Here is a 288358-nt window from a genome sequence, read left to right on the forward strand (position 1 = left end):
TTCCTGGGAGGAAAAGCCTCCACGTCCCGACCCGGCGCTACCGTACCACAACCTTAGCGGGTTAAAACGACACAAACTCGTTCTCTTACGGTTCTGGAGGGAAGAGGTCCAAAATCAGTCTCTCTGGGCTAAAATCACAACGCTGGCACGGCTGGTTCCTCCTAGAAGCTCTCCGGAAGGACGTTTCTTCGACTTTTCGGCTTCCAAAGGTCTCCCGTGTTCCGCGGCTCGAGGCGGCTTCCTCGCAAAGCTCCAACCCACGCACCGGCTTCCGGCTTCCTGCTCCCACTCTTATAAGGATCCTTGTGATTACATTGGGCCCACCTGGATAACCCAAAACCATCTTCCCAGCTCAAGACCCTTAACGTAATTTCACAGGTAAAGTCGTGTGTGTGTGTGTGTGTGTGTGTGTGTGTGTGTGTGTGTGTGTGTGTGTGTGTGCGCGCGCGCGCGCAAATAAAGTAATATATGCACCGGTTCTGGGGGTTAGGACACGAACATCCCTGGGGGCCGTACCAGTTACCAACATGTACATTTTCTTGAGTAAGACAAAATTTTAAAATTAATTAGAAAGCATGCGAACCTCTTTGTAAACACCTGTGTCCAATTTCCAATTAATTTGTTGTTTTCAGGTGCTGACTTTCAGGGCTAAGTAATGATGTTTTTTTGTTTTTTTTTGTTTTTTCTTTTGGTTGGAAACTTTCTAGAGCACGTGGGTGTGGTGACTGTGGTATTGTCTGGGTTACTGAGCAGCTTGGATGAGCATCTGTGTAGGAATCGCTGTGGTAGGTTATATTTAAAAACTGTTTCTTCCAAATGTTCAAAACAGGACCAGGTCTCTACTAAGAAGCGGCATTAAATCTGTACAGGAAACAAAAGGTAGAGATTATAAAACGCAGAGGGTGGTTAAATCACTTTGTTTAATATTAGCAGCTCACTCATAACCGGTGAGGAAGCAAAGAGGATTAGAGGAGAGGGGAAAAACCTGCAGCTTCTTGACTGATCATTGAACCAGTTAATCACATTCTGATTAGAAGAGGGTGGAGAAAGAAAAACACGGGCACCATATTCTTATGAGTTTTCTCTTCCAGGCATATGGAAAAGAGGAAGCATAGTGCTAAGATGCCCTTGGACTGGGGCTGGAGACCAAAAAAACAAACAAACAACAAAGACAAAAACAAAAGACCTCAGTAAAATCTGGGTAGGGTGACCCCATGCTGAAATGTACTTGCTTTAATTTTGTTTCTTCTTTGAACTGGTAGTTGCAGAACATCCGCCCCCCCTTAATGCCCTGAGGAGAGTTGTACAGTCTTCTGATCTCCCAGTCTGATGAGAAAAGCCCCCTATAACCGGTTGCTACACAGAGCTCTGGGTTTGGAAAGTTCGAGTTGCCGCTTCTAAAAGAATCAAGTGAAATGGAAAGCACATTTGTAAAGAGATTAACACAGCTCTTATAGGAGGAAGCTCGATCTTTACCTAAATGGTCCCCCTTTTTTCTGGCTTGCTTCTCATAACATTGCAATGTGTATTTTTGTCTCCTGGGAGGGCATTAACTAATACATAATGTTACTTTATGAAAAAATTATTGATGAGGGGCGCCTGGGTGGCTCAGTCGGTTAAGCGTCCGACTTCAGCTCAGGTCACGATCTCACGGTCAGAGAGTTCGAGCCCCGCGTCAGGCTCTGGGGCTGAAGGCTCAGAGCCTGGAGCCTGCTTCCGATTCTGTGTCCTCCCTCTCTCTCTGCCCCTCCCCCATTCATGCTCTGTCTCTCTCTGTCTCAAAAATAAATAAAAAACGTTAGAAAAAATAAAAAGAAAAATTGTTGATGAGGGAGCATAAGGCAAGCTGACAGGACGCAACTCCCCCCAGCCCCACCAGGTGGGATATGCGTGATATTCCTTGGCACTCCTGGCTGCCCAAGAACAAAGAAAAACGAAAAACAAATGGTTAACTGATAGAGATCATAGTCCTGCAGGACCTAAGTCTCCATCACCCCTCCATACTGATGTGGGAAACAAAGGCAGGAGGAAATGGCAGATAGAACTAAATTTCCTCATAATCTGCAGCCCACTGACAAATCCTTGACTCTGTCAGAGTAAACCGTTTCTCCAGGAACTCCTTGTCTTAATGCTTTGCTAGAGGGAAAAACCACCTTAGCTTGACAATAGCAAGGCCTCCACTATCCTGGGAGTCTTTTTTAGCATATGAAAATCTCACTGGAAACTTCCCCTGGGCTTTAGCTCCCCCAACCCCACAGTATATAACCAGTCGCTCCTCATGGTCCCAGGGCAGCTCTTCCTGCCCACGGGTCCTGTCCCTGTGCTTTAATAAAACCACATTTTTGCACTAAAGACGTCTTCAAGAATTCTTTCTTGGTTGTCTGCTCTAGACCCCACAAACCCCATGATCCCCCCAAAACCTCATCAATTATAATATAACTTATTTTTTTAAATAATCAAATGTAAAAATATAAGATGCTTTAAAATAACTACCCATATCTAATACAATATTCTCATTATCCTATTTAGAGTTCCCTTCATATCAGTGAGGAGTGAGAGTGAACTTTTAGGCTAGTAGTTCCTAAAATTTGCTGCAATACTTCCCGGTCTTTAATGTGCACACAAAACACCTAAGGATGTAGTTAAAATGCAAATTCTGACTCAGTGGGGGAGGGGAGAAGAAGAGGGTCATGGATTCTCTATTTTTTACAGCCTCTGAAGTGATATGGTTGTTATTCTTCCCCCTTTGAGTAGTGATGTCATAGAGAACTCAATAACATTACAGATTCCCAAGTACCCCCAAGACGTCCCCACAGATCTGTAATTTTCACCAGCCCCTCTGATTGTTCCTGTACCACCAGCCTTACACTGGTTCACTGAGTGGAAATGGCACAGCACTTACAACTCAAATGCTTGCTAGGGGTATGTGGTTACCTAAAGGCTCAGATTGCATTTATTTTAAAGTCGGTGATAAGCTGGCTGCTTTGGGACTAAACCTCAGACCAGCCTTCATCACAGGCCTCTTCACATGCTCTGCAGCCACAATGCAATGGCAAGCAAATCCACAAGCCAACCATTTGTAACTTCTGAGCCGCGAGTTGGCAGTCTGAGTGTTTTGAAGGCCGTGACTCCTGTGAGAATTTGATGTCAATTATGGGACATCCACCCCCGAAAAAATCCACAAACACATGCACACATTTCATAAACAATTCAGGAAGTTGCATATTTCCTAGTTTATCCATAGATTCCTCAGGAGTTCATGACCTCGGACCAAGAATCCCTAGTGGGGCCACTATAGCCTGCAAGCACCATCTGTCTCAGCAACGGACAAGGTACCAGTTCTAAATCTCATCTTGTTATCGTTTTGACTTCTCTAGGCCAGCCCCAGAACCTTCCCCCGAGCCAATCCACTGCACCTGCCTTAGGGCTTCTCCCTCTGAATCCCCAGGTGCTCTCCATGATCCTGGCCTCAGAACTTGACTTCAGGCTGCACTGTCTGTCTCTGTTTCCCATCCTGTTTTGGTTTGCTTCCTGACTGAGCCGTTTGCAATTATCCCTTTCGAGACCAAGCGTCTGTTTTATAGGTCCTCTTTGCCAATCTCCCTGCTTTGAGACTGCTACCTATAATCAGGAGTTATTACTTAAAAGACATCACTTAGTATTTTACCCTCTTCCAAGAATCCTCTTTACCATGCCAGGAAAGGTCTTAACGTTTCTTCCCTTGCAGTTTTAGCAATCTTAAAAGCCCTCTGCTTAAAGGGACTTTCTTTCTCACTCTTTTGTGGGGGGTTGGGGGGGGGAAGCTTTTAAAATGCAAATATATTTTGAACAGAACACAATTGTACTTCAGAAGATGTGCAAATATAAGGATTTTAGCATTAACATGAAGAAATGAAATCTTCCTTTTGGATCTGGATTGCTAATGCACCTCTGCACACACAAACACGTTACAGAGCTTTGGCATTGTGTGGTTATTCAGTTTAATTATTTTATCATTTATTCCTGTAAATTTTCTTATGAATTTATGTTTCATACTATTTCTTATACTCCATGAAGCATACCTAGTGAGTTGTAGTATATAACATTACACACTGGAAGTTTTTGTTGTCATTTTTCCTCACCTAAAGATGTTGCAAGTAATTAATTATAAAGGCAAAACTAAGAAATATCAGCAAAGTTTAGTTTTTCTCTTACTGTGAAATTTATTACATTGTAACAACAAAAAATTAGAGGGTAGGGGGTGATCTAAAGATTTATCCAAATAAACATTTACTGCTGCCTTATCCTCCATGATCATCAGGCAGCTGTTAGGTAAGTTTTCTGTTTTACATGATCGAGGAGTGATATTATAATTCAAGAAATGATTTGTTTGGAGATGAACCTCTTTCTTGATAAGTAGACTTGGTGTTTAGAGTCCAGGATGAGGCTCTGACATATCACTTGGTAATAATGGGAATTAGTTTGATCTCTGAGAATGAAATCGATCCAAGTATGCAAAAATCAAGCCTACAAAATAGAGTTGGTCTCATAAAAATGCAGCATATCTGAGGCCTACATGAATGTAATAAATATCCACAGTAAGATTGTGACAATTATGAATGAATAGGTCAGTCAACATAGCATTTAAAAGACTTTAGAAAGTCAGGGGCACCTGGGTGGCCCACTTGGTTAAGTGTCCAACTGTTGATCTGAGCTCAGGTCTTGATTTCAGGGTCATCAAATCATAGTGCACACCCACACCTCATGAAGTTCTGTTCACTAGACTTTAATTATTCATTCCTATTGTTATGTGGAGAAATCAAACCATTTTAGGCTAATTCCATTAACTACTTGACTCCTCTGACCCTTTTTCTTGATCCCATGTGTACTGGTTTTCTATCACTGATATAACAAATTTCCACAAACTAAGTAATTTACAACAACACAAGTTTATTCTCTTATAATTCTGGAGCTCAGAGGTCTGAAATGAAGCTAAAATCAAAGCATCAGCTGGGCTAGTTTCTTCTGGAGCCTCCCAGCAGGGGAGTCCCTACTTTTCCTCTTCCAGCTTCTGATGGGTGTCAGATGCCTTGGCTTGTGACCACACCACTCTGGTCTTTGTTTCTATTGTCACAATACCTTCTTCTACCCAATTTCCTGCCTCCATTTTATAAGGACCCATGGAATTACATCAGGCCCACCTGGATCATTTATGCCTGCAAACCTCTCCATCTCGAGATCTTTAATGTAGCCACATCTGAAAGTCCCTTTTGCCATATAAAGTAACACAGGTTTAGGAATTAGAACTTTGGCACATTAGGGGCTATTATTCAGCCTCTCCTATAATAATTACTAAGCAACCTTCCAATTATGACTTGGTTTCCCCTGTGCACTTTCTGGTTAAGAAATAAAGAGCTATCCATGTAGGTTTTAGTATTTCAGTACTTACCTATTATATTTTCAAAATAAATTAATGAAATGACAGTCTGGTCTTATACATCAGCCTTATGAGTTTGTAAGTCTGACCTAAGCAATGGATCCATGTTCAGTGTATGCTTACTGTCAGATTTTTGAAGTCTGAGGGAGGAAAATCCAGACCCCACTAAGGTGAATTCTTCAAATCCATGAACAGTATCTTTCCAGAAGATGCCCTGCATTAATTAATAATTTCATGATCTCAGTGGCTTGCAACAATTAGCACTAATTACAGTTGTGGGTCAACTATGGCTTTGTTCCTCTTCTGCTCTTTTTGGTATTAGGCTTAAGGAGTAGACTATATTTGAGACATGTGGTTCTTGGGGCAAAGAAAAAGAGAGTAGTCAGGCAAAAAAACAGAAAAACAAAAACAAACAAAAAAAAACCCTAAAACCTAAACTAACTAAAATCACTTACCTAAGTACCTTAAAAAGTAAACAAAAGAAGGTAAATTGTGGACAGGAGCCCAAACTGGAAGAAGTGACCTATGCAAAGGTGAATTTTCCTTTTTTTCCTTTTCTTTCATGGCTGTTCACTCAAGACAGAATGAAATCACTAAACTGCTTTGTACATGAGTGGCATTGGTGGAAAAATCTCTGATAGAAATTCTGTCCTTTCTAGCCACCAGAAATAGGAATGTAGTAGGCTGGAGAGGGTGGGGTAGTCCTGGAGAGGAGAGAGCTAACAGGAGATTCCCTAACTCTGCAGTATGAACCTGTCCCAAACTTGGACTCAACCATAAATTATGCATTCGTAGGGCAGATCAAAGCAGCATAGCAAAGGCTTTGAGAACTGAAATTAGAAACACATCCCACAGAAGGAAAGACACTTCTGGTCTGAACCCAAACGGTTCCAAAATTACTGACTAACTAAAGGACAATACAAAATGTGACTAATTCTCATTGGAAGATTCTCAGTAAATGCCAACCACAAGATGGCCCAGATGTTAGAATCACCAAAGATGTAAAACCAGCTATTATAACTAGCAGAAATGTGTGGAAATGACTGAAAAGATAACAGTTTTCAAAAAGCAAAGAAATAGAAACTATAAAAAAAAAAAACCCACAGGAGAATTTTAGAAGTGGAAACTATATCTGAAACTAAAAATTCACTAGATCATCCAATAGCTGAATGGAGATGAAAGACAAAAAAAGTCAGTGAGCTTGAATATAGAGAAATAGAAATTATGGAATCTGAACAACAGAGAAAAAAGATTTAAAAAATTAACAGAACAGATTTAAAAAATTTTATGGCACAATATCTTCGGGTCTGACACATATATCACTGGAGTCCTAGAGAGAGAGGAAAAAAGATCCAGGTAGAAAAAATATTTTAATAACTAATGTCCCCAAACATGCCAAATTTGGTGAAAGGAATAAATTCACAGATTAAAAAAGTTCATTGAACCCCATGTAGAATAAACTCAAAGAAAATTGCAATTGAACACATCAAAATTAAACAGCAGAACACCATACACACGAAAATCTTATAATAGCTAGCAAAAGAGCAATCCACTATAGGTGGAAGGGCCATTTGAATGACTACAGAACTCTTATCAGAGGCCAGAAGACAGTAGAAGTCACCTTTGAAGTGCTGAAAGAAAAGAGCTCAGTCCAGAATTTTCTATCTAGTGAAAATACCATTCAGGAAGGAAGGCGAAACTAAATGTTATCAGATGGAGGGAAACACAGAATATTTGTCGCCAACAGACCCACTCTGAAATAATTGCTAGAGGATGATCAGGTTGAAGGGAAATGATGCCAAAGGAAGGACAAGTTAAACCTTCAGGAATGAAGGAAGAGCAAGAGAATATAAATATCTGTGCATATGTAAAAACCTACTTTACCTCTTAAGCTCTTTAAAATATGTATAACCAATGAAAGCAAAAATTATAACATTATCTCAAGAGATGTCAATAATTGTAGGGGCGCCTAGGTGGCTTAGTCGGTTAAGTGTCTGACTTGGGCTCAGGTCATGCTCTCACCCTTGGTGGGTTCGAGCCCTGTATCAAGCTCTGTGCTGACAGCTCAGAGCCTGGAGCCTGCTTTGGATTCTGTCTCTCTCTCTCTCTGCCCCTCCCCTGCTGGTGCTCTGTCTGTCTGTCTCTCTCAAAAATAAGTAAACATTAAACAATTAAAAAAAAAAAGAGAGATGTCAATAATTGTAAAAGAAATTCATATGACACCTCTAACATAAAGGGTAATGAGAGGAAGCACATTTACATGTACAGTTGCAAGAATTCTACATTTTACCTGAAGTGGTATGGTATTAAATCTAAACAGACAGTGAGAAATTGGATCTGTATAGTGTAATCTTTAGAGCAACCACTACAAAGAATATAGCCAAACAGGCAATAGGTAAATTAAAATGGAATGCTAAAAAATATCCAAAAATCTAAAAAAGGCAGGAAAGAAAGAAAAAAGGAACAAAAACCAAAGTTAAACAGAAGTTAAATAAAATGGTAGTCTTAAATCTAACCATATCAATAATTACATTAAATGTTATAGGCCTAAAGAAAACACTCTAATTAAAAGGCAAAAATTAATAGTGTAGATTTTTAAAAAGCAAGACCCAACCATAGGCTGCCTTAAAGTGATAAATTTTACATATAAAGGCAAAGATAGTTTCAAAGGAAATGGGAGGGAAAGAGGACAAAGATATACCATGCAAACAAGAAGCATTAGAATGAATTCCAGAAGCACTGGAATGACTATCATTTAATATTTTTATATCAGAAGAAAAGGTTTCGATTATAAAAATTAATGAACTTTAAGACAAAAAGGACATTTCGTAATGATGAACAGTGAGATGGACAATCATAATGATGAAAGAGATCATTTCATCAAGAAGACATAATAACTTAAAATGTATATTTACCTGGGCCACCTGGGTGGCTCAGTAGATTAAGCATCTGACTTCAGCTCAGGCCATGATCTCAGGGCTCCTGAGTGCAAGCCCCACATTAGGCTCTGCACTCTCAACACCGAGCCTGCTTTGGATCCTCTGTCTCCCTCTCTCTCTGCCCACCCCCCCCCCACTGCTCTCTCTCTCTCTCTCTCTTTCTCTCTCTCTCTCAAAAATAAATAAACATTTAGAAATAAAATAAAATAATAAAATAAAATGTATATTCACCTAATGATGGCACCTCAAACTATAAGAATCAAAAGTTGAAGAATTAAAGGAAGAGAGAGACCTCTGTATGATTAGAGTAGAAGATTTTAACATCCATTTTTCAATAACTGCTAGACCAGCTAGCCTTAAAATGTTAGCAGGGGCATAGAGACCTGAACAATACCTTTAAACACTTCAGTTTAATTGACATTCATATAACATGACACCCAACAAGTGTGGAATATATATTTTTTCAAGTTCACATGGTACTTTCACCAAGAGAGACCACACACTGAGTCATCAAGCAAGTCACAATCATTTTATAGTACTGAAATCATACAAAGGGTATCCTCTGATCACAATAGAATTTGATTTAAAAATCAATAAAATAATATATCTAGGAAAACTCTACATAGAGTTTAACCAATATATTTCTTTTTTTTTCCCCTGGGGCCAATATATTTCTAAGTAATTTGTGAGTGAAAGACGAAATCACAGGGAAATTTTAAAGTATGTTGTAGGGCAGGCCAACAGGTTAGAGATTCGAGGTAAGAGTTGACGTTGCAGTCTTTTGAGTCTGAAATCTGCAAGCAGGGCAGCCAGCTAGAAATTCAGTCAGGGTAGTCTTCAGGAAGAATTCCTTCTTTGAGAAACCTCGGCTTTTGCTGTGAAGGCTTTCCACTAACTGGGTGAAACCCACTCAAAAGGTAATTTGCTTTCCTTAAGTCTGCTGATTACAAATGTTAACTATATCCATCTACAAATACCTTCACAGTAACAACTAGTCTAGCATTTGACCAAACAACTGTACTCTGAAGTCAAGCCAAGCTGATATGTAAAATTAGCCATCACATACAATACATCAAAATGTGAAAGATGAAGTTAGAGTGGTGCTTACAGGGCAATTTATAGCTCTAAGCGCCTGAATTTGAAAAGACAAAATATCTAAATACCATGACATAATGTTCTACCTTAAAAATAAGCTAGAAAAAGAGCAAAGTAATCCCAAAGTAAGTAGAAGAAAGGAGAAAATCAAGCAGAATTTAATGAAAAAAAAAAATGGATAGCTAACAGAAAACATTTACAAGTCAAAGGTTGCCTTTTTGAAAATATCAGTAATATGGAGAAACCCCTAACTAGACTGATCAAGAAATAGAGAACAGAGGGGCACCTGGATAGCTCAGTCATTTAAGTGTCCAACTCTTGATTTCAGCTCAGGTCATGATCTCAAGGATAGTGGGTTCGAGCCCCAGGTCTGGCTCTGCACTGATGACATGGAGCCTGCTTAGGATTCTCTCTCCCTCTCCCTTTCAATCTCTCTCTCTCTCCCTCTCTCTCTCTCTCTCTATTCCCCTTCCTCTTGAGCTTGCCATCTCTCTCTCTCAAAATAAATAAATAAATAAACTTAAAAAAAAAAACAGAGAACAGAAATCACCCCTAGTGGGAACAAAAAGAAGGTTATTACCTAAATTTGCCATTTGTTAAAATGTTACATGTATACCTACCATAATATCCAACCATTCCACTTCCAGGAATTGATCCAAGAAAAGCATATGTATGTATGTTCCTATATAGGCTTGCACAGAACATATTCATCATAGCTTAATTATAATAGCCAAAACCTGGAAACAACCCAAAAGTTTGTCAACAAATGAATGGGAAAACAAATCATGATGATTCATATACAATGGAATATTAAAAGGAAAGAATTACTGATAGATGCAACAATTTGGATGAACCTCAGAATCATTATGTTGAAGAAAAGGAACTAGGTGATAAAAATCTGTATTATTCCATCATTTAAAACAGAAAAACTGACAAAACCAATTGTGCTGTTAGAAAACAATATGGTGGTACTTTTGAGGAGCGGTAGTGCCTAGGAGGGGATGAGAGAGGCTTCAGTGGTCCTTGTAATACTTTTCATTTCTTGATGTAAGTACTAATTGTGTAATTGTGTTCATGCAAAGAAACTTTATCAAACTGAATATTAATGATCTATGCACATTCTGTGTATGTACTGTAATTAAAAGAACACGATTACAGACTCTGCATTTTCTACTTCTTTGAGCAATTAATGGAACTATTCATATTTGTATTTGTCATGCCCTCTGCAATCTGTCACATGGCATCAGGGGGTCACACTCTATTCTTGAACTCGAAAGCTAGTAGCCCCCTCATCATCATCATTGACTAACACCAGAACCTGTACTATCGGCAATGGTAGCCACATGAACATCACAGACCTCTTGGCTGACATCTGATGAGAAGAAGCCACTGTTCTGGTTAGAGAACATTTTCAGGACATTCTAAATTTATTTTTCACACATACCACCACCACCACCTCTACCATGGCTAAACAAAGGACAAAAATTATATCGTAGTATTGAAAGTAGTATTCTATACCATATGTTTGCCTGTGTTCCCCTCTTCTGAAGATCATGAGGGAGAATAATGATCAGTCTGTCATTATTTTGGGCAATAATTGCCTTTTTATACAATCGTAACTGACAAATGCATTTGCAAATTTAGGCCATGTGCAGATGGTCATGATTCTATGAATAAACAGGAGGACTTTTATTCCAAATCTGAAACAAATATTTGCCTCTCCAGGTCAAGTTCTGACAGGACTCTCTGATAGAAACTTTGTCTCAACCCCAGGAATTCTGCTTGGGGGGAAAATTGACTGAGGGAAACCTGGTGGCCTACATGTGTCAGTCACCATCATACTGCTGGAAACCCTGAATTCTCTCCCAGGGAAGACAAAAATATTGTCTGTAGGACACATCAGAGCCCGCTGACAGATACTAAGACATCTGAAGTTATGAAAAGTTGATTTAAAAAATAGTCCCAATTATATTCCTTATTGTACCCATGCTTTTTGAAAATACAACTTTGAAGCTCATCCTATCAAAATGATGAACCTCTTTTTTCACCCCCTTGAATCTGGGCCAGTCCCGTGACTTGCTTGGGCTAATAGAATATGGAGAAAGTGACGTTGTGCTAGTCCTGAGACTGAGTCTCAAGAGGTATGTGTGCCTTCCCTTCTCTTTCCTGGAACCCTGCCACCACCAGATTAACGAACCGTAGCTAAGGAGAGTTCAGTTGTACTAGCCAAGACTGTCCTAGACATGCCTACAACCAGCAGATCCACACACATGTTAAAAGCCTGTTCAAGATCAGCAGAGATGCTTGTCCATCCCACAGCTCATCATACACACGAAATGAGCCCATAGGAGTCCAGACCTGCCTTGGTGACCCGCAGACTCGCAAACTAGATCTATTTGTATTTTTAAGCCACTAAGATTTGGGATAGTTTGCTATCCAAATATTAAGGCAACAACAAACTGAAACAGAAATTTGAGGCTATCTATATTGCCATGATTAGAGATGTAGATCTTTGAGGAGAATCTTTGGTCTAATTTTCTCACTTTATGAATATATGTAAAGGTAAACATAAAGGACATGAACTAAGGGTCAGAAGTACCAGCCCTCTTCTTTACTATATTTAGCTAATATTACAAAATTTCTTTGAACAGCTTCATTATAATAGCCATATTAATAGAGAGCACTTAGGCACTTGATGTAGACAGAAGTATGCTAAACGTTTTACGTCAGTTTTTTCCCTATAATCTGAGGACATAAAGGATTGCTCAGAATCCTAGTATATGAATGTAAATCTTTCTGACACCAGAGCCCATGTCCTGAAGCTTTTCATATTCAACTGCCTCCACTGTGGTAAGGCGTGGAACTGCACCTTACATGGGGCTGAAATTCTTAAGTCAGTACATTAAGCAAATAATAGCTACAGTCCAAATTATTCTTGAAAATGTCTTTGTCTATAAATTGTAACACCAGCTGTCAGGAAGTCCACCAGAGTCAGTTTTATCCACCAATATTGTACAGACAGCTACAGTTAGGGAGGGAGAGAAGTCAGTCTAAATAGGTGGACTGTGTTTCAGAGTCCATGTTGAATAAAAAAAGACATACATACATGGCCATGTATTTTATACATGGTTAGATGCTCACACTATGGGAGATGCATGGGACATGAAACCTACTGAATGATCATCATACTCACCCATCTCATTTCTCGTTTGGCCCATAATCCAGACTGACAGATGGAACCACTTGAGATATTGAAATTTGCTCTTTCTCTATTCCTGTCTCCTCTCTTTGCCAAGTGTTCAAACACTTAAATTCACAAAAGTTAAATGCGTATCTGGTGCAACTCCACTCCACTGTTTTGGGAAAGGATAACATGGCATCAGTTCCAGAGTAATCAAGTAGGTAAGAGCTATGTGGAGAACTGGAAAGGGTGCTACTCCAAGAGTCAGGAAGCCCTGGGCTTGATCCCTGATCTGGCACTAACTTGCTCTGTGACCTCGTAAGTGTCAACATTCATTTGACATCCCTGAAGCTCTGTTTCCTTGCCTGTACTTTTTTTTTTTTTTTTTTTTTTTTAACGATGTTTCTGTAAAACAAGGCTGAACCCTTTCAGGTAAAATTTGACTGCTTCCAGGAAATCAAAGAGGGTGGGGGAGGGGCAGGATTGATGTTAAGCTGTTCCTTGCAGAGCAGCTGGCTTCCCTGCAACTCTCCTGGATGCTTCTGGAGACCCAGCTTCCAGTGCCTTCCGTGGGCTGCACCCTGCACTCATGGACCCTACAATGTCACGGATTCAGGATCTGACAATCCTGAGCCCCAACCTTAGCTCTTTCCCTTATTACCAGCATAAACCTTGACGGTGTACCTAAGTTCTAATTTTAATTTCTTTATACATGCAACAGAATAATGTAACCTAACCTACATATATAATAATAGATAGTGTTTCGTTAAATATATAAGATAATGTATATTAGGCCCATTTATTTTGTGTTCCTTGGTATCATTTAAATATCCCATAAGCAATAAAAACAGAAAACTAACCTAAGCAAAAAATAAAAAATAAAAAAAATAATACATTGGAATGATACTGAGTGAGCTCAAAAAACTAAAGGGACAAAACCAAAACCAAAGCCTTGGCCCAGGGCAGATTTGGGTACTTCCACAGTAGAGTGAGCATTCTTACCTGGGTCTCTGTGTTCTGGATGTAAATTGCTGGGAGAGATAACCCAATTGGCCTCATTTAGATCATCTGACTACATCTGATCAAAGGCAAAGAGCCCTGTGGTGGAAAACCCCATTCGGGCCACATGAAGTGAGAAGGGTGAGCTCCCTAAAGGAAGGAAACACTACTTCTAGAACAACGGAAGGGATGGTAGGCAGACAGAAAATAAGCTCCACGCCCAGTCCTGAGAGTTATCAGGACTTTGTCACACAAAATTTAGATCCCAAAGTCGTTGTTGTTGTCATTGTTTCAAATCTCTTTAAAGTTTATTTATTTCGTGTGAGAGAAAGAGTGCAAGTGCATGAGCCAGGGAGGGGCAGAGAGAGAGGAAGACAGAGGATCCAAAGCAGGCTCTGTGTTGACAGCAGCGAGCCCAGTGGGGCTTGAACTCACAAACTGTGAGATCATGACCTCAGCTGAGATCAAGAGTTGGACGCTTAATCGACTGAGTCCCTCAGGTGCCCCTGTTTTTGTTGTTTTTAAATGGCCTATCCAATGATATTATCCCCTAGCTATGTCCTTGCCATGACCTTTCCGGCTACCTTACCTCCCTTCCTATTGGCCCTTCTGGGTTCCCTACAGTTTCCAGTTGAGAGCCTTGCTGAGTTTAATTACCTTAAGGGACAAAGCTCTTTATGCTGTTGAACTAGGCCTAAAACAGCATCAATACAATGAGCAGGCCTAGGTTCCCCCTAACACAAGACATTTTTTTTCACTTATAAAACTGTACAAACTCCACATAATTGATGAATCAGTAAATTTAAAATCTTTGATCTTCACCCAGAGACAACACAAAGAAACTCGGCAACCAGAGTAGGAACGTAGTGTATCCTTCATGAAAGAACTCCTCCCTCTGTGAACTCACTCATGCTATTTCAACAGCTGTCATAGGCTTGGTCTGATCTCCTGAGCCCTCCATGACTTTGGGTCAGACAGTAACATCTACACTATGTTTATCCATGAGGAAATTAGGAGATGAGGGAAATCAAGGTCAAAAACAGACCAATGAATACTGCAAGCTGTTCTTTGTAATTTTTCTTAGCAAAACAAGGAGATGCTTGGTCTGTATATTTAGGCTCAGAGCTCCAGATCCTAATGTGAACTTTCTGGCTAGTGTCTTGTGATTCATTTAATCTGTCTGCGGCCTTTTCAAAAAGAGCTCAAAATACCTGGATGGAAATTCACACCTGCAATCCATAGGTGGGGAACTATAATTCAGTCTAATTTAGTTTTCAGTGTGGTAGAATCACTAGAAGTCAGGATACTTGGGCTCTTATCGAACTGCCAACCACTTCCTAACTTAAGGGGAATTGCTTCCCTTTGGTGGGTCTTGGTTTTCTCCTCCTTCATGTGAGGATACTGAGCAACTTGTTTCTAAGTTGCCTTCCTTCCTGTGTTGATGTTTAGTGAAGCTAGGGTCAGAGGGATTCCTAAGAATAAGTGCTTCCAAACTTCTCCTAGGGAGGAAAATTAAGAGCCCCACTTGCTCACCTTGACTTAGCTGGGAGTGAAGAGCTGAAAAGGGCACCAGCTGACGTTATTCAAGAACTCCAGAATATCATTCTTTGTGGGCACTGGTTCTATAATATTTGGGACGACAATAAAAGTTGGAGGCAGCAAACATTTTCTGTAAAATGTCAGATAATAAATATTTTAGACCAGCCTAGGCTCTGTTGCAACCACTCAACTCCACCATTGTAGTGTGAAAGCAGACACAGATAATCCCAAAACACAGGAGCAGATTGTGTTCCATTACAAAACAGGCAGTGGGGACTTAACCCATGGGCTGCAGTTGGCTGACCCCAGATTGAAATGACAGCCTTTGGAAGATCACTGAAATAGGAGCCACAAGATGTAGGTCAAAGCCAAAGTCCACCATTTAACAAACTGGCAAATTGTTTAGCTTCCGCAAATCTAAGTTCCTTCATTTTAGAATGAAAAAAAGAAAGAAAAGGAAATGGTATTCACTGTGCCTCAAAGGAATAAGAATACTAACAGTTAATATTTGAATCTTATAAAAAATTTTTAATAATTTTTTAATGTGTATTTATTTATTTTGAGAGCAAGTGAACAGGGGAGGGGCAGAGAGAGGGAGAGAGAGGGATCCCAAGCAGGCTCCATGTTGTCAGCGCCAGAGCCTGAAATAGGGCCCCATCTCACCATCCATGAGATCATGACCTGAGCTGAGCGCCCTGAATATTACAAAATTTAAAATACTCCTTTCACATTTATCATCACCTTTAATTCTAAAAAACAAAAATCCTTAGTATGTACCTAAACCAGTAGTTGTTATCTAACTCCCAACATTCCAACGTAGGTATCATTAATCCCATTTTATGCAAGACACTGAAAGTTATGTGAGGAGGAAAAGCGAGGTGAAAACTGTATGGTGCTACATTAGCACAAGCTGCCATAATTATTCAAGATGAGGAAAATAAGGTCTCCCAATTCTTTCCTTCAAAAAGAAGGAATCTACTTAAAGTAGTGGATTTTCATCCTAGCATTTAAAATCCAATTCAACATACATGTTCTAACACCCACGGTTGTGTGTAATCAACTTCTGCCCTCAAGGAGTTTCTGATCCCCATGGAGAGCCCTAATGTACCCCTAAGGAGAGGCTGGAGAATCCCTCCTATGTCCTTGTCCTCCCTCAGAGCATATCTGGGAAAAGAGAGTCGCTGCTATGTGCATGGACATGGTAGTTACATGGTGACAGAGGTGTGTTTCCTACCTGTGCCAATAAGATGTATGGAGGAATGGGGAGGGGGCAATGCTTGGAGAAATCAGGCATCTTCCAAGGGCCTACAGCCCAGCAGGTGCAAAGGCTGCGAGGGTTATCCTTTGCCTGAGGCTATGTAAAGGCAAGGGTGATAGGTACAGAGTGGCCCCTATCTCAGGCTTGAAGCAGGAGGATCAGGACTAAAAGACACACGTTGCAGATCATCACTTTCAGGGGTTGGAAATCATCCCAGACACAACCTTTCATCATTTTACAATTTCAAAGAGCAAAGATCACAGTTGTTGAATTCCATTTGTAGATCACCTGACACAGTATAATTTGACAAGTACATGACTTTTTTTGGCTATTTATGACACATTTTCTGCTACTAAAGGAAGCACTGTCCTATATAGAAAACTAGGAAACCATAGGAAAAAAATAATTGATGAAGTAAGAGTAATCCGTAATTCCATAAGGCAAAATAGCTGTTAACGTGAGATTGTTTTCAAAGATGGACATAGCCCTCCCTCCCTTTGTGCATGCCCTTTTGCAGTTGACTTTGCCACTCCCTTCATCTAGAAGTGGAGTTTGATTTTGCCTTCCACTGAGTTAAGGCAGACACTGCAGGTGGTTTTCCCAATAGAATGTTGCAGAGTGACATAGTACAAATAATGATGCTAGGCTTTTTTTTAATGTTTATTTATTTTTGAAAGAGCGAGTGAGAGAGAGAGGGAAACAGAGAATCGCAAGCAGGCTCCACGCTGTCAACACAGAGCCCAATGTGGGCTTGAACTCACAAACTGTGAGATCATGACCTGAGCCGAAAACAAAAGTTGGACACTCAACTGACTGAGCCACCCAAGTGCCCCTAATGGTGTTAGGCTTTAAGAGGACTTACAGCTTTTGTTTTTCCCTGCTTGGAGCCCTGAGGCTCCATATTAAAAAAACAAAACAAAAACAAAACAAAACAAAAAAAAAACCTTCTAAAAACGAACTATTTAAATAAGATCCAGGGGTGCCTGGGTGGCTCAGTCAGTTAAGCATCCATCTCTTAATTTTGGCTCAGATCATGATCTCAGGGTCATGAGATCGAGCTCTTCTCAGGCTCCATGCTGGAGGTGGAACCTACTTAAGATGCTCTCCCTCTTCCTCTCCCTCTGTCCCTCCTCTGTTTGTGCACATAAATACATACATACATATATGCATAAATAAGTAAATAAATAAGCAAGTAAATATCCAGTCTTATAACACTACACAAATCCAAATTTCAACGGAAAATCAGTCCGTTGAACAGAGAAGATCTCAAATCAAACAAGAAAAGAAAAACAACACGTTCCAATGCCAAAATGACACAAATGTTGGAATTATCTGCCAAGGACTTTAAAGCACCCATCATAAAAGTGCTTCAATGAGCCTAGGAACATGCTTGAAGCAAATGAAAATATAGGAAGTAACAGAAAAGAAACAGAAGGTATAAAGAAGAACCAAATGAAAATTTTAGAACTCAAACACACCCTAAATAAGATAAAAAACTCAGCAGATGGGCTTAATAGCAGAATGGAGAGGACAGAGGAAGAATCGGGAAAGTTGAAAATGAAACAATAGAAATTACCCAATCTGAAGTGACAGAGAAAATAGAAAAAAAAAAAATGATTAGAGCCTCTGTGACATGAAAGACTGTAACAAAAGATTAACATTCATGTCTCTGAAGTCTAGAAAAAGAGGAGGAAGAGAGCAGGCTGAAAAAGTACTTCAAGAAATCATGGCTGAACATTTCCCAAATTTGGCAAGACATAAGCCTACAGATACAAGAAGCTGAGAGAAACCCAAACAGTATGAACCCAAAGAAATCTATGTGAAGGCATACCACGGTTACACTTCTGAAATCCAAAGACAAAGAAAACAGTCTTGAAAGTAGCCTGTTTTTGCTTGTAGGGAAAAAAACAATTCAAAGGAGTCAGACTTCTCATCAGAATCCATGAAGGCCAGAAGGAAGCGGCACCACATTTTTCAAATGCTGAATGACTATAAGAGTCAATCCAGAAATTTGTCATTAGCAAAAACAACCTTCATTCATGAAGGAGAAATGAAGATATTCTCAGAGGTAGAGCAACTATCTGTGTTTCCAGCAGAGCAACTATATAAAAATGACTAAAGGAGACTCTCTAACCAGAAAGAAAATAAGGGAAGGAATCTTTGAAAATCCGGATGAAGGAAAGAATGCAGGAAAATAAAAAATATGGGCAAATACAGTAATATTTCCTTCTTAAGTTTTCTAGATTATGTTTGAGGGTTGAAGCAAAAATTATCACAATGTGTGCTATGGTTCTCAATGTATATAAAGGAATTTAAGTGTGCTATGGTTCTCAATGTATATAAAGGAATTTAAGACAAGTGTAGTGGGAGAGAGTAAAGGGAGGTAAGGCTTCTACACTTCAGTCAAACTGGTGAATGTTGACACCAACAGACTGTGGTGTCTTTTATACTAAGTTCCCTGAATGTTGGATAGCTTGGACAATAGCTAGAGCGATCACTATAAAAACTGTAGGAAAGGAAGCACTCAAAAACACTATCTATGAATCAAAATTGAATTTAAGTAATTCACAAGAAGGCAAGAAAAAAAAGACAGAAAAATGAAAAAAAAAACAAAACCAGAATACAAAATTCTTCAAAAACACAATTATAGGGGCCTCCAAGCATTCAGGTGCAAAGCAGTGAAAGCTGGTCCCAAGCCGGCCTGGGGGGCTAAAATCCTGGCTCCATCCTGTGGGATGAATTTCCTAAACCACCCATGCCTCAGGCACGAAATCTGTAAACTGGTGATAATAATATCCACTTTACAGGATTTTGTTGAGGTTTAAACAAGCTAATATTTTTTACAACTATGTCTGATGAATGGTAAATATGATACACCTATTTTCCAATTAAATAAAAAAATTAAATTGATTTCCCAACATTCAATTGTTCCTCTTTTTTTACCCTCATAAATTAACCGTCTGAAAAACATCCTTATACTTTAATCTTATTCCATGTTTCTGACTATTTTTAGGATACAGTAGTCCTCTGAAATGTTTACATGTTCATGTGCAGCCCCACTCCTTTTTCCCGACAGGATAGACTTCACAGACTTCTAGAAGAACTTGAATAACTAGAGCAGCTGCAGTTTTCACCAAATTTGTTTTGCCAGCACACAAAATAGAGTGGAGGAGGTCTTTATGGAAGATGATTTAAGGAAACCCTCAAAGTTTATGATTTTACGCCAATAAATGTGCTAAGGCAGCCTAGTATCTTGGTTAAGAGCATGGGCTCTGAAGTTTGATTGCCTGGCTTCAAATTCCAGCTCTATCATTTATTAGCTGTGCAGCCTCAGGCACATTGCTTAACCTGTCTGTGCCTCAGTTTCTTCATCTATAAAAAGGGGGAAATAATAGTATCACAGGGATGTTATGAGGATGAAAAGAGTTAATACACCTGAAGTGTTCAGAGTAGTGCCTGCCATTAAGCTAAAAAGAAAAGTGAAGTGAAGCCCCCTTCCTGATGGCCTAAAACCATCCTGCAAGCAGGCAGATAAGAAAATGATCATGAACATCCAGGTGAAACGGTGAGGAAGACAGAGAAAATACCTTTCTGGTCATTATTTAGCAATGTTAGCTACCAAGAGTGGTGTGACAGAGCTACTGGTTATGGGGCCCCATACCATAGCCTACAGAATATCGCCTCCCCAATCAATCATCTCTAAAGGATGAGTAAAACAAGTAATTTTCATAATTTTTTTCATCTGAGCCAATTCTGGCTGCCTGCACATGTGGGAGCTTAGCACATTAATTTGATGACAAACAGATTGGCCTGTTCCATAAGGATATCTGAAAGGCTCATTGCATGGTTTGAAATCTTTGTAATTCTTGGTCTAAAGGAATTCTGTGACTTAGAATATTCTTAGATTTCTTATGGCTATAAATCAAAGTACAAGATCATGCTTTGGGAGATGCTGTTTATTGTGTTTTTAAATGGAGTTAAAAATAAACTGTTAATATCTCTCTTAAACTCTGGGCTCAGAGTAGATTCTATTCTGAGGTATTATTACTCAGTATATAAACAAACTCTACAAAGATAAATTGTACAAACTACCGTAATTCCTTGCTACCAAAGAATAACAGCTGGTTGCTAAAATAAAAATTCAGCTTCCTATCTTTACTTTCTCCTTTCCTCATTTTTAATGGCTAATTTCACTCTGAAATACAGACAAGGGACAGACTACAAAAGCATTAATCCATCCATTTTATTCAGCCTTGAAGCAGGATATTCCAGACCCAAAGGAATTACTCTCAGATTTTATGCATCATAGAAAATAGAGATGCTTGAGGCTCATCCATATGTCCTCAACTCATACCTAACTAGAATGTTGGCCATAGATCCTGATTTCCTATCACAGTTCCAGTGTTAAATACTCTGGCCTATTCTTAGCAGAAATTATAAAATTATCCCAAAATTCCAATATCTAGGAACTTTCTTATTACATCTCCTCTATGACCCTGAGGAGCCATGTGTCCTATTTTAAGGACCATGAGCCCAGGCAGTTCTTCCTATTCATAACAGCTGAGTACCCTCTGCCCATTTCCAAGGTATGGTGTTGGGGTCTGGACTCCATAACTTGGGGAACTTGATCAGTGCTCCCAAGAAAGCTTCAAAAGAGAGGCCTCTTAACGATTTCTTAAGAATTTCTGTGCAGACCTCACAGATTTAAAGGAAAATTTGGTATAAACAAGGAGATGCTGCTGGAGAATTGCCAGCTGGGGACTATTTGCATATTGAACCCTGTAGCCCTAGGGGATCAGTTCAACACAGCAAGGCCAAGGTAACTGGAACAGAAACCAAAGAGGCACTCCAGCCTCTTATTGCCTTAAGAGTGTGCATTCTGGAATCAAACACCATGGATCTGAATCTGGTCTCCACCACGTATTACCAGTGTGACCCTAGATGAGCTAAACAAATTCTCTTTGGTGATAATAGTGTCATCCTGACAGGATTGTGTGATGACGACTTGAGCTAAAACACATTGAACAGTGCTTCTAAGACCACATTGCCTATTTCAGCGTTCTTATTGTTGAAGTTATTAGCATTGTTACGCTCATACTGAGAGAGATTTACCGTGGTTGCTTAGAAAATCAAAACCAATAAAATGTATTAAGCAACTACCATTTTTACTCAGTCCTGAGCTGAGCACTCAGCATTCATGATATAAGAACAGTTGGGCAAATGGGGGAGAAGAGACAAATCTGCCATGCAGAAGCGTTCCAAATAGATCCTCAGCAGAACCTCCTCCTCGAGTGTGGGTTGCACACGGCAACTCTTCCCGAAGAGCGTAGTATGGAAAGGGCTGGAAGGCTGGCAACTTTACAGTGAAGAAACCTGACAAACACTAACTCCGCCAAATAATCAAGCTCTCCGTAACAGTGATAAATCGTGTTGATTATATGCACCCTGACACCAGTCAACTCATGAGAAAAACCTGAGACAAATCACAACTGAGGGACGTTCAACAAAATACCTGACCAGTACTCCTCAAAACTGCCCAGGTCATCAGAAACAAGGGACGTCTGAGAAACCGTCACAGCCAAGAGGAGCCTAAGGAGACAACGAGTAATGTGGTTGGTCCTAGAGCAAACAAAAGGACATTAGGTAAAAACCAAAGAAATCTTAATATATGGATCTAGTTAAGAGTGTATCATGGTGGTTCAACCATTATAATGAGTGTTCTTTACCTGATGTAAGATGTTAGCAAAAGGAGAAAACAGCTGCTGGGGATATATGGGAAGTCTCTGTACTGTCTTTGCAATTTTTCTGTAAATCCAAAACTGTTGTAAAAATTAAAGTTTATTTAAAATAAAAAAGATAAAGGCATCTGGGCGTCTCAATCCGTTAAGCTTCCAACTTCAGCTCAGGTCATGATCTCACAGTTCATGGGTTCGAGCCCCGCATCAGGCTCTGTGCTGACAGCCTGGAGCCTGCTTCAGATTCTGTGTCTCCCCCTCTCCCCTCTCCTCTGCCCCTCTCCTGCTCACGCTCTGTCTCTCTCTCTCTCTCAAAAATAAATAAAAAACACTAAAAAAATAAAAAATTAAATTAAATTAAAAAAAACCATATGGGTTTGGTTCATAAGGAAGTCCCAGAGTAAAGGGAGACATGTGATTAAATCATAAATTATAAGGCAGTGTGGTACATGTGACAATGGAAGCATATAAAATGTGCTGCACATAGCACAGAGAAATCAACTCCAATGTTGAGGGTGGTTAAGCAAGGTGTTAGGAGGGAGGCATTGTCTGAGCTGCAGTTTTCAGGAATGAATCAGAAGGTCAGCAGGGCAGGCTTCCTAAGCAGAGGGAATGCCTGAGCAAAGACTTGGAAACTATTGAGGCTCTTGGTGTCGTCAAGGCATCATGAGTGAAAGCGAGGAGTCACAAAACGGGAAAGCCACAAGGAAAGAGGCAAATCAGAAATAACCTGGCAGTTAGACTAAGGACTGGACCTCACTGGCCAAAGGGGGACCAGCCCAACAAAACCATTCCAAAAGTGGATGGTCGAAAAAGAAAAGCAGCAGGAAACACTGCTGAGAGGCAGTGTGAATACAATCTCTTTAAATTAAAATGGCTATCATCCCTCCACTGCCAGAAATCACAGCTGCAAAATACTGGACCTGATCTATGTTAATTCCATTTGTCATTGGGTTCAATTTATTGATGGCTAAAAGGCTCTTTCTAGAAAAAGATTCATGACTTGAGAGAAAGAACTTACCGTTATGAGTCAGAAGACTTCTCCTGGAATGGACAGAATAAATAGCCAATAAAGCTTGGCCTGGATGACAAGTTTGGCTGTCTCCAGCCTGTGTAGTGGTCCATGTGAACGAGCACCAAGGCAGTGTGGGCAGGAAGGTGGCAGACACTGGGCTGGGAGTGGAGGTCGGGGTGAGAGTGGAAATGCCCTTGTAAATTGAAGGAAATCCCCTAAGGATTAGACTCCAACCTGAACACAGACCAGCAGCCTAGAAAGGCTGTTAAAATAAGAATACAGTTCTCCATCACTTTTTGCAGAAGTACAAGCATACTGCCACGTTATTAAGAACAGCATTGTGGGTTATGGGTTCAAGGGTGCAGATTAAATTTCTAACTGATGAAATCCACAAAGAGCAGAATTCATCCACTCAGCAGTTTTGGTTGTGCTGATGATGGGAAGCCACAGAAATTCTAGCTGTCTCACAACATTTGGGACAAACAACTGTCCTCCATTCCACGTGCTTTACACATGTCACTCCAGAGAGCCATGAGGAACAAAACCTATGTATAATTATCAGAGCCAAGAACATAACCGTGCGATACATATAAACACAAAGTATCTTTTGCAAGGTACTAAGTTTGCAGAAACCCAACCACCATGTAAATCAAAGAAAGGGTTTCCATTGTTTGAAACTTTCAAGAGTTGTTCATCATTTTGGACAGTACCATGACTTACAGCAGCACAAATGGTAGTACTAGACTCTGTGTGCCTGTTTTTCACAGTCTCAGCATTCACAGCGGTTCCAAATACAAATGCAAGTAGGTCTTCTACTGTGGCCATGGTTGAAAATTTTCACATTGAAACACACCTCATTTTAGAAATTTCTTTCTTTTTATTTTTCCTTTATATTATTGCTAAGATATTAATGTTTTAAAAAGTTTTAATGTTTATTTATTTTTTGAGAGAGAGGGACAGAACATGAGCGAGGGAAGGGCAGAGAGAGAGGGACACACAAGAATCTGAAGCAGGCTCCAGGCTCCAAGCTGTCAGCACAGAGCCCGACTTGGGGCTCGAACTCACGACCTGCGAGATCATGCCCTGAGGTGGAAGTCAGATGCTTAACCGACTGAGCTATTAACGTTTTAATTGTGTGAATAGGTATTTCATTTTAGGATAGTAAAGAGATTACAAAATATTTGCTATAATTAGGTGTCGGATCTGATAGAGTTAAGATTCACAGTATTAGATACAAGGGGGCTAAGAAACAGGGAGAAAGTTCCCAGCAGTTGCCCCTTCATTATCTCTAACAGGAGGAAGTTAAATGGCTCTGGTGGGCTCTCAGGGAGCTCCTGGACTGAAACTACAAGGGACTTTGTTACGGAAACTCCTGGGGGCAGAAGCAAAAGTGAGTTCCAGGAGTGGCTCGGAAGTTTGGAGCTACTCTGAGACCCAATTAAATGCAATTAAATTACACTCTGAAAATGCTGCAGAAATGTCAGGGGAAGTCGAGTCTTCTTACATTCTGAGATCAAGCCATGAATGGGTTCTGATTTAAAAAAAATTTTTTTAATCTTCATTTACTTTTGAGAGAGAGAGACAGAGTGCAAGCGGGGGAGGAACAGAGAGAGAGGAAGACACAAAATCCGATGCAGGCTCCAGACTGTCAGCACAGGGCCCATTGCAGGGCTCAAACCCATGAACCATCAGATCATGACCTGAGCTAATGTCGGTGGCTTAACCAACTGAGCCACCCAGGTGCCCCTGGGTTCTGCTTTTTAAAAGAATAATATCTCACACACAGAGACAGAAGGAAGCCCCGTTAAACTGTTTTCTATGAGAGGGCAGGGTGACCACTTACCAGCTTCTCTTCCATTGGGCACCAGCATTAGCTGAAATCATTAACTTGATTTCCTTCAGTCCAACAAGGTTTTGTATTGTTTTGTGTTCACCTGTGGGAGGATTTGGTGAAGATGATGATGATGGTAAAGACAAATGTGCTTGCTATGAGGTAAGCTGGCATACAGTGGAAAGAAAGACCCTTTGGGTTCTGATGTCAGTCTCCAGTTCCCCATCACCAGGCAACACAGAGACAGCCTTTAATCTGCGTAGCCAGGGCACTTGTTCTGACCCAGCCATGCTCCTTTGCACATCCCATATTATTCTTGATCCCACCCCTTACTGGGGTCTCTGTTCTGAACAGACATTCACATCAACGGTGTCTACCACAGTGCCCCGCCAGAGACGCATGAACAAGCTTCCTCAGTGTGCAGTGCCTATTTTGGAAGGTTCTAGACATTAACTGGATGGGAATTGGAGCCCTAAATAGCACTTCTCAGGGTACTCATGATGTTACTAAGTTGCCAGCAACAATAGTATCCTTTCTCATCTCCCAGGGGTTTATCTGACTCAAATCCTGTTGTCTCCACTTCCCTTGGTGAAAATATCAAAAGGTCAGTGCTTGAACTAGCTGAGGAAAATCGTGTTGTACCCAAAGAGTAGCATACTAAACCCAATCTGAGGGAGAACTTTTAATTGAAGTGCTTCTACCGAACCCATATGGCTCATACTATCAGCACCAAAAGTCATTTACAGAAAGCTGTAGGTCAGGTGTTGATCCCTTTAAGAATTTGGAACTTTTGTGGCAGTTTTGGAGGAATTTTCCTCTGAAGGCATTACAAGTAATAGCAAAAATAACAAAAACACCAACACCAATAAAATGGTATTTATTGGGCCCTAACCACACTTCAGGCGTCATGCCAATGGCAGGTGGCCTCCACCATTTCATTCCTCACAACTACTCCATGATAGAAGTATTATCATCTCCAATTTCTAGACCAGCAAACTGAAGTCTGTGTATGCTAATTAGCTTTTCCAAGCAGCTTGGAAGTAGATTTGAGTCCAGGACTGAATCCAATGCCCTTGTTTTCACCACTGCCCCATGAGAGGTAGCATGGACCATGGACAGAGTATGAACCCCAGCGTAAAACATGTTCCTGCTCACTGGCTGTGGGACCTGGAATAAAAATCTCAACACTGGGCTTCCGTTTCTCCAAAATTCCACAGGCTGTATAAGCTGATCGGTCAGAGGAGACACCATAGATGGGTGCAGACAGTTGCCTGAGGTTGGGCTGGCTTGTTTATTCTCTGGATTGGCCTCAGGAGACAGCTGAAAGGTCATGCAGAGGGTGCTCCCAGGTGCACACTGACTGCAAGAGCATGAGATGCACATTTGAAGCAGAATGGTTGCAACTGATTTACAGATTTACATTTGTAAGGCCAGCGCTCTTGAAGCTGTTCATTTGCTGGCCCGTCCCTTTGTGCAAGGTGATTTGTGGAGACAGCTGTCCTCAGTTTTCTGCTGTCTTGAGTGTTTTCAATCATTGCTATCTGAATACAGCTGAGATTTCCTCACCCTTCTGGATTTTGCTGCTATTGGGTGTTAGAAACTGCTGAGAACCAAATCTAAAGAAAAAAAAATATATAGTTATATGATATATTATGTTCTATAATATAGTCTTACATATTATACAACATATGTATTATATAACTAATAATAAATAATATATATCTGATATTATATGTGTGTATATATATATCAGAGCCCAATTACCAGCTGCATGTACACAAAAGTTAAAACTATTTATATATCAAATCAAATATGCCGTACCATGACTGAATTAATCCATAAAATGGTTATAAAACTCTCCAAAGCATAAATTTAAAAGGAATATAGATTTTATCTAATCACAGTTCTTGAGAGGAGATACGGTAACAAGAACTAGGTCCTTCTCCATCTCTGCTGCTAGCTAGCTCTGTGAACTCTGTAAGACACAGTGAGGTCTATAACAGCATGCGGGTCAGACAATTTAACTTATGGTGTGGCAGGGCATTGATTTGCACAGTACAACAATACAATTCAGATGTGGAATAATGACAAAACAAACAAAAGTCCTGTTTGTCCCTCACCTACACACATCGTCGTGAGGCTCTCATTTCCATGGCGGAAATACCTTAGGGGAAAATGAAATACTTAAATTCCACAAGTCAAAGGGATTTAGTCTCGAGTTTTGTGAAAAAGTCTCCTTCAGTGCAATAATTTCATTTGAACAAATAGTTAATTCAAACTCCCTTTCTCTTTAGTGTCAACATTCTCCTTTTTCTTCCCTCTTCACAGTATAGTATCTGAGTAGAGGAGACGTCTATTACGTATCTGCTGCTTGGCAGGGTGAGCCATCTGGTCTACCTGCTTTCCTTCCCTCACTGCTCTACAGCGTCCATGTCATTGGTGCAGAAAGGCTCCTAGGCACTTTCTACCAGTGTCTGTGGAGATACAGCTAAGCCTGGTTAATTTAGGGGATCGTGCTGGCCCCTGCTCCTTAACCTACTGATTCTAGTGGTCAAAACAAATCAAGAAGTAAATGTCTGAGAAAGTATGGGAGAGACGACTTTATTCCAACTACACCCACGACATCAATAATCATCTACAGTAGATGACTCAACACGTTTTATCTCCAGTCCTATTCCTTGAGCAGCTGACATATGTAGCCAACTACTACTTCCTATCTCCATCTGGTGTCTGAAAGACACCTTAACTTGAAAATCTTCGACCAAATTCATCATCTGTAATCCCCCACATCTGGCCTTATTTCAGTTTTCCTTAAAACAGAAAGTACATCTACCATCTAGGAGCTATTCAAGCTAGAAGTTTAGAGTTCATTCTTCAAAGCCTCTACCTCAGCCTGTATATATAACCCATTATCAGGTCCTGTTGCTTTGCGTTCTGATTACCTCACAGATCTTTCCCCTTCTCTCTGTCTTCACTGCCACCTGCTACTCAAAGCCACCATTTTCTTTCAACGGGACTTTTTCAAGGGCCTCCGACTTCTTTACCTGTATCCACTCTGGCCTTCTAATCTACTTTCCACCTCAAGTGGAGTAATGTTTGCTAAGTAAACACAGTGCCGTCAGCACATGCATACACACACACACACACACACACACACTTCTTAAAACTCTAGCTGGCATTCTATTCTAAGAGAAAGACCAAAATATATTTTTTAATTTTTTTTAACATTTATTTATTTTTGAGAGACAGAGAGAGACAGAGTATGAGCAGGGGAGGAGCAGAGAGAGAAGGAGACACATAATTCGAAGCAGGCTGCAGGCTCCCAGCTGTCAGCACAGAGCCCCACGTGGGGCTCGAACTCACAAAGTGCAAGATCATGACCTGAGCCAACGTCGGACGCTTAACCGACTGAGCCACCCAGGCGCCCCAAGACCAAAATATTTAACATGTCTCTCAGAATCCTGCATCATTTGGTCCCCACTTTTCTCTGCAGCTCCCCTCACACATTTTCCTTCAGTCTCTGAGTTCCAATGACACTGGTCTGATTTCAGTCTTTCACTCTGAAAGGCTTCTTCCTGACACAGGGCCTTTGTCTCTGCTTTTCCCTCTGTCTCAAAGGCTCCTCTCCCCACTTAGCCCTTCTTTGCCTGACTAACAGAAACTCTTCCTTCTGACCTCACCTTATCATTGTTTCCCCAGGAAGCCTTTCTAACCTTCCTAACAACATAAAATCCCCTTGTCAATTGTACTTTTTCTCAGCTCTCAGTTTACACATATGTATATGATTCTTTGATTAATGGACATCTCTCTCACTAGATTGAAAGCTTCCTGAGAGCAGGAAATATATCTGCTTTTGCTCACCATTTTATCCTCGGCACTCAGAAGCATGCATGGCACATAGTAAGGTGCGTGTATGTATTTTTTTTTTATTTCTACTCATTGAATATATAACTAACTGAATAAAATCCATCCAGAAACTGTTTGATTACATTTTTAAAAAATATAGTTCTTGATATTTGCGGTATTGACGGTCAACAGGAGAAAAGTTTTTAGCTCAGAGATTTTGACAGCAGCCTATGCTACCTATTAGTTCTGTAAAGTTTGCAAAATCATTTAACTCAGCAGCAGTTAAAATAACAATACCTGCTTTCAATCACAGAGCTACAGATAAACTGTCAAGTATTATACAGATAGAAGGCATTATGATTTTATTAGCAAAGTTTTAAAAGTTTTCTATGCAAAAGCCACAAAAAAGCATAAGAACATATAAGTAATGTTGAAAAAAAGCCTTAAATTCCCCCCCACACAGACTTTAACTTTATATTATTTAATATGGATATTTAGTCAAATATTTATGGAATATTCTTTAGGTTCCTAGTACCTTGCAAAAAATATCTATTTATTTCCTATCATGTAATTATTAGTATAGTTCAGTTAAGTGGGGGGTAGCAGGTTCTTTACCACAGATAAGGAAACTAAGTTTTAAGCAAGTAACTGCCTTGTCCGAGGTCATGAGCTGGTAAGGGGTGAGTGAGGATTCCAACACCTGGTCTCTGTGACTTCAAAACCTATCCAGCCTTCTTGAAATTTGTGTTAATTTAAAGGACAAATTTTATCAAACAAAAGTACAATGTTACTTCTCTTCGGGGGGGGGGGACAGGGAAGGTCATTATTGTAAACCCCAAATTAGTAGTCTAGAAAATGGCCAGCAAGAAATAGATCAAAGACCTGAGAAAAAAGAATATATAGAAATCATGAAGGAAAAGCTTAGAGATTTAAAGCCTGTATTTCCAGAAGACCTAACAAATTAATAACAAATATTTTAGAAGTTTAAAGGGTGACAGATAATAGGAGGTAGTAGTTAGACAAATAAACAGAGAAAATGTTCCTGAGATAATAACAAAAAACTTAAATCTGCACGATTGAAAGGGCTCTCTGATTTCAAGCCTGGAAGATTCTTAGGCATGCCTTAATAAAATTTCTGATCTCTTAAGGATAAAGAGAAAACTCTGACACACCACCAAGAGAAAAAAAAAAGCTGCCTACCCAGGAAGAAAAAAAAAATCAGACTGGCACCTACAACCTTGGAAGTTAAGCAGTAAGGTTAAATCCACAGCTATGAGCAAAGGCTGAAGCTGAATTCTGTACCCTGTGAAGATATGATCACCCTTCCATGGAGGATGTCCAAGACTTCAGAGAGTGAATTATGCATCTAGTCCGTCTCAGGACAGTACTCAGCAATATGAATTAAATAATAAGTGAAACCAAAAAGAAATCACAAGATGAAAAAAGAGAAAAATTAAAAATCAGTGAAAAATAAATCTGATTGATTTGTATATAAATATGGGTGCAGACACACATAAAGCTGAAGATATGAAAATGATGATAAACTATCTGATTTTGCTCAAACAGAGGGTTAAAGAAGGACGCTTGAAATAGCAGAGGAGGAAAACACTAATAGAGACTGACTCCCAGCAAAATCTAGGAATTGAGAGTGAGGAAGAATGAAAGCATTCCAAAAGTTTAATGGTACAAAGAGGAGAGAGAAAGGAAAAGTATTTTAAAGTTTATTTATTTATTTATTTATTTATTTTGAGAGAGGGAGAGCAGGGAGGGGCAGAGAGAGAGGGAGAGAGAGAGAATCCCAAGCAGGCTCCACGCTGTCAGCACAGAGCCCTAGGTGGGGTTTGAGCTTACAAACCATGAGATCATGACCTGAGCAGAAGTCAGATGCTTAAGCAACTGAGTCACCCAGGTGCCCCAAGTATTTTAATAATTTCACCCTCTAGGGCAGGGGGAACTCGAGAAATAGAACACCAAACGTTGAAAGCACCCCAAATGAGGGAAATAGTCAGTTTAGTCATCTTCTGGAAGACAGTCATTAAGAAAAGGGAAAAATACACTACCACTTCCAAATTAACAAGGGGACAGACATAGAATGAACATCAACTTAAACCAGCTAGGTTAAGAAAAAGGAAACAAAGCAAGTAATGAAATGCAGAGACTGAAGAAATACAGTCATTATATCAAATTTGAATATGCTGAGGTATCCTATTAAAATACAAAGACTGTCAGACTAGATTATATATAGATATATATATAGATATATAGATATATATATACATATATATATCTGTTTGCAGAAAACACATTTCAGTAATAAAGAATGATGGAAAATGAAAAGATAAGCAAGGAGATACCAGACAAATGCAAACAAAAAGAAAACAGATGTGGCAATATTAATACCAGATAAGGTGAAATTTAAAGTTAAAATGGTATATAGGATTGAAAGAATCATTATGTACTCATAAAAAGCACAGTTTAGGAATTTAGCTAAATCATTATAAACTATATATACTAAAAAACAAAAACAAAAAACACGGGAGTTAAATATATGGAACAAAAACTACTATCTATACAAGGAAAACTTGAAGAAAATGAGATTGTATTAGGAGCCTTTAATCCAGTTGTCTCAGAACCTAGTCCTCAAAGGTAAATAATGATAGGGGCGCCTAAGTGGCTCAGTCAGTTAGGCAACTGACTCTTGATTTTGGCTCAGGTTTGTGAGATAGAGCACCCTGTAGGGCTTTGCACTGACAGCCTCATGTAGGTCTCCATGCTGACAGCGTGGAGTCTGCTTGGGATTCTTTCTGTCTCCCTCTCCTTCTGCCCCTCCCGCTCCCCCGTGCGTGCACACACATGCACTCTCTGTCTCTCTCTCTCTCTCGAAATAAATAAACTTAAAAAAAAAAAAAGGTGAGTAAGAATAGAAGAATTTAATAATACTGTCAATAAACTTGATTTAATAGTATATGTAGTGGGGCACAGAAGTTGGTTTGTACCAGCTTTGGAGAGTCAATTGTGAGTATCTCTACCCATTTCCATATTGAGTGATGTCGTGTTGGTAGCTAGAAACAGGCCATGGTGGTCATATATACACCATGGAAATGGCAAATGCCACAGATGCTACAAATCATCATATCCAGAGAGTTTGCTGTTACCAGCACACCACTGGGTCTGCACATGAAAATTTACACTTAAATAGAGAATACAGTTTTTCTCATATACACAGGGAGCATTTTGAAAAATTAATCATGCACTTGATCCAAAACTTTAACAGATTCTAAAACTGGAGGTTTTTACAAACTATATTTTTTTGATCACATATGCCAATGAAAGTTGAAATAAGTAATAAAAAAGCGCCGTGAATTACTACTGAAAATTTAGAAACACGTTTCTAATAAGTATTAGATCAAAAAGCACAATGAAAGGACTCAGAATCATCTAGAAAGCAAGGAAAGGGAGAACCATTCATTCAGAGTCTATGGGACAAAGCTCTACTCCAAAGAAATTTTATAGCCTTAAATGCATTGATTATTAAAGAAAGAGTAAGAAAGAGTTGCACGAAGAGCAGAAGAACTCATCTTAAGAAATTAGAAAGAATCACAAAAGGAACCAAATAGCAATGAAAAGAGAACTAATAACAATAAAAATGAAACTAATAAAATAGAAAACACAGAACATAAAAGATTTTAAAAAAAAACTTAAATGGACTCTTTGAAGGGAAAAAATAAGGTTTTCATCAGGATCTTGAATTAAAAAAAACAAGACAGCAAAAATAGAACAATATTAGAATTAAGAAAAGAAATATAGCCACAGATGTGGGAGAAATTAAGATAATCTATAACACAATGAAACTAAGGAAACATATTTGAAAATGCTTTTCTTGTAAAACACTTATTCTTTAAACTGATCTAAGAAGAAAAGGAAAATTCGAATATTCCAATCACCCTCAAATTGGAAAAGAGATGAAAATTCCACCATTTAAAAAAGTACAAGACCATCTGGGTTTATAACTATGTTTTAGCCACCTTTTAAAGAATAGATACATATTTATTTAATATATTCCATTCCTGGGAAGAACATGAAAATGTCTCCAGTTAACTTTTGGAAGATAAAATTATTCTAATACCAAACCTGATAACTAAAATTTTAAAAAAAGAAGAGAGGAATAGAAAGAAAACTTTTTTCTAGATGTTAGCTCCATAAGGACAGAGATGTTTACACTTAAATACTGTAACCTCACCACCCAGACTAACGCATGACATAAAGCAGGTGTTCACTAAACATCTTTTGAATGAATAATAGACCAGTTTTCCTCACAGATAAAGATGCCCAAACTAAAAACAAGTGTTAGCAAACAGACTCTGACAACAAATCAAAATATTTATAGCATACTAACAGATGCTGAAAAGACATTTGATACCCTAATGTCATAAAGCATTTTAATTAAAATCAGACATTACAGAAGAAATGATATATAATACCAAGATTCTTAATTATTATCATGAAAGCTCTAGCCAATTCAGCAAGTAAAAAAAGTAAAATAAGTATTGAAAAAGAAAAACAGAATAATATATTACTGTTGATGCATGCACCTATACCTAGAAAACCTAATGATCGTAGAGAAATTTCCATAGGCATCACTGAGTGAAAAAATCAAAATGTACTAACGTGGAAATAATATCTCATTTTTCTAAAACAAAAGCAAAAAAAATATTCAAAAAGGAGAGAGATAGTTAAACATGGAAAGATATATAGAATATTATTTTGGATTATCATGTATCAAAGAACTGAGTCAAGGAAGAAGAGCAGGAAGGAAAAGCCAGGTAACATTCAAATGCAAAAAAATTTTCATATGTATACACATATACACACTTATGCAAAATTATGTGTGTATATGAATGTCTGCAAAATTATATATACGTGCATATATAAAACATACATAAAGAAATTAAACTTTCAATTTTATTAGCAGAATAGTTTTTAAACAACTCACTTTTTTAGTTTTAAGCAATTGTGCTGCTTCCAAGGAAGGTACAGAATGAAATAATTAAGAGGTTATCCTTCCCAACTGCAACTCAAGGGGGTGAGAGGCAGATTGAGAGCACAGAGCGTGAACTCCCAACACCATCTCCTTCTAGGGCCCTAGCACCCCCCCACACACACACACACACACCTGCTTTGAGGCACCGTCTTTCCAACTTTCCATAGGGAATGCCCTCCCACTGCCTGGTGATTTATTAGCCACAAGAGAAAATTAGCTAACCACAAATGTGCTGGATACAGTTTCTCCACCAATGGGCCCCGTTAGAGGGTTGGTTCCACTGCTTTATGTTCCTGTTCAGTCAAATAACTGCATGGTTAAAATTTCTAATTGTCTCTTTTCCCGAAGCTTCTAATCCCTCTGTTTCACACTTATAAAACCAGGAGTAGGTGAGACCATCTTGAAGAGCCTTCATTCTAAAGCAGCAACCTTCCATCCCATTCATTTGACCCCGGCTTTCTGAAAAGGGTAGCTCAACAAACATTCAGATGGGTACCCATGATGTGTACTCCATACTTGAATGAATGGTTCAAATGTATTCAGCAATGCTAGAAAGGCTCAGTATATTTTACCTTATAAAGTAACAAAAATATGAGAGAACTTAAATCAACTTAATTAATTAAGATCAAAATAATATATTTAATCTTACATTTTTCTTACAAACTTTTGATATAAAATATGTTCATACAAGAAGTGAATTTTGTAGTCTTTATTACCTATCCTCTGATATTAGGTATATTTTGGATTCCACTGCAGTACCAAGATTATTCCTACATTTGTTTTCACCGTGGCATTATTTAAAAATCCCTGTTCACACAAGTCCATGGCAACAAAAGATAGAAGCACATCCATTTTATGTCTTGAGATATTTGGATATTCCTAAGTTGGACTAATTGAAAAGTATTAATTGTTTCATTATGAACAATCTTCTTTTTAGAGAAACTAAGGGCTTCAATTGTTCATCTCCAAGTTTGCAATAGTTCTTTGTCTTTTTAAAATTAATACATAACTTTGAAAACCACAAAATTATGCCCTTTTGATTAAAACTCTTTAAGCTATACTGGATTGATGACAGACTAATTTGTTTAGTAAAAATATTTAATTAATAATTAACATTCCATAGCACAATAACATCTGTCACCCTTAAGCAGCCTCCTGGAATCAAGAGAGGCCTATATGTAGATTACTGAGAAACTGAGTAGATCTGGAACCATTTGTTGGTAGTTAGCACATTACGGCAAAATAAAACTTACCACTGGCAGGCAAAATGTCTTTCTAGAGACAAATATAGCTGTATACTTACTTTTTAAGTTTAATTTCTCCTATTAATCTGAATCTGGCCCAATTCCTTGCAAAATAATATCCAAGTTGTTTCACAATAAAGATACATTTGTCCTTCCTCATATTAACAACCATCTAGTTGCACACTGAAATCACTATTTCTAGTCCTCAAATTTCCTCTTTATCCCCCAAAGGGGAAACAGACATCTCAGTCCATCCTGACACAACACATTATTGTTAATATTTGATGAATACCCAGCTTTCCCCCGCTAGAGTATAAACTCTATGAAGTCAGAATCCTTGTAGGATCACCAATGTCATTGTTTCTTGAGCTTTGTATTGTTCCTGGAACATGGTAGGAAGTCAGCATTTGTGGGAACAAGAAGAGGGAGAATGGGAAGGGGAAGGAAGGAAAGAAGGAAGTCAGGAAGCAAGCAGGCATATAATAATAAATGATAGTTTATTGTTCAATAAGTGGTCATGATTATGATTGCTGTCACTATTCATATTTTATAGATGGAGTTGTAAGTCCATTTGCTTGCATTTACGAAGACTTCATTAGTCCTTCAGACATTTTGTTGGGGCTTAGCTACAATATAATCATATTTCCAGGCTAACATCTCTGAAAGAAATTTACTGTGGCTTCTGTTTTATTTCTAAGCTAAGTATAGGGTATTGACATTTTAAAACAAAGCAACAACAAAAAAGTCTTTCTGAAGATATTTGCACCAAGAACAGCAAGTTATAGTTTCATGAGGAAATGGATTTTCTATGAAATGCCAAATTCCATTAAATGGCTATTTCATAGAGTTCAGCAAAATAGTGTTTTTTTTTAAGTTTACATGTTTAAATTTAGATCACTGAAAGTCCATTTCAAGAATGTTTTCTGAACACAGAAAGAGCATCTTCACTCAGTTGTGAAGAAGGCCAATTTTCTTCTACTTTACACTTTCACTCACCATTTTGCTCTTCTGAGCTAGAAAAGCAAACGATGACACTCTGTTAGCCTCTAAAGTCTCTATTAGTGTCCACATAATCATCCCTAGAGTACTATTTTAGCACTTTCCAGAGAAGTTATCAGATTCAAAAAACATGGCTATTTGTCAGTTTCCTCTTTTCTCTGTATCAAGTTGAATTTCCCCCTCCCCTGTCTTTCTCACCTGGAATGTGTTCTCAGTGTTTGAAATCATTTTAAACTAAAAAAGTAATTCTCCATCTTTGTTGGTTCTATCCGAAAAAAAGGAAACGAGGTGTCATTAACGTCCACACTGTCCTATCCCTCACCCATGGCAGACATCAATGATTGATTACAGCAAACCCAGAGCCTAGATTTGAACACAGAGTTCATATCAACATGGGCTTCCAGGCAGTCACCCGCAATTAATTAGACGATTTATGTGAGAAAAAGCTTGTTCTGCCGTCACTGGTCTAGAAACTACCTGAAAGCAGGGCAATTAGATACCCTGACATCCATTTCAGTTCTATTATTCATTCTCACCTACAAATCATTTCACCCCCCAAATTTAGGAGAGACAACACAAGCAATCTTTCATACTCTAGAACAGTAAAATTTCAACATTTGCCATTCTGTTTGTCAACAATCAAGTAAGAGAGTAGCAACTAGGTGTAAGTTTAAGTTGTAGTAGTTGTGTGTCCTAGGGAAAGACACCCCCATGTATCCTCTGTAAAGTTGAAATCAAACTCCATGATTGAATTACACTATCATTCCCCAACTGGCCTTTTAGTGGTCAAGATTGCAGTGGTCTCTATAGATCTATAAATCAAGAAAAAGTAAGTACATGAGAAGTCTGTAAGATGGATGTTATTGGAAATGTGGAGTAAAGTTGGTCTTGGGTGAAAAGGAATAGAAAGGAGATCTCAGGAAGAGAGGGAGAGAATATGGAACTAACCCTGCCCATTCAGGTTGACAAAACGTGAGACAAGAAAGGTATTAATGCTCCTGCAGAATGGAAGTCCCAGACTGTGAAAGAAGGTATGGCCACAGTCATCTAGTCAGAACCCACCATATTTTACCTCAAAAAGTGTGGTGTCTGTGGAACTTGGCATCTGGGTATTTTGTGCTATAGTCCATCTGAGTCACCCAAATTTTCATTTAATGGTACAGCATGTTTTTATAATTGAAGCTATGGAAGAGGGATATGTCCTGATTATGAAGTAAACTGGAGGAGGAATTGGGTAATTATCCGGGTCGATAATCTTCAGAGCCCAAACTCAAGAAATAATCACACATTGCCACCATTTTCCATGTGGAAGTGGCAAGAATATACCTTTGGTTAATAGGTTAATATTTTTCATCAGGCAAAATGTTACCAAGTTAACATGTTTAAAATGATTACATGCTCTTTAAAAAAATGATCTTTATACAATAGAATATTTGGGTAGCAGAAACTAACTTCTATGTACATCTTTCTTTTATTCAATTCCCCCCCCCCAAATCCATGATCAAAGCTGTTCTAAGAGTTGTAATACTAAAGTAAGGCATTGTTTTTCTTGTACAGGGGGATGGTCTTCCCAACCCAGTATCTATAGAAGGCATCATGTGAGTACTTTCCACAGCAATGGAAATAAGTCTGTCCACACCACTCACCTGGACCCCATTACAAGTATACCTGTTAGGTAGTATAATTTGAGGTCCCGGTCTTGTATTTTTTTTTTTTTTTTTTTGCAAAACTGGGAATTAAACATGTGAACTTGGTCTCAAATAAGTGTCATTTGTTGGAATTCAATTGAGATACACTGTCTCTCCTATCCCTGTGGAAATAATAATCCAGCTTCCAGCTACTTTAATGTTATGTAAAGTCCTAGTTAAATAACAAAAACAAAAACAAACAAACAAACAACAACAAAAACCACCTGCCCTGAGATCCACCCTGACTCCTCTCATGCAGGACCCTAGCTAATGCTAAAAGCGTAATATGATTTTTATGAAGAGGGGGATGTTCCTTGACATGAAATAAAACACGCTGTTATTAGAAGGAAACCAGAGGAGCTTATGAAGGTTCAAAATCTTTCCCATATTTTTCTGGTTTGCTAAATAGAGAACTGATGAATCACATGAATGGGTGTGCTCATGTTCCTCTCCCCAGCTCCAAGCTCCTCTCCTTTTGGGAGGGGGCGGCTTGAAATGTAGAGCACTCTCTCAGCCTGCTTTCAACCCTCTGGTCTCCCTTCAAAGCAGTAGAAGTCTAGAAACTGTTACGAATTTTCCCCTGATCTGACTGGAGACACAGTTTCAGGAGAGAAGAATCAAACAGCCTACATCAGTCAGAATTCCCCAGAGAAGAAGAATCACATATATGTAGGGATATATATACAGATAAGAGATAAGAGAGAGACAATAGGGTATATTTTATTTTTGTAAAATATAATATGTATTTAAATATTATATATTTAAATATTATATATTTTTAAATATATTTCCATATATATATTTTATAAATAAAGACATTTGTTTCAAGAAATTGGCTCATGCAATTGTGGGAGCTGGTAAGCCCAAAACTCCTAAGGCAGGCCAGTATGCTAGAAATTCAGGCAAGAGTTGCAGTCTTGAGTCCAAAATCTATAGGGAAGACTAGCAGGCTGGAAAGCACAGGCAGGATTTTTATGTTACAGTCTCAAGGTAAAATTCTTTCTTCTCCCCCAAACCTTAGTTTCTATACTTAAGATCTTCAACTGATTATGTGAGTACCACTCACATTATCAAGGGCTATCGCTTTCATCTCAAGTCAACTGTAATTGTAAATGTTAATAACATCTACAAAATACCTTCCTGACAATATCTAGACTAGTGTTTGATCCAACAACTAGGCACAATAGCCTAGCCACGTTGACAATTGAAATTAAGCATCATGCATCAGTCCTACTGGTGTGTCAAATTGTTGATCTTCCAGAAATTAATTCTTTACATGACATTCTACCAGGTTAATAAATATGTGATTTTTCTTGTTCTAAAATAAATTCAAGAAACGTCAAAATGATTGCTTCATAAATAGCACAGACCCTTTAGAGGAGAAAATTGTGTTGCAAGCTTTAGAGTTGTTTAAAGATAAAAGAAAATCTCTAAAGCATTGCAAGGTCCTTAAATATAGGAATAAATTATAGGACTAAATGTAGAAATAAATTGGAATTTGAAAACATTCTAAGGGTAGATGTCTGATACTGTTATCACTACAGAAGTATACGACTTCTGGAATTGAAGCAACACAGCTAAAGCCAACACACACACAAGACATGCTATACCAGCAGGTTTTTCCCTTTTACAGGAAAGAGAAGTACAACCTTTTAAAGAAGTTTACATTCTCTGTGATTGCTTTGGCTTCAGTAAATAAGATCGAGAAGAAAATGAAGGTGTTTCATAGTCGCCAAAAATTCAACAATAGACAAAATGTGGAACTGATTTATTTTATGACACCATAAATTCAACATCCTATTGTTCTAAAAGTGCCTTTCATTTGTTCGTGAGTGTTGTTATTCAACATGATCACATGCCTGCTATGTCCCAGGTTCTCTGCTGGTTACTGGCGATGCAGTGTTTCCAGCATCATGGCAGTGATACACAGAAGGAATTGCTTGTGTTTATAAAATACATGTGAGGCAGAGAGATAATATTTTTTTTTTGTGCATAAATACATAAACATTGCCTGAATGGCTATACCATCACCTTCCAGATAGGTGCGTTGGCCAAGCTGGGTCAACAACATTTGTGTATGCTTAGTAACGTCCCTCTTTGAAGTATGTCTACCTCCCAACACACCCACCATGCTCCCGGATCCATCATTTTTCTTTCTTTCCTGGTCGCTTTGAGTTTTTCCTCAAAGTAGCACAGATCATCCCTTATTTGTTTGTATCTGTTTCTTGTTCATCATTATATCCCCTGTTCTTGGCACAATGCCTAGAAAAAGAAAGGAGATGAATAGTTATTTGTTGAGTGAATGAACGAATGGTAATTCACAGTTGTATGAAATCCAAAACCTGCCCTGAGTCAGGGGATGAGGAAAATATACCTTACTCCCTGACCAAACAGTCATCCCCAACCATAGGCTATCTACATTACTATCTTTGAAAAAGATACATCTTTGAGAGTAGAAAACCCATAAATGGACCCAAAACTATATAGTCAACTAATTTTTGACAAAGCAGGAAAGCATATCCAATGGAAAAAAAAGTCTCTTCAACAAATGGTGCTGGGAAAACTGGACAACAACATGCAAAAGAATGAAACTGGAACACTTTCTTACACCATACACAAAAACAAATTCAGAATGGATTAAAGACCTACATGTGAGACAGGAAACCATCAAAATCCTAGAGGAGAACACAGGCAGCAACCTCTTTGACACCAGCCATAGCAACTTCTTACTAGACATGTCTCTGGAGGCAAGGGAAACAAAAGCAAAAATAAACTATTGGAACTTCATCAAGATAAAAAGCTTCTGCACAGTGAAGGAAACAACTAAAAGGAAGCCTTAGGAATGACAGAAGATATTTGCAAATGACATATCTGATAAAGGGTTAGTATCCAAAATCTATAAAGACCTTATCAAACTTGACACCCAAGAAATAAATAATCCAGTTAAAAAATGGGCAAAAGACATGAATAGACACTTTTCCAAAGAAGACATCCAGATGGCCAACAGACATATGAAAAGATGCTCAACATCATTCATTATCAGGGAAATACAAATCAAAACCACAATGAGATACCACCTCACACCAGTCAGAATAGCTAAAATTACCAACCCAGGAAACAATAGATTTTGGCAAGGATGAAGAGAAAGGGGAACCCTCTTACACTACTGGTGGGAATGCAAACTGGTGCAGCTACTCTGGAAAACAATATGAAGTTTTCTCAAAAAGTTAAAAATAGAACTACCCTCTAATCCAGCAATTGCACTACTAGGTATTTTCCCAAAGGATACAAAAATACTGTATCAAAGGGGCACATGCACCCCAAGGTTTATAGCAGCACTATCAACAATGACAAATTATGTTAAGAGCCCAAATGTCCATTGACTGCTGAATGGATAAAGAAGATGTGGTATATATACGCAATGGAATATTACTCAGCCATAAAAAAGAATGAAATCTTGCCATTTGCAATGATGTTGATGGAGCAAGACTAAGTGAAGTAGATCAGAGAAAGACAAATACCATATGATTTCACTCATATGTGGAATTTAATAAACAAAACAGTTGAACATAGGGGAAAGAAAAAGAGAGAGAGAGAGAGAGGCAAACCATAAGAGAGACTCTTAACTATAGAGAACAAATGGAGGTTTGCTGGGGGGGGGGAGGAACGTGGGGGGGATGATGGGCTAAATGGGTGATATGTATTAAGGAAGGCATTTGTTGTGATGTGCACTGGGTGCTATGAATCACTAAATCCGACTCCCGAAACTAATATTACACTATATGTCAACTAACTAGAATTCAAATAAAAACTTGAAATTCAAATAAAAAAAAAAGAGACATCCATGAAGTACAAGAACAATGGGGACCCTCTCTTCACCTGAGAGAATTAAGCTCTAATGGCCTGAAGCATCTACTATGTCAGAAATTAACTTCTCTCTTATGCATCTAGAATGTTCTATGTCATCTTTAGGAAAACTGTGAAAATAGTCACCCAAATCATTTTCTGTGGTCAGTTGGGAAAGGCTGAGTGGAGGTATCCCCATGCCTGAGCGGCAAGCCTTCTATGCTGTGTAATTGCAATTATGCTGAGTCACTATAGATAATTACTCTTCATATTGGCTAATTTCTTCTATTTCCTGGTATTCTGTTTAACCCTGCCCAGCTTAATTCTATATTGGTGGCAGGAACCTATACTTTAAGCCTGCTGTTTTAACTCCTCACTATTAGGGAACACTTCCTTTCTCAAGTCCTCTTTGTCCGTTTCAGTACTGCATACTATGGGGAGCTAGGCATGGGGGGTTCCATGCTTCTGGTCCGGGTCATCATGCAGTTTCTGATATTTCTCGGTAGGCCACAGAACACAGTCAGTGCCAAGAATTTCAGGAGATTGGGGCGGGGAGCCTAGAACCCCACAGTGAAGTCTGTTGCAGAGCATACAGCACTAGGAGGGACAGCCAGAACACCAGGTGGAGGAGGGAGCGAGCAGGACTGAGCGTTCCCGTGCAGTGGAGGCCTGCTGGCCGGCTGACTCACCATCATTCTCCTGAGAAAAACAGGACTCCCTCTCCCTCTGCTTTGCTGCTCTTGGGAGGAGCCCAAACCCCAAGGCAGCTGGGACAAGAAGGTGAAAACAAGGCTTTTTGATCACTTTATATGAAGCCTTAATATAAGGAGACGAGAGCCTATTTCCTTCTATTTCCCTCAAACAAAATATGGCTCAGCAGTTTGCTTAATCAGAATACATCCTGGCTATTTTCTCGGCTATTTTACCACTTTAAGTCCGCCAACCACTCTTTTAAGACAGATGTGACAGGAACAGTACAACCTGTATGTCTCTTCAGGAACAATAAGTACAGAATTATTATAGATACAGGAGATGCACGCCTTTCATATATCCTTATTTTGCTGCTGAATTTCTAAAGTTCAGATCCTTATCTAAAATTTCCAGTAGTATATATAACAGCCTAGGGGCACCTGAGTCGCTCTGTTGGTTAAGCGTCTGCCTCTTGATTTCAGCTCAGGTCACTATCAATCTCATGGTCATGAGATCGAGCCCACCAGGGGGCCCCATACACAAAACCTGTTTGGGGTTCTCTCTCTCTGCCCCTCCCTGACTCATGTGCGCGCTCTCTTTCTCTCTCTCAAAATAAAGAAATAAACATTTAAAAATAAAATAAAATAAAGCAAAATTGTTCTCTAATACCACTTGGGGGCTAAGTGATACTGGTAAATAAAATAAGTCATTCAATTAGGTTTTTCTTTGTGTCTGAAAGATGTTTGCTATCATTTAATAGGTTTAGAAATAAAAGATCAGCCCTACACAGACTGCTCCCCTCCTCAAAGATCTAAGTCAGCTGTGGATGTGTTGACCAGACCAAGAAGGTCCCCATTTGGGGTAAGTCACTGAGGAAAATGAGATGAAGCATACTTCCATGCTTCTTGATGGTTTTTTCTCTTCAGAGAAACTGTTGGAATAATAGTCTATGTGGTCATCCAAACACTGTACTTATGAAACATGAATATATAACAGCAATAAAAGCAAATACAGTTGATCTTTGAACAGCATGGGTTTGAACTGCACAGACCCACTTAAGTGTGGATTCTTTGACTAAAAATGAATTTCTCTTCCAAATGGTTTCCTTAATAACGATTTCTTTTCTCTAGATTACTTTATTGTAATAATATAGTATAGAATACCTTCAACCTACAAAATATGTGTTCGTTGACTGTTGATATTATCGGTAAGGCTTCCTGTCACAGTAGGCTATTAGTAGTTACGTTTTGGGGGAGTTAAGATTATACATGAATTTCTGGCTGCATGGGGCCCCGAACGCTCATGTTGTTCAAGGGTCAGTCTACCAGACCACTTACTGTGAGCAAGCAGGTACCATAAACCTTTTACATATATCATATCCTGGAGTTCTGATAAAAACCCCATGGAAGGGATGCCCCTATTCATCTCATTTCACATATTAGGAAACTAAGGCACTGAGAGATAAGTAAGCTTCAGTCACACAATAAGTACGTTGGAAAGATATTGAAATAAAAAGAGTTGGGAGAGAATACTACCTCTGGTCACCAAATTTTGTTTCCATCACCACTTAATTAAAATTTGGCTCAGGAAAGTGTTCATATTCTCAACAAAAGAAGAAAACCAAAAACCTCCTTGCCTTAGGCCAGGCCTGCCCTCCTAGCTATTAGCAGCTTGCATGTTACAATAGACATGCATCCTCCTGCTGACAAAGTTAAACTGAGGTTCGTTCTCACTAAATATTCATGCTGTGGGTAAAGAGAACTGCTCTCTGTGTATGTGGACTGTGTTATCAGGGGCGATTTCATATTCTTTCTCTTTCTGCATCAGAAGCAGAATAATGGAGACTTCTAAAATCCCCAAGTCCCCAGAATGGTCATTCTAGCCATTATCATCTCCCTGCCCAAAAACTTAGTAAGAGACCAGGTCTCTGGTTTATTCAAACAACCCAAGAGTTCCTTGGTATAGCGCTTCATGCTCTGGCTACCCTGTGCTTAGAAAGGATGCTTCCTTACTGGGACCTCGTCCCTATACATTTAAAAAGGACAACTTATTATTACTTTTTTAATATTTATTTTATTTTTCAGAGACAGAGAGAGAGAACAAGCAGGGGAGGGGCAAAGAGAGAGGGAGACAGAGGATCCGAAGCAGGCTCTGCGCTGACTGCAGAGAACCTGATGCAGGGTTCAAACTCGTGAACCCTGAGATCATGACCTGAGTCAAAGTTGGTCGCTTAACTGACTGAGCAACCCAGGCGCCCCTAAGAAGGGCAATTTATTTTTTATTTTTTAAACAGTTCTTTTTTTTAACATTTATTTATTATGTTCGACGCGGGGCTCGAACTCACAGACCATGAGATCATGACCTGAGCCGAAGTCGGACGCTCAACCAACTGAGCCACCCAGGCGCCCCAAGAAGAGCAATTTAGAAAGAGCAGTAGTTTTATTTTTATTTAAAAAAAATTTTTTAATGTTCTTTTTGAGAGAAAGAGACAGAGCGTGAGGGATAGGGACAGAGAGAGAGGGAGACACAGAATCAGAAGCAGGCTCCAGGCTCTGAGCCGTCAGCACAGAGCCCAATGTGGGGCTCAAACTCACGAACCTTGAGATCATGACCTGAGCTGCAGTTGAATGCTCAACTGACTGAGCCACCCAGGCGCCCCTAGAAAAAGCAGTAGTTTTATTTTATTTTATTTTATTTTATTTTATTTTATTTTATTTTATTTTATTTTTTTAATTTTTTTAACGTTTATTTATTTTTGAGACAGAGAGAGAGCATGAACGGGGGAGGGTCAGAGAGAGAGGGAGACACAGAATCTGAAACAGGCTCCAGGCTCTGAGCTGTCAGCACAGAGCCCGACGCGGGGCTCAAACTCACAGACCGCGAGATCATGACCTGAGCCGAAGTCGGCAACCTAACCGACTGAGCCACCCAGGCGCCCCAAAAGCAGTTTTAAAATATAGTTACTGCTGCCCTCACTAGTACTTGTGCAACTGTCTTGTACATTTTAAGTGAGCCTTTTTTAACCTAAACCAATTATACAGACCATGGTCTCCAAAATAATATTTGCCACATTTGGGACGCCTAGATGGCTCAATTGGTTAAGCAACTCGCTGTCGAGAGTTCGAGCCCTGCATCCAGCTCTGTGCTGACAGCCCAGAGCCTGGAGCCTGCTTTGGATCCTGTGTCTCCCTCTCTTTCTGGCCCTCCCCTACTCACGCTCTCTCTCTCTCTCTTTCTCTCAAAAATGAAATAAACATAAAAAAATTTTAAATTCAAAATATTTGCCATATTTTAAATACTAGGCAAATTCAAGGTAACAAATGGCCTCAGGTTCCACTAGGTACAACAAGGAAATTTTATAGCTCCTTAGCTTGTGTTTTAGTTCCTGATGTTGCTCCCCAAATGATGAAGCTAATTTAATTAAGGATCTGTTAAAGTAACGACCCATTTAGTGCTGGAAATGGGAAACAACACACATCATTTCTCCCCCTCCCCCCATCCCTATCTGCCCTTGAACCTAGGGGATATGACCATCTCATAGACAATGCCCTGTGGGCTTAAGAAATAGAACAGGTCAGAGAATTCTCAGACTAATCTTAAGTACATGGTTTATTATAGGGACCCACAGGTATAAGTCTGAGCGGACACATTACAGAGAAAAGTCAGGATGATTAGAGGCTTCACAATGCAATAAAACCTATAATCAATGACAGCTAACTTTGAATACTCATCTTGTGCCAGGCTCCTTTCTAAATGCTGTGTATGTTTTTGTTCATTTAGTCTTCATAGGCAAATGATGGAATTGGTACTATTCTTATCATCCACATTTTACATATGAGAACACTGACGGACAGAAAAGTTAAGTAACTTTCCAAGGTCACACAGCTAGTTGGAGGCAGAGTCAAACATTTGGATCCAAGCATTCTAGCCTCAGGATCCTTGAACTTAGCCACTATATTTCAACTTCTTGTCAGAATAGAAGTTTAACGTTGACTGTCCTCTTCTTTGTGACCTCAGAGATGTAAAGAAAGGAATGGTCAAATCACCTGAGGGTTCATCGAGAGGGTGAATTTCAGAAAACCCTGTGTTTGAGTTTTCATTTGTTTTTGAAGGGAGACATCATTTTTTGATACTGGAAAAAAAGACTCCTTATCATAATTATCATAATGTTTGCCTAGCAGAGAACCTTTAGACACATATATGTGACCTTCCAGGGCAGGAGTAAACAACGGTTAAGGCCCCATTTGTACTTATAGCTATGACAGTTGAAGAAGCCAGTGAACTCCAAAAGCACCAACATAGGTCACAAATGATAGAAGCAGAGCAGCATACCTGGAGGGTGATGGGTTTCTGAGTCCATTTTATGCCACTACATCCAATCGGTATGGATTTGTTGATAGAACCATTCAGTTCCAACCTTTCAGTATTCCTGACATTTACTTAGACCCAAGAGGCAAAGAGGAAATTTCACTGTAGTCTACAAAGGCAATCAAGTCATTGGACCATCTCCATTGCAGAGTTTCAAACTAGCAAATGCCATTTTTCTTTGGAGAGCTAGGATGATTCTGGAACTTTTAGAGCCTAGAATATAAACCGGAATATAAGGAGAGACTGAGCCTTATTTATCTTGCTCACTTACGTGTCACAGGTGCCTAGAAGCACGCCCAGCAGATAGCCGGCACTGAATGCACTGAGTGAAAGTTGGTCAGTGAATGAGTTGGGACAACAGACTTCTCTGAGTCTGGTTCCATTCCTGGTTTAAGGGAAATGGGTAGCACCCTTACACAAATTTATTCTAGAATTCCTTCTGTAGGATTTGCAACTTGAAAACATGACAGAGAAGGGAAGTCTTTGCTCAAATGTATATACCCCTAAGACTATTTCAGCAGTCCCAGGATTGTAGAGTATAATACTGACATTTGATCACTGGTTGAAAGTAAAGACATCCACCCATCTTATATGAGAAAACATATGGGAGAGGTTAGCAGAGTGCCTGACTATAAGGAAGTGCCTAATAAATGGTTAGAAAGGGTCCAGTGGAAACATGCTGAATACTCCTTCATTCTGAGGTTCATTCTCATGTAATATTTCTACCATTAAAAGCACATGGACTAGTTGATTACCAATTTTTCTCTTAAACAGTCTGTTTGTGTCCCCTGCAGGTCATTGAAACTCTCAGAAAAGAATTCTGATATCTTCTAGCAACGTGCCAAGAGAGCCCTGGCAAGACTAGGACACATCACCACAGCACTGGGAGGTCGGTTGTGTTATGCTCATAAGGAGAATATGTTTCACTAAATGAAAGAATGTATGTGGTTTCCAGAAATACTTAGCTTGTTTCTAAGCCAGGGGTCCTCATTTCTGTTATTCTCAGGCTGCCTTTCCAAACAACTCTAATGAAAAGAGCTCTTGACTTTTCCATACCATGAGGATTCTGATCTAACGTGTTACTCTAATATCAACACATTCAGGAGCCTCTTGGTCTCTCCATCCCACTCAGGAATTTTGTTTCCTGTACTGAGAGAATCTGACTTAGTCACAGAAAATATCTGTGCTTATTTGGTGATTTGAGTCATAAAATATAAAAGACATGTGTTACAGATAAAAACATTTAATTAGCTTAAAACGATTATTGCGCACACTAGCAATGTGATCCTAGGAGGTAGACTGTTGGATTTCAGGAGTAAAGGAAGGGAAATGAGGCAAATATTTTTAAATTAATACAATGTACCAGAAGCTAGGTGCACTTCACTACTGGCTTTTACTGAGCTTAACAGGTGCCAAGCTCTATGCTACACCTTTATGCCCATGCTCTCTCATATAATCATCACACCTATTCTTTGATGTTGGTTAAATAGATCCCTCTTTTCCAAGTGGAGAAACCACAGTAGGAAAGGGATAACTTGCCCAAGGTTCCTTATCTAAGAAGTGGTGAATTCAGAACTTAAACCCTAAAATCTGGGTCCGAAATCTAAGATTTCCCATGCTACAATTTCACGTACCCTACTATTGACTTAAGCAGATGGTAAAATCTTGACCCTTATAATTGGAAAGAGTAGGGGTAGAGGATACAAGTTTTACAACAACAGATATTATCACATAGGAGGACAACCGCATGGCCTCTCTCTACCCCTGAGATGGAAGACGCAGCCCCAATTCTCTGTCAAATGAGAAATAAGCTAGATCTTGACCTTGCTTGAACCAGAGATCAACAGGGTCTGACAGAACTCTGAAATCCCAGAGTCCCCACTGACAATGATTTTGTTGTGTTTGTATCATGATCCAATTTCAGCTCAACGGGTCACATAAAGCAAGTTTTCCTCACTCACTCACCATCTTCTCCTAGCTCATGGCTTTTCCTCCAAAACCTTCTCTGGGTATTTTCATAAATAGGTTTCATAATCAGAAATATAAGGAGAATCACAGCAATGCCAATTCCACCCCCAGGACTGGTTCCTGAAGGCATGCTTTAGACCCTTCACTTGTTTTTCACAAGAGTAGAAATAACTGGGCTGTGCTAGGTCTATTTTTATGAAATTATTCTGAAGAACAGTCATTATGTTGGGAAGATTCTACCTTCTCCATCTCCATGGACTGTGGCTAAATGAGGACAGCGGTTTGTGAAAAAGCAGTCGAAAGCCTTTAGAACCACCGCATCGCATATAGTAGTTGGTTTCTTAACATGTTTCAGCGGGCATGGCCTGGAAGCCCAAACTAAAAAGAAAAATATCCATTGTTAGCTCTAATTTAATAACAATTCTTCTCTATAATTTCCGGGACTATGTGACGTGCTAAGGGAAAAAAAAAATTCTTATAAACATAAATTTGCATCACAAAAGCAAATGTCATGATTATTAAAGATGGGATAGTCTGCCAGTTGCTGGAATTTTTTAAAGTTTATTTATTTATTTTGAGAGGGGGGTGGAGAAGGTAGAGAGAGAGGGAGGAAGAGGGAAAGGGAGAGGGAGAGAGAGAGAGAGAGAGAGACAGAGAGAGAGACAGAATCCTCAGCAGGTTCCACGCTGTCAGCGCAGAGCCTGACACGGGGCTCAGACTCACAAACTGTGAGATCATGACCTGAGCCGAGATCAAGAGTCAGACGCTTAACCGACTGAGCCACTCAGGCTCTGCGGGATATTTGTTTATATGATGGGTCCCAGAGCACGGGGAGTGGGGGCTGCAGGGGGGTTGGGGGTGGACTTGTGCGGTGCATGGTTTCCCCATTGAGATCTTCTGTCTAATCCTGCTCCTGCTGGTAGAATTCACTTCGTTTACATAAATGTCATCTCCAAACTGTGTGGATGAGACCAAGTGGTTTGTAAGGTTCTCCAGGAGCCTCAAACTCCAGAGGCTCCTTCTAATCCCTCTACCCCGTTCACACCCAGGCTTCTTCACCTCTTCCCCTTCCCACTGCAAACACCACCGGAAGCAGCAGTGATTGTGTGAACTGGTCTGGTCGTCTGACTCCAGGATGCTGATGGGGCCACTTACACCACAGGGCAGGGTCATCATGCAGGGGAATGCACACTCAGGAGCGGAATGCACTTGGAAGTGGCTTTCCTTTCCTGCTCTCAGGCTTGCAGCTGGAGGGGGAAGAGGACCCAGGGCTTGCTCTCTGCACTGCTCCGCCCCCTCTTCTCTGTCAACAGCCAAGCCGGAACCCACGCCTCCAGATGAAGCTTAGGCCATTTCAGGCACTGGGTTGGAAACAATCACATTTTTTCCCGTAGTCTCTCTCTCTTCTCTCTCTCCACTGTGTTCGATTCCCCTGCAGCTGGCAGGTGAAGGATTGGGTAACTAGCTCGGGGAAAATGAAACATTACGCTCATACGGTCCAGTTGGCTTTACTAGAGTTCCGTGGACTGAGACCTCAAGCTCAAAACCAACTGCCAAACATGTGGTTTTGGCCATTTACTTTCCATGTGTTCCATTTGGGTGTGCCTTCCCAGAGAATGTTCTAGGGGGGACACGACATGGGCTGGATAGGTGGGAGCCAGATGTTCTGAACTCCTTGGCTCTAACACTACTGTCACCAAGAATGGTGCAAGTACCAATAAGACGATTTGGAGAAGACTCTAATTTGAGAAGCAGATATAAGCAATTTTATCAAAAGTTAGCCTACACCCTAATTAACAGAGTTTGCATAAAATGTAAGCTCTTTTTATTTTTATGTTTTTCATGTTTATTTTTTGAGAGAGAGAGAGAGAATGAGTGGGGGAAGGGTAGGGAGAGAGGGAGACACAGAATCTGAAGCAGGCTTCAGGCTCTGAGCTGTCAGCACAGAGCCCAACATGGGACTCAAACTCACGAACCATGAGATCATGACCTGAGCTGAAGTCGGAGGCCTAACCGACTGAGCCACCCAGGTGTCCCTATAAGCTCTTACGTGACAAATATATGGCAACAATTCATTTGTGTGAATTAGTTCACGTATAGCCTAAACCTCTCTCTTTCTCAAAGTATCTCTAGCTCTATCACTTTCCCTCCCCATCTGTCTCTCTCTCTGTCTCTCTCTCTCTGTCTCTCACCCCCCACACACACACACGCACACACACACACACACACGCATGTGAACGCGCACACACATATACTCTACCACGTGACCATGCAGGTACATCACAGCATCACACTGAGAGGGACTGAGAGTCTACTCCTCCTGAACAAGCCATCTGAAGCAGGAAGCCTCCAGAACCAGAGCCCGAAGAAGAAATGATATAATTGGTCTCAGTTTTTCCTGTCTGAAGCCCCCATACATGCCCACACTGCAACACACAGCCTCTGGCTTACACACCTGCCATCTCCCTACCCACTGGGAGCTCCGAACCTCAAATAAGTCACTGTAACTATGGAGAGTGACTTCTCAGGCATATATCCCAGACTGAAAAAAATGTGTAGGCCAGAGGCAGCTACCCTCTCTGCCCAGGGAGCTCAGAGCGCCCCCCTCACCAGCAAAGTCAAACAACTGCCAACCAGCTTTTCCTGGAGGGCACTGACTTACCCATAATGAAACTTTCCAGGTCCTTAGCCTCCCATCCTGTCATGAGAATCCTGTCATTTACACACCATTGACTGGAGCTTAAATGCTGCTTTGGGTATAGAAGAAAAGGAAGTAAAGCTGGAAGGATATTCAGCAGCCATCTCCTCAGGCAGTTATGAACACTCAGCTATAAGGATGCTGTCTGGCTTCCCAGAGAAGAAAGGGGAAAGAGGAAAGACAAAAACATTCAAGACTTGTCAAACTCCAGAGTTCCTTCAGTAAGAACTTTCTTTCCACAGTGACAACAAATGCAGGCTACATCAAAGACTTTTCATTTTTCCTAATATGCCCTGAGCAGTTCTCAAGCTGTTGCCATTGAGCGACTCAAATGTTTTCTAATGCACAAGCACATTTATAGTAATTAGACGTGGGGTAGTTCTTTCCCTTCCAGAACCTTCATGCTGGAGCCTAGTAGACGAAGTCTGGCAGAGTCTTCTCAGTTACAATGGCTACTCTCTTGTGCCATCTCTTTTTTCAAGAGGGAGGTAAGATGGGGGTACAGTGACAGGCTAGTACCAAACCCAGGGTGGGGGCCCTCTGAAGCCCAGAGAGGGAGAGCGGTGCCAGGGACCACCCTCTGCTCAGCACCACAGCAGGGCAGAGCTGCAGAAAGGGAAAGGGAAAGGGAAGAGGAAAGACGGACAGAAGGTTCCTTGGAGACTTTCCTGTTTCACCTCAGGATTGCCCAAAGGTGATCTGCCACACCGGATTCCTTAGCAAGGCAAGAGGTAGAGGAGCCGTTTGTGAAGTGATCACATGTGCTCCTAACCCCATGTGGCTTCCTCAACCTTGAGGCAAACACAGATACCTACACCTCCTATATATAATCTGCTGTCCTAGCCAAGACTGTTCCCAAAGATTAAATTTGACATATATCATAAAAATAGTACATATTCAGAGTAAAATCTTCAATTATGCAGAATGGTACACGGTGAAAAGTAGAATCCCTCTCCCTATTCCTCAGTGAATGTGGCCACAGGCAACCACACTCCATGGTTTACTTTATATCCTTCAAGAAATAATTTCTGCACATACATGTGGGGCACCCGGGTGGCTCAGTCTGTTACGCCAAATGGGGTCAAGACTGAGTCTTGATTTTGGCTCACAGTTGGTGAATTTGAGCCCCCTGTCGGGCTCTGCACTGACAGTGCAGCTTGGGATTCTCTCTCTCCCTCTCTCTCTGCCCCTCCCCTGCTTGCACACACTCTCTCTGTCAATAAATAAATAAATAAATAAAAATAGAAAGAAAGAAAGAAAGAAAGAAAGAAAGAAAGAAAGAAAGAAAGAAAGAAAGAAAGAAAAAGAGAGAGAAAGAAAGAAAGAAAGAAAGAAAGAAAGAAAGAGAAAAAGAAAAGAAATGAATGGGGTGCCTAGGTGGCTCAGTCCAGTTGGTTAAGTCTGACTTCAGGTCAGGTCATGATCTCATAGTTAGTGAGTTCAGGCCCGCACCTGGCTCTGTGCTGACAGCTCAGAGCCTGCAGCCTGCTTCAGATTCTGTGTCTCCCTCCTTCTCTGCCCCTCCTCCACCCGCACTCTGTCTCTCTCTCTCTCTCTCTCTCTCTTTCTCTCTCTCTCAAAAATAAATAAACATTAAAAAAAGAAATGATTTATATCCATGTAATTGAATTGTATATAATACTTTTTTAAATATTCAAATGGGAATCACACAAAGCATACTGTTCCATCGCTTGCTTTTTAAACTCAATATATGTGGACATTTTTCCATGTCAGTATACTCGGATCTAATTCATTCTTCTTAAGAACTGAATATTGTTTGAGCAGACTATAATTTAATGAGCCCTCTCATTCGTTGCCATTAGGTAACTTCCAGTCGTTTGTTATTACAAGCCATGTTGAGGTTAAATTATTTGTACCTATATCTTTGTGTACCTGTGGCAGCATATCTTTAGAAGTGGAATCTTTGGCTTAAAAAGGATGCACATTGCAAATTTAGATAGATGAAGTCATATTGCTCTCAACAATAATAATTGAAAGCAAAATGTTGGCTTTTCCACGTCCTTGCCAGCATGCAGTATTTGCCAGTAGGTGAAAATTGTATTTTTTTACTTTTCATTTCTTTAATTATGAATGAAATTAAGAACACCCCCACTCACAAATCCTAAGTGTGCATTTATAACGCCCTGGTTGTACGCACACAAATACATACCCAGAAACACGTTTCCTTCGTGAACTACCTATTTGTATCTTTTCCTCATTTTCTCTTGGATCGCTCATTACTCTTCTTGTAAGAATATACACATGTATTTATGAAATTACTCTATCTTTATCATCTACATTCACAATTTTTCCTACTTCAGCCTTTGAACTGTTTGTACTTTTTTGCAGTATTGTTACAACACTGAAGTTTTCACATCCTTAAAAACATAACCCAATTTATTAACCTTGTGCTTTATAACTTCTGGGTTTCATATCAGACCCCAAGAGGTTCCCCACTCCAAATTATTTTTTAAATTATGGGTATTTTCTTCCAGCACTATTATTACTCAATTCTTTAAAAAAATTTTTTTTTAATGTTTATTTATTTTTGAGAGAGAGAGAGCAAGAGTGAGAGAGAGAGAGTGAAAGCAGGAAGGAGCAGAGAGAGAGGAAGACACAGAATCTGAAGCAGGCTCCAGGCTCTGAGCTGTCAGCACAGAGCCCGATTCCGGGGTCAAACCCATGGACCGTGAGATTATGACCTGAGCTAAAGTTGGATGCCATCCAGGCGCCCCATTACTCAATTCTTTAAGTGTGTTTTAATCATTTGCAATTTACACTGGTGTAGGACATAAAGTAAGGAACCAACTGTATACTGTTCTTAAATTTGCAGTTGTTCAAATGTAATTTATTATAAAATCTAATTTTGGCTTATTAATTCCAAATACTATCCTACATGTCAAATTCAAAACATATGCAGGTTATTTCTAGACTCAGTAATCTGTTTCATTGATTTGCTACTTGTACCTTGATTATAAGCTGATTTAATTACTCCAACTTTATTGTGCCTTTCAATATCTGGTAGGGCTAGTCTTTCTTCATAACTCTTCTTTCGTAGGTTTTATTTTCAAGCTGGAAAAGTTGCAAGCAGACTGGCTCTTCAAGGGCGGTGGGTTGGGTTTGCTTTGCGGGGTGAGCGCTCTTCTCTTCCATGAAAAGCCACCTGAGTAGGTCCTAAGGTTATGCAGTACCCACCCATAGCCCTAAACATGCACCTAAACACCTAAAATGCAAACGCAGATGTACTCTGTTCCATCGCAAGCCAAAGGCTCTGTTTAGAAATGTCAAGTGGGCAGATTTTTAAAAAACAGATGTAGCTTTCTACAGTTTATATAGCCAACAGAGAAATGTTTCTTCTCTGAGTGTGGAATTTTAATGTCCTATTCGTACACACGAGTGCATGTGGTACATGAATGCATGTGGCCAAGTAATGTGTCTCTCTCGGCTGCAGAGATGGGATGGAAGAGCCAGCATCCAAGAGAGGTCTGTCTGGAGTCCTGATGCTCTCCTCACCCTACAGCGCCACCAAGAATGTCAAAAAAAGAACAGGCTGGGACTGGTGCAGCCCATCCCGGGCCTCGGCTCTTTATCTCATAATTGGCGTCATGGACAATGAAACACCCTGAATTAGGAAAATGTATCATTGTTAAGCTTCACAGTTCTGATTCATTCCAGAGCTTTCTGAGAAAACTGTAGAGGCTGCTTTTAGGCAACACGCTTGAGCAACGGAAACTTGAGCAATGCAAAAAGGCCCATGGCGACCACCGACCACTGAACTGAACGCAAACGGTCTCGTTAAGTGGCCACCTGGAAACAACCATAGGCCCTAAGAGACCAGTTACAACCAGGCACAGTTCCTAAGATTACCAAAAAGGGAAAATTCTATCCCCGTCCTCCCTCCCTCCATCCTATAACTGTGGCCCCTCACCACTCCCTCATGGCAGACAGTCTCTCCTTTGCTGTCCTGCCTGTGGCTCCCTGGTGGTGTACTCATTCAGTCAACTTCTGTCTCTTTTGTTCTGCCTTGGGTGAATTCTTTCACTGCCAGTACCTCCAGCTTCCACCCAATCGGGTCACCCCACCTTTGGGGGCCCCATCTGATTAAGAAAGATAGCACAAAAACCTTATTCCTGTGGCCTCTTCCCTTCAATGAATGAATATTGCCAGTCATCCTTGAAAGGCGTGGGGAAACATGGATGCTTGGGGACCTTTAGTGTTTGGGGGCCTAGACTCCAGTTAAGAGAGATGTGCTAGAGGGCACTGCCCTGGGGGTGGCTAAGCAGCAGGCTGGGGGCTACACTGGAGGGGGAGTTGGGGAAAGAGGTACACCTTGTAGTTGACCTCATGAAGGGGCTTTGAAGGCCGCCGTAACTAACATTCTTTTTGTATCCTCTTTGCTGTTATTTTCTTCTGAAACCTTCATAAAACCTTCAAGCCTTAAAGCCTTACAAGCCTTCATAAAGCTTTGGACCATCTAATAGGCGATTATGGGGGATTAAGGGACCTGACTGTGCCCACCTGGGGGAAAATAGTCAAGAGGCATCCAGCTAGAGGGGATGAGATCTATGGAAGCAGTGGGTTCAGATGAGTTGGCAGAAAATACACTGACAGAGGACAGAGAGCAGCAACTAGATGGTTGAAGTGGCAAAAACTGTGTCCAGTTTCTGCCCTATAAGCATCTTGCAGGGAATCCCAGAAATACCTACATAGGGAACTGTGGAATACACTGGAATTTCTACAGACAAATTTGGTTACTAAGGGAGACCTATCACCTCACATCTATTAAAGAAGGGCCATTTCTACAATGAATGTTTAACTTTTTGTAAACTCTGGTTTTCATGCTTAAGGTGGAGGCATCCTTTTACCCATTAAACTAAATTTTTCACATAGGCCAGCTTGTGTCTAGGCCTCACCCAACTGACACAGTTTTCAAATAGTCCAGTACATCCTATCAAGGCAGGAAGATTCTTTATCCTAAACAAACAAAAATTGAAATCCAGCTTATCAAGGTAGTTACCCCAATCCTACTCTTAGCAGATTGAGGACTCCTGGTAGCAACCTTGGCTGGTGAGCAGGGAGAGGCCCCAGTGATGGACAGCTCTGGCATTTCCTCGTGGATACATATGGCCTGTGGAGAAGGACTTGGCTCTTCCAGATGTTGCTAAGTAAAAATAATCACAGAATTGAGGTTCCTATGAGCTCACATTATCCTCTCCCTCTAATTCCCACAACCTAGTTCAGTAGGTCTAACCTCCGAGCCATCCATGCTGCCCTTAGACCGGTTCTTGAGTCCTTGTTTTAATACAAGCTTCCTTTGATAGTCCTTCGAAATCAATTTAAACCGGATATAAATTTGGATTTTTTTTAATGTTTATTTATTTGAGATGGGGGGGGGGGGGAGGGACAGAGAGAGAGACACACACACACAGAATCCAAAGTTGGCTCCAGGCTCCAAGCTGTCAGCACAAAGCCCGACACAAGGCTTGAACTCAAGAACCATGAGATTATGACCTGAGCCAAAGTCAGGCACTCAACCAACTGAGTTACCCAGGTATCCCGTGAAAAACCATCTTTTGACTCAGGTGTCTCTAGTCCCATGAGTTCACTGATCCATTTAATACACATTTAGTGAGCATGTGTCTAGTGTATTCACAACTCTATACCACAGCTAATAGAGATAATGATACTATTAGCTCTCGTTTTAATAAAATTTTTATTTTTTAAATAATTTCCAAATGCATTACTCATCTAATCCTAAGTAGAAGAAATGCCTGTGCCTTAAAAGAAATGTGGACACCTGGGGAAACTATATATTCCATGTCAATGTAAAAATACAGTAAATTTTATAATTTCCGTTATGTTTTATAAAATAAGAAAATCAACATGAGGTCAGCTTAACCTCAGATTCTTAGAGGGGCCTAACTCAGAGTAGTTCTTTTGTTTTTTTTTTTTTTTAATCTTGGGATAAACCTGACTGAATTTTTTAAAAGTTTTTTTTTTTCATAGAATCACAGTATGGAAATTTTGGAAGATGAAAAATAAAACACCCCTGTTCTAACTGATATTATTAGCACACATAAGAAAAAAAAATAATGAAATGGAATATATACTGGAGTGTTTCCTTCCATTAATTTTTTAAGATATGCCATATATATATATAAAACAATACATATAGTTTTAACTATATATATATAACCATACAAAGCTATATCTATAGTTTTTTTAAATATTTTTAATGTTTATTTAATTTTTTAGTGTTTATTTATTTTAGAGACAGAGAGACAGAGCACAAGTGGGGGAGGGGCAGAGAGAGCTGAAGACAGAATCTGAAGCAGGCTGCAGGCTCTGAGCTGTCAGCACAGAGCCCGACGTGGGGCTCGAACCCACAAACCATGACATCATGATCTGAGCTGAAGTCAGACACTCAACCGACTGAGCCACCCAGGTGCCCCTGTTTATTTATTTTTGAGAGAGAGAAAGAGTGACAGCAGGGGAGGAGCAGAGAGAGAGGGAGACACAGAGAGAAGCCGGTTCCAGGCTCTGAGCTGTCAGCTGTCAGCACAGAGCCTGACACAGGGCTCGAACTCACAAATTGGGAGATCATGACCTGAGCCGAAGTTAGATGCTTAACCAACTGAGTCACCCAGGCACCTTTATAGTTTTAACTAACGTTAGGGCATAAATATTTATATGCTGCTACAGAGTGTTTATAACCATCATTTTAATATTTTTATCCTGTTACAGTGGGTGGATATATGACAATGTATCATATAACCACTGCTCTGTTACTAGACATACAAAGTTTTCTAACTTTTCAACTATTCTGAGCAAAGTAGTCTTCCCATATTATTGTTTCTTTAAGGTAGTTCTCTATAGGAAACTTATTTAATTTTTTTAATATGAAATTTATTGTCAAATTGGTTTCCATACAACACCCAGTGCTCATCCCAACAGGTGCCCTCCTCAGTGTCCATCACCCACTTTCCCCTCCCTTCTACCCCCCATCAACCCTCAGTTTATTCTTAGTTCTTAAGAGTCTCTTATGGTTTGGCTCATCACCCTCTCTATTGTTGAGAGTGCTGCTATAAACATTGGGGTACAAGTGCCCCTATGCATCAGCACTCCTGTATCCCTTGGGTAAATTCCTAGCAGTGCTATTGCTGGGTCATAGGGTAGATCTATTTTTAATTTTTTGAGTAACCTCCACACTGTTTTCCAGAGCGGCTGTATCAGTTTGCATTCCCAACAGCGCAAGAGGGTTTCGGTTTCTCCACATCCTCTCCAGCATCTATAGTCTCCTGATTTGTTCGTTTTAGCCACCCTGACTGGCATGAGGTGGTATCTGAGTGTGGTTTTGATTTGTATTTCCCTGATGAGGAGCGACGTTGAGCATCTTTACATGTGCCTATTGGCCATCTGGATGTCTTCTTTAGAGACGTGTCTATTCATGTCTTCTGCCCATTTCTTCACTGGATTATTTGTTTTTTGGGTGTAGGAAACTTATTTTAAATAATCTATCTTCTCTTAAGTTTGGGCTTTCTTGCTGAAACTATAGTATATTCTTGCCAATTAAGATGATTAAAATCTTAAAGACTTTTGTTGCAACTATTACTTAAATCTACATTCTTTCTTGAGTGACTGACACTTCTCTACATTTTTTTCTGACTGCTTTGTTCCTCTCAAGGTAAACAACATATTTTTCTGTCAATTTTTGTTATACAAATGCGGAACCATGAACACCACTGAGACACTCGAAAATAAAAGTTGTACTTTCTTTAAGAATTAAACATTTAAAAAAATGGATCAGTGGTGATACCAGTGTTTTCTCTGGGCTTGAATGAAAGAACAAAACATATTGGACCTGTGGAATCACTTCAGCCCTGTGAAGACAGATTTAGGAACACATTTTCTTAAGTAATAAAGTGGATTTGCTTCAGCTTCTATTTGTTTCGTCTGCCCCCACCTCCCAGCCTCAAGCCTATTTGCATGAAAACAAGAAATGTTTCTGATTTCCCATGTGCCTTACACCATTCTGCTATTCTTTTAATTAATCAGTCCTCTTGAAGTTACCTTGTCCATTCCTCCCACATTGTTCTAATTCTATCCACAGATCCCGTAGTTGAGCTCTTCACAGTGCTTGCTAGCATCCCATTGGTGGTAGATTTTACAAGAGAAAGCAAATCGAGGCTTCTGTCACATTTATGTAATCTCTTCACCCAGCATGTGGCTTGAACTCACAGCCCCAAGACCAAGAGTCCAATGCTCCATGGACAGAGCCAACCAGGCGCTCCTACCTACTTCCGTTACAGGTAAAGTTTCATTTTATGCTTCCTGTGGGTTCTCTGCAGTAACTCCTAGATGCTTTCTTCTTGCAGGGAATTTTGGTGCAGATCATTTGAAAAGTGGTAACATGTGCAATTATGGCAGAAACAAAAGCTGCAGGACCAAATCCCTCTAGCCAAAAAGAAGAAAAGGTCCACAGGATGTATACATTTTAAAATGCCTCAGTATACATTGAGGAGGGCACTTGTTGGGATGAGCACTGCATGTTGTATGTAAGCGATGAACCACGGGAATCTACCCCCAAACCAAGAGCACACTCGACACGCTGTATGTTAGCCAACTTGACAATAAATTATATTTTGAAAAAAATTAATAAAAAAATGCCTCAGTATAAATTTCAGCATGTCAAATATAACCAGGAGTACTTCATAAGACTGGTTAGCTATTTAAGCTCTATATACAAAGAATGTTGGAAAAATTACAAACAAATATGTTAAGGTCTTTTGTGTTCGATGTTGTTACAAAAGAAATACATGTTCACACACAAAAAATTCAAAATTCACAGAAAAGCACAAAGAAAAAAAATAAAATCCACCAGTAATAATTTAATCCTTTTTGTCAAGAGAACCACACTGTTCAAATGATAGGTATTTAAATAAAACTGGAATCATGCTCCACATCATGATCTCCAATCATGCTTTTTTCAATTAACAGTATCCTGGGAATAATTTTCTGTGTTATTGTGTTCTAAAACATGACTTTGGTCTTATTCTATATATGAATATACCACAGGTTAGCTAATTCCTGTTTTTTAGCAGTTGTGGGGTTTTTTTTCTATTATAAGTAACTGTAATTAATTGTGACTTTACATAATTTTTTGCACATTTGTTATTATTTCCTCAGGAGACATTTTTGGAAAAACTCCTATTTTGACAAACCAGAATATAAAAATAATTTTAGGGCCACCCAGGTGGCTCAGTTGGTTGGGCGTCCAACTTCGGCTCAGGTCACGATCTCCCGGTTCATGAGTTCAAGCCCTGCGTTCGGCTCTGTGCTGACAGTTCGGAGCCTGGAGACTGCTTTGGATTCTGTGTCTCCCTCTCTCTCTGCCCTGCTCCTGCTCATACTCTGTCTCAAAATTAAATAAAACATTAAAAAATGTTTTTAAATAATTTTAGAGATTTTTAAATCTCTAATGTAAATGTTAGGAAATATTGCTGAGTTGCCCATAGAGGACTTTTCCTTCTTTTATTAAAAAAAAAATTTTTTTTTAACATTTATTTATTTTTGAGACAGAGAGAGACAGAGCACGAACGGGGGGAGAGTCAGAGAGAGAGGGAGACACAGAATCGGAAGCAGGCTCCAGGCTCTGAGCTGTCAGCACAGAGCCCGATGTAGGGCTTGAACTCGTGAACCACCAGATCATGACCTGAGCCGAAGTCGGACACTTAACTGACTGAGCCACCCAGGCGCCCCGGACTTTTCCTTCTTTTAATCTGTGAAAATGCACTACATATATTCCTTCCTACATTTAAATTTTTTAAAATTCAAGTGTGATATTGTTTGCCAATTTCTAAAATGATCTAAGTGTGCCTATGTATCCATCCGTCAGTCCCTTTACACATTTAATCTTCTTATTTCTGTAAAAGTTTTTACTAGAAAGATGGCATTTCGTCCCAACATGCTAACACGTGGAAGATGGCCACAGTTCATGTCAATCTTAATCCTTAACCCCTTCACTCAAAGCTCTCCCAGAAAGGCACTCTTAGATTACAATGGAAAATTACTACTTCTGATTGAAAAAAATAATCATAAAGACTTTTAGACTCTATGGTGGTCACCTAATAGTTTAGCTGCCCAGCATCCCGTCCTCTCTTGGTCTATTTAATATTTTTGGTGGGGGGCAGGGCTAACAACACCTCCCTCATTTCATCTGATGATAGTGCAGCTGCCAGTCAGCATCCTGTTCCTGTCACAGTGATTCATTTGTCCCTTCAGCAATTATTAAGCACCTACTTTGTGCCATGTACTATTCTAGGCTCTTAAAATTCAGCAGTGAGCAAAAGTAAAAATGTTCCTGCTTTCTTAGAGCTTAGATCTGTTCCAGGGAGAAGCTTAGCATGTCTGACTCCATATTGTTTCTATCTCCCTGGGTGCTGTGACCTACAGTTTAGAAACTTCTGATGGGCCCTCCACATAGGCATGTTAATCACTGAAGGAATTTTGCTTACAGCTAAGATTTGTGAAAACTGCTTCCCTCCCCCCACACCCCGAAACCTACCTCTCTTGGGGAAATAAGGAAGTACATGCAGAAATGACTATGCTATGTCTAAGATTTACAGGAACAACATGACCAGATGTCTGTACACAAAGATCAATTGACCAAGGACAAAGAAGTTACGTGACTTTCCTCAGATGTCTACAGATATTAATCACCCATTGACTCAACCCTCTCCCGCTTCCCCCTTTTGGTGACATAAAAGAAGGTTAAATTTCATTGTTAGAGGACATGGTTGTTTGGGACAGTAGTCTGCCATTTCCTTGGTATGCTGGCTTTCCACATAAAGTTGCTTTCCTTGCCCCAACATCTTGCCTCTTGACTTACTGGTCTGTCATATGGCGAGCAGAGGAGCTTGGACTGGTTAGAGACCGTAGTTGGAAGAGTTGGCCAAGGTAGACCAAATGGAGTTACTTTCCAGCATTTTATATGCAGACAGTGAGAAAAATGTTCTTTCCAACTGAGAGCTATAAAGGTACTATTTACTTACTGACTTACTCACTTATTTTAAGCTCTACACCCAACATGGGGCTTGAACTCACAACCCCAGGATCAAGAGTCACATGTTTGACTGACTGAGCCAGCCAGGTACCCCTAAAGATACTATTTTAGAGCTCGCAGCAGCTATGTCCTCTCTGCCATGTGAGGGCACCAGAAGAATGAAGCCAAGAAGTACCGTAGAAGCAGAGAACAAACTGCTGGAGAGCCAGGGTCCTTGAGCTGTTTTGCATCCCCAGACCCAAGCCTGTGTTTCTCGGTTACAAGACACAGTTTGGTGCCCCCTGCCTTTTTGTCCTTAACCTATTTATCTAACACAGACTCTGGTCACACATCTCAGAACGTGGGATCTGGGAGTGCTAAGAAGCCGGCAGCAGGAGAGGAGATGCTAAGCTTATGTTTACATTTTTCTTCTTTCTTTGCTCTGGCAGTACTTTACTTCAGTATTTTACCTCCCCACACATTTGATTCATCCAACAAACATTTATTCAGCAATTGCTGTGCATCAGATAGTCTTCAAGGTGCTAAGGACACAGCACATAAAACACATAAAAATCCCTATCCTTAGAGAGCTCAATTTCTAGCTAAACAAATCGAACTAACAGAGTGGTGATACAAAAAAACAAGCAGGAAATGAGACTAGGATGTTGAGAAAGGGGAGATAAGGGATTGTTAGGTTATGAAGAAGAGCCTGGGAAGGCCTTATTTTTAAGGAGTAGAGGGTTAAGCAGAGACTGAAGCTGAAGTGGGAATAAACCTTGGGAAAGTTGAGGGACTGTGATTAGGAAATAGAGGGGAACAGTCCAGGAATACTGTGACACTGCACAGGTAAGTCAGCTCTTAGTGTCCAGTCCCTGGAAAGATTTAATTTTAAATAAGAAGGAAAGTGAGGGAAAAGGAAAAAGGTGTTAAAGGCTATCACAGACTTAGTTTACCCTGTTCTTTTAATAAAGAGATAAAATGTTATAAGAGTGGAACGTCAAAAATTATCTTTTTAGCATACTTAATAAGGGATTCCCATCTAAGTCTCCATTGGTTTCCAATCCACCTTCCCCACCAGTGTCCTTACCTGACGAGTCACTGAGGGATCAGAGAGAGTCCAAATTCCATTGGATTGAAATCTAAAGTGAGGTGTCCTCCACTGAGATGCCAGGAGACACTAATGCCATAAAATCAGGAAACATCCACAACTTCAGGGACAGATAGACACTGTTAGCATATATATATACATATACATATACATATACATATACATACACATACACATACACATATACATACAATATACATATAACATACACCTAGTATACATATATATATACATACATCTACTACACACACACACACACACACACACACACACACACACACACTCATTATCACTAAGACGCAGGCTAAACTGAAATGAAGCTCCTTCTCTGCCAAGGAGACATGATTCCACTATTACTAAAACCCTAACCTCCTCTCTTCAAAAGAAGTAAGCCATGACTGTGGCCAGGAATGCTGCCCTTCAAAATCAAAGGCCCTCCCCTTCTCATAGATATCTCTACATCTCCTGTTGGGAAACAAACAGGAGATCAAATGAAAGTGCTCAGAAAGCTGTTAGGAGATCACCTGGATTTAAAACCCCAGAGAATCTTACAATCAGCCTGTCCGGTGATGTGTCAGTATCTTAGGGGCCTATGGACCCCATGGAGGCAAGCCTGGGAGGCTGGTTAATCAGAGAATCATAAATGCCTTGAAATGTAACCCATTTCCTTTCTTCCTATCCAGAGCCCCCTGGATTCATACGTACCCAGTATACTCTTATTGTAGCCTCTCATGTTTGGCCTTCATTTCCTCACTTGAAAATTATAAAGGTTATTTCAGATTTTCATTACGGTCCTCTCCGGGTAAATTCATCCAGCCTTTGGTGTTATCGAACCAAATGATCACCCCTGCAAGGAAAAACCACACCACTAAGACTCACTAAGACACGTGCTCAGTGTTGATCCCAAGGGGACAAGATGAGTTGTATCAAATCCTGCCCCTAAGGGGCTCCCTCTAGTCTATAAATAGTGCTTTCAAGAACGTTTTCTACTTAATTTGAAAGTTTTATATAGTTAGAAGAAAACAGTCCAGTCTCCTTAAAACAAAACAAAACAAAACAAAACAAAACCTTTAGTTAGAAGAAAGAGGAACCGTGGAACCATTTTTTTCACAGTGTTGGGAAATTCTGTAGAAGGTTATAAAACCTGTGCCAAGGATTAAGATGCCACTCCCTTCTGTTATGCACTTTGTGGACAAAATGCCAGGAAATTGAGGGACAAGCTACAAATAGCCCAAACCACAGAGGCTTGGAAAGTGGCCAACAACTGTTCCCCATACTGTGACTAACTGGGACTGGCTCTGAGTGAAAGTCCAAGAGCCATGCATGACAGCGGGGCCCTGTGGTAGACGGAGAATTGATGAGCCCTGAGTGCACATCGCCCCCACACATTTGTCTGTTATTCCTCTTATATCCACTGATGGCAGTTACTGTTTCTAAGTAGAGGGTAGATTTCAAGAGCCTAATTCTGTTCTTTTTAAAAATAAATAACAGTTTTAAAGAAGTTTTTATTTATTTATGCATCTTGAGAAAGACAGAGACAGTGAGACCGAGAATCCCAAGTAGGCTCCACACTGTCAGCACAAAGCCCAACACAGGGCTTGAACTCACGAGACCATGAGATCATCAACTAAGCCGAAAACAAGAGTTGGACGCTTAACTAACTGAGCCACCCAGGGGCCCCAGAAATAAGAAACATTTTATATAAGAAGCATATATAAGGCAGCAGATTACATCCTTGCCCCTCTCAAATATTTAGCTTTCATACAAGCCTAACTGGCAGACCTAGGTTACCCAACAGACACAAATCCCCTGAGAAAGGAACTATCTTCACTCTAATGAGCTTAGCCTTTCATCTCTGTCCTGCATCTGAATGCCCCAGGGGATGGCATAAGATGCAGACTCCTAAGTCCACAGAGACCTAGTAACTCTAGGGCTCTAGAAGGCAGGGCCCAGGAATCTACACCACAGCCATTATGCCAGGCCATCCTACACACGTAGAACTGAGAATGACCTCTTTAACCGGCAGCAGAATCACGGCATAGGAAGCATCAGAAGTGAAGGCCAAGACCCCCGGGTTCCAGCCCACTGTGTGGTCTTAGGGAAACAACTTTTTTTTTTCTTTTTCTTTTTTTTCTTTTGAAAGAAAGAGAGAGAGAGAGCAGGGAAGGGGCAGTGAGAGAGGGAGAGAATCCCAAGCAGGCTCCATGCCATCAGCACAGAGCCCAGTGTGGGACTCAAACCCACGGAACTGTGAGATCATTACCTGAGCTGAAATCAAGAGTCGAACGCTTACCTGACTGAGCCACCCAGGTGCCCCTTAGGGAAATAACTTTTTCAAAGGAGCCTCTGCATCAGTTTTCTTTTCTTTTTTGTTTTTAATTTTTTTTTAATGTTTATTTATTTTTGAGAGAGAGACAGACAGAGCACAAGTGGGGGAGGGGCAGAGAGAGGAAGACACAGAATCCAAAGCAGGCTCCAGGCTCTGAGCTGTCCACATGAAGCCCGATGTGGGGCTTGAACTCACAAGCTGTGAGTTCATGACCTGAGCCACAGTCGGACGCTCAACCAACTGAGCCACCCAGGCGCCCCTGGTTCAGTTTTCGAAAGAATGGATTTAAACATCGTTATGACCACTTACACTTTTGTTGTATTTGACATTGGAAGCCAAAATCTTAATGGGACAAGGACTATCACCGGGAAATATTGTATTTGCAGCACAGTTGCAGGCATGTAGAGAAGGAGGAGGAGAGGGAAGCTGCTTGTCCCTGAATCCTATCACATGGGCAGCCGCTCTGCACAAGCAGGCAGGAGCTGAGCCAGCTGTCAGGCCAGCACTGCCGCATCATCCTTGACTTCCCAAACCTTCTGGAATCCATTCAGCACCTGGGTGTGCAGTAGGGTTATCCCTGACAGAGGATTAAAGTAACTTCTCTGGGATACCATGGTACCTTCAGACAATGGCATGTGGTTTCGTTTGGCTACACAAAGGGTACTTGAGTGAAAAACATGGCTATAGAGGAGGGAAGAGTCAACATCTAGAAAGCGTTCTGAGCTAAACTAGTTAAAATTATAAGACAACAGCGCAAGAGTCAAAATAAGGAGCATCATGATTAGAATTGTCTTTTATAACAATCCCACTCAGATAGCACCATGAAGAGTAAGTGTGGGTGGGGACCAAAATGGAGGCAGAGAGACCAGTAAGAAAGTTGATGGACTGATGTATTTGAGAAGTGCACAAGCCTGGACGAGGCAACGATAGTGGGATCACAGAGAGAGAAAGGGAGACACATGATGAAATGGTGGGCCATACAGGGCTTCTGACAGGTTGGATATGGCAGTTGAAAACGAAAAGCCCCACTTGTACCCCAATGTTTATAGCAGCACTCTCAACAATAGCTAAATTATGGAAAGAGCCTAAATGTCCATCAACTGATGAATGGATAAAGAAATTGTGGTTTATATACACAATGGAGTACTACGTGGCAATGAGAAAGAACGAAATATGGCCCTTTGTAGCAACATGGATGGAACTGGAGAGTGTGATGCTAAGTGAAATAAGCCATACAGAGAAAGACAGATACCATATGGTTTCACTCTTATGTGGATCCTGAGAAACTTAACAGAAACCCATGGGGGAGGGGAAGGGAAAAAAAAAAAAAAGAGGTTAGAGTGGAAGAGAGCCAAAGCATAAGAGACTGTTAAAAACTGAGAACAAACTGAGGGTTGATGGGGGGTGGGAGGGAGGGGAGGGTGGGTGATGGGTATTGAGGAGGGCACCTTTTGGGATGAGCACTGGGTGTTGTATGGAAACCAATTTGACAATAAATTTCATATATTGAAAAAAAAAAAAAAAGAAAAGCCCCCAAATACAACAATAAAATTCAGTGAAACTAGAAACTTTAGGTCCAAATACGCTAAATCAACAGTCTGACGAATCTCAGAATGCTGTCTTCTATTGCCATTCTGAATCTCTCTACTGGACAATTTCTAAATTAATATTTCAGGAAGCTGGTCTACACTTGGACAGGAGCCTGCATGTCAAAACTGGGAGAGGGCTTAGAAAAGTAGCTTATAGTCTTCATACAAGTGAAAGAAAAGCTGTCAAACACTCACATCACTCTGCTGAGGTTTCTTCAAGAAATGCTCTTTGTCACTTCATGGCGCTCTGGTATATTGACCACCTCCATCCACTGTCAATCAAAAATGGGATCAAAAAAAGGAGACATGAAACATGAGGAATTTTCCAGCAAACTCTGTACCTTGAGAAGCAAGGAAACAAGATTAACTTGATTAATAACAGGAAAAGACAAAGATAAAACTCTCAAAGCATCACACTTCTCACTTTTCCAATCCCTCCCTTTATTGTACTCACCAAATGCTTTCTGATAAAAGTTTTTTTATGTGGTTGATTTTATTTTGTTTTATTCCAAAATAATTGATGCTTACGATATTGGTTAAGCACACAGAGGTCATCACAGAAGAGTCCTCAGGAAATTCATAACATGAGAGTGTCAGGGAATCATGTCCCAGAACATGTCAAGGACATGTGGACAGGATCCATCCTCTGTTTTGTTTGGACTCTTCTCCCGCAGCAACAAGAGTCCTGCCAAATGACCAGATTGGAATGGGGACAGGTCACTCTGTGGAGAATCAAGACATTTGAAATTCAGTCTCAGCTGTGCCGTGCAATCTCTCTAAGCCTTGGTTTCCTTGTTTGTGACAGGAGGAATTTATAATCATGGCCTCGTCAACCTCAAGGGGCTCGTGGGAGAATCTGAATAAGGTAAATAAAAACCTCTTTGTAAATTATAAAACACTACAGCAACATCAGCTTGTTGAATTATTATTCCTCTTATTATTGTCATCAGATGAGGTGTTGGGCTAGCTCAACTGGTGGGGTGTAGGTAGTATGGACCAAATCTATCTTTATTCCTGAAGTCATTCCCCAAACCCTAACCACCCTCTTCAGGTGAATTATTGTTGTGTGTCATTTTCACATAAGGTTATTTGTGGACACCAACGAGAGCTTAGAACAATAACAAATTGTTTCTAGTGCTCATTGTGCCTTGTTGACTTCAGAGAGACATTACGGAACATGTTTCAATTTGATTTCAACTTGTAGAACAATGGAACAATAAATGCAATGGCCCCTCTACTGTAAACTTGGCACATCTCTTTATTTAGAAACTGTCTGAAGAAAATTCGAGGAAGAAGCTTGGTTTATTCATAAGAACTAATATGTTTGCTTCTATTTTTCTCCTAGTTTGTGGCACTTCTCAATACATTGGTAAATCATCTGATTAAAACTCCTTGTGGGTAAAATGGGATTAATAAATTATAACTGAAATGGCTCAGTGAACTCCCTAACAATTGTAAATTACTCTTTGGTTTCCAAGTTTTTTCCTAATGCTCCAAAATAAACATTTCAGTAGTGTATCAGTGTAACTGGTGGTACTAATGCCTTCTGCTAGGTCATCCCATCCTCAAGAGAATATGCCAAGAAGGGAATTGATTATAATCAGAATTATATGCCACCACAGCTTAACTGTACTCTTATACTAACCTCTAGTTCTAAAATAATGCCTCCTATTTTTAAAATGCAGTTGGTATTTTTAAACAAAAGATAGAGCAGCAGTGAGAGGACAAGATGAGCCAAAACCAAAATGGATGAGTTATTTTAAAATCTAAAACAAAAGTGGCAAGTCAGGACATAAAAACCGTTGTGTCTAAACAACATGGCACATCTAAATGATGACGTATCTAATAATTATCTAAATGTTTGATGTTAATAATGTACTGAAATTCCAGATTATGGCTGAATTTCCCCTTCTTTTACTCAAAATCTAGTGGACTCGTGTAGACCTAGGTACATGCAGATAGGGAACGGCTGGTGTGTAACAAATGTAATCATAATATAATAGTCACTAATCAAGTCATCTTAGAATCACAAATTATAGAATGACAAGGGGGAGACTTCCGCCAGCAACATGGCGGACTAGACTTTTATAGAAACTGCTCCTGTAACAGCCCTAAAACTTAAAATTCTGCGTGAAATCTTTTTAAATTCTTTTTAATTCACGGCTGAGTTGGTAGGGAAAGAACTGTGTAAGAGCCAAAAGCAGACATTAGCCTACCATTACTCCAGGAGGTGTAGAGCCCAGGATTTCACAGGCCTAAGGAAGACTGGAAACAAATCTGTGAAAACAAGGTAAGATGGAAGACACTCGAATTTAATCTGAAACTCCTCCCGCTACCAAGGATTTTCACCCTTGGGAAATAGGAATACGTGACTCTCTTGACCTTGGCTGTGGAAGATGTTGGGAAAAAGGGTCCCTTAGAATTCCAAGATATAGAAGCAATCAAAGTGTCCATCAATAGATGAATGGATAAAGATGTGGTATATATATATATATATATATATATATATATATATATATATATATATATATATAATGGAATATTATTCAGCCATAAGAAAGAATGAGATCTTGCCATTTATGATGACATGGATGAACCTAGAGGGTATTATACTAAGTGAAATAAGCCAGACAGAGAAAGACAAATACCATATGATTTTACTTACATGTGGAATCTAAAAACTAGACAGGCCACCTGGGTGGATCAGTCAGTTAAGCTCCTGACTCTGGGTTTCCGCTCAGGTCATGATCTCACGGTTTCGTGGGTTTGGGCCCCACATCGCGCTCTGAGCTGGCAGCACAGAGTCTGCTAGGATTCTCCGTCTCCCTTTCTCTCTGCCCCTCCCCACTCACACTGTCTCTGCGTCTCTCAAAATAAATAAATAAATTTAAATAAATAAATAAACAAACAAACAAAACAGAAACAGACCCATAACTGGGTGGAACAAGAGAACAAACTAATGGCTGCAAGAGGGCAGGGGTGTGAGAGGATGGACAAAATGTTCAAAGGGGAGTGGGAGGTAAGGCTTCTGGTCATGGAATGAAAGATACAGCCTAGGGATTACAGTCAACGGTATAGTGTTGTAAGGTGCCAGATTGTAGCTACACTTGTGCCGAACACAGCATCATGCATAAACTTGTCTAATCACTTGTTGTACACCTGAAACTAATGTATCATTATGTGTCAACTATACTTCAATTAACAAAAAATGGCATGTCAAAACTCATAGAACACAACTGGAGACAGATTTGTAACTTTAGAGTAAGTATCAGAAAAGAAGACTATAAATCAGTGAGATAAACATCCATCTCAAGAAAGTATAAAAACATAGCGAATAAAAATAAAGCAGAAGGGCACCTGGGTGGCTTAGTCGGTTAGGCATCTGACTCTTGATTTTGGCTCAGGTCATGATCTCATGGTTTGTGAGCTCAAGCCCTGCCCCATCAGGCTCTGTGCTGACAGTGTAGAGCCTGCTTGAGATTTTCTCTCTCCTTCTCTCTCTCTCTCTCTCTCTCTCTCTCTCTCTGCCCCACCCCTGCTCACACTTGCTCTCTCTCCCTCTCAAAACAAACTTTAAAAATAAATAAAATAAAGCAGAAAATGTAAGATAATGAAAAGAAGAAATTAACATACCAGAAATAATACTTACAGTAGAAAATATTAACTAAGCCAAAACTTGTGTGCTGAAAAAAAGCTAATAAAACTTATCAATTCCTAGAGATATTAGCCAAAGAAAAAAGAAGAGATGAAATAGATAAATTCCTAGAAAAATAAATCTTATAAAAACTGATACAGAAGAAATAATAAATCTGAACAGTCTACAACAATTTGAAAGTCTGAGTCTGTAATTAAAAACCTATACCAAAAAAAAATCATAGTCTCAAGAAAGTTGACTTTACAGGACAATATTACCAAAGGATATACTAAGAGTGAACACTATCCAACATGGTTTATGACCATGTTGTTATGTTATGACCATATTACCAACGTAATAACTTCGTTATCAAAGCTTGATAAAAACATTGCAAGAAAAGAAAGTTACAAGAACCTCACTCATGAACATAAATGCAAGAAACCTTACACAATGTATTAGCGAAACAAATCTAGTAATTTATTTGAAAAGGCGGGGGGGTGGCAGTTACAAAAGAAACAAGGGAAAAGATTTTATTAATAAAGGTTAAAAACTACATTAGATTGCGCACAATAAGAAAACAAACAACACAATTAAAAAATGGGCCAAAGACCTTAACAGACACCTTGTCGAAGAAGACATACAAATGACAAACAAGCATATGAAATGATGCCCCACATCATATGTCATTAGGGAAAAACAAATTAAAACAACAATGAGATATCACTACACACCTGTCAGAGTGGCCAAAATCCAGAACACTGACAACACCAAATGCTGGCAAGGATGTGGGGCAACAGGTACTCTCATTCATTGCTAGTGGTAATGCAAAATGATGCAGTCACTTTGGAAGACAATTTAGCTGTTTCTTACAAAACTAAAAACATCCCTATAAATGATTCAGCAATTGCACACTTTGGTATTTACCCAAAGGAATGGAAAACTTTTGTGTGGTACTGTTCACACAAAAACTTGCACATGGATGTTTATAGCAGCTTTATTCATAACTGCTCAAACCTAGAAGCAACCAAGATGTCCTTCCATAGGTGAAAGGATAAACTGTGGTCCATCCAGACAGTGGAATATTATTCAGTGCTAAAAATAAATGAGCTATCAAGCCCTGTAAAGACATGGAAGATCCTTACATGCATGTTGTTAAGTGAAAAAAGCCAGTCTCAAAGGCTGCATACTGCATGATTCCAGCTATATGACATTCTGGTGAAGGCAAAACGATGGAGACAGCAAAGTGATCAGTGGCTTCCCGGGGCCTGGGGAGTGAGGGGTGAACAGGTGGAGCACTGAGAATTTTTAGAGCAGCGAAACTATTCTGTAGGACACTAAATTGGTGGATACATGTCATTACACATTTGTGAAACCCATAGAATGTATAACACATAGAGTGAACTCTCATGTAAACTATGGACTTGGGTTAATAATAATTTATCAATTTCGGTTCAGATGTAACAAATGTACCACTCTAATGAGAGATGTAGTCATCTATAGTCACGTGACAAGAAAGATCTGATGAACCTGAAAAAAGTCCTCTGAATTGGTCAAGGTCTGATGCAATGGGACATGGCAGCCTGCATCCTGGGAGCTGAGAGGAAGTTTGGGCTTTATTATCTAAGAATCAGCCTTTGACTTGCTCCTGCCCACTTCTAGGTACATGGCCTTGGGCAGTTATGCAATTACTCCCAGCCTCCACCATCTTCAGCAAAAGAAAAGATTCCTTAGAATAACATCTTATGAGTATTTAATTTATAACACAAGATCCCCTCTGTCAATGGGAATCACAAATCTGAGACCAAATGAACCAATAAAAATGTTGTTCACGGTTCTTTTTCTGAGATCTGTATAGCACATCTAATGACACTTTCGTAGGGAGACTTCTCTGAAATCAACTGAGGAAATGAGCTAGAGACAGATGGCCAATAACATTCAATTGGTGAAATACTTCAATTAGTTGAATTTTCATGTTTTTATCCTTATCTTTTTATCTCTTAAAGTAACTATTTCTAAATTGATGGTACTATAGACACCATGAAGTTATTCATCTTCAGAGTTTCTGTCTGGCAATTTGATACAGTGTCAAGACCATTTCAGTTTCTTAATTTCCTTCGTATAGCAATCACTTAAATAATTGAAACAAATTTTAAAAGTCATATCCTTCCCTATTTATTCATAATTATCCAATCAATTGAAGTACTTTCCTGTAACTTCAACCATAATATAATAAGTGCTATAATCAGATAAGTTTAAAGTTTAATCAACCCAGACTTCTATGTCTATGGAAATGTTTTAGTAATCTAAATTAAAATCACCTACGATAATTCACTCGCTCCTCTCAATGGTATTTGGTGGTTCAAGGAGGCGTACATGTCATGGGGTTAGCATTCAATGGCTTTGTATTGTATTAGGCAAAGTCACTTTCTTTAAGCATAATGTAAATTGCATTTTAATACCTCTATAGATTTCTACACTGGCAAGAGGAAAGCATAGCAAAATTTATACATAAATTTGAACAGAACTGTTCAGTGCTATTCATCGTTACATCTCCATATTTTAAGGATATGAATTTGCTTACTTAAAAGCCATCTGATGAAATTCTAGTGCTTGTAGTTTGAAGGGCAAATAAGCTTGATCTCATTAGAGTCCATGGTGACATAGTCAAAGAAAGCATATGCACACGAATTGTTTGTGCTTTGGGAATACTCCACTCTTGTAAAAATCCAATTAGATTTTATATATATATTTATATATATATACATAAATATATATATAAAATATAAAATATATATATTTATATAAATATTTATATTATATATGTATATATATAAAATATATATAATGTATTATATACATATATATGTATATACATATATATACATATACATATATATGTATATAATACATTATATTATATACATTACATATATAATACATTTTTATATATATATATATATATATATATGCATGCGAAAGCATATGCATGCGAATTGTTTGTGCTTTGGGAATACTCCACTCTTGTAAAAATCCAATTAGATTATATATATATATATATATATATATATATATATATATATATTATGTATCATATACATATATATGTATATAATACATTGTATTATATACATTACATATATAATACATTATATATATATAATCTAATTGGATATAGAATGCATTATATATAATATATATTATATGATATATTATAATTGTTATAATTAATAATATATTATATTATATATATATAATATAATATATATAATACACAATAGATTACAGACACACACACTGAGAGATATATTATTCAGGTCTATAGAGCTACTGGAGGCCAAAGTCTACTAAATCAGGAAGCCACTTCTGTATCTCAGTACACAGTCGTATCAAATACTGTGAATTGATTGCTGCTTTTTTCCACTTATACGTTCTATGAACATTTGGAAAACATAGGCAATGATAAGGAGAGAACAACAATAATTTGTAAACCCATTTACTATTAAAATATACTTATCTTTAACATTTTGAACATACAGAAGAGTATAAAAAAAGGCAACAAGAATCGCCTGTAATAATATCCAGAGATAATCACTTTTAACAGTTTGATATAAACACATATATATGTACATACGCATATGTATGCAAGGACTTACGTATATCAGTGTTTTAAATTGGGATTTTATTACTATATATGCAGCTTCTTACCTGGAGTTTTCCACTCAAAATTATACCATGAGTTTTCTTGTCACATTATTAAATTTATTTCCAAAACATGTTTGTTGCTGATGGCTATAAAATATTTCTATTAGACTATAAACTTCATGAACAAAGGGACTATATCTTGTTCATACAGCCAGTACCACATATGCCATAATTTATTTAACCATTTTCCAATTGTTTCATGTTTAGGTCATTTCCAAATTTTCACTGCCATAAGTATTACATTATTAATGCATGAATTTTCCCACTACTTCCCCTTTGCTGACAGCTTTTTTAGTCTCTATCTCCCACCCTCAGAGGGAGTCCGGCTTTGCCTAATGATGCTTGGAGATTTTGTGATGTAGATTTGGAAGGAAAGAGGTGAAGTTGAAGTTGAAGAGTAAGAGGTGTGTGGTCTAGGACCCGAAGAAGAATCTTCTGAGAATTTGAGGATAAGATGTGGGAGTAGCTGTGGAAGAGGAACAGATGGGAGACAAGAGGAACCGCAGTGGTCTCCATAATGTCCTCCCTGTGCTTTTCAAATGCCAAGTGTGAAAACTGAAGTGGAATCAGTTTTTTGTATTCTTTTGTTCCTTTTGCCTGCCCAGCATTCATTTTAGTCTTAATCTGTTAATCTTTAAAAAAATTTTTCTAATGTTTATTTATTTTTGAGAGAGAGAGAAAGGAAGGGCCAGAGAGAGAGGGAGACACAGAATCCGAAGCAGGCTCCAGGCTCCGAGCTGCCAGCACGGAGCCCGATGCAGGGCTCAAACTCATGAACCGCGAGATCATGACGTGAGCCGAAGTCAGGCATTTAACCAACTGAGCCACCCAGGCGCCCCTTAATCTGCTTAATCTTCAGCATCTAACTTCAGCTCAGGTCATGATCTTGTGGTTCATGGATTTGAGCCCTACACTGGGCTCTGCTGTCAGCACAGAGCTCACTTGAGATTCTCTGTCCCTCTCTCTCTCTCTGCCTCTCCCCTGCTTGTGCTCTCTCTTCATCAAAAATAAATAAACATTAAAAAAATTTTTTTAAATAATTTCCCTAAGGAGGAAAAGTTTTTTTTGAGCCTGGCATACATAGGGCAATTCTTAGACAATAATATTCAACTGTGACATTAGAGTAACTGTCATCGGTTAAAATTTAACTCAGGTATGGCCAACTCAGCCAAATATTTGTTGTTGTTGTTGTTGTTGTTGTTGCGAGACTTGTTGAGCTGCTTGAAAAATACATTCTTTACCAAAATATTCATAAAATATTTAATTAGTATTTAACCCAAAATATGATATCTATTTCAAGAAGAACAAGCACAAAATTAACTATAGATAGAATTTTTTAACAGGTAATACAAAAGTGTGACCAAACACTTTTAATAACATTAAATTGGAAAGTCCTTCTTACCTTGAAACCGAAGTCAGAAGAAAATGAAAAAGCTTTTTTTTTTTTTTAAGTCACCTGGTATAATCATGTGAGCAAATCTTTAAAAACTAGATGGAATAAACTTCTCTACTGAGCCCTGAAACAGTTTAAAGAAAAAAAAGATACATTCCAAATACGTGTTAGAAGCAACATGGCATTATTGTCAAACCTTAACAAGAAGAAAGCTACTAACCAAACTCACTTGTGTTGATCAAAGCCATCCTAGACAAAACATTAGGAGATAGAACTGAATGAAATACTGAAAGGATAACAGATCATGAAATAAGTGCAATTCATTCTAGACTGCAAGAGCCATTTGACATTACTAAATAAACTCCCATATTATTCTTGCTTAGCTACCCAAAACATGTCAGATTCCAAATCTATTTAAGATTTTTTTAAAAAGCTTGATGTAGGATTAAATGGATATTGCCTGAATGTTAAAAAAAACAATACAGCCTGGGGCGCCTGGGTGGCTCAGTCGGTTGAATGTCCGACTTTGGCTCAGGTCACGATCTCACGGTTCGTGGGTTCCAGCCCCGCGTCGGGCTCTGTGCTGACCGCTCAGAGCCTGGAGCCTGTTTCGGATTCTGTGTCTCCCTCTCTCTCTGCCCCTCCCCTGCTCACACTCTGTCTCTGTCTCTGTCTCTCTCTCTCTCTCAAAAATAAACATTTAAAAAACAAACAAACAAAAAACCCAATACACAATGTAACTCTAAAGCCAGCGTTATGCTTAGTGGCTAAATAATGGGAAGTATTTCCTTTAAAGTCAGAAATAAGGTAAGAATATCTTAGATCAGCACAATTATTTAATACTGTTCTCAACATCGAAGAAAATGCAATTAATCAAGCAAATGAAGTGAAGCATGCATATCTGAAGGGAGAATGCAAAAGTATTAGTATTTTATACATGTGAACTCCTGGAAAACAAATTGCAAAATTTTTGGAACTGTTAAGAGAATCAGGAAGATAGCTAGTTTCAAAATAAAGATACAAAGATGCAATTGCTCTTTTCACATACCAACCATAACAGTGAGAAAACTACCACATTTAAAATAGCAGCTCACAACAAAAACTCAAATTGAAAAAAATTAAGGAGATATATGCATGCCCATTGTATTCAGCAGTAATAGTAGTAACCGCCACAAGAACAACATGGATGGTCCTGATATAGGAAAAGACACACTGCCAAGGAGCAGGACAGAAAATTCCAGAAACACTCAAGTATTATGAGAATTCAGAGTAAAATAAATGTGGCATTTCAAGTCACAAGGGAAAGATTTGTTATTCACTAAATAATTTGGGACAACCGGCCAGCCACTTTAAGGAAAAGTCAAATTTCACACATTAAATTCCAGTTAGATAAAAAGCATTCATAAATGTAAAAAATGTAAAAAAAAATTATGAGAAAACACTTCTGATATAAGGGTGGAACATGACTTTCTTAACTTGACACCAAAGCCAGAAACTATAGGAAAAAATTTACATCGAAGTTAAATATTTCCTGGCAGCAAAAACAAAAACAAAATACCACAATTATGGAAGTTTGAGAGAGTTAGGAAAAACTATTTAGTAACACACATGATGGACAAAGAATTACTACCACTGTATGAAGAGCTCTTACAAATCAATTATAAAAATAAAAATGGTCAAAGACTATAAAATAGTCAACTTACAAAAAAATAAGTTAGACTAGGCCAAAAAAAAGACCTGTTCAGTTTCATTATTTTCTAAAATGCAAATAAAAACAAGAAACACATTTTTATGGTAAGCTCCCCCTCCCATTTCTTTTATTGAGGTATAACTGACATACAACATTACATTAGTTTCAGGTATACAACTTGGTGATTTGATATTTGTATATACTGTGAAATGAGCGCCACAATAAGTCCAGTTGACATCCTTCACCATACATAGTTACAGAATTCTTTTTTCTTATGATGAGACCTTTTAAGATTTACTCACTTAGCAACTTTCAAATATGCAATACAGTATTATTAACCATAGTTACCATGCTATACATTACATCTCAATGACTTATTCATTTATAAGTGAAAGTTTGTACCTTTTGCCTTCACCTATTTCACTCACAATGAAACCCCCACCCTGGAAACCACCAAGCTGTTCTCCACATCTGTGAGCTTCTTTTTTGTTTATTTGTTTGCTTGTTTTTTGTTTTTTTGTATTTATATTGTGCATATAAGTAGATTATATAGTATTTGTCTTTCTCTCTCTGACCTACTTCACTTAGCCTAATGCCCTCAAGGTCCACCCATGTTGTTGCAAATGGCAAGATTTCGTTCCTTTTCACGGCAGAATAATATTCCGTTGTGTATATATTCCACATTTTCTTTATTCATTCATCTGTCAGTGAATGTTTAGGTTGTTTCCATATCTTGTCTATTGCAAATAATGTTACAATAAACATGGGGTGCGTATAACTTTTTGAGTAAGTATTTTTGTTTCTTGCAGATAAATACCTAGAAATGGGATTGCTGGATCACATGATAGTTGTATTTTTAATTTCTTAAGGAACTCTGTACTGTGTTCCACAAAAACTGTTATCAATTTACATTCTCACTTAATAGTACACAAAGGTTCCCTTTCCTCCGCATCCTTGCCAATACGCATTGTTTCTTACCTTTTTGACAATAGCCATTCTAATAGGTGTGAGGTGATAACTCATTGTGGTTTTTGATTTGCATTTCCCTGACAATGAGTAATCATCGTTTTTTCACATATCTTTGGTCATCTATATGTCTTCTTTGTAAAAATGTCTTCAGATCTTCTGCTTATTTTTAAATCATATTTTTTCTATTGAGTTGTGTGAGTTCTTTATATATTTTGGATACTAACCCCTTACCATACACATGATTTGCAAATACTTTCTCCCATTCAATAGTTGGCCTTTACATTTTGTTGATGGTTTCCTTTTCTACTTGGGTTTGTTTGTGTTTTTTGTTTGTTTTTGTTTTTGTTTTGCTTTTGTTGCTTTTAATTTTGGTGTCAAATTCAAAATCATCTCCAAGACTTATGTCAAGGAGCTTATCGCCTATACTTTCTTCTAGGAGTTTTATAGTTTCATGTCTTACCTTCAAGTCTTTAGTCCATTTTGAGTTAATTTTTGTGTATTTTTGTCCCATTTCCTTTTGTGTTTGTGGCTGTCCAGTTTTCCCAACACCATTTATTTAAGAAATTGTCCTTTCCCCACTGTATATTCTTGACTCCTTTGTCATAAATTAATCACATGGGTTTATTTCTGGGCACTCTATCGTACTCCATTGATCTATGCGTATTTTTATGCCAAAACCATGCTGTTTTGGTTATGATAGCTTTGTGATATAGTTTGAAATTTGGGAAAGCAATGCCTTCAGCTTTATTCTTGTTTCTCAAGATTGCTTTTGCTATTATGGGTCTTTTGTGGTTCTCTACAAATTTTAGTATTGTTTTCTCTATCTCTGTGAAAAATGCCATTGGAATTTTGACAGGGATTGCACTGAATCTGAAGATTACTTTGGGTAGTATATAATTTTAACAATATTAATTCTTCCAATCCATGAGCACAGAATATCCCTCCACTTATTTGTATCTTCTTCAATTTCTTTCATTAATGTCTTATAATTTTCAGTATACGGGTCTCTCACTTCCTCGGTTAAATTTATTCCTAGGTATTTTGTTCTTTTGGATTCAACTATAAATGGGATTGGTTTCTTAATTTCCCTTCATGACAGTTCATTATTAATGTAGAGAAACACAATGGATTTTTGTACTTGATTTTGTATCCTGCAATTTTTTTAAAAGAAATCTTTAAAAACCATAATATTGGCATTAGATGAATGACTAAAGCCAGATGTTGGTGTAGAGGAGGCAAATTTTTACCACCCCTATTAGAGTTTCTCAGCTGACATAAGACAGATTAACAGGAGAAACACACACACATTTATATTATTTTACATGACAGAAGAGTCCTCATAGGGATTGAGACCAAAAGAACTGGTAAAGTTCCTCTGAACTTTACCAAAAGAACTGATAAAGAACCTCTATAGTAGGTTGAACAATAAGAGGCAATTGTAGCAAAGTAACTATATGGAGTGGCCAAAGGAAGATAAGATGTATTTGAACAAGGTCTGCTGGAACAGATTTCTTTCTGCTTCAGTTCCTTGTCACTGGTGATAAAAATGTTCTCCTTTCTCCCGGTACAGGGTGGACACCTTTCACATGGAAGGTTTATCTCCTGCCTTCAGAAATAAAAAGGAGGGTCAGAATGCCCTCTTGTATCTGCCATTTCTCAAGTGCCTTTAATTCAAAATAATCAACATACCAAAGCAGCACACTTTGGGGTGATATGTTCTCCATTCCTTTGGCAAAGGAGACAGAAAATAGGCATTTTCAAAAGCTGCTGCTAGAAGTCTGAATGGATACAACTTTTCTGGGAGGCATTTTTATCAGTCCATACCACAGTTCTATTTGGGGAAATCTATTCAATCCAATAATCTTGTATCTAGAAATTCTCCACAAAGAGGTAGTTATACAATAGGAAAAACATATGTGCATAAATACGCCTGATGTTTTAATAATCATAAAAGCAAAACCAAAATGATAAAGCTAAACAAAATGTCCATCATTTAAATGACTGGCTAAGTAAATAAGATATTCTGCTATCATTAAAAAATTAGGTAGTGTTTTATCTGCTGAGGTACAAACATGAAACCAACATGTTTTCAACTGAGGGGAAAAGAAAGGCTGCAACGTAGGATGAACTTATTTATAAAGCATGCATATGCCCACATTTCTATACGTGTTGTCTATGTACATTTAGAAATCTGGAAGTTTATCTCTGGATGATGACATTTTGGTGATTTTATTGGTTTTTTTTTTTTGCAATTTATGTTTTATTTTATTTTTATGTTTTTGATAATGTGCATGTATCATCTTAATGACCAAATATTAAGCTTTTTCAAAATAAGTCACCTTACCTACCAGTTCCTTAACTCTTTTTGTTGTCTTTGTCCCTCCTTTGCACCAATTTGACCACATTTTTTTCAATGCTAAATTGCATACGTTTTTTTCCTACTGCCATGCATCTCAAAATAGATGGCATTTCACAATTGCTGTTGGCCAGGGGACCAACATGACATGGGTGTCATTGCCTGTGTATGTGCAAACTTGGTCATGGTTATTCATATTGCCATGACTTCCAGTACAAACTCTGTTGAGTTTAATTGACATTTAAAATTGATTTGGTTAACACTGCTGTTTAATTCATCACCTCAGAACTCGGAGGCTTAAAACAACAACAATCACTTTATTATTTCTCACAGTTTCTGTGGGCCATGAATTCAGGAAGGGCTTGGCTGGGTGGTTTTGGTTAAGCAATCACTCATGAGATTGCAGCCCTTTAGAAGCCGTAACCAAAAGAGCAGAGGTTGGGGAAGCAGGATCAGCTGGCAACTGGCAAAGCATCTTTCTCTCTTCATGTAGTCTCCGGGATTTTCCACGTGATCCCTCTGGAGGCGGGGGGGTTTGGGCTTCCTCACAGCACGGCAGCCACAGACCACTGAGGCTGTTAACACGGAGGCTCTGGGCTCCAGAGCAAATATTCCAGCCAGCCAAGTGGCATCCATATCACCTTCTCAGACCTAGCTTCAGAAGTCATGCAGAACTGATGCTTTCTATGGGTTACAGGCAAGTCACAAACTAGCTTAGATACAAGCAGGAAGAAATTAGGCTTTCCCTCTTGATGTGGAAGTAGTTAAGGTTCTAGAAGCACATGTGGGACAAGAACTATTATCGTGGCCCCTGGGAAAAAAAATACCTAGTACAAAACGTTTTCAAAGAATTACACTATTATTTAGCATTGAAGCATAAAGTTTTTATTTATTTATTTATTTATTTATTTATTTATTTATTTATTTATATTTTTGAGAGAAAGAGAGAGTGGGAGGGGGGTGGGTAGAGGGAGGGAGGGAGAGAGAATCCCAAGTAGTCTCCATGCTCAGCAGGGAGCCTGACATGGGACTTGATCCCAAGACCCTGGGATATGACCGGAGCCAAAATCAAGAGTTGGACGCTTAACCGACTAAGTCACCCAGACGCCCCAGAATAATGCTACATCTTACAACTAATGGCATATTAGAACAGATTATGTAATGAAGCACAGCTTTAGAACTGACTGATTTTCCTTTACTTTACATGTCAGCAAGATGAACGAAGTCAAGCCTGTCCAAGGCCTTCCCACCGTGGGGAGGGGCTGGTGGAGCTGGGAGCCAAAATATGACATCAGGAATATTCCATGTTGTAGACGGGCACGGGCGCTGGACTGTGGGGGCAGTGATCCACTGTCATATTTTCTATGTCGTAATTCTCTTGTGCTATAGACATACATTCAATGTTTGCTCCTTGTAACAGCCTGATCTTATCTCTGAAATAAGCAAGGCCCAAACCTACCTGTATCGTGTAGCAGAAATAGAAGAGCAGTGAGAGGGAGAAAATGGTTACCAAACAGCAAGAAGTGACCTAAGAAGGGTGGACAGTTGATGGAAGTGATGAGGAACGGTCTACACGGGGTAAGGAGGGGCACGGGTGATTTCTTACTTTGGGCACACTGAAGACCTATTGGCCACCTATAGTTTTTTGCACATGTACTCCATAAAGTAACTACGCAGCCACTTGAAGATTTCTCAGATACCTAGGGAGGGAAAGATAATGAGGACAGGACTCCCTGCTGCCACATGTGACTCAGGGTGTCAAAGGAAAGGACAGATCCCTGAAGACTGGGGACACCTGGGCTTCATATAGTTTTGAACCTAATTAGGTGAACCTATTTCTTGAACACTTTTATGTAGGAGTCCAATCTTAGCACTTCCCTGAATGCTAGTGGTGGGAATCTTAGCACATCCCAGCATGCCAGTGATGGGAAGCAAGCCAAACTTCCCAAATCTTCTCGGAATCTGCTTAACAATTTTAGCAACTTCAATTCTGCCAGATATACCACAGGTACATTGCACTGAAAACCAGGCATATTCTTTTCAAGTAGGAATGGTTAAGGGACACGTTTGTGCTTTTGTCTGATCAGTTACGGATTCTTCTGAAAGTTACCAAAAAGGAGTGTGCAGACTCTATTTGGTTGTGGAAAGCCACTTTATAAAAATTCAGTAAAACCTTTTTGGAACAAAAATATTATTTCAAAAGATGACCACCAAGTGAATTTCAATAAAAATAAATCCTATTTTTTCCAATAATTCTAATTATTGAAATGTGTCAAGAAGGAGAAAAAAAGGAGATTATATTACCAAAAATAAAAGTGATTAAAAAGGATCTCAAGGAGAGTCAGAGCTTTGCCCTCCCTGTACTGTTTATACTGGCAAATCTCTTGCAATTCTCTCCTCTCTCTACCTCCCATCCTTTTCTCCAGATTATAACAACTGCTCTACATGCAAAGATCTCTGTTTCCAGGACTGTAGTAGTTGTTACTTAACTCTCTTTCACCTGAGTATATGTCATGTCTCCTACAGACTGGCCGGGATGTTGCATTTTGTCAAAGGTGCCCACCTCCCTCAAACACACACTTCTCCTGATAATTCTTTAATATTCCAAAATTACAAATAAGATGTATTTAAAATGAGAACTATCTGAAAAATAACCCCATTCTGAGGGTTTTTTGCTTTCATTTGTTAATGGATTAATCAACATTGTTAGGGCAAATAGGAAAATAGGCTCATCTGTATATTATTTGCATCCCCCACCGAGCCTAACATCCTTCAAATCTAATAAACTCCACCTACCTGCAACAGCAACCGTGGACAAATATTCCCAGGAATTCCAGTCATCCATATATGAAACATCTGATGCACACATTTCATATTGTAACTAGTAGGGGTACAGAAGCATAAAGTGCTTTCCCCAAAACAAGCTGCAAAAGTCAACATGTAAAAACGAGTTCCCTACATCACAAATACGTACCTTAACAATTGGCAAACAGGCTAAGATATGAGGGAGACAACCTGCAGAAGAGGAAACGACAGCTGGTCAAACCGTGCATGAAAATGAAGTTCAATCCCACCAATAATCGAGACAGTGTAAACCTAAAAGTACAAAGTGATAGCATTTTACACCCTTCAGTCGGGCAAACCCTTAAAAGTTGACAATGTCAAGTGTTTGAGAAAATGTAAAAGTAGGAGAACTCTCAGATACCATTAGGGAGAGTGTAAAATGGGGCAACGACTCAGAATTTGGCAAAATCTAGTTAAGGATATACCTGCCTCCTATGCCGCAGTCAGGCACACGGTAGGGCTATCGCATTCCTGCGTTTTTTTTAAGCGTGTACTCCATAAGATAATTGTGAAAAACTGTGCAGCCACTTGCAAATTTTAGACATGTAAATTTTCAAATCATAAATGTAAATAGTTGCAGAAGACATAATTTGGCAACTGTTATAAATACTGACATTAAAAAAAATAAAGCGGTGATGTCATTCTTTTACATCTATTCAAAAGTGGTGTCAGATAACAAATACTATTTTTAAAACTACACAGGGCCGCCTGGGTGGCTCAGTCGTTTAAGTGCCTGGCTCAAGTGATGATCTTACAGCTGTGGGTTTGAGGCCCCACATCAACCTGGAGCCTGCTTCGGATCTGTGTCTCCTCTCTCTCTGCCCCTCCCAAGCTTGCACTCTGTCTCTCTGTCTCTCAAAAATAAACATAAAAAAAAAAAAAAAAAAAAAAAAAAAACCCTACACAAACTGCTCTTGTTTAACATTTGGGAATTTTATCTTTTTTTTTTTTAACTTGTATTTCCATTCCACATTACACTGAAGTTTATTTTAACGTAACATGTTATTATGTTTGAACATCTTTTTTTGATCAACCTATCAACCTGTTACGCAAATGTGTATATAATGATAAATTGCAAAAAAAAAAAGTGCATTTAAGACTCTGAAGTCTAAACATTTTTTTCTTGATTTAAAAAATTATCACCAAATAACTATTTTAGGTGGTAATTTACATTACTAATTCTTATTAAATCTCATCACTATTAAATGAACTACTAAATTACTATTGGCCAAAACCAAAATGTATTGCACATACTGATAAGTATTAACTGTAAAAATGTAAGTTTTGATTGGAAATGCTTTTAATGAAATGAAGGGAGAGGTTTTTTTTCATCTAGTTCATGTATCCAGATATGAATATTGCTTATTGCTAAAATGAAAACAGGCACTTATTGCTTATTGCTAAAATGAAAACAAAATAAAAGGAATGAAGCCACCAGCAGTATGAATTTACCAATAGTATATTCATGATTAAGTGGATTTTCTTACAATAAATTCTACTAAATATACCTAAGTTATATAAATATAATAAGTACATGGCCAAAATGAACAAATGAGCTGAGAATTGGTTGATGGGCAACACTGAGCAGGAAATTTAAGTCCAAAGGAAGAGTGTATATGGATTTATAATGTCCGATAATCTTTTTACAAAGGTAATGCAAATATTTCTTCTACAAATCTGATGAAGTGTTTGAGAAAATATAAAACACTAACTTACTTGGAACGTGAGTTTCTTTTACTCAAAGGTGTAATGTCGACCTCTAGGAGATACACACAAAAGTGTTTACCTCCTCCTTCCTTAAATCATGCAAACAATGCAGGTGAGTCAAGACCAAGCCCTGTGAGTAATCAGTCTCTAAACTTTCTCCCTTTTAAGAATGAGAAATGGAAGGGCGCCTGGATTGCTGAGTCGGTTTAGCATCTGACTCTTGATTTCGACTCAGGTCATGATCTCATAGTTCATGAGATTGAGCCCCACATCGGGCTCTGTGCTAACAGCACAGAGCCTGCTTGGGATTCTCTCTCTCTCCCTCTCTAAATAAATAAATAAACAAATATTTTTTAAAAAAGAATGAGAACTACAGGCCGCGCTTCTCATAGACTGGTGTTTTCCCAGCATTCTTTTTACAACTCCTGAATATTCTTAGTTTAACACAGATGGATAAAGACCAAGGAGTTGCCATGAGTTCAGTGTCCCAGTGAAAGAAGACACAAAATTCTCTAATTTCTTACCTGTTTTGCTCACACAACTCCTCTTCGGGAGCGATGTGTTCTTTGACAATCAGGAGAAAGAACAGGAGAAATCATTAAACAAAAAATGTCCTGACACCCGCTTGACATTATATCTGAATCCAGATCATCCCATGGATGAAAGTACCAACTCTAACTCCACTAGGGTTGCCAAATTTAGCAAACTTTCTATCTGCCTCTCTCTCTCTCTCATGCATACACACATAGGATGCCCAGTTAAATTTGAATTTCAGTAAACAACAATTTTTTAATATAAATGTTCCCACAGCTCATATTGAGACATACTAGATCAGGATATATTTATACTAAAGTAATACAAAACTACCTGTGGTTTACCTGAAATTCAAATTTAATTAGACATCCTGTATTTTATCTGAATTTTAAATTCTACCCAAGTTTTTGCCTTTAACAGAATATGTGCAAGGAAAGTCAGGAGGCCCTATAGCAGATTTATAGGCCCTCAATTAAAGAAGACCATGTGGATCCCAGTATTTTGAATTGTCCCTTTGAGACATTATATTAAGATCTTAGGTGGGTAAGAGACCTTTCTTTTAGAAAATGGGAGAAAAAGATAGTGAATGATGAGGTGGAAACTGCATGTGGCCCTCAGGCAGGTCAAGTTTAGGATGTGGAAATCAACTACTTTAGCAACCATCCATATTGGGAAAACGTGTGTGTGTGCGTAAATATATATACGCACACACGCACAAGTGCGCGCGTCTATGTGTGTGTAGGCAGTGGAGTGGGGATGGAAATTGGTGCAGTGCATATACCCTAATTTGAAGACCAGTATTCTGGGCAGAGTTTCCCAACAGGTCTGCACTAAACAGGTCAGTGGGCAGTGGTCATGACACAAGATGCTGACCTCTTCAGCTCTCGGGGCAGCCTTGGATTAGAGGCACAGTGACATCTGGCAGAGTGACCCAAGTGAAAAGGGCTGGGAAACCCCATATATTACAAATGCTCCCTAATATGTGTAGGGTGACACATCCATAAATGCTCACAACAGCATTTTTTTCTAGTTACAAAAATCTAGATGAAAGCTAAATGTCCATAAGAGCAAAAACGGAGGAATGAGTCACTGTATATTCAGCTAACCAAGTATTATAGTCCAATTAAAATGGAAAAACATGACCTATAACTCTCAATATGAAAAGATGTCAAAAACCTAGCACTGAGAAAAAAGCAGGCCACAGAAGGATGGTACACACACTATGACAATACGTGTAAAATTTACATAGGGAAACTAAAAAAAATACAACTGTCATGTATTAAAAGCAAACAAGCACTGATTAGAAGGAGGTATCATAACTTCAAGGAAAATGCCTGCTTCTGGCAGAAGAATGGGATTGAGGACAATCTCATACGAAGTCACACTAGCCATCATCCCTCCGATCAGAACTACTAATAAATGGATCCTTCACACCAGCCACATCAATTACCATCCAAGAACACATATGAATAGTTTTCCCCACATGGCCCTCAGCCATGATATGGTTCATGTCAACATTAGCAGAAACCAATCAAGCTCCCTTTGACCTAACAGAAGGAGAATCAGAACTCGTTTCTGGATTCAACATTGAATACACAGCAGGTCCCCTCACCCTATTTTTCCTAGCAGAATATGCCAATATTATCATACTAAATATCCTCACTACAATCTTATTCTTTGGAGCATTCCACAGCCCATATATACCAGAACTCTATACAGTCAACTTCACTGTCAAAACCTTACTCTTAACACAATTACCTTTCTAGGAATTCGAGCATCTTACCCACAGGTAGGATTGCATAAGAGCTATCACAGAGGACGCCATTTTGGCATCAGTGGGCCAGGCTCTGTTCTTCATTCTTTACACTGTTATTCATTGTATACACTCTCAACAACCCCATGAGGTGCTGGATAGTATTATCCCCATTTTACAGATGAAGTGATTGATGTACAGAAACACAGAGATTAGGGGATTTGCCCAAGGTCACACACACCTCTATAAAGGATACAAAGGGGTCCTTAAGTGTATATTAAATCTTCTTTTATTAAAAAGGACTTGAAATATGACAAAACGACAATATAATAGATGGTTATATATGATATAATATATATATTCTTTTTCTTGCTTTTTTGAAATATCAAATTTAAAAGTTCTGTTTTATTCTTTCAGAAGCTCAAACTTGCCTAATAAGATCATTCTAAAACTCTGGTTAGGAGTTTTTTTTTCATGAAAACATGGGTTTTTATCTCAACTGTCCTTACCAACAGTAGATAAATTACATAAATGAGTGTTCTTTTTATTTTTGTGTGATGAGATAGAAGTGGAAACATTCTATCTCAGTCTATATTACACAAGTATGGCCGTAAACTTCCGTGCCCCACTACAATTTATGGTATAATATTTAGGGATGGTTTTCATCCATAAAATCTATGCTCTGCATGATCGAAATGGATGAATGGGAATTGGGCCCCATCTTCCCTCAATTGATTTAATTAACTAAATCTTTTATTTTTTATTTATTCTTTTTTTTTTTTTTTTTTGTAGATAAGTCAAAAGCCAATATTTAAAAGCTTGCTGCAATTAAATTTCTAAGAGCCAGGAGAATAAGCAGTATAAAGAGTAGTCTTTGATTCATGCATCCAGAATAGTTTCAGGTCTTCATTTTATCTCCACTTCCAAAATCTATTCTAACATTTCATCCCAAGCCGTTGATGAGGAAGTTGATGGAATAATGGAGATGACAGTCAACATTCTTCACCGGGATTGCTCTCTTACGCCAGAAGGGGAGCCGAAACTGTCTCACAGAAGCACGTCTCCACAGAGACTAGGATGCCGGCAACTGGCCAAACCTCCCTGACAAATCTCACTTGTTACTGACTCACCCTCACTCGTTTTTGCTTTCGAAAGCTACTTGTCGGCTCCATCGTGAGCAGGAGAAAGATCCGGCCCAAGTCACACAGATGGGTCTGGATAACAGCACACTTTCAGCTGCACAGGCCCCTGGGAGTCTGTAAGTAACTAAACAGCTGTAGGATTCACAGAATCCTAGACGATGAGGGAAACACACGGGTATGATTTGAACCGCTCTGCCCACCACCAACTTGTCACACTGTCTGAAATTCCTATCAACACTTTCTCAGGTTCAGACCTCGATCTAAGGGATTGCTGGTCTCAGTGTAACTATGTGCCTTGTAGGAAGGGGATATTGCCCCTGAATAATGGATTAGTGTATGTGATTAATTGGCTGCCAGTTTAGAGACAGCAGAAGATAAGAAAGTGGGACACAGAAGATATAAGTTTTAATGAGGAGAATCTAAAAAAGCACACATTATAACGCAATAGCAATGAGGGCAGTGTGTGTGTGTGTGTGTGTGTGTGTACCAATATTCTATTGATAGAGTTATATATATATCCTTGAAATCTATATAGGAAGTTTTATATACAGAGAGATTCATTAAAGAATTGCTCGTGTGATTATGGAGGCTGAGAAGTCCCACAATGTGCTGTCTGCAAGCTGGAGACCCAAGCTGGAGACCCTGCAAGCTGGTGGTATAGTTCAGTGCAAGTCCAAAGGTCTGGGAACCAGAAGGTTGGTGGTCCCAGGCCAAGGGCAGGAGAAAACCAATGTTCCAGCTCAGCCAGTCAGGCAGAGTTAATTCTCCCACTCTCCAATTTTTGTTCTATTCAGACCCTCAAGGGATTGGATAGATTCCACCCACACTGGGGAGAGGATCTGCTTTACTTAGTCTATGGATTCAAATGCTAATTTCATCCAGAAACACCCTCACAAATTCACCTAGAAATAATGTGGAGCCTAATCTCTGGGCACACTGTGATCCAGTCAAATTAACACATAAAATTAACCATTACAGGCAGGCTGCAATAGAAATGCAAACCAGGAGAAAACACTGAGGTGCTAAGTGCACAGATCTGGAGGAATCCAAGAGTAGGATTAGGGACTAGGAATCTTTGCCCCCTTCACATTATCTGGGCTTTAACCTTGAACAAGCATTTTGAGGAATTCAGTGACCCAAGAGTCCTCTCAGGGTTCAGACGCATATTTCCAGGCCCACAAAACCAGTCGGTACCACTGAGATGCATTTTGTGGAATGGAACGGAGGATGTAAGAGAACGTACAAATCAGCTGGAGGGCTGTTCTGCTACTTACAAGTTAATGTCTTTGAGTTCAGTAAATGTCAGGTCCCTCATAAAATGGGGATAACACCCCCCCCCTTTTAGGGTTGTTTTACTAACAGAATGACTAACTAGTGATAAACATTCAACCTATGTGAGCTGTTTTAATCACTGCCATAACACACACACACACACACACACACACACACACACACACACGTAAAAGCATGGACCTTGGCCAAAGTCAACATCTCATTCTCATTGGCTAATATTCAATACCTATGTTCAAAGATCTAGTCTTTGCTTTGTTGACAAACATTTGATCAGCTGCTTAGCATGGGGACAGAAAGGTGATGTAATGATTCTCAGTTGACCTTGTGCTAGCACCAATATGAATTAGTTAATGCCAGGAGTTACTCAGTAATGTAGGAATTAGCCAGGACTGCACTTAAAACCAGACTCCATGTGTCTTTAAATAAAGTTGAAAACAACCTAAGGTGATCTGTGGGTTATGTTCTTCCACAAATTGCTGGATTTTTTTGGTGCCAACAGCAGGTACTGAATATTTAAGGGTATGTAAGAGAACCTGTGAGCATTTTGTGTATTTCTCTAACAAATGCCGTAACCATATACAAATGATTTAGATGTTATTATTTCATATTAGTTGTGCTTTTCCACACAAACTGCACACAGTATCAGCTACATGATTCAGTTTGCCAACATGTTTGGGAATAGTAACTCTCAACTCGTGGCACCCAGCTCAGCTGGAGCAGAATCACCTGGTAGGTTGGCTAAAGACATTCTTCACCCTGTGCTACACCACACAACATAATGAATCAGAATTTCTGAAAATGGGGCCCAGGAGTTTTCATGTTTAACAAGCTCCTTAGGGGCGCCCGGCTGGCTCCATCAGTAAAGTATGCAATGCTTGATTCTGGCTTGTGACTTCAAGCCCCGTGTTGGGCATAGAGCTTACCTGAACCTAACCAAAAAAACAAGCTCCCTAGATAATTCTTACTCAGAGTGAAGTTTAGAACATATTGAGTGTAAGGCAGAAGGCAGAGTGGTCACTTGATATTACCCTTAGCCTCTCCTTTACCACAATCTTTTGCCTTTAAACTATTATTGACCCTGTCAAAATTTAGTCTCTTTCTTTGCCCTATTTAAGAACAATCTGGGGGGCACCTGGGTGGCTCATTTGGTTGAGTGTTCGACTTCAGCTCAGGTCATGATCTCACAGTTTGTGGGTTGGAGCCCCACCTCGGGCTCTGTGCTGACAGCTCAGAGCCTGGATGGAGCCTGTTTCTATCCTGTGTCTCCCTCTCTCTCTGCCCCACCCCTGCTTGTGCTCTCTCAAAAATGAATAAACATTAAAAAAATTTTTTTTCAAAAAAGAACCATTTGATTAATATAATCATTCTAAAAATTAAATACCTTTCAGTGCCTTCAGGTCAGCATTCTGGATTCAATTTAATTGTAGATAATGAAAGAGGAGAAACACAGGGGAAAAGTTGAGTTATTTGAGTTGAGTTACTGGAAGGCTCTGATTCGCGAGCGGAGGTCACTTCTCTGCATTACTCCTACCCCAAGCGTAGTTCTTAGAAGGAAGCTGCTCCGTGTAGTCCCCCCACCCACACCCCCTACAGCCTCCCTGCACCACGCTCACCACCACATGCTGTGGACAGGCCTTGCACACAGTGTCCTGCACACGTCATGATTATGCTCGTTTCTCAGTCCGGGAACCGTCCGGCTGTCCCTAACTGTATGCTTTCGGGGGACGACGGCCAGGGTTGACTTTTTTTTCTTGTTCTCCATGTTATGTTTGTTCTGACCGTATTTCCTGAGCTGCACTTTTAGGTCTACTGATCCTAATATGAAAAAAACTGAACTTGTATTTTATATTTTCTTCTCACTTTTCTTGTAATTCATTTTTATTGTAGTTTGCAAACGCACAGCTGTGCAACACATTTTTTTAAATAATCCTTCCCGAAAGATAGCTTGCAAAGCACTGCCGTCCACCACGTTCCTTTAAACAAATTCAGACAAAACACAGCTCTACTCCAGCATGTTCTCACCTGCTAAACAGTAGGGGGTTGTCCTAGGTCACCCATGAGCTTCCTCTAGCTCTGCAGTTCTCTGTGGATACAGTTATACCTCATTTTCCTACAGGTGACAAACTTTTATGTTCCAAGTGGACTTCCTGCTGTCCGGTCGCTCCTCTACACCATCTCTCCCACTGTGAGACTGTGTGGGTTTAAGGAATAAAGAGCATTTTAATAATAGCGCAATCAAAATGTAATTAACAAAGGTAATTTGGCACCCAAAATATTATGTAATACACATCAAAGATAAAAATCTAGATATTTTTACCATCTGCTACTTTGGATTCTCACTTCTCTCCTCCACTGAGATTTAAATGTTCGTATCCATATATTGAAGTATGCATTTCTTTCTGGATCTCCTTGTATTTGCCTCATCATCACATGTCTCGCACTGGATTTTAATCATTTGTGTCACATGAGGCTTCCTTGCTAGATTTTTAGCTTCACAAGAATGGAGATCATCTTTGTCTTAACCACTAGGTCCTAGGGTTCAGTCTCTGACATACTAATAAGTATGTGTGGGGGCGCCTGAGTGGCTCAGTCAGTTAAGTGTCCGACTTCAACTTAGGTCATGATCTCGTGGTTCGTGGGTTTGGGACCCATGTCGGGTTCTGTGCTGCCAGCTCAGGGCCAGGAGCCTGCTTCGGATTCTGTGTCTCTCTCTCTCCCAAAAAATGAATAAGTATTAAAAAAATTAAAATAACTAAATAAATATGTATTGGAATAAGGGAGTGAATGGAAGAATGAATGAATTTCTTAGTGGTAGAACCATGGATTAGGCTTTCATTTCTTTATAGTCTTTATATTTCTTGCCCATTACTTTTTTTTTTTTTTTGGTTCTATAATCTCTGAGCATAAATTTTATAGTTTGAATAGAATCTAAGATTTCAGGTGTGTTCAGAGAGCCACGGTTACAATACCTCTTAATTCCCTCAACTCAGCATTTTTTTAATGCCGAATCCCCAATACAATTGTCTGCAAGTCCTATTCTGATGGCTGTCAACCTCTCACTTCCTGCTTCATATTAGCTCTGTGAATTTTCCTTTTACATTTTTTATTGATGGTTGTATCACATCCCTGCCGCTTGTACTGCATAAGCATTTTTTTTTTTAATTTTTATTTAGCCAGCAGGGGCTTAAAAAGCAAAGTATCTTAAGAAATTCTTTTCTGCTCCAGAGAAAATGTGGACAAAGTAAGTTTAAAGAGAGATCCAGTTACGTCAACTTCTGTCTCTGAGAATTGGATCCCCGGAATTGGTTCTCCAGGTCTCCCTGCTTCACACTGAATGTCTGACCAGGTTTTCCTTTTTGGATCTATACCGCTTGGATTAAGTGAGGGATGACCTCACAACATGTATTTCTTCCAGTGCTTCCTCAGCACGCTGACCCCCTGAAAGTTGTGGAATGTCTTCTTTGTGTGCTGGTAGGGACCATCTGGCTAGCTGTACATAAACAAGTTTCAACATATGGGCCATAACACATACGTGGCTCTGCACTACTCGTGCAGAAAATTAAGAAAAGGTTGCTCTCTTGACACGAGAAGTTCATGTAAAAGAAGCAGCACCGTGCAGTGGAGCGCCTGCCCTACGCTGCACACGGGAGACCTTACTTCCAGCCCCTTCTGTCCCACTCACGGAGCATGTCACTTGATCGCACCAACTTTCCTTGACTGTCTCCTCCGAAAATTAAAAAGGAAGCCAAGGGAACTCTGGCCTTCCACTCTCCCTGTCCTTTCTCTCCCTCCTTTCTGTCCTTCTTTCCTTCCTATTAAGAACATTTATTACACGCCTCCTATATATGTTGCAAGCACAATGCTAAGTGCTGGGCATATTGGTGAGGAAAACAGACACGGTCCCTGCCCTTGAAGAATTACTAAACCATGATGGAGACACACATTAAATAAATCTTTGAAAACAGGAGAAGTATTCTGAGTAGAGGGGGAAAGCGTGTGTGAAGGTCCTGGGATGGGAAGCCTAGACTGTTTAAAAACTGCAGGATTTATGGGGTGCCTGGGTGGCTGATTCGGTTAGGCATTCCACTCTTGCCTTTGGCTCAGGTCATGATCTCACAGCTCGTGAGTTCGCACTCCAGGTTGGGCTCTGTGCTGACAGTAAGGAGCCTGCTGGGGAGTCTCTCTCTCTCTTCTTCTCTCTCTGTCCCTCCCCTGTTCACGTGCTCTCTCTGTCTCTCTCTCAAAATAAAAAAATAAACTTGAAACATAAATAAGTATAAATAAATAATGCAGGATTTGTAAACATTTCTATCCATTAAGTCGAGGACTCAGTTGACAGTCAAAATGCCGCAAGGAAAATTCCTACCACCGCCAGATGGGAATTCAAACAATCATTACATTAGCATAAACTATCTATAAAATGGCCTGAATTTTCTATTCATATTGTTGATATCATGCCTGTAATCAATGAATCTAATAAAACTCCATGAAAATATGATCATCGAAAACATACACACGCATCTCAAGCACATGAAACTGTGGTAAAGGCTTTAAGAATTATGAAACAGTTTCCAGAAAACCTAGGAACTCTATGAGTACCCCTGTTTAATATTTACATAACTAAACTAAACACGAGGTAAGAGACATTCAGTTACAGCTTAGGAGCACTCTCCTTCCCGAGCACCATTTTGCAATACCCAGCCTTGCAGGGTGACAGCTGACACTCTTGAGTGAGTCGAGAGATAAGTCCTAACAGTCATTCTCGCTGAACAGTCATAAAATATGTGTACAGTGCTTATCTCAGTGATTCTCCCAATTCTTGGTTAAAACAAAAGCTGTGCCTTTGGCACAAACGTTGTCCTGTGTGGAATAGTATAAATTGTTTGATATTTCTGTCATTCTCTCTCGGCTTCTACCTTTCCCTTTCAATTGGCTGCCATGCGTGTAAAAGCACGTGTGGCCAGAGAGTTCAATCACCAGGCATTCAAGTCAGGCATGATAAAGAGCCAATGTGAATGTCAGAATTTCAAAAATTAAACCCATTTGAGAACCTGAATCAATCCAGTTAACCATAATGCCTTGTCTTGTGCTACAGGAAGGAAACCGGTCATTCCTTCCAAACTGCCATGGCCCTCCCTAAATGATATGGTGACCATCTGGGGAACGTCTCCCTTCAACCTGATGGCACACTCCTTAAAAGTAAGGACTTGCACTATCCATCTTTGATCCCTCTATGTCCACAATGCTGAATGTCGCAGGAGCCCAATAAATGCCCATTAATCAAATCAAGGACCCAACAGTCATTCGTAAAAAAAAAAGTGACAAGTGACATGCAGTGAATTACAGACTGTCTTAACTACCTGTTAGGATTTCAGCAGAACCTACAAAGCTTGCCCTTTTGCGAGTCTACAGACAGCAATATTTATGACAGCAGACCTTCAATTAAAAATCATTACTTAAGTTGCTTTATTACAGCTACAAATAAACTTTATTTGATGTAATGTAATAAAACATTTTCAAATTTAACAACATTTATCTGACCAGAATTAATAATTTAAATTATGAATGTAAGTATATACAGTCACTTTAGCAAATCTGCGGTTCAGGAATTTGTACAAGCTTTGTCTGAAGCCCACCTCCCCTTCCAGACCCTTCTTTGTGTCTGGTGAGAGGCAACGTCAGTGAGAGCGGAAGAAATCCATAATCCACGTTATCCACGTTACCCACGTTGCCCACAATCCAAATCCATAATTCCACATTTTCCAGTGAGAGAACAGCCACATTTCTTGTAGGAAAATAATTTTCTCTGTCAGTTCTCTTTTATCAAATGAAGGTTTGTGTTCGCTCTTTCCCCTCGGAGGTACCCTTCTGGTCAGCCATCTTCCTGTCTCATTAGGTATTACATCATACCGTTAAAAAAAAAAAAATACCATCCACAAAGGGGCCTCTTCTGTTTCCTGACCTGCCCTTAACATCTACCACCTTGGGGAGAGAGAGGAAAGAAGAACAGAATTGGCCAGGCACACATTTGTTTTAGGATACAGAGAACACAAAAAACAAATCCTCCTGAAGGAATGGAATGGTATTCGGAGTGTTTCCCAGCAGCGGCCCCAGCGACGTCCAACTCGCACCACTCACTTTAATACAGCGCTGCCCAAGAAGAATTAACATACTGATGTTCTGTCTCTGAAAGCATCAGAACCTTTCATGGAAACCCCATTATTCCCACACTTCCTCCCCAGAAGAACACAGTTATGGACCAGCCCGGGAGCCCACTGCATCGGTGAGAACCCGAGGGCCAAAAGTTCTGTGCCAGTAACCGTGCTTGTATACAGTACAGTTAGGTAGCACTCCCTCTTCGTCCAGGTACACATCCTTCCTCTCAGAAGGAATCCCCTTCATCTCTTAGGACCCTTCAGAAGAAGTGTGAGTGCAAGAAAAAGCTTTATTCAGGTTTTAGGATTCTCTCCATCCTGAGATCTGTTCCTGAGTTAAACCGTGACAATCAGTGAGTTAACAAAGAAAAGTACATTGGTGGGGAAGAGACAGGAACCCTGCAAAAAAAGCGAAAACTATTTGACAGAAGCTTTAAACCAGACACTGCTCTGGGAAATCATTTATATTAGCTGATGACGGGATTCTGTTTTCTAACACAGACATGCAACATATTCAACACTACGCTTACCACAGTTTGCTTGGAAATACACCCTTCTGTCCTACCACAAAATACATTCTGTCTCGTGAGTGATTCCTGAATATTCACCACAATGCCTAGACTCGGAAGCATGGGAAGTGAGCATTGGAACTTTCTTCTGTTTGTATGGACTTGGACACACGCACAGCACCAGAAACTGTTTCCTTTCTGAGACTCAACTCTGTTTGTATGCTTTAGTGCTGAGCCGATCTGGCTGTCTTGAACTGAGCACTATTTTCATTGGCACACAAGAGCACTGATCCACAGAAGAAGAGGAGAGGTCACCATCTCCCTCCTAATATGCTTTGTACCACAGATCACCCTGCTTGTCACGTGTCAGCCATCCCAGGAAAGGACAAAGCCACGCTCCATTCCGCAGTCTCAGCAAAGGATTGCATTGTTTCCACCTCTGTCTTGCCTGGTTTATTTCGTCTCCGCTATTCCGCTTTTGATCATGAATCATGACTTTTTTTTCTACAGTAGTCAGAGTTTTGTCTATAAAGAGAAAGAGACAGAGAGAGAGAGAGAGAGAAGACAAGAAAATGATTTAGCAGAACCGTAAATGTGAGGTTTCGTTTTGTGGTGGGTGGATTCACTTTTTACAGCATTCAGTAATTTGAATCAGTTATGGCTTTTAAGGGGTTATAGGAGCTTTTCTAAAAGGGAAGAAAGGGTGCTGTGGCTCTTTTCATAAATTTTATAACTTCTATAAGTTGCCGGGGCCTTAATATATTTGCAAATCAGCCCCGGATAACCCATTTAGAAATTCACTTTGATAATACAGCTGTAGGCAAAGATGCCTCCACTCTCGAAAATCCCTGCAAAATACTATTGTACGTGCCCCGCATGAAAAGGATAATGATGACCGCTTATGAGAAGTGTTCCTCCCTTCGAGCCTAGGGGGGTGCTTCATAGAAAGACAAGTGTACAAAGGCCAGGAAACCCCATCTCCCTCACCTCCTTCCTCCCGGATTCACGGAACTGGCATGAGTCACGGAGGAGTCTTGGCCAACAGCTGAGGACAAGACTCTTTCTCCTTGGTGTAGAGCCACATTCCCTCCAGGTCCACACTCCCCTAACTCTTTACCTTCAAAGGACTCAACTTACTGAACACCACATGTGAGCTTGAGACCTAAGTCTATCGGGGTTGTGGGGACCGGCCCTGCACCCCTGGGCTTTGCCTCCCCATCTCATCGACAGTGCTACTCTCACTTGGTTCTCAAAACTGGGCAGATGGGTTTGCCTGGTGGCAGGCTCAGTTTCTCCAGAAGACACCGTCTCTTGCTTTGTCCGTCACCTCACGGAATGGTGCCTGAAGAGAAGCGCCACACTTCAGCTCAAACCCGCAGCCCTAGGCTCCTGGGTTTGTGGGGACAGGCACCGGAGACAGGCCGTGTCCCTGATGATGCTCTACGCCTATTCTTGGCCTGGGGCCTCGGCTGGTTCTCCGCACAGAGGGGAGACTGCACTTCTCTGCAGCTCAGCGCAGCTCGGCTCACATCGGTTCGTGAAACGGACCGAATCCCTCCAGTCCTCAAGCCGTAGCACCATCTCCCAGGCCCCCCTTCCCTTGCCACCCGCCTACCAGCCAACTACCAAATGTTCAGACATCCTTGGCCTCTTTCCTGTGTCAATACCCCCCTTCTCATGTGGGCCCTTGTGGCAGGAGACCTCACTTTCATATTGGTCTCTTAACCCATCTCCCGTCCCCTATTGTGAAGCCCCATCTACACTGCAGTCCTGCTCTCACTCCTGTTCAAAAGACTTCATCTCACCTCCTACCCGCCTGGACCTCCGTGCTGACTCTACCCAGCTTCCAGGTAGTGCTGAAGACCTGCCCCAGTTTCCTTATCTACCTCCCTCCACATCTGTGCCCCTGTGTCTACACTGTCCCGTCTGCTATGAGTAGACTCAGCCCTACTTCCACCCCTGCCATTCCTTCTTGTTAAATTCCTGCTCTTTATTCATGGCCCACTCCAACTACCACCTCTTTCAGGATTTCTCTCTAAAACATTCCCCCAAGGCTTATTTTTCTTGTATACCCATCTGTACCGTTTGATGTTATTTGGTGCAGTGTGTATCTACTCAGAAAACAAAACAGTATGTTAGAAAAAGCATGAGAGGCCAATTGCCCGCCTTTCCTATTTTAATTTTTTTTAAATGCTTGTTTCTTTTTTGAGAGAGAGAGAGAAAGACCGAGCACGAGCGGGGGAGGGGCAGAGAGAGGGAGACACAGAATTTGAAGCAGGCTCCAGGCTCTGCGCTGTCAGCACAGAGCCCAAAGCGGGACTCAAACCCACAGACCTGAGCCGAGATCACGCCCTGAGCCGGAGTCGGATGCTTAACCGACTAAGCCACCCAGGCGCCCCATTGCCTTTCCTATTTTAAAGAGATATTGCAAAGTTAAAATGCAGGTCGCTGCCAAAGCATGACACAAACTGTTATTATTACTAACTGATGATTTAATAAAGAGCCAAATTACAGTTAGTTAATGATGAGGAAACTACTACCATGGGGGTGGGGAGGGAATCCCCGAAACAGCAAACTTTTTGTTCATTTCTGCCATTAAGGCAACGTCCCACCACAGAAACCCAGAATTTCAGGGCCTTCCAGTTTCCACTAGGATCCATTTTGTTGTTTTGTTGTTGTTTGGTTTTTGTTTTTGTTTTTATCACTGGTTTCCATAAAGAAAAAGCAGAATCACCCTGAACTCCAAAGCCGCAGCGCCAAGCGTGGGGCAGCAGAGACAGAATTCGTAACAGGAACCCAAGATTATTCTGCTATCGCTCACCGCTGAAATCAACAGGATTATAAAAGTCTGTTTTGAAGAGAAAGACACTCTGATCACCAAGGAGAAGAAGGGAGAGGGGAAGGAAGAGCTACGTCAGCACAACTCCGTGAAATTCCTTTATATGGAAGTATTTCATACATTGCTTTTCCATATAGTTCACCATAATGGTGTCCAAGAACCAAAGTTGTCACAACGTGACACGTAAAAATAATTGACGGCGATTCAAAGCAAATCCATAGATAAGGTTGTCAAATTAAAAAGAAAAACAAAAGGATCCCTGCTTGTGTCACAGTATCACACTTGGTTTTGTATAACCAGATTCGAACACTTGTGAAAAGGGGACAAAGGTTATAATTTAGAAGTGAATTAAAATTACCAATGAGGCACACACAGCTTTTCTCTCTATCCACTCCCTCCATCAAGGAAGATTCCCTACTGCCTGTTGGACTCCTGAGTCTTTCGTTACACTGATCAAGAAAACGGGAAGAAATGGGTAGATATCTGGAAAGAACAATACACAATCTAGTAGACTGTTTACACCGAGAAGGAAGAAAACTATTATGTAGGGGGAAAAAAAAGAGCCAAGAAGGCAGAGTTAGAACGAGAGTAGAACCCAAGCAGCCAGAGAAGGAGGAAAGTGCTGGAGAGAGTGGAGGGAGGAACCTTGAGTCTACAGGCTGGCCAACAAGTGTAGGTGCTGAATAGAAAGGCAGGGGGTGGAGAGAGGATCCTGAGAAGGTTTGCTGTGAGCTATGGATTTGACACTAATCGTTGTTCCAGAAACTCCAGGAGAGTTATGAGTTGTTTGGGTCATCCAGCTAGTGTGTGCCTGAGCACAAGCATGCAGTGTGGACTGCACGCGTTACTGGTCTCTTACTGGTTACTAGTTACTAGTCTCTGGTTACTAGTCTCTTACTAAACACCACCGCCACATCTCCTGCCACCCTGGCCCACCAGACTATGAGCTTCCAGAAGCAAGGCCCGCTCACTTCCTCATCTTTCCATCCCCCGACGTGCCTGGCGTCATGCCTTGCACAGAACAGGCCTCAAATGTTTCTGGAGAAAACCAGCCACTGGAGAGACTTTACTTCCAGCCTCCACCTTCTGACTCATCTCACCTTGTGTCCCTGGATCAGTCTGTCACTTTGATGATTCCCATTCTCCTATTTACAGAGATTCAGTCAAGAGCCCACGGCTGTCCACACTAGGGCTTTGCAATGTCAGCATTACAGAATCGAGGGTGGGGTAATTCTTTGCTGAGGGAAGCTGCCCTTGCATTCCAGGATGTTTAGCAGCATCCCACTAGAGGCCGGTAGGCCCTCCCCTCCCCCAACTGTGACAACCAAAAATGTCTCTAGACACTGTCAAGTGTCCCTTGGGGGCAAAACCAACTCTGGTTGAGAACCACTTGTCTACACTAAGACCCCAAATTCCTGGGGCCAGAATGGAAGAGCCTTCATAATTTCATCTCATGCTACCTTTGAGTTGTCATCTCCAAATCTTGCCCCACCCCAGTGCTCAGCATCAGCCAGACTGTCCTTTGCATAAGGTCCCACACTGCTGCCTTTACATTTCTACTCTCCTTTAGCTATAAATGCTTGATTACTTTCAGAGACATACATGAGACCACATCCTCCAAGGTCTTCCCCGGTCAGGGTTAAGGTGAGCTCTGAGTTATGTTCCTCTGCTTTGAATCCCATAGCTTTTCCTGTTGCCACCTTTCTGTCATTCTTACTACGAACAGGATGAGTGTGCATATGTGTATGTTTATGTTTGGTCTGTCCAATAGAAATATACGCAGGATGGGAAAGATCATGCACTTTCTACATCCTTCTCAATGTATGGCAGAGTTGTAAGCAAGAACTTAAAAAGGAGCCTTCACACATTGGGTGGACTAGAAAGCTGCCTGGTATAGATTCTTTCAATCAGCAGCTATTCCAACTCTCTTATTAGAAATTTCCTGAAGTTGGGGCACCTGGGTGACTCGGTCAGTTGAGTGTCCAACACTTGATTTTGGGTCAGGTCACGATCTCATAGTTAGTGAGATCGAGCCCCACATCGGGCTGAGCACTGATAGTGCGGGGCCTGCTTGGGATTCTCTCTCTCCCTCTCTCTCTCTGCCCCACTTCCCTCTCAAAATAAATAAATAAACTTAAAAAAAAAAAAGTCCTGAAGTTAACGGATATTTAGGCCAATTATTCCAAATGATTTTCAGATTCTATAATTATAAATAAAATCAATAACACCAAATCAAACAGAGAGAGATGTAATGAGAGGATAGTGATTTTTCTTAGACCAGGGGACAGCAAACTATGACCTGTGGGCCAAATTCACCTGGCTGCCTGTTTTTGTAAATAAAGTTTTACTGGTACAGGACCGTGCTCATTTGGTTACTTACGTCTATGACTGCTCTCTCACAACAAAGGCAGAGATAAGTAGTTTCAAGAGACTTACAGCTGGCAAAGCCTGACCTACTTACCATCTTTTTCACAGTAAAAGTTCACTGACCCCTGTCTTAGACTAACAGGAAAACAATATCCAAGCCTCCATAAAAAGCTATGGACCCAGAGGCAAGTATGTTCTGTTGGTGAAGTCAGAGAACAGTGGAGCTCCTAGAAGTTTTTAGTCATTGGTGGTGGAGTTGGCGGTAGGTGGCGGGGGGCAGTGTGGGGCGGGGGGGTATGCTAGGTTTGGAGCCTCTGGCACTTTGGTGTCCTCCTGGAGCGGGGCTGCTCCCCGGAGACAGCTGGGAGCAGGAAGGTATCCTTTGCCATGGTTGTTACACATGCTCATATGTGTATATGTTGTCACACGTATTACATAAAGGAATGTAATATATGAAGAGTTCATGGAAGTCAGATTAAGATGATGCACTAGCTCACTGGGGGGCCACCTTAGTCTCCAGCTCTGTTACCTCGTCTGCCAAATGAAGGGCGTGGACAAGATGGCCACGGCGGCCCACGGTTCTCTGGCTGCTCCCTCCCTCTGGGTCGGGTGAAAAGTAGCACCTCCTACTCTCCTGTCCAACACTGCTCTGCTCTCTCTCTCTCACCAGTACCTTCCGTCCTCTCATCCCAATTTCTTCGCCCCCCCAAACAGCTTTCCCACAGGAGGACGTGGCCACTGCCTCAAATTTAAAGCAAAATCAGGTGTGGCCAGCTGAGCGCCCTAAAGAACTCTCCTGTCTCCTTCCTGCTTTACGACGCCAAACCCACCAGGTGCGGGCTGCACAGGGAACACCCACCTCCTTGTCACCGCTGGCCCTGTGCAAATCCCCTTTCAGATCCCAGCACCTACTGCAATCGCTCCTGGGAAGGTCACCGAGGGCTCCTAGACAGACTCAGCAACATTGTGGGTTCTCTCCTCCCCCGAAAGGTGGGCAACGCTTCCTAAAAGCTCTGCAGGCTTTCAAGACTCGGCCTCATCCTGGCACGTCCCCATGCTGACCGCTCTCCTTTGTCCCGGGCTGCTTCCTTTTAGCCTGTATGAATTTGCTCCCTTTCTCAAACGACTTTATCAGCCAAGGACGAGGTCGTCAAAACAGCTTTACTGGATGGAAGAGGAACAGCAGTGAAAGCAATAGTGTTTCAAGGATGGGAGATCCGGGACACGATCTGGATGTCGTTGATGGGAAAAGGATGGGACACAGCACCTTCCTTGTCCCATCACACCGCCTGCAATTCGTCAACAGATCAGTCCTGTCCTCCAGTCCCGCAAAGTACCCGACTTTGGCTTTGGGGATTGGGAATTCTGTTGGGCGGAGGACTGGAGTTCACGGCATTCGCAATTCTGACCCGATCTGCTTGGTAGAACATCAGCTAGCCCTCTGGGATACGCTTCAAGAAGTTCCATGAAAGGGGTTGGGGGGGTGGGGGGGGGGGAGAAAAGGAAAACAGTGATAAACGACCTTACAGCACAAACTCGGGTCTCTCCGGCCTCTCGGCGAGCTTCAGGGCCTCATGCATGCCTGCGGCCGAGAGCTTGCGGTTGATATTCCGGTACTGGCACTGGAGCAGGCTGCGGTAGGTGGTCCTCAGGTCCCGGTTGAAGAAGGCATATATAAAAGGGTTAATGAGGGAGTTTGCATAGCCCAGCCACAGAAATGTCCTCTCCACCCACAGCGGGATGCAGCTGCAGGCGGTGCCGCAGATGAAGGGTCTGGCTGTCGAGAGGAGGAAAAAGGGCAGCCAGCACACGGTGAAAGCCCCGACGATGATCCCCAAGGTGGTGGCCGCTTTCTGCTCCCTCTTAAAGATGGAGATGTTTTTCCTCTCGTGTTTGAGGAGTCTCGAAAGGTTGGCACACTCCTCCACCTCCTTCTGGAGCTTCACCATGCCGTTCAGGGAGATGATGCTGTCGGGCTCCTCGGGGCGAGGGAAGCCGGGGAACTTGTGCTTGGCGGCGCTCTTGCGGGCGGCCTTGTAAATCCGGTAGTACATGAACAGCATGACCGACATGGGGATATAAAATGCCACTGCCGTGGAGTAGATGGTGTAGCCGAAGTCCTGGCTGATCAAGCACACCTTGTCATCGTTGACGTTCTTGGCCCATCCGAAGAGCGGCGGTAACGTGATGGAGGCAGAAAGAAGCCAGACGGAGAGAATCATTTTGGCCATGCACTTCCCATTCTGCCTCACCGGGTACGTGAGCGGCCTCGTGATCCCAAGGTACCTAGGTGAGAAATGGAAAGCGGACATGTGACCCTGGGATCCCACCTGAGCAGCGAGAAGCACGACCGGCCAGGTGTTAGGCTTTACACCCGGCAGTCCATTCCTCGGGACAGCCCTTCGAGGCAGGCACCATTATTCCCATTTTACAGAGAGGCAAACTAAGGCTCCGAGATGTTACCTACTTCTTTCCAGGTCACAATTAGCCCGAGGTACTGCCAGGGATCAGCGTGGGAGCCCTCTATGATGCCAGGCCATGCTCTCCTTATCCTTTGCAGCCTACTCCACACAGTCAATGAACTAAAGATTAAACATCTGCCCTCCCCCCGCCCCACTGCCACCAAAATCAGCTGGGAACAAAATGTCAAGTCTGACGTGGGATGTTGTGACACATCCTCACAAATTAACCAAGGTCTACCACACTCTGATAGTATACACCCACTGATCTCCTGGGTTGTCTTAATTCACACAGGCTTTTAATTCATTTTAAGTTCCCCTTTGCACTGTAGCAAAAGCATTTCCTAAGGATCACAGAGATTTGTGAGATATTAAGGAAATCCTAGGGTTTTGGAATGCAAAGCAGCAACTGATCATTTTTTATGCCCAGAAAATTCTCACACAAGAGTAATTTCAGAAGAACAATCTATAAAATAAAAACAGCCGACCTCGTCTCTCCTCTCCTGAGAAGGATCACAAAAAAGGGGCACAATTCTGAAAAATATGAGGTAAAGCCAACGTTTTTTCTGTGCTTAGTTCTAGATAGAGAATAAATATTTCTCCATCTCCGTTATCAAGGATTTCCAATGCAAAAGAGACTCAGCAAACAGAAAACATACACAGCAAGATGTTTTACCAAATGTTTAATGGTTTTCAGCTTTCCAAATTCGTTTTCTTCTCTGTATTTAATGGCCTTAGCTTCTATTTGGAGGAGGATGCCAAGAGCCCGTAAGAAGCCAAGACAGGTAAAAGCTGATCATTTTGTTGGTTTTTTATTTCATGGATGTATGTTAAAGATGCACTCTTCACACATGAAAAGGAAGGGTACAGAGTCCCCCAACTTACCAACAGGTTATTTTCTGAAAGTCTCTCAGTTGGTAGGTTGAAATTTTAAAAATAATTGTTTTGTGCTAGACATAGCCTCATGTGTTTTGCTTACATTACCCCACAAAAGTCGAAATCATGCTTTCCCAATGAAAATTAGCATCACTGCAGCACTTATAACAAGTTAAAACGGAAACATCGGTAAAGAGGAATCGGCCATATTTGCTTATTTGTCGAGAGTATTTATTCACTCCTTCCACAAATATCAATCGAGCTCTTTCCATATGCCAGGTGCTGTCTTCAAAGTTGGGGATACGGCAGTGAATAAAAGAGACAAAAATCTTGAATGCACTTGGGGAAATCATGTTGGGTTGAACAGGAGGACTGAGCTTCGTGGTAATATTGAAGGGACCTCCTGATTCTTTCCAAGGATTCGGGTGTTACTGGCATGGCTTCTTCATTTCACAACCTCTAGGTCCCTTTCCCTGATAAAGCTAACCCACAAGCAGTATCCCTAGGCTTATCAGGCAATGTTAGGACTAAGTTTTGGCTCTCAAACAGAATGAAGGATGAGAAAGATGGAGGTTTTCCTGAGAATGCAAGAATTAGAGCTGCAAAGGAGGGAAAGAGAAAATGAGGCAGGAAGTAGGCAGCAAGGGAGGAAGAGGGGAAAGAGAGAGCAAGGAAGGGAAATGTGGAGTAGACTTTGCCATTTTGGAATTATCTGAAATTATCTGAGTTTTAAGCTGTGGAGAAAAACTTTAAGACGATAAAAAATAAAAATAAAAAAAGGTAGATGAGGAAACCCGTGAAGAAAGGTGTTGGAACCAATTTCTCTGGTTCAGGTTTTTCCTGCTGCAACTGCTTTGCAGACCTCTGTTTTCATATCTCATATTTGCTCTCTAACAACTCCTGTGGATGTAGCCTTTTGGCTTCTTCCTTGTTTCCCCACTGCCCCGGCAAGCCTTTGCCAGGACTTGGATTTTGATTTGATTATCTTCTCTCTTTGCCTGTAGCCACAGGCAGAAGCTGCTTGTTTCCAAGCCTGGATCTAGCCAACCCAGGCAGGAGGTGCAACAGGAGACCAGTTCCTACAGTTCCCCAGATGGCCACCAGATGGCACTGTCAGACCATCTTACACCTACTTATGGGGGGGGAGGGGAGGGGGTTGGGATGCGGGTAGTTAGGGCAGGTAGGTGTCTACCAGAAGGAGGAAGTAGGATCACTCTCAACAAGAAAAGTTATATTTTATTTGTGGGGTCATATAAAATATTAGCAAGCCTGGAATTCACAGCCTCGTAGACTCCTATTCTTGAAGAAGTTGGTTCAGTTTTCCCTTCCATTCTTCCCATAGTCCTTACTTAAACAGGGAATTCTATCTTCAGGCTTAATTAAATCCACCCTTTCTTCTGCTCACATAAATAATATGGAATTCACAAAGATTATACCTGAGAGATTGAGTACCAAGGACATCTCACAATATTAAATAATCTCATAAGCACAGCATGCTTATTCATTCTAATACACTTAGTTTGACTTATACTGCATTTCCATGATGGGGGTCAGCCCACATTTGGTCCTTCCTGGAGGTACAAATTATATTGCATAAATTCCTATTTTAGAGTCCATTCTCAAGTCATGTCCTACACTAAGGCAATTATATTTACTTTTTGAGTCTCCTGGGTACCACCTGGTGAGACTTTTGAAGGCTAAAATCCACCAAAAGATGATTTAAAAATATGTATGAGTGCTCATTAAAGTGTCTGGAAATAAAATAAATAAACAAAAGTCAGTACTTTTTAAAAAATCAATTAATAATTAGAAATATTATGAGAGGAAATAACTCTATTCAAGACAACAGTCAACTAAAATATCTAGTTAAATGTTTTAAATGCCAGAGCCTATATGAAGAACACATAAAATGCTACTGAAAGACCTAACTAAAACTAAAATTCAGTATTATAAAACTAAAAACTAAAACTCAGTATTATAAAAGTGCCAATATTCCCTCAATTCTACAACTATATATAATTTTACAAAAATATGTATACAAAGAGTATACACACACACACACACACACACACACACACACACACAAATACGATTATACATTAATATTGGACCACCCTACTTGAAATTTCCAGCAGGGCTTTTCTTAATTTGACCAAATGATTTTTAAGTTCATCAAGTAAACATGGAAAAAACAAAATCTAAAAAAGAAGAAAACTGAAGGGATACTTATTCCATAAAAAAAAAAAAAAAAAGTATAAAGCCGGGGCACCTGGGTGGCTCAGTCTGCCTTTGGCTCAGGTCATGATCTCAGGGTTTGTGGGTTAGAGCCCTACAATGGGCTCACTGCTGTCAGCACAGAGCCCACTTTGCATCCTCTGTCCTTCTCTCACTCTGCCCCTCCACCGTTCATGCTCTCTCTCAAAAATAAATAAAATAAGAAAGAAAATAGTGTAAAGCCACAGAAACAAAACACAGTAATAGTTATTCAGAAATAGGTCAACTGAATAGAACAGAGCCGAGAAATAGATTCAAATATATAAGGGAATAATGTAAGAAAATGAGTCACTTTAAATCAGCAGTAAATTGGGTATGTATTCTTGAAGTCTGACAACTGACTAGCAATTGGGGGTAAGTAAAAATAAAACTGGCTTATCTTTCTCCTTACTCAAAAATAAATCCCAGATGGATCAAAGATTATCATGTAAAAAAATTAAACTCTAAGGCTACTATGAGGAAATATGGGTATTTCTGCAATCCTGGAAGGAAAATCATCATTCCTAACTATGATACCAAAGCTTAAAACTACTAAGTGACACAGTAATAAATTTTGGACAAAAATTTTATATACAGAATAAGAACAAATAAGTGACATTTAGTTTAAATTAAAAATCACTGTGTGCGGAGTTAAAAGTCAAACGACAAACTTGGAGTCCAAATAAGAAAAACTCAATATTCACAGATCTCTTACAGGTCAATGAGAAACAGGCAAAACTATCCCAATAAAAATACTGAAGGGGGTTAAACAAAGAAGAAATAGGGATATCCAACAAGCACTTGGAAATATGTACAATTTCATTCAGAATCAAAGAGATGCACATTTTGAAACGATGACAGAATTTTTGGCCATTTGTCAATTTTTAAGAAAGACAAAATCCAATATTGAGAAAGTGTGAAAAAAAACCACGCACTCTATCATTTTTCTAGGAGGAGTTGCGACTGAGATAACCATTCTGGAGGGCTGTCTGGGAATTGACATACATCGGCATTTACCTCTCGGCTCAGCAATCAGGCTTCCAGGAATTTAAGAATATAACTGTACAAGTGCAAAGTGATAAATGTGCAAGAATGTGAACTAAACACATAACAGAGAGGGAGAAGCTGCAGTATAAATGTCTATCAATAGGAGGTTAAATTAGGGAGTATATGCATGTATATATAGATACATGGATATATGTGGATACATATATATGGGTAGATATGGATAGATATGGATATATAATGTAACCACTAAAAATTATCAGGTACTATTGACTGACATGAAAGCACACAAAAGTGGATAGAAAACAATGTCTAGCCCTAAAAGACAAGTAACAAGTATTAATTTTTTTATGTAAAACTAGGTGTGTGTATGAGTGAGTGTGTGTCAGTATGTGTGTTGTATACTGAGATGCCTAGAAGAAAATCTACCAACTATAAATGGCACTTTTATCTGAGTTATAGAAATTTGAGTAGTTTTAAATTTTTTCTTTTTCCTTTTTTTTTTTTTTTGGAAAGAGAGAGAGCGTGTGCACATGTGAGCAGGAGAGGGGCAGGGAGGGGGAGAGAGAGAGGAAGAGAATCTCAAGCAGGCTCCACACCCAGCACAGAGACCAAAGCAGGGTTCGATCCCACCACTGTGAGATCATGACCTGAGCAGAAATCAAGAGCAGCTGAGCCACCCAGGCGCCCCTCTTTGTACTTTTCTATGCTAAATGTTTGTTAACCGTATGTAAAAGAAAGGAAGGAAGGAAGGAAGGAAGGAAGGAAGGAAGGAAGGAAGGAAGGAAAGAAAGAAAAGAAAGGAAAGAAAGAAAGAAAGAAAGAAAGAAAGAAAGAAAGAAAGAAAGAAAGAAAGAAAAAAAACCATTTTGATTCTGAGAATACAATAAAACATTAAGGAGGATTCTGTGATTCCTAAGTCACCTAAGTGATTTTGACAATACAGACGACCTGGTTCATAAAATCTTTAAAAAGCTGATAATTAAATCTTAGATTGTGTTATTTGATTAACTTTCCACAAGTGTTTTATTACATTCATAAATTCACACAAAGGAAACAGAACTCACCAGCATTCGAAATCCCATAATTAGTATATAAAGTAATACTGGCATTCAAGGAAGTGTTTGTCCAAATTATACATTCATTCTCCCAAATCTTGTATAGTATAAGTCTTACTTTTGGGATGGGGGGGGGGCGGTGAATGAGGCAATCTAGATTGATTCTGAATATTCCCTAATATGCATAGTTAATATTTGTCATACTACCTTTTATGAACATTTATGCTCACTGTTAATTAGAAAGCAGGGTGCTTATAAAGCCTTCAGAATTTAACTTTAAAATGCATACAAATGTGAAAATACATTAAATCTCAGAGACAAAGTCACCAAAGTATTATATAATTGAGAAATGCATGCAACTCACAATAGGGGCTCTACTAAAGAAGGGGTTTGTAGAAAAAGAGGGTTAGGGAGTTCTAATCTAGGGAGGGGGATTAGAAAGCAAATTAACTCTGCTGCCTGTCTTCCATTCTAACTGTACAGAAATTATAGATAATGGTTCTTCAATTAAACGGCTTCTGAGTTTTGCTGCTATAGAATAATAATTTAGGGGGTAAAAGAAACAGGATAGAATTACACGTCAGGGAATGTTAGGCTTAAAAAAGTTTTGCACATTGAGGACACCATTTGCATGAGAACTCTCCTCCTTACAGGTGAAATCCATAGCCTGTTTCAGTGGTTCCCAAAGTTGTCAGGATATCAGAATCACTGAGAAGTTTTTGAAACATACAGATTCCCAGATCGCCATCCATAAACTCTTTGTTTTTAATTTTTTAAAAGTTTATTTATTTTTTTGGGGGGGGAGGGGCAGGGAGATAGAGGAAAACACAGAATCTGAAACAGGCTCCAGACTCTGAGCTGTCAGCACAGAGCCTGACCTGGGGCTCAGACTCTGAAAGGGGAGATCATGACCTGAGCGGAAGTCAAACACTTAACCGACTGAGCCACCCAGGTGCCCAACACAGATTCTCTTTCAAGAAGGTCTGGAGGCCCAAGGCTTTTTTGTATTTAGGGCTGTTCTGTTCTTTATCCCCCCCACTGCTCTCAGAGTAGCCTACCCTTGTTCAAGTACAGATTCACTCTTGTATGAAGGACTTTACTTTCGCTTTACATATTTCACCTTAATGGTTTGCTTCCAGTTTGGCCCAGCAAGACATCATGGATCACATCTCCACTATCCCAGCTGTTACTTCTGTCTCCCAGTTGTGTGCTACATGAAAGTGAGATAAGCATGGTTTTTATGTCTTAATGAACTTGTAGATTTTTTTCAAATGCACAGTATATAGCAGGGTTTTGTAAACCTTTCTGACAATAAGAAATAAGAACAAATATTTCTTATAAGAAATATATTTTCCACAGTCACTCAGTACACAGAGACTTACGTATACAAATAAGAAATTGAGGCATACATATGTATACATACGTAGGTATGCAGACATAGACCTGCATATGTTTGTATATGAAATTTGAAACAAAAATTTCACAATAGCAACTTACCATTATAATTTGCAATTCACCCTCTTCCATGCTATTCTACTTCAGATTTTTCCAATGTTGGTCTTAATGCACTCAACTGATTTCATGACCCAATAATAGATAATGACCCAAAGTTTAGTAATTACTGGCCTTCGACAGACATACGGAAAGGCGTTAAATATCACAAGTCATCAGGGGAAATGGAAATTAAAACTCACTGAGATACCACCAGCACCCATCAGAATGGTGACAATTAAAAATGATGATGACAATGATGGTAAAAATTGCAGCGCTAAGAGTTTTGTGAAGACAGGAAGCAATTGTCATTCTCCTACATTGTTGGTGGGCATATAAATTGATGCAGTAACTTTGGGAAGCTAATTTTTTAACATGTATTAAAGCTGATTTTAATCACACATAAATATATATATATATGTATATATAGGTTATACATAAAGCTTATATATATATGTGTGTGTGATATATATAATCTCCAGCAATTCTTCTAAGTATACTATGAACATTCATCAAAACACCAAAATACCTGCATAAGAATGTTCATAGCAGCACTAATGATAAGAGCCCCAAATGAAACCAACCCATTCCACAGGAATAAAATAAGTACAATTCTACAATAGTACAATGGGTATGTAAATTGTGGTATATTTATGCAATAAATTCTATAAAACAACAAGAGTGAACCAACCAACTACTGCTTAATGCACCAACATGAATGATTCTCACAAACATAATATTGAGCTAAAACAGCGAGAAAAAAAAAAAAAGGAACACAATTTCAAAAAAAAGGCAAAACTCACCTATAGTACTAGACACGAGAATAGTGGTTACCTTGAGGGGATGGGAGATGTTAATGAGTAAAAGGGAGCCTAAGGAAAATTTAGAGTTCTGGAAATGTTCTACTTCTTTATCTGGGTGTGTTACATAAATACATCCACTCTGTAGAAATTAAGTGAGCTGTGTATCATGATTCTGCAGTGTTGGGAATATAAATAAATAAGGTTAACATTAAAAATTAAAAGTAAAATTTTAAGATCACATCAAACTTACCATTTGCCATTAACCTACATGTTGACCTGTTTTCTAAACTGCTGTTATAATGGGGTTCCACTACACTTTTAAACCATTTTCATCAGTGTTTCCAGGCTGTAATTACAGTCAGGACCAGTAAACATTCTAGATTCTGGATTCCCCATTGTGGCCTCAGTATTGAGGAAGAAAACTGGGCGGAGGGGGCGGGGGTGGGGGGGAGGAAAAAATACCAAAAACACCAATAAAATTTGGAAACGGAATAACAAAAGCTTTCTCTTTGAAAAAGTAAATTATAAGAAATGATAGTTCCCTGTAGGGAGAAAATTAGGCTTAATTAAAATAAAGCAAATCACTTAAAGCTAAAAGTACTTTTTAAAAATTCATCTATTGTATTGGTTTGCTGTCATTACATAATTCATTACCACAAGTGAGTGGCTTAAAATAACACCAAATCAGCAGGTGTTCTCATAATTCTGTAGGTCAAAAGACTGGACACAGCTCCACTGGGTTCTCTACTCAGGGTCTCATGAGGCTGAACTCAAGGTGTCGGCTGGGGCTGAGGTGTCACGTGAAGAGAACTCTTGCAAGCGTTCATGGTCGGCAGAATTCACTTCCTGGATGCTGCAGAACGCATAAAGGTTGCATCTTCAAGGCCAGCAGGAGAGCACCTGCTACATGTCTCAGTCTCTCTGATCTTTAAATCCTCTTTGCAAAGGGCTCACCTGATTAGGTCAGACCCGCTGATATTGAAGGGGAAGGAATTATACAGGGCATACACACAAGGAAAAGAGAATCTCGGGGCCATCTTACAATTCTGCCCCCCACCGATACTCAGTGATAATAGAAGCTAAGGATACAGAAAAATTTCCACCCAGTGAGCTCAAGAGAGATCTATTTACTCCTTACTCAAGCTGACACAAACCTTCCACTGAGACTAATCTTGTCTGTACTCTATTGTAAGGCAATTGTTTCCTGCTGAATTTTCCATCATTCAATGCAAAACAAAAAACAAACAAAAAACAAAAAAAAACACCCCAAACATAAGTTTTCTCTTACCATCAACTCAATTTTTAGCTACCTAATATGTAACACTCTTTGTCTATCAAAAACTACCTAACGATTTTTTTATAATTACCTAAAGTCATGAAAATAAATAACGCAAGAGATTAATAGTGACCCCTGAATTATGCTTGGTGTTTAATCACTTCAGTTGTGTCTGAACTTACACTAAAGTCTGAATTTTCCCACTGAAGAATCTTATTCCTCAGAAAAAGAGAGAAATGGAAAGGTAAAGAGTGAGCCAAAATGTTACCAACAACAATAAAACAAAGGAATGGCAAAAAACTTTAGTTAAAACTTCAAAAGAGTACAGGCAGGGAAAAAATATGTATTTTGTTTTATGATAGTACTTAGTGGCTTCTAAGTGCACACCGCCCCACAGAAGCAGTATTGAAGAAAAAGGGTAAGTGAATAAACTCCTTAAATGTCTGACCAGGATTTATTTGAAGTAAATTGAGGTGACGAGGAGCCACTGTAAGGTAAAGCCATGAAAAATCATCAACAAGGGGAGCCCCGACATATCGTTCTAGCAAAGGTGAGAAGGGGCACCAAAATTTGTTATCTTTCAAGGCACTGAGGTTGAAATGGGAAATACGCCAAGGTCCATAAGGCGGGTAAATCCTTAGCATGCATAGTGGAATGTGCTCTGATCGGGACCTTTAATGAGGATTCAGAATAAAGAACAGTCCTCCACTGAGGCCTTTCCACTCAGCTGCAGTGAAGTCCAGTCCCTCCCCCTCCCCCAACCCTACACCCTCAGGCTACAGAAAAGTAGATACGATGAATAGCTTAAAGCTTAAAGCGAAGAAAATAACTGCTATCGAATGAGACAGAACATCAAGGTGAATTCAACTACATGATGTCAGAACAAACATTAAGATTTAAATAACTCACATTAAGAATGAGCCAAATGGGAAAAAAATGTTACAGCATCTATACAAACATACTACAATAATAGCAGTGAAAGAAGAAAGCAAGAGAACACACAAAACTGTTGAAAAGCCAAATGAAAAAGAGAGCATACCCTTATATTAGAAGCAGTCTTCTTACAAACACTTCTCATTGTAAAGGACCTCAGTACAGCTGACCAAGTACAGCTGACCTTCGAACAATTCAGGGGGTAGGGGTGCTGTCCCTCCATGCCATCGAAAAGCCATATTAACTTTTGACTCTCCCAAAACTTAATTACTAATAGCCTACTGTTGACCGGAAGGCTTCTGGATAACATAAAGAGTTGATCAGCACATATTTTTTTACGTAATATGTATTATATACTGTACTCTTATAAAGTAAGTTAGAGAAAATAAAATGTTAGGAGAATCTCATAAGACAGAGAAAATACATTTACAGTATGTACTGTCTTAATTTTTAAAAACCCATGTATAAGTGGACCCATGCAGTTCAAACCAGTGTTGTTCACATATATACGTAATCACTAAAGCAGAGACTCAAAGATGAGAGGTTGAAAACAGCAGAATGAGACAGAAAAAGAGACTGTCATTAAGGAAATAAGTTGAGGTCAAAACACCACCAGTTCAGGTCTAACAGATAAATCAGAAGCAGCTAGGAATAGAATAAACACACTTGAAAAGCATATCACTGGCATGAAATGAAGGCTGAAGGTAAAATAAAACAATGCAGAGGGAAAAATTTATTCATGGATATTAGAGGGAAGGTGATAGACAAGGAGGACACACAAAGATAATACAACAGAAGGATAACTGGTGCTCCCAAAAAACAAAAGAACCCAACAAACAAAATGACAACAACAAAATATAAGTAGAGGTGCAAAATGTAAAAAGTACACAGGGATACAGCATAGGATATTTTCCTTAAATCCATGAAAGAGGTTAACGTCATGATCAGAGGGAGACACAACACAGCTGGAAAAAAATGGCATAGAATTATCATCAACAAGACCTAGCCAGGTAAAGTTATTGAACTTCAAGACACGGAAAGATGTGGGGCGCCTAAATGGCCCCCCAGTTAAGGGGTGGACTCTCGATTTCAGCTCAGGTCACGATTTCGCGGTTTGTGAGATGGAGCCCTACTTCGGGATCCACGCTGACAGGGCACAGAGCCTGCTTGGGAGTCTCTCTCTCCCTCTCTCTCTCTCTCTCTGTGCCTCCCCTGCTCACATTTGCACTCTCTCAAATAAATAAACTTAAAAAATAATAAAAATAGGGGCAGTTGGGTGGCTCAGTCAGCTGGGCATCCGACTTCGGCTCAGGTCATGATCTCGCAGTCAATGAGTTCGAGCCCCACGTCAGGCTCTGTGCTGACAGCTCAGAGCCTGGAACATGCTTTGGATTCTGCCTCCCCCTCTGTCTGCCCCTCCCTCACTCGCACTCTGTTCTGTCTCTCAAAAATGAGTAAACGTTTAAAAAAATTTTTTTAATAAATAAAAATAAAAATAAATAAATAAAGACATGGAAAGTCGTATGCAGGCATCTACAATGTAAAAAGAAATTAAGAATTGTCTGAAGGGAAAACAATCAGGCAGATTCAAACATCATCATTCCATAATGGAACATAACACAAAGATGTCTAGAAAGCTGTGAGTGTGCAATAACGTTATACCTGTTATTTAATGTTATAAAGTCAACAAGCAGACATTCTCTAACATGAAAGAATTTGGAGAATATGGTACCCATAAATTCATTTCGGGGGGACGGGGGATAGGACGAAATTCATCAACCAAAGGATGAGTCAAAATGAAGAGAACCAAAGGAACCATGATTATCACTGAACCTGTTTAAATGTAGAACAAACACCTGTGGGAATTATATTAGGAAAACAGAATGTGTATCTTACAAAGTCAAAATAGCAGAAGCCACAAGAATCAGGAACTGAGGAGAGTGGTGTAGGATACAGTGTTAGAAGACTGATCGCTTCAACTTTCATAGTAGGGAACAACTAACACTGTCTATAAAATTTTAACATATAGTTTATATAAATCCGACTTCTTGATGGTTGCATATTTTTGCCATTATCTTCATGTAATCTTTGAGGACTAACAGATCTAAAATTATAGCCCTTACTTCAGGTTTTTACTTCCTTCATTTTAATTTTATTTTTCTTTTAAATTCAAGTAAACTGTGTTTTAATATTTTGTTAGAATAACAGGCATAATATGATCTCCTTCTTATAATTTTTCCCTCTGTCAACTTTCTGCCTCTCTGTCTGCTGAGTCAGTCAACAAGAGAGTCAGCAATCCTTCTAAGTGAATGGAATTATAAAGAGACCTCAAAACGATACTCACAAAGTGTTAGCACTTTTTTTTTTTCCTTCATCTGCACAGGGAGAGTTTAGATGATTTGCTCCTTCCTTGTGTTTTTTACAAATGCTTGAAATCTTTATGCTGAGCATATATAATTTGTACAAAATTAAATTATTTCTCTAAAATAATGAAAGGCCTTTTTTAAAAAAAAATTATGGTTTCAGCCGGTAATTTCATTCACCTGCCAGTTGGTCCTTCTTTACAGATCTCTCTATAAACTTGGCAAGTTTGGGATTAGCTGCTGATTTAGCCATACTCAATTTCTCAGAAAACTGTGCAAATTATCTTTGCACTGTAAGTTCTCATTAACTTCTTGAAATGTCAAGTACATCTTGGGAGGAAGCCAGTTCTGGGCATCTTAACAGTCTAATCTCCTAACAAGCTGTGGTGGACTACAGGGGGCTACATATTCTTTGCCACTCTGTCTTTGAGAGGTAAACTCTTCCCCTTTACTTTATTCTGGGCTAGGCTTGTGACTCATCTTTTCCAGCAGAGAGTGGGGCAAGTGACGTGTGACTTCCGAAGCTGTGCCTTACGAGATCTGTGGCTTCTGCCTTCACAGCTTGGAAACCTCCCTTTTGGAAGCCCACCACGCTGCTAGGGAAGCCCAAGCTAAGCATGTTAAGAAGGAGAGCACCGTGGAGAGGAGCACAGAGGAGGCAGACACGTGAGGAAAGCTTTCTTGGATCTTCCAGTCTGGCCCAGACAGCAGTTGGGTCCAACCAAGTAAATAAGCCCTTTTGATGCCATTTTGTGTCAATGAACCACCCACATGAACTCCCGATCACAGAATTAGGAACAGTAATCAATAAAATAAAGTTACAGGGTGGTTTCTCATTCAACAACAAATAACTGAGACAGAACACCAATGCCATATTCTAATTAGCACGTGATCTCAGAAATTGTATTTGCTGACAAGCACTTCACCTCACTCTTGGCATCTGCAGCCCCTAAAAGTGAGCCACAAACACTCACTGGTGTTTGAAGCAACTCCAAAATTCATTCTACGCCTTCCTTCACTTGGACTCCAGCTTAACTGATTCATTTGTTCAATCAAAGAATGTATCCTGGGTACCTACGATACGGTAGGTACTGTTTAAGGACTGGGAATACAGTAGTGAACAAAAGAGACAAAAATCCACGAAGCTTGAATCTAAAAAACCAAACAAGTGAACAAACAAAAACAGAAACCCAAGGATAAATAGAGAGAACAAACGGGTGGTTGCCAGAGGTGGGGGGCGGGGGGGGGGGGGGGGGCGCACGCTGGAGGGATAGGCAAAATAGGTAAAGGGAATAAAGAGGTACACATTCTGTAACTTTTCAGGTCCGAAATAAGTAAGCCATGGGGGTGAAAAGCACAGCACGAGGAAGAAAGGCAATAATATCGCAAGATCGCTGTGCAGGGACACGTGGTGAGCACACTCATGGTGGTGAGCGTCGCCTCATGTTCCGAATTGTCCAATCGCTATGCTGTGTGCCTGAAAATAATGGGACTTGGTGTGCCAACTATACGTCAATATAAACAAACAAACAAACAAATAAGTGGAATTTAAAAAAATCTCTGAAGCTTACAACCTGGGGTGGGGCAGAGAGATCATAAATCAGTAGTCAGAATATACAATAGGTCAGAAATGGTGTAAGTGCAATGGGGAAAAACGAGGCCGGGGAGGGGAACAGAGAGTGGAGGACGGGCTGGGGGCAAGCTGCAGTCCAGGTGTGCACTGTGATCCCTGAAATGCGGTGGCAGACTGCCCAGCCTTCCTTGAAAGGCTCTCCGCTCTTCACTTGCGTGGCACCGCGGTCACCGGTTTCTCTACCTCAGGCTGCGTGGAGAAGCACCGTCCCCACATAGCGGCTAGATGACATTCAACGTCTGGATAAAAGGAAAACAGTTTACTTATTTCTGGTTTTTAAATGTTTATTTTTTATTTTTATTTTTTTTATTTACAAAAAAAAATTTTTTTTTGACGTTTATTTATTTTTGAGACAGAGAGAGACAGAGCATGAACAGGGGAGGAGCAGAGAGAGAGGGAGACACAGAATTTGAAACAGGCTCCAGGCTCTGAGCTGTCAGCACAGAGCCCGACGCGGGGCTTGAACTCACGGACCGTGAGATCATGACCTGAGCCGAAGTTGGACGCTTAACCGACCGAGCCACCCAGGCGCCCCTTAAATGTTTATTTTTAAGAGAGAAGGACGCGTGCGCATGCAAGTCAGGTAGGGACAGAGAGAATCCCAAGCAGGCTTCACGTTGTCAGCACAGAGCCTGATGTGAGGCTTGAACCCATGAACCGTGAGATCACGACCCGAGCCGGAATCAAGAGTCGGACGCTCAACCAACTGAGCCACTCAGGTGCCCCTAAAATGAAAACAGTTTAAACCCTGCATCAGGCAGATCTGATTTGAATTCTGGCTCTGTCCTTTTTACTAGCTAGAGTACTCTGAAAAGGATACTCAGCCATCCCAAGCTTCTGCTGCCTCACATGTGACAAAGGGGGAAAGAATGGAGTCACTTTGACGGTTAATGAGAAGGTGCATGTGAAGTTTTCACACCACCCACTATCTAACAGACGCTCAAAAAATAGAGCTGACTTCCTTCCCTCAGAACCCCATTTTAAAGAAAGGAACTGGCAAATAAGCCGGCAACAGGAGTTGATCCCAAAGGAGAGGAAGAGGACTATAATGCAAAGCATCTGGGAAAGGAAGAGCAGAGGGTGGTTATGCCCCACATACGAGAGCTTGGCAGGGCAGGACAGGGGTCTGTGGGACTTGTTGGTATGAGGGCTAACTGGACTCGAAGTGGGCAAGTGGCAGTATGAATAGAGAAAAGAAGACAGAAGCAGAAGGTACTATTGAAACAGAGTAGATAGCACTTAGAAAATGATTTAGCAAGGACTGGGCGGAAAACCGGACTAAGGGAAAGGAGGAGTTGAAGAAGCTCATCAGTTTTCAAGCCAGGCAGACTGGGAAGAGGGTGGGACCATTATCTGAAATAAGCCATTCTCAGCCTACAGCAACCCACCTCCCAGCACAAGAGGTCTCTGAGACAGAAATCGAGGGGATTATCGATGACCTCTTCAGACCCAGGGGACATTGCTCTATCCGCATCATACTCGACAGCTATGCGGCCCTTAGCATGTATTCACTGGCTGCTTCTTGGAACTTCCCTTGGCTTAGTACTGACCCACTCTCCCAGCTCTCTGGCCCACTCTTGCCCAGTCTTCTTGGCTGCCTTGTCCTCTACTCTGGGGCCCTTAGGTTTTAGAATTCTTCCAGGCTGGGTCCCAACCCCACTTTCCTTCCAACTCTGTATTCCCTAGTTGTGCTCATCCATTGCCAGTGCTTTAAAACCCTCTATTGGCTGATGATCCCAGCCCAGACTTCCCCATGGAGCTCCAGACTCACAAGTCCAGCTGCCTCCTTCACATCTCTACTTTGATTATTTCGAACCCATCTTATGCACGACTTCAACAGACTTTTTTAAACACCCTCATGGGTCTAGCACCATCTCAACGGGTCTAGTCATCACTTCCACAACCTGAGCCTCCTTCTATTTTCCCAACTTAGTGAATCCACCTAAGGTTATGGTTCAGGAACCCTGGGAGTCATCCTGGACTCCTTCTCATTCGTCACTTCCCCTGCATATTGGCCCAGTCCCGCCTATTTCACCTCCTCAGTAGCTCTAAAACCTACCTACTTCTGTCTCCACTGCCACCATTCTGGAATCATTATCTTGCCATGGATTACGGCAATGGCCTCTAAATTGGCCTCTCATACCTATTCTTCTCCTTCCTAATCCAATCTCCTCCTACATCCAACATGATCTTTTCTTTTTTTAATTTTAATGTTGAATATGTAACATCTTCACATACTTAAAAAATTAAAATAAGAGTGTATACTGAGAAGTCCCTTGCTTCAAATCTTGCCCCATCCTCCTCACCCCCTATACCCTGTATGTATCATTTTTATTAGAATCTTTCGTACACTTCTACCTTTTCTTTGTACAAATGCCAGCAAATAAGAATATGATTCTTCTCGGGGCGCCTGGGTGGCGCAGTCGGTTAAGCCTCCGACTTCAGCCAGGTCACGATCTCGCGGTCCGTGAGTTCGAGCCCCGCGTCAGGCTCTGGGCTGATGGCTCGGAGCCTGGAGCCTGTTTCCGATTCTGTGTCTCCCTCTCTCTCTGACCCTCCCCCGTTCATGCTCTGTCTCTCTCTGTCCCAAAATAAATAAAAAACGTTGAAAAAAAAAAAATTAAAAAAAAAAAAAAGAATATGATTCTTCTCTTCAACTTTCTTATATATAGAACAGCATACTGGATATACTGTTTTGTTCATTGCTTTTTTCACTTAAAAATATATCCTCGAGATACTTTTACACTGGTGCATCAAGAGCTCCCTTGTGCTTTTTTTAGAGCTGAATAGCATTCTATTGTGGGACTTTGCCATCATTTATTTATCCAGTTATAAATAAATAATGGTATAAGTAAATTCTAATGGTATCCACAACATTCATACTCGCCTGTCCACCAATCAGAGCCAAAAAGAAATCTACACTTGAGATGCAAACACCCAGGCAGAAAAAACACAAAACAACACCAGTGTCTTCCTTGTGATGTCAATTCTCAAACTTAGTGGCCACCTGTCCTTTGGTCGGCCTTTGAAGAAAAGGGAGGACGTTGTTGGCCAAGTCTGGTATTCAGCTACTGACGATCCCACTGACAGAGCAAAGAGCTGATGTTTCTTTCTACAAGCCAAGAATACTCCCATTAACTGGAGTCTGGAGCCTAGTTTGCAAAAATCCTGCAATGGCTCAGGGTGTGTGTCCCTGAGCCATCCTTGCAGAAAAGACAAGAAGACAGATTTCTTCAATGTAGCTCAAGTTGCTGCACTATTTGAATGTGAGCATTATTTTCCTCCTACTTCATGAATATCATACTCGATAGTCTAAACTCAACAATGTTCGAGTTTTTAAAAAGCACATAAAAATATGGCACCTAGACCTCTGGGGAAGATGTTTATTTCTGTATTTAATACTTTGATAACACCATTTTCCTTTCTGAAATGAATTGTATGGAAAGTTATATATTAAATTTACTCTGTGTTCTCTTTCCGATTTATTACCATTGATAATTAATTTGCCCATTTCCATTTATCTTCCTCCAAAGCAATCAACTAGCAAATATATTTTAATCTTGAAATGCATATTATATATGCATAATTTCAATGTTTTCTTTCTGAACTAGATTGCTTATCTGCTCTAGGCCTATCACAAATGTTCACATATTTCCACTGAAATAGAATATAAACCGGCACATAATTATCAAAATGTATTTTCTGGTTTAAGTTTTAGCATAATAAGCTTTGGACCTTATAAGTACCTATACAAAATATATACTTGAAAATAATTATGAGAATGAATGAACAAAAGAATTTTTAGAATTAGAAAATCAATTATATAATATATTCCAACCTAGAAACATAATTTTAAAAATTAGATTCTAAAAACTAAAGGAAAAATAAAACAGTAACAACAGAAATTGTTGGCAAAATAACAAACACCAAGAGTGAGTTTGTTGAACAAAATGAATAAAATTGAAAAGACCCTTTGTAGACTATTAAATGAGAAAGGGATGAAAAGAGAAAAGAAATGAAAGAGAAAGAATATCCCATTTAAAAAGATCAACAGCTTTCAAAGTAAACTAAAGCCTAAAACAAAGATTTTTTTTTAAAAAGAACCTTTTGGTAAGAATGATAAATCACTGCTTGTATAAAAACAGTATTTAGGAAGATAATTGAAAACTGCTTACAAAATTACCATAAAATAATTCAAAGACTCCTAAATTTAGACAGAATTAGAGCAAAGTTCTAAAAACAAAACTGCACATTGTAACAGCATAATTTTTGTTCTGATCTGCTTAATAATCTTAATATCTACTTATCCACCTTAAAAAAAAAAGCATACAGGCATCAGGTATTTTGGTTGGTTACTTATTCGCTTCTTTAATATTAATCCTTTATTCTCATAGCCTTTCAGTATTTTTTCCTTAAAATGATATTACTCTGCTAGGTTGAAATGGTATTCAGTACTAGCTGCTGACATAAGCCAACATAGTCTAACCACTTATATGTCTTCCTCTTAGAAACACAAGATTTTTCTCCTCTTCTTCCTTCCCCTTTTAGCACACTTAACCATTAAAAAACCACCACAACTTTAATCCAGATACCCTTCTTCCCCTTAGCCCCTTTTTCCATGACGTATTTTACATGAAGGCAAAACTCTTCCAGAATAAAAAATAAAAAAAAAAATCACAGCTGATAAGCTTATTTTCTACTCGTATGGGGAAAAATTTAGGTTTCTTTTATACACGTGTCTACCCAGAAACCCAACCCGCTTTGTATGAGTTTAATGAAATATGGCATATACTTTTCCTTTTATCCCCAGAATGATTATGCTAAAAGACTAAGAAGAGAAAAAATAATTCTGCCTCATATTTTCCTAGCATTTGAATACTACTAGCTAACATTTACCGAGCACGCAAAACGCCAAGCTGTGTTATAAATGCATACTTACGGCTTTGGATTCGGTCCTTGCAACCCTATATGGTAGGGATTAGCCACATTTCACAAATGGGGAAAATGAGGCTCTGAGAGGTTAACTTACTCTCCCAATGATTTCACACGGCTAATAAAGCTCAAAACTGGATTTCAAACAGCTTTTTTTCTGACTCCAGAGCCTCCTCCTAACTAATACATATTTTCTACTTAATCATTTACAAGTCACATCTGTCTACGTGCCCTCGTATAATCCCTCTTTTTCCATTTATGTTGGAGAATCATTGCAAGTCTAGTTGGAAAGAGCTTAGAAGCCCAAACTGACTCAATTCAGAAATTCCCATTTAGAACATCCCAAGCTTTTGGTTAAACTCATACATTGTTGGAAAAGTCATAGCAGCTTAAAGCAAACAGCTATGCTGTTGGATAGTCACATGTGTTTAAAAGTTCTACATTAGGTATAGGACAAATGTGCCTTTCGATGGTTCCCCTCTGTGGGTGCCATTCTTTTAGAGCAACTGAGAATAATTGTCAACCTTTTTTATATGACAGCTATTCAGATGGCTTCAGACATTTATGATCCCTTTTCACTCTTCTGTTCAGTTAGGTCTTTTCTATGGAGATGACAGAACCCTGAGCTCAAACAGGAGTAAAAAAGAAGGCAAATATAATGGCTTATGAATAAAGAAAGTTAAGATTATGTTTCATGCATGTCTTGATCCAGGGCTCAAATGATGCACTAGAATCTGGGTTCCCTGCAATTCTCATCTGTACACTCAACCACATGGCTCCATTCTCAAACTCAGCATATGGCAATATGGCTGCCAGCAGCCACAGAGTTATATTTTGTAAGGTTCAGCCTGATTCAAAAGTGTACTCTCTCCCAGAAAACCCAGAAAAGTCTTTTTTTGTTTGTTTTTTTCATTTTATTGTCTCTGATTCATTCACATGCCCATCCCTGAGCCAATCATACAGGTCCGGAAAACCACACCCTTCCCACCCAATGGCCAAGTTGGGGTAGCATCCACTCCCCCTAAAACACACAGAGTAAGAACAGGGTGGGGTAGTTTCCCACTAAAATAATAGTTGTTACACACACCTTCCTTCTTTTCAGTAGAATTTGTCAGCAACCTTACAGCATGACTACAGAAGTGAACTCAGGACTCCAAATGTGTCTGAATCATCACAGATGACATAAAAAGAGGAATCGTTTTTTTTTTTTTCTTCTTCACATTTTTGTGTTATATTTATAATTCAAGTTTATATAATTATATTGATAATTCAAAGCATTTCTTCTTTGGGGAGCTTAGGTGGCTCAGTTGGTTAAGTGTTCGACTTTGGCTCAGGTTATGATCTTGCATTCGTGAGTTCAAGCCCTGCGTTGGGCTCTATGCTGACAGCTCAGAGCCTGGAGCCTGCTCTGGATTCTGTCTCCCTCTCTCTCTGCCCCTCCCCCACTTGCACTCTGTCTCTTCCTGTCTCAAAAATAAACATTAAAATAAAAAAGAATTCAATGTATTTCTTCTTTTTTGGAGTTGTTCTTCTCTTAAGTTCTGAGCCAACTATGTCCCTAGCCTATTCCTTAGGGAGACACTATTATACAACAGTATCTCTTATTATGACTTCTGCACTTTTGTCTGACAAGTTTATAATTTGGAGGATGCTTCACCTGAATTTTGTTACAGTGTTGCATCAGTTACATTTGGCTGGGAAAAACATTTTCAGAAAACCCAGCTCCAAATGACCTAACCAATGAAAATGATTTATGATAGCCCCAAACAAGAAGTCACAAAGTAGGACATCCCTGAGACAGTTAATTTGTCAGCCCGACAACATCATCAGGGACTGGGTTTCCTTCCAGCTTTTGAATCTGCCATTCTCAGTGTTCAGACGCAGCAGCTCCAGGGACCTAATATGGCTACTGCCATTCCAAGCATCACACACAAACCAAGACCAGTAGAGCTGTGGCAGACCAACATACCAGTCCCTCATAAGCATTCTTTTAAGTTTATTTATTTATTTTTGAGAGAGAGAGAGCAAGCACAAGTGTGGGAGGGACAAAGAGAAGGAGAGACAGAATCCCATGCAGAATCCACGCCATCAATGCAGAGCCCAACGTGGGGCTTGAACTCATGAATTGTGAGATCATGACCGGAGCCAAAACCAAGAGTCGGACACTCAACCAGCTGTGTCACCCAGGTGCCCTGTAAGCATCTCTTTTTAAGTGTCATCTTTCCCAAGTGGCCTCCTTCTCAGAAGCCCTCTGCCCACAGCTCACCAGCAAGAATAGGTATATCACATACCTATTCTCAAACCAACTGCGGACAGAAATGTAAGACTGCCCTGAATGGTCTGGTGAAACAAGGCAATGGGTAGAAGAGGGAAGGCCTGGACAAAATAGGTTCTTTTAACCAGGTGCTTGGGTAGGTAGCAGAAAAAAAAGAAAATCATCCATCACTGAGAAATAGATCTTATTAACATATTGGTGTTTTTCCATCCAAACTGTTATTGTTTCTTCCCCTTTTCTGGTTGCTTCCTTTAAAACTGTTTTACTCATTTGTCTGACAAGTATTTATTGGGGACCTACTATGTTCCACTACTGTTTAAGGCAGTGGAGATTTGGTAGTGATAAAGGCAAAGAAACAAATAATTTACATGTTCTTTTCAGGCAGTGTTAGGTGCTTTGCGGATGAATTTTAAAGGGTAAAGGGGGGTATAGTGGGATGGAATGAGATAGTGAGTTGAGAAGAGGCCTGAGCAGAGTCCTGAAAGAAGCGGGTGTGTGAGTCACCTGTGGGTCCAGAGAAAGCAGATCCTACATGCAGAGGCCCTGGGAGCAGCACTAGGCCATGCTCACAAAGGCAAAAGGACCCGAGCAGCACGAAATGCTAGCAAGAAAGGAGATAGAAGCCACTGATTGGCAAAGTGGTCAGCAACCAAACCTTACGGGCCTGGCGGCCATTATGGAGCCTTGGGTTTTAGTCCAGGTAAAGTGAGAAGTTACCAAAGAGCTGAGCAGGGCAGACAGGGCCTGCATTACATTTTTAATGGTCAACTGGAACTGCTCTGTGGACAAGAGACCTATGTGGAGACAAGATTCTAGGAAGCAGATTTTTCAAGATTCTCTGACAGCTTTTTAAGTTCATTTTTTCCTCATTTACAAGAACAATGCTTCTTATTCACCAGCTTTCTCCTGTAACTCTGGGCGTCTGTTTCAATTACTTGTTTTAGACCAGCACCATCCAAGAGTAATATAATGTGAGCCACCAACGTGAGCCCCGTATCTTTTAAATTTTCTAGTAAAAAAAAAGACTAAAAAAGAAACAGGTGAACTTAAATTTAATAACATACTGTATTTAACCCATATATCCTAAATATTATCATTTCTACACATAATTTTTAATGACAGATTTTACAGTCTTTCCTTTTATAAAGTCTTTGAAATCTAATGTCTATTTCACACATACACAGCACATCACAATTCTTGCTAACCGCCTGTCAAGCTTTCAGAAACCACATATGGCTTCTGGCTACCATACTGGACGTGCAAGTTTGGGACAATAGTTTCCACCTGTTCTTTATTCCTTCTAATGTGTCCCTTATGCTGTTTCATGCCTTTAATATGTGACGACTTAATTTCATAAATATTTTCATTATAAAAGGTCTGACCCACTTTAATTTCCAGTATCACTCAGATCTGTTGGATGGACGTTGTCTCTCATTCTACTGCCTCTTTAGAGGCACTTTTTAGGGTCGCCTGGGTGGCTCAGTCAGCTAAGCATCTGACTTCAGCTCAGGTCGTGGTCTCACGGCTCATAGGTTCGAGCCCCACTTCAGGCTCTGTGTTGACAGCTCAGAGCCTGGAACCTGCTTTGGATTCTGTGTCTGTCTCTCTCTGCATCCCTCCCATGCTTGGGCTTTGTTTCTCTCTCTCTCTCTCTCTCTCTCAAAAATAAATGAACATTAAAAAAAATAGATTCACTTTTTATTTTCAAATACTTTAATTCAAATACATACATATATGTATGCTAGCCAGCTTCAGTTCAGGAAAAACAAAATGTTGGAAATCTTTATAGCTTCAACTAACTAGATAAATTCTATTAACCTTAGAAAAGATGTGAAACTTAAGTATTTTTTCTTTCTCTTAAATTTGTGACCTAAATTTGATGTAATCATATACGTAATTTCATAAACTTCATACCTCGCACATCACATAGCAGTTTTCACATAGGTTGAAAGCACACAACTTCTGAAAAAATTTTAATCGACATTTAAGCAGAGTAAAATTAAATTATCAGTTATAAAATGCTGATTAGCTAGAACACTTAGGGACTAAGACGATTTTGTTAATTGAATTCTAAAGTTAATGTTTGCTCCTTATTGTGAAAAATCTTTCTAAAATATATTAGGCAGATTTCCATTAATGAAGTATAGTCTGCTGCCTATAACAGATTTTTCTTTGATGACTCCAGAAGTTATGTAGTCTCAGCATTATTATTCTGAATAATAGCCATCTAGGTACAGAGATACAAAGGAAAGAAAATCCAATTATTTAAAGTCTTAGTTTAGTTGAGGTCTAGCCAGAACTCCTTATAGCATGGCAAAAGGGAACAATTATTATTATTTTTTAAAGTTTATTTATTTATTAATTTTGAGGTAGATGAGAGAGAACGTGCATGAGCAGGGGAGGGGCTGGGGGGGGTGTGTGGAGAAAGAGAGAATCCCAAACAGGTTCCATGCTGACGGTATGGGGCTGGAACCCACAAACCGTGAGATCATGACCTGAGCTGAAATCAAGAGTCAGATGCTTAACGGATCGAGCCACCCAGGTGCCCCGAGAACAGTTATTCTTGTACAGAATAAGTGAGGGTAACTAGCTAAGAATGCTTTTGGCTAAATATAATAACCTCTCCAAAGTGGGATGTGTCTTCCTCTGGAGGAGTCCTGAATAGCTGTGGTGTCTCTACCATGCCATCAGGAACCCATTCTTCTAAATTCCCAGTTTTAACAAACTTTTCTTGGAGCCTTATGATGGCACCTATCAAAAAACAGCATGCCATCCATGTTCTAGGCTAGAAGGCAGGATAAAGGCCAAAAGGCAAAAAAGATAAAGCTAACCAAGTCTTCCCGTATTTGAGCACTTCTCCAGGAGCCACCCCCAAGAACTTGATAAGTCTCAGTCCTACTGGCCAGGACTGTGTAAACTGACCACCACAGCGCCAAGAGAGGCTGGAAGAGAAGTATTTCAAACGGAAGCATTGCCATTCTAAGCAAAACCAGAGCCCTGGTGATCAAGGAAAACAACACAATGGGTTTGGCAAAAGTAACCAGCAGTTGCACACAAGGGAATTACGGCATAATTGTGGAGGAAGGGGAATTGGCTTCCAAATTCCCTACGTCTCATGGGAGTGGGTCGGGAAGTGAGCAGAGAGCATCAGTACAAGAGAACACGATTTGTGTTGACAAGTAACCGTGCCGCTTCCTGACCCTCCATCCCAAACCACATGTGTCTCTTGGTCTCTTCCCCCTCAGATAATGTTAGGCTCCATGGACACTTCCAAGGATACAATTCCATACTGTTCTTTCCTCCTCCTCCGTTGCCCCTGAAGTGGATTCTAACTAGGCAAGCCATGGACCCCAGGGGACAAGGACGAGGGCATGTCTGTCTGCACCAGCCATTTCAGTTAGCAGGGCAGACTACTGGACATGCTGAGTAGTAATGCACTGAAAGCAAAGTCTCACCATTTGGGCCGCTCAAAAAGGACTCCTTTAAATAAACTGGGGCCCCACAGAAACACAAACTGGATATGTGCCCTCTACCTCTATAATTAACCCAGGCCACCTCCACTTGCCTACACCCACTGCCTCTCACACTGGACTTTCCTGTTTCTTCCAGCATCCAAATGTGGCTCCATACCTGGACAGCCGTTGTCTATGTGATTCGGGTCATGACACTGGTGAAGGGCCTTTGGGGCAGGGCGGGGATATTAAACATGCCACTTGATGGTGGCGCTGCCCTGCACAGCCCTTAGGAGCAGTCCCTGAGGAAGTGTGTATGCCTCTTGAAGATGTTTAAAAAGAATTCCAGCAAAGGTAAGCTCTCTTCTTCCATTGCCCCTCTTTGGAGCAGAGCATGCTGGACCAGAGACATTAGGACAGACAGACAGAAGAGGGACCAACACCATCAGGAATAACAAAATCAAACGCTCTCCATTTCTAAATCTGCTGAGAAATAGAATCGGATGTGATTGCAGGAAGTGGTCAGTGTCTTATCCCGAAGAAGACAGCAAGACATGGACAAGGTTCTCCGCGCTCTAACCCCCTGCCATTTGCTCCAACCTCATTGTAGGGCACTCCTTTCCTATACCTGTTTTTTGTATTGGCTCAAAGAAGCTAGCTTCTGTTGTCATAAAAAAACAAAACAAAACACTCCGAAGTCCCAACGAATTTTTTTCACTCATGTCACATCTTCCATGAGTCCAGGTAACTCCTCAGGCCAGCTCTCCTCCATAGCGATGGCTAAGCAGTACCTCTCTGTGTCAAGCCACGCTTCCAGGATCCCGTGGCAGGGAAACAGTATCTGGAGACTCCACACCCACAGCTGAATACTTAACCATTTCCACTCACATCCCATTGGCTAAAATGTATTATATGGCGGTGACTAACCCCGGCGCGGTGAGGAAGTCGGTCCACAAGTGCAGAAGAACAGATGGAAATACTGCTGAGCCACACGAATAACCTGCCACTCCTTCCATATTATCGTTTCACCTCCACCCTTTAGCTCCTCAAAGTGGCTTCTCTCCATAAGATGCTCCACCCCCACCCTTTCCCTGGTTAACTCGTATTCCTATCAGTTTTTCCTCACCCTCTAGGCCTGCACCCAGGCTATCAGAACTCTCTGCTCTCATTACACTTGCCACATTATTTGCTTATCTTGACTCACAAAATTACACACTTGTAGAGGCCTATTACTTGTGTTCTGAAAATACAAGTATGGACCTCAGTGTGTGGCACATGGTGAGGGATTCCAGAATGTGTGGTAAATGATTAAATGAATAAACACATAGCAACCTAGGAAGAGCCAAGGACAGCAAGAGCACAATGTCACAGGGGAGTGGAACGGACAGACCCACATCCAGTATGAAGGTCAGCCATCATCAAGAAGGACAAAATCAAACTTTCCACATTTGTGAATCTGTAAAAGTAAAATCCAATGAATTATGGGATGTGATTTTGTTTTTGTTTTTGTTTGGGGGGGGGGGGGTTGGTTTGGTTTTGTTTTGTCCCAGCAAGAGAATGACAGAGCCCAATGCCTAGAACATTATTTCAGGCTTCTATCCTTCATAAGAACACCATTGGTTTGAGGAAGAAAACACAGAAAAACAAAACTCCCTCACAAGAAATAAATGTTCTACAATGTATGTGGCTTGAATTTAAAGTTTTTTTTTAAATTGAAGTATGACTAACATACAGTGCTATATTAGTTTGAGGGAAGCAATACAATGATTCAACAATTCTACACATTACTCAGTGGTCATCACGGTAAAGGTACTCTTAATCCCCTTCACCTGGGGCGCCTGGGTGGCTCAGTTGGTTAAGCGTCCGACTTTAGCTCAGGTCACGATCTCACGGTCCGTGAGTTCGAGCCCCGCGTCGGGCTCTGTGCTGACAGCTCAGAGCCTGGAGCCTGTTTCAGATTCTGTGTCTCCCTCTCTCTCTGACCCTCCCCCATTCATGCTCTGTCTCTCCCTGTCTCAAAAATAAATAAAACGTTAAAAAAAAAAAAAATCCCCTTCACCTATTTCATCCTTCCCCCACCCACCTCTCCCCTTGCAACCATCAGTTTGTTCTCTATATTTAAGAGTCTGGGTTTTTTGTTTGTTTGTCTTTTGTCTTTGTTCATTTGTTTCGTTTCTTAAATTCGACATGAACGAAATCATATATTTGTCTTTGTCTCACTGACTTATTTCACTTAGCGTTATACGTTCTAGCTCCATCCATGTTGCTGCAAATGGCAGATTTCATTCTTTTTTTTTTTTAATGGCTGAAAAACATTCCATTGTGTATATATTCCACTTCTTCATCCATTCATCTATCAATGGACACTTGGGTTGCTTCCATATCTTTTTTTTATCATGTTTTACATTTATTGAGTTTTGAGAGAGAGAGAGCGAGAGAGCACGAGAGGTGTAGGGGCAGAAAATGAGGAGAGAGAGAGAATCTCAAGCAGGTTCCACACTATCAGTGCAGAGCCTGACGTGGGCCTCAAACCCACAAACTATGAGATCATGACCTGAGCCAAAATCAAGAGTCAGAAGTTTAACTGACTGAGCCACCCAGGTACCCCAGGTTACTTCCATACCTTGGCTATTGCAAATAATGCTGCAATAAAATAGGGGCGCATATATCTTTTTGAGTTACAGTTTTTGTATTATTTGGGTGAATTTGGGTGGTGGAATTACTGGACCATATGATAATTCCATTTTTAATTTTTTGAGGAAACCTCCATACTGTTTTCCACAGTGGCTGCACCAGTTTGCATTCCCACCAACAGTGCAAGAGGGTTCCTTTTTCTCCACATCTTCACCAACACTTGTTTCTTATGTTTTTATTTTAGCCATTCAGAAAGGTATGAGGCGGTATCTCATCATGGTTTTGATTTGCATTTCCCTGATGATAGGTGATGTTGAGCATCTCTTCACATGTCTGTTAGACATCTGTATGTGTTCTTGGAAAAAATGTCTATTCAGGCTCTCTGCCATTTTTAATGGAATTATTTGTATAGCATTGAGTTGTATAAGTTCTTTATATATTTTGGATATTAACTCCTTATCAGATATGTCATTTGCAAATATCTTCTTCCATTCAGTAGGTTGTCTTTTTTTGTTGTTGGTATTTTCCTTACTGTGCAAAGGAAACACAAAGAAAGTGCTTATATCTATGACGTGTGGCTTGAAATTTGAAAGTTTTTAAATTTTTCTCATTTTTTTATTAGAAAGTAATATGGCACCCAAGGCAAAAATTTAAAATAATACAAAATGACCTGAATTTAAAAGTGGGAGCCTCCCCATTTCCACCCTAGATCCCTAATACCACTCTCAGAAGTAATCACTGTTAACAGTGTATTCTTCCAGAAATCTCTATGCATATTTTATTCCTACATGTTGATATATAATCTTTTCAAATAAGCAAGATCATATTCTACATATTCCACAATTTGTTCTTTTTGCTGTACATTTGGACATCTCTGAATCAGTACATATAAACACACCTCATTGATCTTAAAGCTAAGAGTGAGAATAAAGAATTTGAGCCAAACCCCTAGCAAAGAGGCCACGACTTTTTGGAGTTTTAAATATATCTTTCAAATAGAAAGTCTTCAAGGCATTGTCCTCAACAAACAATGAGAAAACATATTCCACAGAAAATCCATAAGACATCAGAAGGGTAATAATAAATGGTCAACATTAATGTAACTATTCATCTTTAAAGTGAAGATAAGAATCTGAGAAAGTAAATGTTTTACTTTCCATAGAAAATACTCTGTGTGTGATTCTATTAGAAGAAGAAATCTGATATCAAATGTCCTTATTTCAAACATTTTGTCTTATTATGTAACAAGGACTCTTCTTGTTGTTTTTTTCCTCACAAGAAAGAGAATCTGAATTAAAAGCCTTCCCCCATCAACTTAAATATTCATGTGTCAGATTTTCTGGATCAAAATCAGGACGTAGCTGGGAAATAATTTACTATTTTTTGACCACAATAATGTTCCTGGCACAAGCTGCCACAGTGAGTACGGGCAGCAGGCAAGTCCCAATCTGCACCTTACTCAAGCATTACTCCCACGGCCCTGCTCTTTGCTCTGGGCACATCTTCCTTTGGCTCCAGGCCTTGGGTCTCTCATGCCTCTGCCTAGGCTGCATCAGGCTGGACTCCAGGACCAAGGAGTGACCTCTCGTTGTGCTCTGGTTCCCCCCTGGGAGGCCAATTCCTGCCATTAATGGACATCACAAAAATAGGGAAGAGTGCTCCATCCCACACCCTGGAGAAGCTCCTAGATACTAGCTTGGCTGGGTCCATGGCACCTCCAATTCCACAGTCACAGGCAAGAGACAGTGCACCCAATACCCCAGACTCTTCAGGATATCACGCAGAGTGCTCTGCTTCTCCAAGAGGGCGCTCATCAGTCTCCAGAAGCGCCAAAGTGTGGGAATGTCAGCTCAGAAGTCAGGCTGACTGGGTTCACACCCAACTTCTAACTTCATAAGCTTGAGTGGGCCATTTTCCTAAGACTTCATGACCTCATTTGTAACACGGTTATTAATAACACTTATATAATAAGATTAAACAAAGTATAACCTTACTTAATAAGATTAAACAATCCATGTCGTGTGGCCATCGCAATGCAGAAAGCACAGCTGGTACTTAATAAATGTTCATGGAGATGACGACAATGGCAATGGTGACAACACTGACCTCTCCAAAAAGTGTGTGTAGTTCCTGACTTCCTTGAGCAATGGACCCCCTCGAATCAGGCCCCGTCACCTTTCCTATGCTTCAAGGAACGAGATGGCCCAGATCCTTCCAGGGGAAAAGGTACTCTGAAAAAGCCACGATGGCGCCCTTAACTGGCCAACTAGACTTAACCAGGATCCTCTGAGACAAGGTAAACCCTCGCCCATGCCATGTTCCTGGGGCTCCTCCAGAGTGCATCTGAGGCTTGTACAATCATCTAACACCCATCCTAAGAAAGGTTTCTCTTAGAGGGAATCTGACCATTTTTGCGCTTTTTTGTTCCTCGTTCTCACTTCTGGTTCAATTTTTTTAAGCACAGTAAACATGGACATCTTGTGTTCAACATTTGATGATTACATCTAAAGTCTGCAGGTCCAGTTGTGCTGTGTGCAGTTTTTGCCAGTAGTGACTGGTTTCCTGAGGAGTTTTATGATTTGGTGAATATGAGCCCCTTCCTCCTGGAACTTTAACGGTGGGAATTCTCGGGGGCTTACATCGAAGGTGTACTTCTCCAGACTATTTGCATCTATTTCTGCCCGGTGAGGCAGCACAGCCAATCCAGGGCCCCTTTAAACCTAAGTCTAGTTTGGAGGTTTTGCTTGTTTGATTTTCCTGGACCTCAGGAGTAGTATAAAGGTGACCCCAAACGCTGTGAGTGCCTGCTTATGGTTACAGATTCTCAAGAGAGACTTCTCACCCCCCAATGCCAGGGTTAATTAAGAAAGGCAAATCTCCCTGTGAAAGTCCCATGCAAGTCTTCCCCCCTTAGGTCAGCCTTTCAAGAGCCACCCTCTCAGAGGCTTGGGTAGCAGCTTCAATCTCACTCCCTTTGCTGTGCAAGGAACTTTGCAAAACCCCTGGGCTTATTCTTGCCTCTGGAATGCAAGAAGCCTTTATGTTTATGGCTTTAGGTCACCAGAAATCAGCAGCTAGCCCCAAGGGAGGCAACCAGCTTCCAAACTGGCTCACCTCTCTGTTTGCTGCCTCTCCATTTTAGGCCTCTGAGGATTCTTCTTAGTTTCTTGCCAGCTCAGCCATGCAATTAAAATGACATGTATTTTTAAATTTTTATCCAGCATTTTCAGAGTTTTGCATCAGATGAGCTTTATAGAATATCTAGTCCGTCCATAATACTGCCACAAACAGCCTGGATTTTAATTTGATGTTAAAATCTACTCGGTATTTTCTTCACCCTATTATTTGAGTGGTTTATGTTTGCCTCTCCTTGTCATCTTGCTTCAATAAACATGATGTTCCTTCTCCCCTTTGGAGCCCCCACTAACTCCCCTCTGAGTTTTCTCTTATATTCTCCTCTCATCTGCCATTAAGCTGTGGCACTTCATCACGAAGTTTTCCAACTAGGTCTGTCCATAGGAGAAAGGTTAGTATATAATTATCATTTTTATACTGTGATTTCAAGCAAGATTTCTAAAAAATTTAGGTACAATACAATTACACAAAGAAAGGTGGAGATTAATTACCTTCTTGCTAAGACAAGTCCCATTAAATAGATGATGTGGAATAGTATAGCATTTTATACATTATCTGTCACAAAATACACGACATACAAAAATGCCTAATCATGTTGCCAACCACCTCAGGAAATATAACCATCTACCCACTATAAACCTTTCATTATTTTAAAATTAACCACAAAGGACTCTGGAAAGATCTATTAATAACCCTTGCATCGCATACTAAATACCTCCATGTGGTCTCTTTTCTGAAGCTCAAACATTGGGGTTCCATGCCCAGACTTTGGGACAGCCTGAGTTTGAATCCCTGCTCTAATCCTTACCAGGTGAGACGGCACGAGCAGGTCACTTCATCTCCCAGAGCCTCTGGTCCTCATCTGCACAATGGGAATAACTGCTCCTCCCTCACGTGACCGTATCAGGGTTGAAATAAGAATGTTTGTAAAACCCTTGGTACAGGGCCTGACACACAGACTGTCTGCAGTAATTGCCAGCTTTAAGAATAATCTATTAATGTCTAATTAAAAAAATATATTCATCTAGCATTATCCCCACCAGAATAGCAACCAGAACTGAGCCAGTATCAGAGATTAGGAAACCAAGAGGTTTGTTTAAGGAGTGGGGATTAGTATGTGCTAACCTACCCACCTCTTCTTCTTGGCCCTCTGTGGAGTCAACCCGCAGTCCAAGATGGTCAGTCAGGATGAAGTCAATGGTTCCTGCCTTGGTTCAGGAAGTGTAACAGCTGACCGTGTGACTCGGCATCATTAGCAATTCTTGGAGTATAGTACTCGCAATTCTGTATTATTGCCCAGTTCATTCGTCAGCCATGACCACTCTGGGGAAGACTTAAGCTCCTGGCCATTGCACAGGCTGCTCCTGTGTCTGGAACAGTCCATAGTCTTCTTCAGGCTAAGTCCTACTCATTCAGTAGAGATCAGCTTGGATGCCATTTCCTCCAGACAGACTCACGTCTCGCTGACTGCCCCGCTCAGAATTCCAGGGGCATTGCCTCATCACATCAGCAACTACCCTGGACCATGGTCATCCGCTTGTCTGTTTGGATCCTCAGTAATGGAAGATGCGTTAGGACAGGAACCATGTTTTTCCTTGTTTAGCACTAAATCCCAATCCTAGTACAATGGCTGATATGACAGGCATTAAATAAATATTGATTGGATGAATGAATGAAACATGCAGAGAACTGTAGTAAAATACTTATTATTTGCCCTATTAGACATCACTTAGAGACATGAGAAATATTAGAAGTGTTTGGTCATTCAGACAGACCTAAATATCTAATTGAGATGATCGAATTAAAGAAGTGACAGAACATACATTTCAACATTGTCTTCTCTGTGAAAGCCAAGTAGAATCTAGGGGATTTTTAAGTCCTAGATGCAAATTCCTTTGCTACCTGTGTAATGTCCTCCTTCAGTCTGTCTGTTCCTCTCCTACCACTACTCACTACACACACACTTGTCCATAGAGTACATGGCTCAGCACCTTACACATAAGCACCAAATAAATGTTACCTAACTGAATGGCACCCCTGCCATTTTCCCCCATCAAATCCTAACACTTTGCCTATGGCAATAGATACTTTGGCCAAGAACCAGTAACCGAACTCCCGCAATCCACTTTGAGCCTCCATTTTGTGATGTATTTTTTTTTAAGTTTCTTTATTTATTTTGAGAGTGAGAATGAATGGGGGAGGAGCAGGGGGAGAGAGAGAGAGAGAGAAGAGAGGGAAAGAATTCCAAGCAGGCTCCACACTGTCAGCGTAGAGACTAATGTGGAGCTCGAACTCACGAACCGCGAGATTATGACCTGAGCAGAAGCCAAGAGTTGAGGCCTTAACAGACTGAGACACCTGGGTACCCCATGATATATTTTATTTAAAAAAAATTTTTTAATGTTTATTCATTTTTGAGAGACAGAGAGTGAGCAGGGGAAGGGCAGAGAGCAAGGGAGACACAGAATCCTTAGCAGGCTCCAGGCTCTGAGCTGTCAGCACAGAGCATGACATGGGGCTTGAACCCATGAACGGTGAGATCATGACCTGAGCCGAAGTTGGATGCTTAGCCCCTTTTCTTTTTCTTTTTTCCCCCCTGTGATCTATTTTAAGTAACACTATGGTGTATTCTTATTCTTTGGTCCTTGAAGTTGTGTTTATCTTCTCCCCAACATTTTTTACTGTTCCTCAAGCTGTACCACAATGTCCGATGGCAAGGACTCAGCCCAGAATGCAGTGATGCACGAGGTCCTACGGCTGCTGCTCAGGAGAGCCCAGGAAGCAGTCACCAGGCTCCCTGCGAACAGCCCAGCATCGGAATGTGTCTGCCCCTGGAGTGTGCTTCCTCACCCAAATTCATGTGACCCCCAGATTCTGGCCTTTCTGCAAGGTGCTTCCACACCACCTGGCTTCTATCTTAAAGACTACTCACTCCAGGCATTTCTGCTGTGGGAACTTTCACAGCACATTATGCCCAGGTTATGTCTGACCTGAACCAACCTGTGTTTTCATTAAAAACACAGATTTTACAAGAGCAGGCAGGTTAACACCCGATCTTTGCTCAGCATTTGCCCATATGTCCAACAAGCAGGCTACCCACCATGGGGGCATTAGCACTCTGTGGAGGCCAAGTGGCCAAGGGCAGGCCTCGCCTTGGGATGCTTCATCCACTTCATCAGCAGGAAAATGCCTGGTCATACTTGCCTGCTTCTAGGTATTTGGTTCATGTTTCGCTATGCAGGTCAGCGATTTTTATTTATTTGTTTATTTATATATTTCCCACACAGGTTCTCCCGGGAACTCTGAAGCTTATGAGGTGGCCAGATATGGTGCCTGGTTAACATTTCCACGTGTGCTTGCTCCTGATATTGGGGCACACGACAGAGGAACGCACTAAGAAATGCTCAAATTAAAAAAAAAAAAAAGCGATGAGATAAGCAAAGAGCAAGAAAACCTGACAGAGTTTAACTTCCCTTATTCTCGGTTATTACCTGAACTTTTATTTTTAAACTACAAAGCCTTGAAATTCATGAATAATACAGGAAATCTGTAAAACGCCACTTTTCTGGAATAAGCAGGACATTAAAATGCAAATTGCAGTTCCACACACAGCTGTACTCAATGTGACAAATTAAGCTCTTCTTATTCCTAGTCTTGACATTTGCCTTCAAGATGTTTGTTCAACGTAGAGAGAAAGAGCAAGAGAGAAGCGGACAACAGGAATGGCTACCACAGTGCGCAGGAGGTTAGCCCTCCATAAGAGGTCCCTAGGAAACAAAAGGTCACCCTAGGAGCTCTCCTCCTCCCGCAGAACATGGGGAAAACCATCCTCTGCATTACTGCATTTTCCCAGGAAGACCTCCCCATAGAAACAGCATCCTTGAATAATAAACGTACCTCTTTAGAACAAGCCAGACAGAAATCGAAAACAAACTGAATCAAGCAGTAAGTTGGAGCCCCTTTCAGACCTACAGTTCCACACTTCACTCACTCAGCTAAGCCCACAAAGCCCATCCTCAAACCTTCCCATATAGTATGACATATTTACGCAGGAGAACCGCCCACTCTGCTTGGTGCACTTATAGGACCCACCAGTAAATAAAGCAGACAAAGTTCACTGTCTTCATTGGGCTTACCTGTCACAGCTGGGGGTAGGGAATGAATAGCCAACAATTATATAAGCTGTGGTGCTGAATACTTTACAAATTTAGCTTAGATAATGTCCATAGCAGCCCTGTGAGGGAGGTACTAATATTATTATTCACATTTTACAAATGAGGACACTGAGAGGTTAAGTAATTTAGCTGGCACACTAGTAAGTGGATGAACTGGGATGCGAACCCAGGCACTCTGGCCCCAGAACCTGCATGCTTCATCCCTTCATTGAAATTGCCTCCCTTTTATGCCCTCTTTCACTTCCTACCTTGCTATCTGTGTACAACAATGAGCGTATCCTCCCAAGGGTAGGATCTGCACCCTAGTTATCTTTGGAACCCACCAATCACAACCCCTACAGAGTGTGGTTCGTGGGTAATTAACTGATAACTTCTACCGAATAAATGATTCACCTATATTACTAAATTACCCTGGGCTGGAGCCACAACAGCAAATATTAGCGCCATCTAGTGGCGAGAAGCCCAGCACAGGAAAGACCACTGTTCTGAGTAGGTGACAGCACAAAGGCTGCTGGAGATTAAAGCCATCACCTGGATAATTCAGGTAAATGTCTTCGTGCAGGTACCTCGCCATCATTCTACAGACCTCTCACACTTGACTTGATAGTCAAAAGCTACTCAACTAGTATATAAAGTTAACAATATCCCAAGCAGATCAAGCTTTGGTATTCTTTTTTTTTTTTTTTTTTCAAGCTTTGGTATTCTTAAGGGATCAACAGAGCAGAAGGAACTCTTCCAGAAAGGTCATGATCATGGTCACAATACAACAGGGAAGACCTCAAACTCTTACAGAAGAGACCTTCATATATGTATCTACAAATAACTGCACCAATCTTGTTAATACAGATGAAACCAGTCATTTGGAGACCAAGAATTACATTGGGTCCAGATATAAAGCCTAAAAGACAATGATTGTTCCTGATCTCTGCTTCTACAGGAACTCAACTCTCTCTGCCCATTCTTTTAATAAATATTAGCTCATTGTAATATCAACGTATCAGTATCAGAAAAAGGCTCTATCTATACTTTGTTTAAGGTAAGACAAACCAAACCAATTGAATATACTTTTTGTTTTTAAAGACCTTTCCTCGAAACAAACAGGAAAAATAAATGAGTACTTTATTTCAATTAGTCATTTTAAGTTGCTTTCTCCCTTTGACATAAAGGTGAAGAGAAAGAAAGGGGAGAAGAGGTATATGAAAAATGCAGGGAAACACAGTTATAGGCCAAAGTGGGAAAATGTGGAAGAATCTGTATGCTACTTTTTTTTTTTAATGTTTATTTATTTTTGAGACAGAGAGAGACAGAGCATGAACGGGGGAGGGTCAGAGAGAAGGAGACACAGAATCTGAACCAGGCTCCAGGTTCTGAGCTGTCAGCACAGAGCCCTACGTGGGGCTCGAACTCACGGACCGCGAGATCATGACCTGAGCCAAAGTTGGCCGCTTAACCGACTGAGCCACCCAGGCGCCCCTATGCTACTTTTTTTTTTACATACATACATACATACATACATTTATTTATTTAGAGAGTGAGAGTGAGAGTGAGAGTGAGAGAGAGAGAGAGAGAGAGAGAGAGAGAGAGAGAGAATCCCAAGCAGGCTCTGTGCTCTCAGCACAGAGCCCAACACGGGGCTCGAATTCACTAACGGTGAGATCATGACCTGAGCAGAAATCCAGTATGACGCTTAACTGACTGAGCCACTCAGGCACCTATATGCTTCTAATCCCCAGTTCATAACTTGGCAAACTCCTATTCATCCTCCAAGACCGTGCTCAAGGTCACTCCACTGTGAAGTTTTTCCTATCTGTGTCCCTCCTCCAGCTGTTTACTCTCACCATTGAGACCCCAGATTGACATGTACATGATGATATAATATAATATCATAATTAGGCACTGACTTGTCCCTGTCCTCTAGAGACTATGAGGCTTTTCTTCTGAAGTTTCTCAGCACATCTGCCAGCTAAGTGACTACTGAAACCAGAAGTAAATAACGATCATTTGAAACAAATGCCACTTCCTTCTTCCCAAGCTTTACTTTGTATTGTTATACAACAGAAAGCACTTGAAAGTAGCTTAAAGACCCAGCAATTCTCAAGGCCTTTGCTTTGACTCTTCCTTTTGTGATTTTGTGTGTGTGTGTGTGTGTGTGTGTGTGCATCGTCTTCAAAACGAGTCCTCCCAAGTTACAAAATTGACAATCATTGAAATGTAAAGCAGAAAAAATAACCGAGGGCTTTGGTTTCCAATGCTATTTTTGTCTCTTCTGCCTACAATAAAACTCTGTCAGGAGGGACACCGCACACACATCAGTGCATCCGCCTGAACTGAAAAGAATGTGGAAAGGCTCACTGGGAGCATCAAACCCACTTTATATATCCAAGTGCCTGGACACGATCTGTTTATTTAAATGCTGTTGGCAAATGTACTGCCGAAGGTTAACAGACAATTAAGAATCGCTGTCGCTCCATGAAAATGAGAAATAAAACACAAGGATCGAATTGCATAGTTACATAAAATCAGCTACAATTAAACAAAAACAAATCACCAGGAAAAGCACTGTACTTGGTTAAATGTATCTTGCTGGTATATAGTGTAATGGTTAAAAATATTTGGATTGGGGCACATCACAGAGCCAGAATTCAAATCCTTGTTTGGCCGCGCATAAACTGGGCGGCCTAAAACATGTTACTTAATCTTTTTATGCCTCAGTTTTCTCATCTGTAAAATGGGAGTGATAATGGCACAATCCTGGTTTGTTATGAGCACTTAGCAGAGCATCTGGCATACAGTAAACACTCAATAAATATTAACTATTATTCTTTGTCTTTTCTCATTTATTCAGTACTTCAAGAAAATAAGTATTGACTGCACACCCTGGATATTATGCTGAAGACTGTCACACGTACCACCGCAGCTCCTATCTGGAAAAATGAAAGGATCAGACACGATGAAAGTTTCCCATGCCAACATCTTTTATCCTAGCCATGTGAATAGTCTAATGGTGTTCCCAGAGTTCTGCAAACGTTTGATTCAAATTTCACAGTTAAAATATATGAATCGTTTTAAAAACTGTAATGTGAAACATCAGCCACGCTCATTTACGTTCTCTATCATATTTTAACTCAAAGGAGACCCCAAAGAACTTAATATGTGCTGCCTCTGCTTTACTCCAGAGACCTCATGATAAAGCTTTTCTGTGGATGTATTTGAACTTCCTGGGAATATGACACTGATTACGAAGACTGCAGGTCTTTTGTTTCCCTCTGTTTTGTTTGGTTACAATTCACCTGCACGTGCTTACTTACATACAATCATACAAGCAAATACAATCCTACAACATATGTGTGCTCCACTCAGTTAAATGAGAAGATATATTCACATGGTATTTTCTGACAGATGCTGACAAATTAAAATGGCTGAGGAACCCATTAATTGATCCTTTAAGCTGGATACTTAATTAATAACCGCATGCACTTGTTACTCGCTGTGATTTTAATTTGAGACGAGTATTTCCTACTCTTGTGAGTTACTGTATCCATTAAATTGAAAAGAAAGCTACTTTTGAAAATACTGTTATTCGCAACTACTCATCAGCGTGAGTCCACATTTTCCTGACACCATGCAAAAAAAGTATGTGTAGGTATGAGAGAGAAAGAGAGTGAAAGGGAAAATTAAATTGGATGCTTAGAATTGATGTGACTGGAACTGTCTTCCATAAACACAAATTTCACTGAAAGTTTAAGTCAGCCTCCTCGCTCTTTTGGATGACTTTCTAATAATCGATTGTCACAAATATGAAGTCACAAATTTACACTAATAAAATGTCCCCTTAATCCCTTCTACATATTTGAATTACACATGATATTTAAAAGGGAGGTGCAGAAAACTTTGTTCCAAGCTATTCTCTTTAGTGAGCAATTATCATGGGCTAGTAACTATAATGGTTCCTAAATGAGACACACAAAGTACCTGTCCACAAGAAGGCTTAAGTCTAGAGAAGACAGACATATTTAGACTACGGCAATATGTGCAAAGGGCCTTCAAAGTGTGTATGTAGATTATACATCTAATACCTAAAGGATCGAGGAGGTAGATTGTAGGATGATGAATTTCAACTAGGAAGTTAGAGGAAACTTTCATAAATCACATAAAAAAATCAGCATTTATGTAGCACATTGAATACTGAACAGAATTTAATAGGAGAATTAACGGAAACTGCCAAGGAAAGATTAAGAGGTAGAAGATTCAGGAAATACTCAAGAAAGAGAAGTGGTCCAAGTGCACGTGTATACATTTGGGTTCACGTTCACTGAAGGGGGAAGTGGCAGAGAGAATACAACATGAGATAATAAAGGCTAGCCTAAAGTGAAACATGTTGTGCTCCTAAAATTGTAGCTAGAATAAATATGTCCATTTTCTATTTATCCTAGGTCTAATGAGCCCAAAGGGAAAAATGTTTAAAGTGAACTCTGCTGATATTCCCTTTCAGTTTTTTTTCTTTCATTCAAGATACCATTATAATTTCCAGTAAATTGAAGCTTGATAATCCGCTTGTTTCTTGATCTTTCCCAACAATGTCTCACAAACATGAAAATACTACGATATGTGACAGGAGTTCGGGTTTTTCAAATGTCAAACACCTGGTCATAGCTGCTCCCTATAGTTCTTTGTTATTTACTTGGGAAATCTCCAAATCTGTTTTCAGGAGATTTTATAAAAAGACAGAATGAAACTAAAGGGGCACCTGGCTGGCTCAGTTGGTAGAGCGTGCAACTCTTGATCTCAGGGTTGTGAGTTTGAGCCCCACGTTGGCGTAGAGATTACTTAAAAATAAAATCTTTAGGGGTGCCAGGGTGGCTCAGTCAGTTGAGCTCCCAACTCTTGATTTCGGCTCACGTCACGATCTCACAGTCGTGAGGCTGAGTCCCACATTGGGCTCTGCACTAGGTAAATCTGCTTAAGATTCTTTTTTCCCCTCGCTCTCTGCCCCTCACCCACTTGTGTGTGCGTGCTCTCTCTCTCTTTCTCTCACTCTTTCTCAAAAAGAGGAAAGAAAGAAGAAAATAATAAAGCCTTTAAAAAAAAAAAAGGACAATGAAATTAAAAAATTTTGAAGAGGAAAGGAACCATACAATCGTGCAACTCCAACTCCTCGTTTCCATGGCGTCTATGACCCATACAGCTTGGGATGATTCTGATGAAAGGATGAAATGAAACAGAACACGAAACCATTTTTTAACTCAAATGTACTTAAAAATTCTTCAAGTGTCACACAAGTTCATCCCACAAGGTCTCAGTGCTAGGAACATAACCACGATATCACGATCCAAAGTGCCAGGTCTCTTGACTTCCAGCCCAAGCTTATCTTCATGCAGGGTGCAGTGGAGAATCAAAATAAGACACAAAGTCCTGGGTTCTAAGACTTCAGCGTCTAATTGGGGAGATAAAAGATAGGGTCTAAAAATAACAGGAGGTGTTTTGGTTGTTCTTTGTGGGTTCTTGTTTTGTTTTTGTTTTTGTTTTGTTTTGTTTTGTTTTGTTTTTACTACAGCCATACCAGATGGAAATTAATCATAATTCTTGGTTTATAACATATTGTCAACATTGTTCCAGGCATGGCCCTCTTTTTATTTATCTTTAAACATAATACAATGATCACCATGAATGTGCTATCCGTTCCAAGAACCAGAATGTACACAACCTGATCTATACACGGGCACCTCCCTTGTCCCTTTCTCTGCCTTCCCTCACACAGGAGTGAAGTCCCCTCATGCTGTGATATGGGAAGACTCAATGGCGCGGGTCAGATTTCAGTCAAAGATGATCAGTATCATTTGGATGGATGGAAAAGAATATCCAAACACGGACAAAAGCTTGAACAAAGTTCAAACCTAAGAAAGTCCAAGGCAGGTTTGAGGCGGGACTAGGGAGAACACGAAGATGAATTCAACTGGAATAACAATCTGTGTAAGGGTTTAATGAGGGTTAAGAGAAGATACACCTATGGGCAGAGAACTCTATGTGCCACTTAAATTATCTTAAGCATATTCTGAAGACAGTAGGGAGAATTTCAATGAGGAAATGAATGATCAAAGGGGTGTTTTAGGACATCCTGCTGCTGATTTTGTCTACAGACAAAATAGACCGAAGGGAGGGAAGCCAAAATCGGGAAGTTCAGTTCAGAGTTGTACAAGAAAATATCACCGAAATGGCATCTGGTCAACATTCTAGTAGTAGCCACTCCCTGTAAAATATATACCCCTCAAGAGAAACAAAGACATAAAACTTGTAAAAATAAAACTTACAAAAATCACTTAAGTGAATAGCCTATTAACAAGTATCCTCAAATGATCTTCAAAAACATTCAACAAGATAAAACTTAAAATACACACATCTATTAAAAAACACAGAGTTGAAGGATAAACAGATTCATCAGGCAAACAATTTTTAAAGAGCACAGATGGTCATAATAATTTCTGGTAAAGGGGCGCCTGGGTGGCTCGGTCGGTTAAGCGTCCGACTTCGGCTCAGGTCATGATCTCACGGTCCATGGGTTCGAGCCCCGCGTCGGGCTCTGTGCTGACAGCTCAGAGCCTGGAGCCTGTTTCGGATTCTGTGTCTCCCTCTCTCTCTGACCCTCCCCTGTACATGCTCTGTCTCTCTCTGTCTCAAAAATAAATAAACGTTAAAAAAAAAATTTTTTTTTTTAAATAATTTCTGGTAAAGTAGGGTATATAATTCAGCTGACTTGAAATGTGTATAAGAAAATATAAATTTCCGAAGTTGAGCCCAAGAGAAACAGACAATGTAAACAGTCCAATAATAATGAAGGAAACTGGAAGATTAAAGAAAAAAAAAGGCTCCAGAACCAGATGTGCTACTATAGACAGAAAGGTGCAAATCCACTAATTCTATGAATCTAATATAATTCTAATACCTGAAAAAACTAGCACCAAATACGAACAAACTACTGAAATTAACTACAGACCAGTCCCACGTCTTTAATTTCAAGAGGGATTATATACAGCCTGTTATCTACCCTGCACTACGCTAAAATACAAGAAAAAAAATATATATGGTCTCTGTCTTCCTGGTACTTGTAGTTTAGCCATTAAACAAGTGATTATAAATGTGCTGGGGGTAGATATGCACTATGTGAAAATCACAACAAAATACTGACAACAGAATTTTTAAATAAACTAAAATAATTGTTCATAATAAACATGAAGGAAGTAATCCCAGGAATGCAAGCATAGTTTAATGTTAGGAAATTTATTTATATAATACAGTAGTATATCAACATATATATATATATATACACACACACACACACACACACACACATATATATATATGCTAACATTTCTTTAAAGTTTATTTATTTTGAGAGAGAGAGAGAGAGAGAGAGAGAGAGAGAGAGAGAGAGGGCACACACATGCACAAGCAGAAGAGGGGAAGAGAAAAAGGGAGAGAGAAAATCCCAGGCAGGCTCTGCACTGTCAGCCAGAGCTCCACATGGGACTCGATCTCACCAACCATGAGATCATGACCTGAGCTAATTTCAAGAGTCAGATGCTTAACCAACTGAGTCACCCAGGTGCCCCTGCTGACCATTTTGAATATACATATTCAGTAATATATAGGTAATGAAAAAAAATATATTTAAAAAGAATTTTTTTAATGTTTATTTATTTTTGAGAGAGAGAGAGAGAGAGAGAGAGAGGCACAGTGTGAGTGGGGGAGGGGCAGACAGAGAGGGAGACACAGAATCGGAAGCAGGCTCCAGGCTCTGAGCTGTCAGCACAGAGCCTGATGCAGGGCTCAAACTCACAAACCGTGAGATCATGATCTGAGCCAAAGCCGGACGCCTAACCTACTGAGCCACCCAGGCGCCCCATATTTAAAAAGAATTTTTAAAAAACTCTTAAACAAAAAAATAAGATCAGCTCAACAGAGCAGTGTATACTGCAGCTTCAACTCTTATACTCCAATTCCTTAATGTACAAAGAGAGTTTTTTTAAAAATCCATAATAGTATTGGAAAGCAAGAAGAGGTGCCTTTGATGAACCAAAAATCATATGGAATCCCTTAAAGACAGAAAGTAGATTGGATTAAATGAAAAGAGGAACTGCAGTCCAAAATGCTCAAAGAAAATGACTACTGAAAAATGTGGGCGAGCCTCTGAAGGTGCTAGGAAGTTGGATGGATATGGAAGAAAGATCCAGAACAACCAACAGTGTGATCTGAGTGGAGATGGTTATCCCAGTAGGAACAGACACATAAGCCTATCACTCTCCACTCCCGCCCCATGCTTACAACACTACCTAGTAGAACATATTGCCTGGAAAGGCAAGATGAGCCCACGACCAAAAGCCACAAACCATCTGGAGACAACCCAAATCACCAAAATGAAGCCCTAAACTCAACCAAAACACTTGACACCAGAGGGGGAAAAAAATTGTTACAGCAAACAGGTAGAGACTTTAAAATAGTATCATTTTTTGAGGGCGCCTGGCAGGCTCAGTTGGAAGAACATGTGACTCTTGATCTTGGGGTTATGAGTTTGAGTCCCACACTGAGTGTACAGATTATAGATAAATAAATAAATAAATAAATAAATAAATAAATAAATGAACAAACATTTTGAAAGCATAATTAATATCCTCAGAAGGATCAGGCTACATATTGAATCCATTAAAAAGTAAAAGTTGGCATAGAAAATTGTATCCTAGAAATACAATAGGATAGGGGCACCTGGGTGGCTCAGTCAGTTAAGCATCTGACTTCAGCTCAGGTCACACATGATCTCATGGTTCAGGAGTTCGAGCAGTGCCATCAGGCTGTCTGCTGTCAGTGCAGTCCGCTTTAGATCCTCTGCCCCCTTTCTCTGCCTCTCTTCCCACTCTCAAAAATAAAAATAAACATTAAAAAAAAAAAGAAATACGTAGGATGTTTGTTTTCTTAGAATGAGTCAAGTGATTCTAAAGCTCATCTAGAAGAATCTTTAGATGATATCAGCCAAGAAATTTTGAAAAGGAAACAGTCCTATTAGATAATAAATTAAAACAGCAAAGTACTGGTATAAAAATTGATCACTGGGGCGCCTGGGTGGCTCAGCTGGTTAAGTGTCCAACTTCGGCTCAGGTCATGATCTCACAGTTCGTGGGTTCGAGCCCCGTATTGGGCTCTGCACTAACAGTGCCAAGCCTGGAGCCTGCTTCAGATTCTGTGTCTCCTTCTCTCTCTCTGCACCTCTCCCCCTTGTGCTCCTCTCTCTCTCAAAAATAAAATAAACATGAAAAAATATTTTTAGGGGCACCTGAGTGGCTCAGTTGGTTGAGCATCCAACTTCAGGTCAGGTCACGATCTCCTGGTTTAGGAGTTCGAGCCCTACGTCGGGCTCTAGGCTGACATCTCAGAGCCTGGAACCTACTTAGGATTCTGTGGCTCCCTCTCTCTCTGCCCCTCCCCTGCTCATATTCCATCTCTCTGTCTCTCAAAAATGAATAAACGTTAAAAAATTTTTTTCAGTATTTTTTAAAAAATTGATAATTAACCAGATAGAATTATAGCCCAGAAACAGACCTTGGTACCACAACGTACTTAGAGAAAAGGACAACAAACTTCATTACAATGATTAAAATCACTAAAGAACTCAATGTAAAAAAAAAAAAAAAAATCCAGGAATCATCTAAAATAAATCACAAATATTTCAATTTTCAAAAGATAAACAAAAATATCATAAGAAAAAAGCAATCTAAAAAATAAAAGGTAGCTTTGACTATATTAAAAAGCAAATGATAATCCAGAAAAGTATATCTATAACATGTATGACAAAAGAGGAATACCTTCAAATATGAAGAGCTCCAAAAAGCTAATTTTTAATTAATACAGACACTGAGATACAAACAAAAAATATTATTTGAATATTCACCATTTTAATGGTATCTATCATTAAGTGGTTAACATAAGAATTTTATTTCTTTTATATTTTTTGTACACCCCAAATTTTCTGCAATGAACCTAGTATTTTTACAATCAGAAATAAAAGTTATTTCTCTATCAGTAAAATGAAGATCAACACACAAAGACAATTCATAAAAGAAGAAATAGAAGGCCAGCCAATATATGATAAAAGTTGGACACCTGTAATCAAAATACAAACCAAAATGGGATGCCATGTTTGTTTCCTCAATCGCCAAAGTTAAAAAAAAAAAAAGTTTAAAAAAAAATTTTTTTTTTAGCGTTTATTTATTTTTGAGACAAAGAGAGACAGAGCATGAACAGGGGAGGATCAGAGAGAGGGAGACACAGAATCTGAAACAGGCTCCAGGCTCTGAGCAGTCAGCACTGAGCCTGACGCGGGGCTCGAACTCACGGACCGCGAGATCATGACCTGAGCTGAAGTCGGCCGCTTAACCGACTGAGCCCCCCAGGCGCCCCCCAAAAAAGTTGTTTTAATGATACTACCCAGTGTTGGCAAGAATGCAGTGAAACAGACACTTTTGCATACTCTTCTTGGTGGTGGAACCTGAAGTGGCACAATTTTTCTGAAGAATGTAACAATATATGCCATAAATATTAAAAACACACAAACTCTTACGATTTCCACTTATAAGAAATTATCCTGAGAAAATAATCAGTGCAGCAAAGAAGTATTTTCATTAATATTCTCTCTAATAGCCCAAAACTAGAAACAACCTGAATATCAAAATACAGGAAAATGACCAAATAAATTCTGGTAGATAATTACGCAGACACCAGAAGGTGTAATTTTGAAAAAAGACTTGAGGTTGTGACAACCGTTCTCAACATAATTTTAAGTGAAAAACAGCAAGACTTAAAACTCTGTCTACAGTGGGAATGTAAAATGGTGTAGCTGTTGTGGAAAACAGTATATGGTGGTTCCTCAAAATAATTAAAGACAGAATTAGCATATGACCCAACAGTTCCACTTCTGAGTATATACCTCGAAGAGTTAGAAAGCAGGGTCTTAAAGACATATTTGTACACCCATGATCCATGTTCCTACACCCTCGCTTGTGCAGCTTTATTCCAAACAGCCAAAAGGCGGAAGGAACCCAAGGGTCCATGGCCACATGAATGGATAAGCAAGATGTGATCTAGCCATACAAAGTAATATTATTCCACCTTTAAAAGGAGAGGAATTCTGATACATGCTGCAACGTGGATGCACCTTGAGGTCAGCGTGCTAAGTGAAAAAAGACAAAAGTGTGGTATCATTTCTACTTCTGTGAGGTACCTAGAGCAGTCAAATTCACAGAGATAGAAAGTATTATGGTGGTTGCAGGGAGTGGAGAGAAGGGGAAATGGGGAGTTCTTTAATGTTTCTAATTTCAGTTTTGCAGGATGAGAAGGGTTCTGAAGATTGGTTGCACGCATATGTGAATGTCCTTAACAGCACTGGACCATACTTAAAAGTGGCTAACTTCCGTAAATGTTATGTGTATTGTACCACAATTTTTTAAATGGGGAAAAAAAACTAGGTATGAAACCATTTGAAAGACATTCATAAAAAATGATCACGTCCTTCTACCACCTCCACCACCGCTAACTTCTAAGGAGAACCTAGATATGAGCCCAAAGGTTTCTTTATTTTATTTTATTTTATTTTATTTTATTTTTTATTTTTTTGATGTTCATTTATTTTTGAAGGAGACACCGGCAGAGCACGAGTGGGGGAGGGGCAGAGAGAGGGAGACACAGAATCTGAAGCAGTCTCCAGGCTCTGAGCTGTCAGCACAGAGCCCCACGTGGGTCTTGAACCCATGAACTGTGAGATCATGACCTTAGCCCAAGTCGGATGCTTAACCGACTGAGCCACCCAGGTGCCCCAAGTTTTCTTTATTTTTTAATGTTTTATTTGTTTTTGAGAAAGAGAGAGCGTGGGCGTGTGCAAGTGGGGGAGGGGCCGAGAGAGAGGGAGACACAGGATCCAAAGCAGGCTCCGTGCTGACGGTAGTGAGCCCATGTGGGGCTCTAACTCATGAACCCCGAGATCATGACCTGAGCCAAAATCGGACCTTCAACTGACTGACTGAGCCACCCAGGCGCATGAGCACAAAGGTTTAAAGGCTCTCTGAATAATAAACAATACAGCCAGAAGATACTAGAAGTCTCTAGGAAATAACTAAGAGAAAGAAGGCAAAAATGGCAGTCCACAAAAGGGAGAAGGAGAGTAAAAGTGAAACCCAAAACTCTGTCGCCAAAGGAAATTTACAATATACTATAAATTGCTTACAAGTACGTTTATGCGAGTGGATTCCTCCAGGGAAACGCAGAGGAGGCTGGTGGCAGCTGACAACTGGGTTATACATGAAATATCTAAGCAAAAAGACTGGAAAGATGGTTATTTTCTAGATAGTGGGATTCCTGATGGCCTTTTTTCTCCCTTTCGGGTGTATTCCTTTATGCGTTTTCTACAACAAGCATGCAGGCATTTATTTTTTAGTGGTTGTCTTGGGTTGCGGTGATGGCAATGAGAGAAAGGTACGCAACAGGCGTTTCCTTGTGGAAGATGAATCTACATTACTTAGCAACAGGACCGAGGGACTTGATTCTTCTGCAGTTCATTCACTCAGCAATTCACATTTATCGAGGCACAAAGGCTACCAAAATGAAGAAAACCCTGTTCTTGCCCTCAAGGAGCCATCGGTCTACAGACTCATTAGCAGCCAACCACAAAACCATTTGCACAAGAAGGCTCTGTACTAAAGATACACTACAAGAAGAATTTCACATCTAGTAGAAGTACTAACTGGGATCTAGGATGGAAAAATGCTGTGAATTAGCGTAAAACAACAGATGGATGCAAGACACTGTCACAACTATCTGTATTATTCTATCAAGGAACAAAAACTCCATAGAACAATGAGGAATGTGTCAAGGAAGACATCCCACGAAGGAAAATTCCCAAACGGTGCATCTTTAAGTAGCATTTTGATAAGCATTATTGAATGAAATCTGCCGAAAATAACTGTGTGCTTTTTTTGCATTCTGAAACAGCATCTACAGAACAAAATCTAATGTTTTCCCGATGACTCAGTGTCATCATCAAAAGCATCAAGCACTGTGCTGTCTATGACACAGTTATGCCCTCAGGAGCTACCAAGTTCTCTGGGAGACTATATCCCCCCACACTGGTCCAGATTTCTAGGTTTTTTTTCACTCTTGTGTGCTTTTCTATAGCTTTTTATAGCTTTTATCTTAAACACATGGAGTTTTAAAGCTGGAAGTGACCTCAGAGATTAACTAATACAACCTACTCATCTCACAGAGGAGCAAACTATTCCTCCTCCACTCTGAGGCTCTGGCTTCAACATTTTGCTGTTTCAGTGCCTACTGTGAGCAGCGCCTCTCCGGTTTCTAATGTTCTGCTTCTAATCTGACAACTGGGAAACCAGATAAGCAACCTTATTAGAATTATACCAAAAATAACCACGATCTAAATGAAAAACTATTCTTAGAACACAAAGTAGGAGTCTTAATGTTGTTCTCTTGGGTCATACATTGTAGGAATGTGGAGGCCTCTTCTCCATCCCTCAGGTTGGGGGACTGTGTTTACAATACAGTACTAAAGGCTTCTGTGACTGTCATATAGAGAACGCTAATCCTCTGAGAAGGAGGACCCCTTCCCCTCGTGAACTTGTGGTCTTGAGTAAACCATAATCATTCTGAGCCTCGGTGCGCTCACATGTACAATGGGAATGAAGTCTACCTGGGTGGGACAATAATCAATGGACTAAATGAGGTCATGTGCTTTAAAGAGTGCTCAAAAATGGGAGTTGATATTGCGGTTTCTGTCCACATTCCCCCAAGCACCCTGAGAAGACATGTTTGCAAAAGTGAACATAGTATCTTCATTTATTTAGCTCCTTCAGAACGAGGTGCAATCTCACTCAAAACAAGAGTGGGAGTCCCACTTGCAGATACTCGGATTGAATTGGCCTGAGCTGGGACCTAGGCACAGAGGTCTTCAGATGATTCCCATAAGAGCCCAGGTTGCAAACTAATGCTCCAGAGAAATATCTTGCACCTTGCTGAGCCTCCATACCTGCCTGAATCAGATCAGGACCCCTAAAAGCCCTACTGTCCGCTGGTGAGACTCTAGGTTGATTTATTCTTGGTATTCACACTGATACCCTAGGCACCCTGCCCTGACTCAGGTCCTATTTCCCCCAAATTGCTTGACAATATCAGGTGTAAGTCTCATCTCATATCGGGTACATACATGGGTATGACTGTAACAGTTGTTAAAATATTATAATATTTCTATTCTAGTTGGGATACAGCTGCTGCCCCAAGCTCTGGAAAACAATATGAAGGTTCCTCAAAAAGTTAAAAATACAACTACCCTCCAATCCAGCAATTGCACTACTAGGTATTTACCCAAGGGATACAAAAATATTGATTTGAAGAGATACATGCACCCCGATGTTTATAGCAACATTATCATTAATAGCCAGATTATAGAAAGCGCCCAAATGTCCATCGACTGATAAATGGATAAAGAAGTTGTGGTATATTACACATATATAATACATATATAATACATATATGTATAATACATATACACATATATGGTATTATACATATTCCATAATGTATATTATGGAATATTACTTAGCTATAAAAGAGAATTAAATCTTACCATTTGCAATGACATGAATGGAGCTAGACTGCATTAGGCTAAGCTAAATAAGTCAGAGAAAGACAAATACCATATGATTTCACTCATATGTGGAATTTAAGAAATGGAACAGATGTGCACGGGGAGAAAAAGAGAGAGAGAGGCAAACCATAAAATAGACTATTAACTACAGAGAACAAACACAGTTGCTGGAGAGGAGGTGGGCAGGGCGATGGTTTAAATGGGTGATGAGGATTAAGGAAGACATTTGTTGTGATGAGCAGTGGGTGTTGCATGTAAATGATGAATCACTAAATTCTACCCCTGAAACTAATGATTATACTATACGGTAACTAATAAAAACTTGAAACTACAAAAAATAAAAAATAAAAAAATAAAGCTTATGGGTGAGCCCATTTGCATACACAGCACACAACTGGCCTCCTAACTTTATCACATCTTTTTGTTCAAATGTCCTCATATCAGAGAATGTCCCACATCACTCCATCTAAAACAGCACTTCTCTGCCTAATGTTACCATGTTTTAATTTGTTGCACAGTACAAATTACTTCCTATTGTGTTTTTTGTTGTTGTTGTTGTTGTTTTGTCTTAATTTATGTGTTGACGTCCTCCACCAGATCCAAGGTTCTGTGAGAGCGAGGACGGGTCTGGTTTGTGTGCTAATTCCCAATGTGTTGAACAGTATCCATTCCAAAGTAAGTGCTAATAAATATTTGTTAAAAATAAATGATTAACAATTCAAATACTACTAAAAAGACTATGAATGGGAGAATAAATCTGCAAATCTTAAATGTGATAAAGGACACGTATCCAGAACACGGAACTCCAATTAACAATAAAACCATAAACAACCCAATTAAAAAGTAGGGGGAAGTTTTGAACAGACACCTCACCAAATAAAATATCCAATTGGCTAATAAGGTGCTCAACATCATTAGTCAGTAGGAAAACACAAATTTAATGACAACAAAACTCCCCTACACGCCCACTAGAGTAGCTATAACAAAAAAGACTGGCATGAACGTGAAGAAACTGGACTCCCATAAATTGCTTTTGGGAATGTATAACCACTTTGGAAAACAGCTTGATAGTTTCTTAGAAAATTAAACATATTCTTACTAGCAGTTCCATTCACAGTTATCTACCCGAAAGAAATAAAAATAATGTCCACACAAAGACTTGTCTATAAATGTTCATAACAGAACTATTTATAATACCCAAAAAGTGGAATATCCTAGATGTCCTTCAGCTGATGAGTAGATGGAACAAAATGTGGTATATCCATACAATAGCATGCTGTACTGCAAGATACACATATATACACATATACATACATACATACAGTAAAACCTTGGATTGTGAGTAACTGCGTGTGTTCTGCAAGACAAGCAAACATTTCTAATAAATTGTAACTTGATAAACAAGCGATGTCTTGCAATGTTAGTGATATGTGATGCTGAACATCACGTGATCACAACTGAGCCAATGGTTCTTCTCTCTCTGCGTGATGGTGGGTGATCGTCTCCCATGCTTGGATGCTTGGTCTCAGGCCGTGGTATGTGGAAGAAATCAGTGATTTTTAGAACATCAGAAGGTGCCCACAACTGGCACTAGTGTATTTTTTGTCACTTTCAAGCACCTATGGACAGGTCTTTGCTTTTCCATACAAGAGTAAGCTTAGGAATACTTTGCTTCATTCTAGATCAGGCAGCCTGCAGATACAGACCGTTTCCTCTGCTGCCTTATTGCCAGTTACATTAAATACAGTATATGACAAGAGTTTATTAATACTGTACTGTAGACAATATCTGTGCGAGCGTATACAGTGGTCCCCATGCAGAAAACTGATTCCATTGAACCAAGAGAGAGCAGTGATTCTGTTAGTGAAAGTCATCCTACACAATACCCCTCCTCTCTAGTCTCCCTCACAACAGCCAGGAAGGTTTTCAAAGGTAAGTGCGGGTTAATTTATTTTTCCTTATAGTTTGGATTTTTTTTTAATGTTTATTTATTTCTGAGAGAGAGAGACAGAGTGTGAGCAGGGGAGGGGCAGAGAGAAAGGGAGACACAGAACCCCAAGGCTCCTGCCTCCAAGCTATCAGCGCAGAGCCCGATGCAGGGCTTGAACCCACAAATCATGAGATCATGACCTGAGCCAAAGTCAGCCACCCAGATGCCCCTACAGTTTGGATTTTTTTTATTATTTTGTATTACATTACAGTATTGTAATCATTTCTATATTAATATTTTGGGGTTGTGGAACGAATCATCTGAGTTTCTATTATTTCTTATGGGGAAATTCGCTTTGATATACAAATGCTTTGGATTACAGGCATGTTTCCAGAACAAATTATGCTTGCAAACCAAGGTTTTACTGCATGTGTGTGTGTGTGTGTGTGTGTGTGTGTGTGTATATATATATATATATATATATATATATATATATATATATACTGGAAATATATATTTCCAGTATATATACTGGGGGGAGGGGGGGTACTGGAAATATTCCAGAACTGGATTGTGGTGATAAATACACATCTGACTCTTGATCTCATCTCAGGTGTTGATCTCAGGTGAGTTCATGTTGGGCTCTGCATGGTGTAAAGCCTACTTAAAAAATAATACACAACTCCATACATTCACTCAAAATCACCAATGTGTGTACTTACAATGAGTGAATTTTATGGTATGTAAATTATACCTCACTAAAGCTGTTAAACAACACCAAGGGAAAAAAAAAAGAACTAAAAACCACTGTGGAAATCAAGTGTTCATTTGCATCTCTTCCCAGAAAAATCTCTCCTACACCCTTTTCACTAAAATACTGTCTCTTTATCCACTGTGACAAGCAGAGATGCCCCAGACTGGGGACTGAGGGTCAACAGGAACTGCCAGGTTTGGGACCTTGTGTTTGAACAACGTACCCTATCCCCCCTTCACATCTCCCACATATCCATTGATTTGTGGATAATTTAGAGTTATAATCCTAAATTTCATCATGAAGGCTGAACCTGGTATCTGGTTTCTACTTCTGGGGTCTATCCACTCCCAACTGCATCTCTTGGTTCCCAAGTTCAATTCTGTCCTGGACACTGGTTTTATTTCAGCCTTATTCCTCAATGCAGAAACCTGAAACAAAAACTCTGTATACCATTCCAGACCCCAGGCCAAGAGTCTTACTTAGACTGGCATCAGCTAGCTTCTCCCTAGTTCTGGGGTGAAATAGAGTTCCGGCAGTATCTCATAAGCTAAAGGGTATATCCCAGGGATTCTCATCCTTCTTCAAAAATGAGGACCCCTTTTAAATGTCAAAATATTTTTCAAACCCACACTCAGTAGTAATTGTACTTTTAGTACCAGCTGACTAAAAAAGTACAGAATGACAAAACGCTATGCTAGCGTAAATGCTCTTAAGTAAATTTGCATTGTATTAATCATACTCACATCTACATTTACCAGGAAGGAAAATCTGCTATTTTTTAAAAGGGAGAAATACTTAACTCCAGCTGCTTCTGCATTTTGAGAAAGTGCAGAATTCATGTCGGGGGGGGCGGGGAATTTTTTCCTCAAGATGATGCAGACTTAAGTTGTGAAAGGGAAGGCTCAAGATTAATCTGATGAGTGAGATAGAGATTGATGGGAAATAATTTGTTTTGCATCATAAAATAATAAAGATCTCTCAAGTAGTTCTCAGGAAGCTTAAGGGAGTGGTAGCTTTTAGATATTGTTTTGTTATTGGGGGGGTGGGCAAAAGAGAGGAAGAACCCCAATATACTGAAAGAAGTGTTGAGGGGGAAAGCTTCAATGGGAAGAGAGTTGAGCACGAATTCAGATCATTACTTCTTGGAGCAAGGACCCGGATGCTGTCAGACAGGCACAGCCCACAGCATGGGAAATCCACTCCAGGAAACGTGCTTTCTGACCATTTCTTGAGTTGTCTCTTTAGAATCATAAGAATTACAAGCGAGCTTCACAGATACTGGGAGATTCCAAGCATCTGAACTAGTAAAACACACACGGATCAGAACGCCAACATAGGACCCATAGTCCCACTAAGTCTATCATTTCAAAGGCAGTTATAACATCCTAATACTACAGCTAAGCATCATTCTCCACTTACAAAAAAGTACCCTTGCACATACATTTTGATTTTTGCCACCAAAATATCCTATGAGAAAGGTATTATCAACCCAACTCTACAATGTGAAAATTGAGGCTCAAAGAAAGTGAAATGATATCTTACAGTTAGTAAGGAAGTGACAGAATGAGACCTCAAAGCAGGACCTTTGGATTCCAGATGTAACGTTTTCTACGTCATCATTGGTATGCAAAATGAACAGAAAATAAAAAATAAAGAGAGTCAGGGCATCAGAATTCTAATTAATTTCATTAGGTTTCAATAGCCAACAGAGAACGCCTCAGAAGTCAAAGAATTAATGAGCAGTACTCTAGACAGAGTAGGTGCTACTGATAATTTTACTATTTCCTGCTTATCGACAATATGAATATTCATCATTAAATCATTCAACAAATGTTGACTGTTTATCTTGAGCCAGCACATTGGCAAAAGCCAAGTTTCAGTAATTCCAGCTTGAATATCATTCAATGATGCTACTGATAAACAGCGTGACGGTATTCTTCCCTTGACGGTAAGAACCTGATTCACTGCCACTGTGGTTTGTGGGCATTCCTGAGCTAATGAAAACCCCATGTTTCCTAAAGAACAAAAACCATGTGTCCTGAAAGATGTTAATTACAGTCACACACAAACCATCTGCCTACACTGCTTTTAAATATATAACCAGATAAACACAGAAGCCCATTCATGGCATTTTTCATTCTGGAGCGTCCAAGATTAAGGCCAAAGTCATTGCTAACAAGTTGCCCAATTACAGTTGAGCAATAACCTGGGCCAGAGTCATTACAGGAAAACGTGACTCAGTTAAGTTCTTGTTCTCAAAGAAAAGGAAATAAAATAAGCAACCGTCTCAACTAATATAGTGGCATTCACTGGTCTTTCCTCACCTGGGCTTATGGGAGAATCACTGGATAAGATATTAGTCCGATGTGCCTTCCAAGTTCTGGTTCTGCCACTTAGCAGTCAGTTGCTTCAGGCAGGCACTTACTGTCTCTGTGCTTCGGTTTTCTCTTTATAAAACATGAAGGCTGGACTACGTGATCTCTAGAAGTTTATATCAATCAAAATCTCAGCAAGAAATAAATTGCACCCTCAAATTAGGATAATTCAGGGAAACTACAGAGGTATGAGCAGGGGTAGGGGAGCTATAAAGGACAGTGCAGCAATAGAACAATCATCACCCCACACGCAAAGGGAGGAGGGCAGGAGGCAGCTACAGGACCCAGAAGGAAGGAGTCAGGGAGCAAGAGCCACCTTGAGGGGAACAGTGACTTCCAGTCAAGGAGCACAGTAAGTACAAGATGACCCTCAGGAAGGGTAGGATCTCCCTTTGATATCATATCTTCCCTAACCTTGCCACCAGCTGAACCCAACTAGAAGCCACAGAGCATATCGGTTTCCCAGGGAAGAGAGCAGAGCAGAGCAAAGTAGAGAGTAGACTCGGAGATCTGAACTAGCGTAGGTCCCTTCCAGTTTTAATATTCTCTCATTCTGTTTGTCTGGTAATTTGGAGGGGACAACTTGACCCCACCTGGCCTCTGGCATGCCAAACCTGGAACTTCTGGACGATCAGGGGTAGGTAAGGACCAACACACACACCAAGGCCAACCCCTATCCTATCACTGTACAGAATATTTCAAGATGCTGATGTGGCCCTAGGTGAACCTCCAAGGTCTAGATACGTTATTTGATTTTTGTCTTTAAAAGAAGACACATGATCTACCAGGAACAGACCATACTTTCGATTCCCTTCTCTGTGAAGCATAAGAGTTAAGACATCAGCTCTGGAATCAGGCATACCCAAGTTTGATTCCAGATTCTGACCCTGAGTAACCTGATGAAATTATCTAAGCTTTTCCATATTTGTAAAATGGGAGTAACAGAACCTAGTGCACAAGACTGTTGGGACGAGTCAATGAAATGGTCAGCACGTAGCACAGAGTCCTACAGCTACAGGGTAATGTTTAATCCTTCACTGGGCACTTATCTAACAAAAATTTCTTAGCAACTGTTAATGACTTTTACCTGCATTACCTTTCTCTTCCTTCATTCTGACTCTGAGGATTCCTTTCACACAACTTTCTAGGGTTCCTAAAATGCCAACAATTGAGCAGGGATTTTTACTGAAGTTACAACCATGAAATGAATTTGTTTGAAGAGTCATCACCTTAGACAGAAGGAAATTAATAGCTTTCAGTGGAAAACTGTTCATTTTGAAAATATAAATCTTACACACCGAAAATCAAATCAAATCTAAATAAAATAAAAATCAATCATCACATAATGCCATTTGAAAAATATAATTATAAAAAGGAAACTTGGATTCTTTTCAAAAAGCTTCATTTTGGCTAGTGTCTTTTGTGACTACATAATCCCATTTTTTTAAAAAAATGTTTTTTTTAATGTTTATTTATTTTTGAGACAGAGAGAGACAGAGCATGAATGTGGGAGGGTCAGAGAGAGAGGGAGACACAGAATCCGAAACAGGTTCCAGGCTCCGAGCTGTCAGCACAGAGCCCGACGCAGGGCCCAAACCCACGGACATGAGATCATGACCTGGGCCGAAGCCAGACGCTCAACCGACTGAGCCACCCAGGCGCCCCCATAATCCCATTTTTTAAAAACCTGGGGGACTTTGCTATTACCTATAGATACACTTAAGAAATTAAAAGGATGGGTAAGAGACCACCATGACTATAAAAGAGAGTACGGAAATACAAAATGTTAAGAGTAGAGAGAACATCACGTTTTGGATACCTAGCTGGAGAGAGGGGAAGAAATTAGTAAAGAGGCTGTTGGTGCTGCAGAAGCCAAGATTCTAAGACATCGCAACTGAGCTGTGCACACATTCGTCCAGCCCGCCCACATTTCCAGAGTGCGTTCTTGGTCCCTGGCCCTGGGGAAGGCGTCACGTGGGCAAATCCTACCAGCCCTTCAGACATTGCTTTTGCTCTTGGAGTATCCAAGGTCTACTGGGGGAGATAGACTCATAAACAATCATCCAGAGAACATGACGGACATTGTGCCGTAACATGAACAAATCACTATGGGAAGAGAAGGGATCAGATCACTGAAGGCTTGCTATCCATTAGCTTCTGCTGTGCAACAAACTGCTTTAAAACCTTGAAGTTTAGGGGCGCCTGGGTGGCGCAGTCGGTTAAGCGTCCGACTTCAGCCAGGTCACGATCTCGCGGTCCGTGAGTTCGAGCCCCACATCAGGCTCTGGGCTGATGGCTCGGAGCCTGGAGCCTGTTTCCGATTCTGTGTCTCCCTCTCTCTCTGCCCCTCCCCGTTCATGCTCTGTCTCTCTCTGTCCCAAAAATAAATAAAAAACGTTGAAAAAAAAAAATTAAAAAAAAAAAAAAAAAAAACCTTGAAGTTTAAACACCAGCCATATATTCAGCTTGCTATTCTGTAGGTCAGCTGCACTGTTCTGGTCCCGGAAGATTCAGTTCATCCCAAGTGGGTTTTCTCGTGTCTGTGGTCAGGTGATAGCAGCTCATGAAAATCTCATCTGCCTGACTGGGGACTGGCAGCCAAGGAAATAGGGGGACTAAGCCATGAGTCTCTCATCACCCAGCATAGGCTTCTTCACACGGTAGTAGTCACAGGGTCCCCCAAGGCAGCAAAGGTAGGCAAGTTCCAGCACACATGCTCTTTTCAAGTCTCCACCTCAGTCATGTTTGCTAAAGTCCCATTAGCCAAAGCAAGGTGTAAGGCCAAGCCTAGAGTCAATGTGACAAGGGCTGTAAAGTCTCACACGAAAGGCACGTGCATAAAAGAATGGGAAGAATTTGGGGGCATTTTTATCATAATTTACACATAAGTGACATTTGAGGGAAATCTAATAACAGTCTCTTAGGAATTTACCAGGATAGGAGCTATTCCCTGGAAGAAGAATCAAGACAGGAACCAATGCGGAAATGTAAAAATGCCTCTGACTCACCCAAGATAAAGCAATGAGAGGCTCTGGAGGCAAGGTTACATCTTATTATGTGATTTCCCCTTTTGTGCAAGTGTATTTGAATTATCCATAGCTGTAGTGGATCCCATTATACTATTTCCAGCATCTAGTCTTGCCTCTGGGACTCAGATGCTAACCCCATAAGGTTGCTGGGGATGTTCATGTAATGCACCATGCAGTTAAAAACTCTGTTATGTTGGCCACCTTTACAAATAGACCTTAATGACAGAACATCCTGAAAATGGAATCCACAGTGACTTTATAAATCGTGTGAAGCAGAACTGTGCCTTCAAAGTCAGAAAAAAAATGCTCCTGGCAGCTACGATGAGGTCCCCACTCAGGGAGAAAGGAAACAAGGCCTACCAGAGCAGAACTGAATCATAAGTGGCATGGCTTCTATGTCCCTCATTTTCCCTGCCTACTTGTTTCATACCCAAGACCCAATCAAATAAGTCAATTTTTTGCTTGCTTGCTTCATTCATTCATTTATTCACTCGCTTACGCATCACATATTTACTGAGCACCTTCCACATGCCAATAGAAGCTGGGAACAAACAGAGATGAATAAGATGCCCCTGTCCCCAAGGACCCCAGCATTTGGGGAAGAAATATAAACAGGTACATTTCAGCATGATGATAATAGAGAATGAATTTCAGGGTGCTAAGGGAGAGTGTGCGAAGAGAACCCAACTCAGACCTCGGTGTCAGGGAGAGCTTCCTAGAGACCATGATGTGTTAGCTGAATCTTGAAGAATGTTTAGGAAATAGGAGGAAAGGAGAGAGCATTCCAGGCAGAGGAGACAACAGATATTAGGATACAGAGGCAAGGGAGGATGTGGTATATTCAGGAAAAACGGAAACAGCCCCCATACTTTCTGTGACACTCAGGAAGTACACACAGAAAGAGCAAAAGCAGGAGACAGCTAGGATGTCATCTGACGGGGGATGATGTGCCACCAACCACCTTCTCCCCATTATCTACAACATTATGTAAGGTACCAGCTGTTTACCCTTCCTGACTGACCCACTGAACACACACCAGCATGAAGAAATTCAAGTCCCTGACTTGCCTCAAGCAGTGTCTGAACTTAATCATGAAATTGACTTTAGCCCCTATTTCTGGCATCAATGGACAGGTAGGGTGGTTTGGGGGCAGGCTGGCATTCCCTGAAGCCTCATCAAGACCCCACACAGACTCTTCCTGCAGGCAGACTTGATTTACTTATCACTTTCAGAATGAAAGAAGACAGGAGAGTCAAGAAGGGCACCAGTAAGCCCTCCAATTCAAACAGCTCTAACCCCAGGATGATGTCCTGACTGGCTGGCAGAACTCAAGTCCCCACCACAGCCCAGAGCTGGACATGAATAATAGTAATAATAACAATGCTCTCAATCTGTGGGCATTTTATAAGAGGCAAGCCCTCAGCTGAACTCTTCTTGGATATAATCTTATTTATTCCTCATATTAACTCTATGGAGATATTTATATCATTATGAGGAATGAGGTTTAGAGATAAGGTATAGTGACTTATGTAAGGTCACAGGAATCACAGAGACAGAATCTGTATCCTGTCCCATTCTCTGGGACCTTTCCTAACCCAAACTGCCTTATTTTACTCCCAAGTTTACCAGATACATTTATTCATTGAGGAGTATGTTTGCATCCCGCCTGGTCTACATGAGCCTGTAGATGATGAATTAGACACGGTCTTGAGCTAAAGGTTTCTGCTCTAGTAGGATATTCATTAATTCATCCATCCATTCATTCAGCTAATGATTAAGCACCCACTGTGTGCTAGGAATGTTGTAGGTGCAGAAGAAGTAGAAGTAAAAAACAAAGTCAAAGTTCTCGCCCATTGTAATGGAACTTAACACGTGTACTTAAGGAATTATCACTAGGATACAACGCAGCAGCCGCAGAGCTCAAATGTACGTTGCCTGACTCCCAGGTTAAGTAGCTATCAGTGAAACTTCTTGAAAGATCTTTTTCTAGTCACCGTCTCCACGTCTTTCCTCTCATCGTCTCTGCCTCACTCCATCTGGGCTTCCATTCCACTGCTCCATTGAAACTACTCTTCTCAGGATGACTAGGCCTCAAGATCACCAAATTGGCCATTTTTCTGGCCTGGCCTTGCAACACCATGTGACATAGTCGATATTCTGTCTTTTTCAAAATACATTTCCCTTAATTTCCACGATGGCACATTCTCCAGGTGTTCCTCATATTGCACTGACCATCCCTTTTTAAATGTGGCTAACCTCTCCTCTCCTCTTGACCTCTGAATGTTTTCTCTCCCTAAGGCTTGGTATCCAGGCCCCTGTTCCTATCTATTCTCTCCCATCCTATGCCTTTAAATATCACTTACGATGACATCCAAATTTGGATCTCTAGTCCTGAATTCTCTCTGGAACTCTAACCACTTACATCAAAATGTCCACCAAGACCAAACTTATCATCCAAAGTTGGACTCTTGATTTTTACCATCAGTCCTACTACTTTCACAGTCACTAAACCTCATTCCTGTTTACGGACTGGGAAAGTCAGTAAACAGCATCTGTGAAAGCTACTGGGTAGCTTGAGCCCAAAGCACGTCACCCTTCATTCTTCTCTGTCCCTCACTCCCCACGTCCAACCCTGAGTCCTGCAGATGCACCATCAACACCCCTTGCATCCCTCCACTTTTCTCTATCTTCGCCATTACCGATTATCTCTTCTCTTGACTACTGCAGAAGCCTTCCAGTTGGCCTCCCAGCTTGCAGTCTTACCCTTCTCCAATCCATTCTCCGCAAGGTAACCATAGTGAACTATTAAAATTGTAAACGGGATCATGTCACCCTACACTCCAAACTCCGCAATGGATCCGCTGCACGTGGCATAAAATCCAAACTCCGCCTGGCCCAAATCCCAACATAATTCGTGACCACTGCTCTACTTGTGTTTCCTTCCAGGCTTTCCCGTGATCCCCTACTCCAATCACCTGGTCCAAGGCCTTGACCGGCTGCTGCCTTTCCAGAGTGTTCTTCCTCCTGATCTTCACAGAGCCAGCTCCACCACATTACTTACATTTAGTGCATATGTCACCTCTCCAGAAAGGTCTTCCATGAGTACCCACTCTAATCCATACGTTGCTCTGTTTTAATTCTCCATATGGCACATATTACCAATGAATTAGTGTGCTTTTAAAAAACATTTCTGTGTCCTATTTATTCTTGCTAGAATATAAGATCCAAGAGAGAGAGAGAGACCTTATTTGCCTTGTTTAGGATACAGAAGAGTAACTAATGAAGACTGAGTAATCAATAAAGGTTGAAGAAGTGAATAGATGAATCCCCTATGACTCCCACAATAAGAAAAAACAATTGTGATATGTTAAGAAGTTGCTTTTAAGGACTATTGCCTTTGTGACCCAGAAAGGAAGCCAGAGTGGCAGGGGCCAGCAGTATCCCCAAAACAATCAAGTGTGAAAGCACAAGGCAATCTACTTATCACAATGGAAGAATTTTCAAAGACTTCTATTGAGAATATCAGAGACTTTTTCACACCAAACATACAGAACATGTATTCAGGCAACTGGACCAGATAGATTATAGCTGGACTGGAGCACACCATTGAAGTCTCTCAGGTTTAAGCATTAATACTTGCAGTCCCTTGCGAGTGGGTGGTTCTGGTGGATGTTCCAGATGAAAGAACCATTTGGAAGAAAGAAAGCTATCCAGCTACCATTCTCTGAAAGAGCAGAAAATATTATCAGAATGCCCAGAAATATAGAATGTTCAGGAATGTGAATCATAACAGAACCCATGATCAAAGTGAGAATGCAAACCGGCAAAATGGGCCAAAATAAAGCTCCCCACATAGATGCACTGGGAATGTGCCCCCCAGGTCCCCCAGCTGGTCTGTCCCCAGAGGCGGTCAACCTGTGCTTCACTACAACATCGGAAGAGTGAGCATTTAGGTCTGACCCGGGAGCCATCATTTTGCAGCAGTCCTCAGCAAGAATTCTTTAGGCACAGAAAGACTATTCAAAAAACAGACCAGAGTACCTGGGTTTTTATTGACGGAAGCACTCAAACAATCCAATTGTTTGCAACCAGAAGCTAAATGACTCAAACTTCCAAAAAGGTCATCGCTCACAGGGATTGACTGCAAAGCAAAGGTATAAGCTACCTTTTTAAGGGTCCAAATTTTCTGATATGTGAATAAATAATCTTAATTTATGCTCAACTGGACAACCTCTTGAAGATGGGGCCATGTATTTACCCACCTCTGTATCCCCCCCAGTACTTAAATATCTAGTAGACAAATAACAAGGGTTTGCCTATTAAAGAAATCTCAGCTCCACCATCTCCTCTAGCTTGCTCATGCATCCTCTCTCTCCTCTCTTCCTCTCTCTCTCTCTCTCCCTCTCTCTCTCTCTCTCTCTCTCTCTCTCACACACACACACACACACACACACACACACCTGGCTCTCTATTAGGACCTGCTGCTCAAGAGTCCATCTTAAACCTGTGAAGAAGCAGATCCTGATATTCCGTAATGACTTACCCTAACCCCAACCCAAAAGCTAACAGATGGCCTGGAGTGGAGACGTCCTGGATCAGCAACGGAGGAGAGGGTGCCAAAACACACCTGGCCCCTAGGATATTAGGTGAGAGGCTCTGCACTTAGGCTAACATAATTACTGTCATCGCTGTCCTCTGTGGAAGTCAGCAGAAACTATCTAGTGCTTGATGATATTCCAAAGGCAACACCCTTCGGGCCCAAAAGACCTAAGTCAGTCATTTTCCCAGCCAACTGTGATCCCACTACTTTCTTCTTGTGTGCTCTTGGGCAAGGTATTTAACCTCTATGAGCCTCCCTTTGCTCATCACACAGGTGGCCAGAATGAGAGTGCCCCCGGAGTGGTCATGGGGATGAGATGAGATGAATTACATGAAGCCCCCAGCAGCGGACCGGGCCCACAGTGTGCACTCAACAAATAATATCGCAACAGCCAGTTACTGTGCTCTGCTACTTGGGAAGCATCTTCCTGCCTGATACCTGTCGCTCTCCTTCTGGGATGTGTGAGCTTGGCTGCAAATGTGTCTTTCGGCTGAAAGAAAAAGTCTCTGGGATTTTCATTCAATTTTGCCTGCATTTCCGTCTGCTTCATGGCACAACAATGGTGATAATAAAGACACAATCCGTGGCTCGAAACTGGTAAGGATTCATATCACTAGGGCTTTGTTAAAGTCAGTGTTCTGCATATGTATGGAGAGCAGAGAGTGACTCACCAGCCTACTACACCCGGATAGGACAACCCATTGGGGCTATCCCACTGCCTCCGTACCACTTCTGTTCCAGCAATCTCCAGACCCTAACTTGGTTTCCCAAGGAAACTTCTACGTTATCACCAAGAAGGTGTCACAGAATGCTGGAGAATAAGAAGTCAAGGTCTGCCGGACCTTTGAGAATATGAGATACCCAACCTTCTCAACTCAACCCACCATGATTAACTAAACACTTACCATGTGCTAAGTACTATGCTGGGGATGGGGACACAGTCTCCAACAGGACATCCTGCCATGCGGAGTGTATGGATGATTGATCCCACAAATCATGTGTTCATTACAGTTAATTTCACAAACCATTCCTTACAAATTAAGGTGTTAGTAAGAAAAAATGCGGATAGTAAGAAAAAAAGACTGTTTAGACAATCTGGAGATTCTAGGAAACTTGCATGGGACAGTAACATCTAATCAAGGACCTGTCTGAAAAGTGGTAAAAATTAGCCAGCCAAAGAGGTAGAACAGTGTGGGGGGAGGAGGCAGGGGGTACAATAAAAAGACCTGTGAAGGCCCTGAACATCAAAATGTCAAGGAATAGGAGGAAAAAACCAAAAAGGTTGCCTGAATATTCAGGACTTGGGGGAGATAGGTAGGTAGGTAGGTAGGTAGATAGGGAGACAGACAGATGGGTAGAAAATGGAATTGAATCAAATCTTGGGCAAAAGTTGGCAGACTGCAGCAGGTCACATGTGGCCTGCCTGTTTTTGTATAGCAACCCCAGCTAAGAATGGTTTTTATATGTTTAAAAAGTTGAACAAATAAGAAGGAAGAATATTTAATGAGATGTGAAAATTACATGAAACTCAAATTTCAGTACCCATAAGTAAAGTTTTATTAGCACACAGCCACTCCCATTCATCTACAAATTGTCTATGTTCAAACTACAGTGGCAGAGTAGTTACAACGGGGACCACATGGCACACAAGCCTAAAATATTTATGGAAATATTTATCTAGCCTTTTACAGAAAAATGTTTATCAACCCCTAATCTAGTGAACTAAGGCAGAGGTCAAATTGTATAATCTTTTAGGTCACATTAAACATTCAGGACCTTATCTCAAGAGTAGGGGAACTCATTAACCCATTAAAGAAGCAAGAAAACACCATCATGGAGTAGTGCCCAAACCCGTCTGCACATTGGACTAGCCTGGAGCTTCCAAAATAGGGGTGCATGAGTCCTACCCCCTGAGACTGTGCATTAGTTGGGCTTATGATGCCCTGGGTGTGCGCTGTGGAATTTTCTGAAGATTCCTAGGTGATTCTAAAGTGCAGGTAAGCTCGGGAACCACAAATAAAATCACATTTGCTTTTTCATTTTTTTTTTTACTTTTTAGTTATTTCCCATTTATTTATTTTGAAAGACACAGAGAGAAAAGGAGAGGCAGATACGGAGAGAGAGGATCCCGAGCAGGCCCCACACTCAGCATGGAGCCCAATGTGGGGCTTGATCTCAAGGCTGTGAGATCATGACCCAAACAGAAATCAAGAGTCAGATGCTCAACCGACTGCGCCACCCAGACCCCCCTACATTTGCCTTTTTAAATTTTTTTAATGTTTACTTATTTTTGAGAGAGAGAGAGAGAAAGACAGAGCATGAGAAGGGAAGGAACAGAGAAAGAGGGAGATGCAGAATCTGAAGCAGCACAAGCCTGACATGGGGCTAGAACTCATGGACCATGAGATCATGACCTGAGCTCAAGTTGGACGCTCAACTGACTGAGCCACTCAGGTGCCCCCCTGCATTTGCCTTTTTAAAAGATCATCCTAACTCAGGGGTTCTCCATCTGGCTACACATGAGAATCACCTGGGTGGTATCTTCAAACATACTGCTGGCCAGGCCCACCCAGACCAATTAAATCAGGATCTCTCTCTCCAAGAATTGCTAGTTTTTTAATTGCCCAGGTGACTCTAATCTTTAGCTGGGGTTACACATGCTGCATTAACATGGGGCAGTAGATACAGGGAGCCCCCTGGGAGGCTACATTGAGTGGTCCATATGAAAGATGATAGAGGCTTGGGTTGAGTTCCTGGAGATGCCAGTGGGGAGAAGGAAAGTGAAAGGATAATCAGCAGGACTTGGTGATTGGATGGTGAGAGTGGGGGGCTGAATGGGAAGTTTCAAAGATGGTACCCAAATGTCTAGCAAAGCAAATGGGTACAGACTGATGTCACCAATTGGGCTGGGGGCACTGGAAGAAGAACAAGTTTGGGGGGTGAGAGCATTAGCTCTGTTCTGACATATTGAGAGGGAGGGGCCTATGATGGAGTTAGTCAGACTGAGGCTATAAGGGAGGCTAGAGTTAAATCATAAAGGGCCTTGACTGTTCTCCTCATGCAGCAAGAAATGGCTACAGTGATATAGGGGAACCCATGGGGTAGACACTGTTCCTCCCACACAGAAGGTGTGTGTTCCCTTAGCTTCCTCATCTACAGAATGGGATTAAAAATGCTCACACTCTCTCTTGTTCATCTTCGGCCAGCAGAGACATTCAGTGACAGACACTAAATAAATACGCTTACCGACACTCACTAAACACCCTTGCTGTGAAGATTAAATGAGATATTATATGTCAAGTCTCCAGGAATTTATGTAGCACAAAAGGCTCTCAAAAATGGTAGTTGTTATTCCTACAGGGTTTCCAAAAAAGAATGGTACTGTGATACCCTCAATGATGTTTTACCATGTATACATGTGGACATCCATGGGAAGGACAAGCGAGTGGGGTAAGAAACTGGCACCTTCAGCAGCTGTGAGAGACAACATAATGGTATCTGTTCACCCATTACTAAGAAGTCAGGATTCTAGCAACCCTGTGGAATCCACAGCCCTCCAGAGTCCAGGCTACCCTTCCAGCATGCTGTTCCTCCTTCCCCAGTGTGGCCCTCTGTCGACCAAGATGACAGCGAGACCTCCAGTCACCATACTTAAATTCCAGGAGACAAGATGGAAGCAAAGACAAACAAAAAGAGGAAGAAGGCCCACACCAAATGTCTTGAAAGAAGTTTCCAAGAAGCTGAAACACAATACTTCTACTAACATCTCTGGAGTCAAAATTTGGTAACATGGCCACACCTAGCTGCAGGGGAGATGAGAAAATGTAGACTTTATCATGGGCAGCCATATTCCCAGGTGAAAACAGGAATTCCTGTAACTGAGGAGGAAGGGGGTGACGGGCGTCAAGCAAAGGCAACCAGCAGCATCTGCCACAAGCAGACTTGGGCTTTTCCTCACGTGGATGCCTTCTGGCTCCCTCTCTGTAAGTTCACTCACAGACTGATTCACTGCCTCCAGCCTCTTGGCATCTGCTGTTCCCCTTGCCTGGAAACTCTCCTGCCCTTCGATCACCAGTGTAATTCAACATTTCTCCTGAGACCTCGGTCAGGATTTAAGTCCATCTCGGCCATACCTAAACTTCTACTCTTTTCCTTAAATATATTTACATGGGGCGCCTGGGTGATTCAACTGGTTAAGCGTCCAACTTCGGCTCAGTTGGTGAGTTCGAGCCCCACATTGGGCTTTCTGCCATCAGCCCAGAGCCCCCTTTGGAACCTCTATTCCTCTCTCTCTCTCTCTCTCTCTCTCTCTGCCCCTCCCCCACTTGTGTGTGCATGCGCATGCTCTCTCTCAATCAAAAATTAATGAACATTTTTTAAAAAGTAGTTTATGGGAATTGTCACTCACAAAAGAGAGGAAGACCTGCTTAATCTCCTCCCTCTCACCCTTTCGTAGCAAAGGAAGAAGAGGATTCTATCAACTCATAAAGTGTATCTACAAGCTGAAAATTAATTTAGAGATGAGCAAGGATGACTTCTTCAAAAAAAAAAAAAAAAAAAAGGCAATCCAGAGAAGCCAGAACGCACCCTGTGCTGCTGATCGTAGCAGAATTAAAGCCAAGAGCACAACTCACATCGTCAAAGTGAATGAGTCACAGTACCTGGCGAGGAAGCAAGACTCCAGCCAGACCCCAGTCAGAACTAAGGGTTATGGCTCCTGCAAATACAGATGAGTTCCTTTAACTGTTAACAGCCCAAAGATGACCCCTGCCCTCACACACGAAGCTAAAAAAAGGAATGGTTGCTGACAGCACTGGAACAGTAACTGCACCGGCTCAGATTAACCATCCATCTGATGTAAATCCAGATACACCTCACAAGATGTCGTCAAATAAATCCTTTTGCCCTTTTGATTATAAAACAAAAGGTACATGCAGGAAATCACCTAGAACATACATGGATGCTTTTACAGTAATTTTAAAAATGAACACTCATGTAATTACCACTACAGTCAAGACATAAAACATGATAGCACTTCAGAAGCATGCCCAGAAGTAATCACTCTCCTAGTTCTCATGATATATAGTTCTTTCCTTTCCTTTATAAAATTTCCACTTACGTAGGTCTCTAAGCAGGGTTGTTTGTTTCAAATTTTTATCATAATGGAATCGCGTTATACGTGTTCTTTGGGACTCTGCCGCTTCTGCTCATCATTGTGTTTGTGGCCCCAAAGTATTTATGGATGAAATGACATGACATTGAAAATTTGATTTAAAATACTGTGAAGATTGGAGGAGCTGCAAAGGATATGTTGAATAAATTGGCCATAAATTGATCACTGTTGAAGCCAGGCAATGGACACATTAGATTCTTCATACTATACCCTTCACTTTTAAATATGTTTCAAATTTTTATAACCAAATATTGTTTAAGTTACTTTGTGAGATTTGTTTTAACCAGTTTGTTCATTTCCATTACCATATGGTAATGGTTCTCTAAGGAGGGCGCCCAACGCAGGAGCCTCAGAATCATCTGGGAATTTGCTTGAAATGCAAATTATTTGGCTCCCCCCAGACTTACTGAATTAGAAACTCTTGGGGTAGGACCCAGCAGTCTGTGTTTTAATAAGCTCTCCAGATAGTTCTGATACATGCTCAAGTTGGATAACCACTACTGAATAGTATTCTATTGTGTAAATGTAGCACAATTTATTTATCCATTCTATTATTGATACACATATATATTATTTCAAGTTTTAGGATTCCAAGTTTGTGGATATTACAAATATTCCTGTACAAGACTTTTGGTGACAAGAATCTCTTTGATACATACCTCACGGTAAAATAGCAAAATCATAGGGTGCATGTATGTTCAACCACACACAATAATGCCAAACTATGTTCGAGATGATTTACCAATTCACCATCCTACTAGTAATGTACGGAAGTGCCCTTCGTTCTACATCCTTGCCAACACTTAGTATTTTTCAGAGATTTTAATGGTTGCCCTTCTGGAGCATTAAACGCTTTTAAGCTTCCCAACTTGGGATAAAAAAATACATATTAGGGAACAGATATATTAGGAACTAGAACTCCAGACATGAAATCATAGTTTTGCAAATATGTTAGTTGGTGGGTTTGCATGGAATGGGCCTGATGGAGAAACTGAAAAGATCAGTGGGACTATACTTTGCAAAGCAACATGGACTCTGGTACAAACTGTCATTGATAAGTGAGGCAGAAACAAAGCAGAGACCTTATGGATGTGCTGAACACTTTCCATTTTATTCCCAGTGAAATGAAAAGCCAATGAAAGGTTTTCAGAAGAGCAATTCACATAATTGTACTCTGTATTTGTATATATTTAAAATATCTCAGGCACACATCCACTTCTAGCTATGATGAAGCTACTTGATGCTTCAGACCAATGCTTCTGCTGAAACAACTAAAAAAGCTTGATAAAGCACAAAGACACACACACACACACACACACACACACACACACACACACACATACACACACCCCTGCTTGTAGCCACCACAGAATTCTTGAGACAACCAGGAATTAAGGAAAACAAAATAATCCTGGAGAAAACAGAACCACAGAGCAGTGAGTCAAAATCCTGCAGGCACTCTTTCCCTTGAGACATTTGCCAAAACTAGGTGAGGGAAAGGGGCTGAGGATCCAGGCAAAAAACCTCAGCAGAGCTGCTTGTGAAGAGTCAACAATGTCAGAAGACATATTGGTAATCTCTTGAGGACAGAAAGACAAAATTAAAGACCTCAGAGGCCAACATCCCAGTAATAAGGAAGGGGCAGAAAACTAAGCCCAACACTTGGCTGGTATTCCCCTCAAGACATTGGTTGCATTCTGAAGTTGTATAGGGCAGGAGGCTAAGAAGCCAAGGAAGAAGGCTTTCCTTTTCCCAAAAGGCTTTCAGTGGGAGTTTTAGCAATCTACAGTGCTGAGGACAGAATAGAGTACTGAACAAGCCAGGGGGAGAAGTCACTGGGAACACCCCCTGCTCTCAGCTGAAATCCCAAGAAGGCTACATCCCAGAAAGAGGCATCAGCCAGTGGCAGACAGAACTCTATCAACACTAACACACAGTCTATAGTAACACAAACCCTAATTGGATTACAATAATCATTCCACCAATATGCCTGCCTACCAGCTATTTTCTCTGGAGGAAAATAACATCATCTACAGCATCTATAATTCTTCATAAAAAATGTTGAGTGTATAATCAAATTACTAGGCATGCCAAGACATAGACCCAAAATCCAGAGTTAAAAAACTGAAACAGATCACACACAAAGCAACCACAAGTGATTCAGATACTGGAATTAGTATAAAAAGAGCCTATGTATACTCAAGAATGTAATAACAAGAAGGAGAAATTACATGAAAAGGCAGAGAATTCAAATCAACAAAAAAGATCAAATACAGAAAAAAAAAAGAATCAAATGAAATTTCTAGGAGTGTGAAATTAATAACTGAATGCTGACCAACAGATTAGACATACCAGAAGAGATGATTAATAAATTGGAAGGCAGGTCAAAACTTTTGTAAAAATGAAGCACAGAGGAAAATGGAAAATGGAAAATAGAGTGTAAGAGACATGTGTGATAAGAGTAAAAGTTCCAAATTATGTAAATTTGAGACACAGAAGAAGAGAGAAAGAATGAGACAGCAAAATTATTTAAAAAGATAATATCCAACTGATTGGAGATATCAATGCAGAAGTACAAAAATTACTAAGAACCTCACCCAGAGCTGACAGCAAATAAACAGCAAAAATTAATCAATAATGCCAGACCTGGGAACAGCACAGAAAAACTAATAAAAACTAAAGACAAAGAGAAAATCCTAAAACAGCCAGAAGAAAAAAAGACACACTATCTTCAAAGGAATAATAATAATGTTGGTTAATGGCTGATTTTTCAACAGAAATGATGGAAGCCTGAAGACAATGGAATGATGTTTTAAAGTGCTAAAAAAAACCCTCAAATATAGAATTACATACTCGGAGAAAATGTCATTCAAAAATGATGGCAAAATTAAGGCATTTTCAAATAAGTAAAATCTGAGAGGACTTAGTACCAGCAAGCTGTCATTTAAAAAAAATGCAAATGAGGGGTGCCTGGATGGCTCAGTCGGTTGGGAGACTGACTTTGGCTCAGGTCATGATCTCGCAGCTCCTGAGTTCGAGCCCCACATTGGGTTCTGTGCTGACAGCTCGGAGCCTGGATCCTATTTCAGATTCTGTGTCTCCCTCTCTCTCTGCCCCTCCTCCGCTCGTATTCTGTCTCTGTCTCTCTCAAAAATAAACAAACATTAAAAAATTAATTAATTAATTAATTAATTTAAAAAATTCTAATGAAAGTTTAACTGGGCAGAAGAAAATGATCCCAGATAAAAACACGGTAATGTAGAGCAAAGCAAAGCTAAACATGTGGGTAAATAAGAGTGGCTATTAACTGTTTAAAATAACAAAAATAATAGATTAGATCTTTTAAATATGTAGATTAAAATGCATGACGACAAGAACACAAAAGATGTAAGGGGATAAATAAAATACAATAAGGTACATTACTATACAGCATAATATTTATCCAAAAGAAATGTAAACATGTCCACAAAATGACATGCGTATAAATAAATGTTTACAGTGGCACTATTAGTAATAACCAGAAACTAGAAACAATTCAAATGTCTATCTACAGGTGAATTGATAAGCAAGATAACTGGGATACTACTCACCAAATAAATAAAATACTGACAGACTAAAATCTATGGATGAATCACACATATACTGAGCAAAAGAAGCCAGAATTAAGAGTATATTCTCTATATAGGGGCTCCTGGGTGGCTCAGTCGGTTAAGCGTCTGACTTTAACTCAGGTCATGATCCCTCGCGGTTCATGAGTTCGAGCACCACGTCAGGCTCTGTGCTGACAGCTCAGAGCCTGGAGCCTGCTTCGGATTCTGTGTCTCCCTTTCTATCTGCCCCTCCCCTGCTTGCCCTCTGTCTCTGTCTCTATCTCTCAAAAATAAATAAACATTAAAAAAACTTTTTTTAAGAGTACATACTCTACTATTCCCTTTATATGAGGTTCTAACCAAGTAAAACTCATTCATGATGCTAAACAGTCAGGACAACAGTCATCCTCAGGAGCAGCAGAAACTGGAAAGGGGCAGAAGGTTGTAATATTCAATTTCTTGATCTAGTGGCAGACGACACTAAGGGGTTCACTTTGTAGAAACTCAGCACACTCTATGCTTAGGCTTATTCATTTCCCATATGTATTTCCAAAAGACATTTAAAAATGTATTTCGGACATACAGAAAGTTATACAAAGAAAAACAATACTGTATCAACCATTAGAATTAGAAACAAAACATTACCAGTATAGTTCCGTGAGCTAGTCCCTCATGACACCTCCATCCACCCCACCAGAGATAACCACTCTCATGAATTTGGTGTTCTCCATTCCTCTGCACTATTTTTTCCTTTATTCCTTAGATAAGCTCACCTAAACAACATATAGAACTGTTTTGCGGGGCGCCTGGGTGGCTCAGTTGGTTGAGGGCCCACTTCGGCTCAGGTCACGATCTCGCGGTCTGTGAGTTCGAGCCCCGCATCGGGCCCCTGTGCTGACAGCTCAGAGCCCGGAGCCTGTTTCAGATTCTGTGTCTCCCTCTCTCTGACCCTCCCCCATTCATGCTCTGTCTCTCTCTGTCTCAAAAATAAATAAACGTTAAAAAAAAAAAAGAACTGTTTTGCATGTTTTTGAACTATATATAAAATATAATGTGATTTCTATTTTTAAAAGATCATTCTAATAGGGGTACAAGGGAACTTTCTGAAATTATAAAAATATTCTACATCCTGGCTGGAGTGTTGGCTACATGGGTACAGACATTTGTCAAAACTCATCAGACTATGCATTTATTATCTTTGCATTTCACTACATGTAAATGTTATCTCACTTAGAATCAATTTTTTTTTAAACAATTTTTTTAATAAAGAGATCATTCTAGCTTCTTTATGGGCAATGGATGCAGGGTGGACAGAAGTGAAGCTAGGAAGGCGAGTTAAAATATTCCAGTAGACCTGATAAGTGTCAAACTTACCTACCTGAGGAGGAAGGAAACAAAGACAGGTTGTGGGCACAGTTCTTTGAGCAGCTTAACTCCAGTTACTGGAGGGAGAAGTGAGGCCAAAAGAAAATAGAAGATCAAGCTTGGCCCATTGAGAGAAAACACTGAAGACAAGAGAGGAGGGATCAAGGAAGGAACAAAATCCTCGGGGTAAAAGGAGATGGGAAGATGTGAGGTGTAGGTGGTTTGGCCTTGGCCGGGACACAATATCATCTCATTTTTTAACTGGACAGAAATAAAAACAGGTACAGATATAACATGAAAGACTGTTTGGTAGTGGAAGGATTACAGCGTTCCCATCCAATGACTGTTACTTTTTCAACGATCATGAATCATTCATTATCTGAAGAGGATGGGGAAGGGAATGCAGCCACCTAAGAAGAATGGCATGAAATTGCATTGGAAAAGGCTAGAAAAGCATCCAGGTAAGGTGGGGTGTGGCTAAGAAAAATCAAAGGCTCCATTTTGGATAAGTGAAATGCTCAATAGATAGCCAAACTCTTGCAATACAGTAAGAGCTCAAAAGCAAGATTATTATTCATCTTTAATTATGCTGCACAAAGCACACTGTAACCTAACCTTGAACTCAAGATGGAATGAATAAATGAAGACTAAAATTTTTCATATTTTCTTAGCACATTTTTGTATCATTGGTCATATTCTACAATGGAACTGAAGAAAACAACCTCTTTAGAAAGAATTCACCTTAGGGGCACCTGTGTGGCTCAGTTGATTAAGCATCCGACACTTTACTTGGGCTCAGGTCATGATCTCACTGTTGTGGGATCGAGCCCCAAGCCAGGCTCTGTGCTGATAGCGTGGAGCCTGCTTAGGATTCTTTCTCTCTCTCTCTCTCTCTCTCTCTCTCTCTCTCTCTCTCTCTCTCTCTCTCCCCTTCTCTCTCTGTCCCTCCTCCACCCCTGCACTAGCTCTCTGTCTCTCTCAAAATAAATAAACTTTACAAAAGAAAAAAAGAAATAATTCACCTTAGACATCAAACACATTTTCTTTTTTCTCATTTTTTTAAATTTATTTTTTATTTCTTTTTTTTATTTTTTCTCATTTTTATTTCTGTGTGTTCTTGGAAGAAAAGCAATCTGTGTCTTCTTCCAGTGTTAAGTTATTCATTCATCTAAAAAAATGACATGTTCCTCCACTGAAATAATTTTTAAGCAGAATTCACCAATGGGACACTTCTTATAGGAGGAAATAAGGAGACAGAATCTATATCCCTATGTAATATCACAATTTGTGACAATTGTAAGGATATACGTGACAAAGAAATTAGAAGCTCTTGCCAAGAAGGATTAACCTCTCTGTATCTGAGACATGCCTGCTGCTTGCTGGTAAGTCACATGTGCACACTGAGTGAAGAAAGCCTTTGGCTCATATATAGGAACCTCAGGGTCGTCCCAAGCCAAACCTGAACGTGCCCAGCAGAACAGAAGCACTGGCCGTGTTAGGACACGAGTTAGTATCAATTATGAAATGAAAAAATTATAAATGTACTTCTTGCACCATAAATTAATATTTGTTGCATTACACTAAATTCCATTTAAAAGGACTGCATTCATGCAAGAAGCTCAGACAGGCTTAGCGGTCCAATTTTTATGCTTACAATTCATGTATATACTTACTATGTATATTGAGTGCACTCTCCTAGTTCCTGTTGCCACAGCCAGACTGTGAGTGCATATGTTTTTGTCATTCTTAACTACAGTAATTCAGAACTTCAGCTGTCAAGTTTAGAGCTAATATTCTTATATATGCTGTTCACGCACTACTCTAAAAACTAACTCCTTGTTTGCTGTCGGAGGCTCCAACCTAGCATGATATAGAAAATGGCAGGATCAATTTTTTTAAAATAACCTAGATCTTTAAACGCAGATACAATATATATTTTTTTCTTGAAAATATCCCCTTTCCTATCATTCCCTTTCTTCAGTAATTCTAAACCCTGGTCAAGCAGTAAAATAGGAGAACATGTTAAACATCAACAAACCACAAATAGCAGTGTTTACAGGGAGGAAAAGGAAGAAAACCTCAGTTTCGTGCTACACCATCCTTTGAGGCACTGTCATTTTAAATGTGGAGCCACCAATTATTTCTTCTGTGCTGAAAGGTTTACACATTTAAAGGTTCTGTACGTCCACAAAGAAAATAAGCAATCATTTCTCTGTATCATTAAACACAACAGGATGCCAGCCCTGTGCTAGTTTTAAAACATCAGAATTATGTGGGTGAATATTAAGGTTTAATATTTCAGTTTCAAGAGAAACACAGTGTTATTGTGTGGCCAAAGAGCACTGGGACCATACTTCAAGCTGTCAGTTGCACTGTATTTCTAGGACCAAAGATGCTCCACTGCAGAATTCTGTAATCCTAGAGTCTGAAGAAACCCTGGGGTCTCCAAGCCCGATCCCACAACCAGGACAGGAATTTTTCCCCCAGCATCTCTGACAGATGGTCAGCCTCTGTTTCAATTACTCCACTGGGGAGTTCTCAAGAGAAGACTCCCAAGAGATATGATGAAGGGCTAGAACCAACCATTCAGATACAGAGTTAGGCTCCAGTCGGCACGCCTGCAGGATACAGACAGCGATGCCAAACACTAAAATCAGACTTCCAAAAGCATGAGATTCAGAATCAGCAATCATAGGAGTGCAACGTTCCGACATGTAGAACCCCCAATTCTGGAACCATCCTCAGTTCCTTCACTGGCCCTGGGGAGCAGCTCCCAAAATCAGGAAACAAGGAGGCTTTCAACGACTGATTTCTTAAAGTAAGAAATGACACTTCCAGGCTCACAGCAAGGGTTTGTCAAGTTCAGAGAGGATCAAATCCCTTCCGTCTGAAAACCAAGCCAAGGGACCCCCTGGTGGAACTGCTAATGCTTAAAATACTTTAACTTTGGTCTTAAAATCCTCACTACAGTAAACTAGAACATTTTGGACTCTTCTTTTAAAGGTGTATATAGGCTATGCTGTAACTGAAGTTGCTCCGTTGGTGTAGGGTTGGTGTGTGGGGGTTGATATTTTAGGCGCAGCCCTTCATCCCTCCGAGGGGTCTGGCTTATCCTCCTAAGAAAGGCAAGCGCCGGGGGAAGGGGGGGAGCAGCCCGCACATCCCCAGGCGGACCCCGGGACCGGGCGGCCCGGCCCTTACCTTACCTGTCGATGCTGATCACGCACAGGGTCATGATCGAGGCCGTGCAGCACATGACGTCCATGGCGATGAAGACGTTGCAGAAGAAGTGGCCAAAGATCCACTTGCCCCCGATGAGGTCGGTGACGCTGACGAAGGGCATGACCGCCACGGCCACCGAGAGGTCGGCCAGCGCCAGGGACACGATCAGGTAGTTGGAGGGCTGGCGGAGCTTCTTGACGAAGCACACCGAGATCACCACCAGGCAGTTGCCGGCGATCGTCAGCAGCGTGATGAGCGTCAGGATGGAACCGATCACAACTTTCTCGGCTCTGCCGTAGTTGATCTGCTCCCAGCAGCCGGAGGCATTGTCCGGCGGCGCGTCCCAGGTGGGCACCGGGCTGGCGGTCACCTCTGGGACCCCACGCAGCAGGTGAGGCGCCCAGGAGCCCGCGACCGGGCCGGCGCCGTCGGGGCTCAGGTCCGGCAGCCCGCGCCCCACCTCCGGCAGGAGCAAAGAGCGGAGGTGCCCGTAGAGGTCCGGGCGGCCGCTGCTGTTAACGTCCATCATCGTGCCGCTGTGCGCTGCTGCCCATGGAGCCGGCGCCCCCGCCACGCGCTCCGGCCACCGGCCCGGGGGCTTCACCTCGCCGGTTCCGCTCCGCCCGGCGCAGCCATGGGGCCGGCGCCGGCCGCTGGGGGGCGCCTCGGCTCGGCCTCGCGGCCCCGCACGTCCCGGGCCCCCAGCCGCTGCGGACCACGCGGGAGCGCGGCCGCGCCGAGTCTCCCTGCGGGAGGCGCCTCCGGCACCGACGGACGCCCGGGACGCGCGGCTCGCGGGCCGGTGGGCACGGCTCGGCTGGCCGCCCCGCAGCCCGCAGCCCGCAGCAGCCGCGCGCCTCGGCCGAGCGCGCCCGGGAGGCAGCGGCAGAAGTTGCGGAGTGCGCCCCGCCCCTCGCGCCCGCCGCCGCCGCCGCCGCCGCCGCTCCCCTGCGGCAGCCGCGCCGCGTCCCCGCTGCTGCCGCCGCCGCCGCCGCCGCCGCCGCCGCCGCCGCCGCCGCCGCCGCCCGCGCCCCTCGGGCTCCCGGGACGGGTTTCCCCGGCTGTGTCGGGCCGCCGCCTCTCCCGCGCCTCCCAGCTGGGCGGGGGGCGGTTCTCCACGCGCCTCCCGGGATCCCGAGCCGGTTCGCTCGCCCGCAGATCCTGCCGTGCGGCTGGAGGCGCAGACCCCCTCTGACAGACCCGAGCCTCCTCACTGTATGAACGACACTCGGATGGGGGAGGACTCGGGGGCCAGAGGACGTTCGGACTCATTGCAAAATGAAGAACCTGGAGAGGATTTTTTTTTCTTAATTAAAAAACCTTTTTTCGAGCACTACACCAAGCAACAAATAGATACTTCCGTTTCCTATTTTGACCACTTATGGGAAAAAGCGAAGATGGAAAAGGAGAAGCAGCCAAAAGGGTGGGGGGTGGGAGATCTGAAGAAAGAAAACAGGGAGAGGGTGAGATGCCTTCAGGTCTTGGTACCCGGGTGGAGCTGGGGGCTGGGGGCTGGGCTCTGGGGAAGGGACCTCCATGGGCTTCAACCCATTCTGACTAACCCCCCAGCGTCTAGAAGCAGGCCTCTCGGGCTCTGAAAATAATCCCTGGCTGCTTTTATATTCAGACTTCAAAGCCTAATATATTGAAATGAGGGTTAATTTATCCCATGGTATTCTGGAAATGTTGCACATAAGCGAAGAAATGACCGGTTACAATGCCCTGCAGAAGAATCCTGGAGGTGTATGTTGACTTAATGCCTATTGCCTAAAATCCCCTTGGTATTCAAACCCTGTAAGAGTGGCTGATTTCTATCATTTGTGAGACTTACTCCACTCCATTTTGTTTAAAGGTTTTATTGGAAGCAAGCAGTGATTCCTTTAGTTTAAGACTCTGGAAACAATCCAATCTGTTTTCTTTTCTAGTTAGGCCCTAGCAGATTATAAATAGGAAGAAAAGGAACAGAAACCTCAAAATGTATTGATCTGAGAGCTAATACTCTCCTTCTTCAAGGTGGGTAGTAGCCCTATTTTTCCAGATAAAGAAATACAGTTGCCTTCAGCTGGTAATAGGCTTCAAACCTAGGTTTACCGGATTACTATGTCCAATTTCTTCTCTCTACCCATTCAAAAACAGATTTTTTTTTTAAGTAAAAAAAAAAAAATCCCTAAATGGTGGGCCAGTGTTCACCACGAAAAGGTCAGGGGCTCTCCTCTGCATGAGATAAGCAGGTCAATACCATGAGTCAGAGGAAGAGTGGAAGAGACTGCATGTAGGCTACAAAACATTTAATGGTTAAGGAAATGGATGAGGAAATTTCTTCAGTCTGATGTGAGTATTAAACATAATTTCAGACAAAAGGAAACTAGTTTGCAGCTGGAAGCCATCAAAGACACCATTTGTTTATCCTTCAAGACAGAGAGGGAAAGAGAGGTTGGGAGAAGTTTAATGACTTGTCCAAGATCACACATGACTACATTGAAATGGTTTAATTTTTTGGTTTTCAGTTTAGAATTGTGTCAAGGGCCTCTTAAACATTTCTTTAAGGTGGTAATTTCACAAGCTACTTCTGACTTTCCTCATTTTGATTTTTTAACTCACTTTAACTTTTTTTGACTTTCCTCGTATTTTTTTTTTTTTTTTCCCTGAGTAATCAGAGCAACTTACATTCTGTCTTGGCTCTTTTAAGTAATATTCCACGTTACATAATTATACAAAGAATTTGTATAGTTTTATTATTTAAATCTACAGTCGATATAATTTGCCACCCACATTCCTGCCAGCTCTTACCCAGCCCGCTTACAATCCATAGCAGCTTCTGATGTTTTTTACGTTTGTTTTTTAAGTGTAGGACATATAAATGCACCAAATACTCAGTAAAATACTACTTTCAAATTTACTTCCTCTTCCATTTTCCATATAGCATCAGGTCCAAACTCCCCTTTTTATAGAGCAGTCACCTCTATTATATTATCCTTGGTGATGGCTGAGTGTATTTTCTTAGAGTGGCTAAGTTTTTAATTTATAAGCTGTCACAATGCATAAACATAGTTATTGAAAATCTCAGCTTCTGCAGCATTACCTTGCTTATGTTGAGTTTAAATTTCATCCATCACTATTCCAAAATCCTGACAGAACTATCTGGAATTCCTTGTTTCCCTCTAACCTTGACTAACAAATCATCCTCTCTTCATAAAAATGCTAAAAATCTCACGTATACGTTTCCATAATCTCCTCATAAAGAAAAGCTAAAGATACAGCTTCACAAAATATTCATAAAATACCTAAGCATCCACCTAAAAAAGGGTTTTGCCCCTTGTTTCCTCGCGTTTTAAAATCCATCTCAAGGTGTTGCTTCCCTCCCCCTCCCCCTGCCTACCCACACTTTGGCAGTTATACTCAAGACAGTAAGAGAAGCGTTGGCATTTAAATCAAATCATGTCTTTAGTCTTCATCCGTTTTATTTCTCTCATTTAAAAAATAACTCTGCTGCTTTAAAAAGTACCAAACCTTGTCTAGACTCTCATTTCCTATAACAGCAGTCTCATAAAATTGTCAACGAGGGCACTTGAGACTATAGCTTTCTGATGCTTCCAACTGGTAATCTCCTTCTTTCAGAACCGCTCAAGGGTAGCAGAGAAGAGCAGCTGAGTCCTACAACAGGCATTACCATCTTTTTATAAGCTCTTCTTCCCTCTAGGTACACATCTAGCTCATCTACATGCACATGCTTACTCATATCTACACAGACGCACACGTACCCAACCATAGGATATAAGCTTGGGAGAGTCTTTTGCCCTAAAACCGGCATACTCTGACAATGTAGATTTACTTTAAGAAACACAAGTAAGATAAACCTTTCTATGCCATAGGACCCATTGGCAACTCATTAATCGATTAAGCGTATTAACGTCATGCTGACTGGAGTTCCAGTAACGTCCAATGCCCGACACAGCTGACTTCCTACAGCTACTCTTTTACTTCCCTGAAGTTTTTCAGCTACTCACTTTTACACCCCATTGCCTCACTCAACTAAATGATTTGCCTGGGTGTCCCTTGATCCCAGAATTGGATGAGAAAAGACTAGGAAAACCAGAATGCTTGGGCAAATGTAGTGCTAAGATTAGTACATATAAATATCCAAATAATACCCTGTGGCTACCAGCTGGGCTGGTGAGCAGTGGCACAGAGAGAGAAGACAGAACACACATCCTCATTCAAGGACTCAAGTCTGTCAACAGACATCGGGGAGGCTCAGTTGGGATACAAGCAGCTAGTTTAGGACCAGAAATTCCCCTTTCTCTGTGACAACCCCCTTTACCATAGCTGTAGTGTCATCCTTTCTAGACTCTTGAAGCATTTTTTTCCTATTTTTATTACAGCACCTACCTTTGCAGTATGCTTTATATTTTACATGACTATCTTCCCATTAGACTGCGAACTCCCCAAGGCAAGGGTATTTTATTTCTGCCACATGCTAGGTGTTCAATAAACATTTGTCAAATAAACTGAGGGTAGAATAATGCCTATAGCCAAGTCATTCATGATTTAAAATAATTCCTCAGCTTAAAAGTGAATTGTGGGCTTTGTTTTATTTTAGATACATGCGTCCTTCAATGATGCCACCTTTGTCTGTATTATCCCTTAATGCTGAATACTAAACTTTATTTCTTTGGTTCCTTCCATTTAGAAATTTTTCATTCTCTTCACAAAATAAATGTAACTTTAAAAAATTGTCGTCAAAAAAAAAAAGATAAATAGAAAATCAAAGAACAGACAGATCCAAGAACACTTGTTTATTTTTAAATTGCTCAATTTTTTCATACTAGGACCATTTTGAAATATAAGCGGTACATGCCCACCCCCTAGTGGGAAATCTGTTCCTCAATACAAATTTCACAAAGAGAAAACCTCCATGGAAAGCCTCTGTCAGGGAACAAATTCAACAATGTTGTCTTTCATGGGCTGAACCTGAAGGTCTAACTAAAAAATGGGAGCGCCTGGGTGGCTCAATCAGTTTAGCGTCCACTCTTGATTTCGGCTCAGGTCATGATCTCGCAGTTGGTGAGATCGAGCCCCTCGTCAGGCTCTGTGCTGGCAGCATGGAAACTGCTTGGGATTCTCTCTCCCTCTCTCTACCCATCCCCAGCTCGTGCACACACACACACACTCTCTCTCTCTCTCTCTCTCAAAATAAATATTGAAAAATATACAAAAGAAGAAAAATGAAGTTCTTTAATCTAAAGCAGTTTAAAGAAAAACCCATAAAAGCATCATTCACTCTGGTTGAGTCAACATTTATTAAGTGTCTAATACTCCAAGTCGTAGTGCTATATGAAAAGCCTCATAATATAGGTCTGAAATGAAGACGTGGGAGTCCATGGGAAATAGGCGCTGGATCTGACTGGGAAAACCAAAGAATTCACAGAGACAACATTGCAGTTCAAGTACAAATTTCATCAGTAGACTGGAGGAAAGGGGACAAGGTTCCACAAGTATGTGGGACACTTTTCTAATAATTATGTTTAGATTCTAATATATTTAAATTTAGAATTAAGATAACTAACTGAATATCATCAGCACTTCTAATGTACATGTAATATTTTTAACTTTACTTAAAATTTAGCCTTTAGGCTAAATATATAAACTTATTTAACACATATTAGATATTATATATAGGATGATGATATACATATATGTATGTATATAAGGGTACGTGTGGTAATATACGTAATATGTATATAAGTGAGTAACTATAAATGTAACTGCTATAAATGCAGAGTGATAGGGCCACCTGGGTGGCTCAGTCAGTTAAGCACCCGACTTTGGCTCAGGTCATAATCTCGTGGTTGGTGGGTTCAAGCCCCGCGTTGGGCTCTGTGCTGACAGATCGGAGCCTGGAGTCTGCTTCAGATTCTGTGTCTCCCTCTCTCTCTCTGCCTCTCCCCTACTCGCACTCTGCCTCTCTCTCTCTCTCTCTCTCTCTCTCAAAAGTAAATAAACATTAAAAAATTAAAAAAAAAAAGTGTGGAGTGATACAGGTGTGCTGCATTGTCAACCCAAATAACAAAAGCAGTGTTACTGCAATGACATGATTTTTTGAAATTAGTAACAGCTCTTATAGTTCTCTTGCAGTTCCAACAACTCCTAATTCCAAGCAAAGTAAAGTACAGTCTTCCCTCTGTTTACTCAATAGTTACATTCCTGGAATCTTCTGTGCATATAAAAATTGTGAAAAAAATTGCTGTGCATTTATATATAAAACCTATTTAGATTCTAGATGGAAAAAAAATGCTAAACAAGCTTTACCCATGCCAGGCGAGGAACAAGTGTTCATAGTACGAGACTTTCTCATACACTGCAGGGTAGTTAGCGTCCCTGGACCCTTCCTGCTAAAGCTAGTATCAGCCATCCCATTTCTCAATTATTGTGACAATAATAAGCCTAAAAAAAACACACACACAAATTTTCAAGTGACCCCAGGTTTGGCTAGGAGATGGAAGAGAGGACATGAACCCTTGTGGAACACTGATTTCAAGAAGGGCTCATCAAACATTTTCTGTAAAATATCACATATGTATTTTAAGTTTTCTAGGCCAAGATGCCAGATTGAGGCTGTAATATGGGTCCTTAAATAGCAAAACTTCCTTGTGTAATTTTCATTCCTACTAATGATATTAATTGAAAAGGACAAGTTAAGTGGTATTATCATAAAGTTTAAATGTTTGCATCAGAGTACTTTTTTTGGATCATAGTCTCGATGCTACAGTATGAGGTTAGCCCATGATTTTCATACCAGGAAACCAGTTTCTATGCAGAAAATGACCTAGATTATTCCCAGCCAGATGAGTTTACCAAAAGCACAATTTTGCTATAAGTGAAAAAATCAGTTTACATGCTTTTTAATTGTCTTTTAAAAATTATTTATTTCTTTATTTTGAGAGGGGGAGGAGAGAGAGAAAAGGAGAGAGAGAATCCCAAGCAGGCTCCATGCTAACAGCATGGAGCCTGATGCGGGGCTCGATCTCACGAACCATGAGAACATGACGTGAGCCAAAATCAAGAGTCAGATGCTTAACCTACTGAGTCACCCAGGTGCCCCTATATGCTTTTTTTAAAAGGAGAAGGGTGGGGGCAGGGAATCAGAATATTTAAAGGAGATAGAACTAAATCTGGTCCAGTCTTCACTGATGAGTCAGGAGAGATTTTCCTTGATAACATTAATAAGTAGATGTCTTTCTGCAATTCAAGATTTTCTCAGTGTCCACTACATCCATTTACAGCTATTTGGAGCACGAACTATGTGTGGGCCATGGTTAACTACCATAGCCATTATTTGTACAGTATTTAAGCTTAGAGCTCAAAATAGTTTCTAGTCAATGGTACAATAAATTGGCTAAAATTCTATGTCTTGAGAAAATCTTGTGACATTGTGCTTATGTTTCATAAGTCTGATGTTAAAAATGACCCCTGCAGGAATCCCATCTGTAGTCATGGTTACCAATTCTGACAAATCTACTTAAAAATTCTCAAAATTCTTCTCCAAACATAAAAATAAGCCACTTCCTAATGATGTGCCTTTTTTGGGGCACCATTTCCAGAAGATATTTAGTCATATCGAAATTTTCAACAACACAAATAGCCTTTATATATCTACTTGATTATCAACTGCAATAGAAAATGCCCCAAATAACTTGATTTAAAATTTTTTTTAATGTTTATTTATTTTTGAGGAGAGGGAGAACAAGCAGGGGAGGGGCAGAGAGAGAGGGAGACACAATCCAAAGCAGGCTCCAGGCTCTGAACTGTCAGCACAGAGCTCGATGCAGGGCTTGAACTCAGGAACCGTGAGATCATGACCTGAGCCGACGTTGGACACTTAACTGACTGAGCCAACCAGGCACCCCCCAAATAACTTGATTTTTAAATGTAATTTATCCTGCAAGTTCCAAGCTGTATTTCCAATATACTGAGCAATAGAATTTATAGTTATTATGTTTGCAAATGCTAATTTCTGTTCAGGACCTGTTCTTTTGTTTTCAATAAATATTCTTTGTAAACTTGCCTTTGGTTAAAAAGTTGTTGCCAGGGAAATTTTTGTTTTCACTTAATATGCAACAATTTCAAGGCAGCATCACTGTGATGATTAATTTTATCTGTCAATTTGACTGGGCCACGGGATATGTGGGCAAACATTATTATGGGTATGTATGAGGGTTTTTTTTTTTTTTCCCTGAATGAGATTAGCATTTGAATCAGATGGCTGAGTAAAACAGAATTAACCTTCCTAACATAGAGGGGCTTCATCCTCTATTGGAGGCCTGAATAGAAAGTTCTGATCCTTCTTCATATAAGGGAGGATTCCTCCTGCCTGACTGCCTTCAAGCTGGGACAATGTTTTTGTTTGTTTGTTTGTTTGTTTGTTTTTCTGTCATTGGACTCAAGCTAAAATATCAGTTCTTTCTTGGCCTTGAGCTTGCCAGCCTTCAGACTGAACTACATCATCAGCTCTCCTGGGTCTCCAGCTTGCCACCCGCCACTGTGGGGACTTGTCAGCCTCCATAATCCCATGAGCCAATTCCTCATGTGATATGTGGATACACACACTTTTTTGGTTCTGTTTCTTTAGAGACCTTGACTAATACAATCACTATTTTACTTGTATTAAAAACCCAATCCTGGGGCGCCTGGGTGGCTCAGTCGGTTGAGCGTCCGACTTTGGCTCAGGTCATGATCTCACTGTCCGTGGGTTCGAGCCCCGCGTCGGGCTCTGTGCTGACAGCTCAGAGCCCGGAGCCTGTTTCAGATTCTGTGTCTCCCTCTCTCTCTGACCCACCCCCGTTCATGCTCTGTCTTTCTCTGTCTCAAAAATAAATAAAAAACATTTTTAAAAAATTTAAAAAAAAACCAATCCTGTTGAAATTTCAAGTCCTTTTTCCATTCATTAAGTTTATCATTACACATCTTTTCCAAATACCAGTTCTTCCTTCACTTTCTTTCCTAATGTCTTCTTAAGTTGTATTTTTTTTTTTTTTGTCACAGGTATACATTGCATCTTTTTCTTTTTTTTTTTTTTTAATTTTTTTTAATGTTTATTTTTGAGAGAGAGAGAGAGATAGAGACAGAGATAGAGCATGAGTGGGGGAGGAGCAGAGAGAGAGGGAGACACAGAATCCCAAGCAGGCTACAGGCTCAGAGCTGTCAGCACAGAGCCCGATGCGGGGCTCGAACCCATGAACTGCGAGATCATGACCTGAGCTGAAGTCAGACGCTCAACCGACTAAGCCACCCAGGCGCCCCTACACTGCATCTTAAAGACATAAGAATATTCTTTATTTTTCACAATGCTAATTTTTATAATATACCAGCCTTCTCCATCCGGTTTTCATTTCCAAACTTTTGATAGAAGTACATATATAAAAAATTTTTTTCTCTTTCATTTCACTTGCACATTAAAATAAATAAATAATAAAAAAAATAAATAAATAAATAAATAAATAAATAAATAAATAAAAAACTAACTAACATTGCAAACAGAGATAGACTACCCCAGCTCAGAAGATGGACCAATTCTGAAGATATCAGGTCAGTAATGGGGTTTTCTATGGGAAGACAAGAAGATGAGAGGGAATTATTGATACAGCCTTCCTGGATTGGTGATGTCTTATGGAGTCCCATTAGACTTCGAGGTTTAGCAATTACCTCCTCTAGTATGCCTTATCAAAATTTCTGTGAAAAGTTGGGCAGATTGCTCACTGCACAGACTTACCAGCCATGTGGTGAATGGGGGCAAATACAAGTCTACCTAGAGGAAGGACTGCATAGGAGCTCCTGTAAGTGCTCCATCATTGGGAACAAGAAAGGGGGTTCTTTGGGGGTTGCTGGTGTATCATACCAGTGCACTAGATGCACAGTTCAGTGAATTTCTGGCCATGTATTTAGATAACCGAATACATCCGACAGCTATGGCTATAATGACGTGGGTATGAAGGAGAACAAGAGCTCATGGGTTCATTGATTAAATCTGCAAATTTTGACCGAGCACCGCCTACTTTGTGCCAGTTCTGGATATACCCCAGACCTCTGCATCTTGTTACTTCTCAATTCCATGTATCAAAATCTAAATCAAGCATTCCCTTCTCCAGGAAACTGTCCTTCATCTCCTCCAAATCCCCCAAACTCCCCCTTACCCTGCCAGATGCTCCTGATACACCTGTACAAATCATGTTATAGTACTGCTTTCTTCCCCTGCTGCCCACCTCAGCCATAAGCTGTCAGAGGACAGGGGCCCAGTGGAGTGTTTCTTGGCTCACCCAGGAAAGAGGAACAAATGAAAAGAGAGAGTCAAAGGCTAGTGAACACACACTGACTTTTAGGGACCAGCTTGAGAAAGACAGGTCTTTGGAGAGACTGAGAAGGGCTCAAAAGTTGCTTTGGATGTCAAAAGCCATCCCCTCTTTTTAAACTCCCCAAAGAAAAGGAAATGACTTAAGAGCCATCCATCTCCAGATATAATAGCAATAACAATATCTCCCTCATTGGCTGGTTATGAGTATTAATCAGATAATGGATACAAAGTGGAAGTGGATAAAATTGGATAAGTCAGATAATGGACACAAAGTACATAAATTATGCAGTACTATTATTTTCCAGGCAGAAATTTTCAGGGTCTTCTTCAAATTCCAGATCCTTGCTGCCTCAGCTTCCCCTGCAGGCCAACGTCTGACCCTTCTTCCCTATTCTTCTCCCCTATCTTTGCCTCTTCCCACTCCTCCGGCTCCTCTCCCACCTCCTTCCTCCCCTTCCCTCTCACTCCCTACTTCCTCTTTCCTCTCCCCTCCGACCCACCTTTCTTTTCTTCCTTCCCCTTCTCTTCTCTCGCTCCCTCCTTCCCACCATCCAACTCTCTTCACTGCTTGCTCTGCCCAGCTGACTGTATGCGAAGTGAAAACTGAACCAAACTGCCCGTATCTACGTGTAGTTCTATCTATCACTATTACCTGAGCCATAGATTTCTCAGATGTAAAGTGCAGATGTTGCTAAAACAAAACAAAACAAAACAAAACAACCAGTACTTAATTCACAGTTGCTTTGAAAATTGAATAAGATATATAAGTAAGACTTACCAAACTGGCTGACCAAATTAGCTGGCCCTCTGTAAAGGGTTCAGTGATTGTTATCTATTCATTTTCTTTCTCCCCTCCCCTTCTGTTCCTCTTCACCTAGGCCCAGGATGAAGGTGAAAAAGTCTAAATGGTACAGTTCACAATAAGAACACCATGAGTTTCAAAGAAGCCCTCTTTAGCCTAATGCTGGCATCAGAGAATCTTATTTCTAACCAATCTAGATTTTGTGGTCATAGGTGAAGATGCCTGTATGATCTTGCAAAATTAACACTAGATTTTTTGATGAAAAACAGTTTGTATGACCTTGTTCTAGTTGCAGAAGTAAAAAATTCTTCTGTTCTGAGGAAATATCAAGTATGAGAAAAAGCAAAATATTTCTTCTTTATAAAATTTAAACAAAAGGAGAATTGCGTGCTACTACATGGAACAGATCCCTCTTAAAATTCCCTTCTGAAATCAGGAAAGAAATCATGTAAAAGAGGACTAATCAAGGTGTGATCCATTGATTCTACCTTGTTTTAAGTACTGAAATTGAAAATGTTTAGAAACGTTTACAGCACTTTAGTATTGTCTGGATACCCAAGCCCCCAATCAGTGGTGTCTTCTTACTCAATCGAGTGTAGGGCAATTCGGTTGTTGTCAAATTAGTTTTCTGAGGCAGGAGCTCCTCACCGGTAATTCACAAGGCACCACGACTGGTCCGCGAAGAATTAGGAGGTGGGGTAAGGTACTATAGGATGGGGTGGAAGTTAGACTGGCCTTCCGCACGGTTTGAGAAGCACCGATGTAAACTATAGTTCCACAATTTTACGTTGTCGGATAATTGATTTATCAGTCTTCAAAAGTTCATTTATACGAGGTCCAAAAATGTGGAAACATCAAATGTGTGGGAATTACACCACCTTGTACACTTAGGAGATGGAAAACCGACCCATTTTAATTTTGCACCTCCCTTGTCGAACGTGTCTGGCTAAACCACTACTGGTGCTTACCGCTCGTCCCAGAGAGAGCCCTGCCATCTCGTGGCTGCAGATGTCGACCGCAAGACTAAGCAGCGTGCTGGGCACCACGCGTTCTGATTGGCAAAATGACGCTTTCTCCGAGGTCTTCTGGTCAGTTCTCCCTCTTCTCGGCAAGTCCATTATTAAACAACGGAATGGACTTCAGGAGGAGGGAAAAGGGTTTCTCACGAGTGTTTCGAAAGCGCTTCTAGCTCTTGGCAAAAGGGTCTGGTTCGTGGCAGGCGCTCAATAAACGTTGTAAGCGTGCATTTCGAAAGAATCACTTTCTACAGTATTTTCTAGGAGGAATGGTGGGAGTTGTGAACCCCTCCGGGGGGGAACCAAACATTTTCATTCAGAAGGAGGCAAAGGATTGGAGCGAGGTTGCTGATTCGGACACACTAACTTTTGTTGGTACTTGAAGGCGAGGCAAGCGCGGTATAACCTTGAGGTGACTACTTAGGAGGAGGGAGGGGCGGACTGTGCAGGTCAACTACAATTCCCAGGATGCCAGAGGGGGCGGGCCCCGCGACTGCGCTAACGGGCGCGCGGCGCTCATGTGACTTCAGCATGGCGGTGTTCGCGGATTTGGACCTGAGAGCGGGTTCAGACTTGAAGGCGCTGCGCGGGCTGGTGGAGAACGCCGCTCACCGTGAGTCTCCCAGGCGCGGGCGGCGGTGCCTGCCCAACCTCGCTGCCCCTCAGACCATCGGCCCCAATCAGGAGGAGCCCGGGGCCTGTCCTCGTCCAGGTCTCCTGGGATCTCTGGGATGTCCCTGGAAGCTGATGCCCCCGCGGTGTTGCTCTGATCCCGGGCGCGGGAAACTCGAAGGCACTTGGGAGCTTTTATCCAGTCTAGCTCCTTCTGTCCTGCACATTGAGGAACACTGAGGCTCTGAGAGGATGGGAGATTTGTGTAGAGCCCCACGGCTGATGGATGGAAGAAGCCAGGGCTTCCGAGTATATACATAATGCTTAGCTTGTACTTTTAGTATCCCCCCCACCTTCCTGCCTCACGGCAGTATCGCAGCAATTTGGGAAACGGGTGCACTGATGGGGAATGCTGTGGAGATTCAGAGAAGGGGGCAGGGACCTGAGGGTGACATTGTTGGAATACTGTTATTAAAAAGGGGAGGGTGGTGGGGTCGTACTAGGGAGGGAAGCAGCATGGCCAACGTGTTAGAATGTTACTCATATTTGAATCCAAGGGAAGCAGAAGCCCTGAGGGATAAGATCCTGTTTTAATTATTGGAGTTAATGACAGTGACTGCTGCCTTCTTCCTTCCACTGTAAAGTGTGAGGATAGAGAGGTTTAAAAATAAAGAGGTTCTGCAGAGCCTGTCAAATACTGGATGCTCAATAACTATTTGAGAGGGGAAGGAAGGAAGGGAATCGGACCAAATCTGATGAGAGGGAGAACCACTCTTTTGGCATTAATAAGCATTATCTTTTAATATTAGTATCCTGTCATCCCCATTGGTGTTTAAATAACTTGAAGATAGGAGTCATGATTTAGACGTATTTTTGGTTGTCTGAATGTCCATAACAGTGCCGCATTGAGGCTGATAAAGGCAGGCCCTGCCCTCACAGAGTTCCCAATCTATTGATGGTGGATAGCTGGAAAGGGGAAGTGAGCAGTGGTGTGAGGGAGTTGTTATTCCATTTCTCCCTAGAAAAAGGGCCTCTGCAGGAAGTAGTAAGGGTAAAAAGCAAAAGAAATGAGCGAGAAAAAAGCTGTCACGCTAATAATACACCACAGAGGTCAAACAGAGCCCTGCCTCTGTGCCTGCACCTGCTCTAAAACATCTCTGCTTATTATCTTAATTTTCATGACAGCCATGTAAGAGAAGTTCTGTTGTTAGCACCATTTGATAGTTGAGGAACCTGAAACTCGAGGTTGAGTAACTTGTAAGTGGTAATGCTTAGATTCGGAAGAAGGCAGTCTGAAGCCAGAGCTCACATGGTCCCTCTTGACCCGTAATCTTGACCTGAGTCAGGCTGAGCCTATGTGTACAGCAAAGAGGTTGTTACATTTAACAAGAATGTTCAGTTTTTCTTTTCAGTGGGCTATTCAGTTGTTGCCATCAATCATGTTGTTGAATTTAAGGAAAAGAAACAGGTAGGTAAAGAACATTTTCTGAAGTTAATAATAATCAGCTTTTACAATTGTTTTTGTTTATATTGGTAATATAGAAGCTACAGGTGAGCATATTTCTTAAATGCAAGCTCTTTGGCACTATCTTATTTTGTATGTTAACAGTGGGGGAGATGCAGAGTTTTCTGTCAAGTACCAGGGCAGATGGAAGGATTCTTGAAGTTGAGTTGATGTTAATTAAATAACTTGCAATAACTTTTAAAAGTATATTGTTATTGACTGAATGGTAATCACAGTATTTAGTCCTTTTTATTTTACTGACTTGGACTCGTTACTAATTGATTTCCTTCTTAAACATGCTAGTAAATATGTATGTTTCTCTTTAGGTCAACAGCTGTACCTTATAGATTATTCCAGTCTAAAAACGATTTTTCATCCCTTTTATCCATTGATGTTCTCAGCTGCTTCTTTGCTTATCAGCTTTCTTCCTTTCAAAACAAAACAAAACAAAAAATATATTTAGTGTTTCTGGATGCCAGAAATGAACTTTTCTGAAAAGCCCTTATAAGTTTTCTATTATGCTTCATTCCATTCACATGTAAAATCTAGGGTAACTGTTTATCATTTGTTGTAGGAAATTGAAAAACCAATAGCTGTGTCTGAACTCTTTACAACTTTGCCAATTGTACAGGTGGGTATTTTGTTGCTTAAGAAGTACAATACCTATTCAGACATGCCCAGTCTTATGTAGGGTTCTCTAGCCTGCTTTGCTCCTTCCTACCTGCCTTACTTTTCCATCAAGACTCAGTCCTTTCATGAAGGAATCAAGTCAATACTATCGAGTCAATACTTCCTTAATGGTCTTTTTTCCTGAAGTCCTATAACCTTTAAAGAATCTCATTGTGTACTTTAACATATGTATGTCTTTATTTCACTTATTATATTATAAATTCCTTGAGAAGGAAGAATAGGTTTTACTGATCGTTCCTACCCTTTATTGCTAGTGCCTTTTATTTATTTATTAAAAAAAAATTTTTTTTAAACGTTTATTTATTTTTGAGACAGAGAGAGACAGAGCATGAACGGGGGCGGGGCAGAGAGAGAGGGAGACACAGAATGGAAAGCAGGCTGCAGGCTCTGAGCCATCAGCCCAGAGCCCGACGTGGGGCTCGAACTCACGGACCGCAAGATCGTGACCTGAGCTGAAGTTGGACGCTCAACCGACTGAGCCACCCAAGCGCCCCTATTGCTAGTGCCTTTTAATGGCCATTTTCCAAAATGGAAAATCATTCATTTGTATTTTGAGCTTTTTTGATAGAATGTTTTTGATTATAGGGAAAATCAAGACCGATTAAAGTTTTAACTAGACTGACAATTATCGTTTCGGATCCATCTCACTGCAATGTTTTGGTAAGTTAATTTTGCTTCTTTTTGATCCTGTAAGTTGTATTGGTTGAACAGTGTTGTAACAGTGTTTTCATCTCACCCCCTTCTGACATACCCTGCCCCCGGGCATGACACCTGCCTGTTCTCCCTGTCCTCAGAATCCACATAGCATAACAATCTCTTCTACTCTTGGCACATATATAGGGATACCATAATTAAAGAATCCTTTGACAGCTGCTATTCGCTGAATTTACATGAATGAGACCTAAGGTGGGTGCTGGGGATATTGCTGTGAATAATACACAGTTATTGAACTTAGGAAGTATAGTTTAATGGGCAAGACAGGCACTAAACAAATAATTTAAAATGTGAGGAATATTTAAAAAAGGTGGAGGCAGTAACTAAAGGATGCTCTGGGAGTGTGTAATGGGGGAGCCAACCTAACGAAGTTCATACTCCAACTGGGGCCAGAAGAACCAGTAAGTGTTACATAGTACTGAGCAGAAAAGAGAGTGTTCCCACACAGGATGGATTATGTACAGGTCCTGGATCCAAGGAAAACATGGTGTGTTCTGGGAAATGAAACAATACCAGTAGGGCTGAGCCTAGTGAGCTGGTTAAGCTGAGATGAGGTTAGGGAGGTAGGTGAGGGTGAGCAGTTGGAAGCCCTTGAAGGTTTTAACTGAGGAAGTGAAATTATGATGTTTGCATTATTAGGAATGGATCAGAGGGGTTGAGTGGATTTGAGAGGTTTGGTGAGGTGGTCGTGGGGGGGGGAGGGGGGATTGACAGAATTTTATGACTGATTGGATACAAAATGATGGGGTGGGGGGTGATTGACAGATTTGATGATTGACTGGATACAGAGTGATGGGGTGGGGGGTAATTGACAGGATTTGATGGTTGACTGGACAGAGTGATGGGGTGGGGGGTGGTTGACAGGATTTGATGGTTGATTGGATATAGAATAATGACTCCCCAGGCATAGCCTAAGCACCCTCCTAGGTAGATGGCGGTACCCTTTCCTGAGAAGGGATGTACAAAGAGCAGGTGTGAGGGCATCATGTTTGGAACATTATTGTGAAGGTCAAATGCGCAGTTGGAAAAAGGGGTGTAGCCTTCAGAAGAGTGGTCTGATGAAAGATACTGATTTGGAAGTGGTCACCCTGTAGAGAACAAATGAAGTGATGGCAATGGATGAGAATCCCTGGTCCAAGTGCAATGTATATAAAGAGAAGTTCTAGGACAGAGCCTGAGGAACTTCAGCATTTAGTGGTAGAGCAGAGGAGGAGGAGCTAGGATTGGAGACTGAGGAGGGACTGTAAGAAATAGGAAGACAGTGAGCAAAGTGAGGAAGGGTGAGCAGCATCAGTGGGCCCAAGCAGTCCAGCAGGAGAAGGGCTAAAACATGTCTTGGATTCATTGCCAAGGAACTCCTTGGTTGCCTTAGCAAAAACCATCTCCATGGAAATGGTAGGGATGTGAGGAAGTGCAGATGGCGTGTGATGCTGACTTTGCTCGAGAAAGTGACTCCACAGGGGAACAGAAGGCACAGGGAAGTTTGGATGAGAACCTGCTGTCTGGGTTAGTCAGGTGGGAGAGGGAAGTACTCCTGCGAATGGGAAGAATCTCACGAAGGAGAGAGAAAGAGAGATCCCTGAGAAACTGAGTTTTATCGGGAGCTGGAACAGACTCCTTTGCCATAGAAAAGGAGTCATCAGGGAAAGGCTGGCCTCCTTTATAATGATTAGTGTTGCTAAAGAAATTGTGGAAAGCCAAACTTGGGGATTTTATACAGCTGCAAGACAGGGTTCTGGTTCTTTAGGCCCAGGTAGGCATAAAGGAGCTGACTTTTGGTGGGTCACAAACACGTTCATTTTTTCTTGTTACCATAATACCCTGGTGGCCCCTTTTTGTCCCGTTTCCAATTGGGAGAGGCCAAGTAGAGGGCAAAGAATCCTAGATCTGGACTTTCCTAAGACCAGGAGCTGCCCTGTGTTAGCATGGGTTTTCCCAGCAGCTTTTCCTGTCTGCTTCAGCTTCTCTTCACCCCTCCCCTTTCGTCTTCTGATTTTTAGAATGCCTTTTCTTTTTACAAAGTAAGAAGTAAACATTTTAAAGGTGCAAACAGGCAAAGAATAAATATCACATATTATCCCATCATTCAGAGACCGTTTGAGTATACAGTTGGCCCTTGAACAACACTGAGGTTGGGGGCACTGACACCCCACCCCTACCCCACGCAGTTAAAAATCCGTGTATGAGTTTTGACTGATAACATAAACAGTTCACACACATTTTGTATGTTATATGTATCATATGCCATATTCTTAGAGTAAAATAAGCCAGAGGAAAGAAAATGTTATCAAGAAAAAAAAATCCGTGTGTAAGTGGACCTGTGCAGTGCAAACCCGTCTTTAGGGGTCAGCTGCGTGGATTTCCAGCCTTTTCATATACACACACATACAGCTTAAGTTGGGGATTTTCGTTTTGAAGCAGTAACTCTTTAACTGATACATTCCTCCCATTTAAAAAAAAATTTTTTAAACGTTTATTTATTATTGAGAGGCAGAGAGAGACAGAACATGAGCATGGGAGGGACAGAGAGAGGGGGAGACAGAATCTGAAGCAGGCTCCAGGCTGTCAGCACAGAGCCCGATGCAGGGCTCGAAATCACAAACCGCGAGATCATGACCTGAGCCGAAGTCGGACGCTTAACCGACTGGGCCGCCCAGGCGCCCCAGTGTTCTTCCCTTTCTGTCCTAGGACTGTCAGGTATATTCTTGCACATCTAGCATTTCAATTTCTAGTTAAGAGTATTCTCATTGTGAACCTGACGGTATCATACTTAGTACATGTATTTCTTGTCTCACAAAAAAATGGTGAGTTCATCGAGAGCAGAGGTACACCTTAAATGATTTTGTATCCCTCGTGCCCTGCACACAGGAGATGCTCACTGTCTGGCAGGCTCCTCCACTCCCTTGTAGGAGCAAGAGCTATCCAATTTGATTCTTCTATCTCAAGCACGGTTTGGTACCCAGTCACAGTGTAACAATGTAGGAAGGAGAATAATTGGTGGGATCTAAAATCTCATGTGCTTAGGCAGTCTTTTCTGTCAGCATGCAAACCAAAGCAGAAATGGCATATAAGAAGTATTGCATGATTGAAATGTAAGTGCAGTTAGGCCATGAGTCAGAATTCCATGTGTGTGCTCGTCGTTATTGTACAATAACATTCTTTTTGTATTGCCAGAGAGCAACGTCTTCAAGGGTCCGGCTGTATGATATCGTTGCTGTTTTTCCAAAGACAGAAAAACTATTTCATGTAAGTAACAGTTAGTGAAAGAAAGTAGGATTTGTTATTTTACGTAAGAAGTCTGATGTTGTGCTTTTGCAGGTGCCCTGTTTCACTCCGTCTGGAAACTTAAGATTTTTCATTTACACTTGGAATTCTGGAATTTCATGAGAGGGTGCTTAGGTGGCATGTGGTTTTTTGTTTTGTTTTATTCATCTTGCTGGATATTTTATGGGCTCAGATTGAAAGAGTCCCTCTGGGTGTTTTTCTGTTTCTTTTTCTCTGCTTCATTCACTTATTCGTTCATCCATTTGAAACTGCCCTTAGGTAAATATTGGTCCGTCTCTTTCTAGCTCAGAAATCACTTCAGTTTCTGCCCTCCATGCTGCTCACTGCTGCCTGTGAGGAGAGAAAGGTGCAAAGTTCTACTATGGCATAAAAGATCTCCTCCCTGTTGTTAGCTTTCTCCTTTGCATGTTCTGAGGTGTGGTCCATATGCCAGCACGATTAGTCAGCCTTTAGTCTTTGAAATCCTTCAGCATCAGCCATCTGCTCCTACTATTACCCTTCCTGTTCTGAGAGCCTTTATGAATTTAATTCCCTTTGTACTTTTAAAATTGCCATTTCCATGACTTCTCAGGAGGAAAGGTTGTTAAACATGTCTGGTCATTTAGTCAAATTGAGACCAAATACATTGAGTATTTTATTTTGTTTTGTTTTACATTTTATTTTATTTTTTTTCACACTGGGCATTTTAAGTGATTACAGGAAAGAAAAAAATCCAACTGTAATTTTTTTTTTCCAGGAATATGTTTCACTCTGTGTAATAGGTACAGCAGAAAGTTCTGAATGTTGTCTTCATCTAGATGCAAGAAAATAGCCATCTACCAAACCTATATCCACCCAACGGATATTGTAGGGAAAAAAATGTACTGGTATTTGATGTTTTAATTTTATAGCATGGTTAATTTTTAAGCAAAGTCTGTTCTAAAATTTTAGGAAGTTTTCCTTTAAGTTTATCCAGTAGATGGAGCTGTTGACTAGGGAGGCTGATGTGTGATTACATTTAGTTTTTAAGGCAACTATCAATTCTTAATTATTCATATTAATTCACACAAAATGAATTCGCACAAATGAATGAAACAGCACAAATTATCTTTGAATGCCTTTTTAAAAAAATTCTTGACAATTCCCTTCGTAAAATACCCAATTATAGTAATTCTCAAGAATTTTGTTTCAGGAAAAGATGAGTTGGATCAAGTGGTTCTGTTTTCAAGAGGCCCTTGTGGAATTTTTAAAAATCAGGAAAGTCAGATCTCCCACTACTCAGGATTCTGATCTAGTAGGTCTTGGGTTTGAGTATCTTTTTTTTCAGGTTCCACAGGAGACTGTCATTCAGTGTTGAAACCCTAAGGAGGAGGCATGGGTGTGTGGAGCTTCTTTAAATAGCAACTTAGTTTTGTTATTAAGTAACAGCAACTTAGTTATAATGTAGACTGAAAGTTGGCTGTGTACCTCATTTTGTGTTGTTCATTTGTTTGTTGAATTGATTCTGAAGCACACAGTTTTCATTTCCATAGCCATTTACTGGTGATTGGAGAAACAAACAAAACACTTAAAAAAGACATACACTTATATATACTTCCAAAGACTTCTATGTATTATCTTTAACACAACAATCCTGGGAGTAAACTGGACAGATATATTTTATTATCATCATTTTTTAGAAGAGAAAATTGAGAGTTAGGCTAAATGATTTGCTGTTAATCTCAGGTAGTATGTGGTAAAGCCAGGACTTTAGGTTTTAGAGTACATTAAAATTTCATTTAGCCATTTTATCTTACTACAGTTGATCCTTGAACAACATGGACTTGAACTGCACGGGTCCACTTTTATGCAGTTTTTTCAATAAATACATTGAATAAATGTACAATGTAATTCAATAAATACATTCAATAAATGTACAATGTAATTTCAATAAATACATTGAATAAATGTACAAGTAAATGTATTTTCCTTATGATTTTCTTAATTTTTTTTTTTTTTTTTTTGGTCTAGCTTTGCTATGAGAATAGTGTATCTAATACATAAAACATACGAACCTGTTAATCGGGCCTTGATGTAATCAGTAATGCTTCTAGTCAATAGTAGGCTATTCATAGTTAAGTTTTTAAAGAGTCAGAAGTGGGGGGTTGGCGCCCCTAACCCTCACATTCAAGGTTCAGCTATCCTTGTTCTTCTCAGATTATTCAAAAGTGTGACTTCAAAAGCATGAACACATGCTTTATATGGTGGGTAGAACTGTCAGAAATACTCTGGGAGATGATTAAAGCTATAAATAACATGCAAGATATTTGGAATTGACTATACAGATATACTCAGAAAGTGACGTGGTGACAGTTTTTGAAATTGGAACATCTTCCTCTTCTCTGTCCAGATCTTACCCATTCATTAAGACACAGTTGAAGTTAGCACTCTCCCCGTTTTCCACAGAAAATCAATTTAAAAAAGGCATTTTTCTTTTAATCATAACGTAGGTATATCACGGTCTGGAATTGGGTCAGATGCAAGCAGTTTGTTCCTTAACAGGTTGTATTCTATAAGGGATTTTATTTGTTTGGTTTTTAAGTTGATTATCTAGAATTTAAACAAGCGTCCTTGTAGACGTAATGTTCTAAAACTGAGGTCTCTAAAATGAGTCATAAAAGCAAACACACACACATATGTTAACAATTAGTAGTTTAAAACCTAACCACCTTAAATAGCATTGTTTCCATGGGAAATAACATATGATTTTCCATTCTGAGTGTCTGGAAGATGTCTCATGGAGAAACCCTCCCTCTCCATAGTTACCCCAGGGGATAAAGGCGGAGATGAAAGATTGTGAGGGGAGTCCATTAGCCAAGGCTTCTTGGGATGGGAGATGGCAGTGGAATTTGGCAGACAGTGTTATACAGAAGCTTCAGGAACTTTTGAGTTAGTTATTCCCATTTGAGATTTAAAGTAACTGGAGGAGAGGCGAGGAGAATTCAAGTTACTTAGTGCAGTGGTCGCCAAAGGGGTCTCCCTATCGATTTAAAAAGATGCTGAACCTTCATCCCCAGTACATGTATGTTTATTTTCGTATAAATTGTTTGTATGTTCCATTATATCAGTGTGATGTACGAAAGAATATACACACACAAAACAGATTTTAAGAGAATGAATTAAAAAGTAAATGGAGGGGCGCCTGGGTGGCGCAGTCGGTTGGGCGTCCGACTTCAGCCAGGTCACGATCTCGCGGTCCGTGAGTTCGAGCCCCGCGTCGGGCTCTGGGCTGATGGCTCGGAGCCTGGAGCCTGTTCCCGATTCTGTGTCTCCCTCTCTCTCTGCCCCTCCCCCGTTCATGCTCTGTCTCTCTCTGTCCCCAAAATAAATTAAAAACGTTGAAAAAAAAAAATTTATAAAAAAATAAAAAGTAAATGGAAATAGAAGTTCTGTTTAGTTCTTCCTTCCAAAATGCGTGCCTTGCCCTTTGAAGAGCTGTGTTGCAGAGTCTGCTCCCAACACCTGAGGCCCTTGAGGAGACAGGGTGCCTTGTGAGGCAGTGCTGCTCCAGCTGTAGCCTGACCCCACCAGCTTCAGAATTGGTAGGGGTGTTTGTAAGATGCAGGTTATTAGGCCCTACTTACTGACTTTATTACTGGGAGGAAGGCCTGGTAATCTCCATTTTAAATAAATGGAGTTTGTATATATACATTTACGTATATACGTACATATATGTGCGCACACACACACACTTTAGATCGGGAGGTACTGTTTATGGACATCTCTCTTTTCCCTGGGTAAGTCTGGCTCTCTCTTGCATGTTACTTATCATAAAGTACCACCGTGTATTAAACTGACACCCGTGAAGGGGATTTGGGGAAGACTGAATCTCTACCCTCCTGTTTCCCTTGTTTCATAGAATCAAAGGTAAATGTATCTGGGGGTACGTGCAAACCCCTTAAATCCTTGTAGGAGTCCTTGGCCAAAAAAAAAAAAAAAGGCGAAGAACAGTTGATATGAATTCGTACGCAACTTGCCAAAACCACCATAATGAAGTTCTTAATTGCAAATATTTCTTGAACATAATTTAGTCCATTTTAATGATTTGGAAAGTATTTCATTATAATGTGAAATTAGCTCTTATTTCATAGTTACCGAAATGTATCGATTAAACAGTTGTATTAATAGAAAAATAACAAAAGAATTCGGCTTGAGACATTTTACATTTGAGGTGTTAGATAGAGCAACTGAGCATTTATTATAATACATGTATTTACACCAACCCAAGAGATATTTTTGAATTAGCTGCTGTTACATAAGAGGGGGAAAAAGCAATACATAAGTTAAAATGTAACCTAATTTAGCTTTGTTGTGGGGAAGAATGCTTAACAGACTTTGAAAAAGTGAATCTGTTTTTAAATGAAAAATAATGATAATAAACTCAAACAATATAGAGCAGTGTGCAATGAAAAGTACGCTTTCTTCCTACCTAAAATTCTCAGTCCCTTGTCTCCAGAGGCAACCGCTACTAACAGCTTTTGTGTATCTTAGAAATAGGTATTTACCTACTCCTTCCTTCCGCTCCCTCCTTCCCTTCTTAACACCATGCTTTTTTTTTTTTTTTCATCTAACAGTGTATATGGTTCCATAATATCAATTAGAGATGTACCTTATTCTCTTGAAGGACGCAGCATATTCCATTGTTTACAGGGACTGTAATTTATTTAATATAGAGGGATATTTAGTTGCGTCTTTTGTGATTGATATTGCAGTGACTGTCCTTGCACTAATTAGTATTCTCGAGCATTTGTAGGGCAGATGGCTATAGAATATATTTCTAGAGGGTCTCTATAGGATATATTCCTACAGGTGAAATTGCTGATGTGTGTTTAAAATTTTGATACCTTTTGCTAAAATGCTTTTAAGACCCCGTACTAATTTAAAGACCCAGCGAGTGCCTGTTTATTCATTCCCTTGTTAGCAATGGATTACTGAACTTTTTGATCTTTGCTATTCTGGTAGTTTGAAAATGGTGACCAGAAGCTGAACTTGTTTTGTCTTCTGTTCGGAGCTTTTCATCCATTCTTATCAAATTTTCAATGAGTCTTTTATGAGTTGGACAGCTGTAGCATTTGGGATGGGGCAGATTCTTTATAAGCCAAATGTTTCTGCCAAAACAGCATTACTTCCCAGGCTTACTAAGTTACTATGACTGTCTAAAGCCAAGCAGTCTCTGATCACTGCTTGCTTCCTAAAGCCCTGCTGTGGGGGTAGGAATGACCAAAGTGGGAATTCTGAAGAAAAAAGGCAAGGTGTGACATTCCTGTCACTGGTAGAAGGCCAGGCCAGTCATATGGGGGACATTATTGCATGTTCTTTACCCCTCTTCCTTACCCTGTCCTTCCCCTCCGTGCATGTCCCTGATGTTGGTTTGCCAGCATAGCCATCCTGGCAGTTTGAATTTGTTCATCAAGCCTATGTGCACCACATTGTCAGTAAGGCTTATTTTTAACACGGTATGAAATGGCCAATTCTGTCACCGTAAATCAAGTCATGGTGAAGTCAGAGCCAGATCTGCATCTTCTAGCAGTGGTTTTGGCCTTATACTCATGCTCGTAACCTTTCCCCAGCTTTGTTTGCTTCCCTGATTTTCCATTTATCCTGTTTTCCTTATCTACTTGTTTGGTTTTGTTCTTGGTAAGCCATTTCTAAAGCCTTTTGGAAGTAAATGCTGACTATTGATCAGTAAATAAGAGCAAAAATTAGAACAAAGGAAAAGGAAACTAAAAGTTGAAAAATGGATTCAGTATCATTTGATTTGTAACAGCTCTGCTTGGACCATTTATGTAGACTATTTCTGTTAGAATTTGAACAGAATGCTGTTGGTAGGGCCATGTTAGTGTTCCTCTAGCCACTCAGTAGACTGATGGTAGCCACAGGCCTAGGGTAATTCCTGGCACAAAAATAAATCTGTGGAATAAATGGACCATGCCTATATTCCTTTGGCTTATTTTTTTTCCCCCTTGGATTTCAGAACAACTAATTGCTTCTTTTCTGGAACAATCTGAAGTTACTTTCCAGAAACTGAGCCTCTCTTAGCAACCCATCCTTATGTAGCAGACCAGGAGTTAGAGGGTCTCTAGGCTCCGTCTGTTGAGATGGTCTGTGGACATATCACTGCTTCAGCTAGATTACAATTAGACCTTTCACCCAAACGTGAAGGAATGGCTAATCACTGACAGACACATTTCAACACAGAACCATTATGATGCCTCTGGAGTGAACCACGTCTATTTATATTCCTTTAAATCAAGTACAACCATATTTCTTAAGATGAACCAGTTTTTCCTTTGGCTTTACCTATTTTTTTTTCTTCTTGACAGGTTGCTTGTACACATTTAGATGTGGATTTAGTCTGCATAACTGTAACAGAGAAACTACCATTTTACTTCAAAAGACCCCCTATTAATGTGGTAAGTGTCATACTTTCCATTCCACATGTGAATCTGTACAAATTTGCACTAACAAACTGGAAAAGGGGCAAAAGGAACTAGTGTTCTTTAGAAGGAAAAAGCAAACGCAGTTTAGAAAAGAGGATTTTATTTTTGGAAGCTGACCAAAGGTAGAAAGGGAACTTAAAAACTATCCAGTAAATTATTGAGATGTTTTTAAAAGGCTTTAGAAACCCGAGTTTATGAAGGATATTTCTTAAAAGGATAGCCATAATGACAGACACTTAGAGCCTGAACATGGAACATGAAGGGGACTGGGCAGTTGAGAAAGAAGAGGTAGGGGGGAAAAATACATCGAGGGTTCCTGAGGCACCAGTGAGCGAGGACGGGTAGGAACAGGAAGGAGCAGGGCACGGAAAGCACCGTAGGCAAAGTCCAAGCACAATGAAAACCTGCACTGATGCCTGCCGTTTCGCACAAAAGCCCCAGGGTTACTTTTATAATCACCTAAGAGGGCGGCCATGTGTGCAGGGAAGTTTGTTCCTTCCCCTGCGATAGAAGGTTTCTCATTCCCTTTCTACGTAGCTTCTCTTGTTTTTCCCTGCCATTTATCTTCCGTCTGTCACACCTTCTTGTCCGTCTTCTCTCACCGTAAAGGTGGCAGTAGCTCACATCGGTAGCCGGCAGGTCAGCACGCTGTCAGCTGTTTGGCTGGGCAGCCAGATCCTGCGGGAGGCTTAGGACGTTATTTTAGAATTGCAGCCCCGAAACCTGTCTCCCATTCTCCAAAACTACTCTTGAAGGAGAAAAAGGGTTCAGCAGACAGTCCAGATGACATGCCCAGTCCTGTCAGAATTGGAAAATTAAAAATGTATGCACTTTTTCAAGATCGATAACTCCCCTATTCTTTTGTCTCCGTAGAATCACAACTTCGTTGGGTTTTGTTTTGCTGTCGCCGCTGCTAAGGAATTGGCTCAATGCCAAGAATAGGGGGAGACAGTGAGAGGAGAACATTGATCTATGTGGTGTGCAAAAATTGAATCCGTGTGGAAAAATTTCAGTTGGCTTATGTTCTACCCCTAAAAATATGCTACTAAAAAACTTGAAAAGTACTCAGAATTTTAAAGTCATATATGTAAAGGGGAAGCTATAAACCATGGCTTTTTTGATAAATAGAGAGTGCTACTGAACATACGGTATTCAGTAAGCTCAAATCATTGTTTCCCATGTTCTTACTGGTACTTATAGATAAATAAGTAGACAGTAAGAGAAAACCCCAAATCATCACATTTTGGAGCTGGAGATCTATGTTGTTGAGCAGCTCGCTTATGAAGCGTGGTAGAATGAAGGCCAGCACGGAGAAGGTGTGCAGCTCTTCAGTCATAGGGTTGGGACTGGTCTGGTCGATACCCCGTCAGATGAGATCTCTGCTCTGCCCCAGCTACCTGTGGTAAAAGGCACAGACTAATACAGCACCCAAGGTGATGGCAGTCTTGTTGGCCTCACGTATTGTTCCTCTCCAGAGGTACCAGTCTCTCTAGAGGTTTGCCAAGGCTTTTTACCAGCCTCAACCCGCCGGTCCAGTTTCCACGTAAATGGCACCCCCTAGAGTTAGGAGGTGCAGCCACTGGCAGTTGCTATTCAGCTTGCAACTTGTTTACCTTTCTCTTCGTCTTCATGAACAAGGAAGGCCATTTTCCAGAGGCCTTGGCCTGAGTAAACCCACGTGTGGTTTTACCAACCGTGTCCTTGGTTGGGAGGACGTAGTAGCATGTGGTGGATTCTAAGGCCAGGTCTATGGTCTGGAAAGCAGTGCACCGCACACAGTTCCTCACGTTCCATGACGGTGGAAAGCTTCTCAGTGGCTGTTTTGGTAAAGGCTTTCAGTTTTTTGTTTTTGGTTTTTTTTTTTTTTAAGTTTATTTTGAGGGCATGTGTGCACAAGTGGGGGAGGGGCAGAGAGGGAGAGAGAAAATCCCAAGCAGACTCCACGTTTCCAGCTGAGAGTCCCAACGCGGGGCTCAAACTCATGAGCTGTGAGATCACGACCTGAACCGAAATCAAGAGTCGGACACTCAACCAGCTGACCCACTCAGGCGCCCCTCACTTCGTTTCTTTGGAATGTGCCCTACTGTTCAACCCTGATTGTGAGCCTCTAGAGAGAACCACCTGTGGGTTGGGCCTTTTTGAAATTACCCTAATATCTTGCCTATGCTGGATACTTCCTAAAATTTGTCAGTGGAATGAATATATGTCTAATTTAGCTTCCGAAGGTGCAGCTCGTGGAACATGGATAAATCCTGCTCGTCATTAGTCTTGAGCGGGTTGTCAGTATGTGGCAGGAAGCAGAGGCCAGGAGGGAAGTGGGGCACTGGGGCAGCACGAGGAGGATGGCACTGGGGACAGTGGCACTAGGACAGTCCACTGTCCGGTTCCATCTGTAAGTTCAGGAAAACTGATGGATATTTTTGGCTTAATTCCCACATACTTCAATTTAAGAATTCTGAAAAGTAAAAATTTGACAAGTGAGAGGGATATGCAGTATTTAACATAGTGTCTGCTTTTTTAAAAAATCTGGTGTGAACATTTTACATATGTTGTTTAATAAAAACTAGATGATGGAGTGGAAGGAAAGGCTGTGCAAGATTATTTTTAGTCTTCATCTAGTGTAGGAGTAGGCTGTGGTGTGAATTGGTCAGGAGGCAGAAAAGTCCCTATTAATTTATTCACCACCCATTTTTCATTTGAGAGAGGAAACTGGAAACATATAATAAGGTAGCTAGCTTATTGTTCAGGGGGAATGAGAGTTGTATGGATGTGTATGTATTATTTGTATCTCATAATAGCTATTCTAGATATGGAGCAACGTGTTTACATCAAAATATGGAAATAACATTCACCACGAAAGTATGGAACATGTAGTATGTGGGTAACCGTTAAGTCTTAAGTCTTAGTCCTTGCATGCTTCTTTGGACTTGAGAGTAAACTTGTCTTTGGCCATGAGAAGTTGATAGGTTGGCTTTATAAGGATCACTCTATGGGGCACAGATCTTAATTTGGATAGGATTTGTACTCTATTCTTTGTGGTGGTGAAAAGCATTAAGATATTTTATTCACTAGTCCTTTACCCAGAGGCTTTAAGCCATGGGACAGTTATCAGCTCAAAAGGCTGGGATGATTGGAGGATGTGAATTTTCTGTTATAGGAAGAGTAAGTTCTGAGGATCTAATGTACTTGGGTGACTACAGTTCATAGGAATGGCGTTGTGTACTTGAAAGTTGTTGAGAGTAAATCTTAAGCATTCTCACCAAAAAAAAAGTATTGACTACGTTAACTGTCAGGCAAGGGCTGTACAAATTATGTGGATCTTGGTAACCATTCCACAATGTGTATGTGTACCAAATTATTGCATGGTATACTTTAAACATGTACAATTATATTTGTCAGTTATTCCTCAATAAAGACAGAAGAAGAAGGCGGTTGGGATTATGAAGGAGGGGCTAGAGCAGCACACCAGAGCACTCCATTTGTACAACTTACAGCTCACAACCCCTCAGTTGTCTTCAGCACGTGCTTAGGGCACCATGATATCAATTATGTAATTTCCTCTAAAATCTACAAACCTCTTCTGGAGCCTGCGTAACTTGTATGGGAACCACAACTTTACCATGTGATAGTTGGATTTCAAAAAAATTGAATTCAGCTCCTCTTCTTGGACAATCAGATGACTTGTAATTAACTTATGGTGTAGGGCACTCACCTGCTTTAGCCCAGTAGCTGTAGGGTGGGTAGATGTTGATGACCTCTGTTATGCAGATAAGGAAAGTTGACTTGGGAATTGTATTCAGCTCTGATTCTAAATCTGCTATCATTTCCCACTGGGAAATGCTATTTAAAATTACTTTACAGCAGAGCTCTTTGTTAAGCATAGAATAATTTCATAGTTCAAAATGTGATCTTTAGGAATTCAGGTTTTTGAGAAGAATTTTTTTTAAGCAGTACATACTTTTACCCTCGCTTTGATTTTTTTTTTTTTTTTCAGTGTTATTGCCATTCAACAATGACTTCCAGTCTATGGAGTTATTTCGGTGCTTGTATGTGTTCTGCTCTCTGATGGTTTCCCCTCAGCACTTCCTTTAACTGTAATACATTTCTCTCTTCATGGTCCCATTAGTCCCCACTGAGAACTGTCCAGTAAATAGTGTCTCAAGCGGTGAAATTGTTCCAGGAATCATGCCATATATTCTTGAGCTGGGTGAGAGTGCTCTGTAAACTTTCTTTTTCATCACACATATTATGAACCTAAGTGTGTTGAGTGCTTTATCGATCCAATGTTCCACCAGTGCTAGCAAACTTGCCGGTCTCAAAAATTTTTGTGTGGCATAAAAACCAGAAAGAAAATTAAAAGACCAATGACAGACTGGCCTTAGATCAGAGACAAAAGGCTAATCTCTCTAATATATAAAGAGCTCCTAGAAAAGAAGCTAAGAAAGCCAGATGAACAATCCCTTTTCTAAAATGGATTAAGAAAATGAAAAAGACATTTCACAGGAAAGGAAATACAGATGGCTCTCAAACATGAAAGGTACTTAAATTCATCAGAATAGGAAAAACTCACATTCAAATCACCTAACTGGCACAAACCCAGAGGTCTGATGATACGCTGTGTCGTAAGGTTGAGGGAAAGCAGGCATTCTCATGCATTGCTTCGAAAAGTGTAAATTGGACCGATCGCTATTGGGAAGTGGGTAATTAGGCAACAACCATCAAAATCCCAAATGCTTTACGTTCTGACCTTGTGTCTTAGTTTCCGGGGCTGCCATAACAAAGTACCATAAACTGGGTGGCTTAAAACAACAGAAACTTATTGTCTCAAGCTTCTAGAGGCTAGAGGTCTGAAATCAAGATGCCATCAGGATCATGCTCCCTCTGAAATCTGTAGGGGAATCCTTTTCTCCCTCTTCCTGGCTTCCGGGGCTTGCTGGTAATCTCTGGCAGTCCTTGGCTTACAGCTGCGTTACTGCAGTCTCCGCCTTTGTCCTCACAGTGTGTTCTCCCTATGGTCATCATTTTGTAAGGACACCAGTCATCCAGTAGACGCCAGTGACCTCATCTTCAATAATTACATCTGCAACAACGCTGTTTCCAAATAAGGTCACATTCTGAGGTACGGAAGGGTAGGACTTCAACATACCTTTTATGGTATGTTGTCAACCCATAATACCCAGCAATCCCACTTTAGTGTTTATTCTACGAGTATATTGAAACAACCCAACGTCTGTCAGTAGAGGCTTGTTTAATTACATGCCATACCTCTAAAATGAAATACTATGCAGCTGTAAAACAGTGCAGAAGTTATGAGCTGACCTGGAAAACCCTTTGAGTCAGAACAAGAATGTGGTAGGCTACCTTCTGAGTAAGAGGAAAGATAACATATATTCATATTTGCTCATATTTATTTGTATGAAGACACTCTGGAAAAACACACAGAAATTAATAGAAATTATGGGAGGTGGGGATGGGGCAGATGGGAGCAGAGGTACAAGTAAGACTTTATATTGCCTTCTTTCTTTCTTTTTTTTTTTTTAATGTTTATTTATTTTTGAAAGAGAGAGCATGAGCAGGGGAGGGGCAGAGAGAGAGGGAGACAGAGTTTCTGAAGTGGGCTCTGCGCTGATGGTAGAGAGCCCGATGTGGGGCTTGAACTCATGAACCATGAAATCATGGCCTGAGCCCAAGTTGGACACTTAACCAATTGAGCCACCCAGGCGCCCCTTTATACTGCTTTCTTATGTTCCTTTCATTTGTGAATTATATGAACAAACTACCTGTCTTAAATAAATGACACGCCAAAAGGGTGTTGAATCCTTTTGAGTTCAATTAAGAATTTTTATGAAATTAACAGAGAATCCGTATATTGTCCTAGTAATCAACTGCCTATTTTCTTCCTGTCATCTTAAGCTTTGCTTAGTTCTTGGAATTTTACCACCAGTATTTCTCGATTCAAGTATCACACACCTGCCCTTGGTTTGTAGTGTCATTATGACTGTTATTTTTCATTAGTAAAGAAATCTAATCATCTGCCAATTCCAGAACCTTGGTCAGAGATATGAACAAAAGCCAATCAGGCAGGCAATGTCATTCTTCATAAAAGAGGCTGTTAGGAACAATCATTTGATGAGCGTAAGGCAATTTACATTAGAATGGTCTTGGAAGCAGGCCCAGGTAATGAGTCTGTATTTTATCTATCTAAAATTTAAAATACGGTAGTATTATGAAGGAAATATTCACAGTCTTCAATAGCACACTATGTATGATTTCTGTATCAGACTTTTAGCTATTTAAAAGTGAACTTGAAAAAAAACAAACAAAAAAAAAAATAAAAGCAAACTTGATTAATGTACTAAGAGCAAAGGCAACTTTTTTCTTAGGAACTAATTAAGCTGATAATTGTCACTTTTCTTCCTCCCATCCCCAAAAAGAGGAGTTTTTCATTTTGATCTTATCCCCAGTGGGAGCTAAAATTGTAGATACAGTTAGGAATACTTTATGACCTGATCACCCAGTTGTGTGTATCGTCCACATCTTTTTATTTCCCCTCTTCTCTACTCAACTGCATTGTGTTTTAGTTCAGCAAATAGAAGGATGAAGAAAAAATGTCAGCTTCTTTGGCTAACTAGTAGTTCTGGTAAGAGAAGTAGCCAACGGGATAATAGTTGAAAGTATGGCTAAAGGAAGTGTTTTGGTTTCTCTGTTGAATAATTAGCCAAGTTCACCCTGTTTCTTTTTAATATGAATAATCCTTGGTGAGCAGCATTATCACATAACCTCTTTTCTGTAAGCTACTGTGTACTCAGAATATACATATATTAAACACTTTTTATATAAAAGGCAGTTACATGTTTTACACAGTACCATGACACCAGCTCTCGAGAAGTGTACAAGACAGGCAGGAGGAGTGAGGTGTATATTTAACTATGGCACAAAGACTATCGTAACAGACATCATTCCTGGAAATAAACAACACAGGCCCAAGGATTAGGAGTGGGAAAAAGTTGTCAGAAAAGGGGAGAGGGGAAGGTTGCAGTATGGAAAATAGCATGTAAATTTTAACTAATATCAGATATGTAAGGAAATCTAAAATAAAATCTCAGAGCCTTAAGGCAGGAGGCCAAGTTAAGTGAAGAGAAGATTGGGGGATGGGAGAAAGGCAGTGTCTGTTCAGGGAGGAAAGTAGGAGCCTGAATTAAATCAAGGTGGGCTCCCAGTTCTGGAAGAAGACAGGTTTTTCCATTCCCTGTGGACACTCAGGAGTAGACCTCCAGCGGCCATAGCCCACCACCCCCAACTCATCCTCTGGGTGATAGAAATTCATTTGCCAGACACAGACTTGGACCATACTGCCTGGTTTGTGCCTGCTGTCCTTCCTTTGTTCATTCAGAACACCGCTGCAACCGAGTGACTTTGCCATTGCCCGTGGTAGCATCCTTCAGATGCTTCCCACTGCTGTGTCCTGTCCCCAGTCCTAACGACCTGCACAGTTGGCCCTTCCCATCCTCCTTAGCCTCCACTCCCACCATAGGGGCCCCCTCACTCTGTCTTCCCCAGCCCACAGCCTCCTCCCAGTGCTCCCATACTCCCTCCAGCCCAGAGCCTCTCCATGTGCTCCTCCCTCTGAAAATGCTCCTTTCTCTACTGTTGCCTCAATTCCTTCCTCACCCACTCCTAAATTTCTCTTTGATCGCACTTCTCAGAGTTGGAAGTTTTGTGCTTTTGTGTAATTATTTGATAGTCCCCTTACTAAACTATAAGCTCGGAAAAGGGAGGAGCCATGTTAGCTTTTGCTCACCATTTCCACACGTGGTTGGCTTAACACATATCTGTTGTGAATGGATGAAGATAACTGACTTGCTCCTCAGAAGAGATAAACAGTGTAGTGGTGGGTTTCAATTGTTTCCACTCCTTCCAGGCTGTTTTCTTACCTGTGGATGCCTATCTATTGAGAATGCCTTAAGTTGGAAAGAACTTTTCTTTTCCTTGCGTGGGAGGCCAAGCTTGTCTGGTGATCTGGGCGAAATCGTCAAGAGCCCAGGTTTCTTCCATCTTTTTTGTTGGGCATCCATGAGCCCAGCCAAAACTCAGGGACTCTATTAGTAAATAAAGAAAAAGGAGAGAACCAGGAAAAAAAAAAAAAAAAAGGTGGGGGAGAACAGATACTGGGGGCAGTTAGCAGTCTGTGCCACAAGGCCTGATAAAGGTATCATAAGGGTTAAATATATGCAGAAGATTCTTAGCACAGTGCCTGGCACTTCCTTCACACTACTTCCTTCATTCAGCGTATGTAATAATTGACTTACTTGAGATGTCTTCCCACGCCTGTTCTTGGAGCTTTTTTTCAGCTCTTCATTTCTTTGTCTCTTCATTAATGGGTCAAATTACTTTTTTTTGGTTTTATTATATTTGCAAATAGTTTATTTACCCTAACTATAGGGAGCATGTCTCCATTTTCCTTTTAATAGTTCATGGAGGAATGGTGCATTTGCTACCCGCCCTGGGACTTTGCTCTCCATAGCCTCCCCATGATTCCTGTTAATATAAAGTCAGCTTTTCCACAGCCAAGATGAACTGTTGATCAAACAGAGCCACATACCTACCTTCTCCTGTGGATGGTGCCATCCGGGCGTAAATCTGCCTTTGTTTAAGGCTGTACCTTGACATGCAGGAGGTGGGCGGTAGGGTTGAGGAGGAAGATGAGGGAGAATCTTAGTGAAAATAAAGTAGGGCAGTGTGTTTTTATCCGGGACGGTTTATTTTCTTTATTTCCTGTGAAGGCAATTGACCGAGGTGTGGGCTTTGAACTCGTCTACAGCCCTGCCATCAAAGATTCCACAATGAGAAGGTACACAATTTCCAATGCCCTCAATTTGATGCAGATCTGCAAAGGAAAGGTATGGTCCCATAATTTTCAGATGTTTTTCAAATCTAGCGGTTAATTATTATTAATACACTAGAATTGTTTAACTAATTCCTTTTCCCTAAAGCACAAAATTCTTGAGGCCCAGAAACAAATTCTCTCATCTCACTGAGCCCTGAAAATTTTAAGGGAAAGAAAAATACCGAAGGAAAATAACATGAGGTGGGGTGGCGAGACGTGTTGAAACCCTTTATCTTCCAATAAGGAATTTGCAGTTTACCTACTGTGAAAAGAATGGTCTAGTTTGTCATCAGTGAGTTGAATTAAGATTATGTGACCTTTTCGACTAGTTTTTTAAACAAATTAATCTTTTCTAAGATCTGGTGGGAAGGCTTATTCTATTTCTTGTTATATATAGGCTGCTGTTAATGATAAGCTCTTTCATTCTTTGACTTTGATTTTTTACCTTATCTTTAAAAGCGGTTGGTATTTGTAGAACCTTAAAATGTTATAAAGTGATTACTGGTTACTTGTATTAGAAGATTTCAATTTTTTTTGGTTTACATTTATCTAAGATTAATAATATTGGTCACTCTCTGTCCTGTAGAATGTAATTCTGTCTAGTGCTGCGGAAAGGGTAAGTCTGCTTTTGAGTACTTTGTTTTCACTTTTCAAGTTACAAATCCAGAGGAAAATTTAAAATAGTCATGTAATGAATCTTTATTGTGTATTTTCATATTGAACTGCATTTGCTCATTGTAATTGCTGAAGAGTAAAATGTATCCCCATTCCTTTTGGGCTACAGTTTTTGTTTATATGAAATTTTGTTTTTATGCTATTCTAAAATGCTTTCAAGGTTCTTTTAGAAACTTTTAGCAACTTAAGAAAACCATCAAAGTTATAAGAACTGAAATTTATGCAATTGATTTCTTTATTTTTGGATGCTTAAGCATCCTGTTAATTAACTGCAGGTGAAATCATTGAAATGTTATGAATAACTTCTCTCCTATTTTTTTTTTTTTTTCATTTTATTTTAGCCTTTAGAAATAAGAGGCCCATACGATGTGGCGAACTTGTATCCTTTTCTGCATTAGAAGTTGTTGAAATGTTCTTTTAGGAAATTTGGAATTTGATGTGCTATTGCGGCTTAGCAAGATTTTTTTTAACCTTTTACAACAAGGTTACCAATTAATAGCTTCAAAAGCAAGTTACATCAGGCCAGAGAGAACCTCATCCTTTTGTTTTCTGGGTCAAGGGTGAAGTAGAAAAAGGGGAACGAGGGACTCTTGAAGCTTAGAGCGGGTCTCCTTGCAGATGCCTGTTCCGTTCAGGCCAAGAGCTGCTGTAGAATGAGAGTCTCTTGGCGCGAGCAGGTTGGGCTGGCCTTGGCAGTTCTGTTTCTGTTCATCTCCCGTCTTTGGCTGATGCTGGGTTGAAAGCTTTAATGGCCCCACCAGAGGGTTGCTGTTCGGGCTGTCTGAGAGTGATGCCAGGGCTGCTGTGTCCACCAACTGCCGAGCAGCACTTCTACACGGAGGTGAGCAGGTTCTTCCAATAAAGACACCAAATGGGCATTTTAGGAGCCAGTCTTTGTTATCAGACAGCAGAGCCATATTTGCTTTTACCGTCCTGCTCTGCAGAGTTCCCTCAGGGTCGCCTTCGCTCAACTTGTTTTAATTATACCTGTCAACGCTTTTTGCCCTTCATTTTGGGCTTTACTCTGTGTAGTCTGTGGAATGAATATAGCCTGTGTTGCAGAAATAAGGACGGAATGTGTCTTTCCAGCTCTGTGTGTGTGTATCCCTGTCTATAGTTCGATAGGCTTCTAGTTTCCCTTTCTCCCCTGCCTTCTCTCCGGAGGGGCATGCTTCCCTGCTGAAAATCACGGTTTTAGAGAACTGAAACATGAAAAATTGATGTTAAGCCATTTATTAGGAACACAAAACAGCGGATGCATTTTCGAAACCCAACCAACAAACCCAAATAGTCATTTTTCACACGTATTACAACTCGTGATCCTTTTTCTCACGTTTTGTTTACATGCTCACCTATGTGCTCACTATAGATACTCTTTACTCCCATTTCATTTACCTATATCTACCTCCTCACCTTAATGCCCCTACTTGAAGCCACGGAACCTCCTATTCATCAGATGATAAAAATTAAACCACAAGTATTTGATATGCCAAGACTTTGGAGAATGAAAATGAGGTTTTATTAAAAGAAAAAAGTGTACACTTTGATCTGCTGTCCTATCTTCATTTCGTGATTTTTAGCATTAGTAGTAGTGGTCACGAGCCAGTTTACTTGATATCACCTAGATGAATTTTAAACTTCAGAAATAGGTTGCTACATGTAGATGAGGTTATGTGGCATATGAATAGGTGAGTTACTGAGGCCCGTGTTGTTGTGTCTAGATTTTAATAATCTCATCTCCACTTGGGAGAACTGGGTACTGTATTGCCTTACCATGAATTAGATGATTTTCCTTCAGTTTTCAACATTTTTAGTTTGAGATTGTTATATGGCCTAGACTCCATCACATTAGCTCTGGGAATGGCCACATTAATTAGGACTTCATCAAGATTTGCTTGAAATTAGGGAACAGTTGGTTCATGCTTTGGTTGTTCTGCCATTATTTTTGTCTGTTTTAAATGAACATAAGGAATCCTTGAGATTTTGGATAACAATTGGTTTTCCAAAATAGATTAAACAAGAAAGGGAAACTAATAAGAACATATAATGGGAAAAATATGAAGTTCTGCCTTTGACTTTAAAAAACTCAACTATTCAACATGGGTCATATATAAAGCTCGGCTTTTCTAGAAGCTAAACTAAAGGAAGCCCTATGGACTTTAAGGTAGCAGTCATCTTCACCCTAGTGTGACAGTCCCAGTGTATGCCTGCTGTCCCTGCATAATTATCAACACATCTAGAGGAGACAGTATGGTTACCCAGGTTTTAGTTGACATTGAGATCAGTATTAGATTGTGGTGTGGTGGGTTCCTAAGATTGCTAATTCGGCTTCAGGTTACACTAGAAGAAATAAAGGAATCTGAAGCAAGAGGATTGAAAGTCTCATTAACCTCTGCATAGATGAGGTCCCAGCTGATGTGTATCATCCTGAGCACCACATGTCAGAAGGGCAGCAGTACACAGGAGCACTTCTTCTAGAAGATGGTCAGTAGGTTCTGAAAGGGCTTGGAAACCTCATAAGAGAAAGTGTTAAAAGCAGTGCCGGAATGCATTCCTGGAAAACAGAAGACTTAGAACACGTAGTAGCTGCCACTCAACACCGGAAGGCTTGTTATGGGGAATCAGAATTAGGTGGATCCTTTGGGCTTCCAGAAACCAGTGAAGAGCAATTCTAAGGAGGTTGTAGAGAAGGGACAGGGGAAGTTGGCATTTTAATGACCTTGACAGAAGTTCTGTCCCTTTTATAAACTAAAATGCTTTAAATAACTGGCAAAGATCTAGTAGACCTGGTAAATTAATCCTGATAAATGAGAAAGTAACTCTTGCGTAACTTGCGTAACTCTTTAGAATTAACTTTACTTTTATTACTTCAAACAAGAAATAATTCTTAACTAGATTTATGTTCATGAAGTTATTTTGATTCTGCCTCTTTGGTGCTAATGGATCTCTCTCCTCCCTAGTCCTTCCTTATTTCATAAGGATTAAATTTGGATCTGTGTTTTCATGGCATGGTAGTTCTTCACAAGCTCTCCCTCCTGCCCTGTTTCCCCCTAATTTTTTTCACACTCCTCCTTCACACCAGCTTATTGTCTCTTAAACATACTAGGCCCTTCCTACTTCTCTCTCCATGCTTTTGCAAAGGAATCCTCTCCTCTCTCTCTCTCTCTCTCTCTCTCTCTCTCTCTCTCTCTGTCTCGTATTCCTAGTGTTACTTCTGTTACAATACTTTCCTGATTCATCCAGGCAGATGCAGCTTCTTCTGGGTGCCTCCATTTCTATTACATTTGCCCCTAATGTGCTTATCTCAGTGTACGGTAGGAAGAAACACTAGGTAGGTATCTCTGCCTGGCCCAGTAGTATCTTTTGAGCTGAAATTGGGTAGATTTAAGTCGAACTCTGCTGCCAGCCTGACCTAACATCTCATAATTCCCATTCTTTTCTGTTGTCACTAATATACAAGAGATCCATAAACACGTGAGCTTGATTTTCTTCATTCACTCGACAAGTATTTATTGAACACCTGTTAGATAACAGGCATTGCTGGGAGCTTGACTGTACAATACGATTGATTCTTCAGAGGTACACTGATGACCTAGTGAGGGACCCAGATATGGTACGTGCTGTCAAATGAAGTGAGCACACATAATCACCATGGGAGCGATTCAGTTGACTGTTGACCTTGCTGTCTCGATTCATTTCTCTACCATACATAAAGCGTCTTCCACGCCAAGGTCTGTGACTTGGGTCCTGACTACAGAAGATGCCATGGATGCACCGTTAAGGAGAACCTGCCCTGCAGTTTTACCCTTGAGTAATCCCTTCAAAGGGAATTAGATGTAAATAATATACTGATGTTTATCTACCTTGGGGGGAGAAGGTAGTAATGGTGAATGGCATCAGAATCCATAGCCATTCATTCTGGTTTTATCACTTACAGATACTGTAAGGCAAAGTCACAGGGTGTGAGACTTGTTAAACCACCTCTTTTTCACTCATGTCTTAACTTTAAACACTACGGTTTGCCTGTTTGTTTTATAGAAACTAGAAAAACTGCTTTTGGAATTATTTCCACAGTGAAGAAACCTCGGCCATCGGAAGCAGATGATGATTCTCTTCCAGCTTGCAAGAAAGCCAAGTGTGAGGGCTGAAAAGAATCCCCAGTCCTTGTCAGCGCTCCCTTCCTCCATTTGGTAGTCCGTCCACCACAATGCAAATAAAAGCTTTGTATGCTTTACTGTTTTCCTTTGGAGCTAGGAATTGGTAGTCTATGAAAACAATTTTATATTCAAGCCACTAAAATAACAAAACCTAGTGAAGCAGTAAAAAAGAAGACCGCCAGCTTAATAGAATTTTGATATACTTTAAGAGAAAAACAGAGACTGGCTTATTTATTATTTGTATTAAGGATAAACAGCAGGTATAATTGAGTAAGATGCTTCAGTATTTCTGGGCAGTTGGGTGGTTCAGTCTGTTGGGCGTCCGACTTTGGCTCAGGTCACGATCTCACAGTTTGTGAGGTCGGGCTCTGTGCTGACGGCTCAGAGCCTGGAGCCTGCCTCGGATTCTGTGTTTCCCTCTCTCTCTGCTCTCCCTTCCCCCCCCCACCCCCCACCCCCAAAACAAACATTAAAAATAAATGTTTTTTAAGATGTTTTCAATATTTCAAGACTCTTGAAAAATGTTTCTTCTTCATTTAAAAGTACATGCTTTGCTGCTTTACTTGATATACATGGCTTATTATTTTTCAGTCTTATGCAAAAAGTGGTTATCTTGAGGCCTGTTAAGCCATACTAAGGGGTTGGCTGTTAGTCAATCTATTCTTGTTGTAAACCTCTCTCTCATTATATTCATCAAATCAAAGTTCTTCCTAAAAGAAATTGCTGTAAAGGTTGTGGAAGGAGAAAGTGCATGTAAAATCACAGCCTCTTCCTTTGCTGGTTCTTACCTCCATGATGTTCTTGAAATAGAATTCCCTCCTTTAAGTTGAAAGTCCCTAAAAACCTAATACTGATTTTCCTAATAGCAGTATTAAAAATATCTAACCATTGTACTCAACCAACTTTGGAAATAATTTTTTTTTAAGTAGTAGAATCAGTATATTAAGAAGAAGTTGCCTTTTTTTACAAATAATGTGCATTTATGTTATATTGATATGAAGAAAATAAGTGAGAAAAAGAACACTATTGTGAAAGAGGAAAGATAATTTTAAAAAAAGAAAGCTTTCGGGGTGCTTGGGTGGCTCAGTCAGTTAAGTATCTGACTCTTGATTTTGACTCAGGTCATGCATGATCTCTTGTTCATGAGTTTGAACCCCGTGTCAGACTCTGCACTGACAGTAGGGAGCGTGCTTGGGACTCTGTCTCCCTCTCTGCTTCTCCCCCACTCACGTTTATTCTCATTCTCTCTCTCTCTCTCTCTCTCTCTCTCTCTCTCTCTCTCTCTCAAAATAAATAAATTTTAAAAAAGAAAGCTTTTGGGGTGCCTGGGCGGCCCAGGCGGTTAAGCGTCCGAGTTTGGCTTAGGTCATGATCTCGCGGTTCGTGAGTTCGAGCCCCTTGTCGGGCTGTGCTGACAGCTCAGAGCCTGGATCCTGCTTCGGATTCTGTGTCTCCCTCTCTCTCTGCCCCTCCCCTACTCATGCTCTGTCTCTGTCTCTCAAAAATGAATAGATGTTAAAAAAAAAAAAAAATTAAAAAAAAAACATTCTGTCAGTCTCACTTACGAATATAGTTGCTAAAGTAAAATATTGGTAAAGAGAAACTATTAAAACAGTATACCATGGCAGGTGAGATTTATTCTAGGAATGTGAGGATATTTCAGTTCTTCTTAATGTACTTTTTCATATTTATTAGTCAAATAAGGAAAATCAGAGTTGTCTTAACGGGTGCCAGAAAGACATTTGATAAAACTTAAAACCCACTCCTGGTTGTAATCATAACCAGGGCAGAACACAAGTAAAAGAATATTTCACACACACACATATGTATGTGTGTCCATATATATTTATATATTGTTTATATTAAGCATGAAGTCTCTAAAGACAAAGCATTTTTGTCTGACTTCCTCTTGAGCAATTTGATGGATTAGTCACCTCCATTCCCCTCCGTAAAACTGATGGCCGCCGCCGCTGAGCCCGTATGCCACAGTCGGCCACTTCCTTGAGTGCCAGTTTGCGCCTCCCTCCACCCCACTTGGATTCTCCGAAAGTTAGGTGTGTGTTTCTTCACAAGTCTGTTTATGCCACTGTGACTAGCGTTGTAAAATAATATACGCTAACTAAACATTATGAAAACTATTGCACTATGAGGAACAAAAAAAAGAATTCCCAGGAAATCCAAGGTGATGCTTTCCCAGGAATTCTTTTTTTGTCTCTCCTAGCACAACAGTTATCACAATTTTTAGTTAACATATATATATATATATATATATATATATATATATATATATATATATATAACATACATAACAAAAGGTGAGCCACTGAAAAACCCTGTAGGGCGCCTGGGTGGCTCAGTCAGTTAAGCATCTGACCTCGGCTCAGGTCATGATCTCACGGTTCCTCAGTCTGAGCCCCACGTCAGGCTCTGTGCCGACAGCTAAGATCCTGGAGACAACTTTGGATTCTGTGCCTTCCTCTCTCTGCGCCCTCCCCCTGCTCGTGCTTGCTCTCTCTCTCAAAAATAAACATCAAAAAAAAAAAAAACCATACCTGCTGTCAAAGTAGGTGTGAACAGGACAACTAGGATTTGGGGGGATCCAGTAAAAATTCCACACTTGGATTGCTTCGCTCAAGTCTTAAGTTCTCTTTCTTCTTTAAAGAGACAGGGACTCAAGAAGACAGCTGTAGATTTCCTATCGGAGGGTCCATACTCCCAAGAACAGGCGCTCATCTTTACAGACCAGCATGTGAGTGTGCATTTATGTATTTTAAACTCAAAATATTTAAGGGGTCGTATGTTCAACCTCTTTTGATGCCCCACCTTAGTCTACTTTTCCAGCCAATGAGTTACGTGTGTCTATTTGCCCCAGTTGCACCAGATATCATAACTGAGGGAAGTTACTGCAGATGTGATTGTCCTCTTCATAAAAGAAGCGACTGGGAAAAGATTAGAAATGCAGGTACTTCTTTGTTTCTGCACGTTTGTTATGTATTTGCAGTTGTGCCCACTTTCTACTTACGCGTAGGTGCTCGTCCTGTTGCAAAATCGGAGGGCGTGCTGGCCGGTCCTGCGAGAACAGCAGGCGGGTTTCCTCTTGAGGTTTATTCTTGTCAGAACATGACGCACTACTGATTTATTGCAACAAAATGACAATACCATAAATAAACGTTCAGCGCAGTGGTCAGTTAGGAACTAAGTGCACCAAAAGGTAATAGTTTTAGTTAATAAGTTACTATAAAATGTCATTTTAAGATGACTCTCTTCACAAAGACACAGATCATGCCTACATAAAAATATATATAGGACCTCTGTGAAGAAAACTCTTTACATGCAATGTTTTTAAAAGCTTACTTATTTTGAGAGAGAGAATCCCAAGCAGGCTCTGCGTGGTCAGCACAGAGTGCAACACAGGGCTCGAACTCACGAACTTTTGAGATCGTGACTTGAGCTGAAATCAAGAGTCGGATGCTTAACTGACAGAGGGAGGCACTCTTTTTTTGCGTGAGGAGGCATTGTTCACCAAAGTCTCCCCCAGAGTATGAATTTAATAAAATCCAAAACAGTGTCTGCATATATTTGCTTCTGTATACGTTTGGATTTTAAACTACATTTTGAAAGAATAAATATGAGAACAGCTAGGAAGTTTCTTAGAAAAACACTGGGAGGGACTTGTATGCCCCGACACTAAAGCGTACAGCAGGACCCTAGTGATTAAAACTGCATGACTGGTGCAAAAATGCATGTAGATCAATGAAAGAGTCGGGAGTTCAGAATGACTCCAAATGTAAGAAGAAATGAGGGACTTTTCAATTCAGTGGCATTGGCACAACTGGTTCCCTATGTGGGAATGGCAGCGCGGCATACCAAGTAAGTGCAAAGACGAGACGTTGCCTGTGTTAAAATCTGAACTTGCTAGTACTTACTGCCTGGGACCTTGCATAAATCACATAACCACTCTGTGCCTCACTTTCTTCATCTATTTTCATACCTGTGGTGCTACTGCAAGGGGTAAGTAGATTTATATTTGTAGAAGGCTCCAAGGAGGATCGGTCGACAGAATTACCTACTCTTTAAGTATCAGCTATTGTTCTATCATTTAGGAAAGAAAAAGCCTAATCCCTATCTTCGCCCCAATATACACCACACTAAATTCAAGCGGATTAAAGAAATTAAAAAAAAAAAAAACTTGTAAAATACTAGAGAAAAGGTGAGTACATTTTTTGTCTAAAACAACCTTGGGTTGGAAGAAACCTAAATGAGGTCATCAAAGCCAGAAATGCGAAGCTTGATTAATTTACATATAAATATAATGTTCTGTTAGAAACGTGCAAACAACTAGGAAAGTGCATTTATAATGCATCTTATAGAGCAGAGAGGTCTAGCATCCTTAGTAAAAGCTTAAAAATGTTTTTAAAAAACATATGCAACATGATAAATGCTATTAGTGTCCGACAGGTCCCTTTGACCAGGCTGATGTACCCCTCCTCCGGCTGCTTCAGATTTGGGCACTAATGGTTGATCTTCACTCTTCCCCAGAGCATTGCCCTTGGGCTGATGGAAGTTACCTTACCCAGGGATGCCTGGGAGGTTTTACACCCCCCACCCCTTGCAGTTGGCCCGAGGCCAATGCCTGACGCAGGGCATTCCCAGCCGGCTTTCTGGCCTCTGTGGCATGATTTATGCTCCTGAGCTGGGATAAGGCTGAGGAGAGACTTCTCCTGAAAGCACATCTCTGCCTGTTTCTTCTTCTGCCCTGTCCTGTTTCCCTTGTTGCCTTCCTAGAGCACGCTCAATAAATCACTGACGCAAGAATCCTCATTCCAAGTGCTGCTTCCAGGGAACCTGACTTAATAGAAAATGCAACAAAGATTGAACCAGAAAAACGCTCAATAAACATGAAGCTGCTGAACTTTCTAAGTAATCAAGGAAAATCCACCAAAAATAGATCTTTTGCTGATCAGGTTGAAAACTAAAAAATTTAGGGGCGCCTGGGTGGGTTAGTCAGTTGAGCATCCGACTTCGGCTCAGGTCATGATCTCACAGCTTGTGAGTTTGAGCCCCGCATCTGGCTCTGTGCTGACAGCTCGGAGCCTGGAGCCTGCTTCAGATTCTGTGTCTCCCCTCTGTCCTACCCCTGCTCACACTCTGTCTCTCTCTCTCTCAAAAATAAATAAACATTAAAAAAATGGAAAAAAAGAAAGATAAAAATGTATAAAATGAAACTTCATGATTTGGGGGAAATTTCTTCTACAAATGTATTTCTTCAGAAATAGCTGCTTAGGTGTAAAGGGTGCCTGCCATCAGGACATTCATTGGACAATGTCTAAAATAATGGGAAATGCCCTCTCTGCCCCCCCCCCCACTCTCTCTCTCTCTCAAATAAATAAACATTAAAATAAAATAATGGGAAAATGGAAACAACCTAAATGCCCAATATAGGCCTAGTTAAGTGATCCATTGTAAATTGAAACATAAGGATACTATCTATATAGATGTGTAGACTAAATTGTTCAATTGAAACCAAAGTTACAAAACTAAATGTACAGTGCCTATGTGTAATGTGCACAGAAATAGCATGAAATAAGGATTATTGGGGGTGTTTGCTTTCTTCATTATTCATTTCTCTAATTGGCTTAATACATGGTGAGTAGGTATTACTTCCTCAAGGGGAGAGAGATTTTTTTCCCCTTGACGGGTAAAGGCAATCCCATAGATGTTAGACACCACTGGACTAAAAACAAAGTTCAACAGGAACCCAGGTGGGGGTGGGGGACTCAGTGTACGTAAGGGTCAAGGATGGCTTTGTGGAAAGAAGACAGCTAACCCGAAGGGGAGGATTGAGGAAAAATGGTGGGGTAGGGTGGGGTGGGAAGGAGAGCCTCCCAGGGAGCTGGCACAGTATATGAAAACAGAAAACCAAGTGCCTGGGTTTTGTAAGAACTGAAAATTCCAGAGCTGAAACTCAGAGTTTAGCTAAGAAAGTGATGAGAAATAGATGAGAATAGGGAGTTAACAGCAGTCAGATTTCAAGGATTTTTGAAAACATTAAGGAGTTTTCATTTCATCCTAAGGGAAACGGGAAGCCGCTGAAGAATTTTAAAGAGGATGACTTGACCAGATTTGCATTTTAGCAAAGTCACTCTGGCCCAAACTTCAAGAACAGACTGGAGGGAAGAGAACCAGAAGCCAGGAGCTGGGCAAGGGGCCATTTGAGTAATCCGGGGGACACTGTGGCCGTCTGAACGTGTGGCTCCTGGGATGGGGGAAGTGGGCAGACTACAGAGCTGCTTAGGATTCTTGGTAAGAAGACTTGGAGGTGGGTTGGAAGAGAGGGGTGAAGAAAAGAGAATCAAGAACTAGCGGGAGTCTGTCGGTCAACGGGACATTCCCTTCACTGAGGAAAACACAAGATGAGAGACAGATTGTGGGCAAGGAGCTGGGTCAGGTGGGAAGAGGAGGAGCTTACAAGTTGACCACCTGTGTGACAGAAACTTGAAAGTTTTGCCTAAAGCGTTTATCTTTTCCATTAACAGAAGGTGACTGAGCTGGCCTTGTTCCAGTGGGACTTACCCATGCTGTTTCTCATGCTCTCTGCCTCTGTGCTACTGGAAATCTCTCTGTGGTGACACGGAAGTGTTTCAACCCTTACCCTCTTCTCCCCTCCCAGCTCTGGCGGGGAGGGGGACTTGAAGGCATCATAGAGAACTTGGTCACATGATAACTCACTAAGTTATGCTGTGGGAGACACCAGTACCAGCAAGAGAACTGTGACTCTCGTCGTAGGTGCTTTACTAGGAAGAAATGGGAGGATGCTGAGCCTTAAGGCAAGACTAGTTAGAGCCAGGACCCTAGCAGGAGGGCAGAGGGATGGCAAAAGGGGATTGATTGAGAGGGAGGGAGACAACGGAGGGACTGAAGCTCCTGATGCCCTTGGAGGTTAGGAGACTAGATACAAAAGACCCAAAAATATTTCAGACTGTCCTCACAACTTAGGTGCCCATGACCAGCTAACTGGGACACCTTCTGGTTGTGGACGGTGCGAGTACACACTCTCAGTGTTAGAGGTAAAGCTGAGGCCGTGTGTTAGTTATGCCATCTGGGATGAGTTTTGAGGGGAGGGGTACCAGTACCAGCGTTTCACGTTGGCCTTCATACATTTCCTAAAGGGCCAGACTTTTCCCATGACCTTGCCCTTGCCTGTGTCTCTCTGCTGTCTGGAACACTGGGCTTGAATGGTTTAGTTTATCCTTCAGACTCCCCTGAAAAGTCTGTAGACATCCCTGCCCTTTGCAGCTGAGACTCTCACAGGACTCTGTTTTTTTACTTCGCTGTACTTACCTCAGACCATTCCTATATATTTCTGGGATTATTTCTTTAATATTTATCTGTTCCAGGAAGGCAGGGCAAGGACCATCCGGTTTTCTCATCACAGGTCTTAGCACCTGGTCCAGCATCTGGCAACAAAATGGCTCCCCTTGAAGGTCAAATAGCATTGACCAGGTGTGTTTCCCCGTGGGCAGCCTCTGACACCAACAGTCGGTGTCCACAATAATCACTAAACCCCAGATTAGCCCTGATGGGAACTTCCTAAAGAGCCCTTGTTTAGCTTGCAGTAATCACTCTGCCCACCAGGGGTCTCTTTCTCCCCATCACTGGGGCCAAAAGAACTCTGGAACACCCCTGTATCTTGACGATGGTTTTCACAGCCTTGTTGCTCTACGTGCTGTTGTGGTGTACCCCCACCTCTGCATCACCTGGGAGCTCATCAGAAATGCAGAGTCCCAGGCCCTGCCCGCAACGGGATGGATCAGAATCTGCATTCTAGCAAGGTGGTCTTGCTTAGACCACTGGCGGTCTGTGTACACATTAAATACTGAGAGGTCCTATTTCACAGGACATTTCTAATCTGAAAAACTCGGAAGAGAAAAAAACACTTCATCGAAATGGCCTTTTTCATCTGGTTCTTTCCCACCACACTCATAGAAGTACTTCGAGGTTCAGAATTTGCTTTTATTATGAATATAAAATAGACATACAACATAATATACATTTACACATTTACACTTCGCAGTCCCTTTCATCTTTTTCGAGCAGATTCAACTCTGCACGGCCCAGCGGTCCACTCCCGCCACTACGCCCCACCCCTTACACTCACAACATTCTCTTCACCTTGGTACCACATGTGACTTGGTAAGAAATACCAGACCCAGGCATAAAACAATTGGCTTTACCGTCCTTCTCACAGAATCCCTTTCATTCTACGGTTTCGTTTCCTGTCACGTCATGCCTTCCGTTGCCTTGAACTTCAGCATTGAAAATTCAGGAGAAAAGAGGGCTGCAATAATCACCCTTGGCTTTTAAAAACACCTTGAAATAGCTTCCACGAGCGAGGCGCACATAAGTAGACACTGACCACATTGCTCGTTAACATGGTTCAAGATCTGCCGGAAGGATCTGAAGTGTTCTATACAAATGAAGCTTTGCTCACCAAATGGATGATTGTGAAGGATCTGAGTATCAGCGGTGTTGAAGTAAATAAATAAATAAATAACCAGGAACAAATAAAAATAGAGTGTGCTTCACTAAGGGACATGTCTATACCTCTAGCCCCGTGCTTTCTCAAAACCTCATTAGGTGCAGCTTTACAACAGGTGGATAGAAGCTGGGTTTTATGACTAGTTGCTCTTCTTTGGGGCCGTGCCCTCAAAATGCCAGTGAACAACGATGAAAGAGGCGTGGTTTCCTTCAGAAGGAGGCCAGGCGACAGGTTTTGTAGGAGTTCTCCTTGAGGCTGTCAAATATTGCTTTGGTTCCATTCTGCCAGTGTAGCACCAGATCCATCGGGGTCTTCCCAGCCTAATCAAAATACATGAGGAAATTTGACTTCCAGATGGGAGGCATTTATAAATTCGCATCCTCTGTGTGTGTGTTTAATGAGGTAATGGATAGGTGTATGCTTTATTGAACTGTTTTATGCTTTCCACTATGAGTGATTTGCGGTTTATATTCAAATCAGCCCTTCACTGTTTCTCACAGTAATGCTTTTGGCATTTCAGATTAGCAATGTTTGTTGTTGTTGTTGTTGTTGTTGTTGTTGTTGTTGTTTTTCCCTGTGGGACTATCCCAGGTTTGGGTAAAAATCCCTGGTCCCTAGGTAGTAAATGGCAAGAGCATGCAAAGTCATTTTGAAATTCACAAAATGGCTCTATGCATCTTCAGGATCCTGCAGAATGGGCACGGGGAAGTGGTGGTCAACAACCAGTTCCGATCAATTTGGAAAATGATTCCCAATTGATAAAAACTGGTGGTAAGTGAGCTGCTTTGACACCCTGGCTGGTGTCCTCAGGTACCCTTCAGAACGATTACTGCTCAGAGGGGTAGAGTTTTCACAACTGCTCAGAAGTTACATTGGGATCTCCCAGGAAATTTCATTTTTTCTTGGAGGTGACATCAACAGTGTGGAAGTAACTTTTGAGACCAAAATTCCTTGTCCCTTATGCATGTGTCTCAAGACATTTATAAAAAGGAAAACCATGTCACTTCTCAATTCTTGCCTTTAAATATGAGAAGTCTCAAATTTTTCCACCTCTATTCATTTGGAAGTCTCTCTAACTCAGAGACGGTAACTCAGACACTGGCAGCTTTGAGATGCAAATCAGTCTAGAGACCTGTTTTGTTTGGGCCCAACCAGAGTTTAGATTTTTTTTTAAAAGCTGGACATAATTGGCAACAGTTGGAAATTAGATTTCCCAACTGACTTTGTGAGCTCTCTGAAGAAATCAGAAGAATTGGTAGCATGATCCCTGTGGATCCACAGAGCAGCAATGGACTGGGCTAGGGACAAGCCCTTTAAAGTTTTGTGCACAGACTCCTGCAGCCGCCATTTAAGTAATTTAGGTGCTCTGCTGCCATGTACTTATTTGAACTAGTGGCCCTGTAACCTTGATTTTGGAACTTCCCACCTCTGTAGCATCTTCCTTGAGAAACACTCTCACGGACACGTGATGGCGGAGTTTTGGACAACAATAGAATAATGTATTGTGTGTCATTTCCAGTTCCCTTCAAGATGGTGTCCAATGGCTCACAGGTCCATTGGGCAACATCCAGCCATTGGGCCAATGACATTAATCGTTTCTGGGCGCTTATGCTGTGGTCTGATAATTCAGAACCGTTGGTATATTTTGGGCTATTCTTCCATGAGTTCCTTCAACTCTTCTCTGTTAGAATTTATCTTCTAATTTTCTAGCTACTTACACAGTCTCCCCAAATATGTACGCTATTTCTTTCTGCTGGTAGTGTCTCACTGCCTAAACGAAATCATTTTTTCTGCAGTTTCAGAGATCTCATTAAATCTCTTTTTCTGGTAATTTATTTACATTATTAGATAAGACCAATCTCACTATCAAGGGAGCCTACTATTAATCCCATCCAAGCAGTCTCTATTTACTGCTTTTATCTTTTGTTCTTATCACCGAGACAGTTTTGTGGGTTTTTTTTTTTTTTTAATGATAAAATATTCCTCTCGGTCTCATAGTAACACAATAAGGGGAAGAAATTATTCACAGTATATGATGACTGGGGTTTTCTTTTCCTTCTTTGTAAAGTGATTCTCCACCAAATCTTTCAAATTATTTCTTTAGTAATTTATATCCATTCCTCTCAGTGGTATTTTTAAAGCTTATATTAGATGATGTTTGTCTGGAAATTGGGACCATGAGAAAAAGTTGGTTCTATTCCCTGGCTTGCAGATGAAGCTAAATTAACACGTACTTGTAGAAGGGACTTATACGAGCATTTTCAGGGCCTAAATATAGGAAATTATTTTGAGGGATATGCAGATAAACCAAAGTGGAGAATGGATAAAAATTATCTCAAAAATATAGGCAACAGCATGTCTAGCCTTGGAAGAAAGGGGTAGCATGGCATGCTGTTGTAAGGGGTGGGGGTGGGGGAGACTACTCAGAATTACTCCTATTAGATCTTGATTAATTTCAGTTCATTGGCTCTTGGCCACATTGACCGATGTGGAATTTTATCACTTCAGGAATGGCGTCTGTCTTTATACCTGACTACCCCAGGCCTGGCTCAGCCAGGGGTGGCCAAGGCAGATTGGGCTTGGGCTTGGGAGAGGGAACAATTTGACCTGTATTTTCAAGACCAAATTTTAAAAGAATCACCAGACACTATACCAGCGCCAAAACAGTCATGGCGGGCTACACCCATCTCTGACCAGGTGACCTTGCCAAGGTTAGCAGTGTCTTCATGGCAACGTTAGCAACGTTGTTACAGGGCATTTAAACATCAAAAGGCTGCCCCCAACCCTGAAATCGTACAGCTGTGGGACTATTTTCAAGTACATGAGATATGTTTTTGTTAAGAAGAAAGCCCCCAAGCAGGAACGGCTTAGTTCAGGTACTTACACAATTCTTGATGTTGAGGTCAGCCCCGTACATAATTAGGAGTCTGATCATCTTGTAACGGTTCAGCCTCACGGCGTCGTGCAGAGGGGTATCTCCTTCCTAGAGAAGCAGAGTCAACAGGCTAAAGGTGGACCTGAGGCCAGGAAGTGAGTCCCACAAGGGCACCTAGCTTGGGGAGGGATTCCAGATAAGTGAGGGACGAAGTTGCAGGAGGCGGAGCTTGGCCCAGGTACTCACTCGGTCTTTGGCGTTGAGGTCTGCTTCACAGGCGATGAGATGCTCTGCACACTCGTAGTGACCGGTCCTCACCGCCACGTGCAGTGCTGTGCTGAGCAACTGGGAAATTGAAGAATGCAACCGATTCGCTGGGTGCGGGGACAGAGGCCATCCCAGACCCCAAAGCATGTGGGAGGGGGACAAGTGGCCACTCTGGTGTCCCACACAGCCTGAGCTTCCAGCTGACCCAAACAGTGAGGTGGCTTTGGGAAAGAAAGGGGAAGGGGAGGAAGGTGGTGGAGGGGAGGAGCAAGAAGAGGAGAAATACCTTATCCCGAGCACTGATTTTTGCTCCTTTGTTCAGCAGCAATTTTAAGACATCCAGGTTTCCTCCGCGGCTTGCCCAGTGGATGGCTGTGGATTCAAGCTATAGCAGAAGGTAAAGGGGTGCGACTTAATGTAAAGAAGAACTGGTCAGAGGAATTAGTGCTTGGTTCTGAGGGCCAGAAATACCCGATTTGCTAAGGCATCCATGGTGACACTGGATTGTCCCCCTCTGGGTTGCTAATTCTAAGTATTGTAGCAGAAGGCTCTGGCCAGATGCATTCGCTAAACTGGACGTGTGTGGACGTGAGTGTATGCAGTCCTATGTGTGTATCTGTGTGCATGTATTTGCATCGTTAGAAAACTCAAATCTAACAAATCTTTTTTCTTTCTTTTTTTTTTTTTTTTTTTTGGTAAAAGCATAAAAACTACAACTTGTAGAGAATTTCCACTTGCCAGAAAGGTGCTACACACTTTCAATGGGTTGGTCCTCCCAGCAGGTGTGACTGCCCTCATGTTGCAGGTGAGCAAACCAAGTCTCCCAAATAGTCAAGTTTTTTGCCCGAGGAAGCGCAGTTAGCAAGTATCAGAATAGATATTCAAACCCACATCTGCCCGGAACTTTCAGCCACTTTTGCCAAATAGACTCAGAAGTTCTAGACAAACGCATTTTAAAATTCTGGCAGAATGCAAGTAGTCCCTTCCAAGATTTTAATCTGGAGCTGTCACCTCTTCCTGTGTCCCTGTTGTTTTGTCTCATCTCTTGCTGGTTCTCTGCTGTCATCTGCACCAGCACAGCCTCTGTAACTCAGCTGCCACCGCCGGTGGTCACTGCACACTGCCCTTACTCTTAAGAGCTGCCCTCTTCCCCACTCTGGTATATTCCTGGCCTTCCAAATCACACACTCAAGAATTTGAGCGTCTTTTCATGCAAACTTTATTTATTTTTTATTGTTTTTCTGTGTGTTCGTCTTTTGGGTTCAATTTCGTTCAAGTTCTTTGGACTTTTTCTTTTTTTTTAATATCCCTTTTCCACTTTGCTATAAAGTCAAATTGAGTTGCATTTAAATAAATAAAGCCTATTCCCAGCTCAATCTGCAGTTCATGAAATATGCTGTCTGCTGGTCTTTGTAGAAATCACAGTGGTTGAGTTATTGAGGTCTGAATAGCAGCTACTTTCCATAGATGCAGTTCATTCCGTAGGCAGTTTAGCCCCCAACCTCACTGATGGCATCTATCATATAAGGTGTACAGCTAGAGAATTCTGACACATTGCTGGCAGCCACGGGGCCATGAGCAGACTGCCGTGGATAATGGAAGGACAGGGACACTGAGAGGCAAGTGCTGACTGTATTACTTCTCAGTAATACTACTGACTTGATACTGACCCAACTCTCTGATGAGGATATTGAATTCCGTGCAGAGGCTTTCACTTCCTTCTTTTCCCTGGAACACTCCTCTGCTTTTCAGTATGTATGGAAAATACTTTCCACATGACCTAGTCCCATCTCCCAACTTCCCTTTGTATGGAGAAATGAGCTTTCGCCCTGTTCTCTCAGATCAATTTTCAATCCAATCAACCCCGTTTTTCATTGTAGGTTTTCATGAGCGTATAGTCTACTTATTTTGGCTCATTTCCAAACAAAGAAATATATTTACCATATCACGGAATTCGATCTGGGCTCCAGCTTCCATTAACTTCTCCACAATTGCCAAGTGTCCTTCTAAGCAGGCTCTGTGAAGGGCTGTCCGTTTATACTGTCAGAATAGAGATTTAAAAAGAGAGACAGCGATGCATATAAAAATGAGCATAAATCCTTCTAAGGGCTGTGGAGCTGGGGACTCCAGTGACCTAATTAATAGAAACTCGAGTGCTTCTTTTGGAATTAGAAATGTCAAATTTACTAAAATTGCAGAACTAGAACAATTATCCTACAAATGAGGTTTGAGTTTCCTACAGGTACATTTCTAAGCCCTCAGAGGTCTATGTGGAGGGATATGAATTTAAAGTTCAAAACTACCTACATGCCGACATTTCCCTTTCTTGAATTCTGTGCCTTCATTGTTTGTGTAGAATTTGCCATGCAGATCAGATGGCTTTCTTCCATCTGGGACTGTTGCTAGGTTGAATATCAAAAAGCATTCAATTCTTTTTTAAGAGATTGGGGGGAGGGTTAAGCCTCTGACTTCGGCTCAGGTCATGATCTTGTGGTTCGTGGGTTCAAGCCCCATGTCAGGCTCTGTGCTGACAGTTCAGAGCCTGGAGCCTGCTTCTGATTCTGTGTCTCCCTCTCTCTCTGTTCCTCCCCTACTCACGCTCTCTCTCTCTCTCTCTCCCTCAAAAATAAATAAACATTAAAAAACAATTTAAAAAAAATGGAGGAGTCATTTTTAGTTCACCTCCTGAAATGATTCTCCAGCCGGGAAAGGATGCAAAAAGGAGTAGAAGAAGGCTTTGTATGAATGGATTCATAGCCTATTTGGCCTAGAACAATTGTTGGCATTATTCACTCCAGTGTGCTCTATTTACAGATAAGAAAACTGAGGTCTAGAAAAAGCAAATTAGCTGCCAAAAATCAAATAGCCAAGTAGTGAAAGAGCCACCACTTGAACTCCAGTCCACAGATTCCTTGTGTAAGGCTGATGTGTTTGGGTCCAATCAAGGATGATGCTGAGGTGCCTGGGTGGCTCAGACAGTTAAGTGTCCAACCCTCGGTTTCAGCTCAGGTCATGCATGATCTCATGGTTTGTGAGCTCGCGCCCCATATCAGTCTCTGAGCTGACAGTGCAGAGCCTGTTTGGGAATCTCTCTCTGCCCCTCCCCCACTTGCACACATGCTCTCTCTCTCTCTCTCTCAAAATAAATAAATAAACAAAAAAGTTATTAAAAAAAAAAAAAAGATGATGCTGTTATGTATTTCTCCAAAAGGGATTCGTTGGCCCTGCCTTATTAAAAGACTATCCCAGGAATATAAAAAGTTATAGACAAACTGAAAAAGCAGTCAGAAGTACCAAAAAAAAGATGCAATCCACAGCGCTAATCCAGCCTCTTTTTTCTGGATTGCCGTGCTATCCTAATATGCTACCCGCATATGTGGTAACAGCTGGGGAAACTGTTTCAGGTGGATTGGTTTTTGGCATCATGTTAGCAAGGCTGAAGTTAAGCATAAGAAACACAAAATTAATGAGCTGGATTTTGCAGCGCTTTGTGTAAGCCTTACCTCATCACAGACATCTGGATTGTTCTTGTCTGACAAGAATTTTTCTACTACTGGCAGCTTATTCTCCAGGGCAGCCTTCAGGAACCTAGGTACATCCACAGGTTCCGTCTAAAGCCAAAAAAATAACGTGAGAGTTACCGCGAGCTTTCCAGCATTCGCCCAAACCCTCCACAGATATTTCTTCCCCTGTAGCATAATGCCAGACGTGTAGTACCACAAAAAGCAGACAGTCCTTACAATGATTTCAGGTTCAGGTTCCTTCACGACCGAAACTTTAGTCTTCCTGTATTTTTTCCTTTTCTTCAGCTGAATGATTATTTCAAGGTCTTCTAAATTTTCAAGCTTTGATCTTTGTTCTAGTTTTTTCTTCTTGAGCTAAAAAAGAAATCCATATTTCAAAATATGGTGAGTTCTACTGACAGGCATTCTGGTTGTGTCTAAACAAAATTGTGCAAGGTCTGAGAGAAGTATGTGAACAGTTTGAGCAAAAAAAGAGAAGAAACAAAACAACTTTAAAACTAATCTTTGATTTTGACTTAGTGACTTCTTACTCAAGTATTTGGGGTCTAATCTTTCAGCTAATTGCCTTCACCTTCGTATCTCTTGTTTGTAGTTTTTGACTAATTGGAGATAGGATCTAGTCTATAAGTGACGATCTTGTAACCCTTTCCATAAACAAACCCCAGATTTCTGTAGACTTTTTTATTTAACTCAAAAGAATCCAACAGTAAGCATTAAGCCCTGAAATATCAATGCCAATCTCTTTCAGGTGGCTTAGTAAGAAACCGACTGTCCTGGGACTACTGCTAACTAATGCATGCTTTTTCTGTGATTAGTAAGCGATGCAAATTCACCCAGCAACACAGAATTTGTCAACACAGATAGTAAACGCAGCCAAACAATGATTCATGGACCACAAGCCACATTACTGAGAAAAAGAGGTCTCTCTTGCTTCGGACTACCTAGACCGTGTATGACATCAGAAAGTCACTGGACATGTTTCTCTTTCCAAGTCTTTCAAGCAGAAGATGATCATAGAACAGTCTGTCATTGATTTGGAATCCAGAGGTCATAGTCTTGCTAAAGAATTAGTTCCTACAACCTGTCCTATAAAAGTTGCCTCTTTATGGATTTGAATTTGGCGGAGAAACATCTTTGGAACGGCTGCTTTTATTTGGTTCTCTCTTTTCTCCTTCCTGCCTGGCACCTCTTTCCTCTGTCCCGTCCCCAACTTCCCATTAGTGGAATCCAGGGAATCTCCTTACCTCTGCCTCTCGCTCTTTCTCAATCTTCCACTGCTGTTCCCCCAGGCTCAGGGAGTGGGCTGGAAGTGTTTTCAGGTCCTCTTGTTTCTCTACAGTAACAGCAGCTTCATACTCCCCATCTCTGAAATCCTCAGGAAGGAACTCCCCAGTCTCTCCGCTGTTGTTCTTCTTCCCCGTAACCTATGAGGGAAGAAAACTGTAGTGTCAAAAGGAGCAAGACCTGTCCTGGAGTCATTCTTCAAAGAGGATGCTGCAGGAGGGCTCTGGTCCTCCCTGGCTGGTGACAGCCTCCTCTGTGAGATGTGCTTTCAGATCCCGGGCTGGGACACACTGCGGCAGGATTCTAGGATTACCTTCAGGTGATCGTCCTCTTCTCTAGCTAAATCAAGGCTTAGATTAGGTTGATATGTTTAAACCCACTTTGAACCCACTCAATCCCATTTCTCCTAGGAAAACTGCCACCCCTCCATGATTATTTAAAATTCTTCCGTGATTATTTAAAATTCCTCCATTCATAATTTCTTCCAATTCTTCCATGACATTTGGCCTTGAGTTGTAAAGTTTCCAGACATATCCTCACAATAAAACTTCTCCCCTGAGGCATCCTCATACCTGCCTGTGAATCTGCGCTTTGGTAAGAAAACCAAAGGAGAAGACAATAAATCGGAAATAGAGAACTCATTACTACCAGCTCCATTTTTCCAGTTTCACTTATTTCATCACATAAGCCAACCATTTTCCGTAGATGACATCAGAGTCCCTGTGCATCATGCCTGAATAAAAGGACATTTCTATTTTCAAATACAAATCAAGACCGAACTGATTTTCACTGCGAAATGATAACGTGTCTTACGTACCAGCTCTTCTACCTTCATCACCATCATGTCTGCCTGAGGTTCGGTTTGTCTGTGTGTTTATTCCCCCGTGGAATGAATCCCTTGAGTCGGCCCTGCCGAGCCCCTCCACCCCGGCCAGCTTATATAGCGAGGGCTGGGTGAGATAATCTTCCAACCTGGGAACCCAAGTAACAGCCCGGCCCCCACCCGTGGCCAACTCAGAGGCAGGTGAATTTTCATTCCAGACTCAGTGTCTGGGAAGCCGAAGAGGGAGGGGATGACCAGTAACCCCACTTAATATGTGAATCAGGAAGAAATGTGAGAGGGCCATTCCTTTGGCGGTGACCACACCGCTCAGCAATGCGAGCCATCTATTTATCGAGAAGCCAGGGGACAGCTGTCTGTTGCTATTGCACCACAGCACTGCTCCTGTTCCTTCTTTGTCAGCTTTCATATGACTAACCCTATCAAGAAAATGTAAATGCCCTGCATATCACACTGCCAATAATATCTTGCTGATAACCAGACTTATCAACACTTCACTTGGGGGAAGTGTTGCTTCAGGACATCCTATTCGTGGGTAAACAGTCTGAGAGGAAAGGATCCGGGGTTCTAATGGCCCTTGTCTATATCTGTTTGGAATTCTCTGGAGTGATGTCTGGGGCTAAAAAGGCCCCATGACATGCCATCTTACCATCATTGTAAGAAATTGAAAGCATTCAGTGATGCACTTTTATTTCATGGTGTCACTGGCCATAATTAGCACATTACGTGCTCGCTGTCATCTAAAACTGCATACTTACCGGAGTCTTTTTGATTCAGATGGTCCCAAGAAAGATTATAGGAGATCAGTATTAGCAATGGCATGGTGTCGATTAGGTCATAGAGCCGAAGTTCTCAGATGCTATCGGTAAAACACACGCCTGTGGGAGCTTGTCAAAAATGCAGATCCCCTGGCCCCACTCCAGGCATTCTGAATTGATTTATGATGGGTCCTAGGAACCTGCATTTTTCAAAGCACCCATATAACTCTGATGCATCAGGCTTTGAGACACATCGCTAGAGGGGCAGAGAGCTTTGCTCTAGGGAGGGATGAAGAGGACCTCTGTTTCTGGTTTCTCATCTGAGGCGTTAAATCATGCAAAAATATTTAGGTCCTTTTACGGTTCAAGAAGAGATTGGGATTGTACCTTCAAAGCCATTCAGAACCTTAGTGTTTTCAGTAAGAGAAAAAAGGGGAAGAATGAGAGAAAAAGTAGTATTAATGGAGGGGAGTATTAGGATCTATGTTGACCTTTCTGGATCTGTCACCCCTCAGACTTACCCACCCCACAAAACATGGCTGCCAGTCTCTTCTCCCCTTGATCAGCCCATGGACATTTTCTGGAACTGTCAGAATGAGACATTGACCCCCAAAGGAAAAGCAATGGTAAAGAACCCTCCTAATAACTCCCGTATCTGTTCTGGTCCCCTAATGTTCTTTCCTAAAAGGGGTTTTACTTAAAGGAAATCTCCTGGTGTTTTCTTTGAGGTGGACACAGCTATTCCTGTCTTCATTGATTTCTTCATCTAAGTGAGAAGTGGCCATTTTAGTTTTTCCTACCATTTCTCACGGCTTTTTGTTCCAGGCTTGACCCAAACTGAGGACAGTATTAGGAGACATCTTTGGGGAAGGGCCAGGGGGTGTTTAAGGGTCTAGAATATGGAATCTCACAGCTATTTGTGCCCTCAAAGTTTGAGCAAGACCAGTGCTTTCATTTTACAGAGGGTGGTGAGGCATAGAAATGTTGAGTAACTTGCTGCAGATACACAGCTGGTTGGTGGATACTGGGTTGAAGAGTTTCGATTGCATCCAATAGGAACAGAGAATCACTGAGCACAGAGCAGCTTTTCAAGGAAAGTTCATACCTAGACCCACTCAGGGCCCAACCAAAACTGGTAGGTAATAGGCTCTTCAGTGTTCAGATCACTTCAAAAAAATGCAAGCAGTGGTGGGGGGGATGGCTCATCAAGCTCTGCTCTTCCTCCAGTCACTGAGTTTTCCCCTCAAGCCTGGCTGATTCTGTCTGGGAAGCTCCAGGAAGTGTTGAAAAGAACTTCACAGAGGCCGACAGTTGAGGACGGTTGACCGAACGGGCTGAACCTAGAGAAAGGAGCGAGCTGGGAAGATCCTCCCTTATTGTCAGGTCAGCAAAATCCCTGTCGGACCTCTCCACTCCCCTTTCCCCCATGTTGATCCAGTCAGCATTATAAACCAAGATGAGATTGTCTCTTCAAAAAGTGATGCCAGGGGCGCGTGGGTGGCTCAGTCAATTAAACCCCCAACTCTTGATTTCAGCTCAAGTCATGATCTCACAGTTCATAGGTTGAGCCCTGCATCAGATGATTCTCTTTCTCTCAAAATAAGTAAACATTAAAAAAAAAGAAGAAGAAATTCTAGATACATTTAGCTCCCTAATAACACATAAGACAAAATTGCATTTTCAAATCATTCCTTTTCATCAAAATTGAGAACTTCTCAATTAGAGGCAAATTTTTAAAGAATCTCCTTCCTGTAAAAGTTCACCTAATGGGGTAAGTTCTGAAAAGTGTATATTTGGCTGGATCGTACTCTCAAACTAGGCATAACCTTTCCTATCCAAGATGAATTAAGACAAAAAACCTTCAAGTTAGTTCTACAATTATTTAACAACCCAGTGTCAACCATCTATGGACAGAATGAACAGGGGAATGGTTCCTGAGCTTTGCCGGAATTACCCCCATGAACCTTTTCCCCAGTTTCTGCAGAGTTTATGCATTTTGAGTGCGGCCAGAATTATAGCCCTCTTTGCAGCTGGAGAAAGTGAGGCAGGGGAGCAGAGCATATACAGCATTTACTGTCACCCAGGGTTCCAAAAACTTGCCTAGACACCACCCTGGCTGTGGTGCCAGAGCTCAGCTCCAAGGCCAATTTCATGTCTCCAAATTTTTGGACACCGTACCTCTATGTACTTCATTATACGTCTACTAAGATTTTTCTCTTATTATATTTTCTCCACTCTGTAAGTAATATATGCATGTTATTGTTAAAAATTAAAAATGACACAGAGTGTTGCTTAATTGCAGTCTCACTGAGTGTTGATTTGATACTTGATTTTTTTTCACTCGATAACATGTCTTAGGGATTGTCTTCTACCAACATAAACAAACCTATTTCATTATTTTAATCAACCGCATGGATTTCCTTGTGTGGACAGACCGTTGCTCATTTAGCCAACTCTCCCATCTATGGATATTTAGGCTGTTTTTCAAAACAGTCACTTTTATTTGCTACAATCAAAGGCATTTCATGGCACATAAAATTTTATTGTTATTAACACTCCTTGTCCTTAGAACCCCCACTTTGATACTAAAAGGAAGCACTCCAAGGACTGTGGCCAGATTCTGGCTCAGAAGACACCTTGTTCCACTGTCGCACTTATAATTGCTCATTTTGCTGTCCCTCTTAATAGCCTTCCCAGAGCCAGCTGCTACTCACCTCCCCTGGCTCAGAGAAGCGGCTGACTTTGCCTAACTAGGAATCCAAGTATCCTTACAGCCAAGCCATGGCTCAGTTACACACTTGAAAATGCCAAAGGGAGGTCATAAAAGTGAAGCAAACAAGGTTCAAGGTTGTTTCCCTTCCACCACCAACGGGGAATGCAATCACCTGTATTTGGAAAGCTGAACAGCCTGGGGACATTTTGAGCAGGCTTGTGGTATCTGTCTTCACCTCCTCTCAAAGGACAAAGTCAAGACTAAAGTCCTCTTCTACCCAGGGCTCTGGATACAAAGTGCATGCACCCTGCTGTAAGCAACAGGGCACAAGCTTCCTTTTTGTGGGTATCGGTGGCCCCTGGCGAGAGAGGTAGGTGAGGGCTGTAGTTCTCACCGCCACACCTTAGAGCAGGTGCTTTGTTCTAGTAAATTACATGTCACAACCCAAATTCTGCTACACACTTGAATCCATGTCAACCAATAGGCTCACACAGCCACACGGACTGTTCTGCACGCTCAACGAAGCCAGCCCCATCTTAGGCCCTCATACAGCAAACAGCATACAAGGTTCAGCTGAGGCAAATGACACCGCATCCTAGCAGCACGTTTTGGCTGATTTTCTGGTGCAATCAGATGACAGAACGTTTCAGGTATGGCCCGATACACGATCTGACAGAGTCCTCGTACTCACTGTGGGTGGGGCTAGGTCTCCAAAGGCCATAACAGAACGTCTGACCCAGAGCAGCGCCATATTTAGCTGACACCTAGCAGGGTTGCTACATGCTCTTCTAGCCAAACCGCATGTCTTGAATCCTCCTTTCGATGACAAATAATCTGTACCATTTCTAATGCTAATTAACAAAGAATTCTTCAGTACTAATGAGAGGTAAAGATAGTTAAAGTGCTTGGGGTAGCCTCTTCTGGAACATGCACAGCTGATTGGCATCTTATAAATCCTAACCACAACAAGTGTAATGTGCCAGCTAGGGCACCTCGGGTATAAATTAGTATTCCCCAGTGGTTCTCAGGGCTGGGTGCATCTTAAAATTGGCTAGGAAGCTTTTAAAAGATGCCAATACCCCAGCCTCACCCCAGGTACATGAAATCTGACTCTTTGCCCTAAGATCCAGGTATTGGCATTAAAAAAAATTCTCTAGTTGATTCTAATTTCCAGCCAGCATTGAGAATACCAGCATAAGATACAGATTTCAGTGAATGTGTATGTAAATATACGTACATAAATTCTTTTTTTTAAATAATTTAGTTAGCATATAGTGCAACAATGATTTTCCTTAATGCCCCTTACCACTTGGCCCATCCCCCCCCCACACAACCCCTCCAGCAACCCTCTGTTTGTTCTTTTATGTTTTGTCCCCCTCCCTGTTTTTATATTATTTTTGCTTCCCTTCCCTTATGTTCATCTGCTTTGTATCTTAAAGTCCTCATATGAGTGAAGTCTTATGATGTTTGTCTTTCTCTGACTGATTTCACTTAGCATAATACCCTCTAGTTCTATCCACGTTGTTGCAAATGGCAAGATTTCATTCTTTTTGATTGCCGAGTCATACTCCTTTGTGTATGTATATATATATATATATATATATATATACCACATTTTCTTTACCCATTCATCCATCGATGGACATTTGGGCTCTTTCCATACTTTGTCTATTGTCAATAGTGCTGCTATAAACATTGGGCGGAGGGGTGCATGTGCCTCTTTGAGACAGCACACCTGTATCCCTTGGATACATACCTAGTAGTGCCATGCTGGGTTGTAGGATAGTTCTATTTTTAATTTTTTGAGGAACCTCCACACTGTTTTCCAGAGTGGCTGCACCAGTTTGCATTCCCACCAGCAGTGCCAAAGAGATCCTCTTTCTCCACATCCTCGCCAACATCTATTGTTGCCTGAGTTGTTCATGTTAGCCATTCTGACTGGTGTGAGGTGGTATCTCATTGTGGTTTTGATTTGTATTTCCCTGATGATGAGTGATGTGTAGGTTGGCCATCTGGATGTCTTCTTTGGAGAAATGTCTATTCATGTCTTTTGCCCATTTCTTCAGTGGATTATTTGTTTTTTGGGTGTTGAGTTTGATAAGTTCTTTATAGATTTTGGATACTAACCTTTTATCTGATATGTCGTTTGCAAATATCTTCTCCCGTTCCGTCGGCTGCCTTTTAGTTTTGCTGATTGTTTCCTTCGCTGTGCAGAAGCTTTTTATTTTGATGAGGTCCCAATAGTTCATTTTTGCTTTTGTTTCCCTTGCCTCCAGAGACGTGTTGAGTAAGAAGTTGCTGCGAGCAAGATCAAAGAGGTTTTTGCCTGCTTTCTCCTCGAGGATTTTGATGGCTTCCTGTCTTACATTTAGGTCTTTCATACATTTTGAGTTTCTTTTTGTGTCTGGTGTAAGAAAGGGGTCCAGGTTCATTATTCTGCATGTCATTGTTGCGTTTTCCCAGCACCACTTGCTGAAGAGACTTCCTTTATTCCATTGGATATTCTTTCCTGCTTTGTCAGACATTAGTTGGCCATACGTTTGTGGGTCCATTTCTGGGTTCTCTATTCTTTTCCATTGATCTGAGTGTATGTTTTCATGCCAGTACCATACTGTCTTGATGATTACAGCTTTGTAATACAGCTTGAAGTCCGAGATTGTGATGCCTCCAGCTTTGGTTTTCTTTCTCAAGATTGCTTTGGCTATTCGGGGTCTTTTCTGGTTCCATACAAATTTTAGAACTGTTTGTTCTAGCTCTGTGAAGAATGCTGCTGGTGTTATTTTGATAGGGATTGCATTGAATATGTAGATTGCTTTGGGTAGCATTGACATTTTAACAATATTTGTTCTTCCTATCCAGGAGCATGGAATATTTTTTTGTGTCTTCTTCAATTTCTGTCATAAGCTTTCTATAGTTTTCAGTGTATAGATTTTTCACTTCTTTGGTTAGGTTTATTCCCAGGTATTTTATGGTTTTTAGTGCAATTGTAAATGGGATCGATTCCTTGATTTCTCTTTCTTTTGCTTCATTATTGGTGTATGGAAATACAACCAACTTCCGTACATTGATTTTATATCCTGCAAATTTGCTGAATTCATGGGTCAGTTCTAGCAGTTTTTTGGTGGAATCTTTGGGTGTTCCATATAGAGTATCATGTCATCTGGAAAAGAGTGAAAGTTTCACCTCCTCCTGGCTGATGTGGATGCCTTTTATTTCTTTGTGTTGTCTGATTGCTGAGGCTAAGACTTCCAATGCTATGTTGAATAACAGTGGTGAGAGTGGACATCCCTATCTTGTTCCTGACCTCAGGGGGAAAGCTCTCAGTTTTTCCCTATTGAGGATGATATTAGCATTGGGTCTTTTATATATGGCTTTTATGATGTCAAGGTATAATCCTTCTATCCCTACACTCTTGCAGGTTTTTATCAAGAATGGATGCTGTATTTCGTCAAATGCTTTCTCTGCATCTATTGAGGGGATCATGTGGTTCTTGTTCTTTCTTTTATTGATGTGATGTATCACATTGATTGTTTTGTAGATATCGAACCAGCCCTCCATTCCAGGTATAAATCCCACTTGGTTGTGGTGAATAATTTTTTAAATGTATTGTTGGATCCAGTTGGCTAGTATCTTGTTGAGGGTTTTTACATCTATGTTCATCTATGTTTGGAATCAAGGTAATTCTGGCTTCATAGAAAGAGTTTGGAAGTTTTCTTTCCATTCCTATTTTTGGAACAGCTTCAAGAACGTAAGTGTTAACGCTTCTTTAAATGTTTGGTAGAATTCCCCCTGGAAAGCCATTGGCCCTGGACTCTTGTTTTTTGGGAGATTTTTGATTCCTAATTCGATTTCTTTCCTGGTTATGGGTCTGTTCAAATTTTCTATTCTTCCTGTTTCAGTTGTGGTAGTTAATATGTTTCTAGGCTTTGTCTATTTCTTCCAGATTGCCCATTTTATTGGTGTATAATTGCTCATAATATTCTCTTATTATTGTTTGTATCTCTGCTGTGTTGGTTGTGATCTCTCCTCTTTAATTCTTGATTTTATTTATTTGGGTCCTTTCCTTTTTCTTTTTGATCAAACTGGCTAGGGCTTTATCAATTTCGTTTATCTTTCAAAGAGTCAGCTTCTGGTTTCATTGATCTGTTCTACTCTTTTTTTTTTTTTATTCGATAGCATTGATTTCTGCCCTAATCTTTATTATTTTCTGTCTTCTGCTGGTTTTGGGTTTTATTTGCTGTTATTTTTCCAGCTCTTTGAAGTGTAAGGTTAGGTTGTGTATCTGAAACTTGTCTTCCTTCTTTAGGAAGGTCTGGATTGCTATATAGTTTCCCCTTATGACCGCCTTTGCTGCATCCCAGAGGTTTTGGGCTGGGTGTTATCATTTTCATTGGCTTACGTGTACTTTTTAATTTCCTCTTTAACTACTTGGTTAGCCCATTCACTCTTTAGTAGGATGGTCTTTAGTCTCCAAGTATTTGTTATCTTTCCACATTTTTTCTTGTGGTTGATTTTGAGTTTCATAGCGTTGTGGTCTGAAAATATGCACGATATGATCTCAACCTTTTTGTACTTGTTGAGGGCTGATTTGTGTCCCGTATGTGATCTATTCTGGAGAATGCTCCATGTGCACTGGAGAAGAATGTGTATTTCACTGCCTTAGGATGAAATGTTCTGAATATATCTGTTAAGTCCATCCAGTCCAGTGTGTCATTCAGAACCATTGCTTATTTTCCTTGCTTATTTTCTGTTTAGATGATCTGTCCATTGCTGTAAGTGGGATGTTGAAGTCCCCTACTATTATGGTATTATTGTCAATGAGTTTCTTTATGTTTGTGATTAATTGATTTATATATTTGGGTGCTCCACATATGGAGCATAAAGGTTTACAATTGTTAGGCCTTCTTGGTGGATAGACCTCTTAATTAAAACAAATTTTTTTTAATGTTTATATTATTTTTGAGACAGAGAGACAGAGCATGAGCAGGGGAGGGGCAGAGAGAGAGACACAGAATCTGAAGCAGGCTCCAGGATCTGAGCTGTCAGCACAGAGCCCAACACAGGGCTCAAACCCACAAACTGCAAAATCACGACCTGAGCCGAAGTCGGAGTTTCAACCAACTGAGCCACCCAGGCGTCCCTGGATAGGCCCCTTAATTATGATATACTACCCTTCTTCATCTTTAGTTACAATCTTTATTTTAAAGTCTAGATTGTCTGATATAAGTATGGCTTCTCCGGCTTTCTTTTGTCAACCATTAGCATGATAGATGGTTCTCCATCCCCTTACTTTCAATCTGAAGGTGTCTTTAGGTCTAAAGTGGGTCTCTTGTAAATAGCATATAGATGGATCTTGGTTTTTTTTATCCATTCTGTTACCCTATGTCTTTTGATTGGAGCATTTCGTCCATTGACATTTACAGTGAGTACTGAAAGGTATGAATTTATTGCCATTATGTTGCCTGTAGAGTTGGAGTTTCTGGTGGTGTTCTCTGGTCCTTTCTAGTCTTTGTTGTTTTTGGTCTTTTTTTTTTTTTTTTCAACTTGTCTTTTCTCCCCTCAGAGTCTCCCTTAAAATTTCTTGCAGGGCTGGTTTAGTGGGCAACTCCTTTAATTTTTGTTTGTCTGGGAAACTTTTTATCTCTCCTTCTATTTTGAATGACAGCCTTGCTGGATGAAGAATTCTTGGCTGCATATTTTACGATTCAGCACATTGAATATATCCTGCCACTCCTTTCTGGCATGCCAAGTTTCTGTGGATAGGTCTGCTGCAAACCTGATCTGTCTTCCCTTGTAGGTTAAGGACTTTTTTTCCCTTGCTGCTTTCATGATTCTCTCCTTGCCTGAGTATTTCGTGAATTTGACTATGATATGCCTTGTTGATGGTCAGTTTTTGTTGAATCTAATGGGAGTCCTCTGCGGTTCCTGGAGTTTGATGTCTGTGTCTTTCCCCAGGTTAGGAAAGTTTTCTGCTATGATTTGCTCACATAACCCTTCTACCCCTTTTTCTCTCTCTTCATCTTCTGGGACCCCTATGCTTCTGATGTTGTTCCTTTTTAATGAGTCACTGATTTCTCTAATTCTTAAATCATGCTCTTTTGCCTTAGTATCCCTCTTTTTTTATACTTTATTATTCTCCATAAGTTTGTCCTCTGTATTGCTGATTGGCTGCTCTGCCTCATCCATCCTTGCTGCCGTGGCATTTATTCATGATTGCAGCTCAGTTACAACATTTTTTATTTCATCCTGACTAGCTCTTACTCCTTTTGTCTCCACAGAAAGGGATTCTAATGTATTTTCAACTCCAGCTGGTATTATTATCGTGGTTCTAAATTCTGGTTCAGACATCTTGCTTGTATCTGTGTTGATTAAGTCCCTGGCTATTGTTTCTTCTGTTCTTCCTTTTGGGGTGAATTCCTTAATTTCATCATTTTGAAGGAAGAAAAGAAATTAATAAGGTAAAAAAAAATTAAAATTAAAAAAATTAAAAAGAACACACACAAAAAGTCAAATAAATGATACTAGATCCTAGGTGTGTTTTGTTCTGGTTGTTGAAAGGAACTTGATAGATTAAAGAAAAAAGGGAAAGATAAGAAACGAAAAAAACAAGAAAGAAAAAAAGGAAAATGTTTGAAAATTTGAAAAAATGAAGACAGTTAAATAGAAGAAAATGAAATGATGGAAATAAAATAGAATTTGAAAATTTACAAAAAGTAAAAAATATGGTAGAAAAATTAAAGAAAAATATTTTTAATAAAAATGGCAAATAAAAGTAAATTTTTTCTTTCTGTATTTAAGAATAAGAAAAGAAAAAGAAAAAGAAATTGAATAGATGGACCAGCAAACAGACTGAAATACGATTGAAATTACATCGTTTTCCTCTAGAAGTCAAACTATAAAGCACTTTATAGTCCGTAAACTAAGCAGGTGGAGAGACTTGTGTTCCTGAAGAGCAAGGTTGGCCCAGTTGGGTGGGGCTTAGTGTAACGACTCCGTTCTCCACTAGATGGCGTTACATAGCTTACTGGGGTGGATTGTTGTGGTGCCTGTAGATGTGTATGTGCATGCGTGGGAGGGGTGAAAATGGTGTCACCCAGCTACCCAGTCTCCAGTATTGGAACCCTGTTCTCCCTGGTCAGCAATTGTGCACCAGTCTCCAACTTCCGTCCACTCCCTGCTTTTACACTGTCCGTGACTAAGCCGTCAGGTTTACCAGGCTGTACCTCCCTCCTGAGTTTTATCTCAGATACTGCTGTGTTTCCCAACCCCTCACTTCTGAGGGACTCTGGCTTTGACCTGTTCTGACCTTCTGGGGGAGCGTCTCACTGAGCAATGGCTGGGGTGCCGGCTGCATCCAGGAACATTTGCGGGACCGTGCTGCTGCTGATGCCTAGAGACTGTGGACAGGTGCCAGCCCACCCCAGGAAAAAGTTCACGCAATCATGTAGCAGCAGTGTTTCAGGGATTATGGAAAAATCACAACACACACCTGGCACCAAGCTTCACTTAAGGTCCTTGTTCCAGCACCAGCAAATGTGGTTGTTTTCCAGAGTCCTCTGGTATCTTTGCCTGTGGGGTGGCTGCACAGCCTCTAGCAAATGTCCTCCCAGCAAGGGAACCACCTCTCCCCATGTGGCCTGATGACCCCGAGGACCTCGCTCTCTGCTCCTGGGCATTTGCCCTTCCCACTAGAGCACTGCCAGGTATCGAGCTGTGGAGTTTCCAACTCTGCACTCCCCCTGTTTATAGAGCCTTAATGGAATTTAAATCCTCTCCTTTCTCCTTTCTCCTTTCTCCCTTTTTTGTTCAGTCCCCGCTGTTGTTTCCAGTTTTCCACTTTCTTGCCAGCTGCTTTGGGGGGAGGTGCTTTTTCCATATTCTCCCTGTCTCCATCCTCTTTCCACAAGCAAAAACAGCTTCCTGTCCTCCGTGGCTTTTCTTTCCCCCAGTTCACCTCACTACACCACATACCTGCTGAATTCTGTGGCTCAGGTTGTGCAGATTGTTGTGCTAATCCTCAAATCAGTTTTCTAGGTGTGCAAGATGGTTTAGTGTTGATCTGGCTACGTTTAAGGGAAGAGAGATGAAAAAAAAAACAAACTTCCATACTGTTCTGCTATCTTGGCCCCTCCCCACTACACACATACCTTCTTGAAGGTGGAGGAGGCAGTTAAGCGATCCTTATCCCAGTCTCTGAATTTTGATTCTTAAAGACTCTGCCTTTGCTAAGACTATGGAAGACACACACACACACACACACACACACACATACACACACTTTATTCATTCAATATTTATTTGGCCCTACTGTGTGTCAGGCATTTTTAAAGAACTGAGATATACCAAATCTCACAGCAGAAAAATTCCCCTGTCTTCTTGGAGTTTTTACAGCTTTACTGAAATATTTAAAGGAAACTGCAGACCATATGACATGCTGCTTCTGCCACAAAGTATGGAGGGTGTGGGATGAGGAAATAGGGAGCCTGGCTTTTAATCCTGGTCCTGCTCTGTGTCTAGTTGAGCAAGCCCTCTAACCTCTTAGAATCTCAAATCCTCCAATTACCAAAGGAGAGCTTTCAATGAAATGATCTCTGGGGCCCTAAAATTTTATTGAGGTCTTCAAACCACTGAATCAAAAGGTAGAAGAAATAAACATTCATGACTACAGCATTCTATGCAGATGGCAGATTTGATTCTCCAAAGCCTCTAAAATGGGAAAATGGTCCATAAAGCCTTCACTAGCCCTGGGTATTTCAGCCATTTTAAAGACATACCCCCATTTGATAAACATGAAAATCTCACACCTTCTGTTAACATGAATAGAAATGTCAAGATCAACTTGGGGCCAAAACCAAATCAAAGCAATAGTAATTTTGAATATGCTTTTCCAATCTTCCCCAGACCTTAGAGATCTTCATAAAGCTTCTTCCCTCCTTCTTCCCCTCTGAGAATCTCTGCCCAAACAACTTCTTGCCTTTTTGGAATCCATGTAGAAAAAAGGCTGATAAATGGACAGGAAGGACTGTCAGAGACTTTGTATTAAACGTCTTATTTCCCCCAAACAGGGATTCTTTTTTAGGCCCCTGCATTAATTTCCATAGTCTTAGTAAGGCAGAGCCTTTAACAATCAAACTCGCAGAGGGTGATAAGGCTGAGTGGATTGTCTCTCCCTTGGAGAATAGTGGGTGTGTGGGAGAATCGGCTAATTTGAATGCATAATGATACCCCTTCCTGCCCCTAAAGTTTCTGAAAAGCTAAACTTACTTCATAAGTTGAAATTTCACTGAATGGACAGCGGGATGGTGGAGACTTTGCATTGAAGCCATTTCAGGGGGAAAAAAAAAAGAAGTCTGATTGTCATAGCAATGCTTTGAAAAGATTTTGATGCAACTTCACATCCAATTACTTAGGGCATCCACTTGGGGTGAGAGATAAGTGCTTCTGTGACCGCAAACATAGAAGGAAAATCCATTTAACCTTTTTAGCCAATTTATTAAAGCAAGGGAGAATTATTTTTTAAATGCAATTTTTGACTTCAGGTAAGGAGAATTGGAAAAAAATGTCTCAGTATAGTTTGGAGTTTCCTAATAAAAGAGAAAGTGCTGCAAGACAGCTTAGGTATGGGCTCTTTGGGAAGCAGAGAAGTTTAGTAAAAACCAGTAAAAGCACTGACTGGTCACTAAGTCCACTGTCTGGCCATCAGGAGAGGCCAGGCTCAGGTAGGCAGGACCCTTATTTTAAAGACTGAGACCTCCCTTTGTCAAAATCCTGATAGTTACAATCTCACTGCAACACAGTTTCTCGTGGCTTACCTAAAATCTTGGCAGTTTTATCTGTTTGTCTCATTCTAGCTTCAGAAAAGACCATCACCAACAAAAACATTCACTGAACACATTTTACAATGAGTCTTACTAGATCAAGGGAGTCAGAGCTAAAAGGTGAAGTTCCTGCCACTGAAATCCTACAGGAACTAAGGGCCTTCAGTTGGTTCAAAACGCTTCTTATAACTAGGTAGTGTCGAGTTCTTTTGAATACTGACTTTTGGAATGTAGAGAAGGCTTCAGTATTGTCTAGCCCAGTCCCCTAGTTAAACTTGCCTTGGGGCAAGTGGTACCTGAAGAAGTGGCTCGTCCCAAATTGCATGCAGGGTCAGGATACAAATCCAAGTCTCCCTACTTCCAGGCTCACACTCCATCCTCAGATTAAAGGTATTTTTCTTCACAAAGATATGTTAGCTAATATCTGGTGCTCTGTTCCCTTCAAAGTTAATGTTCCTATATGTACTATTTCATGTTTTCTGTGTCCTCTTATACAGGAGTTTATATCTCTGTCACTTTAAACATATATATTTAAATATATATATATACATATGTGTGTGTGTGTGTGTGTGTGTGTGTGTGTGTGTGTGTATTGGCTCCCATTCCTTGGAGTAATTGCTGGTTCCAGGTTTGGGACAGGGAAGGTACAAGATGAACTTAGAATATTCGATGCCAAAAAGTAAAAAGGCGCTCATGGGCTAATGTAGTACTTGCTAAAGGAGCAGCCATAAGGGGCTCCTGCTGTCTGAATTTGGGATATGTTGAGCGTCAAAAGGAATAATGATGGTAACTTATGTATGAAACAATCTATTGGGTCCATGGCAATATTCAATAAATGAATGTTTCTATATAAATATATAGACAAGTAAATAGAGAAAGGGCAGGAAAGGGGAAGCCCTTCCCCTTTCGCGGAATGCCAGCTAGTTAATGTAGAGAGAAGGGTAAAATTAGAAAGTTCACCCCTGTAAGATAATTGATTCAAGCAAAAATCATCAGTGAATGCTAAAGTGATTTTATGAAAGGCCACCGGGCATCAGGATATTCTCCTAGTACTCCCGGATCACAAAGATTATTTATTAAATAATAAGGGACAAAAGGCGTCTTTAAAATGGAGAGACCCAACAAACCCCACTTTCATGAATGATCAAACTGATTATCAGAGGAAGTGCTGGGGCTCGGTATTGGTAATTTTTTAAACTTCCCAGCTGATTCTCTTTTCCAGTCTAGAGTTGAGAATACCATCGTAGGGTTGAGATTTACACGAGTATGTGTGTATTATATACATAGACATGTATTTTTGAAACTGTAGTAAACTGAAGCCATCCTGATCACAGTCTCAGAATTGTGGCAGTAAGACTATGGGAAAGAAATGCACCTTTTATACAATTTATTCATTCAGTTTTAGTTAGCCTGTGCCTGTGGAACCTGACATTATGCATTTCCTGAAGTGTTGAAATCAAAAGTGCACCCCATCCCTTATGTACTCTTCCTACCCAAAATGATTAACCTGAATCCAATCACGAGACAGCGTTCAGACAAATCCAGAATGTCGGACATTCAAAACAGAAACAAAAACAAAACCAGTTGGGCTCTTCAAATAGGTCAATGACTTGAAAAGCCAAACAAAAAAGAATTGGGTGTTCTAGATTAAAAGAAACTGAAAGAGACATAACAATCAAACGAAATGCCTGAACTTTCGTTGGATCCTGTTATCTAAAAAACAAAAGCCATAAAATGCATTTTGAGGACAATTAAAGACATTTGAATATAACTTGTATTTTAAGCACTATTAACAAAAGTGTTTTTTAAGTATATTTATTTATTTTTGAGAGCGAGAGAAAGAGCGTGCATGAGCAGGGGAGGGATAGAGAGAGGGGGAGAGAGAGAATCCCAAGCAGGCTCCACACTGTCAGCACAGAGCCTGATGGAGGTTTGGATCCCACCAACCGTGAGGTCATGACCTGAACCAAAATCAAGAGTCTTAACCGACTGAGCCACCCAGGTCCCCCTAATGATAGTATTATGTGCAGTAGTGGTTTTGAGGTAATGTAGGAGGGCGTCCCTATATATTCTAAATTATTTAGTGGTGAGGTGTCATGATGCCTACTTCCAAATGGTTTCAACAAAAAACCTCTACGTGTGTATATGTATGTATAGAGAAAAAAGGCCGAGAAAGAAAAAAGAACACAACTGTAAAATATTAATTGAATCTGGGTGAAGTGTGTACGGGTTCTCACTGTCGTCGTTTCAATTTTTCTGAACCTTTGCAAATTTTAAAATAAATAGTACCTTTTAGTGAAATAGGAGCCCTAGAACATTAGCTCCGTGAAGCAAGGGGTGTCTGTTTGCCTGTTGGTCTCACCGATCTATGCCAGGCACTTGGAGCAGACCCCGGCACCCAGTAGGCACTCAATAAACCTGTGTTTAATGCAAAGCAAACACGAAGAGGGAGGCAGGCTTGAGGGCCGGGGGGGGGAGGGAGGGAGGAGCAGTCTGTCTGCGGGCACCGCGCCCTGCGCATCAGCGACTCGCAGACCTCCAGCCTCAGGAATGCCCCGCTCGGAGCCCTCTGCCTGCATCTGCTTCCGAGCAGCCAGCCGGGCAGCTGGTTGGGGAAAGCGTCACTCAGCCAGAATGGCTTGCCCATGACCCGCTTTTCCCACCACCCTCCAGCGGGAAATGGCAAGGAGATGCTTCTGATGAGAGATTAAAAATGTGGCATCTGTCAGCACACACCTGCTCGGGCACCCGGTGGATCAAGGGAAAACTTTTTGTCTGTTAAACCTCCGGGGTCGTGAGGTCCGAGAGCCCCCACGAAGGTGGTGAAATTGAAAGGCTTAGGAGAGGGCAGCAGCTGACTTCTCTCTCCATTTTATCCCCTTCGCTGCCACCAAAACCGTGTATTGTTTTCAAAAGATGAGTTTTCTAACATTCCACCAGCTGATGACTTCTCACTTCATTTCCAAATTCTGGGGCTGAATGTGTACTAATGGCTAGAATATGAATAAAACAAAAATGGCCCTGGAGGTTCGTGGAGGAGGAGAGTACCAGGCGGTGGTGAGGGACTCAGGTGCCGACACAGTGGTTCAGCCCAAGGGCGGCCAGCTAAAGGTTTCTTTCTTTCCTCCTTCATCCCTCCTTTCCCTTCCTACCTTCCTTCTTTTCTTCCTTCTTTCTTCTTGTCTCTCTGTCTCTACCTCTCTGTCTCTCTCAAAAACAACAGGGACTGAAACTAAAGGCAGGGGTGAAGTTCAGATGAGCCCAGCCGCCACCCCCTACCACCTGGTAAGTGGAGCCATGCCCCTCCTAATAAGTGCCTGTTTCAGAAAGAGGTTCAGACCCTGGTAACTAGAAAGCCCGGCCCCAGGCATGGCATCTCTTTCCTGTGTAGACCTGCAAGGGAGGTGATCTTACCTCTCCCACTTAGAAGGAGCCTGGCAGGGCTTTCTGAACTGAATTCCCATAAGAAAGGGAAGAGCCTGTTTGGAAAAACACACTCTTCTGCTGCCAACACAAGCAGACCTTTAAAAGGGAGGAGGGAAACTGTAACCCCTCCAAGATCTTTGCTCTCCTTCGGAGCCCAAGCTCTCAGGTTTCACAAAGGAATTTATAGAGCAGACTGACGCCTCTGGGGTTGGAATCAGCTCAGGACTGAGTGGAGAGCCGTGCAGAGGGACAGGCACCCTTCTCTGCTTTGTGCAGGCTGGGGATTGTTTACCAGGGGATGAAAACGTCCTCTCACTGAAAAGGAATGTTTGGCAAGAAAATGACCTCTGGAGGCACAACCCAATTGCTCCCTGGGGACTCAGTTTGGGTTGGTAACTGATCAGAACCACCGACCTGGACAAAGCGTGCTGGGTGGGGAAGGGAAGGGGAGGGGGCTGAGGTTACAGGAGCTTCAAAGGACAGCTGTCCTCTTTTCTAGGTAGGTTCTGCATGGCAGATGAAGGAAAAGGAAAACACAATGAGAGGTTAGAAATCATTTGAGAAATAAAAGAAATGTTTGATTTGTTCATGAAAGTGTTCCCTACTGCACCACTCAGCTCAGAGCTTGACCTAGGTCCTTGTGGGGTGATGGTGGTGTTCAAAGCCCACTGCCAAGAAAAAATTCTTGAAGACGTCTTTGGTGCAAAAAGGTGATTTTATTAAAGCATGGGGACAGCGTTCATGGGCAGAAAGAGCTGCACTGGGGTTGTGGTGGGTAACTGATTCTATATCCTTAGGTTGGGAGGGGGTCAGGGATAGAGTTAAGTCTCTAAGGAATTTTGGAAGCGAGGTTTCCAGGACCTCGAGGGGCTAGGTGTTGTTAGGAAAATGGCATTTATTACCGTTTAGTAAAGCCTCAGTCATGAGACCCTTCAGATGTATATCAGGGGGCCATAGCTGGGAGTATGATTGCTAACATATATCTTGGGGGAGTTGAGATAAAGGAAGTTTCCAGAGGAATTTTTATATGTTAAAGTAGACTTACAGGATCCTGGGGGCCAGGATAATGTTAAGCCAAGATTCTCTTTTGCGCCTAGCAAAGTGTCATCATTGAGGCAGCTCAGCTCCTAGAGGAAGGTCACACTGCCTGTTTGAAGGACTTGTCAGTGGGCTGTAGGCAGTAAGGGAATTTAATTTTCCATTTGCCTTTGTTTCCCACATCACCATGGCAAGCGCTTAAACCCCTTTACATCTTGATGAGGGTGATCTTAGGGCTCCAGGAAACGGAGTCTATAGGTGTCTGGAGATTAGCCTATGGATAAGATTGGTTTTTTTCTTGCAGTTTACTAAGTTATCCGTAAACTGAAGGAGACACCTGTCCCGCGTGACTGTGACCTCTGTCCGTCAGCCATTTGCTCTCTTTCCTTTCCCCTGTTCTTGGGCAGCCAGGAGTGTCCGAGGAATAGCACACATATCCCACCTGGCGGGGACACGGGTGCTGTTAGCCTGCACTTTGCGCTCAGCTTTCCCCATGCTCCCTCGTCACTTTGAAACCGGTGTTTGGGGGATACTAGACGGTGTTGGGTGAGTTGCTCTGGTGGCTGACATCCGTCCTTGGATAAAGTTGAGAGAGAAGATGTCCTTCCTTATTTGGTGGCTCTAGAAGCCACGTTCCCTCCTCATCTCTTTTTTTCACAAGGACTTGGCCCTGGTCAGCAGAAGCCCAGGCCATTCAGCAGCCCCCACCCTTGGCACTTCCTTATCTCAGAGTCTTTACTGTGGAATTCCGCGGCCTACCCCGATATGCTCCGGATGTGCTTCAATCCGTGGCCTGCCACTTGGCTCCTCTTGTGATGACAAGCAGATAACATAGCTCACATGCCTTCTCCTTTTCCTGCATACCAACCAGACCCCAGCTCCGAAAAGGAAACGCACCACAAACCAAGAGAGATGGAGTTTTATTTTTATAGAGACATTGTTAAGACGGCAGTAAGCCTAGAATTATGGCAAGTGCTTCCCCGTGTTGCTCCAGTAAATCTCCTCAATCACCTCAAGATTTTTACAGATGGGGAAATTAGTAGGTGCAGGGGTTAATTAAATACCCACAGTCACATAGCAAGCGCGCGCGCGTGTGTGTGTGTGTGTGTGTGCGTGCGCGCGTGCAGGGGGAGCATGAAAATTCAAAGCCCGGGCTGACTCCAAGTCCAAAGAACCTTTATTGTAGTTAAATCCCATCAGAACTAAGCCTGTCTCTGAAGGCAGTCACTATCAAGATTTGCCAAGTTTGGGTATCATTAACTTGGGAGACAAGTGTTGTTTCTTCAAGGCATGGTATCAAAAGGTACAATTCCATTATTCATCAACATCACTGTGGTTACACCATAACTCACATACGATGGACAAAGTCTCTATATCTGAGAAACAACAAGAAAGCAGAGGAAATATTTGCTAAACAAACGAACGGGCGTAAATCTGAAATCAAGTGGCAGGAGATACATCCAAATGGATACATATGAATGAGTTAAATGCCTCTTTTAAAAGACAAATACTCTTATATGGGGTGAAACAATACAAAGCAAGCTATCTGCTGTTTATAAGAGACACATGTGTGCCAGAACGAGATTGAGAGGGTGAAACTAAAGGGATGGGCAAAGAGATCCTGTGTAAATGCTACCAAAATATGCGGAGGGGAAATATTAGTACCAAACAAAATAACTTTGAAGCAAAAAGCACCAAGTGGGAGAAGGAGAGATGAAAAACTCCACCCGACAAGAAGTTCTAGCGATAATTAAGGTTCATGCAGTCGATACCATAACATTGGAAACATTGAAAGACCAAATCTGTGTACTCAGGCATGCTAAAAACAGGTACACATAATAAAAAGTTCCTTTTAGGCCTGATAGAAACTTGCCATCTCTTCCAATAATGGCTAATGTGTCTGCCATGTATTTAAAGCAGGGAACTTAAGCTCAGACTTCCAGATTGGAAAGACTCGAAGTATTTCAGGGAGAGCTTATTTATGCTGTATGAGTATTTTACGTCAGGGAAGCATTATGACAAATAGACCGTGAAAATCACACCACATCCTAAGGAAAAACAAAAAGCCAAAGAAGATTCTTGGAGTGTCTCTTCAGGAAATCCTCAAGCATTTAAGGCTCTTGGCAGTTAGGGTAATGTGTTCATAAATTTCCCCTAACAAACTCATTCCAGCATCAGAACATGACAAATCAATCAAACTTTAGAGGATTGATAGCTAAACTCTTCCAGGGCTGTGGGCATGAATCCAGGAAAGGAATTTATGCCAGACTATTGAACCCCTTCCTGCCAAAAATGGAAATAAAGACAGAAAGAAAACCAGTTACTTTACTTCAATTCATATCTACCACATTTTGGGCAAGAGAGTTAAGGCTTCAGTTAGAGCTTCTCACAGGTGAGATGAAATTCCTAGCAAAAGTAAGTAACTAAAGCAGTCAATCCTTAAATCTCATCTTCTCCAGCAGGACATGGGGCAATGGAGGAAAGGGGCCAAGAAGCTAATGAGGGAAAAGGTTGTCTGTGGACAAACTTGGGCCTCTAGGAATCTAAATGATGTCTTTTGAAGGGACACAATTTGAATTGATATTGAAGAAAAACCCAAGAACTCGTTCGTGCTAATCTAGAGTTTATATATTCTGATAAGTATAAATTAGACAAGGAATTTGTTAGAAATGCTAATAGTTTTCAAGAGAAGAGGACTTTTTCCTCCTGATCCTATGTCAGGTACATAGGTGAGATCCCCGTACTTGAAGGGGATTTGATGCAGTTGAGGTCACTAGGACTTTACATTCTACAACCAAACCAAATGAACACCTCCGAACCCTGTAGAAACAGGGACCAGAGACCCTACTAGGTCATTGACCAGCAAGGTTGGCTGTGAAAGGGTTAACCACGCGCACGCGCACACACACACACACGTAACATGTGTATATATTTCTATATATAACTTCACATAGAAAGAGAGAGAGGGGTGCCTGCGTGGCTCAGTTGAGTGTCTGATTCTTGATTTTGGCTCAGGTCATGATCCCAGGGCCATGGGATCGAGCCCCACATTAGACTCTCTGCTGACAGCAGGGAGCCTGCTTGAGATTCTCCCTCCCTCTCTTTCTGCCCTTCTCCCTCTCATGCTCTTTCTCTTTCTCTCTTTCTTTCAAAATAAATCAAGAAAAAATTTTTAAAAAGGAAGGAAGGAAGGGGGGAAGGAAGGAAGGAAGGAAGGAAGGAAGGAAGGAAGGAAGGAAAGGTAGAAATAGATATCAACTTGGGTCTCTTTCTGCCTCCTCTCCATTCCTTGCCTCCTCTTTTCTCTTTCTCCTCCCTGATCTGACTCTGTTTCATTTCCCGTGTGTCTGCTGGTAGGTAGGTCTTGTCTCTGAGTGTCTCTCCATGGCGCTCAGTGTATTTCTCTTGGTCATTGGCTGCCTGCCCCTCTCCCTTCCTCTCTCTGTTCTCCTCCCTTCCTTATTCCTGCCTTTTGCTCTGGCCATGGCTGCTGCTGCTATGATGTGTTTTCTATTGATGGAGTGAGCATTAAGGATGCCCAAATATGGTAACGCTTTCAGTCAGGGTTGAGATCATGGTAGCAAGGCAATGCTCACACCCTGCTCAGGCAGTGCTCAGGAAACTCAGGACTGTCACAAACACGGGCCCACCTTCTATCCAGCCTCCTGAGATCAGAGGAAGCAGAGTGATGCAGCCAGACCCTGGTCTATAAAAGGCAGCAGTGGCTTTCTTCTGGCAGCTGCCACTTGGTACAATTCAGTCAATTTTCCATCCTAAAGCAATTTACATTCATGTCTCTGTTATGATCACTAGGCTGTGCCCTTACTGGAGGGGAAACCGTCTTCCCTAGAAACATTTAGATCATTAGAGTAAATCCACTGGAAGAGGAATGCTCAGATACAACAATGCAACTATTGAAAGATTTTTTTTTTTAATCCACCCTCCTTTTAAAAGAATGTTCAAAGAAATTGCCACATCAGAGTTCTGAAATGTCAAGAATTCCTCTCATTTCTTGCTGGAGTTAATGCCAGGAACATTCTAGAACACTACAATCGCTCATTCCTTACAATGAAGGATAGAGGATTATTTGCCTGAGATTTAACCCACCTGAGAAGTATTTTTCCAAGGTGCTCCTCAAGGTCAAGACTGGCTGCAAAACTTTCAAACCGATCTGTGGGAAAAAAAAAAAAAAAACAACTTTTTTATTAAAGAGGTGTGCTTAATCAATCATTCCTCCGTGGCACTTTAGGGATTTTATTTTTACCGAATCTTTCTAGAATATGCGGGAAATCTCCAAAATGGACGGCACCAATTTCAGCTGCAGAAAACAGCGTCACTGAAGGTGAGCAAAGACAGGCAATTGTGAAGAATGTAAAGGGTACAGCTTCATTTTTCTAGATTTCCCTTTTGTGATTTCTTTTTTGAAGGGGAGTCCAAGTCAGAAAAGCTGGGAAGCCTATCCCTTAAATTCATGGCTCATGAAATTGATTAAAAAAGGCTTTTAAAGTCTCGTCGAAGGGCTATGTAGGGTGTGGAAATTTCCACCTAGGACAAATTCTGAACTGTACTGGGACTTTCCCTCAACCCAACCTGTTCATTACCATTTATTGAGCACTCACCATACGCCACGCCCTGGGATAAATGTTTAATTAGTTCGCATACATCTCATACTCATTTTTAATACAGATATGATTATTTTACAGATGAACACACGGAGCCTGATGGGTTAAAGAAATTTGTTTACACAGCTAAGAAGGAAGAGATCTCAGATTCAAACCCACATCTGCTAACCTTACAGTCTATGTTTTCAAATACCTGTCTCATGGCCAGACTCACCACATAAGAGTCCAGATACGGAGAGAAAATTGGCTCTGAGCACCAGTGGCAATAAATGTCCCAGATGGGGAGCCTGCTCACCCTCCCTAGGCCTGTTCAGTAGATCTCAGAATGTTATGGGGATCATTGTAGGAAGAACCACCCAGGTTCATCAAGCCCTATACCACTTGCAAAGCCTGATTTCTGTTATCTCAGATGATCTTTTCTAGAACTCTATGACTTAGGGGTTGTCATTCCTGTTTTAACAGAAAAAAAAGACAAAGACCTAATGAGGTGAGGTACTTACTCAAGGTCACATATCTGGTAACTTCAGAGCCAAGGCTTGGGCCAAGTCCACCTAAGTCTTTGTCCAGTGACCTTTGACCAATCTGGGCCAACTCCAGTCAATTGATCATGACTACTCCGAAATATTTTTGAAAAATAGTCTCAGGATGGATCAAGACTTGGTGAGAAAAATTGTCATGATTGATTAGCCATGTCTGCACGGACACTAAAGTGGGGTGTGGCAGTGCACTTACCATAATTATGTCATTTCTGATCTATTTTGTACAATCTCAAATCTTCCAGAAGAAGGAATGAAGGCTGATCTCAGAAATTCTGAGAATACTCAGAATTTGAATTGAGTTGATTCCAATTGAACTGGAACAGAATTGAATGAACTGAAGTGAAAAACTAATGTACCTGGACCAAAATAATAATGTTAGGCCTGGTGATCGATATATTACACAATGAAATATTTAAATAAAAGAGGAATCAGCTAGAATTGGTGAGAAAGAAAATACAAAGCATCGCCCTATCCCACACTCCCAATATCTAGAAAGCACCAATAAATTAATAATAGTAAATTTTGTTAATTAATTTATACCTATAATAAGATGTTGAGATTTGGTATGTATGACCTATGGCTGAAAAATGAAGTGAGGACCTGCATACTATAAGATTTGGGGCCAAAATCCTTACCACAGGGAAGAGATGGTAGAAAGCCCTGTAGAAGCCCCATTACCACTCCTCCCAGTGTACCTTCTCAGTCTATCTGAATGACTGTCAGGTCCCTTGGACAATACACCTCCTTTAGCAACAAATATTATGCAATGCCAAGTTGCCATCACAAAATGTAATTGACAGATATAATTTGTATATACATACAATTACCCTAAACACCAAATATAATGCCCTAACTTGACAGAAATAATATAAATAAAAGGGACATAATTTGTAATTAAAGTAATAATCTGCTTTAGTACTTATTTCCTGGGGCACAAGAACACTAGAAGACATAATGGAGTAGTCGATTGCTTGGCCTACTTATAATGAATAAGTTTGGATTAAAAAAAAAAAGAGGAAGCCAATACAAATTTGAATATTGTTAACATCTTGTCTTTATACTTAACATATTGAAATAAGACCTAAATAAGTAAATTTGGTTTTTTGTATAGATTTATTGTCAATGGAACAGATAAAATGTGGATCGATAGATTCGCAACTTAGGCAGTACAAATGGCCTCGCCATCAGTGATTTTGATGGTCCAAAATTGTCAACAGTTCTTGGTAAAATTCCAAAAAAATAAGCACTCTATAATCTTCCCTTTATTCACAATGGTAGTTACATTTCTGGAGAATTCAAGGTCTGTTAAAGCTATATAAAAATACTTTGACAAAAATACTTCATAGTTTTTCTATAAAATGGAATTAGGTTCCAGGCTCAGATAATTATAAAATGTCTTGCAGGGAACTGGAAAGACATGCTGGTTATGAGACAATTCATGGTATGGAATTGTCCCATGGGTTCCTGGCAGTGTGGAATCCCTGGCCTTGCCCATTAAGTGTCAGTGCAGTCTCCCATTCACTGTGTTAACCAATAATCGCTTCACATATTTCCAAAGTGCCCCTTGGAGATGGTGTTACCCTTGTTGCAGACATTGTCCTCTACACAGAAGACCAAGAAAGAAATCAAAGTCTAAGAAAGTGTTATCAGGCATGGCTACTATTGCATTTCCCTGGATGAGATCGAGGGAGTGGCTTCCTACCTAAGCCAAGTAAGGGGAGGTGGGGGGCATCGTCAAGAGAATTGGGCATAGAGATTGGGGCTTCCGCCATGAAAAGGAGACTGACATCCCACTCCCCAGGTTGGATATTCACAGCAGACTGCCTCTTCTGCATCTGTGTTGAGGAGAATTGGAGAGATGTGGAGGGTACAGAGAGATTGTCCACAACTTGGAGCAGCTGCGTGCCCGCCCACCACTGGGCCTGGCAATGAGCTTGAATTTCCCATGGGAAAGCTGGACACAGCGGATTGCAGGGATCTGGGCTTGAGCCATCTCGCTGTTATCCCACTGAGAGGATTATCTATTGCGCAGACACCCAACAACAAGTTGAGGTTGCATTTGCCACCCTTGCTGGGAACTGAAGTGGAAGGAGAGCCCAGGAGTAGAAGTAGAGCTGGAGTGACATCTGCTAGTGAGGGATTTGTAAAGTACGAAGAGGGAGGGGGGCTTCAGGAGCTTCAAAGAACCTCTGCATGAATATCTGTCATACTGGAGGTGTGGTCATTGACTGGCATGAGCTGGATAGTTAGCAATACAGCAAGGGAAGACCTCAACCCGTTAAGTAAAGACAAGTTTGCCCTTTCTCCTTTTCCCCACTTGTGATGGTTAATTTTACGTGTCAACCGTAATGGACAGGTTGCCCAGATATTTGGTGAAACATTACTCTGGGTGTATCTGTGAGGGTGTTTCTGGATGAGATTAACATTTGAATCAGTGGGCTGAATAGAGCAGATTGCCCTCCCCAGAGGGGCTGGGCCTCATCCAGTTTGTTCTTTGATGGCTGGAGTAGAATAAAAGGCTGAATAAGAGGTAAATGGAACTCTGCCTGACTATCTCTGAAATGGCACATTGGTCTCTTGCCTTCAGACTCAGACTCAGACTGGAACTTACACGATTAGCTCTCTTGGTTCTCAGGCCTTTGGACTTGCACTGGAACTTGAACTGAGAGCATCAGGTCTCTTGGGTTCAAATGTTTAAATCAAAATGTTTCATGTTGGGGCGCCTGGGTGGCTCAGTCGGTTAAGCGTCTGACTTTAGCTCAGGTCATGATCTCACGGTCTGTGAGTTCGAGCCCCGTGTCGGGCTCTGTGCTGACAGCTCAGAGCCTGGAGCCCGCTTCGGATTCCGTGTCTCCCTCTCTCTCTGACCCTCCCCCGTTCATGCTCTGTCTCTCTCTGTCTCAAAAATAAATAAACATTAAAAAAAAACAAAAACCAAAAATGTTTCATGTTTATACTCCAACAGGTTGAAACTCCTCAGTAACCTAGTGACATACCTGACTTGGTCCCACGAAAGACTTAAAGTAATTTATAAGAAGTCAGGAATTTGAAAAACATATATGAATTTTTTGAAGAAAGCACAATATTGGTTTAAGAAAATAGTGACTCACAGGGGTGCCTGGGTGGCTCAGTTCATTAAGTGTCCGACTTCAGCTCAGGTAATGATCTAATGGTTTGGGAATTCGAGCCCTGCATCAGGCTCTGTGCTGGCAGCTCAGAGCCTGGAGCCGGCTTCAGATTCTGTGTCTCTGTCTCTCTCTGCCCGTGCCCTGCTCACACTCTGTCTCTCTCTGAAAAATAAATAAACATTAAAAAAAAATTTAAAAGAAGAAAGAAAATAGTGACTCACAGAAACTTTCATACTGAAGCATTAGTTTCACCACTTAAAGCAAGATCTGATTTCTGGATTATGTGAACCAATTGACTTTGAGTTCTGATACCTTTGTTTAGCATTAGGAAGGCAGCTGATGTGTAGTGAATTTGGAACCTGAAGACCAGGGTTCAGGTTCTGTCCATCTAAATTGATTATCTTGAGTGATGTTAAGCTCCCATTTTGTCATCTATGAAACTGATATAACAAATCCTACCATTTAGGACAAAGATGAGAATATATATACGTAAAAAATATTTTTAAACCCTACATTTAAATTATATGGTATGATATTTCTGTGTTGAGTTCAAACAAAGGAGGGAGGTAGCTGACTGGCTGAAAGAGCGCTTGGTTAAGAATAAAGAGATCACAGGGGCGCCTGGGTGGCTCAGTCGGTTGGGCGTCCGACTTCGGCTCAGGTCACGATCTCACTGTCCGTGAGTTCGAGCCCCGCGTCGGGCTCCGGGCTGATGGCTCAGAGCCCGGAGCCTGTTTCCGATTCTGTGTCTCCCTCTCTCTCTGCCCCTCCCCCGTTCATGCTCTGTCTCTCTCTGTCTCAAAAATAAAATAAACGTTAAAAAAAAAATTAAAAAAAAAAAAAAAGAATAAAGAGATCACAGTATTTGCATAGTGGGTCTCAGTAAGTGACCTAGCGCTCTAACTCCCTGAATTTAGATGAACCATATATTTTTTTAAAAAATTAATTTCTCTCAACTATTAAATGAAATTAATTAAAGGTCCTCTTTTGATCCCTAAATATTTTGGGGCTTGATGGTTGGTTTGCTTCAATTTACGTTTCCATTTTTGTGTAGGAATATAAATTAGGATCAGGAATATTACTGCCTGGATTTCTATTTTGAAAAAGTGTGAAATGTGAGGACTTCCAAACCTTGGTATTTGTAACTAACACATGTAAAATCACTCACAGTGACTTTTGGAATATTTTTATCTGTCGGCAGATTTGGATAGAGGCATCCGAGTGCCGAACTTCAGATCTTCAACGTGTTATAACCTCTCGTTATTGTTTTAGTGGCAGTTTCAGCTCTTGGAACATTGCCTTTTACTTACAGTTACTGTACTTGTACCCAAGGGCTGGCACAGCAAAGTACCATAGAGAGCGTGGTTTAAACAACAGGGTTGGCTGCTTCTGAGGGATCTGAAGAAGAATCGGTTTCATGCCTCTCTCCTAGCTTCTGGTCGTTTGCTGGCTGTTCTGGATTGAATTACGTTCCCCCCAAATTCATAAGTTGAAGCCCTAACCCTCAGTTCTCGGACTGTAACCTTATTTAGAGACAGGGTCTTTAATCAAATTAAAAGGAGGTCGTTAGGGTGCATCCTAATCCAATGGGGCTAGAATCTTTATAAGAAGGGGGATTTTGACACAGACTCATCCGGAAGGAAGGTGATGTGAAGACACGGGGAGAAGGTGTCTACAAGCCAAGGAGAGAGACCTGGAACAGAGCTCTTTCCCTCATAGCCCTCAGAAAGAACCAGACTTGGCAACTTGCCAATGCCTTGATCCAGGACTTCAACCCTCTAGAACTGTGAGACAATACAGTTCTTTTGTTTCCGCCACCCAGTTTGTGATACTTTGTTATGGCAGCCCCAGGAAACCGAGAGACTCACAATTTTCACATTCTTTGGCTTGGAGACGCAGCACCCCTGTCTCTTCCTTCAAGTTCACGTGGCATACTGTGTGTGTGTGTGTGTGTGTGTGTGTGTGTGTGTGTCTCCAAATTTCTCCTTTTGATAAAGAACAGAAGTTATATTGGATTAGGGCCCATCCCCTGCTCCATCATGACCTCATCTTAACTAATTACATCTGCTACAACCTTATTTCCAAGTAAGGTCACATTCTAAGGTACCGGGTTTAAGATTTGGGGAGACACAATTCAACCAGTAACAGTTACCTATTGGGAGAGGTTGAAAAATATGGCCACAATATTTTACAGGTCCTCTCGTCAAGAGATGAAGTTTATTGTCTCATCCCTTAAGTCTGGACAGCACTTGTGACTTACTGTGTCTACGTGAATGTAACAGTAATGACACTACATGAGGTGTGGAGCATAGGCCTCAAGAGTCCTTGCAGCCTCTGCCTTCTGCCCCTTGGACTGCAGCCCTGAGACCACCATGAACACAAGCCGGACCAGCTTCCTAAAGAAGAAGCCTTGTGGAGGGGAACCAAGATGCCCTGGACGACAGCCACCAACAACTGCCAGACATTGAGTGAGACCATCCCGGACCTTTTAAATAGGAGTTGGCAAACCATAGCCCATGGGCTAAATCCAGCCTAGCTATATTTGTGTAGCCTATGAGCTAAGAATGGTTTTAGCCATTTTAATGGGTGGCAAATATCAAAAGAAGAGTACTATTTTATAGCATATGGGAATTATATGAAGTTCAAATTTTAGAGCCCACAAATGAGGCTTCGTTAGGACACAGCCTCACTCCCTTGTTTGTATATTGTCTGTGGTTGCTATTATGCTATAATGGCAGACTCAAGGATTTGTGACAGAGACTATATAACCATTGAAGCCTAAAACATTTAATATCTGGCCCTTGATAGGTAAGGTTTTCTGACCCCTGTCTGAAGTGCCGCCGAGTTTCCAGCTGAACGCAGCTGCGTGAGTGAGCCCAAAGGAAAGCAAGCAGAGGGTCTGCCCAGCCTACCCACAGGAGCAGGAGAACAAATCCTTGCGTGAGTGTGGCTTCTTATGCAACAATAGATAACCAAAATACTTCTGCATCAGACTTCAAGTTAAGTAGGAAATAATTTTAATATGAAACCAAAACAAAACGTGTCTGTCTTTGCAAAAACCAGCAGGCAAAAATAACAACAACAAATCAATCTCTTAACCCCTGGGAACCTGAACCAAACTTCTCAAACCTTTTTTTTTTTTTTTTTTCACATGCACGGTTGTAATTTTTCAGGTAATTATTTTTTTTTTAACTCACGGTACAGGGAGCAAATAATTAGTCGAATCAAAACTCTTCCCGAAACTATATTAAATGTCCTCAGGTTTACACTGGATTTCATCCTAAACCAATTTTCTGAATTTCATGCTATGTGACTAGTAGCCTATGATTCTGACAAAAGTGCCTGAAAACAGCAAACAAAAGCTCGCTCCCTCCCTTTGTGTACTCCTCACTGCTCACAGAATTGAACTGCTGCAAGACAAACCCAGACGAAACACGCTGCATCAGTTTGCTTTCTGAGGACTGCCATGGTTAGCTGACTTCCTGTGCAGGAGACACAGCCATAGTCTAACCACAGAAGCAGTTTCCGGCCTCTAACAATGAAAGCTGGGACTCATGAGATCTGGGAAAACCTGGGTCTGAATCTTCCCACTTAACGTAGAGCCACTGCCTTGACCACAGCAGCCAAGTTCCCACAAGGTTATCTGAAGCATCACTGAGTTAAAAGTTAAAAGACGTAGGGGCGCCTGGGTGGCTCAGTCTCTTAAGTGTCTGACTTCGGCTCAGGTCATGATCTCACAGTTAGGGAGTTCAAGCCCTGTGATGGGCTCTGTGCCGACAGCTCGGAGCCTGGAGCCTGCTTCGGATTCTGCGTCTCCCCCTCTCTCTGCTCCTCCCTCACCTGCACTCTGTCTCTGTCTCTGTCTCTGTCTCTGTCTCTGTCTCTGTCTCAAAAAAAAAAAACCCAAAAAACAAACAAATAAAACATTAACAGTTAAAAGATGTAGGTTCTCATGTTGTGTCACCTTAAGCGTTTTCTTCTCCACAGATGAGAAATAGAATATTACGTAGCATGCCACATGGCAATAGTAGTACCTAGTAATACCTGACCATGACCTAGCGTTCATATATTGAATGTTAACAGTGTGTCAGGTATTGTTCTAGGGACAGAACAGTGAATAAAATTAGGTCATTGCTCTCATGAAGATCCTCATGAAGGAGATAAAATTCTACAATGAGAGGAGATAACAATAAATATATCAACCAGCAAATATGTAGGCTGCATGTGCCATGCAGAAAGTCAATACCTGCCAGGAAAGAAAATAAAACAAGGTTAAGAGTTGCTATATTACACAAGGTGATCAGGACAGGCTTCGCCAGTAAGGTAACAGCTACACCAAAGTCTGAAGGAAGATGGAGCCCTAGGGATGGATATCTGCAGGACGTGTTGTTTTCCAGGCAGAGGGAACAGCATGTGAAAAGTCCCTAAGGTAGAAGTATGCTTAGCATGTTTAAGGAATAGCAAAGAAGCAGTGTGGCTACAGCAGAATGAGAAAGGCAGAGAGGTTGTCAGGGCCAGATCACATGGGATTTTGTAGCTCACAGGCAGTATTTGAGATTATTCGGAATGAGATGAGAACCCACTGGTGAGTTTGAGCAGAGGAGTGACAATTTTTGACATAGGTTTTAAAGGGATCTTCTGTCCACTATGGCGAGAGTAGATTACAAGGGAGCAGGGATGCAAGCAGGAAAACGAATTCAAAGGCTATTGCAATAACACAGGTGAGAAGTGACTGTGGCTTGGTAGAGGTAGAAGGGATAAAGGATGTTCAGATGATGGATATGTTTGAAGGTAGAACCAATCAGGATTTTCTAGTGGAGAAGTGGTTGAGTGTGAGAAAAAGAAAAGAGTCAATGATGACACCAAGGTTCTTCTCCGAGTAATTGGGAGGATGGAGCTGCCATGTATGGAAATGGAGAAGACTCTGGAATAAACATGTTTTAAGGGAAAAGGAATCGGGGCGGGGAAGGGGAAGGGTGGTTGGTTTTTTGTTTCTAACGTGTTGAGATTTTCAACTAGACATCTAGGAGATCCGTAGAGAAGATAGTATTGACATAGACACTTGGAGTTCAGAGGAGTAGTCCACTCTGGAGATACACTTGGGAGTTGTCAGCATAGAGATCATACTTAAAGTCATAAAAGTGGCTGCATTATTTGGCCTGTAATCACTGTAGGCAACTAGGCCCCCATTGTGCTGAAGGTACTTTGAAGAGCTATGTAGAATATGCCTCAGAATTGTCTGTCTGAGATGTGGGATAGAGGAAAAGCCACCGGATCTCAGTCCCCCTTGGTCGAAGTTTGCTCCATGGGGTGTTAAGTCCTCAAACTCCCAGATTTGTGTATGCACCAGAACGTCAGAGTAGATTCCCTTAGGCATTAGAGTATGATGGTGGCTATAGTGGGTTAAATAATGGTCCCTAAAGATATCCAAGTCCTTACCCTTGGAACCTGTAGGTGTGCCTTATATGGCAAAATGGGGCTTTGCAGATGTGATTAAATTAAGGATCTTGAGATGGGGAGGTTATCCTGGATTGCCTAGGTAGGCCTTAAGTGCAAGCACAGCGTCCTTATAAGAGGGACATTTGACTACACACTGGAAAAGAAAGTCATGTGTTTCACACAGGATCATAGAGAGACGATGCTACATGACTGGCATTGAAGACAGAGGAAGGGGAGATGAGCCAAGGACAACGAATGCAGCTCTAGAGCTGGAAGAGACAAGCACATAGATTTGTGGTAATTTGTTACAGCAGCCAGAGGAACGAATAGAGTGGCAGAGAATAGGGTTTTGGGGTTATACCTGCAGACTGTGGCACCAATGACTGGAGTATAAAGGTGGGCCAAGAGGATTTGAGACAAGGAGCAAATCTGGCTCAATCCAATCCACTGCTTGGATCTGTTTGTGGACTCTGTTCAGTCCAGCCCATCAGAGAGCTTACAAAGTGGTGACCAGTCTCAAGGCCTACTGAATACTCAATCCAGGAAGATTAAATGGAACAAGCTACAGTCTCTGCTGCTGCAACTGATCCTCTGATATGATTGATAGATAGTTATCCTTTTCCTCCTCCACCATTCTTTTTATATATCTCTCACCTTCGGCTGATCTACAGTAGGTATAGGATGTTTGCCTGGTAGGGTGGCCCAGAACTTCATCTCTGAGGGTCTAGAACTCATAGTTGCTTTATCCTTGTTGGGTCATGAAGCCAGAAATGGCCCATTTATGCTTATCACTGGACATGGAGGTGCTAACAAACACCCCTGATCAAGATGTACTCTCTCTTGCCCTGACTATATAGCGGTAATCCCAGAGCCTCATGATAATCAGGGAAATGAGTTAATACGGTGATTCCTGCCTCTGCCTTTTGGTTCACTGGCTTAAGAAGCCAAAATAACTAGATGCCAATGATAGTTCAGGTTCAGTGGGACACTTAGAGAATCCTCTTGTGAAAATATTCTTCCCCTACCACTCATGGGGGAGTATGACTGGGGGAAAGATATCTAATCCAAAACAACCTAAGATTAAAGGGATAGGAAGTACAAATTTTACAACTGGGTCTTTGGGAATTATGATGAGAGGGGACAATCCTACTTCTACCCTATTGGTTCCTAGAATCATCTATTCTAGCTGTTGAGGACACAGCACCATATATCAGCCATCAGTGCTGTACATATATCACATCCTGGAGGATAGTTTCCTAATTCTGCAGGGTGTTTTTCCTGAGATGATGCCATAGCTGAGTCTTTAATTGGCCATTCCATCATTATATCATGCTGGTGCCTTCCAGGTAATTTGATATATAGTAGAAAAAATGAGTTCCATAGTTATATGCCGAATGTCACCTCTTCTTCACTGTAAAATAGATCTATTGATCTGATACAAAGTTATGTAGGGATCCCATATCAGTAAATCAGGCATTATATAAGACCTTGGATGTGGTGCAGGAAGAGGTGCAGCGGGCAGAGAAAGCAAACCCCTACACAGAAGAAGTACGTATCAACTCTGGTAAGGAAGAATCATTACTCTATCGGGATAGAAAGAGACCAATCTAACCCCTTTAAGCAATCTAGCAATCAATAATCAATAATCATTAACCAATGCCCCCCACATGGCTAGCCTGTTTCCTCAAGATACAGTGCCATATCAAGTATTCAGTGTCAGTCTCTTCAGTCGTGAGGGTGGAAATTCATGAGTGACAGCTGAGAGAAGAGCCTTAATGAGAGGAATCCCATGATCTTAGGTCCACTTACAGCCCCGCCCCCGCCACAAGAGCCACTTGTGGGCACATTGTTGGAGCCCTGCAGTGACTGAGACGAGAAGGTGGCAACATCCAGAGGGCAACTTATCCTCCCTACGTATAGTGGTGACTCCTCTTCAAAGACACAAGTCATTTCCACATGACTCGTTCCCAAACTGCCTTTTCTCTGGACTTCTAATCTTTCTTTTCCTGGGTCCTGACCATCCAGCCATACTCTTTTCCACTTCTGTGTGTATAGCTGTGCGTCAAGCTATTCACAAAGTGCATGACTAAGTGCGCTGCTGGAAGCCTTGGTAACTGGGAGGCTTTTCCTTCTGCACTTTTAGAACTCCCTCTGTGTTGTGGTTCTAAAACGTTCACTTAGCACCCATCTGTGAACCTCTGTTAGTTGGTTGCAGGGGCTTCCCCATGAGGCCATAGGTGAGAGCTGCGGTGAAGGCATTGGTACAACAGATGGAGGTGACATGAACGTCTTTGTTACCTTTGGGGTAACAATTGATTTGTTTTTACCTTTGGCGTCAAAACATATTTGTACCTTTGGGGTCTTCTTGGATCCGAGTCTGAATGTACTTTTCCATCAAATGATGGGTTGCCTGACCTTGTGATTTGGTGGATCTGATAACACTTACTTCATTATTAGTACTTTTATGTTCCATGCTCAATCTCTATGGAGGCTCAGTACTACCACAGATGCTGCTTTGAAAATGGTAATTAGTTCTCTGCCATAGATGATGTGGCTGGGCTCTGTGCTGTGGCTCTCCTATTAGCCCTTGGCTGAGACTCCACACAACATTGATATCTACCATAACTATCTCTAGCACTGCTGAGTTTAATGGGTCATAATGGCCCAAGTGGCAGCTTGACTATATTGCAGCTTGAATCTCCTGAAACTCTCTTGCTCTGGGTGCCACTCAAAAATGGTAGCCTTCTGAGTCCTTCGGTAAATGTGGTACAGAAGTATCCCCAAGTGGAGTACATGTTACCTCCAGGATCCAATGAAACCCGCTCAGTGCTGTGCCTGTCATTAGTGGAAAGGAATGCAAAATACAATGACTTGCCCTTTATCTTGGAGGGGATGTGCCAGCATAATGTGGACTGTTGGACCCCCAAACTTGGTGGATGTGGAGAGTAGCTAGGTCTTCACAAGGTGTAGCAACCTCTCTCTGGCATATATAGTTTTTACAACAGCATCCAAACTACTTACCACTTCCTGCGCTTCGAATCCAATCAATATGGTGGGTCTGGGTGAGGTTCTGTAGAATGTCAAGGTGATCAAGTCTCTTTAAACTATATCGTGACAGAGAATAGAGATATTCCTGGGATATAATCCTAGAACAAGACAGTGGATGTGTACTGCTCTCTGATGAAAATGAATGCAAACTATTTTTTGTCCTCTTATTGATGTTAATTGAGGAAGTTTTTCTGCCAGATTAATATCAGGACCTAGTGTAAGGTTTATTTTGACTTTATAGGTGAAGAAACTGAAGCTTAAGGTTAACTTAAACTGAAGGTTAAGAAACTTTAGAAAGGGTGGTTTAGAAGTCATCTAATCCATCCTTTCCCCTGACGCGTAAAGTCCCTCTTCAACAGCCTCCAATATAAGGTTATGAGTTCAGGAGATTTAGGGAGGAAAAGATACAGGTTTGTGGTTAGAACTGCAACCCAGCATTGCTATGTAGTAAGCCACCCCAAACCTTAGTAGCTTAGTAACATCTCAGTTTCCCTAACTGCAAAATAGACTTAACAGTAGCATCTATCTCAAAGGCTATTGGGAAGATCAAATAATAAGATGTATGTAAGGTGCCTAGTATAGTGTTTGAAACATGAGGGACTTTAAAAAATTGGTGGCTCCAGTTATGAAGAGTATATCTGGGTTAATAGGCCTTTTGCTACTTATATATAGTCAGGATGCTCTGGGGATGACCCCTTAAGGTAGCCCAGAGCTAAAGTCTCTCCCTCACCACTTGGTCTTGGGGGTTGGCTTTTGAGGATCCACACTGGCCACATCTAGAGGTCTCACAGGACATGGGGACTTAGCTTCCCACATCCTTCAGATGCAACATTCTACAATTCATCGGCTCCACTCTGACTCAGTCACCAGATGGAGAAGATGGGGCGGGGGTGGGGGGGGGGAGCCCTGTGCCACCTTCTGAAAAAGGCAGTAGGAGTATTTGCCAAGAGCCAGACCGGTGTTCAAAATCTGACTTGGCCACTTACTAGCTGTGTGATTTGGGGCAACTTATGTAATGTCTTAAGCCTCAGTTTTGCCCAACTTCATGAGTCTGTGGTAGACACTACCAAAATGATATCTGTTTGGGATAATGAGTTTCCCTGGATGATACACATGTCAAGGAATGGAGGGCGGGAGGAAGAGGTAATCATCAGGGACAGATGGGCATTAAATCTGTACAATATGTGTGTTTTTCACCACCACCAAGCAGTTAACTCAATTCTGACACGCTACCTGGAGATAACATAAGATCTCACAGGTTAAGGGCTCAGTCCTAGCAGACACAGCCCTACTAGCCCCTGCCACTTCCGACACTTCAGTCCAAATTGTTACCTGTGCTTGGAATGACTTCCTACAAACTGGAGGTTTCAAAGGCCCCTTCCTAGGATCTGATTAATTTGCTGGAGTGACTCACAGAACTCAGAGAAACATGTACTTACTAGATTACTGGTTTGTCATAAAAGAATGTAACTCAAGAAGAGCCAGATGGAGGGGCACCTGGGTGGCTCAGTTGGTTGAGCGTCCGACTTCGGCTCAGGTCATGATCTCACGGTCCGTGAGTTCGAGCCCCGCATCCGGCTCTGTGCTGACAGCTCAGAGCCTGGAGCCTGCTTCAGATTCTGTGTCTCCCTCTCTCTCTGCCCCTACCCCGCTCATGCTCTGTCTCTCAAAAATAAACATTACAATTTTTTTTTAAAAAAAGAATAGCCAGATGGAAGAGATACTTAGGTATGGGGAAAGGGCACAGAGCTCCCACGCCCATTCTGAATGTGTCTTGCTCCCAGCACCTCTGTGCTTTCAACAACCTAGACACTCCCTGAGCCCCATCCTTGTAAGTTTTTATGGAGGCTTCTCTATACAGGCACAGTTGACTAATCATCGTCCGCTGGTGATTTATTCAACCTCCAGCCCATGTTCCCTCCCTGGAGGTCAAGGGGACTGGGACTGGAAATTCCAACCTTCCAACCACAGGGTTGCTCACCCTGGCAACCAGCCCTCGTCCTTTGGTTCTTTCCAAAACTCACCTCATTAGCATAAACTCAGGTGTGGTTGAAATGGGGTTTATTGTAAATCAAGACACTTTTATCACTCTTATCACTCAGGAAATTCTAAGGATTTTAGGAGCTCTGTGCCAGGAATGGGATGAATACCAAATATCTATTTCCTATTATAAATCATAATATCACACTCTTGCTTTTTTTTCCCCATGTGGCCTGGCTGCCAGCAAGTTTAGTCAAGAAGCAGAAGAACCCAATGTCTGTAAACATTTTCTTAAATATAAACACATAGATGTAAGCGCCAGTTTTTCCAGAAGAGTAATACAATCCCAGGTGTGAAAGGGCAACGGCAGAGCAACAGATGTGAGCTTCTCACATCTGTTAAGACTTTACTTTGTGTAGATAACTGTCACCAGAAGCTCAAACCCCTTGTTAGAGCAGGAGCAAATCTATTAGTATAAACTTCCTCTGCTCCTCCTCTATGGAGCTACCTGCTTCTCAAAGTTTCTGGATCCTTGACTCAATAAATCAGGCATATAATAGAAGCAGATAGTAGGTTTGGACCGACTTTTTCTTTGCCCACCAATCTATAAACCACTATAATTGCTGCAGCCCATAAAATACTTAACATAGTGCAAAGCCCATGAAGTGCCCTCAGGAAATAGCAGCTCCTTCCAGCCATCCTTTCCAGCCAGTGAGGAATATCAGATTTTGATTCTATACCCTTCCCATCACTTCCAGTCATTCAAACAACCTCATTAGGCGGGTCCTTAAACTTGGACCATTCATTTTACAACATCCATACATGTCCAATTCGAAGCTCTCTTGCTCCCAAACCTGTTGCTCAGCACAGGCCTCTCTGGTTGCCTGGGATGGGGCAGGGGTGCAGTGAGAGGATGATCTGCCCTCTTACTTCTTCTCTGCGCTTGCTTCTCTGGTGTTGGGATATGGCACAGGGAGGTGAAAGACTCCAAATGCGGCAGCTATGACAACATCCTGCCTGGATCTGGGCCCTTTCTCTATGAGCTAGAGAAGTGGTGGGCTCAGGGACCCCTGCAACGTGCAGTTATTCAGCCCCAGGTAGCAACCCCAGGCATGAGTAGCCCCTGGCAAAAATCCGTTTGTTCCACTAGCTGAGGACCTCATGCCCCGTTTCTCTGGGGCAAACTCTTCTGTGTCTTTGACTGTGGTGGTCCCTGACAACGAGCACAGCCCTGCTCTTCCTCTCTGCCCAATCCTATCTATCCTTTGGAGACTTTGAGAACAAAAACTCATTTTGTGTGCCTTTAGGGAAATGTGAACTTGAGGGTGATGTCATTAACCTTATTTGCTTCCACACCTGCCTCTGCTCTCTCCCTAGGGCCCAGATACCCCTGGGGTGGATCTGCAAATCAAAAAGCTGAGCAGACATTCAACTAGGGATCAAAATGGCAGTCCACCCACCAGAGTTTATAAGACAACTCTCTTGGGCCTCACTACCATAGTTCTCGAGAGGGACTAGTGGCGGCCTTCTTCCTGAAAGAAGGGCATCCTCTTTTTGAAAATCATGGGCTACCTCAAAGGCAATCTCTTTCTAGATTCCTGTCCCTTCTTATATCCCTTCTCTCCATGGCCCCAGTGTGGCCTCTCTTGCACAGGTGGTGGGTAGTGGCAGGTGAGAGGGGCTCAGAGTGGGGCTTTCTTTGAATTCCAGCAGCTCTGAGAACTTATTCATGTGTCAATAGTGTGTTATATCTGCACCATAAAGCAAAGGAGTAGGAAAACATCCTCGATCAATTATTCACAGCATCCCATTACATACAGGATGAGTTGTTGCAATAAAGAGACCCCTGTCTGTCCCTAAGGACTTATATCACAGATGAGGGCCACTGCCCAAGGCAACTAGGGAAATTCCTACCAACAGAAGAGATGTGGAAATATCTGTTTCCCACTGATGTCAAGGCCAGCGATGGAAATTCTGGCCTAAAGTAACCTTTTCTGGGCAAAACATTCTAATGGGATATTTAACCTCTCTAAGACTCAGTTTCCTGATCTGTAAAATTAGAGTTGAACTAGCCTGCATGGTTTTCCCAGCTCAGATTTTTAAGAGTTAAGATGATGGAATGTGCTGGTGTTGTATAAATAAAAGAAACAAGCATTTTTTAAAAAGCTATTTGGAAATCCCCTGTGCAATTTGTGACTAGAGATAGAATTCAGATTTATAACCTAAAATAATCTTTTCCTATCTCAAATATCCCCAATTTACTCTCTGGCTTACTGTTATATTCCATTGTGAGTTAAGCCAGATATATTTTGTCCTGATTAAATAAAAGCAAAATCAAGTAACTACTTCAAGCCAGTAAGTAAACTCATGAAATTAGAAAGGCATGGCAAAGACATCAACTAACACTCACAGAATATGTTAAAGAAGTCCAGTGACAAATGGATAAGGAGCAAGAAAGGGTGTCTTTTGTCCAGGACAATTAAAATGATCTGAAGACTGAGAGGTGGCTTTGTTGGAAGGACACATGGGGATCTCCTGGAACCCAAGGGCAGGCAGGACAGCAGGCTCCACGGGACTGGCCCCTTCTTGCCAGTGATCCAGGCGCACATAGTCTCTTATCTTGGCTCTTCTCCACATGTCTACTTCCCTATTACTGGGGAGGAGGTATGGGCAGGGTTGACAACCGGATGTAAAAGCCTGCTACAAAATGTGCATATCTCAGTGAGACTTTTTTTCTAATGAAATTGAGTGTTGAGTTTTAGTTACTCATGCATTTAGTTTTAATGGCTTTCATTTCTGGGGTACCTAAGAAGATTAAGTTTGGGGTGCTTTAGGATACCTAGTAAGGAAACAAAGTGATAAAGCACTGGATAAAGAGAAAGGGAGAGTTGATTGAAAACTGTCAACTCCCTGAACAATCTAAACAAGGCACAAAGCCTCCCATGTCCCTAGTTCATGATTCTGCAGATACGTGACCTGTTGACTTAAAGCTATCATTAAAAAGGATGGGCTAGAAATAATGACAGCATCAGAACCTATCATCCATGTTAAGGTCTGACAAAGAGTTAACTTTCAATAAGAAAAAGTGAACCTTTGCTTAGCACTCAGACATCTTTGGCCATTTTTTTTTTTTTTTTGGAAATAATTTCCAGACCTCACAACAATTTGAGCCAAAAGTCAGAGTCCCAGATCCTAATCCAGGTTTTTTGACACTAATTTTTCAGAAACCATTTTCCTGGAGCCTGGAGTTTGATGAATGGCACAGAATTCCTTCCCTGCTGCCTTCAGTGGCTACAAAGTTGATGTCTTACAAAGGGCTAGAATGCTGGTTCCATCACTTACCAGCTATGTGCCCTTGGGAATGCACTTAGCCTCTCTGAGTTATTCTCATAAAGACTTGAATTGTTAGCTTTCTTGTGATGTGTCATTTTTGTTCTACCTCTCTCTCTTCAAAGGCAATGTTTCTCCCATATAATACTCTGTGCTGTCCCCTGTGCCTCTGCTGGCAGAGTGCCGAGCTGGGTGCCTGTGCTCAATAAATGTTTATCATTTTCTTGACTTTGGCAAAATATTAATAGTCATTTATTAAAATTCCACTTGGGGTAAGACATTGAGATTGGCTACTTTGTTGGAGGAGCTGCAAACTTACCTAGTTCTCTCCTCTTCTCTCCCACAATGTGGGACTCTAGGGAGCCATTTAGGAGTACAAACTGTTGGGGACAGAGCTGTTGTCTGGATAGACAGCTCTGGCTTTCTGGTGGCCATGCAGACACAGAGAGGGAGCTGCTGTTCATTAGACACCCCTCTCTTCTAAAACAAATACATAGCAGACATTGAAGAAGCAATGGCATTCTTTTCTAGAAGGTTCCATTAATTGCCTCAGGGAAGGTTCCATTAATTGAGTCAAGGACCTCTCCTGTGGACTCCCCCTCCTCCCCACCTCCTTATCCTCTACCAGTTCTCCCTGATCTTCCTGGGTGGGAGGTGGAGGTTGGAGGAGCATGAGTTTTGTTCCCATGGCTGAAGGGAGAGGGATGCCGCAGGACAGGAACAGGTGGAAGTGGAGAGAAGGAAAGGTGGGCTTTCTTCAGGTTGCCATTAATTTCCCCCTCAATAATCTAAAATCTAAAATCACTCACAATTTGCAGCCAGAGGACTCTCTTTCTTCTGATAATACCCACAATGTGGTCTGTGTGAGGAGTTCTGATTTCTCCTCTGAACAGAACTTTGGTCCTATTTCTGGTGGAATAACAATTGTGGCCTTACTGTACTGAGTGAATACTTGTGCCTTCCATGTTCTGGGGAACTTTGAGGTTCCTGGCACTAACTGAAAATGAAGAATGCCTGTTATCCCTGTTTTCTCCCCCTTCCCGGGTGGGAGAATAGGAGGAGTTCAGCCAACCTCACAACAATGAAATACAAGCACTAAGGTCAATTCAAGCAGGTCCTTCCAAAGGAATCCAAGGCAATGTGGGTCTCCTGAAAAATTGCACTGCCTTCTCCACGATTTCTAGAGAAACTGCTGGATGTACACTTTTCCATATACTGAGAGTACTGCACACAACCAGGTGTACATTTTTTTATTCTCCTCTATCACTCCCGCCATAGGCTGTGAGCCATTTGATGGCAAAGACTGCCCCCACCTCACCAACTTCTTCCTCCTCCTCCTCTACCCCTTGCACACAACGTTTTGTGAAAAGAAAAGAGGGAACTTTTTGCCTCCTCTGTAAATATTTAGTAGATTCAGTATCTCCTGAAGTTCTGAGAGTTATGCTATAAAGTCAGCTCATAAGTCATGAGGTGAGAAATATATAGACAGGCAAAAGATGGATTGGCTTCTGGACCTGAAGCAGGAAGACCAGGAATTCTGGTTCCAATGACTTTTCTAAAGCTGCATGGAGTGCAGGGTTACTACCATAGCCAAGAAGGTTCAGGATGGTTGGACAATGGTAGCTCTAGAAAAGAGACAAAGGAGAAAGCACCTGTAATGTGTCTCCAGACGGTGGCCTGTCTGTTCCTGGTTGTGCAGACAGATGATTCAGCTCTCAGAGGCTTAAGCCGTAAAATATTTGTTCATACATGCAATTTCCATTGTTGTGATTTCATGCTCATTGAGCAACTGACAAATTACATTTTGATTGCCCACGTATTATTAATACCCCAGTTTGATCTGAAAAAGGACATAAGAGAGCTTACAAAGATGCACATGCTTCAATTTAAAAGATAAAGTTTAAGGGGCGCCTGGGTGGCTCAGTCAGTTGGGCGTCTGACTTCAGCTCAGGTCATGATCTCACGGTTCGTGAGTTCAAGGCCCCGCGTCGGGCTCTGTGCTGACAGCTCAGAGTCTGGAGCCTGCTTGGGATTCTGTGTCTCCCTCTCTCTCTGTTCCTCCCCCACTCATGTGCTCACTTGCTCTCCCTCAAAAATAAACATAATTTTTTTTAAAAGATAAAATTTGATATAAATTGACACAGTGGGTTTGTTTTTTTGGTCTTGCCTGTTTTGTAACCATTTTAGCTGTATCGTAACCATTTTAGCTGTATCATTTCCCACTTTCTTTGGGGGAATGAGCTGCCTCTTGGGTGGAACTGGCATCACCTCATCACAGGATCGAGAGGATGTGTGACCCATACCTGGCCCGTCTGAGAATTCCATCCACCTGGTCTCCGTGGCTTGGCCAAGTTATCATGGAAATTCAATTCCGGGAACTTTGCTGGAATTATGGGGAAAGAGCAGCTCTTCTTCCACTGGTACTGCTCTCTGGAGGATGATAGAAGCCTGGTGCTACCAGGAGCTGCCTGGTGAGGAGGCAGGAACCCGAGAATGGAGGCTACAGACAAGAGAGAGAGCTGAGAGGTGGAAGGACACTGAACACTGCTGGGACATCTTGAATTCCTAGACGCAGCCATGGCCGAGGCTAGACCAAGTTCCAAACTATATTTTAACAGACATAATGTATTCTTATTGAATTTCCGACCAGTCTCAACATAGGATTCTGATTAATTCAGCGCAGGAGAAAAGTGGAGAGAGAGAGAGAGAGAGAATAAGCATAGAGGAGATCAACAAATGAGACTAGTAGTAAGGCGAGCACTCCCCTCCCCCCAGACTCCCCCCCCCCCGCCCCCGCAAAAAAACCAAATGTTTGCCATGAAATCGGTGCACTTGCCAGCACGGGGCCACAAACTCAGCTCCCACTCACAGCAGTCAAGGAGAGGTAAAACCCGCTCAGTTACGTTAATTAGAGGATCCACAAGTTTAAAACTAAGCAAGGTGCTCAGGAGAACTATTACTAGTCCTGATTATTAAAATTGAAAGGGCTTTCTACCTTGAGCTCTCCATAAAAAAGGTGCTGTATAAAACAGTGAATCACACCCTCAATAATATTCTTACAGTAAGTACAATAATGAATTAATGAATTTCATAAGACTGTTTCTTCTAAAATCTTGCAACGTGGACTGTGACATAACATCAAACACAATCCGACGAGAGGAGCTTTAAAGCTGGGGGAAAGGGGCACCTGGGTGGCTCAGTCGGTTGAGCGTCCAGCTTCGGCTCAGGTCATGATCTCATGGTTTGTGAGTTCGAGGTCCACGTCAGGCTCTGTGCTGACAGCTCAGAGCCTGAAGCCTGTTTCAGATTCTGTGTCTCCCTGTCTCCCTGCTCCTCCCCGACTCATGCTCTCTCTCTCCCTTTCTCTCTCTCTCTCTCTCTCTCTCAAAAAATAAATAAACATTAAAAAAAATTAAAGTGGGGGAAATGGCACTGGTCCCATATGCAGCTTTCCGCTGGGATGGCTGAGTACCAAGTTGACCCCAGCAGGATGAACAAGCTACAAACTGTACCCCTAGGGGATTGAATGGTTTGGGCTATAAACCAGTTAAAAATCCTTTGCTTTGGGAAGCTCATCTGGGTCTTTTATTGTATGGTCATAAGGCGAATCCTTGTCCATTAAAGCCATTTTTACTGATTCCATGAAACCAAGTCATATGCAAGGAAGAGAGTGTTCATCTTTCTCTTCTTTATGAGGGAGTGGGTCATGAGGGGGAAGAGTCCCACCTAGTTTTCCTAGAAGGAATCCCTTTCTACATTTCTACAAGGAGCCTTCCTGCCTGCAATCTGACAGAGACACGAGGTTAGGTTCTTTTTGCTTTGTTTTTTAATCTAATGAATTTCAGCACTGAAGTAGGTACCGTGGAGTGAAAAGGCATTCAGACAGCGCCTGCTTGCTCACAGAAGGAGGTTCTAAACACGCGTGAGTGAAATGTGTGATAGCTGTACCCTGGAAGTATGTCTGCTAAAGGTTTTCTGTTCCTATTGAGATGGATGCATCTATAAATTCCCTAATAACACTTTCTCTCTGGATGTAATCTGGGAAGCCAGGTTTCTAGCATTTTGTGTGTCGAACCAACTCTTTTTATTTACATGGCTATTATCCATTTTTAAAACGTACAAACAGGTTCATCTCTAAAAGTCACAAATTTTAATTCACTCCTTTTCTCCATTGACTTGCACTTCTATTCCATTTCTTCCATAGAATTTCATTCTAATATAACATGCTTTTATATCTGAAGGTCTTTTATTGATATTTATCTTGAGCAAATATACTTTTGTAAACTGAAATTAATCCTTTTTATTCTTGTGACTATAAAGTCCCTATAGTTAAAAATTTCATCTGGATTCAGAAATTGCCTCTCTTCAGATATCCTGCCCATAGTATTATTGGAGACCAATTAGCCTGGAAAGTACCATTATTAGACTGTTGTGTTACGGTGTTGTTGCAGGGTAATACCCACTGTCAGTCACCTTGGGAAGAAGTATATCTTCAGACAGGAAATAAGGATTGAGAAGATAGACCTTAGATTAGAGAGGAGGAAACATTCCTTTCTTTCTGTGGGCCTCAGGTGATGCGCTGGGCTATGCTCTGAGTACTTCTAGGCATAAGCGTGAGTGACTTCTTTGTAGGTAGATCAATATTTAGACAGTACATTAGCCTGAAGATTCAGAGAAACCGTGTCTTATATAAGTTCTATATTCTCTTCCCGTGCTTCCCTAAACCTTGAGTCAAGTTCAACCTAGGCAAGGTTGGGGGAGAGAACATTCCTGGGACAGGTTTGGCTCCTGGTGAGGAAGGACAGAGCAGAGCCTCCTCCTGAGGCCAGAGTGATGAAAGAATTATACAAACTGCCATGTGCCACAGTGTAGCAATTTCTCCGGACCTTGGGCAGGGGCGTGATGGCTTCATAGGGAAATACTATTAGTAGACGCAAGACATTACTTATCCTCATAGAGGATTCTCTGAAGCAACTGGGAGAAACTCTACAGGAGCAGGTAATGGCCAAAGTCATGTTTTGGCAATTCCATGAAAAATCTGGGGGCTTCAGCAGGTCACAGTAAATCAGTCCCTTCTCCCCACTCTGAATTTGGAACCAATAGATGTTTAGACACAAGAGTCTAAAGATGAAAATATCAGTTTTATTACCAGCAGCACGGGCTTGGACATTGCCGTCAAATGACCAGACAGCAGACCCACTGGCTCTACTGAGGCAAAGATAGGAACAGTAGCAGGTGTGTGGGTCCCCACTCCCCACCCTTCTGGGGCAAAACAAAGTGATCTGTGGGGCCAGACATCAGATTCTAGGAAATGGACCCTGACCCTTGGGCTGTGAAGTTTTAAAGCTACATTATCAAAGAAATCACTGAGCCCTCCTCTGGAGTAATTAGTGGTCATAGCACAATAAAAATCGTGGCGTGGCAGAACCTTGGCTCCAGCCCTATCCTGCCTGCTCTTGGTTTGTGGCTGGGGGGATGGCTGGCCCCTCCCCTTGAGTAAGCAGGAGGTGGATCCAAGCCTTGCCTTTGCAGCTGTATGTACATGTACGGGGCACCATCCCACCAGCATTCATAATTGGGGAAGTACTGCCTGTGTCCTGGCCTGTTTAGGAGGCTGGGTCCAGCCTAGAGATTAACCTGGATTGGCTGCTTCAACCCTGGGCTGGAATTCACTTCCTTAGAGCTTTGCAGCCAACGACTTTTCTAGAAGGCTGATGAGGAAGAGTCAATCTTGGACAAATTAAGGCATACCTTTTGGAGCCTCACCCAAAGAGCTTCCTACTCCTTCTTTCCAAGTTGACCTCACTTTCCCAGAGCTACAGGCCTTCCCATTTAGGGGCAGGGTCTGCCCGGGTTTACTGGCTGAAGGGGCAGAAAATGCGTGTGTCCTGAAGCAGGATGCTACCAAAGAGAAAGCCCAGAGAAAAACCTTAACTGTAGACCTCCTTCCAAATCACCAACCAGTTTGGTGACTCACCTATATTTGGGGAGGAGGAGTGAAGGGTTGAGGAGTCTTCAGAAAAGCACTCCACCGATATTTTTCCCTCCTTAGGAGGGAAACACAAGTTTCTTGTCCTTTATGGAAATGTGTGGCAGTTCTGGATCACAAATGAACTGCATCTAAATTTCTGGAGATAGATGGTGGTAGTTCTACAACAGTGTGAACATATTTGATGCTACTGCTTAAAAATTGGTGCCTGGCTCAGTCAGTTGGGCATCTGGCTTTGGCTCAGATCCTGATCTTGAAGTTCAAGGGTTCGGGCCCCGAGTCAGGCTCTGTGCTGATGGCTCGGAGCCTGGAGCCTGCTTCAGATTCTGTGTTTCCCTCTCTCTCTCTCTCCACCCCTCACCGCCCCCACCCCCCGACTTGTGCTTTGTCTCTCTCTGTCTCTCAAAAATAAAGAAGTGTTAAAATTTTTTTTAATGGTTAAAATGATAAATTTTATGTTAGATATATTTTACTACAACTAAAAACAAACAAACTGGATCTAATCTTGCTTTTGGTTTTATTTTGCTTTGTTTTCAAGAGCTAATATATGCACATGGTTTTAAATGTTAAAAACACAATGGCCTCTCCACAGTCTATTCCCTAGCCAATCCATTTTCTTTTCTAAAGGCAAACAGTAACACCAACATTTGGGGGGATATGTTATGTACAAACAAGAAAGTACATTAAAAAAATTTTTTTGACACAAACAGTACCAAATTTTACACACTTTTCTGCAATTTGCTTTTTTACCTTAATGAACTTTCTTGGGGAATGTTCCATATCAGTATATCAGAGTTCTAGATTCATATCTACCTATTTTGCCAGTACATGGATAGCCCATAGTTGACTCAGCCAATCTCCTTTGTGGTGCAAATATCAGTGTTTTTGATCTTTTACTCTTCCAAATGGTGAATAGTCTTGAATATGTCATTTCTCATATCTATCTACTCATAGGATAAATTCCCCGACATGAAATTCTCTAACAATTATCCCAGTAGTTTCCAACACCTGCAAAGCTAACCCTAATACTGTTGAGTAGACATTAGAACTGAGCAAGATCTCTAATCTGACAAGCTAGCCAGAAAAATGATGATATGTATCCCACTCAAAAGTCATTGTGTCACATGTGGCTATGTGTACCAAAGTAGGAAAACTATTGCATGAATCCCAAAACAATAATGTCCATTTTCAAAGAGCAACCCCTTCTGGCAGAGGTCTGGTCAGTCCATAACACATAACTACCTGACTATCAGTGAGTTTTCTTTAAATAATTCCTTACATTTCCCCCAGTGGAATTTACCCATGTTTCTATATATAATATCTTTTTTATAATGTAACAACTAAAGAACCCCACAGGTTAGCCAGAGAAAAGATATTACCTACATATGACAGGTGAGGAAACAGAGGAACAGAGGCCAAGAGAAGTTGCAGCTTGTTTGATAAGCAAGTTAGTGGAAGAGTATGGGTTAGGATCCAGATCGATGACCTAATCTTGCGCTTTTCCCACTAATCTATATTGTCGTTTCTCTCCAGTTCTCAAAAATAGATGAACTGTTCCTTAATCTACGAGGTCCGGGAGAGGTCTCAGTTTGTGGACTGCCAATGACTGTCTTGCTACTTGGAGTCTGTCCTGATGCTTCACAGATGTTGAAGATAAACCGAGGGGACCTCTCAGGCATTAAAAATTGTGGTGCAAATCTAAGTGTTTCTGATCTTAGATTCAAACAAGGGAGATTCAGGAAAGCTGATGACTTCCAGTCTTGCCCACAAACTGATGTGGCTCCCATGCCAAGATGGGAATAGGTAAGTCTGATATTACTCCCCAGGAAGAACCAGAGGGGAATGGAGTTTATACAGTGGGGAATATTTTTCTCATATTGTGTACGCGAAAATGCTGTGAACGCTTTAAAACCCCTCCCATGCAATGCAACTCAGGGTGACATAGAACAGAATAGAGAATTCCCCCATCGTACACAGAGAAGCCACTCTAGGAAGACCGGACAACAGGCATTAGATTGATGAAAGCAACTCTGGTTATATGTATAGCCAACAAGAAATTCACTCAAAACCCGGACTTAGAGCCATAGTAGACTAAGAAACCAAGAATTCTTGAAAGCTAGTACTTCAACCTTGATCTGTGGAAGAGTCCGTCCTGCGTGCTGTAACAAACCACCCTCAAATATTACTAGAGGAACACAGTGAAGTCAATTTCTTGCCCATGTCCCGATCCGCTGGTGGGTGTATGGGGAAGGGGCAGTGGGTGCTGTGTTCCACATGGTCACAGGAGGGCATCCAACACCTCTGCCCGAAGTCCACTGGCCGTGATGCAGAGGGTTCGCATTGCTCGGGAGGTTGGGGAATCTTCCTCTGTGCTCAGGAGAAAAAGAAGGATCTGGGTGAACACATGGGAGCCTCTCTGCTCCATCACCATAAACATGATCTGAACTCAGATGGTAAGGGACACAGAAGTGGGTAATAAATATATGAGAACCGGGACAGTGAAAGGAAATTTGATCTGAACAGGACTGGATAGAGACATTTGCCTATAGACAAATCTTTGGTACGAAAGGATGTGGGTACGGGTTCTAGAACTATGCTATTACTTATGGCCTGTGGGGCATAGAAATGTGTTAAGGTTAGCTGTGTAACAAACTGTACATAATTCTCATTTCATAGCTGGAGTCAGTCATTCCCAGTTGGCCCTTTTCTTCTTCTTCTTCTTCTTCTTCTTCTTCTTCTTCTTCTTGCTATCTTTATAAAGCCATGGGTTAAAGAACCCTACACAGTATTTCTAACATGACATGACTGGATAAGAAGAGTCTTACTGACACCTGAGGTCAAGATTCTTGGTCTAGGGGCACAGAGCATGAAGGAATTCACTTTAAGAGTGGCCACCCTGGGGGCACCTAGGTGGCTCAGTCGGTTGAACGTCTGGCTTTGGCTCAGGTCATGATCTCATGGTTCGCAAGTTCGAGCCCCACATCGGGCTCTCTGCTGTCAGTGTAGAGCCCACTTTGCATCCTCCACCCCCCTCTCTCTCTACCCCTCTCCTGCTCATGCTCTCTCTCTCTCAAAAATAAACAAAACAAAACAAAAAGAATGGCCACCCTGGACAGGCTTATTTCTGTCTGGTATGCCACACATTTTTCTTACATCCTGGAAAAACTAGTGAGGGAGCCAGTGTCGACCTCAGGGTCCCCGGCAGGGCTTTTTGGAAACCACACACCATGACAAATCTCAAGGAAGTTAAAAAACAAACAATCATAACCAAGGCAGCCCAGCTAGTTTTGAAAGAGCTAAAGCTTCATGACTTCAATTCAGACTCCGAATTCCTGTGAGCTTCCAACCACCGTATTCTACAAGGAACATCCCTTGGCCAGCCATAATGTTTAGAAACCTAGCTAAGCTCTCTTAGCTGAAGACTAAGTCTTTTTCGACCTCAAAGATGTGAATGTCTACTCGGGAGGGCCCACGAGGGTGGGTTAGGAGGATGTGGCTGTGTTAGAGTGTGTCTAGGTATAATAGGTATCTGTGTGATTCTGTGTGAGTGTATGTGCATGTGTGTGTTTGTGTGAAATTCAGAGCAAGACAGAGGAAGGCAGTTCACATAGATCCACGTTTTACATTACATTCTGTGAAACCGTAGGTAGTTGGCTAAAGAGAAATGGGAACCCACAAGTGACTGACATTAGGACTGTTAAGAACCTCCCAGAAGACCTAACTCTTGCTGGCTGTGCAATAACAAGCACCTGCAAAGCTCTGCCTCGCTGAGGAGAGACCAAGAGACACCTGCCAGCCAACACCTGCCTGGAGGAAGGAAAGGGCTTCAACCCTGAGAAGAGCGCCGGCCTCTTCTTTATGCTCAGCTGTCACGCTCAGTTGCATTGTACATGGGTCTGCCTGTCAGCCTGCGCTGAATCCTACAGCACTGTTCCAGGTCTTACCATCTGCGCTGTGTTCCAAATGACTTGTCGCCCCTACCTGTGTGCACCCAGGAAGACTCTGGTTTCTATAACAACAGACCCCACCCCCCTGGAGTTTCCTCTCGGTGTGCAGAGGCCGCTTCCCAATCCATGCTGACTGAACCCAGCCTTCAGCCTGGCCCCTCCAGACCAGCCATGCCTGTTCCCACCAGCACTGAGCATCAGTTTTTCCCAAAACTGGAAAGAGGAAATGGAGGCTCAGTAAATAAGCAAACAAAAGCAGAGCTTTTATAAACCATTCGAATCTGGGCATCGATTGATAGTTTGAATTTTCCTTCACTGTGCTTTACCTACGTTCTTTTAAGCCTGTAGCAAGACTAGGAAGTCAGCTATCAATTGGCTAACTATGATGTTTTCTCAAAATCTTCCTGAAGAACAGTGGAATTCAAGGTGTTTTCAAAATCTGGAAGCAGAAGCATGTTGCATTTATGGCAATGATACTTTGGAGGAGGGTTAGTCTTTCATTTGCAGGGATTTTTTTTCTAGAGACCAAATCTGGGGGAGAGGAGAGGTGAGGCGTTGCTCTGTGGGCTTACTGCAATCTGGAAAGAATAAGGTTTGCACAGAAGAAATAGCAGAGTCTTAAAGGATTGTGATTTTGTGCTGTGACTAGATTCACATTTGCAGTCCTTGTAACCAGAAGGACCACGTGACTAACGTGTGCTCTGAAGGAGCGAACAGAACTGTCTGTTCTAATGCAGAAACGGGCTCAGGGCACTGCAGGTTTCAGGAGCAATTGCCCTTTGCCGTTGCAGGGTCCCGTATGAGCATCCATCCTCTAGGTAGATTCTGGCGAGTTCCTTCTCTACCAGTCGCGGTTGCTAAGAGCAGGTGACCTCACAAACTGTTCTAGCAACTTTTACGGCTGCGAATCATTCTCTTGGGAACCTCAGAAGCTGGCAAAATAAATCTTTGTATTCACTCTGTTTATATTCTGACAGCACTACAAACCTCTGCTTTGAAAAGGAAAGCTTTTCCCAAGCAAATGCAACTGGGGGAATAGATTCCCCGTGTGTGGCTTTGGAGGTGCTAAAGGAATAGTAATAATTGCTTTCATTTTGATAAGCTTTACAGATTCCAGAGTTCTCTCAAGAGTTCCATTTCATTTGATATTTGCAGTTACCACGTGAAGTAGGCAGGGCTGACCTTGACCGGCCTCCCTATCAGATGCACAGTGGCATTAAATGGCTTGCCAATGTCACAAGGTGCATAGTTGGCACAAATTGCAATGCAAACGTTCTGACAAATAAGTCAGTGGGCTTCCTATTCTACCATTCCAAGAAACTTCTAAAATAATCCTATGGATTTAAAAAAATATATAATCGCCACTCATATGCAAACCCTGGAAAATTCCCAGGCTGATGAAAGGGGTCTATTTTGGTGATGCAAGTGAATATCGAGCTGCTGATTTTGAGCAAAAGCAGCCAATGCAAATAAGCATGATATATTCATATATTCATCCATTTGAAAGAAATCTGATGGCAAGAATTTGCTCCAACAAAGCAGATTCTAGGATGTGCCAGCATCTGTACAAATGCGTGTCATTCTCTGCAACCTCCATGCACAGAGGAGGACCACAGATTTCTTGAGCATGAAGACAGGACAGAGTCTTGGAGATCATTTTATCAACCCCATTTTCCATGGTAGGAAAGTGGCTTCAGAGAGCAGTGCCTTGCCCAAGGTCGCACCGTTCAAGTCAGGAGTATGACAAGACCCCAGACCTTCAGACACCACAGTCCGTTCAGAGTGACACTTCCAAGCCTCTGGATGGTTCCAAGTCACTAAAGCACCACTAAATTGGGCTCAGTGCAGCATTTAAGCAGACAAGTGTAGTAAGGCCTCTTAGCAGGACTTAGATAGAGCAAGAGAAGACTGGAATCAAAGACTTTGCGGATTAAGGCCGTTCTTCCAACAGCGGGTCTCTCCAGAGTGCAGGCTGCCTAGAAATCAACTTCAACTCTGCTTCGCCCTTGAACCTCAGCATTGGAGTGTGAAGCCAGAATTGCCTGGTGCCTGGTGTGGTGTGATGGCGGGGACAGGGTTTGGCCCCGGGCTCCCTGTGCTTTCCACATGGCCTCATTTATCAGCCAGGGCACAGCGTGAGTCCCAGAAAACCACGCCAAAACAATCCTGACCAATGGCGCAAAGGGCTATGGTTTTCATTCAGGGGCTCTCTCAGAAGGCTTTCCAAATATTCCATCAGGAGGTTGATTTTTAAACCTTGGTCCAAGAC

The 288358-nt window shown here is 41.2% G+C and overlaps 3 protein-coding genes and 1 long non-coding RNA gene across 29 annotated transcripts; 2 read left to right on the plus strand and 2 right to left on the minus strand.

Moving 5' to 3' along the window:
* Positions 1–26024: 26024 nt before the first annotated feature.
* Positions 26025–180415, minus strand: HTR7 (5-hydroxytryptamine receptor 7). 26 transcript variants are annotated; one of them, XM_042960412.1, is made up of 19 exons: positions 179821–180415; positions 111122–111211; positions 103878–104636; positions 97486–97669; positions 92503–92671; positions 92094–92295; positions 91862–91886; positions 86283–86322; positions 84182–84222; positions 69680–69740; positions 67992–68185; positions 67659–67735; positions 64251–64392; positions 63525–63645; positions 56414–56557; positions 48939–49076; positions 46695–46943; positions 39955–40088; positions 26025–26624 (listed from the first exon to the last, which is right to left on the minus strand). In XM_042960412.1, exons 1-4 carry the CDS (start codon positions 180363–180365, stop codon positions 97627–97629), a joined length of 1437 nt encoding a protein of 478 aa, XP_042816346.1. In that variant the 5' UTR covers positions 180366–180415; the 3' UTR covers positions 26025–26624; positions 39955–40088; positions 46695–46943; positions 48939–49076; positions 56414–56557; positions 63525–63645; positions 64251–64392; positions 67659–67735; positions 67992–68185; positions 69680–69740; positions 84182–84222; positions 86283–86322; positions 91862–91886; positions 92094–92295; positions 92503–92671; positions 97486–97626. The 26 variants fall into 26 exon arrangements, with proteins under 26 accessions (XP_042816346.1, XP_042816347.1, XP_042816341.1 ...); XM_042960413.1 differs by lacking the exon at positions 26025–26624 and having other exon boundaries at positions 39580–40088; positions 97593–97669; XM_042960407.1 differs by lacking the exon at positions 26025–26624 and having other exon boundaries at positions 39580–40088; positions 67992–68148.
* LOC122231823 lies at positions 37633–47607 on the plus strand. Its single transcript, XR_006209076.1, has 3 exons — positions 37633–37736; positions 43123–43223; positions 47525–47607. It is a non-coding gene; the product is annotated as an uncharacterized LOC122231823 (long non-coding RNA).
* A 12113-nt stretch (positions 180416–192528) lies between the features above and the next one.
* RPP30 (ribonuclease P/MRP subunit p30) lies at positions 192529–219066 on the plus strand. The gene is made up of 11 exons (XM_007080081.3): positions 192529–192615; positions 194027–194082; positions 194693–194749; positions 195394–195468; positions 198697–198768; positions 205149–205238; positions 214049–214165; positions 214739–214768; positions 215169–215206; positions 215589–215668; positions 218866–219066. Exons 1-11 carry the CDS (start codon positions 192534–192536, stop codon positions 218973–218975), a joined length of 807 nt encoding a protein of 268 aa, XP_007080143.1. The 5' UTR covers positions 192529–192533; the 3' UTR covers positions 218976–219066.
* Positions 219067–227139: 8073 nt separating this feature from the next.
* ANKRD1 (ankyrin repeat domain 1) lies at positions 227140–236522 on the minus strand. Its single transcript, XM_007080080.3, has 9 exons — positions 236291–236522; positions 235434–235613; positions 234406–234543; positions 234169–234276; positions 232607–232705; positions 230952–231050; positions 230645–230743; positions 230408–230506; positions 227140–227843 (listed from the first exon to the last, which is right to left on the minus strand). The coding sequence occupies exons 1-9, from the start codon at positions 236315–236317 to the stop codon at positions 227733–227735; spliced, it is 960 nt and encodes a 319-aa protein (XP_007080142.1). The 5' UTR covers positions 236318–236522; the 3' UTR covers positions 227140–227732.
* Positions 236523–288358: the final 51836 nt, after the last annotated feature.

The sequence above is a fragment of the Panthera tigris genome, chromosome D2, assembly GCF_018350195.1.
Source record: "Panthera tigris isolate Pti1 chromosome D2, P.tigris_Pti1_mat1.1, whole genome shotgun sequence".
In the NCBI taxonomy this organism is placed as follows: Eukaryota; Metazoa; Chordata; class Mammalia; order Carnivora; family Felidae; genus Panthera; species Panthera tigris.

Excerpts from the sequence above, each read along its gene's own strand:
- ANKRD1 (XM_007080080.3), bottom strand. The coding sequence starts at position 236,317 with ATGATGGTGATGAAGGTAGAAGAGCTG. Across the intron at positions 234,277-234,405 it reads AACCTGAACCTGAAATCATT|ACGGAACCTGTGGATGTACC; the intron begins GTAAGGACTGTC and ends TTTTGGCTTTAG. Across the intron at positions 231,051-232,606 it reads AGATCGAATTCCGTGATATG|CTTGAATCCACAGCCATCCA; the intron begins GTAAATATATTT and ends CTTCTGCTATAG.
- RPP30 (XM_007080081.3), top strand. The coding sequence starts at position 192,534 with ATGGCGGTGTTCGCGGATTTGGACCTGAGAGCGGGTTCAGACTTGAAG. Across the intron at positions 194,083-194,692 it reads AATTTAAGGAAAAGAAACAG|GAAATTGAAAAACCAATAGC; the intron begins GTAGGTAAAGAA and ends CATTTGTTGTAG. Across the intron at positions 214,166-214,738 it reads TGCAGATCTGCAAAGGAAAG|AATGTAATTCTGTCTAGTGC; the intron begins GTATGGTCCCAT and ends TCTGTCCTGTAG.
- HTR7 (XM_042960412.1), bottom strand. The coding sequence starts at position 180,365 with ATGATGGACGTTAACAGCAGCGGCCGCCCGGACCTCTACGGGCACCTC. Across the intron at positions 111,212-179,820 it reads TGCGTGATCAGCATCGACAG|CACACAACTGGGAGACAGAA; the intron begins GTAAGGTAAGGG and ends ACTTTCATGTAG. Across the intron at positions 104,637-111,121 it reads ACTGGAAGCAAACCATTAAG|GTACCTTGGGATCACGAGGC; the intron begins GTGAAATATGTA and ends TTTCTCACCTAG.